This window comes from Meles meles, chromosome 3 (assembly GCF_922984935.1).
Source record: "Meles meles chromosome 3, mMelMel3.1 paternal haplotype, whole genome shotgun sequence".
NCBI lineage: Eukaryota > Metazoa > Chordata > Mammalia > Carnivora > Mustelidae > Meles > Meles meles.
This window is the reverse complement of record NC_060068.1, coordinates 45,271,506-45,559,863: the sequence shown is the minus strand read 5'-3', so window position 1 is coordinate 45,559,863 and position 288,358 is coordinate 45,271,506. Positions and strand designations below refer to the sequence as shown.

Sequence of the window (288,358 nt, the reverse complement as noted above, 5' to 3'; positions counted from 1 at the left end):
CCTAACTACATGCTATCTAGAAGAAATCCATTTTGAATATAAAGGTATATAAACACCGAAAGTAGAGATGGAACAAAATGTACTATGCTAACACTAATAAAAGAAAGCAGGAGTAGCTATGTTAATTTCAGGCAGCAGATTTCAAAGCAAGGCAAGTTATATGGAATAAAGATGGCATTACATAATGATAAAAGGCTCAATTCTCCAAGAGGACCGATCAATCCTTAATGTGTATGTGCCTAACAATAAAGTGTCAAAATACATGAGGCAAAAACTGATAGAACTGCAAGGAAAAATAAATGAGTTCACTGTGATAGTTGGAGACTTCAATACCACTCTATCAGAAATGGACAGATGCAGTGGGCAGAAAATCAGTAAGGACATAGTAGAACTTAACAGCATAATCGATCAACTGGATGTAGCTGTCATCTATATACTGCTCCACCCAAAAAGCAGCAGAATATACCTTCTCAAGCTCAGAAGGAACAGTCACCAAAATAAACCATACTCTGGGCTATAAAACTCACCTGAACAACTTTAAAGGAGAAGAAACAATACTATGTCGGTTTCAAAGCACAACAGAATTAAACTAGAAATTAACAGAGAGATAGCTGAAAATCCCCAAATGTTTGGAAATGAAACAATACCTTTCTAAATAAAAAAATGGGTCAAAGGGGCACCTGCATGGCTTAGTCAGTTACACATCCACCTTTGGCTCAGGTCATGATCTCAGGTTCCTGGGATCCAGCCCCACACTGGGCTCCCTGTTCAGTGGAGAGTCTGCTTCTCCCTCTCACTCCTACTCATGCTCTCTGTCTTGTTCTATCTCAAATAAATAAATACAATCTAAAAAAACAAAAACAAAAACCCACCAGTCAAAGAAGAAATTTCAAGAGAAAAATTTAAAACTAAAATATGGTGATAATAATAAAACTTATCAAAATTTGTGGGATTCAGTGAAAGCATTGCATAGTGGGAAGGCTAAGGCACTGAATTATTAGAAAATATTAGGAAAGAAGAAAGATTTAAAAGTCAATAATCTAAGCTTCCATCTGAGGAAACTAGAAAAGAAGAATTAAATCCAAAGTAAAGGAAAAAATAATAAAAACTAAAGAAGTCTAGGACATTGAAAACAAACAGAAAATCAATGGGGCAGGGGTGGGGGGAACCAATCAATGAAACCAAAAGCTAGTTCTTGCCAAAAATCAATAAATTTGATCACCTTACAGCATGGTTAAGTAAGGAAAAAAGAGCACACGAATTACTAAAATCAAAATTAAAGGATTGGGAGGGAGACAAACCATAAATGACTCTTAATCTCACAAAACAAATTGGGGGTTGCTGGGGGGAGGTGGGATTGGGAGAGGGGGTGCGGGCTATGGACATTGGGGAGGGGAGGCGAACCATAAGAGACTATGGACTCTGAAAAACAACCTGAGGGTTTTGAAGGGTCAGGGGTGGGAGGTTGGGGGAACAGGTGGTGGGTGATGGGGAGGGCACGTTTTGCATGGAGCACTGGGTGTTGTGCAAAAAGAATGAATACTGTTACGCTGAAAAAAAAATAAATAAATAAAAAGGGAAAAAAAAAAATAAAAAAAAAAAAATTAAAGACAGATATCACTACAGATCTCACTGACCTTAAAAAGATAACTAAAGAAATCTATGTCCACAAATTTGGTCACCTAGATGAAATGGAGTCCTTGACAGGTAGAATCTGCCAAAACTAACACAAGAAGAAACAGACCATATAAATAGGCCTGTATCTATTAATGAAATTGAATCAGTAATAGCCTTCTAAAAGAGAAAGCACTGGGTTCAGATGGGTTCATGGGTGAAATCAACAAAATATTTAAGAAATTATACCAATACTCTACAATCTGTTTCAGAGACTGAAGCAGAGAGAATACTTCCTAAATCATTCTATAAGCCCAGCATTATCCCAATACCAAACCAGAGGAAGACACTAAAAGAAAACTACATACCAGGGCACCTGGGTGCCTCAGTCATTTAAGCATCTGTCTTTGGCTCAGATCTTGATCTCAGGGTCCTGGGATTGAGCCCCATGTCAAGCTCCCTGCTCAGCAGGGAGTCTGCTTCTCCCTCTCCCTCTGCCTCTCTCTCCACTCATGCTCTGTCTCTCTCTCTCTCAAATAAATAAAATCTAAAAAAACAAAACAAAACAAACAAAAAAAACCCACCAAACTACATATCCATACATCTAATGGACATCAAAATCCTTTAAAAAATATTAGCAAATCAAATCCAACAATGTATTAAAAAATTATACACCCTGACCAAGTGAGATATATATATGCAAGCCTGACTCAAAACTAAAAAATCACTGTAATTTTTTAAAGATTTTATTAACATTTCATTAATATTTCAACACTGTATAAAATCCTAGCTGATGCAATCAGGTAAGAACAGGAAATAAAAGGCACACAGATAAGAAATAAAACTGTCATTTGCAGAAGACAATGATCATACATGTGGAAAATACCAAAGAAGGGGAAAAAAAACCCTGTAGGAAGTAAGTGATTATACCAAGATTTCAGGATAAAATATTAATACACAGAACTCATTCACTTTCCTATATACTAACAATGAACAAGTGGAGTTTAAAATTTTAAAAAAATCAATATTATTTATATTAGCACCCCCCAAGATGAAATATTGAAGTATAAATATAATAAAATATGTATAAGGTCTGTATAAGGAAACCAAAAAACTCTGATGAGAAAAATCAAGTAAAAACTAAATAAATGGTGGGGCGCCTGGGTGGCTCAGTGGGTAAAACCTCTGCCTTCAGCTCAGGTCATGATCCCAGGGTCCTGGGATCTAGCCCCACATCGGGCTCTCTGCTTAGCGGGGAGCCTGCTTCCCCTTCTCTCTCTCTCTGCCTGCTTGTGATCTCTCTCTCTGTCAAATAAATAAATAAAATCTTAAAAAAAAAAAAAACTAAATAAATGGAGAAATATTCCATTTTTGGGATATCATGAATTCCATAGGTAGGAAGACTCAAACAGTCAAGCTGTCTGTTCTTCCTAAGCTCATCTATAAGTTCAATGCAATCTCAGTCAAAATACCAGCAAGTCATTTTATCGATATCAACAAATCATTTTGGAAGCTTACACAGAAAGGCAAAACATCAACAATATCCAACATTTATTATAAAATCACAGTAATTAATGCAATGTGGTACTGGCAAAAGAATAGACAAATAAATCAATGGAACAGAATAGAGAGCCCAGAAACAGACCTGCATAAATATAGTGAACTCTTCTCTGACAAAAGAGCAAAGGCAGCACAATGGAGTAAAAGATAGTATTCTCAACACATGATGCTCAACTGGAGACCCACATGAAAAAATGTTTAAAAAATTATCAGTTTAGACCAAGACCTTAGACATTTGGGAAAATGAGCTCAAAATGGATTACAGACCTTAAATTAAATGGAAAACTATTAAAACTTCTTGAAGATAACATAGGAGAATATCTAGATAACCTTGGGTTTAGCAATGACTTTTTATGTACAACACCAAAGGCATGTTTCATCCAAGAATATTAAGCTTGATTTCATTAAAATTCAAACTTCTCTGCAGAAGACAATTTCAAGAGAATGAGAAAAGAAGCCACATACTAGAGAAAAATATTTGTAAAGAAACCATCTGGTAAAGGACTCTTATACAAAATATACCAAGAATTTTTGGAACAGTAAGAAAATAAAATCTAATTTTAAAAATCAACCAAAACCTTAGCAGATACCATTTCAAAGAAGATCTACAGATGGCAAATAAGTATAGAAAAAATGCTCCACATTCTAAGTGATAAGGAAAATGGACGTAAAGTGCGATACCACAACTTACCTATCACAACACCAAAATCCACTCTGCTGACACCACCAAATGCTAGCAAGGATATGGAGCAAGCATACTCGCATTCATTACTGGTGGGACTGCAAAATGGTACAACCATTCTGGAATACATTTAGGTGGTTTCTTTTACAAGTAAACCTACTCATACCATATGATCTAGCAACTGGGCTCCTTGGTATTGACTAAAATGAGATGAAAACTTATGACCACATGAAAGCCTTCCCATAAATGTTTATACCAGTTTCATTTATAATTCTCAAAACTGGGACACAACCAAAACACTCTTCAGTAGGTAACTGGATAAACTATAGTTCATCAAGACAATGGACTATTCATCTCTATAAAGAAATGAATTGCCAAGCCATGAAAACACATGAAGGCAACTTTAATGCATATTACTAAGGAAAAGAAGCCAATCTGAGAAGGCTATATACTATCTAATTTCAACTGCGTGACATTCTAAACAAACAACAAAAACAAAACAAAACAAAAACCACACCAGACTATGGAGATAGTAAAAATGTTTAGTGATTCCTAGGGGCTGGGAGTTGACGAAAGGATGAGTAGGTGGGGGCACCGAGGATCTTTAGGAAAGTGTAACCAGCCTGTTTAACACTTTCAATAACGGATACATTTCATTATACGTTTGTTCAAACCCCAAAAATATAGAACACCAGAAATGAACCCTAATGAACTTCAGGTGATATCTGTCAACAGAGGTTCATCAACTGCAACAAATACACTTCTTTGCTCTAAGTTACTCATAGTGAAGGAGGCTATAAAAGTGTGGGGTACAGATCTGTGGACACTCCCTATATTTCCTCTCAACTTCTCTGTAATCTTAAAACAACTCTGAAAAAACAGTTTACATTCAGGGGGAACATAGTCTATAGAAACAGACTCCAAGATGACAAGAGTAACTTAGAATGAGTGGAAAGAGTTTTAATACCTATTATTGTCAAAGAGTTAAAGTAAAAGGCACAATGAACTCATAGATGGGAAATATCAGTGGAGAAATGGAAATGACAAAGAATTAAATGGATTTTAAAAATTCACTAAACAGGGTAATAGAGGATAAGAAACTATACATTAAGAGTCAATAAACTTGAAGACAGATCACTAAAAATTCAATATGAAGAAGAGGCAAAAGGATTGAAGACAATGAAAAAAGACTCTGTGGCCTGTGGGACAATAACAAGTAGTCTGTTCCATGTGTAACTGGAGTCCCAGAAAGATAGAAGTGAAATAGAAAAAAATCTTGTGAGAAAAATATAACTTGAGAATGTACCCAGTTCAATAAAAAAGTAAAATTTCAGACTGAAGAAACCCATCAAGCCTCCAACAATAGAAACAAAAAAACTTAAGCCGTAAGCACATATTTTCTTTATATTTTGAGCTAAAATATTAAAATCTGGGAAGGTAAAGGACATTACTTCCAATAGAATTATTTCACAAATGAATTCCATTTGTCACCAAAATGGTGGAGGTGAAAAAAACAGTGTAGTAACATTTGGAAATGGCTGAAAAAAAAGTTTGTGAACTTAAAAATGTATATGTAGCAAAAATAACCTCCAAAAATAAAGGTAAATCCAGATCATTTTTAAACAAAAACAGAAGTTTTGTTATCAGTAGACCTAAACCACAAGAAAAGCAAAGAAACCTCTTCAGGCTGAAGGGAAATGATGTCAGGCTGAAATTCAGATCCACAGAAAGAACAAGAATACTGGAAATTTAAGAATATAGGAAAATATAAAAGATTGGCTCTTTTTTCAATTTTTGAATGTATTAAAGGCAAAGGTTTAAAAAAATAATAATATTGTATTGTCAGAGATCATAATATATGTAGAATTAAAATATATGTCATTAACAGCTCAATGGATAGATATAAACACAATTATACTATTGTATGGTTATTTGAGTAAAACAGTATAGTATTAATTCTAGGTAAATCATAATAATTATACATATGCTAATCCTGAAAGCAAGCAATAAAAGCCTACAAAGAAGTACAGCTAAAAAGTTAGAGGAAATAAATTGTAGTCAATTAACCAATAAGGAATATTTGTTTTTAGGAATAAATAAAATAAAAACACAGATGTAACAAGAATCAAATAGATTTAACATCATACAGATCAAGAATTATCTCAAATGTATGGGGCACCTGGGTGGCTCAGTGGGTTAAGCCGCTGCCTTCGGCTCAGGTCATGATCTCAGGGTCCTGGGATGGAGTCCCGCATCAGGCTCTCTGCTCCGCAGGGAGCCTGCTTCCCTCTCTCTCTCTGCCTGCCTCTCTGCCTACTTGTGATCTCTCTCTGTCAAATAAATAAATAAAATCTTTAAAAAAAAAAAAGAATTACCTCAAATGTAACTGACTTACATGTCCCAATTACAAGTAGAGAGTGTCAAAATGGATAAAAAGGAAACAAGATCCAGCTATTATCCTTCCTATAGTGGACATTCTTTAAAGACAGAGTTGTTAAAGAGAATGATGCGAAAGATATTCCATGTAAACAGGAAACATAATATAACTAGTGTGGATTATATTGATAAAGTAGACTTAAGATAAAGAGAGATATTTGATAATGATAATATTTCACTGACAATCAACATATTGAGAAAACATATTAAATCTAAATGTGTCTGCACCCACTAGCAGATAGCCCAACTACAGGAAGCAAAAAAAAAAAAAAAAGGCAAAAATATAGACGTAGAAAAATCCACAATTATAGTTGGATATTTAAAACCATTCTATTGAGTAACCAATTAGAAAAAAAATGAGAAAAGGCACAGTATATATAAAAGATTTAAACAGAACTATCAACCAACAACCTTAAGTGACAGTTATGTCACGCTATTTACAACATTCTTTTCAAGTACACAGGGTAGACTCATTAAGTTAAACCATGTGCTGGGCATAGAAAATTCAATAATCATCATTTGAAGTCTGGCAGAATATGACCTCCAATAACAATGAAAGTGAACTAGAAAATAATATCAATGAGATTCTAGCACAGTCCCACATATGTGGAAATCAAGGTACATCGTTGTAAATAACCTATAGGTCAAAGAAGAAATCACAACAGAAATTACAATAGATTTTAAAATGATTAATAATGAAAACATTATGTATCCATTTAGGTGTAAGGTTAGGTTGTCTTACTTGAGATTTTTCTTTTTTTTAAAGATTTACTTTTTTTTTTTTTTTAACACAGAGAGAGACACAGCAACAGAAGGAATACAAGCAGGGAGAGTGGGAGAGGCAGAAGCAGGCTTCCCACTTAGCTGGGAGCCTGTTTTGGGGCTCGATCCCAGGACCCTGGGATCATGACCTGAGCCGAAGGCAGACGCTTAACGACTGAGCCACCCAGGCACCCAAGATTTTTCTTTGTTCTTGAGGCAAATTTGGTCGTATTAAGGATTTTTACACGTATGCTCATGAGGTGTTTTGGTCTGTACTTTGCTTGAAAAGATGTTTGCCTGATTTGGGTAGCTAGCCAATGCTGGCATTATGAACAATGGACTATTAACTCAGCCATCAAAAAAGAATGAAATTTTGCCATTTGACACGATGTGGATGGAGCTAGAGTGTACACTGCTAAGCAAAATAAGTCAGAAAAAGACAAATACTGTATGATTTTACTCAAGCGATAAACGCAACAGAGGGTGGGGTGAGGGGAAGAAAAAAATAGAGAGGGAAACAGACCATAAGCAACTTTTTTTTTTTAAAGATTTTATTTATTTATTTGACAGATAGAGATTACAAGTAGGCAGAGAGGCAGGCAGAGAGAGAGTAGGAAGCAGGCTCCCCGCTGAGCAGAGAGCCCAATGCGGGGCTCTATCCCAGGACTTGGGCCGAAGGCAGAGGCTTTAACCCACTGAGCCACCCAGGCGCCCCGACCATAAGCAACTTTTAAAGGTAGAGAACAAACCTAGGGTTGATGGAGGAGAGGAGGGTAGAGGGATGGGCTAGACAGGTGATGGACATTGAGAAGGACAATTGTTATGATGCACCTTGGGTGTTGTTCCCATTTAAGTGATGAACCACTGAATTCTACTCCTGAAACCAGTATTGCACTGGAAGTTTACCAATTAAAATTTAAAATAAGAATTGAAAAAAGAAAAAAAAATTCAACATCCACTTGTGAAAAAAATTTTCAGTCAACAGGAACTGAAGACCCAGGGAAGCGCATATGCTAAAACCTACATCAAAACCACATATCTAGATGGAATACTAAAGACCTTCCTCCATAATGTATCAATGAAGAAAATGATACAAAAAAAATTACTCAGCTATTTTTTAAACTTCAAGGATCTGTGTTGGAAGAACTGATTATAGATTTAATATTGTTGTAAATAACAGTAAAACCACAGAAAATACAGAAATAAAACGTGGGTGAATGAATTAGGTGTGGAAAAAGCCCTTACAAAGGATTAAATTGAAAGCAGAACCTCCACAAAATAATCCATTCCGATTACATTAAAAGGTCAAGGTCTTGAATGGCATAGACAGACGCACGCACTCACACACAAGCAGATAAAAGTACGACTGAAGAAAGCTGAAGGACACTTCAACATGAGAAAATGCATTTGCACTGCTTACTTCTGTCCATCCATAAGTAATTCTCTAAATTGAACAGAGAACAGTAATATTGTTTCCCATAAAATGAGCAAGAACATGCTTTTTAAACAATGACCAACAAACATTTTTAAAGATACCAACCTCAGTAACGATGAAATAAATGAAAAAAACTATCTGTGGGTTTTGTGGCTTTTTTTTGGGGGGGGGGGGGGAGAGGGAAGGAGGTGATATTATTGTAGTAAAGATTTGAAAGGCCTGACTAAGCCCAGGGACCAGCCAGATGTGTGAAAATGGACAGTCTCAGAACTGTTGATGGGAATATAAAAAGGTAAAACTGCTCCAGGAAATAGTTTCGCAGCATAGATGCAATAACAACAACAAAAACAAAGCTATCAGTTAGGATAATTTACTAAGCATCAGTCACAGGGCACTGCAACAGGAAGTCCCCTGCTGTTTTGTCCCCACCACAAACTTATTTTCATCCCAATTTTTAAAATGACAAAACTGAGATCAAGCAATAAGGAACTTTCTGGAATTAACATAGACTGAGGAATTCATGTACAGACAGACAAATTCCAGTGTCTGTGATCTTCATTAATTATATACCTCAACGTTTAAATCTGTGTAGTCTTTAACCCAGTTTTTTTGTTTTTGCTTTTGTTTTACCACTTTTTAATTTAAAAATCAATTCTTTAACATATACCTTATTATTCGCTTCAGAGGTAGAGTTCAAGGATTCGTCAGCTGCATATAACTGTTGCATATAATCATAGTGCCCCTCACCCTCTTACCCCTCCTCTCAGCCCCCATCCCCTTCAGCAACCCTCAAGTTTCCTATGATTAACAGTCTCTTGTGGTTTGCTCCCTCTCTGGTTTTGTCTTGTCTTATTTTTCCCCTCCCTCCCCCATGTTCCTCTGTTTTTTTAACCCAGTTTAAAAAGAAAAAAAAAAATTAACCAGAACTGAGAAAGGGAAGAGATATGCACCAGGATATTGGTTAAAGGAAGTGAAACATGAAAACGATTTACATATCCATCACTATGGGGTTGGTTAAGTAGTTATGGTTGGTACATACATTCCAGTATTATAAAGCTTTTTCAAATGATGGTAAAGATATTTATTGAAAGATATTTATTCAGAAGACATTTATTCAAAACATTACTTCTTATAAAAATCAGTTACTAAGCCAATTCATTATGATCACATTTACATGAAATTCCAGACCTATAGTGTAGATGTCTTACCCATATATATAGATCTGGTGAGCTGTTTGGAAACATATCCACCAAAATGTTACCATGTGATTAGCTTTCCTTGAAATCTTCGGTTTAAAATTTTTTACAACACACTTTTTTACTTAAAGCCCGCCACAGCATGAATTTTGGAATAAGATTTCATTCCTACCAAGGCCTTTGTTGGCAAGTTTTTAAATCTCTCATCTTCAGATTCTTTACGTATGAAATAGAGATAGCAACACCTCACACAAAGGCCTGTTGAGAAAAAAATTAAATAACAGCCATAAAATGCTCACTCAAGGAGTTCAATAAATGGCGAATCAATTTGCCCAGAAAAGCTTTTCACACATCCTTGTCAAGCTTCACAACCAAACGTCAATGGCTGACTCTACAGAATCTTCCAGCGTCAGGGACTCTCCACACAAAGGTCAAATCAAGAAAACACTGGCCCAGGGGCGCCTGGGTGGCTCAGTGGGTTAGGCCGCTGCCTTCGGCTCGGGTCATGATCTCAGGGTTCTGGGATCGAGTCCCGCATCGGGCTCTCTGCTCAGCAGGGAGCCTGCTTCCCTCTCTCTCTCTCTGCCTGCCTCTCTGTCTACTTGTGATCTCTCTCTCTGTCAAATAAATAAAGAAAGAAAGAAAGAAAGAAAGAAAACACTGGCCCAGCTGTGTCTCCCGGGGATCACAGACACAGCACTCCTGCCCTGAAACAGCGCCCCCTGTCGGGGGAACCACGTAACAACCCTCTTCTGACAAGCCCTGGGCTCATCTGTTCCCATACGTTTTCTAGGACAACCCAGCTCTCTGTGTTCCTGTCTGCTGTAAGTCAACGAACATACCCACATCACAAGGGCGCCACATAATGAAATTTCCAGAGTATGGAAATGGAGCCGTTTTAACAAGCCCGAGCAGATCCCATTCCTTAGTAAGCAGACGCCGGGTTACAAGAAAACATCACCGTGATAGACAAATTCAGACAGCGCCTAAATGGATGAGGAAGAGTTGCAGAGCTACCCAGGTCTCTCTCCTTAGTCAAAAACTCTCATTAAAATAAATGAGCCGGCTCATTTCAGAAGAATTAAAAAAAAAAAAAAAAAAAAGGTTTGGGGCATCGAATTGGAAGAGAAGTTCATTCCCGCTCATCAAAAGGAGCAGAAATCCTTATCCTGTAACACCCACAGCTGCGCACCACACTCAGCCCACCTCTCCTTATTAATGTTCTTATTAAATGTATTCTGTCCATCTGTGTTCAAGCTCATTTTTCCCCCTTCTGAAACACCATTTCCCTTTTCATGTAGGAAACAATTACATTTGTTTATCTCTGGCTAATGCCACGTTGAGTTCAAAGCGGGGGAGAAAGATGTGGGTTACCGCTTTGCTGGCAACTAGTAAGTCTCAAATCCGCCCCATACCCTGAACTCCAGGGCCGACGGCTGCTGTTCCCGACTCCCAATCCCCAGCTTCCGGTACTGTTCACATTCCTTGGTGCACTGCCGACCCCCACGAGCCCCACGTACGATCTGCTTGCAGTGTAAGAACATGTGGAGAAACTATGTGTTTTTGTCACAGCCTATTAAACGGTATTCAAAACACAATGTCCCAGAAACTAAATTGATTGGAGGTTTTATAACCCTTTTCAGGGTAATGGAAACAATTCAGGACCATGAAAGAAAGCACAGCAAGTGCAGCTGTGGGAATCTTAGACCGCTCAGCTCCACAGTCCTGTCCTGGCTTGGGTGGTTACAGTTCAGCGGGATTCCATTCTTCTAGATCTTTGACAAATCATTCCAGATGCATGGGCTACAAAATGTTCCCCATTTCAGGCTGAGGAGGTGTATCTTCTGACTGATTCTGAATCGGGTGGGAGGCTGGGCAATGTCAGGAGGTAGGAAGACGGTTTCCAGCCACTCTGTTATTATTGCGTGTATTTTTGTGGTTGTTCTTTTTTGCATGGCCAGGCTCGAAAACCAGGTCGCACAGAGTTAAGGGACCTGCTGCGGTCACATTCCCCTAGGTGTCATACCACTGGGACTCTTCTAGTGTGCATATAAAGAATGACTTGGGCTGCAAACTCATGACTCCATCACACTTTGGAATCACGAGGCTGTTGTCATGTTTTAAAAATGACAAGGAGCATGTCCTTCTCTTCGGCTGACCAGTAACCCCCAACTTCAGAGCTGCCTGGCCAGGCCGTGCCTTAGATCCTGTCACCTATCATAAGCGATCACTCACTCACTCATTACCTGCACTGCACGTTGCTCCATCAGAAAAACATCTGTGAACATTATTTGACAAATTGATCACTAAATGAGCCATTAGCTAAAGGGGATTTCAGATTGCCTCTAGGAAGCCAGAGTGGCCCGCGGAAGAAAAATGCTTACAGAGGCAAAGCAGTGATTAGAAAGGGAGAAAGGACTCTTGTCCCAGCGCTCCTGGGAGGGTGCTGGGGGGGGGGGGGGGGGAGAGGCGGCAATAAACCATATCCTGCGAGAAAATGCACCTTCTCTAAAGGAAACTGTTTATTAGCAGCAGTAGTAAAACTGCTTAATTCCCTCAGCGCCTCAAGGGAGAAACCTAAGCCTTTGTGAACTAAGAGAGAGGGGGGAGCGGAGCCGGTGGCGTGCTCGTCCAGAAGGGAGAGCTGGGAAAGCAGCGTTAGTCATTCTACCGTCCCCGAGTGCCAAGAGCCGACAGGTGTGCAGTTTACCATTGTTGCGACAGGCAGCCGGATACCACAGGAGAGAATTCATCCTCTGCTCCAGTGTGTGGGAGCAAACAGCTGTCTCCCTGGCTCAGGATACAGGCTGAGGAGCGAGGGGAGGAGGAGGGAGACGGGGACACAGATTTCTTCCCCATTAGCCTCCCTGGCAAGGCTTTGATTCACCAACCGAAAACACATGGTCTTCCTGCGAGACGCCTTACATATGGGCAGGTTCCTCCCAGGGGCTCCAAATAGAGCCCACAAACCATAGAGGGAGACTTCAAGGTCAACAGATGTACAGAGAGGCCAAGGTCTGATAGTGTCACACCAGTAAGAAGGAGGCACACGAAACAGTCCTTAAGGAAATGCCTTTTATAAATCCCGCGGGTCTCATACTGTGGACAGATGTTTGTGATTTGGGGGGTGGGGGAAGAATCTGGAATCAAGAAAGGTTATTTTGATCCAAAATGAAGTGTTTTCCTGTCTTGCTTGGAATGGAAACTGTGTGAGTGCCAAATTCCCCAGAGAGAGGAAGGAAAAGCCCCCAGGACCTCAGGAGCCCCCAGACGCAGTAGCTCTAAGACTGTAGTAACCAAGACGCCTTAGGGGCTGAGGTCGGAAAGACTCACCGAGAGCGTCACTAGGCATCGTGTTCTCCTCTAACAAAGGACGAGAACCAGACATCTGTGCTCCATCGATGGCTCTCCCAATTGAAAATTTGGTGAATACCAATAAAATCGACACTGCTTCCATTTACAAGGAAGAAAATGGATCCCGTCCAACCGTCCATGGAACTTGAGAAACACTGGCTTTCTCCCAAAAGCCCAGGTATTTTTCTAATAAAATAAGAAGTCAACTTCAAACGGCTCTAAACTCATGACATAATGGTACAATCACACACGGAACCCCTTAGGCTCACCCCGGACCCCACTAACCCAATCCTGCAATGCTAACATAAGCCGGAGGGATTGAATGACCCAGCAAAGCAAGCCGGTTTCAAGGGAAGAACGGAGAGTCCTCCATCGAACAGCCTCTTTTCGGGGCAACGGAGTTTAATCCGCTTACTTCCTTTACCAAACCGAAACATCCCAATTCACATGCCTGGTAAATACACGCTTAAGATTTCACGTACTTTTTCTCCAGGTTCCGTGACAGGACTGAGGATGGTCCTTCACGCAGAGCTCGGCTGACTCCTTACAACCTTGCCTGCCCAGTCGGTAAGCAGGGGGGGAGGAGGGGGAGTCCGGAAGAAAGAGGAAGGGCAGTGAGCAACTCCTTTCTCTGAAAATACTTTTTGGGCCCAAGATGGAGCCGCTCCTGCCAGGGACGCCACATGGGCCAAGCGAGGAAACAGATTTTTCAGTTTCTGTAAATTCTCTGCTCCACCAGAAGCGTATCACGTGTAGTCAGTCGATCTCCAAACGCCAAGCCAACCTGGGCCTAATCACCAAAACAAGGCCCACGACTGCCTCCAGCCAGCTGGGTATTTTCTTTTTCTTTTTTTTAATGTATTTATTTATTTAACAGAGAGAGAGAGACAGAAAGAGCACAAATAGAGAGGCAGGTAGAGAGAGAGGAAGGGAAAGCAGGCTCCCGCTGAGCAGAGAGCTTGATGTGGGGCTCGATCCCAGGACCCTGAGATCATGACCCGAGCCGAAGGCAGAGGTTTAACCCACCGAGCCACCCAGGTGCCCCGCAGCTGGGTATTTTCTATTTGTCTCCTTGTTTTTCATTCTTTATCCTCTAAGAGCTTCCTGCCTTCTCCTCCATTTTGTAGTCCTCCCAAGGAGACCGTCCTGTTCATAAACTGTTATATAAACTTGTATCAGCTAAATTGTTGTTCCTGATCATTTTTTGTTGTTGCAGTTTTGGGGGGTTTTGAGGGGTGGGGTTGCACACTGTGAACTGTTACCTTATTTTTTTTTAAGATTTTATTTATTTGACAGACAGAGATCACAAGCAGGCAGAGAGGCAGGCAGAGAGAGAGAGGGAAGCAGGCTCCCCGCTTAGCAGAGAGCCCAATACGGGACTCGATCCCAGGACCCTGAGATCATGACCTGAGCCGAAGGCAGTGGCTTAACCCACTGAGCCACCCAGACGCCCGAACTGTTACCTTATTTTATATCTCCCTTGGATCCTGGGGTGAGTCTTTGGAAAAATCTTTCCATACAAAAATGTCTTCTGGATGGAACTCGGAGGAGGCTGGCTAAGGGAGTATAAGTTATGAAAAAGAAAAAATTACATAAATGATAAATAAGCCATTGAACTGTATGGAATAACCATTCAAATGGAAGCATTTCCAGGCTTTACAACATTGCCAGGCACTACTGCTTTTGGCCAACATAGAATATCAGGGAGCAGTTTTACCTTCTGTTAAAATTAAATGCAAAATGGAGACCAGACTTGAGAATTCCCAGCGCAGAAAAGACCACTTAAACCATGTTATTAAGCAAAACTAAATCTATCTTATTTCATGAACATAAGCAAACCTTAAGTTATTTTTTGTAAATGCCTCTGACAATCATAAAAGAAACTTAAATCATCATCCTAAAGATGGTAGGAAATAATCCCTTTTATCCAATCCCCTGCATTCTGGAAACCTTCACTGTAGTGACCAATCATTGTAAAGGGTAAAGATCCTCTCCATTTTTACTTTTTAAGCTGACGTATGACTTCATGCCCCTGAACTTCATGTCATTCCTTGAATTTGAAGGTTCCCAGTTAAAAAGTTGATCTTCTATGCACAACTAACTCTTCCAAATATTTTTTATTGATTTGGTGGGTTTAATTTTGCTATTTCTGAATTTGGGGCAGTTTCCTGCATCAAAAGTGAGACCCAAAGGAGACTCCCCAATAATTCCAAGGCCAGGGACACTTGGGTGGCTCAGTCGGTTAAGCATGTGCCCTAGTTCAAGGTCATGATCTTCAGGTCCAGGATGGAGCCCCAAGTCAGGTTCCCTGATCAGCGAGGAGTCTGCCTTTCCCTCTCCCTCTGTCCCTCCAACCCGCACTCATACTTCCTCTCTCTCTGTCAAATAAATAAATAAAATCTTAAATAAGAGTAATAATCATTCTGAGGCCAGTGAGCAAGCAGGTGCTGGTTCAGAGCCCACTGAGTCCCCTGCTTTCTTAGCATTCTAGCATTTGAGGATTTCTCTTGGATCTGAGCTCTGCTTCCTCTGTTTCGAATTCTCCATTTTTATCATACATTCATGTATTTTGTTTGTTGAGGCTTTCTGGGAAGTCGCCCAACTTTGTTCAAAAGAGGGGAAAAGACATGATTCCCTGTGTTCTGTAACAGCTATTAAGAAACAGGGCCCTTATACTTAAGATGTCTTAGGGAACATAAAGGCCAAGATGGGTTGCACCCAGTCTGCAATTCTTTCTCCACTTTCCTCAAAAAGTGCTTCCTGGAAGGGTGCCTGGGTGGCTCAGTGGGTTATGCCTCTGCCTTCAGCACAGGTCATGATCCCCGGATCCTGGGATGGAGCCCCGCATCGGGCTCTCGGCTCAGCGGGGAGCCTGCTTCCTCCTCTCTCTCCGCCTGCCTCTCTGCCTACTTGAGATCTCTGTCTGTCAAATAAATAAATAAAATCTTAAAAAAAAAAAACAACCCCGCTTCCTGTATGCGTGCCCACTGTGGACCAGGATCTTCTGCCTTTTTGGAAAATGGGTGAATGTTTGGGTAATTTAAAAATTATAGAGGCCACCCTGGGGAACCTTAAACTTATGGCAAGATAATCTACCTACAGGGGAATCCTTGAAAAGAGAATCTCAAACCTCTGGGAGATGATTGGAATACATACTTTGATCAGGCTGAAGAAGTTACCTAAAGATAAAATGACTCTAAAAATAGCTTCTCTAAAAGAATCTTAAGGGGTGCCTGGGTGACTCAGTGGGTTAAAGCCTCTGCCTTCAGCTCGGGTCATGATCTCAGGTCCTGGGATCGAGCCCCGCATCGGGCTCTCTGCTCCGCAGGGAGCCTGCTTCCCCCTCTCTCTCTGCCTGCCTCTCTGCCTACTTGTGATCTCTGTCTGTCAAATAAATAAATGAAATCTTTAAAAAAAAATTAAAAAATATAATAAAAGAATCTTAAGCAATTCAGGTGACCTTAACCTAGTCCATCTGCCAAAAACAAAATATGGATGCAGCTATTCTTCTGAAATTCGTCTTATTGTACCTGAAACATGGCTAAAATTTTTCAGTGAAAGCTCTAAGGTCTGTTTGTGTCTATGTGTTTATGGACATCTATGTATGTAAATATATTATGTATATGTGGTATTTTTAAAGAGTTCTATTTAATTGTTCTAAAGAAAAATAAGAGCTTATATCGACTGAGTATTCCTAAAACTCTCAGAAATATGGAAAGTAACCTGAGTGTTTTGCAAGTTCACATGATCTGAGATAATCTTTGATAAATAAAAGCTAGTTTAGGTTTGTTAGTTTAAGAAAAGCAGGTGAGTCTTCAGAATTGTCAACATTAAGTGTAATATAAAGTAATATAAATAATATATTTATATATTGAGAAGCAAATAATATTTTTGTGATCTACAATATTGTAAAATAACAACTGTCATTATAATTAATAACATTATACTAGGACATACCTGATTATTAGGGACTTCATATAATTTCTGGAACACTTACATTAACAATATACACCCATGTAAGTATAATTGAAAAAGGTTAAACATTACTTTTCATTTGACAGTGTTTCCCATAAAATTTAATGTATCAAATAAACCCAAATCAACTAACATTTCTTTTTTTTTTTAAGATTTTATTTATTTGACAGAGGGAGATCACAACTAGGCAGAGAGGCAGGCAGAGAGAGAGAGAGGAGGAAAACAGGCTCCCCACTGAGCAGAGAGCCCGATGCGGGGCTCGATCCCAGGACCCTGGGATCATGACCTGAGCCGAAGGTGGAGGCTTAACCCACTGAGCCACCGAGGTGCCCCTAACATTTCTCTTCTATAAGGTGAAAGAAAAACTCTTTTGAGGTCACACACACACACACACACACACACACACACACACACATATATATTTATATATATAAATAAAATATATATTAAAAAATAAAATATACATAATAAATATATATTTTATATATATAAAATAATAATATAAAGTAATATAAAGCTCGTTTTCTACCTGGGTTTATTAGTCAAATAAGCTCGTGCTATTTCTTTGTTACAAAATTGGTCAACAAGAAAAATAACTTGATGGTTAGCTGCTTGATGTCTAATTCAAGTACAACTTTTAAAAGAGTAATTCAAATAGACATAAAAAAGATAAGTTTATGCCAATTTAAACTGAATAATTGATATTTATTGAATATCTAGATCATTTCCAAGAAAGATAATATACAGAGACAATTGCTAAACATAGGTTTATTTACTTTTGACTCTTTAATTTTTTAGAGAGACAAAAGATCTTTGGGTCTATCAAAAAATGTGTGTTAGGTCACATAAAAAATGTACTATGAAAAACATATATCTCTAAGAATTAGACATTTTATAATTAGATATTTAGAAATTTGTTAACCTTCTACAGGATGTACATATGGGGTAGTTCAGAACTGCCTGCTCCTAATTTTCACAATAAATGTTATTGATAGATAAAATTAATAATCAATATATAAAACTACCAGAAACTGCTCTTATTAGAACAAAGGAAACCACTATGAATACAAACTATGGAAAGAAAATGGGATATATTTTTATATGAAGAATATGCAAGGAAGAGGATATGTTTTTGTGAAGGAAAAAGAGAGTAATGTTGTCTAAAATAAAATCACTAGTTGTTCCAGATTAAGAAATGAAAAGACTAAGACAAGATCTAAATAGATACAAAATTGCTGAAAGTTTGTGGAAACAAAATTTTAAGTTACGAGGTCAAAGCTAGATTTAATTGATTTATTTAAAAGGATTTTTTTAATGAGGCCAATAATGTGCCAATAAAAGATAGAGTTTCATTTCTTCTCTGTTAGAGCCACAAAATTTCTTAGATTATTGGTCCACTCTTTTAAAAAGATGATAAAAGATTTTTCTTTATATTTAATGTAAGCTGTCTAGGAAACAAGGACACTTTGTCTTATGAAAATATTTCCTGTGTTCCACCATTGTCTTTATTAGGTTTTAGATCACTGAGAAACACTAAGCCTTTTCTATTTTAAAAGAACTAAGGTGTTTTACAACTATGTAACCTTCTGTATTTGCCAATAAAATTGTTTAACTGCCACTTTGGTTGAATGGATGACCAAGTAGTGTTTCACAATGACCTGCGATCCTATGGGGTCCAGTATTTTAAATCTTTGGACATTTTTAACAAACTTTCCCAAATCAAATTCTGAAGGAAGTATTTTTGACCTTGAACAAACTGAAATTTTCCAGAGGGTTCCTGGAAGATCTCAAAAGAGTTTGTCTTTCACCTTATAAAAGAGAAATGTTAGTTGATTTGGGTTTATTTGATACATTAAATTTTATGGGAAAAAATGTCAAATGAAAAGTCATGCTTAACCTTCTTCGATTATACTTACATGGGTGTATATTGTTAATTAAATGTTCCAGAAATTATATGAAGTCCCCAGTAATCAGGCATATCCTAGTATAATGTTATTAATTATAACGACAGTTATTATTTTACAATATCGTAGATCTCAAAAACATTATTTGCTTCTCAATTGTATCATTTTCTTGGTGAATCCACACCACCCCTTTAACCCTTAATTCTTTAAGTCTTTAAGTCTTTTGTCACTCACAGTTACTGGCTTACTCTTGATTTTTGTCTAAAAGGATTTATAATCAACCACAGGCAGACATGCTTCACCTTCAAAGAGATTCATGGAAAAGACCCTGAGAAGCACTCTAGAATGCAGGGTTCTGATAACCTTAAGAGAGAACACTGTACTGGGGGAGAATTTCTAAAACTCTGATGGACAATTGGATTGACTCATAAGACTGCTAAGCCATGATCAAGCAAAACAAAAATTAATCCCATGACATTGAGTAAACTAATGAAGATGATTATAATTGTTGTGATTTCATTTAAATCACTGCTGATTCTTTAAAGTTTTGTTTTCCAGATTGAATGGAAGCCTTTTCCTCCTCTCTTTTAAGCTATCTATAACTTAGGGAAATTTGATAAAGTATGTTTTTGTAAACAAAAGTTGAAATAGTCACCTTTTCCTATCAACTTTGAATTTCTCCAGAATTCAGAGACCCTTACTAAATATTCTTATTTTTCATGACAATATATGTATTTACATAAGTTTAGTAAGAATCTGTTCTCTTGGTAACCAGACACAATTAGATAAGTCTTTGGATGATTTCGTAGCCTAAAGAGACTTTAAAGGTTTAACCTGAGATTTCTTATTACCACACAATTTTAAAACACTAAGGTTGACTTTGTGGAACCAATAAAGCGCCTTGTTTATAACCACAGCTTTGCCTAAAATGTCATACTTGAGGATATGCACTGAATCATGACTCTTACTATATTTATGTAAAAAATCAAGCCAACTTTAATCAAAGTAGACTTATTTTACAAACTAGTTTCATTAGAAATGATTAAAAATAGGATGACTGAAAACAAAACTGTGTATCAATGGAAAACTATAGTATATCCATTATCAAATTCTAGCTTTGTTAAGAGTCTTATAAAGTTTTGTTATCTTCTCAAAACCTTTGAAGAAATCACCACAACGGCTGATATATGGACCACCATCATGCCTGTTGCTGGATGGGTCAATCAAGAAAGTTCAACAGAACACCAGACGACATCATCAAAGACAGTCAAATTACAAACCAGGACAATCCCATCACATGAAAACTGCCATCCTCATTCCATCATCTAAAGATACTTTGAACTCAAATCTAGAAATTTTCTCAGATGGATGCTCTCTGATGAAAAAGTGAGTTTAGAATTTACTTTAACTATTAACTTCTGTTTTTCTTTCATTTTCATAGAAATTTCTCATTAAATTATCTAGTTGCTCACATCATACAGAGGTCTTCTTTAGGTGAAAGTTTACCTGCAACACTGTTTGAACATCCTTATGTTCATCCTGTCCTAAGTAATCATGAGGATAAGTGAATGCTAACACATCAAGGTTTCCCTATGTAAGTAAAAACAAAACAAAACAAACAAGAAAACACAACAACAACAACAAATCAGATTGACTTAAAAGAGCAAAAGTTCATCTTGACTTAAACCCATTTGAGTTATTTAGTTGGTTAAATCTTAGCTCCTGGAAATATCTGCTCTGGGGAATTTTTTTTCAATCTTGACCATTATTCTCCTTATATTCATCATGTTAGTCTCTCTGGGGTGCTGTGTACTTCCAAAAGTTTTCAGTGCCTTTTGGTAGCCACTCACACATCAAATGTTACCCATCAGGATTAAACAACCTGGAAAAACTCAGTGGTCTCACCACCTTTGTCCATGATGATGGTACATTTGTTGCTAACAGCAACTACATGACCCTCTGTGCTAAGGACTCAACTAGAACAAAGAACATGAGCTTCTTCGGCATCAACAGTGGGAACAGATTGTAACACTGTACTAACTGGTCATACTCTTTGCCTATTGAGATAATGACCAAAAGGGGAGAGTTGTTAAAATTAAATACAAAATGGAGGCTGGGCTTCATAATTCCCTCAGCAGAAAAAATCATGTGAGCTACGTAAACAAAACTAAGTCTCTCTTACTTAGTGAACACAAAACTTCACTTACGTTATTTCTTGTAAATGTCTCTGATGATCATAAAAAGAAAAGGTCATCTTCATAAAAATAATACAAGATAATCACTTTTAACCAATCCTTTGTTGTCTGGAAACCCCCACTGCAATAACCCGTCACTATAAAGGGTAAACAATTCCTCATTTGTACTTTTAAGCCATCCTCTAAGTTCATGCCCTGGAACTTCATAGTTCTCAGTCTATGAATGTGAAGGCTCCCATTGTGGAAACTATTCTTAAATGCACAATAGACTCTTATTACTAAATAATATTTATTGACTTATTTATTTATTGGACACTATTAAATTATTTATCTATGAAACATTATTGCTTGACTGTTGCTATTTCTGGATTTTTGATACCACCTACCTGCAACAAGTAAAACCACTAGGCAAAATATGAAGCATCAGACTCCAGGACTCAAATAATAAATCCCAGAATGCCCATGCAGAGAAAGTAAAGATGAAAATAATTGTGTTAAAAGGAATTCAAGATTTACTGTTATGAGAGAAAGAAATGTGATCCATGGCCTGAGACGGTGTCTGGCACATACAGCTTAACAAGTAGGTGTTCACCGAATCAGTTAAATCTAAAAGCTAACAAAAAGTGACAAAATTAAGCTTTCTTCGTAACCATCAAAGTAGTGCAATTAGATATAGATCAGAGTCATCGCGGTGTTGAGAAACAATGGCGGTGTGAGTCACAAGGTAAACAGGTGGTTCAGAGGTGAGAGCCTAGGTGAGTCATTTCCAGAGAAGGGGAAGGAAAGTCCCAGCTGATGATGATGACCACAGAGGTCAAGAAGGCCATGCGAGATCTGGAGAATCCAGAGTCAAAGAAGGTTCAGTTTTAAAGCCAACAGATTAAAATCCGCCAAGAAAGACGGGGCAGAATTAACTCTAAACACTTAAGTAAATTTCCTATTAAGAAACGAGGGGGGAAACATGGCAGGAATGAGTTCAAATATTTCAGAAATGAAAACACTTTAATAAATGAACAACTCCTTCGAAAAGCTAGTAAGTCTCAGAGGAGGTTGAAGAACAGAAAGGAATCCAAGGAATGGAAAATGATACTCCTCCCTGCACACCCTCCCCCTCAAGAAGGAAAGTTTCAAGGCCAAGAAACACGCTCCCATCCATGGAGACGAAATCAGAAACAACAGTGTTTTGTTTTTCACTTGTCAGATGGACAATTATGTTAAATAAAGCATTGACACTATCAAGCACTGGTGAGGAAGGGGAGAGGGGAGTCCTTTCCTGTGTTGCTGGGGGGTGAGGTTTAATTGGTACAGCCATACCAGAGAGCCACGGGCAGAATCCAGTGAGAGGACAAACACCTGGGTTCCACAGTTCAGGGATTCCATTTACTAATACACCTGAGAGCAGTTCTTCCATCTGTTCTCAAGATATGGAATGATGCAGCCGAGACACCTACCAATACAGAACCATGTACGTGGCTTGTACAAAGATGTACTTTGCGGTGTAGCTTGTAATCGTGGAAAATGGGAAACGACATAAATGTCCATCGATAATGAAATATAAAAATAAAGGGCACCTGGGTGGCTCAGTGGGTTAAGCCTCTGCCTTCGGCTCAGGTCGTGATCTCAGGTCGTGATCGAGCCCTGCATTGGGCTCTCTGCTCAGCGGGGCGCCCATTCCCCCGATCCCCCACCTGCCTCTCTGCCTACTTGTGATTTGTCACAAGTCTGTCTCTGTCAAACAAATAAATAAAATCTTTAAAAATAAATAAATAAAATGTGGTGCAAAAAGGCTCCTGGATAGTTCAGGCGGTTGGGTGTGTGACTCTTCATTTCAGCCGGGGTCACAGTCTCAGGGTCCTGGGATTGAACCCTCTGTGGGTTCCACACTTAGCAAGGAGTCTGCTTGAGGATTCTGTCTCTCCCTCTCCCTCTGCTCCTATCCCCCATTCAGCCATGCATGTGCTCGTACTCACGTCCTCTCTCTTTCTCTCTCTCTCTCAAATAAATAAATCTTTTCTAAAAATGTGGTGTAAAATTCAGTAGAGCAGTTAAAATAACAGGATCTACATACACCAACAAAATTGGATTTTTTTAAAAAACAGTATGATTTACAAATAAAACGCATCGCATCCTACATGAAGTATGACATCATGTATATAAATTTAAAATTACAGAAATCCTACTGTTTTCAGTTTAAGAATGATAGGCATGTATGTAAAAGCATAAGCAGAGATGAGAAAAGCACAAAACTCATGATCGTGGGTGCTCTGGGGAAGTCTGGGAAAGGCAACAAGTGTTGGTTAAGGGACCTTTAGCTCTATCTGTGATATTTCATTTCTTAAGAAAAAGAAGGGGGGGGATTAAAATGTCAACAGTTACTAATTCTTGGTTGTGTGACTATGTGTTTATTATATCTGTATTCCCTTCCATTTAAAAAGATTTTTTTTAAAGATTTTATTTATTTATTTGACAGAGAGATCACAAGTAGGCAGAGAGGCAGGCAGAGAGAGAGGGAGAAGCAGGTTCCCTGCCAAGCAGAGAGCCCGATGCGGGGCTTGATCCCAGGACCCTGAGCCAAAGGCAGAGGCTTAACCCACTGAGCTACCCAGGTGCCCCTAAAAAGATTTTCAAAAGTGAAAGCCATATAAGGCAACTTATAATGAAAAGAAAGAGAAAAAACACCCAGAATCATTTTGGGTTAAGAATTCATGAGGCTGTTTAATTGGTTTTTGAGAACAGTTCAACTCTGGAGCTATAGTATGATCCTAACCTAGACAGAAAGTATGGAATTTTTTTTACAAGTATGAACATAGCAGAAAAAAATACATAGTATCTGGTTTAAATGAGGTATATTTAGAAGCATATGACTATATTCCCTCCGGATAGAGTGGAAAACCTGCTATAAATCCCAGTTCATCCCCTAGTTCTCAGGGTTCCCTCCACTTTCATGTTCTCAAGGAACTTTGTTTCTCCTCATCTTCCCATCCTCCATAATTAATCTCAACACCCTCCATGGGATGATTTCTGTCAACATATAACTATTCTTGTGTGTTCAGAAAATCCTCCCTGACTCCAACTCCCTCTGGCAACTGGCCCCATTTCTCTCTTCCTCTCATGGCCGTTTTATGCTTTTCTGGGCTCACCGTCTCTGCCTTCTCACCTCCTGTTCACTCATCACGACTCCAGTGACCCATCCCTAACCTGCCACTAGAATGTTCTCATTGCTAACCTCAGCACACACTTCTGTGTCTCCATCATTCCAACCTTCTGGCTCCATTCTCCCTGAAAAGGTCTCATTCAGTCTGGTATCTTAAACCCTGCCCCCCCCCAATATGCTGATAATACCCAAAGTTTATTTTCAGTCCAAGCTTTTCTCTTCCATATTTGTTTATATGGAACTGTAAACTTTAAGTTTCTACTTGATATCTAGCAGGTGTCTTAATTTTAACAGGTCAACAGGTTTGTTTTTTTTTTTAAAGATTTTGTTTATTTACTTGACAGAGATCACAAGTAGACAGAGAGGCAGGCAGAGAGAGAGAGGAGGAAGCAGGCTCCCCGCTGAGCAGAGAGCCCGATGCAGGGCTCGATCCCAGGACCCTGGGATCATGACCCGAGCTAAAGGCAGAGGCTCAACACACTGAGCCACCCAGGCGCCCCAAGAAAAGAAATTCTTGATTCCCGGGCCCCAGACTCTATTCATGCTTCCCCTGCCCCACCACCCAATTATCTCCAGTTGCTCAATCCCCAAAAGTGCTTAAGTAGGCTTCATCCTTCCCTTTTGATATACCCCATGCTCATCATCTCTGTAATTTTGCTCCTATGTTTCCAGAATTTGGCTAGAGTCCCTTTGCTTCCTTCTATCCCCTCTAGGCTCATCCCCATCCAAGCCACCCTTATTCCTGCTCAGACCAGGCCAAAGGCTCTCTGGCTTGTGTTCTGACTTTCATTCTTGCCCTCTACAGTCTACCCACCAGCCACATCTTTTCAAAATACAAATCATGTTATTCCCAAACCTTAAATCTTTCAATGTTTCCCATTAACCCGAGCATAAAATCTGATCTCCTTAAAATGGCGTCCAGCACCCTGCACTATCTAGCGTCTGATTTTCTTCCCAACTTCAGGGTGGCCCACCTCTTAACCTCACTTGCGATGCTTGAACTGCAGTGTCTTTTCTGTTCATCAATGGCAACAATCTCTCTCACCTCCGTGGCATCAGCCATAGGTTCTGCATGGTTGGTCCTCTCGTAGGTCTTCCCATAACTGGCCTTTGCTGTTATCTTTCCTGTCTTAGAATGAATATCACCTCCGTGGAGACCTGTGTACCCAATGTGTGCCCTCTCACTTCCCTGAGATTCCTAAAGGCTGTGACTTGTTTTTTGTAATCGGATCGGATGATACTGCATTCAAGTGAACAGGATAAAGAGAAGCCGGAGAAACACAAATTGTTGGGAGCAGTAGTTCTCAACCCTGACTTGCACACTGGGTGCAAGATCCCCTCCAGACTAACCGAACCACGATCTCTGCAAGTAGAGCAGGGGAGTCAGTCTTTGTATTGTAAGGTTACAGGCAAGATAAACATGACTTCAGGCGAGGTAGGAGCAAGGCAAGATTTATTAAAGGCGCCCTCAGGCGAGGTTCTGCGACTCTGGAGATGACAGTCGGGAAAGTCGCACCGGGAGGGGGTTGAGTGGGTCTTTTATCTGGGTTAAGACAGGGCACAGGTTTACAGCCATATAAGGTAAGGTATTCGGGGATTGGATGGTCAGGGGAGTCCAGATGTTCCTGTTTCTTGCATAGGTATTGGGTTACCTATGGAGACGTGTTCTGGGCATACATCCTTTTGGTGGGAGAGTCAAGGGTTAAGGAAGGGGGGTGGGGTGCTGGAAGATGGCGGCCCGGTGGTCATTTCTATTGTTTCTCCTGCATTCCCGGAGCCACCGACCCAACATGTATGACCTGTTCCACTGCCTAGGCAGATCGAACGTGCAACCAGGGCTGAGGGTCACTGGCTTGTGAAGATCACAGGTTTCCTAATTCTCTCCCCTTTGATCACTTGTATGGTGTTCAGCCTCTGCACATTCTAAGTCACCTTAGAAACAATTTTAAAGACCAGTTCCCAAGTCCTATCCTACAGGTATACTAGAAGCCCTGAGATGCCTCCCAGGCATTGGTATTCCAAACCCACCAGCAGATGATGGCAACAGGCTGTTGTGGTTGAGAACCACTGGCTTAAAAGGTAGCATCATTGGTAAAGAAAATATCTTTTGTTTAGCAGTGTTTGGAGATGTTCCATCATAAGTTTATCCTCTTGGAGCCTGCGGAACACAGAGGTGAGAGGCACCCCACTCAACATCCATGCTCATTCTGTAATGAAACCCCTTCTCCCCTCCAACACCCAGATCTAACAATGGCGACCTTCCAGTACTGGCTTTGGAAAAAACAAAACTGTAACCTTACGTATACCCTCTCTACCCTCTCCAGCTGAAGCTATCGGCAAAAGGTTCCTTGTACCTTAAGAAATTAAAAATAGAGCTTCCCTCTGACCCTGCAATTGCACTACTGGGTATTTACCCCAAAGATACAGATGTAGTGAAAAGAAGAGCCATCTGTACCCCAATGTTTATAGCAGCAATGGCCACGGTCGCCAAACTGTGGAAAGAACCAAGATGCCCTTCAACGGATGAATGGATAAGGAAGATGTGGTCCATATACACGATGGAGTATTATGCCTCCATCAGAAAGGATGAATACCCAACTTTTGTAGCAACATGGATGGGACTGGAAGAGATTATGCTGAGCGAAATAAGTCAAGCAGAGGGAGTCAAGTATCATATGGTTTCACTTACTTGTGGAGCATAAGGAATAACACAGAGAACATGGGGTGATGGAGAGGAGAAGGGAGTTGAGGGAAATTGGAAGGGGAGGTGAACCATGAGAGACTATGGACTCTGAAAAACAATCTGAGGGTTTTGAAGGGGCAGGGGTGGGAGGTTGGGCCAGCCTGGTGGTGGGTTTTGTGGAGGGCACGTATTGCATGGAGCACTGGGTGTGGTGCAAAAACAATGAATCCTAGTATGCTGAAAAGTAACTTAAAAAATTAAAAATTTAAAAAAAAACTAATGATGTACTATATGCTGGCTAACTGAATATAAAAATAAAAAGTAGCACTTTAAAAAAAAAAAGGTTCCTTGTACACAGATGCTTGCTTCTGCTGCCTCAGCCAAACTGTACATCAAAGGGAACCGGGCAGGAAGCCCAGGCCCAGGAGGCCCAGGCCCCGTGCACATATAAGAGAGAAGCCTATCCCGGGGCTTGATGGGCTCCTGGGAGATGACTTCCGAGCCTGGGAATAGCCTGCTTGAACACAGTGTTTTGCATGTCTGAGGCCTCGGGGACCATATAGTTTTTGCCTTATGTGGGGCAAATGCTGGTTTTGTGTGTCAGAGCCGGCCAGCCATGCTGTATCAGTTTGACCTCTAGGGGGCAGGAGATAGACAGGGTGGCTGAGGTCACCCAGGTGCCATACCCTGCTCTATGACTGACCTCTAATAAAACACGTGGACACCAAGGCTCAGGGAAGGTTGCCTGGAGGGCAGTCCTTGACACAGGTTGTCACGTGTCATGACTGGGAGAGCGAAGCTGCTCCCCACACCCATCTGCGTAGAGGGCACCCCTGGAAGCTAGTGCCTGGTTTCCCTGAACTTCACCTGTGTGCTTTTCTTCCTTTGCTGATTTTGAGCTGCTCCCTTTCTCCATAATATGCCGTAAATGGGAGTACAAGAGCCTTTCTGAGTTCTCAGAGTCCTTCTCCTGAATCAGGAAGCTTGAGAGTGGTCCTGAGAGCCTCCGACAGGGGGATATAAAGATATCCCTCCCTTCAGCCAGGCGGTCCTCCGAGAGTTTGCTAATTGGTTATTTATTACTTAGAAACTACTTGACTCAGAGATACAATGATACAGAGTGGTTGATTTCTTCATAGCTAACAAAACCACCCTCATTTAAATCATGGTGAAGTAGAAATTACTTAGAACAGGCTTCTTCATTGCCCCATTTGACTATCACCACTGCTGACTCTGCCTTGTGTTCTGACACTCCTGACTCTGCATTCCATTAAAAAAAAAAAAAGTATTTTGCCCTCACCAAGGATGAACAAAGCAATGTTGGCCAGTTGGTCTGGGACCCTAAGCTTCTTTTTTTAATCTTATTTATAACATGAGTTCTTGGAGAAAATACATTCTGAGAAAGGAAAACAACAGGTCAAGGAACTCATACCTCCAAACCCCTACTCCCACCACTGGTTAAATATTACTAGTCACCCAGAACCCATCAAAAAGCCACTGTCGGGGCACCTGGGTGGCTCAGTGGGTTAAGCCTCTGCCTTCAGCTCAGGTCATGATCTCAGGGTCCTGGGATTAAGCCTTACTGCATGGGGCTCTCTGCTCAGCGGGGAGCCTGCTTCCCCCTCTCTCTCTGCCTGCTGCTCTGCCTACTTGTGCTCTCTCTCCCTCTGTCAAATAAATAAATAAAATCTTAAAGAAAAAAAAGCCACTGTCTTCCTTTGGGTAGAGGTCTGTGATGCCAGCCACGAATGCTGTGGACCGCCAGGTCTTGGCGTGCCCACTGGGAAAGATCGTTAGTGAGCAAGAAACAGAACTGCTTCACCAAAGCTGTTTTCTTCATGCCTCCAATGCATACGGCTTTCTCCGCAGGTCCAGGTGGGTCTAGATGAGTCATTTGTACAGGCAGTCATTTTTTGCGCAGGTCACATATGTGAAACTCAGATTTCCAATGAACTGCGTCTCAAACTCAACCTAATTTCAGAATAGGTCATTCATATCAATGCCCTCTGAGGGCTTTTCTTGACAGTCAATCCACAACCCTAAAGAAAACTGAAGTTCAGGTCTGTGCACGAGGCACGTATGAAGTTCTCAAAGACCATCATCAAATGCCAGTTTCTCAAGTTTCCCTTTCATTCCCCTTCACCAGCACCACTCAGGACTCCTATGAGTTTATAGACTAGTCAAAGATATTTTTCCCACTCATGACTCCAATGGAAGCAGAGAATGGAGTGATGCACTTCGAATATGGAAGGAGGGACCTTGAGTCAAGGAACAGAGGCAGCCGCTAGAAGCTGCAAAAGATGGGGAGTCCCATTGTCCCCTCACAGCCTCCAGAAGGAACCAGCCTTGTAGCACCTTTGACTTTATCCAGTGAGACTGACTTCAGACTTCTGACTTCCACAACCTCGTGAAAATAAATCCACGGGGCTGTAAGCCACATTCATTACGGCCACAACAGAAAACTAATATGCCATATTTATGGACCCAAAGCTGCTTCTCCATGGGGGGAACTCTGAAAAGATGTAGATTATATCCGTTCCAAGGCTCTTTTACACATAGCCTGGCTTTCAGAGGACTTCTCTTAATTTAGAGATAAAAGATCACAGGAAGGAAAAAATAGCATTTGGTAAATTTTTAAAATTATAACTTATCCTAAAGATATTTGCCATGGCTAGAGACAGTCTTTGTGGGGCAATTGGCCTTTAAATAGAGAAAATAATGATCCAAGTTTCAGATTCCTGCATTAGGGTTTATTACATGTAATGTCTGGGTTATATTAAACTCCTGGAAATCAGGGTTTATAATGGAATGGCTGACAGACCCTTAACTTTAATAGCCTTTCCAAGTACTGCAATAGTGAGCATTACTTTTTAATGTCATAAAATGATGGTTAAAACACTACAGAATTTTCTCAAGACAGATAAGCAGGTGTTCAAGAGAGCAGAACTATTTAAACTTCATTGATTTATGGTCCATCTTCTATTGAAGGCCAAAAGTTTTATTGAATTCCCACAATAGATACCCTGAACTTAATTTCCGAAAATAGTGGGACTATTTCAGCATTCCCCATATGTATTAATCTCTTCATTTGAACGCTTGTGCTTCTGTGTTTTTAAAGTTACTAGGCATAAGGAAACAGAAGCCACAGCCCAACACAGAATAAGTTGTTCTATGTTTTCTTTTTACTGGTTGACTTTTCCAAGCACATTGTGTATAATAAAACCCAAAGCATAGCTACTAAATCATATAATCTAGGAACACTAGCCCCCAACTAACCATTTAATCTTCACAGTATTTCTGTCACCCTTTGAATTGTGAATACGACCTTATTTAGCGTGAATGAATATCAAGGCATCTGTCATAACCCCTTCCCTCTCCCACTACCCATTCAACCCACCCTGATCCAGTATCTCCAATCTTTACGCTCCCTGACGGAAAGCAAAGTGGCCATTAGGAAAGCCCCCATAAACTATCAAACATTTTATATGATGTGTTAGCATTTTCTGCTGGTTTACATAAAAATCAATACTCTTATAGCTGTAGGACCCAACCCTAGTGATTTAGTGAAAGTTATGTTTTCGGTGGAATGAAACAGAAATACCATTAGCTCTCACAACCAAATTATATCAGAGAAAGCTAGAAGCAAAATAATTACGATTATGTAGACATGTGGATACCAAAGCACCTGATATCCCAACTTATCTTTAGTACGACTGCAATAGCAATAAATTCCTTTTCTGGAAAAACAGCCAAAGGCAAGGCAGGCGGTGTTTGAAGAGAAACATGGCTCACCGTGCCTTCACTCCTTGGCTTTCGCCTGACGTTTCCAGGCTCAGAGAACAACATGAGTCAAACGAAGAAAATAAAGGTGTTAGAACCACAGAACCAAGAATAAAGTGGCCACAAAGTCAAGGGTATTGTAATCACGTAATCATATTGTAATTATGATACTTGTAATCAGACAGTCTCTACACTTGTGGTGACCAGAGAAGAGTGTAGAAACCTGTCAGATCACTAAATTGTACACGTGAAACCAACGTAACATTGTATGTCAGCTCTACTCAAAAACCCAAAACCAAAACAAAACCAAAAAAGACGAAAAACAAAAAAAGAAAAGAAAGTAAAAGAAAAGAATAAAATGGCAATACGTAATCAACAAATGGAAAATTTAGCCAGGAGCAGTTCAGGAAACCTTAGAACACAGTTTAATCAACATATCTATGTAATGTCCACCTGTGTGAACAGATTTGTAACAATTCAAGAAAACTGCCAAAGACGTGTCCCTTTAAAAATAAATATCAACATACAGTTGTTTAAAAATAATGCACTCAATGCCAGAGTGCACTTTGATACTCTTTTGACAAAATCATTGGTAATATTTATTCAAAATCAATCTGTTACATTGAAATTTCTCATAGTTCACCAATTCCAAGAACCAAGCAGCTGGATGGAAAGGGAAGTCTGTTTTTGAATAAATAGGAAAAGTTACATAAAACTGTATAACCACCTTCTTGGTCAGATCGTAAAACATAAAGCTGATTGATTTAGACACACTGTTATTCATTATTGCTTATAAGATTCTGTGTCCGATTTCTCTAAAAATATCATGCACCACGAGCAAGATCAAACTGAACTGTCGTCCCACAGAAAGAGCCAGTCATTTGACCAAATTCAGATAACTTTATGTTCCCGTCTGCCTCGTCCAGTGAAAGGTATTCTTCCAGCACAGTGAGAAGCCCACGGGTACCAGAGGCTGGAATTCTACCCCTTGCTTCCTCACCTTCTGTTACGGGAAAACCCTGCAGGAGACCAGTATCATTCTGCCACCTAACAATATTCACTGTGCCCCAAATTTTCAACCATAACACCCCTCTCTTCTACAGGTAATTTCAATAGTCAACTGCGCTAAAACAATCCTCCACTTTCAAAATTGTGCTTGGATACTTAACTAGCAAAAGTTTTCCAGCTTAATAAACCTTCGCTCTGCTTTTTATCTCAAGTGAAATTTCAGACTTTGACCATGTAAGTCTCACTGTTGGAACTTCAATGTGGAATTACTGGGCATGGGAGAAGGGCTAGCTTGCCTTTTCACTTTGAAAATATATAGGAGAAAATAATGAATAACCACATTTGTTATTTATCTAATTTGAAATAGGTAATTATGTAATAATTCTATAATCAAATGCTGACTTTATACACATACACTTTTGGAGTTTATAAGTACATTGTTGTCCCAGAGGACCCACATTAATAGAAGTAAATTTTAATAGCAAGTATGCAACAGGGAAGACTTTCTTCTTTGGTATCCTTATCCAGGGTGTTCAAGATAAATAGAAAGATAGATAGACAGACAGATAGATCGATATAACAAAAAAAGAATGAAAGAATGGAAGGAAGGAAGGGAGGGAGGGAAGAAGGGACAGAGGGAAGGAGGGAGGGGGCAGGAGAGAGGGGGATGGGGGAGGGAGTGGAAATAGATACATAAATATTATAAACACTTGGCTGAAAAGACTATAGTACCCCTCTAAGAGAAACAACTGTTGCTATTCTTTAGGAAACTACCTTAACAACTGGTAACATCTGAAGTATGGGCTCACTCTATATGGGCAAACTTTAGGGGAGAAAAGGTCTTAAGTTACTCTGTGTAATGAAGTAAGACAGAACTTGGAGTTACCCACCTGTGCATTGAGAAAGGAGCTGGGACCGTGGAAGAGGGAACTGGAACAAGGGTCAAGATGTACCCAGAGGGGCATCACTGTGCAAGAATTGTAGGTAAATTTCCAAGAATAATATTTTGATTGAAAAACACTTTCTATCTATGTGATAGGGCTTCTTTCATCTCCCCTAAGCCTTTAGCAAAAGCCTGTTCTAAGCAGGGACACTGGCAAAGTGAGCCGGGCCCCAAGGAAGAGCTGTGGAGATGGACCCAGGAGACAGTGGTGAAGGCAACAAGTACAGTGAGTTAGAGCGACTGAAGAATGGATGCGCGATCATCCCGGACCTCCCTGCAGGGGGCTGGGTGTCCAGAGGGGAGAGGCTACATCCTGCCATCCAGAGCTACAGTCTTTTTAGTCAGCAGAAAAGGAAGTTATGAATGGGGACAAAAGGGTCCTAAGAAGAACCTAAACTATGTCTTCCCCTGGAGTTGAGAAACATCTCAGAGTGTTTGGAAAAAACCAGGAATGTAGGCATGAAAGAAACCAATCATTCTGAGGAACTAGTGTGCCTTTGACTTCTTGTCAGCCTAAACATGCTCACATATCCACCCCCTTAAACACACACACACACCCACACACTCACACACACACACTCACACCCCACTCTATTAAGACTTTAAAAACCATACTGTTCTGCTCTGCATCAGAGTCCAATGTTTAATTTTTTTAAGGTTTATTTATTTATTTGACATAGAGAGAGAGTGGGGGGAAGAATGGGCATGGGAGAGAAGTCAAGTCAAACAGACTCCGCACTCAGCACCGAGCCCAATGTTGGGCCCTATCTCATGACCCTGAGATCATGATCTGAACTGAAATCAAGAGTCAGATGCTTAACCGACTGAGCCATCCAGGCATCCCCAGAGTCCCATATTTTAGAAGAGGTGTCTACAAAAGCTATCTCCACTTCCCCACCTCACACCTGCTTTTTAATCCATAGCAACCTGCTTCCATTATCATTGCTTCCCTAAAATTAATTTCAATAGGTTTATAAAATGATCGCTTTTGAAATTCCACACAGCAAATACCATTTAGTCGTTGTCTGTTTTCACATAAAGACAGAGACTCAAACAATTAATTTTAAAAATAAAAAAGTTACTGATTAGTGGTTTCATTTTAACAAGTAAAGACAATTTTGTATTTCTATAGTAGATTTTATATATATATATTATATATATATAGTTATATATATTTCTGTTCACAAAAACTAACAGGCACCTTTTCATTCTTCTCTTACTTTCCATCTCAGTTATACTGAGGATTGTACTGTACTCAGGATCCCTCTATCTTATTTTGAAACTCTCTCTTCAATTTGTTCTAATCATCTTAGCTTCTTCTTTTCAACTTCATTAACTCCTCCTGTGTAGAGGAAAAGAAGTCTCAGGACTTCATGAAAGACCAGCCAGATGGGTTAACAGAGGTAAGCCCCGGAGGGTGTTATAAACCAGATTAAGATAGTCAGGTTTTCCCTCAGATCAGCGGACAGCCATTGCAGTAGGCGATGATAAGCATGCAGTAAAATAACGAGATTTCTTATTTGGAAGGTCACTATAGAGAAAGTACTGAGTGTACAGAGATTAGAGGTAGGACACCAAGGAAAGAAATGTTGCCATAATGCAAACGTGGTCAGGACATACACACATGAAATGAAGATTAAAAAGTGGACAGACTCAAGAGATATTCTGGATAGGGTGTCTGGGTGGCTCAGTCGGTTAAGCGTCTGCCTTTGGCTCAGATCATGATCTCCAGGTCCTCGGATGGAGCCCCACATCGGGCTCTCCACTCAGCGGGGCGCCTGCTTCTCTTCCTCTGCCTTCTGCTCTGCCTATTTGAGCTCACTCTCTATCAAATAAAGAAATAAAATCTTAAAAAGAGAAAGAGAGATACTCTGGCAGCAGAATAGAGAGAAATGGGTGACTGACTGAATAAAGAAAAAAAGAGTAGACAACACACTCATGATTCTGACTTCTGGCTGAGGGTAGCCAAGTAGATATACAGGCTACCCACCAAGATAACATATATGGGCAGCGGTGGAGAAGACCCAGAGAGGTGGGTTTTGATTAATTAAGTCTGGGCATGTTACATGTAAGGTCCCTCCACCCAAGTGGAAATGTCTGGTAAGCAAGGGGATACATGCATCAGAACCTCAGGAGAGTTATTTGGACTAGAATATACTTTTGGAAATCATGAAAGTCTAGAAAATAAGTAGAGACATGCATATGATGATTGAGTCTCTCCTTTCCTGTATTTACCTCCTTCATGTGAAACTAAAGAACATAACCATGGTTGAGTAGGACTCAAGACTCTCTAAGTCTTGGGGAGGAGTGAATAAAAGGGATCCAACTGGAGCTCGAGAAGCCAAATCTTGATCACGTTGCAGATACTGCGTACATGCATCTATAAACATCGAGAGGGGCCAGAATGAACCAACAGAACAAGTGACCTCCAAAGGACCAAAGATAATTCATAGTGAAAAAGAGAAATGTTCTAGAAATTCTCAGTGATATCATCAAGTCTTTGAGAGTATATCATATCCCTTAAAAACAAACAAATTAAAAGCAGAAGCTGCTATGACAGGAACCATCAGAGAACAAGAAAACATTCCTCAAAATGAGAAGTATTAGTATCAAAATTAAAAATTTAATAGAAATTCTGGGAGAAAAAATTTGAGTAAATTTCCCCAGAATGTAGAATAAAAAGGAGGAAATGGGATATACAAGAAAAACCAGTTAGGAGACATACATGATCAGTTCAGGAGGTCGAACATCCAATTAATTTACTCAAAAATGCATTCAGACGCTCAAAGTGGCTTCTTTATTTCTTTACAGATAAATAATGTGATTCATCCTCATACAACCCTATCTCATCAGTTGCAGAAAACTGTGTTTTAGTCCAAATCAGTAAATTCAATCAAATGCAATAATTTTAAAGCTCCTTGGGTGAAACGCCACCCTTCTAATTTCCTCTCCTTCCCTCTGTTCCCCCATGATGGCAGCTGGGGAAGGAAAAGTGTGATACATCTGAGGCTTCAAGGCAGCATGAGACCGGACAAGATAGGTTCTTTACAGCCGCAAGCATCCCCTGACTTTTGTTCATCTCTACTACGGAGTACCAGGATTGGGGGATCCTGGGGCTGCTCATCGTAATGGTTGTTCTTATCATGTCTCTGGGTATTCTAGAATCTGCTCTCATCCATTCCTTGTGTCTTTTAGCTAAGTGGGGGCCAGGCCTACTGATGCTCCCTGGCTAGTGTTGCCTCACTCCAGGTCTTAAAGACATGGAATTCCCTTAGCCTCTTCTTTGTGCCTGACTTGGATGCTGGTCCTCATAGCTTCTGGACAGCATGGCTTCTCCTGCTGGGGCTCCTACCCCTTGTCACAACATGCCAGGTCTGCAACTCAACCAACTTCCATATTTCCTTTGGGAACTCAGGATTGCTCAGAATATAAACCCGTCTATATTCTCCCAACCTTGTTGGGACCCTGAACTTACTTTAGTGTTGTGAACCCCCACATTGGTTCCGAAGTTCATGGAACACCTTGTCTACTGCCCCAATAAGGAACAAGCATTCACCTCAACTATTTAACATGATCTCCCCACTGCAGTGACTTGCCCAGATCAAGTCACATCGCCTGCTGTCTCCTGTACTCAGCAGTTAACCTATAGGAACCAGAAGAACAGGTTTGGGGCATTCCCTCTTTCTAGCTGGACCCTCCTTTACCCCGTTTTAGGCATATAACTCTCTACGGTCTTATCCACCAAGCCTGCCTTCTGATGTGTGAGAAGAATAAATAAAGGAATTTAGAAAGTTTCTATCTCTCTGAGATCAGTAGATTTCAAGCCTGTCGGGGCACCTGGGTGGCGAGCCCCACATCAGTCTCTCTGCTTGGCGGAGAGCCTGCTTCCCCTCTCTCTCTCTCTGCCTGCCTCTCTGCCTACTTGTGATCTCTCTCTGTGTGTCAAATAAATAAATTAATTAAAAAAAAAAAGATTTCAAGCCTATCACTTTGCTTAGATATCAACTATCCTTTGCTAAGGTTCAGAAGCTGAATACAGATTCATTTTTGTCTCTGCATTTCTACTGTAAAAATTCTAATCCTACTCCCCTAGGCAGTTTGATACCTCAAGTTAACCAGAGAAAGGGCCATAGACACAGAACTGTAAAATGGGAGAGAATATTAATATAGTTCAAAAGAGGGCGCCTGGATGGCTCAGTGGGTTCAGCCTCTGCCTTTGGCTCAGGTCATGATCTTAGGGTCCTGAGATCGAGCCCCACATCAGGCTCTCTGCCTAGCAAGGAGCCTGCTTCCTTCTCTTTCTCTCTGCCTGCCTCTCTGCCTACTTGTGATCTCTCTCTGTGTCAAATAAATAAATAAAATCTTTATAAAAATATATATATAGCTCAAAAGATAAACCACTTTCATATTCATATACTCTCTTGAGAACCTAAAATATTTTTTTAAGATTTTATTTATTTATTTGACAGAGAGAGAGATCACAAGTAGGCAGAGAGGCAGGCAGAGAGAGGAGGAAGCAGGCTTCCTGCGGAGCAGAGACCCCGATGTGGGGCTCGATCCCAGGACCCTGAGATCATGACCTGAGCCGAAGGCAGCGGCTTAATCCACTGAGCCACCCAGGCGCCCCATGAACCTAAAATATTTTCTTGAGCCTTGATGGCTACCTCTGGAATTCTGGCGGGGGGGTGCGGAGCAAGAAACAATAGGAGAATTTACAGTTGGGAATTTTTCTTGTGCTTCATAATATGCATTACTTTAATACTTTATTTTTTAAAGATTTATTTATTTATTTTACAGAGAGAGAGCTCACACTCATGAGCAGGGGAAGGGGCAGAGGGAGAGGGAAGGAAACAGACTCCCCGCTGAGCACGGAGTCTAACACAGGACTGGCTATCACAACCCTGAGATCACGACCTGATCTGAAATCAAGAGTCTGACACTCAACTGTCAGAGCCACCCAAGTGCCCCTTTTAATACTTAAATTAAGCGTTTTGGACCAGGGGGAAGTGGGAAAATACGTGTGCCCATACATCAAGCAAAGACCTCTTCCATACCAGAAAGATGGCCCCGATGGTGGGCGGTGGCCCACAGCTCCGGTGCTCAGCTAGAATAGTGATTCCCGCGAGCTGCCACTCACAGGGGAGATCATGTGAACATGATGAATAAGCCCAAGCAAAGACCCAAGGTGCCTCTTCTTGAGCACATAGGGCGTCAAATCCTGGCCTCGTAAGTAGCTAAGGGACATGTCTCAGATACGTGATCCTGACATTCAAACTACTGAGGGCTAGCGCATCTATAGTTTGAGTGGCAATCTGCCCTTCCTTCTAGATTAATCTCCAAGTCCTCTACTTATTATCCCTCTGCCCTTATTACCACTCGGGCCTTTATCATTTCTCACCATCAGTGGGCTGTCTGCCATTCCATGCCTTGTCCCCAGCTCCGCATCTGTCACCTTCCAATGGCACTGAATGAACACATGAGCGAAAGGCTACTGACTTGCATTCATCAACATCTATTTGGGACTCTCCAGCCTCGTGAACCTCCAAGTTATTCAATCAAGAAAAGTAACTTTCATCATAAAGCATTTCTTCAGTACTTGAGACTTTTTCTACTATAAAGGGAAATTTCTACTTAATTGGTAATACACATTTTTAAATCATGTTAGGATATTTTCAAGACTTATGCATGTTATTAAATTATTTACTTAAGTACTAGATATTTCTGTACTCTTTTCTTGCTCATTACCTCTCCCAAATAATTCATTTGACCAATTAATATAAAATTTAAGTAAAGGGGAAAAAAATATATCCGACCAATTTTTTAAGTGTTGAGATAAATCAAACAGCACTCTGGAAGATTTAAAGTATGCTAACTCATAGGCTGTTATCTTGCTTTGAAATAAAAGGATTTCTAAATCCCGGCTAGATAGTAACGTTTCCTAGCAAACGAATGGAATTACCTTGTGAGAAGAGTAGAAATAACTCAGCAGGCTTCTGAATAAAAACAGACTTTGAAAGTGGCTTAGAAATTATTATTCTACTGAATTCTGCTCATCCCTGCAGGAACACATCACACAAGCATTCTCTCTCCATTTCTCTCCCTTCCTCTTTCTCTCCCTCTCTCTCTCTCTCAATCTCTCTTTCTCACCCTCTATTTATAACTTTTTCAGGTTTATAATTTGACATTTGGAATTTCCCTGTGACCTTCAGAAAGAATTCTCCAGCGGACTGGATTGGGGGAATTGAGATTATTAGTACTATTCACAGAATGAAACACATGGAGGTGCTCTCAGAGTTCCATTAGGTCACAGAATTAGTCACTAGACTTGCTGGCAAATTCTCAAATTGCAAGTCCTGATTCCAGGACAGAAATATAGACTTACTGAATCACCATTCATAGGTAAAAGAGTCAAAGGCTTTAACCTTTCCATACTCTATTTAGTTTTGAAACAATACGTGGCCAGGTGATTTTTTTTTTAATCTGTCGGTATGATGTTTCTTATTTTTATAGGACACTCTGACCATCCTTTCTGCCAGCAGGGAGATTAACGATGGCATGTGATGTTTAACAGCTATCCCCAAAAATCAGCATAGCTGGCAATAACTGGGGAGTAATTTAGATGCCTTGAAATCTCTGACATACTAAAGCCATTAGTTCATCCAACTCTGACATCATTCAGTAACACTATTCTTTTTTTTTAAGATTTTTTTTTATTTGTTTATTTGACAGACAGAGATCACAAGTAGGCAGAGAGGCAGGCAGAGAGAGAGGAGGAAGCAGGCTCCCTGCTGAGCATAGAGCCTGATGTGGGGCTCGATCCCAGGACCCTGAGCCAAAGGCAGAGGCTTTAACCCACTGAGCCACCCAGGTGCCGCAACACTACTCTTTTTATCAGTGAAATGGCTTGGTTCCTTCCAACCTCTGGCCTCCCACATACGCCATCAAGTATTCTTCAAAACGTGTAGAGATTTTCTGAAAGATAATTACAAGAGTCGCAAGCACACCGTGATGTTCGGCCCTGCACACCAATCTCCCCAGGATTGAATTAATTACGGTGTTCTTTTCACCTTCCCCGAATGGTCTCTATGGGCTGCCTCTTCTTCAGAGAGGAAAACCCAGTTCAGAACAATGACATGTGCTGATCAATACTGGGTTAAAAACAAAAATAAACAAACAACCGCTGAGACTTCAGATATAAGAACTAAGGAAACTGGACCCTACCATGGAATCATCTAAATGTAGGAATGGGAATTCTGATTAAAAATCGCCTCATTTTGAAATTTGAGCTGAATCAAGTACATAGCTGTAACTTCCTGAGCATTTGTCTGGAAAACTAATTAGAAAATCTGGAGATAGTACTTGGTATTCCTAACGTGTCCCGGAAGCCTTTGTGTGAGTTCTTTCGATTCCAACCTCCCATTTGGAAGCGATCCAGAATCTAACAATCAGACGAGCTTGACTCACCAAGATTCACTTTATCAATGTATATCACTCAGCGAGGACAAGATGACAATAACTCAGGGAACGGGGTGAGAGGCAGAAAGTAAGAAAAGGTATTCTATTACAATGACTGTAAAACAGATCCCTTGTCAAGAGTACCTTCGGCTCTTTGTAAAACAAATGTGTTGTTCCTCTGCTTTTGTACACAGAAATGTCTTTAAACATGCAAGGGGAACCACACGGAGTAAGTGGAAATCAATCATGTCAACATTAGGCTCTGCTTAATTCTAAACCACAGGCTGGAACTCGTCTAACCTAAACTTGACGGAATGTTCATGTAACAGCTGGCAAAGGGAACGTTGGAAAAAAAAAAAAAGGTGGCGGGGGGGGTACTCTGAGAGTAATGAAAACAAAAATATAACCCATGACATTGATCTATGTTTGGACAGACGTTGTTGGTCAGCATAACCTATGAGCTCAGAAATGAAGTTCCAGCCATGTACCTTTCAGAAAAAGACTTCCTGTATAAATAACGTTGTTACAGAAAATGACTAGCAGCATCATACCCTCCGCATCTTGGCCAATAAGAAATTGAACATTAATGGAAACTGACTCTTCCTTCCATGTCCCCATGAGCGAATAGATGAAACATCCAAGGCATCTGGAATTACTTTCTCTCTTACGGGCTGCCATGCACTTTGTCATCCCAGAGCCAACCACGTGGCTGGTGCTCTTAGAAGCCCCAGGAACTCTGCAGCCAAACTCAAATTCCATTGGGAGCACAAGCAGCATGGGCTGGCCATCAGGACAGGTGGAAAGAGAAGAGACTTGAACAAAACTATGTATCTTGCTGCAGTAATAGGCACAGAAGAGAAGAAGGCACCCGGCGCTTGTTTCTTAAATTGTGTCCAGGCAGCATGTCGGTATTGATTGAAGAATCCAGCGGCATTGACAAGAGTCATGTCTCATTCACAGATGAAGGGGCAGACATCCACTCTCGTCTTTGTCACCTGGCTGGGTCAGTCTCTCATTTTTAAGACAAATAATAATAAAACTCGTGAGCTTCTTAGGGTACCTCTAAAGAAAATGTCACTTCCACCACAACCCCCAAAAAAGAAAAGAAAAGAAAGTAAAACAAAACAAAACAAAGAAAAAAAAACGAATAGTCCTCCTACCCTTCATGTAAAAAGGCAATCTGACGTGAAAATGTTTTCTCCTAAGTGATGGAATGTGCAGTCATGCACCAGCAACCCAGCCCTGACGATCAGCTCGCCTGTTCTGGAAGAAACCGCTCTGGGGTTGGGCAGCACGCACGGGTGCGAAGAGAGACACGTCAGTACTTGAGGGGAGGCTGTGCACTCGATTTCAGAAGATGGAGGTTTATCTTCCCGCGTCGGGCTTTGGTGTTATTCATATGCTAACAGTATCAGCATTTCCTCGCAGCACTCCATACACAGGGAATAAAAGACATCATTTGCTGACATGGGGCTCAACACTCGCCGTCCGGCATACTGATCAACAATCTGTATTCAGCTTCTGCGGCTAAGCCTGCCACGTAACCTTTAAATGGTTCTCTTAGCACTCTCAAATTCCGGTCAAAATAATTTCCCATTTTATCGGATGAAATGATGAAACAAAGAATCCTAACTGCATTTTTCGCTCCACTCCTCAAATGTTGCTTCGGGGCCCCGAGGGCTCCTTTCATCTCATCTGAGGGCTGGCGTCTGATGTGATTGTTACCATAGCTGGCCACCAGATGAAGCGAATTCTCGAAACTGCCAAAGTTCCCACTCTCTTTCCAATTTAAACATCAATTTAACACAGAAACTGAAGGGTATTATGAAAGCTTTAATAGGAACCATTTCAGACGTGGCGGGGGGGAAGCACTGCAAGGGTTTTGCAAACAGACAAACAAATATGCAATTTTTTTTTAACATAAAAATAAGTCAGGAAAATGAATGGAACAGGAGAGTGTACAGGGTCTGAGCTCTACATAACAGTGATGGAGAAGGACCCTTTTGTCTCAAAGAAACGCGCTTTTCAGAACAGGGGAGGATTTGACTCAAGGCAATCATCTGGGGGAACTGTTAGGTCATTAACTAAACACAGTGATCAGGGGCAAAGTGAAGACTTCTCATGTAAAACATTTCAAAATGCGCCTCATCAGTGCGGACAATCTGGAAAGTTTTTCATCGTCTCCTCTGAATTATTAGGATTCTATTCAATAGATGACTCACTTTTCTCGTGAAAATGGTTTTCTCCATTTGGATCCCTAGCTGTTAACAGAACGTGCAAGAATATGTACTACATAACTCTTTGGAAATGAGACCACTTCGTAGTTAATTCATAACAATGGAAACTGACGCTGTCTCACACGAAATAGAGCACTTCCTGTATTCCCCATACACTAAAGCATGCACATTTAAGCCAAAATGATATGAATTATCAATCTTTTGAAGACTTCACAATACAAATGGCATTAACATGCAAGCTGTATTGAGAGATTTATTCACAACTCTACACGTTTGCCCTTATCAAAATATGAGATTGGAAGACTTGAAACAAGATTTGAAAAGTCATAATCAACTAAGATTTGGTAAAGTGCAAGTTGAATATGTAGGATTTTGCCAGCCAAAAACATTCCTGAGAGTTAACAACATTATTATAGATTTTCCTCTAGAAAATAGTATTCTTTAGAGTCAATTTGTTTTAAATAGATAGATTGATAGATAGATAGATGATAGATAAGTTAGCCCTTTTACCATACAGAACTGCTCTAATCATCATTTCCATCTTAAAAGTATAATTTGGGAAGGCATAAGACTATTAGAAACACATGCAGTGATTGTACAAAACATTAATGACACTCTAGATAAAAGTAAACAAGATATCACCATATAAGGATTGCATGGCTGTTCCCATATGGACTACACAGGGAATATTATTGACAAATTCAGAACACCATATGCAATGCTCAATGGCACTTCTAAACACAAAATACGAATACAGCACTTAATACATTTACAGCATGTCGCATACCAAATGATCAAGCAATTTACCGAAGATGAGCATCTAAGAAACAAATAACACCACAAATACCATATGCACCTGTTAATGACTTATTGTTTACATTGGTGATATTCATGAAGTTGATCGTATGCTAAAGACAAGTTTTCAGAGAATTTTCTGGCCCGGCTCTCTTGGTGGTAAATTAAAGGAAAATTATAGAACCATCTTGCCAAAACGGACCTTTGAGATCATGTGGTCTTATTTTAAGATGGAAAAACTAAAGCCCCAAAGTGTCAAGCTGCTCACCCAAGATTACAAAGTACATTCGTGGCAGAAACCCAGGTCTCCTGGTTCTGGGCCAGCCCCCAAAATTAAAGCTACCCTAACTTGCTCATGTTTACTCAAAACACACATATATATTTTTAAGTCTTCATAAGCTCATCGGTTATTCAGCACGTCTGTGGGAACACCCAACTCTGGGCCTGACAGTGTAACAACAGTGCTGCCTTCCCGGTGTGATTTCACTGACAATGACCCACACTTCCCTCGGATTCACTGGGGAACCGAAGGAGAGGTCCATGGCTGTCCATGGAGATGGACATGGCTCCATCAACGTCAGAGCCTAAGAGTGTTTAATCCTGAAACGAACTCCATGGAAATTGCCTTTAAAAGGATGGGGTTTTTGTTTTAATATTTTATTTATTTATTTGACAGAGAGAGAGAGAGCACAAGCAGAGGGAGAAGCAGGCAGAGGGAGAAGCAGGCTCCTGGCTGAGCAGGGAGCCCCATGCAAGGCTCGATTCCCGGACCCCGGGACCACGACCCGAGCCGAAGGCAGACACTTAATGACTGAGCCACCCAGGCACTCCAAAAAGGATGTTTTGATCTTCTCCAGAGCACTTTGAGAAACATAGTGCATAGGCCAAAGCCCCCTCCCATCCTGCCGCCACCACCCCCACCAGCAGCCAGAACTAGAAGGGAAAGAGAAAAAGCCTGAAAACTAAAGCAGAATGTATGGCTGTCAAGCGTGCATTGCACCACTATGTAACTCTCCATCCCTCCTCTCTTCTAGTCCATCTGCCCCCAGCATAAACAAGACAAGCTTCCCCCCGGACCCACCAACCCTGAAAAGTGTTAAGCCAAATCACTCAAGTGAAATTCCAGACATCTACTCAGGTATAAAATATCAACTTTAAGGAAACCTGGCCAATCACCCAAAATGCATTTTTTCCCCAACAGGGGAACTTTCTTAACACTGAAATGTCAAGTATCCAGACAGATTCTTAGTAAATCAAATCAGGACAATAACTATTTCCTCTTGAACATCATTTTCATTTCAAGGCAAACACAGCTCCAACCTAGAACATTCCCTCAAAACCAGGATTATAATAGGAATTTAGGGTGTTCAGACCGAACCAATGAAAAATCATGCCTGAGTTTCCAGTGTGGGATTTGGGGACGGAGAGAGTTAATTTTTAAATATTACCAAAACAGACAGTTTTTACATTTATTACAGAAGTACTGGGTGTTCTATGGATTGTGGAAATTGGGGATCCCTTACAAGGCTTACAAGGACTTGTTATTAAGTTATAAAATCATTTCCCAACCATTTAATAATTCAATATCCAATACTGTTCATAAGATTCTAAGTGCTGTAAATAGCCAGATATATAAAAGGACTCTGCTCCCAGGTTAATCACTCTAATTCCTTCCCTGGCTCAGTAAAACCCACTCTTCCATCAAGCCAATTATAGTGGAAATTATCCTGTTACTTTAACTTTGAATAAGATCGTTCTAATAGATTAAATATAGTGCATAGAAACATCTATAGGAACCAAGCTATGTACTATCTATGTTGTTATACATTGACAATTTTCAAAAAAAAAGAAAACACAGTAAACCTGAGAGTGTAGCAATTATATGGACAAAGCATGTACCAACCTTACCTGCTAACAGAATGCAATTGCTACACAAACCAAATTTAATATTCATCATCAGTAATGGGACACTGACCTGCTTACAGAACAATGGCCCTGCCATCTAGGCCCTGAGATTGCCCTGACCAGTGATAGCTGTTATGTTCCTTTTTGACGTGGTATACAGTTACTACTCTGGGTTCCTTAGAGTCAAAGTCCACAGGGCAACAATGAGATCATAGGTATGGATACAGCCATTTTGAAGACAGCAGGTCAAGTAGGGATAGATGACATCAACAATGTCAGAATTACTATGTAGATTCAGACAACTGGAAATGGAAGGGAACCATGTTCTCACAGATATCTTCCTAGGGCATTCTCCAGATCAGTTCTGATATATCTTCCAGTTAATTATACCGAAGATTTCCTCAAAGAAATATGGACCAATAAGCATTACCTTGGCATGGAGAAATGGAGGTTTAGAAAATGTCTCTGAAATAGGGTCCAGGAAGAGGCATGTTATAAACATTGATTCCCACCACCGTCTTGTTTTTCATGTATCTGTACTTGGGTTTCACTGATATAACATTGCATCAATATGATTTGTTCTGAATATTGGAATAACAATTAACTTTTGTTCTCAAGGGATACACAGAAGAGACTTTCTTACATTCACCAAATTCCTTAGCAAAAGAGGAACAAATTAGCATTCTGTATATAACTATCTACCTCCTTGCTAGTTGGAGTGTGTATCCAGGGATCAGCACTGCGGACATCACCTGAGAACATGGTAGAAATGCAGAATCTCAGATACCACTAGATCTCTTAAAGCAGAATCCAGTTTTTAACAAGATCCCTGGGTGATTTACATGAACACTGAATTGTGAAAAGCACTGATGTGGTTGTGTTTATGATGTTAGGACCAAAGAGAAGTATTGAACCCAACATATTTTCTTTATTTCTTTCTTGTAGCCCATGGAAAATGTCAACTTACATTTGATATACATCGTGTAAAGTCCCAGGACTGAACAAATAAAAGCCAAAGATCTCCCTGATACCACTCAAGAAACCTGTTTCCTCAAACCATCAAATATTTTGAAATAGAAAATGCACAGCTGAGGATCAACAGATCCAAACAGCGGCTCTCTCTTGCCAGTATCTATGGGTTCTTGGGTAAATCCGTTTCCCTTTCTGTGTCCACTCTGCCCTTGATACTGTGCAGGGTCCTTGGGATTCAACACTGGACAGGACAGACATGGTCTCTTTGCTTCGATTTTTCATAAGTAAGCACAAGAGGATTTGAGGCAAAAATGAGCACAGATGTAAAATGTCATGAACAGTTCAAAGAAGAGTAAGCAATTGTTTTGTGTGGTGCAGGATATATGGTACATATTCTGGCCTGAGAAGACCTGTGCATGCTTTGTTCAGGGATTCGGTCTCGGGAAAAGGGAGAGCCATCACTATAGTCTGGGAATAGGCATGAGATGAGAACAACCTGAAACTTAGAGCTATTTCCCTGGCACTGACTGGAAGGATCCACTCAAGAGAGAAGAGGCTGAACCCAGGATATCTGGTTAGGAGGATACAGAAGTAAACCAGTGAAGAGAAGGTAAGGACCTGAAGGGAGACAAGCAGCCCATATGGAATAGTAGGACTTCAAACCTAAGGCAAGTGTATGTGCCGGGGTGGGAGTAGCAATGAGGGGGTGGGGTGCTGAGGGTGAAGAGTAGGAGAAGAAAGAGTTATAGATAAGACCAAAGATTCCAGGAGAAATCTCTAGCAGCAATCGAAAAGAATGAAGAGGTTGTTATCCGGGAGAGAGACCACAGTAGGAGGAATGGGGTCTGGAGCAAGAAAGGAAAGGATAGAGACCATCAGTCAGTCACGGAGTCCACAGACTTTGAGAGGCCCGAGGCTATTTCAGGGGTGACGTCCATAGACATAACGGAATGAGCCTTTGCTCCTCAGACAAGATGACAGGTGGAGGGCAAACCAAACCAAACCGCAGACTAGAAACCAGACATTCTAAAGAACAAAGATACAGAAGGGAAGACTTCTGATGATAGTGTGTGTGTGCAGACGTCTCAGAAAGAGACAGGCAAGGTAGCACGGATTCTTCCACCTCTAAGGAAAGGACGCATCGTGAAAACCGGAGTGAGAGGAAACAAAATCAGAGTGACAGAGACAAGGGGAGCAGCAGCGAGTAACCACTCCAGCAAAAGCACAAAAATGTGTTCCACAGACATAAAGAGGGATGGATAGAAAGCTTTTCTTCTCTCTGTATTCTGTTGGATAATGACTTGTGTTTTTGTAATCTCTAGACTGGAGAGGTAATAATCTCAATGTGGCTCACCTTTACATTCATGCGAGGTCGCCAAGTGTGGGATGTCTTCCTCTCTGTACAAACTAAGAAACACGCTCCGAATGCCCAAACCCCCATTTCCCAATAAGGCGCCCTGTCCATTAGCTATCGCCATATTGATGCACGCGTGCTCCTCTGAATACTAGCACACAGGGACTTCACTGAATACTAATGACTAAAGGGGAAGTAGGAGAGAGGACTGCAAAGGGAGATAACCTGCTTCAATTCCTGGCCTGGACATGGACTCGTCTCCCTTACTGTGGAGCTAGAACAGGGGGGACAATATGAGAATCCCTTGCCTAATTAGTGCAGAGATGCAAAGGTAAACCCATTTAGGATAACCTGATGTTCTTTCCAGCTGCAATCTGCTTCTTGATTCACAATCTCAGGGCCCACCACTAAAAGGACTGCAGAAAATCGGATCTGATGAAGCATCACATCCAGCATTTTATTTAAAATTACCACCGTAGTCAGTCACCGAGCACTATCTTCCTGTGCAAATCCACTACGTACATACACTTGCTTCAGGTTGAAGAAGCATAAGACCCTCCATCCTCAGAGACAGAGTTTCAGGACTCTCCCTGGGACATCAAATTCTGATTCGGAGTCTTGGGGGCAATAAATACCTTATTGGGACTTAGAGAAATATGCCACAGTTTTATCTTTTGCTTACCAGCTTTAGAAGCCTGCTTGGACTCCTACAGAAGAAACGGCCATTTTGTCAGCCACCACAAAAACCCATCACCAAGGGGCACCTGGGTGGCTCAGTGGGTTAAGCCTCTGCCTTCTGCTCAGGTCATGATCTCAGGGTCCTGGGATCGAGCCCTGTATCGGGCTCTCTGCTCAGCAGGGAGCCTGCTTCCCTTGCTTTCTCTCTGCCTACTTGTGATCTCTGTCTGTCAAATAAATAAATAAATAAATAAATAAATAAATCTTTAAAAAAAATTCACAAGTACTGAGTATACTTCCAATGGGTGAGCTAAAGAAGGGACAGGGCAGTTTCTCTCCACTTCCCCAGCCCCCACTCACACACACACACACACACACACACACACACACACACACAGTAAAGAGGAATGGGAACCACTGGAAATTCTAATGGCGCCATGGGAGCCAGAGTAGGTTGCTTCTGTCTTTCATTCATGGGAAGGAAGAGACAGTAAGGAGGAAGGAGCAGAGAAGAAAAGCAGGGAGGAAAGGCTGCAGGACCAGGAAGGCCCCTGGCCTTTGTGGGGGACAAAGAAGTGGAACACCCCAATAGCAGCACACTGACCCCCCCTCACTAGTCCAGAAGCAAGTGGTCATAATGGATTAGTGGAGAAAAAAGCAAGTAGCTTGAAGTCGTTGAGATCCACAGTGACTATGAAACCAGGTGCTGAGTCAGCAACGAAGCTGGCGGAAATCAACTCCATAGACACTATTTTTCAATCTGACGTTAAGCTAAGCAGAGGGAGCAGAGGAGCCTTCCTCCTTGCTCCTTGGTCTTGCCGCCCTGTGGCCGGCTGCAGAGGGAGGGTAGGGCGGGAACCCATGTGGGAAGGAGGGGCCGAACGCAGACCTAGATGTGGAGTCCTGCCTGTCCACTTCCTAAATAATTGCGGGACCCTGGATAACTCACTTTGCGCCCAGCCTTGTCTTTGTTGCACAGCTGAGGCCTTAGAGGCACAGAGAGCTTAAGTAACAGTCCAGGAATTGGACCCTCCAACAATTTAGCACTAGAGTCCGCGTTCTAAAAATTATGCTATATTATCACGATGGTCCTTGGAGCAAATCTGTTCAACTTCTGCATTTTGCAAAAGAGGAAACTGAGGCTTTCATGGGTGCTATTATTTCTTTTCTATCACAAAGTTGGTCGGGACCATCAGCCCTTTGCTGGAACCAGAGAGCCCGGTTCAATCGGAAACACTCCTCAACCCCAAACGAATAATCCAGGGCCCGCCCTAAAGGCTGACATGCTTGTCACATTTTATCCAGTCACTTTCCTCTGCAGAAAATGCAATGAGTCATGTTATTTATTCATATCAGATTCATAGTGGGGACGGCATCTTAGTCACAAAACGTGATGAATTTGCAACTGATGGTATTTGGTTTGATGCTTAATCTAAAAGAACAGGAAGAGAGGAAAGGAACCAACTTTTATTAAGCCATCACTGAGCTTGGCACTCTGTGCACCAAGCCTCACAGATACAGAAAGATCCTGCGGCTAGCAGGGTCTAGTAAGAGTAACAAATTCTTCCTTCAGAGGCTACAAATAAGGCATAAGCAACTGTCTTGTTTAGTTATATTTAGTTAGCCTGGGCGTGGGGGAGGGGGCGGGAGCTGAGACAACCATTTCTACTAAAGTGGAAATCTGGTTATCACAGCCTTTAGAATTCACTCAAAATGCGCTGCTATTTGTTGGTTTAGCAGGTGAAGAAGAGGATGCCTCCTTGGTACAGGGCACGTTTCTTCGCACTGAGCATGCTCAGTTACAGGGCGCGGTTCTTCGCACTGAGCATGCTCAGTTACAGGGCGCGGTTCTTCGCACTGAGCATGCTCAGTTACAGGGCGCGGTTCTTCGCACTGAGCATGCTCAGTTACAGGGCGCGGTTCTTCGCACTGAGCATGCTCATTCAAGCCCCAGGAGCTTCACCTCAAACTGGCACCCACCACCGTCCTCACAGGAAGCTCTCAATTTCCAGCAGAGAATTTGTCTCAGGTCACAATGTAGGCAAAGGGACAAAAAGAAGAAGCAGTTCCATCCAGAGAGGTGTCTGTCCTCAAACGTTCTTGGGAGAAACAGTTCCAAATCAAGGATTATGTCCTTCTTCAAGCCTCTCCTTCCCCCACTTCCCTATAAATCAGGTCCGTACCAGTAGCGCTGAATTTTCTAAGCTGAGAAGGAGGATTCTCTAAGACACAGGCACCAAAATTCAGCCTCAGAACCTCAGGGGATAGATACTTCCTAAAATAGAGACTCCAGGCTCTCTGCACAAACCTCACGTGGAGCCTTCACAAGCCGGACCCCCGTGACCCCACTGACCCAGGCCTGAGACAAGTTACGACTATGCACGCAATCTGTTTCCTGCTGTTGCTCTATCCTATCCATTCACCTCGAGTGGACTTCCCCGCCCCTGAGCCATTCCCTAAATCTTCTGCATTCCTGCTCAGGTGTAACAGCAGGGGTATGGCTGACCAAGACAATCGGAATATGACGCACCAGTACCCTACGTGTCCACCAGTCCATCCAGGAGCAACCTGGAGGGGCCTCGGCAGGGACCACCCCTCCTTCCCCCCCCCCGCCTGCTGGCACCCCATCTTATGCACCCCGTGTCTTCCACCAAAACAGGAGTGTTTCCAAGTGCTGACTCTGCCGAAGCTCAAGACCGCACGGGGACAAGTGTTACGGAGAGTGATTGATTGAAATTCAGAGCACTTTACAGAATGATTTGTTTGACATTCCCAGTAGGAAACTCTTGTTTGTTGAACTTATTATTCATTCATGTATTCATGAAAAAAATACAATAAATGCATAATCTCCGCATAGTGCCTCAATGATCACATTGAAATGAACCCAGAGCTTTGCAGTGCTAAGCAAGGTCTTTAGTTTGCAACAGAACGGTTTTACATCGCAATATCATTAACTGTGTCTGGAGTTTACATTATGCTTATAAATCAGCAAGGGAAATTTAACCTGCATTGTAATTTAAGGTTATACAGAGAATCAGACATTAAAAATGCATATGCATAATAATAACTCCTTGTGTGACTTTTTTTTTTTTTTTTGGTTTTCCTCTTACTGAGTGATTTAACAATTACCGTGTTGAGATGTAACTGAGTCTTTTCAGCTAGTGTTTGTGTTTTGACTTTTTGACAACGAGAATACAAGCCAGGGGAAATGCAGAAATTATTTCCAACATCCGTGGGTAACTTGGGAAAATGGCTCTTTAAATAAGTTATTAGAGGAGGGGAAAACATACTACGGTATTGGGAAAACATGGGCTGTCAAATGCTGCATTTTAAAACAACAGCTCTTTCGAAGGCCTAAAGCAGTGAGGTCAAAGTGTTACAGCGACACATTCTCGGTCTGGTCCTTAATGTCTGCTTTTGCAGCTGCTACGGTGACAGTCACTGGTCCTCCTAGGGAGAGTGAGTGCAGGAATAAAGGAGTGGACCATCACATCCTGGTGACCTCCTTTCAAAAAGGAATGTTCCTCTTGGTCATCAGAAGGCTAAAAAGAACTGAAGAGCTATATCATGCACACTCTTACCCTCAGCTTTCTTTCATAAAGATAGCCTTTTTTCTCAAATACCCTTCGTAAAAGCTGCTAGAGACCGTATTCTTTTTTTAAGTTTTTAATTTCCTGGACATTTCTCCTGTTCACATGGTAAGAGACACCTGCAAACGTCATCGCCCACTCAACTTTCAGGATAGAAACAGCCAAGAAGAGAAAACCATCACCCGGAAGTGCTCTCTGAAGCCTGGGGTAGCCAGACCCTTGAGGTCCCTGGTGACCCTGACTATGGTCTTGCATTTGACTCATGTCTCAGGAATATCTGTAGAATTGTGCACTTCCTATCTCATATCAATAACACCTCCTGAGCCAATCCCAGCTAGTCCTGCACAGTCTCCATCAGGCAACTCTACCCAAATTCTACCCAAATTCTTCATCCATATCAATGATGCCACTACTTAGTCCCCAAACTCTTGCCCCTTTGCAGTGGGCTTCTTCTTAAAAGCTCCCTTTTCAGGGCACCTGGGTGGCTCAGTGGGTTAAAGCCTCTGCCTTCGGTTCATGAAGGGTCCTGGGATCGAGCCCCGCATCAGGCTCTCTGCTCAACGGGGAGCCTGCTTCCCCCCCCCCCACCCGCCTGCCACCTCTCTGCCTACTTGTGATCTCTGTCTGTCCATAAATAAATAAAATCTTTAAAAAAAAGAAAAATTCCCTTTTCCCCACCCCTAACCCCACACACACATATTCAGAGTCAGTACACACCACATACTCATCACTAACACATTTTGGGTCTGTCTTTCCATTTCCCAAGTGACTCATTTCCCAAATGATTCATTCCCAACCCATGTTCACCCCTGACCTTCTGCAGCAACACTCCAAGAAGACATCTCTGCCTTCAAAAGCTGCACAGGTTCATATACCTAAAGCTTGTACATATAACCAAAGTCTTGTTCTGCTATATACCTCTGAAGCTTATAAACATTGCATTGTTGTCATTATCTAATATTTCCATTTAGAAATTTCTTCCCTAACTTTTCTTTCTTTATAGTATTTTATTTTTTATTATTTATTTTCTTTTTAAACTTATATTTTATTTTATTTTAAAGAGAGAGAGAGATAGCACGCACACTTGAGTGTGGGAAGGGGCAGAGGGAGAGGGAGAGAGAATCCTCAAGCAGACTCCAGCTCATGACCTTGAGATCATCACTTGAGCCAAAATCAAGAGTTGGAAGCTCAACTGACTATACCAGCCAGACACCTCTCTTCCCTAACTTTTAAGATACTTCTCAGAATTCTTCACCCCACTTCCTTCTTGGCCCCAGCTCTCCCTCCCTTGCCCACATGCCTGTGTGGGTGTTGATTTTCTGCACATAATTCTGTCTTCCACCTTCAGCCCAGCCGGTTTCCTGAACTTCACTAAAAACACTCATCCACTTCAAAAATATAACACTATAAGATCTGAGAAGACAAACATAACCAGCAAAACTGTGGAAAAAGCAGAGAAGAAAAAAAGTTAAACAGATTTTAAAACATTAAAAATAAGAAAGGATCCTATGTAGAGAAGTATGGAAGATTTTCAAAATAATGAGGGAATTATATATTTAAATACATAGGAATATATTTTAAAATAGATGAAATGTGAAAAAATTGCAAAAAAGGTTAAAAAGAAGATATAGAAAATCCAAATGTATAAGTAATAATATAAGGTATTTCAAAGGTAAATGAAAATATCAAACCTCTTCACCTCCTAAAACTTCTGATACAGATATTTTCATGGGCAAGCTAATAAGCAATGTATAAATCCTATGTTTTGTTTTGTTTTTTAAAGATTTTATTCATTTATTTGACAGAGAGAGAGAGAGAGAGAGAGATCACCACTAGGCAGAGAGGCAGGCAGAGAGAGAGAGAGGGAAGCAGGCTCCTCACCAAGCAGAGAGCCCAATGCGGGACACAATCCTGGGACCCTGAGATCATGACCTGAGCAGAAGGCAGAGGCTTAACCCATTGAGCCACCCAGGCGCCCAAATCCTATGTTTTTAAAAGTATTCCGGAGCACATTAAAATTAGGGCATTTTAAGTGCCCTAAATAAATTTACAAATTACCAGAAGTGATAAAACAGTCAAAGAAAAATAGGATTTAAAAATACTATAGGCCAATCTCACTTACAAATGCAAACATAAAAACCTTCATTAAAATGCTAGCACGATTCTCTAAAAAATGTTTTAAATGAGTAACAGATCATAAAAAGTTAAGACTTTAAATATCAATGTAATTATTAGCAATGGAATTCAGTACATTAATAAAATTAAAAATCAGGAAGTATACTTCCACTTCTGCAGGAAAGGAATAATTGGTAATAGAACTGCTATCTCACAATAAACTGAAAACATTCCAAGCAACTGTCTTCAGACACTGGGTAATAGGCAGCACATGAATGTGATCCCTGAGGAGAGAAAAAATTCAGATCCCTCTGTCTTTCTGCCTGAAGACACTTTGTGGAGCACAGAACATAGAGGGGAAATCTAAGCAAATCACACTTAATGAGTTAAGGTAAACATCTACCAAGCCAGGCAGCAAAGAAGTGGGGGAAATTCAAACCTAAACAATCTCGAAGCCCATGCAGAGCTGAGAAATGTTCAAGTTCTGGTAAGTCTTAGCATGGAGACCTCACTGAGAATCTCCAAACATGTTGAGGAAAGATCCCCAAGGAGTTATACCTGAAGGGCAGGACTGAAGTAGTTGAATAAAGACTACTGTAGGTCACTGAGACAGAGCTTAAAGTAAGCCTGAAAAAGATCAAAGTGAACACAAAATCCCGTACCTTTGAAAGGAAAACTAGAAAACCAAGAACTTCAACAAAATGTCTAACATCTAATAAAAAATCACTATACAGGTGAAGAAGTCAAAAAGCCATCCACTTGAAAAAGTTGTTTTTATCTCACGTCATTCATAAAAATAAATTCCAAATAGATCATATCTATGATAAATACATAAATATGAAGATAATATAAAGAATTCATATATCTGAGGTAGAATATACTGAATCACAAATATTATATGAACATATAATATTCATAAAATACTGATATTATAAGTATTATAGGGAATATATCATATAAATAAGACAATGAATTCATATAAAATAACACATACAACACATTTAGTGACATGAATATATGAAAATATAAAATGTTTTTAATAGTCTTGTCATAGAAAAAGCTTCTCTAAGCAAGACATAAAATCTAGAAATGTAAAGGAAAAACGGACAAGTTTGCTTATTTTTTTTAAAAAAAGCTTATAATAGGAAAGATGGATAAATGAATTTAAAAGACAAGAAAGGAGGCGCCTGGGTGGCTCAGTCATTGGGCATCCCAGATTCCTGGGATTGAGCCCAGTGTCCAGCTCACTGCTCAGCAGGGAGCCTGCTTCTCCCTCTCCCACTCCCCCTGCTTGTGTTCCCTCTCTCGCTGTCTCTCTCTCTCTGTCAAATAAATAAATAAAATCTTTTAAAAAATAAAAAATAATAAAAGACAAGAAAGATGTTAAGGAAAATGTTTGAAACATCTGTAACAGGCAAAGATCTTCTGCAAACTATTGAGAAATAGGATAACCCAATAAAAGTGCTCAAAAGTATAAACAGGCAATTGACAGGAAATAAAAAATTCAAATGGCCAATGAACATGAGAAAAACTTAACCACATAGCTTATTAGAGGAAATCAAATTAAAATAAGTTATGTTTTGTTTTCATCCATCAGTTTTGACAGCAACTGAAAGAATTAGTAATATCCACAGTTGACAAGACTGTGAGAAAATGGGCAATTTCATAGAACCTGAGTGAGTATACAAATTCGTACTGTTTGAAGATCAATTTGGTCAATATCTACCGATATTCTGAAATGCATATGCACTTTGACCCAACAACTGTACTTCTAAGACTCTATAATATAGAAATGCTCTAACATGCACACAATAATAAGGCAATATTTAACTGAGGAATCTATAGTATGAAAACTTTATGTTCAAATCCTACTTCCAGCTCTGGTCAGTGATGGGACCCTGGGAGAGATACAGCATCTCTCAATCTCACTTTTCTTATCTATAAAATGGGAATAGTAATAGGATCTAGTTTACAAGCTCACTGCAAAGAAAGAATCGAATAATTCACATGAAGGGCTTAACCTTTTCTGAACCTTCTACTCCTTCTCTGCTGCCTTTCCCAGAACTTAACACAGTGCCCATCATAATGGAGCTTCATAAATATTTGGTGAGTGAATTTCTTATTATTTCTCCTGTAGGCCTCATTTCCTGTGAGAAATCATCTCCATGGTGGGAGCTGTCATCTCTCCAATGTGTCCCTCAACACCCTCTCTTCGAGACCAAAAGACTCATTATCCCAACTCTGGGTGATGCAGCCAGCAGTCTGCCCTCCACTGTGGATTCGCCCTAGCTGGAACTTCCTCAGCTGAAGAAAGCCACCTGGTCCAAAGGCACACCCTCACGCCAGGGCAATCCACATCAAGTGACTTAATGATAGGAGGACTGAAAAGCCTAGACCTCCCATCCTAATTTAGCAAAGCCAACATCCCATCTTTGAAACTCCCCAAGGGGTCACCTGAGGTTTCCAATGAGAAAAAATTACAGCTCAACCTCTCTACTGAATCCTGCTTCCCAGGTGTTGACCCCATGCACATGCCTAATCAAGCTTCTCCGACTAACCCAATCTTGGGACAGTGTGTGATGCCTAAATCTAAGTTAGCAAAAGAGCCTCTCTTATAATACTCTTCTTTCCCCTTCATAAGCTGTGAATCGTAAGAAGTTTGTGATCATTCCAGAGCTTCTTGACTGGGCTGTAAGCTAAGGAGAGGTTCTGCTTTTATTTCAAATGTTCATATTTTATGCACAGTTACGAACATTACCTCACTTCTCATCCTGGTCCCCATTCTGATGGGAGCCATCTCTTTTTATTATTCTTGTTTCGTGCTCATTTTTACCACACCTAAGGCAATGTCTGACACATGGTAAATGGTCAATAAAATAATAAGGGACTATAACTGAATGAAGTGAGGGCAAAGGTCTTCACTGCATTGCTGTTTGTGACTAGGAAAAAAATATCAATCAAGAAATGAAAGTTTCAATACTCTGCTATGTAAATTTCTCAGAGAAAACTGACAAGATCCGCCCACACTCACATACGCTCACATGAGAAGAGCTCTGATACATACTGACAAGTGAAAAAGCAAATTACAGAATAATACCTATAGCGGACCATGATAGATTCATACCTAGAAAAATAGCTATCTGAAAAAATGTATGGTGTGTTCCAGAGTAAGCTCGCAGAAGTTACCTTCAGTTGCGTGGAAAAGTGTCTGAAGAAGGATGGGAAGGGAAAGTGATATCCAGTAGTATATAGGTAGCTCTGAATTGTCTGAACTTTCAAAGAGCGTGCACAGTAATTTTTAAAGTTTTATAAAAAAAAATTCAGAAAGGTTTACTGCCTTTAGGGACTCTTCGTGGGTGGAAGATTACTGCATACCTTTAACTGTGAGTCTCCTGGCCTGGAGCAAGAGGCCTCCACTCGTTTGTAAGATGCACTGGAGACTCAAGTAAGTACATCTGGGTATATTCTGTCTCCCCATCAGACTGAAAACTCTACTGAGTCTGAGGCTGGCAGTTCTTTCCAATAATGTCTTTCCAATAATGCAGTTCAATACTATTCTACCCAGCACTGTACTGATTACCTTACAAATGTGAGGCCACGTGGGTCTGATTCATTGTATTTGTATATGGTGTACTAAGGTGTTCCTGTGGGATTTCTCTTTCTGTGCACACAAGAAATTACAAGGAGTACTTCGTTGAACCAAAGTTATAAAAACAAATAAAAGCCATACTTAAATAATTCTGCAGGATAGCTTCCCACAAAAGCTTCTTCTTTTTTTTTTTTTTAAAGATTTTCTTTATTTATTTGACAGACAGAAATCACAGGTAGGAAGAGGGGCAGGGAGAGAAAGCAGGCTCCCTGCTGAGCAGAGAGCCCAATGCGGGGCTCGATCCCAGGACCCTGAGATCATGACCTGAGCCGAAGGCAAAGGCTTTAACCCACTGAGACACACAGGCGCCCCCCCCACAAAAGCTTCTATGCACCAACACCACTTATACTAGAACGAATACAATCATAGGATACCAACCTAATGCCAAGCTTTAAGAGACAGGACTTATGATACAACATTCAATCAACTATGGCATCAAATATTTATCTACATTATCTACAAAATTTTCCAAAAAATATTGAGTCATATTAAAGCGACGACAATAACCGATGACAGATTTTTCATGACCTCTCTCACCCTTTCTTCTAATTTCTGACTCTGGAGGTAGTTCAGCAAGTTCCTTGAGATCCCGGAATTCTCAGGGGGCATGGATGGGTTTACGCCATATAGGCAGGTCTGTGGAGATTCTGTGAAGACAAAATTACCAGATGGCTTCCAAAGAACCAAGGCCATGGAGCTTTGCCTTTATGTTTCCCTTTGTAAATTTCCCCCAGCTCCTACCTATATTGAATTACACCGGGACCTATTTCTTCCAAGTTGACATATGTTTGTACACAGCCTGAAGGGAATGGAGCAGGACTGGAGATGAGTTTAAATCTCTGAATGCAGAGAGATTCAAGGTAAGTCAGTCTGACTATAATGTTACCTGTTGGCACTGCAATAAATTTGGAGATCAATTACCTTTAATATGTCACTGTTCCAAGCTTGCATTCAGAATTAGACAATCCTCTCATCTATAGATTGATTGCAAAACTATTGGGATTCTAAAATTTGTAAGGGAGGATGGGGCAGTTGGGGGGGCGGGGAGAGTGTGCTAGAAAAAGGAAGTGGGGGAATTTTACAAATCTGGCCTCCGAAAGTTATAAATCTTAAAAACTCATTTTAAATTCCAGCTAACACTAATCATCTTTATTTAATGCTCCTATTAAAAATGAATATGATACAACTGCAAACATGCTAAGCTTAACACAGATACTTAGGACAGCAGAAAACAGTCACAATTTTCTGGTTTACAATGAAATAAAGATGCTTCGAAAAAATTTTTAAGGAAAGAGTGTCACTTGGCACCAACCCTTTATTCATTATCCATCTGTCATCACCGTACTTACTGTTTTTCAAGCAACCAAAATTCCTTTGTACATTTTACATTTCTTTTCCTGAAAGGTCAGTGACAGTGCAGATGGTTAAGTCCATACAATCATAAAAGCACAAAGAGAACGGAGAGCCTCTAATATACCATTTACCAGCCAAGGCCCAATGCTGCTTGGAATCCCTTAGACCCAGTATCACTCAGAGTTGGTTCATTTGAATGGCATCATCATGATGATTCATGGCATCATCAGGCTGGAAAGACAGAGGAGTCAGACTAAAAAGAAATGCGAGATCAGATTACAAACTGGAGAAACCCATACTTCTCAAACAAAAAGGTTGAAAGGCCATGTTTTGGATATACTCTGTTTTATAGAAGAATATGCAAAAAAAAAAAAAAAGGCTAGGGTTCTACTTTACAGCTCAGGGTTGTTTTAAGTGTCTCTTTCCTTGAATGACTCAAAGTAACAACAGAGGGATTGAAGCTCTCCACCCATCCTTAAGACAGTAAAGTCAATAAATAGGTTTGCAAATAATACATCCCAGAGAACATTTCTAAAACCTCCTTCCCACCCTCTCTACAAAACCCTCAACTTATATCCGAAGGAATAAGGAGCCACGTTTCTCATGTTACCGGAAGCAAATCCTAGATGCAAGATAACACGCCCCTTGAATAGCCATTCTACCTCCCCATATACGGAATTCGTTCTAGAAACATGATGTAGCAAAGACTGAGTAAGGACTTTGGCACCAGAAAAACATGGGGTTTTTGCTTTTACAGTTTCCTCGTCTTCAACCTATCATTTGCCTTCGTGAAGCCTCAGTTTCATCATCTGCGAAATGGAGCAGTAACACTTCCCTTACCACACTTGTGGCTCCCATGAAATGTCCACACAGTAAAGCACATTCGCGCTACCTGAGGTTGCTCAGCAAGGCTACTTCTTCCTCTTGTTTTCTTTTTCTCTGATTCCGTCTTTCCACATGATGGTGTATTTCTTCATACCAAGGGCACCAGCACTGTGTGTCAGGCTGGGAAAGTTTCACAAATATTAGGCAGCATCACAGAGCACTAAACTGATGAACTCTGAATCACCAAAGAGACGAACAAAATAATCCACTAAGATGAGGGCTCAAGCCTTTGAAACCAATTAACATTTGTCAGTCCTAACTAGGGGTGCCTAGGTGACTCAGTCGGTTAAGCATCTGCCTTTGAGTCAGGTCATGATCTCAGGGCCCTGGGATCAAACTCAGCATCCACATTGGGCTCCCTGCTCAGCGGGAAGCCTGTTTCTCCCTCTGCCTGCCGCTCCTTCTGCTTGTGCGCTCTCTCTCTCTCTCTCTGTGTCAAATAAATAAAATCTTTAAAAAAAAAATCTTTAACTGTTCTAACTAGGTAACTAAATGGATAAATTGATAGGGAATGTTGAAAGAAAAGAAATTGCTATTAAGCAAATAAAATTTTGATGAAATGAGCTTAGCAGCTGCGATTTTTGCTTTATGATATACATAAAAATATACATGTCAGTGAATTGCTGCTAGGCTCCTCAATGTTCCATTCTGGGGATCCTTTCTCAAGGGGTCCTTCTTTATAAAACTCTGATTTTAGCTTGCTGCTTAGGACAAACTGTCAAAATGACAGTAAAATACTGCAACCCTCCATTTATTGGGAAGGTAACAAACACCACCAATGAATTCATAAATAATACAAACCAGAAAACATTTCTGTAAATCTCTTCCTCTCCCTGTTCCCACTGAACCGTCACCTGCCTTCCCCGAGGCATTTGAAAGAATGACCGGGGTATTAAAAAATAAAAGTGGAGCAAGGTAAGCAAAGGAGAGACAGCTGACTGCCCTAAAAACACAGGTGTCAGCATTCACCAAAATATGTATTCCAACGAGCACACACCAAAGGAAACTTGTGCAGAGTTCTTGGCTTTCTAAATACGGAAAGAAAGGAGAGGGAGCATGCATTCGCCAGTCACGCGCATCTCGTTAAAAGCCATTTGGCGTGGGAAAGACAAGGCACTTCCAAAAAGCAAATCCGACCTTTTCAGGCCCAGCACCCAAAGTCTCTCTGACACAAGCGGCCACAGCATGCCTGTTGAAATGATGTGCTTCCCGCCTAGGAAATGATATGGATGGCCGTGCCCGGCTGGGTTTAACGGTGGTCTAATGGCAGGTTCTGAAGGCTGCTTTATTTGGTAATTGTTTGGGAATAGGTCTCTATACTAGCTACATAATTTCTCACAGGGATGCTATATCATCTGAGGGCTTCAAGTTCTATTCACCTGGAAAAAGTAATCTACAATGGGGGGGGGGGGGCATACAACAGCATGACCATGAGTCTCTACAAGGCAAAAATGCCAGCAGTAAAAAACCACACACTGATTTAAGCGCTCCTGTCAACATTTGCTTCCCGGGGGCCCTGAGGACCAATACACTCTTGCAGGGAAGCAAATTTGGGTCTTATAGACAGACAAAGCTCCTAGAACTGATTATTCAGTCAAGTCCCCAGGAAGTCTTAACACATTTCATATTTTTCAATTTGGAAGAATGGTACTACTTATCTAGAAACCTCCTTTCTCCCAGAAATATAATCCATCAACAAAAATAGCAGCAACCATCAGCAAAAAGGGGAGTGGGGGAGGAGAATTAAATGTCTGCCTATTTACTGTTTTCTGTTCGGTGGTGTCCTACACATTGCTATATGACTAATACCCAGCCGTCCATCTAAAACAAGATCATTACTTGGTGGGATCATTCTTGCCAGGTGCAATGAATGACTCAGTAAAATGTTGCTCAGTTGGGATATCAGATTTTACCAATTCTGAGGAACAGCTTCACAACAGGAATCATCCCTGGACAGTCTGTGTCTAGAAAATGGATCTAAGGCAAAGGCACTAAAAGAGCTGGATATAAAAATTCAAGTGGCTCAGATGGGCTTTAGCTCTGATATCCAAGTTCTGAGACACAGATTAACTTAAAGTGTGGACCATGACTTTTGATATTATCACCTGGAATTCACCAGTTGTTTTAATGTTATAAATTGTCCTGATGCTCTTAGCCAATGACTCAGACCATGCTACCAGAAGAAGGAGCCTTAAATACATTGTCACTCTTTAAATCCGACATATATTCCTACTCTACCAAGTTCTACAAACACTTAAAAAATTTGAAGCAGAATCATATGATCTCCCTGGTATGAGGAAGTGGAGATGAAACATGGGGGGTTTGGGGGGTAGGAAAAGAATAAATGAAACAAGATGGATCGGGAGGGAGACAAACCATAAGTGACTCTTAATCTCACAAAACAAACTGAGATAAAATCTTAAAAAAAAAAAACAAACTGAGGTTTGTTGGGGGGAGGAGAGTAGGGAGAGGGTGACTGGGTTATGGACATTGGGGAGGGTATGTGCTATGGTGAGTGCTGTGAAGTGTGTAAGCCTGATTCACAGACCTGTACCCCGGGGATAAAAATACATTATATGTTATTTAAAAAATTAAAAATTAAAAAAAAATTGAAGCAAAAAAATAATGAAAAATTATGCATATAAATTGAAGTGAAACGGAACTGATTGATCAGAGAACTCTGGTCTGGGTCACAAGAGAGTTGGTAGAGCCCAAATGAAAGATTCAGTGGACTAAAACCAGTTTCTACTTCATTTCACTTCACATACTCAGTTCCCTTTAGGACCCACCATTGTCCTAGCCCCATGGATACATATTTGAAAAATTCCTTACTCTCAAATACCTTTCAGTTTACTAACAGAGAGGAGATGAAACACAAACCTTTGCAAAACTCATTCGAAGGGTATTAAGAGAGGACCATCTGAGTAGTGAAGGATGGAGACAGGAGGGAAACCTGACTCATTGCAGAGGACACAGGAAGGGTATGAAGATTTAACCAAGCCTCAAGTACAGAGGAACTCACGCTTTTCATGTCATAAGGTAAGTAAAGACTCTGCCTCAGAAAAGTGATAAGGGGATCAAATGATGTCATTTGTAGCAATGGATGAACAAATATCTCATTGTTGACTTAAAACCTGTGACCACAGTAACGTGACCAGATTGCCTGGGAACAGGATAGGATCTCAGGGTTGTGCATGCCCCATCCACCCTTTTCTACCAGGTGCCATGAAACAGGTACATCATCAGGTTTGGCCAAATCACAGTGAGGTGCCTTCTTTTCTGCCACAAGGTACGTGTTGGGATGTGCACCTATGTGCACCCAGGGGACTCAGAGAGATCCCACTGCCCGACCCAAAATGTCATTGAAATGAAGATGCTACAGAGATCATATTCTGACTCCTCCTTTAGTTCCTTGTGCTGCTAATTTCTCAGACATCATGGCAGTGATCTCATTGAGTAGAAATGTTTGATTAAAGCAACTCTTTCCAACTGAAGTCTTCACTTAAGGAACTTACGACAAAACTTTTTGATTTTCCTCAATAAACTGCATTGTATGAACCCATCACTATTTTTTTCTTCTCCCTACAATTTTATACCCCCCAAGGAAGCCCTCATCAAGTCATGAGCAATACAGAATAAACTCAAGAAAACCTCAATTTTAGATCTGCATGAAGTCCCTCAAGAAAATATTTATGGCAATTTCCCATAAGATTGCGACTGTTGTATGGAGCACGCTTATCAAGCTTATCCTTCCCTCCCTGTCTGCCAGTCATCCCCTTTCAGGACAACCATTGTGATAATATGCTCAATTATGATCCCTAAAAAAAGGAAATAGAGATGGAGATAAAAGTCACCAGTGGTGGGTATTAAGGAGGGCGTGTATTGCATGGAGCACTGGGTGTGGTGCATAAACAATGCTTTTTGGAACACTGGAAAGTAATAAAATAAAATAAAATGGAAAAAATTAAAAACAAAAAAAAAAGTCACTGGATATTCTCCAGCAATCAAACTGCACCATTTACCCTCACCCATTCACAGTCATTTCCATTATTATCACTAAGATCTCTTTCTAAAGGCCCATGGTAATGGGCCCTGTGACATACATTACTGAAATTTCAGAAACCATTTTCTCATTTTCACAAGAAAAGATGGGGTTGGTGTGAGTTTTGTTCTCATATAAAGTATTATAAGGTATCTGTGAACTTATAGAGACAAGAGCTGTCTCTCAGAAAGAAAAGAACAATGAACACTTAAAACTCCTGATTAAAATCCCCTTGCTTAGAAATCATGCTTACTCATTCCCATTCACACTTTGATTCATTCATTAATAAAATTAAATAACTATTATGTAGTAGGCAGTGTCCCAGATGCTTGGGGTAGACCAGTGAACAAAACAGATGAAGATCCCTGCCAGTAAAGAGCTCACATTCCAGAAAGCAACTCTGGGTTTAGGACAGAAGTGGAATTACAGGGCGCCTGGGTGGCTCAGTGGGTTAAGCCGCTGCCTTCGGCTCAGGTCATGATCTCAGGGTCCTGGGATCGAGTCCCGCATCGGGCTCTCTGCTCAGCGGGGAGCCTGCTTCCCTCTCTCTCTCTCTGCCTGCCTCTCTGCCTAGTTGTGATTTCTGTCAAATACATAAATAAATAAATCTTAAAAAAAAAAGATTTAAAAAAAAAAGAAGTGGAATTACAAAGAAAAGAAATGATAAACCCATCAATTACTAGTGTGGGAACCATTGTTCATCCACCTGAAATAAAATAAAATTAGATCCCTACCTCACACTAGACATAAAAACAGTAACAATAACAAACTTTCAGACTAAAGTGTGAAATGTACTTTTTTTTTTTAAGATTTTTATTTACTTGACAGACAGAGATCACAAGTAGGCAGAGAGGCAGGCAGAGAGAGAGGAGGAAGCAGGCTCCCTGTATAGCAGAGAGCCTGATGTGGGGCTCGGTCCCAGGACCCTGAGATCATGACCTGAGCGGAAGGCAGAGGCTGTAACCCACTGAGCCACCCAGGTGCCCCTGAAATGTACTCTTTATAGGAACTTAAAGTAGGGAAAAAATGTCTTAAACAGGAGACAAAGCAAAATCCATATTGTTCTAGTTGATTGTATAGTAATATAAAGGTTCTGCAAAAAAAAAAAAAAAACCAACAGCAACAAAAATCAAGCCACAGGTTGGAAGAATGAACATACATAATCAGGAAAGTATCTGTATTCAAAATACACGGAGCGGTCCTACAAATCAATGGGAAATGAAGATTAAAAGCCCATTTTTTAAACGGGGAAAACAACATGTGCAGTGTATTCATAAAAGAGAAAATCAGAGGAGCCGTAAACTTACAAAAAAGTGATCAACCCCTAAAGTTACAGGGAAAATGCAAATAAAGCAACAAGGAGATATAATTTTATACACATTAAATTGGCAAAAAAATTTTTTTTTAAGATTTTATTTATTTATTTGAGAGAGACAGCAAGAGAGAGTGTGAGATAGAGAGAGCATGAGCAGGAGAGGGGGAGAGCAAGAAGCAGACTCCCCACTGAGCAGGGAGCCCGATATAAGGCTTGATGAGGGGCTCAATCCCGGGACCTCAACATCATGACCTGAGCTGAAGGCAGGCGCTTAACTGACTGAGCCACCCAGGTGCCCAAATGGACAAAGATTTTAATGTCAGACAATACCAAGCATGGATGAAGATATAGAGCTATAGGACTTCTCAGTCACTGCTGTGGAGAGAGGAGACTCGTAAGGATACATTTTGGAGCAACTTAGTAACATCTAGGAAACAGCTTACTCCGGTGCTTGAAGAGACCTGCGGGAGAATGTTCTTCCCTTCCCACTACAGTGTAGTCCGAGCAAAACTTGAGAAACAAATTAAATGCCCCATGAGCAGGAAACTACAGAGATTATACCATATTCAGCAATGAAAACCTGCAGCTATTAAAATGAATAAACTGGGGCCATATTTAATTAACATGGAGAGGTCTCAGAAACACAATAGTCAAAGACCATGAATTGCAGAAGGAAAGACAGAATATGAAAACATATCCTTTCAAAATCTACGAAAAAGAGCTAAACATTTACAGAGGTTCAGGTTTATATAAAAGTATTTGTAAAAGGGGCATCTGGGTGGTTCAGTTGGTTAAGCCTCTGACTCTTGATTTCGGCTCAGGTCACGATCTCAGGTCCTGAGAACAAGCCCTGCATGGGCTCTGTGCTGGGTGTGGAGCCTGCTTAAGATTCTCTCTCTCTTCCCCTCCCTCTGCCCCTCCCCCCTCAAAAAGTGTTTCTGAAAACCATTAACATGAAAGTCATTAAATTCATAGCAGTGGTTATTTCCAGAATGGAAGCCAAGGGATAAAGTTAGGGAGAAGCATACTGCTATCCTCAACTCTAATTGTGATGTTTTGTTTCTTTAAAAATATCTCAAGTAAAGATCACAAAAATCTTCAGATTTAATAAATCTGATTGGTAGATACGTACATGCTCCCAATGGTAGCCTGTACTTGTCTATACTTGTCTACAAATGTGATATATTTCCTAACAACATTATTGGTTTTTAAAGAAGAGGAAAAATAAAATAAAATTAGATGAAATTTGTTCCTTCTGTCCCTGAAATGAGGTGCACACACACACACACACAAAAGGAAATGAGACCATGGCCTCACACTGTCCATTCAGAAATAAAACAAATTAAAATAACTAGGCTATGCTTTTTCTACTGTCTGCTTTGCCCTGTGCTCACTCTCTGAGTATCACATTCACCTGCTTGTCCCTGCAGTGACTGGCTGCTGGTGGCTGACTGGGCACAAAAGGCCTTTGCTAGGGATCTGTCAGCCCAAGGACTGTCTGGACCTATGGAGGAGCCTACCTTCAGGAAGAATGTGGAAGAAGACAGGAAATAGTCTGCTAATACTCAACCTTGCAATTAATAGGAAATATGAATTTCATTGAGCATTCTGTCTTTCAGTGTTTTTTTAATTCCTACTTTGTTGCAATTATAAAAAGAAAGAAAGAGAAGCACCTGGATGGCTCCATTTGTTAAGTGTCTGACTTTGGCTCAGGTCATGATCTCACGGTCCTAGGATCGAGCCGCACTTCAGGTTCCCGCTCCTCAGGGAACTGGCTTCTCCTTCTCCCTCTTGCTCTGTCCCTCTCCCCACTCGTACTCTCTCTGTCTCTCTCAAATAAATAAATACATAAAATCTTTTTTAAAAAAATTATAACTTGATCTTGGCTTGAGAGAATAAACATGACAATGATTTTTGGCAAGCCATGGAACAGAAACACAAAGTAATAAGACTAAATCATTGCTTCCCCATTTTCTTCTTTACAGACATGTTTTTCACCACTACTTAAAATATTTTTTTCTACAATGGTTTTATATATTCACTTTAATTTCTATAGCTAATAAGTTCGTGTGTCATCTTGTCTTAAGCACTTCACACCATTTCCTTTGAAAAATGATCCCACTCTCAGAAAGGTGAGGAATCTAGCACAATATTTTCCACACTGTGCTGATCTTGGCCAAAATTACTTAGGATTTAAGCATAAATTACAGTTTTATTACATTTTTATATTATACATAGCATCTTTCAAGGATAATTTTTAATGCTCAAGCATTATCTAGACAGTTCTATATGTTTAACTTGTATCAATGAATAATAGAGTCCTTTTTTACTCAGACTTCCTCAATTTTTACTTCTTGTTTTCTACTTTTGATCATTAGGAGCTGTGCTTTCCAAACTCTACTGTATGAAGGAATCACCTAGGGATCTTGTTAAAATGCAGATTCTAATCTTGGTAGTTCTTGGGAGGGGTGTGATACTCTGCATTACTAACAAGCTCCCAGGTGAAGCTGACGCATCACTTTTGATCAGCAAAGACATCAAAGTAAATTTCTCAGTGATACATAAGTAGTGTGTTTTTGCATCTTTATATTTGGGGATGTCTTTCTATTGTTCATACATGTCAATAACATAATCACTAACAATAGTATACATGAAGCACAGATGTTTTCCACACATCTCTTTGGTAGATGATCTATTATCTTTCAGGGTTCTGCATTGCAGGGAATATCAAGGCTCACCTTACTTGAGCCCTTGGAAATACAGCACTTTTTTTTCTGCCTAGAAGCTTGCAAGAGGTTTTCTTCTATCACGAGAATTCAAAATTCTGCCATAATAAACCTAGACGTGCTGTTACTTTCGTTTCATTTGGTGAAGATCACAGTGAGTATTTTTTTTAAAGATTTTATTTATTTATTTGACAGAGAGAGATCACAAGTAGGCAGAGAGGCAGGCAGAGAGAGTGAGAGGGAAGCAGGCTCCCTGCCGAGCAGAGAGCCCAATGCGGGACTCGATCCCAGGACCCTGAGATCATGACCTGAGCCGAAGGCAGCGGCTTAAATCACTGAGCCACCCAGGCGCCCCCACAGTGAGTATTTTTAATTTTAAATATTTTCAAGCTTATGAAAAAATTTTTCTTCATCCCGACGAAGACATGTGCCCTATACTTTTTTTTTGTTTTGTTTTGTTTTGTTTTTAAAAATCAGTTTTTTTTTTGTTTTTTTTTCTTTTATTTATTTTTTTTCCCATTTTATTTATTTTTTCAGCGTAACAGTATTCATTCTTTTTGCACAACACCCAGTGCTCCATGCAAAACGTGCCCTCCCCATTACCCACCACCTGTTCCCCTAACCTCCCACCCCTGACCCTTCAAAACCCTCAGGTTGTTTTTCAGAGTCCATAGTCTCTTATGGTTCGCCTCCCCTTCCAAATTTTTTTTTTTAATAAACATATAATGTATTTTTATCCCCAGGGGTACAGGTCTGTGAATCGCCAGGTTTACACACTTCACAGCACTCACGATAGCACTTACCCTCCCCAATGTCCATAGCCCCCTCCCCCTCTCCCAATCCCACCTCCCCCCAGCAACCCCCAGTTTGTTTTGTGAGATTAAGAGTCATTTATGGTTTGTCTCCCTCCCAATCCCATCTTGTTTCATTTATTAAATGCCCTATACTTTTTATGTTTAATTATCTATTTATCAGTTCTTACTTTCCTTAAATTGGATCATATCCTTTATTCTTCATATCTATAGATTCATCAATTGTAGTTGGAGATTTTAATACCTTACTTTCATAATTGATAGAACTAGACAGAAAGAAAGGTTATAAAAACCTGAATAGTATCAACCAACTTGATATAACTGACTTTCATACAACTAACACTATACATTCTTACAATAAAATGTTACAACATTGAAAATGAAAATAACAGATGTTTGGCTATACTTGCAAGCATCAATGAATCTTAGAAACAAGGTTGAGGAGGGGGAAAGTGTTTCATAAAAAGGGGGGCTTCACTATGAAACTATTTTCATAAAAATAAGCAAAACTAAATAATATATTAAGGACTATATATTTATTTATATATACACATATATGTACATATTATATGCATATATACTATATATAGTAATTTACTATAAATTTATAGTAAAATATACTTTATATATAGTATAGCATATACTAAATTTACTAACATATAGTCTATATTTACTATATATAAAATAGTAAATAGTAAGAAAAAGCCAAAAAAAAGAGGAATACAACACAGTTCAGTATACTATCTACTTCTGGAATACATAGTATATTTCAAGTTCTTAAACGTTCTACTCCTTAAAATAGGTAATAGATTTGTTATTTTTATTCCATTACTATCATAACCACATTCAAACATTAAAAATGTCAATCACAGAATCAACTCCTACTAAGATAAGTGAAAGTAAAACTCAGAAAGTGGTGGATGGAATGATGGCATAAAAGTCTGTATAAATCGGAGCACCTGAGTGGCTCAGTGGGTTAAGCTTCTGCCTTCAGCTCAGGTCGTGATCTCAGGGTCCTGGGATCGAGCCCTGCATCAGGTTCTCTGCTCAGCAGGGATCCTGCTTCCCCTCTCTCTCTCTCTCTCTGCCTGTCTCTCTGCCTACTTATGATCTCTGTCTGTCAAGTAAATGAATAAAATCTTTTTTTTAAGATTTTATTTATTTATTTGTCAGATAGAGTGAGCACAGGCAGACAGAGTGGCAGGCAGAGGCAGAGGGAGAAGCAGGCTCCCTGCTGAGCAAGGAGCCAGATGTGGAACTCGATCCCAGGATACTGGGATCATGACCTGAGCCAAAGGCAGCTGCTTTACCAACTGAGCCACCCAGGCGTCCCTAAATGAATAAAATCTTAAAAAAAAAAAAAAAGAATCTGTATAAATCTGCTTCTGCATAAAAGCAGAGAAAAGCCTAGCACAAGCTGTCAAAATTAACTTTTCAGAATATGAGAATTTAATCAAAGGCTTGCAACTATCTCAGGAATGTTCATGAAACATTCAAAAAGTATTGCAAAGTCACAGTAAGAATTTCAGGAATTTTAAATTGACTTACTCCCATCCTCTTTCCATTTGCAAAGAAACGGAAAAGTATGGCCAACACACAGGGAACATAATAGTCATCAGAAACTGAGCTGAAGGGACCCCAAAATTAGATGTACTCAACAAAACTTTCAAATTAGCCAATATAAATAATTTCAAAGAAATAAAGAAAACCATATATAAAGAATTAAGAGACCAAGAGAATGAGAAGACAAACCATAGACTGGGAGGAAATATTTGCAAAAAGCACAGCTAAAAAAAAGACTATTATCCAAAAACAAACAAAGACTGTTATCCAAAATATATATGAGAAACATTAAAAGTCAACAATAAGAAAAGTGACAACCCAACTAATAAATCAGCAAAAGCTCTAAACAGCTATCTTACAAAAGAAGGTATACAGATGGCAAATAAACAAAAGAAAAGATGCTCAACGTCATATGTCATTAGGGAATTGCAAATCAAAACAATGGTGAGATACCATTACACACTTAATAGCAGGGTACAGATCCAAAATACTAATAATACCAGATGCTGGCAAGAATGTAGAGCAACAGGAACTCTTTCATCTGCTGGTGGGAAAGTGAAATGGTATAACCACTCTGGAAAAAACAGCTTGGGAGTTTCTCACAGAATTAAGCATACTCTTGCAATATTATCCCACAGTCACGCTACTTGTTTTAACCCAGATGAGTTGAAAACTTAAGTCCACACAAAAACCTGTTTGTTTGTTTGTTTTTAAGATTTTATTTATTTATTTGACAGACAGAGATCACAAGCAGGCAGAGAGATAGGCAGAGAGAGAGAGAGAGAGGAGGACGCAGGCTCCCCATTGAGCAGAGAGTCCAATGCAGGGTTCGATCCCAGAACCCTGGGATCATGACCTGAGCTGAAAGCAGAGGCTTTAACCCACTGAGCCACCCAGGCGCCCCTAAAAACCTGGTTCTTTTTTTTAAATATGTGTTTATATCAGCTTTAGTCACAATTCCTAAAACTTGGGAGCAACTAAGATGTCCTTCAGTAAGTGAAGAAATAAATGCACTGTGGTACATCCAAAAAATGGAGTATTATTCAGCACTAAAAAGAAACGAGCTATAAAGGCACTAAAAAACATGGATGAACCTTAAATACCCATTACTAAGTGAAAGAAGACACTCTGAGAAGACTGCATACTATATGATTCCAACAATGTGACATTCTGGAGAAGATAACACTGTGCAAACAACAGAAGGATCACTGGTTACCAGGATTATGGAGGAGAAAGGGATGAAGAGGTGGAACAGAGGGAATTTTAGGGCAGGGAAACTGTATGTGATACCACAATGGTGGATACATGTCAAAATATAAATTTGCCAAAACCCTTAGAACATCTAACACCAAGAGTGAAACCTACTGTAAAGTGTGGCTTTGGGTGATAATGATGTGTCAATGTTGGTTTACGGAGTTTACACTCTGGTGCAGGATGTTGATAGTGGAGAAGCATGTTTGCTAGGAAAGGGAGGGAGTCTATGACTCAACTTTGCTATGAAACTAAGACTGTTCTAAAAACTAAGACACTGTATAATACAAACAAAAAAGAACTAAAGGAAAGAATGACAACAATGTCTCACAGAAAAGGAAATAGCAACAAAGGATCAGGCATTATAAAAAAGAATCAAATAGAAATTCTGGAGTTGAAAAGTACAATAACTGATATGAAAAAATTCACTAGGGAGAGTCAAGAGCTGATTTTAGGTGGCAGAAGACAGAATCATCAAGTTTATCCAGTCTGAGGAACAGAAAATAAAAGCATGAAGAAAAATGGACAGAGCTGCAAAGAGGGGAAACGACAAAGCAACTAACATACGTCTAATGCGAGTCTCAGACGGAGAAGAAAGAGAAAACGGGGCAGAAAAAATATATGAAGAAATGATTAAAACATCTCAAATTTGATGGAAAAGATTCATCTACAACCCAAGAAGCTCAATGAATTCCAAGGAGAAAAAACTCGAGAATATCCATAGCTAGACACATCATAATTAAATTGTTGAAAGACAAAAACAAAGAGAAAATCTTGAAAGCAGCAAAAGAGAGACAATTCAGGACATACAAGGGATTCTCAATAAAATTTAACAGCAAATTTCTCATCCAAAACCAGACAGGCCTCAAAACAGCCCAATGAGATAATCAACCCGATGAAAGAAACAGATGCTCCACCAAGAATTCTATATAGAGAAACACAACCCTTCAAAAGTGAAGGGGAAATTAAGACATTCTCAAGTAAATTAAAACAGAGAACTTTATTAACAGACTTGACTTGTAAGAACACTGAAGGGATTCCTGCCTTAAAGGAAAGAACAGGAGAGTAACTTGAATCCATATGAAGAAATAAAGAGCACTGGTGAAGGTAATTACAGCAGTGAACATCGGAAGTATAAATACATTTTCGTAACATCTTTCTTCTCCTATGCAACTTACAAGACAACTTCATAAAAATGGCAACTGGCTTACAATTTGTGAAAGTGTAATTTAATGAGAGTGACACAAAGAAGGGGGGCCAGGATGAAATTTTGTGAAAGTTAAGTTTTGTGTTCTACTGAAGTTAAGCAGGTACTCATGGAAACTAAATTGTTTTGAGTTGGATGTTAATTTTAGTGATTAACAATTTAGCAATCACTAAGAAAATAACTTTAAAATATCAGACATTTTTAAAATATATATATTTTTGGTAGAACAGATTTTTTAAAGATATGATCTAAATATATAAAACATACCTTAAACTCAGAGACAAAAAAATTGAAAGTAAAAGAGTAGAAAACAATACCACACAAGCAGGAATCAAAAGAGAACGAGAATGGCTACAGTAACATCATACACAATATACCTCAAGACAATAATTGTTGGTAATGATCTTAATTTCACTAGTAAGGGCATCAAAACATAGAGAAGTTATCTAAGTGGTCCAAGATTACAAAACATACAAGTGAGAGGTACGGAATGAAATTGAGGAAGTCTAGCTTCCAGAGACATGATGAACTTAGAGGAAAAGATGCAATTCTTGGCTTCTGAATTTCAAAATGAATGTTTAAAATTCATACTGTATATACCAGGACTTGGCAAACATTTGACCCTAGCCTGTTTTTATAAGACCCGTGAGCTAAGAATAGTTCCTAACTTTTTAAACAGTAAAAAAAAAAAAAAAATTTTTTTTTTAAATGTGAAGAACATTTCAGGACACATGAACATTGTGTTAAACTATTGTCAGTTTTCTGCATTTTGTCAATTTCTCATCAAAGCTGAATATTTTCACGTCATACCATACAGCAGTTCCATGGTTTAGTAGAGATGAAGTTTCATTTCCATTTTTTTCATTTAAATTCAAGTTAGTTAACATATAGTGTGTTATTAATTTCAGGGTAGAATTTAGTGATTCATCAGTCACATATAACACCCAGTGCTCATTTTATCACATACCCTCCTTAAAGTCCATCACCCAGGTACCCCATCCCCCCACCTCTCTCCCCTCCAGCAACCCTTAGTTTGTTTCCTGGAGTTAAGAGTCTCTTATGGTTTGTCTCCCTCTCAGTTTTTAATCCCATTTTATTTGTCCTTCCCTTCCCCTTTCATTCATCTGGTTTGTTTCTTAAATTCCACATATGAGTGAAATCACATTGTATTTGTCTTTCTCTGACTTATTTCACTCAGCACAATACCCTCTAGTTACATCCACATCATTGCAAATGGGAAGATTTCATTCTTTCTGATGACTGAGTATTATTTCATTTTATACACACACACACACACACACACACACACACACACACACACACACCCCACCACCTCTTCTTTGTCCATTCATTGGTTAATAGACATCTGAATTCTTTCCATAGTTTGGCTATTGAGGACATTCCTGCTATAAATATTGGTATGCATGTGCCCCTTCAGATCACTATTTTTATATCCTTTGAATAAATACCTAGTAGTGCAATTGCTGGGTCATAGAGTAGTTTCCATTTTTAACCTTATGAGGAACCTCCCTACTCTCTTCAAGGATGTCTGAACCACTTTGCATTCCCACCAACAGTGTAAGAGGGTTCCCCTTTCTCCACATCCTCACCAACATCTGTTGTTGCCTGAGTTGTTAAATTCAGCCATTCTGACCCCTGTGAGGTGGTATCTCTTTGTGGTTTTGATTTGTACTTCTCTGATGATGAGTGATACTGAGCACTCTTTGAGGTGTCTGTTAGCCATTTGTATGTCTTCTTTGCAGAAATGCCATTTCTATTTTTTGAGCTCAAGGCCAAGACTGAAATTCTTCTGAATGACAGGAACTACCTCCAACCATGATTATCCAACACTGAATGGCTTTTGAAATTAGTTTTGCTGAAGAATCTATCATGTTTTCACAGGTAAAAGCTTTCCCTCAGATTTTTAGCTCTGGCTGTGACAACGTAGATGCTCCTGGACTAATCCTCCTACAGAATATAGTTATGTAAGCAGGACGACACAATTTAAAATTGTTTGAAGGCATTATAGACAGTCAGTGCAGGCTCCACTTAAGGGGCTTTGCTTTCCTTAAGAAAAGGAAAACATAGGAAATGAACTCTACACTCACTTTGGCTTTTTTTTTCCCCCTACGACCACTCAGTTTACAGAGGTAAGGAAGGAACGGTGCTCAGGCTAAAACAGGGTCTTGCTGGGCTGACAAGGCAGAGGCCCAAATCAGAGCAGCCACAGAGGCTAAAATATAAGGGCAAAGTTTCAGAGACCAGGGGACTACGGAGAAGAGAACTTCAAAATATGTCAACCAATCTCCCTTTTGTAGTCAGCCTGAGGTTTTATGTGTACAGAATTACAGCACACACACACGCACACAGCAGAAGACAGTAGCTCTGAGTCCAGAAAGCTAAGCACAGAGGAGAGCAGCCTCTCGGTGCTGGGAGACAGGTGTTAGAGTTCCAGGCCCAAGCCAAAGGAGAAGGCCTAGAATTTCTGTGTACTTAGAGAGCTACACCCTTACTAGGAGTAAGGGGGGGAAAACCTGAGCCCTGACAAAGACGATTTATAGAAACAAAATGATTTGCTACATCCATCTCCCTGCCAAAAAATTTAAGCCGCTTTGATTCACTTTTTAGCTCATGGTCTATTTTGGTTGGGTCTATTATCAGTTATGTGCAGGTCAAAGTTTCACAACCAGCTCTCCAAGGGCAAATAATCCTGAGTGCTAGCATTTGCCCATTTCTATTGTGTACATATTCCCACCATGACCCATTTCAAGCTACCAGTATGCCATCACTGAACACAGATTTGGGGAGAGATGTGCATGAGTGACTCTCACCAGCTGATGTGAGAGGACCCATGCAGCTCCTGAAACCATGCAGCCTAATCCCTGGAATTCACTTCGAACTCAACAAAAAAGTAGGAATGACTTCATAAACCCAAGTACATCTCATAATTCAGCATTTGTTTTAACAGTTGGAAATGTTGAATTTATGTGACTGTCTCTTCAGAGATTTTCTTTTCTATAAGGTAAGACCTGCAATATAACATTACTCTTGAACATAATCTCTTCTTTGGACTGCACGATGAGCCTCTCTCATTCAAAAACAAACAAAAGAAGTGTGTTGGACACCAGTGAAAACTGTTTTCCGTGGGTTTTATCTTAAACTCATGCTGATGGAACATAGATTCAAGAAACACTATGGAGGGGCACCTGGGTGGCTCAGTGGTTTAAGCTGCTGCCTTCGGCTCAGGTCATGATCTCAGGGTCCTGGGATCGAGTCCCACATTGGGCTCTCTGCTCAGCAGGGAGCCTGCTTCCCTCTTACTCTCTCTGCCTGCCTTTCTGCCTACTTGTGATCTCTCTCTGTCAAATAAATAAATAAAATCTTAAAAAAAAAAAAAAGAAAAAGAAACACTATGGATCGTGTTCTCAAAGGCACTCTGCGGTGCAATGAAGGATTTCCTACCTCTTCAATTGTTCTTATCAAAACAATATTCAACAGTCTAAAAGAAAAGTCATCATAAGGAAATTTGTATTTTTCAAGACTGCAGGGAGTGGGGTTTGGGGATGCGGGGAACCCAAAGTAAAGAGCGTACATAAGGTTGAAAGATTAGAAAATGAAAATACAGGATTCCAAGTCTCCATCTCTTGTCGGTTTAGTAGCATATGAACTCAGTTTGAAGCCACAATGACCCATGACCAACAGGGGACACATTTCCTTCTGGCTTCATGAATTGGGGATCGAATTACCTTACTTGTGGCTCTCTTCCCCCACCAGGGAAGAGTCAGTCAAGTTCTTTTGGGCTGTTCTCATATGTCTAAATCACCCATTTCCTAGCACTTAGGAAAAGTATTCTTTTTCCTCCTAAAACCCTGGTCTTATAATGAATTTAAACCATAACATAATGTCTCTTTGAGGGAGGAAAAAAAATCTTACATGCTTCTCTAGAGGTGATGGCTTCACTTCCCTTTGTATCTTGATGTATAAAAACATGTATTCTAATATTACATTCTCTATCCTGCTGAAATGCAGGATTATGTTTGCCTTGGCATATACAATCCTGCTTGGGCTACCTCCTGATTAGCTTTCTTAAACGTAGTTTATCAGACATAGTAATATGCGAAAGTGTCCTGGTTTCCTATTGCAGCTGTAAGAAATCACCATAAATTTAGTAGCTTAAAACAACACAAGTTTATTATCTCACAGTTCTGGACATCAGAAGTCTGAATTGGTGTCTCTGGGTTAAGACTGTGGCATCAGGATGGCTGAATTCCTTCTGGAGGCTCTAGGAGGAGAATCGTTCTTTAGCTTTTTCAACTTCTACAGGCCATGTGTTCCGTTCAGCTCACCCATCTTCAAAGCCAACAATGACCACCAGGTCTCTCACACCTCATATCACTCTGACAGAGACTGTCCTATCTCCATCCTTCACTTTTAAGGATCCTTGTAATTACACTGGATCAACCAGGACAAACCAAGATAATCTGCCCAACTCAAAGTCAGCTGATGAGAACCTTCATTCTTTCTTTGCCATATAACAAAACACATTCATAAATTCCAAGGATGAGGATGTAGACAGTATGGGAGGGCCATTAGTATGCCTACCACCAACAGGAGGGAATAAAAGCTAGAGAAAGTCCAAAGAAAATGGAGAACATTTTTATGAGTCCATTTGTGCTCAAAAGAAGTCATGACATATTGCCATCACAAAACTAAAATACATAATTTTTAATGGTCAGTCACTCTCTCCTATGTTTGTGTGGTTAAGACCTACTCTATTCACAAAAGGAACATCCTTAAGAGTGTCCCTTCAGCATTTCTACAACAGGGAGGTGCTTTGTCTGTTGGCTAGACTTCAAAAGTTGCCCCATGCAACTCCAAAGTTAAAGCATGAAAGCCACTCATCTCACAGACAATGAAACAGTGGTCCAAAGAGGTGAGAAAACTCACCTGCATTTTCATGCTAAGCAAGCCAGAGATGGCCTCAGAAACCCAGGCTCCTGATTCTCCATTCAGGGCTCTTGTCCTATCCAAGGCCACATGCCAGTGGACCGAGGGTCTTTAATAACTTTCCTACTGTCAGCTTGAGGGAGAAGTTGAGCATAAAACTCATCACTCTTGAAAATGAAAATGATGCCATTCCCTCCAGCGTGATAAAAACTCATCCCACTCTCATCTCAATGCTAGATAATTTATAGGTGCAAGGAGATTGAGTAGATCATAAATTATTTCCCAACATTCCTCTGGCAAACAGTGTTGATCAGCTGACTCCATAACAGTTATCCCACATCCCCTCACAGAAAAGAGGTTGGAAAATACAAATGCTGTTTGTTTGTTTTTCTTTTTTTTTTTTACACCATTCCATGAGAAATAGGAATTCTGCCAAAGGGATCAATGGTGCCCTGTGAAAGCTTTGCCTTCATGATAAATGGACAGTCAGGCCTAGGTTGTGTTGCCCTTTGTATTCCTACATGGAGGACAAGAGCTTTTGTGTTTGTTTGCTGCTCTGTTCCAAGCATTAGAAGGTACCTAGAACACACATAAATATTTTCGAAATAAATAAATATTGTTGAACAATGCCAGCAGTTACACCAGCGATGTGAAATACAGAGAGAAAATCAGATGCATCTCAGGGAAACCATCCTTGACATCACTATGCCACTGAATTAATACCAACAGATTCCTGTCTCCCTGCTATTATATGACAAGATTTAATTCCACTTGATATTCACTGGATGCCAGGTTTTCGGTTACTTGCAGCCAAAAGCATTACTTACCTAGAGAGTCATTTTTTGCACCACAAGTCTGCAAATCAGACATATGAAAACAATTGTCTAGGGCACCTGGGTGGCTCAGTTGGTTAAGCATCTGACTTCTGCCCAGGTCATGATCCCAGGGTTCATCCCATCAGGCTCCCTGCTCAATAGGGAGTCTGTTTCTCCCTCTTCCCCTTCCCCCTGCTTGTGTCCTCTCTCTCTTATTCCAGCTTTCTCTCAAATAAATAAAACTTAAAAAAAAGAAAAGAAAAGAAACAGCTGCCTCTAGCATAGGGAAAAGTTATAAGGTCACAGTAAAGTTCAGACTCTAGATGGGATGAAAATGTTCAATATCTGATAGATGTTCAAGTGTGCAATTTTCAAAACTCAGTAAATATATATTTAGGATTCATATAGAATTGTTTCTAAATTTTAATGAAGGGAATAAAAGCTATAAACAAATGTCAAACTCTGGCTAATGACATGCACACTAAAGTTTTATACATCAGGCAGTGTGCTGATATCTGCAATTTGCCTTGTAGGGCATCAGAAGATGAAATACAGGGGCGTCTGAGTGGCTCAGTGGGTTAAAGCCTCTGCCTTTGGCTCAGGTCATGATCTCAGGGTTCTGGGATCGAGCCTTGCATCAGGCTCCCTTCTTGCCGGGGAGCCTGTTTCCCTTCCTCTCTCTCTCTGCCTGCCTCTCTGCCTACTTGTGATCGCTGCCTGTCAAATAAATAAATAAAATCTTTAAAATAAAAAAAAGAATATAAAATATAGATTGACAGAGGATTCATGTATGGTAAAGCAAGTACAGTAGAATGTTAGAGGCAATGAGTAGGTACTTGGCAGTTCACTGTCCAATTTTTTTCAACTTCGAAAACATTTTAACTTTGAAAATATTCTTAACACCCTTATCTTATTAATACATGTGCCATAGCTGGAAGAAATGATGGTTTTGAAATTTCTACTTATATGAGACAGAGTAGCTCTCTGACTGGGGGGAGGGGAACATAGCTAGAGGACATCTCCTCTAAGTGTATTGCAATCATAGTGTTAATCAACGCAATAATGAAATTCTTGATGGCAATTTCTTTTTGACCTTGACAAAATTAAGACAAAATTTTCCTAAAACAATGACCAGATAATAGCAGTTAGTAATTTGGGGGTGGGGGGAATCAAGTCATGATGAGGAATTTATTCAGTTGCCTATTGAAACGAAATAGAAAGCCAATAAGGAAGCATGTACCCTGATTGAAATTTAATATACTCCATTTCTGGAATTATGGTATGTAGGATATATCTTTTAAAAGCATGTGGTAGTACTGGATTAAATGTAGCTAGCATCACCTTACAGGCATAGGTGAGATATGAAAGTCTCCAAAAGTCAAACTAAGAAACACCTGCAGAGCCCTCGCCATCTGACAGAGTCAAATACATTTGGCCAATGATCAAGTGTGAGAACAGAGACACCAAAAGGAGTAACTATAAAGACAAATGATTTCATTAAATAAGTACTATAACAAATATCTGGAAAATAGTAACAGCTTTATGGGCAAGTGCACAGATGATTGTCTAGATAAGTAATCATCAAAATATCTGAAATTACACTTTGATTAGGAAAAAACAATTACTGGCCATGACCTCTATAACTGTCAGCATTCTCCAAGGCAATAGAAGCAATAGGATAGATAAAGATACAAAGATATAGACATAGATATGCATATATATACATACATACAAATACATATATACTCATATACATATAGAAAAATCTTTATTATGAGAGATTGGGTCAAACAGCTGTGGAGGCTCAAGATTCCTTTGACCCAATGGAAAAAAAAAAAAGATTCCTTTGACCCACCTTCTGCAAGCTGGAAGCCCAGGAAAGCTGGTGGTATAGTTCCAGGCCAAAGCCCAAGGCCTGAAAATGGGGAGGCCACTAGAGCAGGTCCCTGTGTTTGTGCCCAACTACCAGGAGCCCAGATATCTTAGAGCAGAAGGAGCTGGATGTGCCAACCCAAGCAGAGCACCACTTCCCCCTCCCTCCACCACCTCATTCCACCAAGACCCCAGAGAAAGGACAGTGCCCACCCACTTTGGTGAGAGCTATTGTCTTGATTCACTCTACCAATTCAAATGTTAATCTCTTCCGGAAACACCCTCACAAACACACCCAGATGTAATATTTTATCAGTTATGTGGGAATCCCGCAGCCCAGTCCAGCTGACAAATACGGAGTTACCGGCATAGCTCCTATATGTTTATTTATATATCATATACCTGTACTAAGGGCTAACAAACTATCTGTATAAAACAATACCCAGGGGCACCTGGGTGGCTCAGTGGGTTAAAGCCTCTGCCTTCGGCTCAGGTCATGATCCCAGGGTCCTGGGATCGAGCCCCACATTGGGCTCTCTGCTCCGTGGGGAGCCTGCTTCCTCCTCTCTCTCTGCCTGCCTCTCTGCCTAGTTGTGATTTCTCTCTGTCAAAGAAATAAAAAAAAAAAAACAATACCCAGAAATGTAAATTTAAGACATGAGATCGGATGTGTGTCTATACGTGCATGGATATGTACTCTTTTTTTTTTTTTTTAAGATTTATTTATTTGAGAAAGAGAGAGAGAAAGCAGGAGCAGAGAAGAGGGGCAGAGGGAAAGGGAAAAGCAGACTCCCCACAGAGCAGGGAGCCCGATGTGGGGCTCGATCCTAGGATCCCGGGATCTTGACCTGAGCCGAAGGCAGTTGCTTAACTGACTGAGCCACCTGGTGGCCCCCCGTGTATGTATTCTAACATGGATTCTCTTGAACACCTTCTGAGATACTCACGTCCCCTCCCTCACTTTGAAAGCAATTGGTCTACATGAGTCGCTACCATATGAAGTAAGAATGAGATGGTTAGAAGCCCCATGTCCTTCCTCCACTTTCTAGGTGATGCCCAAATTTCTACTCATTTCCTTAGTTTTAGGCCTTAGCATAAACGGCTTCTAGTTCCCTTTCAGAGAGCACTTTTAATTAGAGAAAGTGGAGAACACAAGAAGACAGCAGCTAACTCAGTGGGGAACAGATCAATATGAAACGCCAAGGGGAGGGCTAGAAGTTATAGAGCTTCAGAGAGTAAATATCCCTCTCTTAGGGATATGAAGCCATTTACTCAGAAAGAATTCATAGCATATACTTAGTAAGACTGGAATATTGTTCAGTTCTTACAAATTCTGTTTTTAAATAAAATGTTTAACAATCTGCCCACTTTCTTATTCCAAACATAAAGTGAAAAAGCTGTAATGTCTTCCACCCCAATGATCTAGAAGATGAGTTTTGTGCAGCTAGCTGGACCAGCCCCCTCTCCCACATTTGTCATGCACATTCTCTCCACACTGCTCACCTGGTCAAAGACAGACGAGTCCCAGAGGAAGAAGGCAGGTCTTTGGTCAAGACCTTCTAAGTATCATGTTTCTTTCACACCAGCTAAATTGAGGACATGGGTTGTTGTTGTTTAATTCTGGAATTTTCCATACTTCTAATCCTCCATAATCATTAAAAGCAATCCTTTAAAAAGCAATCTTTGGGTTATTTCAAATCTACATGCTTTCAATTATTTTTTGTGCTCATTTCTTTATTAGGTAAACAAGTATGTGTCAATTATTTTTGCTATTTTATACCCATTTTATACTTTAGAAGATGTAGTTTCAGTTTTGAATAAATGTTTTGAATAAAACCAAAGTAGAAGCTAATAATTTCTATAAGCTTTTACAGAAAATGAAATCCTAGTAACCAAATGAGGAGAAGAAATGTGGGGCGGGGGGCAGTTTGATTTCTTTTTTCTTTTTTTTTTCTTATTATTTGTTTGTGAATATATAGAAATCTCCATTCTTATTTTCAGATGTGGTCCTAAAGCAAATGGTACAGGGCTGGGCTGGAGCAGGTTGAGTGACATACTGGAAGCTTCCATTCCACTGAAGGTACACATCTATAGATCAAATATAGCCAGTTTGAGCTGGTTTCCAGTCTCTTCCTTTAGCTGCTCAGGAAGCCAAGTTTTGTAGATAATGGAGAGTATAACCCTTTGTGTATTCAAAAGGTTTTAATTTTCATCTATTTAAGTTGTTGGGTTGCCAAACTTTCCAAAATGGATTCCATGTTCTTAATCAAAAATATCAAAGGTAACTAGACATCTTCTTGATAAAATCAGCACAATCATGATGGCTATCAATGTCTGTATTCACCCCAGATACCTGTTATTCTTGAGCCCACATTTACCTTCTACCTGTTCCTGCCCCTTGTCTCCTCAAAGCTGCAACACTGTAGGCTTCTCTTGTTATGAAAGTCCTTGTGGATAATGTCTCTGATTGGAGGAATTCTTCTACCAGGCAGAAATCCACACCTTACCCATGAGACCATCACTTAGAAAACAAAAGCCATCTTATTATCAGTTGTAGTGTATTGGCCTTACAGGAGAACGTGAAAGGTGTTCCCATAGGAAAAGTGCAAGGGGCTGTTACTTAATTCGGTTACTTATCAACTTCTTGGTTCTACCTGGTTTTCAGGCATAACACCAATATGTGAATGCTGGGTAAGTCAACTCACTTCAGGACTAACCCTCAGAGTATTCATGTAATAACCCAGAGTGTATCAGTATTTGAGTGTAAAAGTCAAGGCTCGGAGCAAAAAGCTGCTTATCAAGGTGACATCAAGTCCATTAAGATACTGAAGACTGAACTCGTGTGTATGCTAAGTGAATCTGTTTCTACTTGGAGATTAATAGACACTGTGGATTCTGATTACAAACTAATCAGTTTGTAAATCTAACCCACAATCTTTAATACCTCATTTAGCTCCGTGCCTTGGAATTTCACTAAGAGTTCCTTAGACATGACTGTAATGCCAGAAAGCCAGGATGAGCATAGGTCAACCCCCTAAATGGAGATGGAAGCAAAAGAAACAAAGAGTGGTGCACAAAACTAGCGGGGAATAATCACGTATCCTTGAAACCAGCGCTTTACCTCAAAAGGTTAAAGCAATTTTTACCGTCTGCTGAATTACCGAGATCATAATTCCAACTCTTCACTTATTTCTACTTTGCCAGATTTGGTTCCAGACAGAATGGTATTGATGCAAACACGCCAAAGCGAAGTGACTTGAAATTCAAGCATTGAGAAAAGCATCACAAGTAACCAGCAAAAAGGAGGAAAAAAAAAAATCCCTCACAAAAAAATAACAAACAAAACCTTTGCTATCCATTCCCTGGATTTCCAGAACACGTAAGCAGTACGCAATTATAAAGCCAGAGAATCCTTCTATACAGTAACACTCTGTCCTCTAGGGAATTTCCACACACCAAAAATAACCCACCTGAAATTAAAAAGACAGAACTGGGTTGCACAATTCTAGAAGGGGCAGGAAAGCATCAGGTGTCATCTGTGTCATTAAGACGTATAGGTTCTCAAGACTGACCAATCAGAACTTTGACAGATGCATTTTGTTACCGTCCTCTCTTTAGTAGAGTTCTATGTTCAAAATAAAACACCAAACAAAAGTATTTCCTATTTATCAATTTTGGAACGTTTGTAGTATATAAAGTACCTCTTTGTTGCACAAAAGCATACTCTCTGAAGGGTGGGCTTCAGCCAGGAAATGCAAAGACTGCCCACTGAAAAATATGTCGTATATGTGTAAAACGCTAAGCCCATAATGTTTAAGAGCGGAGGACTTGTGACTCATTCTACATCATCTTCGGTTCTTCTCTCCCGGAGCAGCACTGTTAACCAGACTCTCCTTCCCGTGCTGCGATGGAGAATAAACGAAGTGTAACATAATCATACAGGAGCGGGGACAAGGGGGGTCGAGGAGGTCCAACCAAGCACAATGGCTGCGTTTCAGGAGGCTGCATAATCCAATACCAGAACACGCGCCTCCACACACCAAGACGCAAAGGGCAGCCAAGCCATTTCGTTCAGTGAAATAGGGTCTTTTGTCCTCCAAGCAAGACTATGGTGCAGAGTAAACACATTATAGGGTCAGAGTTTCAAGGAAGAAAAAGGATGCTTTTCCCTAGGGCTGGAAAACAAGGTGATTTAGATATATGTGAAAAGCCCAAAGAACCTGGCTGACTCTTTCCTGACAGAAGGACAGCCACAAATCAGGTAATAAAATTCCAATTTCATGAAGTCAGTGCTAGAGAATGGAAAGATTTGCCTATTTTCACTGTGGGTCACTGGCGGGCGGGGGGTTGGTGGTGGTTTCAAGGGCCAGCACCAGGGAATTCACACAACCCAACAGGAACAGTTTCGAGGGCCATCGCCAGGGAGTTCACACAACCCAACAGGAACAACAATGAAGACTTAGAGTGGCAGTATTGCAAATCCTTCCTGGAAGCTCTATTTGCTTCAGGGATCTTTCTTCCTCTTCTGGGCAATTTTAATAAGTAAACAGACTCTTTCTCTAAAGTTTCTTACATGGTAGCAAAACATAATAGCTTGGGGCGCCTGGGTGGCTCAGTGGGGTGAGCCGCTGCCTTCGGCTCAGGTCATGATCCCAGGGTCCTGGGATGGAGTCCCACATCGGGCTCTCTGCTCGGCGGGGAGCCTGCTTCCCTCTCTCTCTCTCTCTGCCTGCCTCTCTGCCTCTCTCTACTTGTGATCTCTCTCTCGCTGTCAAATAAATAAATAAAATATTTTTTAAAAAAACATAATAGCTTATAATAATAATATAATATATTATTATATTATATATAATATATATAATAATATAATATATTATATATATAATAATAATATAATAATAAGAATAAACACATGAATTAAATCTCCTCCTTCCTAACGGAAGTGCTTCCAATATAGAGTCCGTGTTCCATAAATACTCATGGACTCCAACGGCACTAGAACAACATCTGTTTGAGGCCAATAAATGGAAAAGGTATTCATCAGGATCCAGCCCCTACCCACTGTTTGACTGTGGAGGACATTCACTCCTGCTCTAGTCCAAAGAAGGTTGTATTCATGAGTATTTATACACGTACCACTTATTAGGGGGAAAAAAATAAAAAAGGAGAACAGATGGCAGGCGCTCTCAAAAACCTCACCCTTCCCTCCACCTACAATTTCCAACACAAATTCCCTCTCACAGCTCTAACCCGCTGACTTTTTGAACTTCCCCCCGTGTGGCATTAAGCATGGATTTTCTCCCACAGCCCCAGCCCAGCCCTCTTGAAGCGTACCATGCTGTCCCCTAGAGAAGGGAGACCTAAGGACACCCCAGGCCCTGTGGAGCTTGGGTGTCATCCACTGATGATCTCTACCAAGTAGATGCATTTCTTACGACGCGGGAGGGAGACAGGAGACAGGGTCTGAGCTCCAACACGCACAGCCACGGGAGGTTTTGATTTTTCTATAGCAGAAGCAATAAAGAACCCAAGGTCTGGTCCTGAGCATTGGGAATGTGAAGAAGAAGGACCAGAGCATCTGTTTTCATGGTTTGGATCATGTGTGAGGTAACAAAGCCCAGAAACACCTTCGGGCTGTGTCCTCATCAGCTACAATGATGGGCAGTTCCTGGTACTCCTCTGATGGATTCCTGGAAGCTCAAACAGGAGTTGTTTCTGGCCCTCTGGCTATTTCCTAAGCACCTAATTAAGCATTTTCTGCCTAACTAGCCATAAAAACAGTTCTCTTCATGTCTTTTTCCTTTTCCTTTTTCTTTGATTTGCAATAGTCACGCAAGCCAAGGAGGGCACACACACAAAATATATTTTTCTAAGAAACTCAAAGCATTATACGTCAAGATCTAAGCCTGGGCAACTGTAGCATAGAATTTTTACAATGACTCATACAATAGGAAAAAGGGAGGTGTGAAGTAAAGAAGTTCCTGCCACAAAGGACCCAGTAAGCCTCTCCAGGGACCAGGAGAGGAGCAGTGGGCAGAAGTCAAGACAGAAGGTATCCAGACTCCAGGTTCCTCAATCACTATCCAGAAGGTAAAACAACTACAAACAAATCTGTGGAAAGAAGAACTACTCAGATAGTTGAGGCCTGAACTGATAAATATCAGGGCTGATGCCTCTCCTCTCCTAATCTGGGAAGACAGCAAGCTTCTTAGAAAAGTCCCACCTTCAACATGAAAGAGTTAGAACAGCAACTGCTGAGGGCAAGTGGGCATAAGGACAGCCATGTAGGTTCTACTCTGGGGCTGCAGAAAAAGTTATCAAGAGTTCTTGACCCTGCCCCCCAGGAGGGAAGGAGAGTAATATGGGGGCTGGGAGTTGCAGGTGAGCAGGAAGCTGTCTGAGGTCAACAGAGGGATAGCTGTCAGTGTGAGAGTTTTTGCAGTTTGAGGCAAAGTCCAACTGCCACCAAGCCACCCCAAGACCTGCTGAGCCAACGACACCTCAGCAGATGCCAGGTTGGGAAGCTCAGGGAACAGGCTCACTGAGGAACCTCACTGCAGGAGCCGCAGTGACAGACACGTATGCCCCAAGTCCAAGCAGGACAAGAAAACTCAAGCAGAGGCCAACACGCCATATATTACTTTTCTCAAGCCAGAATAATACATAACCTCTTCTGTGAAAACAGATCACCCGTGAGTGGCAAAGAAGGACAGAAAGGAGGCACAAAGACAACATGGCAAACTGAGACTATACATAGGGCGGGGAAGGTAGAAACTGGACGCTGATCCAGATAATATTTGAATTTAGCTGAGAAGTCATAGATTGGACTGAAAGTACCTGAGTGGGAAAGAGTAAGTTTTCAGGTCAAGGCTGGGGGACTCCAGGACAAAGTGTGCTGAGTTATACAGAAAGCAGAATTTTCTTGTGGAAAAACCCATCAGTCATTATGCATAAATCTTGACCCCACTCTAAAAGCTAGAAATGATTGAGCGGCTGCCATGCGTCAGTCATTGCCCTCAATTAAAGGCAATAAACATTATTTCATTTAATCTTGGTGCAGCCTAACTACCTTCACTTTACAGGTAAAGAAACTGACTCTCATAAATACCAAATAGCTTACCCAAGGGCGAACAAAACAGGATATATGACAAAGGTTTGGTAAAGCCATATCTACAGCCAATTCTACAACCAAATCTATAGTATTTCACAAATGACCCCAATGAGCAATCAAATACTCCAAATGTTTTCTTCCTCTTCCATCTGGCCATCAGATACTGTGTAGATGGATCCTAAGGACTGCTCTCTGCACTGTGGGTTGGAAAGGAAGAAGGAAATTCATCTCACCAAAGCTATTTTCTTCCCATAACTGGAGTGTGATTTCCTGGCCCTTTTCTTAACTCTATTTCCAACTTAGTAGAAACAGACACTAAATAGAAAAAGAAAAAAGACCAAAAATGCAGGTATTTGGATCTGGACAGATGGCAGGAGCTATTAGACTTCTCTCATGGCTCCTTCTAGACCAATTCATTATGTGGCTAATTCACATAAAAGGGACTGGCTATCAGATATTCTTCAACTCTTAGTTCTGAAGCAAGATTTATGAAATCAATGCACATTACTTTTAAAATCCTATGCAACATAATTTTGGCGTGCCATAAAACTTAATACCAAAGAACTTGCCTGTGGCATTTCCTTTTCCTGCCACCCCTTGGGACTAAACCCAGATGCAGTGTTTTCCAGTGTTCTCTAATGGAACCCACTCACTCATTCCTGTTCCATCATAATTCTGGAAACCATTGCTTATAGCACCCGAATCCGACCACACGGGCTTACAGAAGATATCCCACATTAGACACATCTTATCCTGTGCTGTCATCCAGATTCTGTTCTCTCGTTCTTTGCTCACCAAGCCATCCCTGAAGCTTGGGAGGCAGGCCTTGGGCGCTAGGAGCCAGCTCTGGATTGGAGAGCTGGACCTGGCTCAGGCCTGTCTAGGAGCCCAGCCTCCAACCCTCTCCAGCCAAGCAGAGCCTGAACACTCTGCTGAAAGCTTCCAGGGCACAGCCAGTGCCATTGGGTATGGATGATTGTCTCCATAACCTGAGTTGCTACCGCCATACCGCTGGGTTGGGAACCCTTCCCAGAGGACCAAAAGCACATTCCACCCCAGCTTCTGTGCTCTTTTTTCTGCATTTACTTTGGCGCGTTTTGTTGCCTTTGTATATCCTTAATATAGAGCCTGAAATAGAATAAGCACTCACACAGTTTATTTGAATGAGTGAATGACTTAATGAAATGATCAATGAATGGTGGAATTAATCCGAAAAGTAAGCACAACCTTGTAAAAGTGGATTTAATTTAAAAATAGCTTTTCTCGGGGCGCCTGGGTGGCTCAGTGGATTAAGCCGCTGCCTTCGGCTCAGGTCATGATCTCAGGGTCCTGGGATCGAGCCCCGCATCGGGCTCTCTGCTCCGCAGGGAGCCTGCTTCCTCCTCTCTCTCTGCCTGCCTCTCTGCCTACTTGTGACCTCTCTCTCTGTCAAATAAATAAAAAATAAAATCTTAAAAAAAAAATAGCTTTTCTCCAACCTGACATCACTGTCCAGATGCCAAGGAATGATGCTCAGTGCTTCTCAAGCTTCAGTCTATCTAAGAATCACCCAGAAATCTTGTTCTATAAGGCAATGTTTGATTCAGTAGGTCTGTGAATGTGCATGAGTCTCTGTGTGTCTGAAGGTCTCCCAGGCAATTCTATTGGCTCAGACTACATTTGGAGTGGCGATATCCTAATCAGCATCAACTAATTGGTCCTACCATCATTAAAATCTTACTGACCTTCTCCAGCAAGGCAATCTTACCTACGATTAATAGTATAACATATGTGTCTTCACACAGTAAGCAATCAATAAAAAAAAAATTAAATCAGAATTTCATCAGGAAGACAGTAAACTTGTTTCATAGAAGGGACAAGGAAATGGACCTAGTAATTCAAGAGGAGAGTTTACATGAAAAATCTTCTCATTCCTATGCCTAAAATGAATTTCAGAACTTTGTATCAAGTGAACACAGTGTGGTCATCTTTGAGCCAGCTTAAATTTCCAGCCAAACCTTTGTTGTTTTCTTTTGAAGATTTTATTTATTTGTCAGAGAGAGAGAGAGAGAGAGAGAAAGAATGAACAAAGAAGCAGAGGGAGTGGCAGGCAGAGGGAGAAGCAGACTCCTTGCTAGCAAGGAGCCCAGTGCGGGATTCAATCCCAGGACCCTGGGATCATGACCTGAGCAGAAGGCAGATGCTTAAGCGACTGAGCCACTCAGGTATCCCCAAACCTTCAGTTTTAAAATATCCTCAGACCAAGGTATAATTCCTTCAAACTTCTTTGTGAACTTCATTTTCAAGAAAATGGAAAAACTAGTGAAAACCTGATCATTAGCTAGCCCACAAGAGTTACAAAATATTAACTTTGGCCATTGACAAGGAGTAAGAAAGTACTGAGCAAGACGAAATTCAACTGAGTAAAATCATTCATGAAGTTGATTATGGTTCTCCAGAAATCAACACCTTAAGACAGAATGCAAAAGAAAACATATTACCATCAATAATTTAAAGCATGATTTTAAGGGCCCCTGGATGGCTCAGTCAGTTGAGCGTCCAACTCTTGGTTTCAGCTCAGGTCATGATCTCATGGATCCTGGGATGGAGCCCCACTTGGGGCTCACTCTCAGCAAGGAGTCTGCTTGAAGATTCTCTCCCACTGACCCTCCCTCCCCCTCACTCAAATAAATAAATAAATCTTCTTTAAAAAAAAAATAACAACAATGATTTTGGAAGAAGGTACACATTTGTTTAACAGTGACATCAGAATTCTGGTATATAGTGGCATCTAGAAATTAGGACAGGACAATCTCTACTTTAGGACAGACAATCTCTACTTTAGGACAGACAATCTCTACTTTATTTCCTGGCAACAATATATAAAATCATGGCCAGGTACATAATTTGGAGCTGGTGTGCAAGCAAACATCTTAATGGAACTTAGCTAATGAGAAATGCAGAGAACTGAGCTGGTAATATCCCCAAGCTCCTGACACAGTCATCACCAACTGGCCATGCAAGGCTTCCATCTTGTTTCATGTTCTTTTTCTTCCTTAACTTCAGTCTCCTTCAATCCACTCCTCCATCTGTAGGAAATTATTCTAACGTGTTTAACATTTTTCCTGGACCACTTACATATATTTGAAACACGGTACTGTTTTTTTTTTTGTGCTTGTCTTAAATTTGCCTAAGTAAATCATCTTATAGGTCCTGTTACCTCGCTTTTTCCTCTCAATATCATGTTTGAAAGATTTCTCTCTCTAGAAAGATTTCCTAATGCTATTTCTAATTTGTTGCCTCTATAAGTACCCACAATACTTAACCCATCTATTTCCCTAGAGGTAGATACATAGATTATCAACCACACCCTGCCCTACAAATAATACTTAACTGAACATCCTTTTATATGCCTCCTTAGGGACCAGAACACAAACTCCACAGGAATGGAATGAACATGACATGAAATCCATGCAGACTAAATTAAACGAAATATCTCCAGATCATTCTCCGGGTTAGCTTTTTGAGTCTACAGTCTCTGCTTTACCCATTGTTCTGGATTTCTCTTTTTTGTAACATTTTTTAAAAAATATTAGAGATATTATTCCTTGTCAGTTTTTGACTTCTCAGGTAATGTCTCCTAGCTAATTCCCTGCTGTTCATTGAATAGAAATTCAAAAATTTTTACATAGCCGGATTTATCATTTTTTTAATCTTATGTCTTGTACTTTTGGGGTCTTATTTAACAATTCTTCCATAACTCAGAATTACAGAGATATATTTTCTGATGTACTTTTTAAAATATTTTACTTATTTATTTTTGAGAGAGAGAGATCACAAGTACGCAGAGCAGCGGCAGAGGGAGAGGCAGAAACAGACTCCCTGCTCAGCAGGGACGCGGGGCTCAATCCCAGAACCCTGGGATCATGTCCTAAGCTGAAGGCAGATGCTTAACTGACTAAGCCACCCAGGAGCCCCTCTAATGTACTTTTTATTCAGTTTATGGTTTTAACTTTCATTCTCAAGCCTGGAATTAATCTAAACTATATTTTTGGAACTAATTTTATCTTTCTCTAATACTAGTTTGTTTTCCCACTTTCATGTAATAAAAAAAAAAAGAATCATCCTTTTCTATTAGGTCCACTTCTACACATATCAGATTCCTGTGTAAACCTTATTTTTGAGCACTTAAAATAAGACTTGATTTTGGGGCGCCTTGGTGGCTCAATGGGTTAAAGCCTCTGTCTTCGGCTCAGGTCATGATTCCAGGGTCCTGGGATGGAGCCCCAAGTCGGGCTCTCTGCTCAGCAGGGAGCCTGCTTCCTCCTCTCTCTCTCTCTCTCTCTCTCTCTGCCTACTTGTGATCTCTGTCTGTCAAAAACAAAACAAAACAAAAACAAAAACCTAAAAAAAAAGAAAAAAAACACAAAAAACAAAATTTGTTTTGGGGCACTTAATTCTACTCCACAGATCTACTGCTATGTTTCTGAACCATACTGTTTCATTTCTACAGTTTTGTAGTAATAACCCCTTTCAGGACTTACTTACATTTTTCTGAAGTAACCTCAACTATATTTTGATTTTTTTGTAGTAGCTAGATTCAATTTACTAACATTTGGGTAAGAATTTTTGCATCTAAACTCACATGTGAGAGACAGAAAATTACTCTTCCTTGAGCTACTTGTCACTGCCATGATTCCCCTACTTACTCCTGGCTAACAGAACATAGACTCTCACAGAGATAGATCCCTTGATTTCAAGAGAAAATAAGTCTCTCTGACCCCAGAAGATGAATTTGATTGATTTAATCCAGTCAAAGGAATTCCCCTCTCTCTACCCATGATTTCTCTGGGTATCAGTGTGTGATCCATTTTTGGCCAAGAGATATAATAGGATGTGTATTTGGGACCCTCCCTTCTTCCTGCATAAATAGCCTCATTTGGGGAAGGCCTCCCCCTACCTGTTTCTTTCCTTGCGAAGTGTAAGACTGTGAGGCTGTAAGTGCAGTATGAGCTAACAACCATGAAGATAAAATGACAGTAACAAAGTTGGTAAGGAAAGTGAGAAAGAAACTAGGTTTCTAATGGCATCAGTAAGTAAGTAAATCAATTCCATCAACCTTAAGCACTATCATTTTTGTTATGGGGGAAAAGTAAACCATTGTTTTTTTAAGGATGGTGAAGTTTTTTCACTTGAAGCTGAATCCTAAATTATACACTTTGTTTTATTGTAGGTTTTCCCAGAAGCAGACCCTAAGGTAAGGATTCAAGATGTAAAAATCCCATATAAAATATTAACAAAGTAAAAGGTATATGAAAAGGACAATATATCAAGATAAAATCTGGTTTATTCTAGTAATACAGGCTGCTGAATGAACCTTTAAAAAATCAATGTAATTCAGTACATCAGAAGATTAAATTATAAGAACCACATGATCATCTCAGTAGATGCAGGAAAATGATTTTATTAAACATCTATTCATGATTTTTAAAAAGGCTACTATACTAGAAATAGAGGGGAAGAGCTTATTGTGTAAAAAGCTGTCTATGAATTCTACTACAAAACTTACATAGAATGATAAAATACTGAAAGTTTTACCTCTGAGAATGAAGACAAGATATGGGTGTCTGCTGTCTAATCCCCACTTTCCTAGCTACTACAAAAAGGCAAGGCAAGAAAAATTTAAGAAAAAGACTGAAATACAAAAAGCTAAAACAGTTCTTTTTTTTCCTATATGATATAGTAAGTATATAAAAAATCCAAAAGACTCTATAAACCACTAGAATTAATACAAGAATTCAGAGGAATCACAATATTCAAAACCTGTTTGATGTCTAGATACTAACTAACAAGCAGAAGTTAAATCCTTAAAATTGAAAGAGCATTTATAATAAGATGTGAGAAACACCTAGATTGGTGTAAATCTATGCAAAAACACTACAAAATACTACTGACAGAAATGAAAGAAGACCTAAGAAAAGAGTGAGATGTAGTCTGCTCATGTATTGTGAATTAATGCTGTAAAGATATCCATTTGCATGCCTGACCTATAGATTCATTGAAATTCCAAACAAAATCCCAGGAGGTGTGTGTATGCGTGTGTGTGTGTATACACGTGCATGTGTGTGCACACACATGCATGTGTGGAAACTGGCTGGCTTAAATGTGATATGGAAATTAAAAAGATCAGTAATAGCCAGGACTTCTTGAAAAAAACAAATTGGAAAACTACTATTTAATTAACACAGTGATGTATGAGTATAAACATAGATAAAGATACCAATGTAAGAATACAGTCCAGAGAAAGGTGGCAGAATATGAGGCTTCCAACCCTCTTTACTCCCATGGAGACATTGACTCAACAACAACACATGGACCAATTCTCATTTGTGAGAAGCCTAGACACCAATATAGAAATTCCTGTACCCCCACAAAAGCACAAAAACAGCCACAATGAAACCAGCGGGTAAATTCATGTCACTACTAACCTTAGTTCTTCCCCCTTTTGAAAATGGCACCATCAAGGAAAAACTCCCAGCTCTCAGCTTCTTCCTGGGGAGGAAATGAGAAGACTGAAATATGACTTGTAAACGGGCTGTCTGAAGGACTATTTCCTCAATTTGAGCACTGAGAGGAGAGAGTACCAGATTGGGGACTGAGGAGAACAAAGGTTTGGAGCACTCACTTGCCATATTCCCTTCCACAGCTCAGTGTGGAATGCAGTAGAAAACCCAATTTCCAACTTCTCCTGGGAAGGGAAAGAGTTGAAACCTATGTCTAACATAGGTTCTCTGTCTTTTCTGGAGGGACCTGTGTCTGTTTCCTGTGTCAGAGCATTGATAGGACATCATGTACTCTAGATGTGGGCAATTCTGAATGATGGAAGAGCTGACCAGCTTGACAATGATTCTGAGGACAGTTTCTACAGCAGATGGGATGGATGATACAACAGGATGATTCCTCTCCTTTGACGAAAAAGAAGAGGGGGAAATGTGTCCAAAATTCTGACTCAATGCTCAACCAAAAAAACTCAAAAAAAAAAAAAACAACCCAACCAAGAATATGATATCCAGCAAAGCTATACTAAAAATGAAGAAAAAATAACACTGAAGGAATTCATCATCACGAAACTTGCCTTCTAAGAAATACAATTTCAACTTCATTTATTCATCTGAGAAAAATTTGTACCTATGTACACCAAAAGTCTTGGAAAAAATAACTTTTATGGCAGCATGATTAATAATAGTTAAAATTTGGGGGGAAAATCAAATGTCTATAAAGAGGAGAATGAATAAACGACAGTTTACATAACAGTATAACATACAGCAATAAAAATGAACAGATCATCTCTACATGCAGCGTCACAGATGAATCTCATAAGTGAAACACTGAGTTTAACAGCCAGACACAGAAGAATAATTTCTGTATGATTCTGGTTTTATAAAATTTTTAAAGTCAAAACTAATCTATGGTCCTTAAACTCAGTGGTTACATTTATAAGGGTGACAGGAAGAAATTATAGGCACAAAGGGAGTTTCTGGAGTTGGATTATACCCTAATCTTAATCTGAGTGGTAGTTACCTGTGTGGATCATAATTCATTAAGACAAAAGCTTATGATTTCTGCATTTTCCTATGAGTATGTTAAGGAAAAGTAGACACTAAAAAGTGTCCCCATACCACTGACTCTTATCCAATTGGTGATCATATCTACCATCTGACCCAGATCTACCATCTGACCCACTTTTTCCTTTTTATTTGCCCCACTCTGTGCTTTGTTGTTTCCTGTTTTTTTTAATTAAGCTTTTTATTTTGATATATTGTTGACATTTGCACAACCTGGGATTTAGGAATGCTGGCCCACTGCAGCCAAAAATCTGTGTATAAATTTGGGGGCACCTGGGTGACTCAGTCAGTTAAGTGTGCAACTCTTGATCCCAGCTCAGGTCTTGATCTCAGGGTTGTGAGTTCAAGTCCTACAGGGGGCTCCGTGCTAGGTGTTAAGCCTAGATCCCACATTGACTTTTATAAATAAACCTGCTTCCCTCCAGTCTCAATCCCAGTCTCAACTTGTGGTCCCATCAATACTGTTACTCATTTCTATAGTTTTGTCATTTCGATTATGTTATATAAATGGAATCCTACATTATGCAACCTTTTGGGATTAGCTTTTTTTCACTCAGCATCATTCTCTGGAGATTCACCCAAGTCATTGCATATCAATGTTTCTTTCCATTTTCAATAGCTCTTTCCATTTCACTGTAGAGCAGTATCCACAGTATGGATATTCCACTTACCTGTTATTTAAAGTCCCGAGCTGTTCTGAATAAAGCTGCCGTACATATTTGTGCACATGTGAACATAACTCTTCGTTTCTGTGGTTTACATGGACATGAGCGAAATTACCATGCCATACCATAGTTATGTGCTTAGTTTCTTAAAGAAACTACCCAACTATTTTCCAGAAGACCCTGTTAGATTCCCTTAAGCAATATTCAAGTGACCCAGTTTCTCCACTTTCTCACTAGGATTTGATGTTGCCACTACTTTTTATTTGAGCCGTTCTGCTAGGTGCGCAGTGATAATATCATAGTGGTTTTCATTTGAATTCCCCTGTTGTCTGCTGATGTGGAGCCCCTTTTCATGTGCTTAATTTGCCATCTGTGTATCTTCAGTGAAATGTCTAGGCCTTTTGCCCATGTGATAATCGGACTGTTTGCTTTTTTTACTGTTGAGTTTTGAGAGTCCTTTATATCCCCTAGGTACTAGTCTTCTGTCTGATGTGCAGTTTGCTAGCCCTTTGTCAATATGTGGGTTTTCTCTCATTCCATAGCTTGCCTTTTCATCTTTCTAACAGAGCCCTTCCCAGAGCATATTGTAAAATTTTCATAAAGACCCATTTATCAATTTCTCCTTTTAGAGGTTGTGTTTTAGTGTCCAATCTAAAAACACTTGCCTGGCCCTCGATCCTGAAATCTTTCTCTTATATCTTCTTCTAAAGTGTTTTAGTTTTATGTTTTACATGTAAATCTGTGATTCATTTTAACTTTTTTTTATAAAGTGTGAGGCTTAGGTTCAAGGTTGGTTGGTTGGGTTTTGTTTAACCTACAGCTGTCCAATTGTTCCAGCACTATTTGTTGAAAATTCTATCTAAGTCGATTAAATTGCTCTCGCATGTTTGCAGAAACTCCATCAGGCATGTTTGTGTGCTCATGTTTGTGTGTATGTCTGGGTTCTCGATTCCCATGATCTACATACCTACCCCACCACTGATAGCACATAATAACGATTATTGTCACTACATAATCACTCTTGAGATTGGGTAGATGGATTTCTGCCACTCTGTTCTTTTTCAAAATCCTTCTAGCTACAGTCGTTCTTTTTCTTTCCCATATAAGCTTTACATAATCTTGCCCACATCTAAATACATATATACATATACATGTATATCTCATATACATATACACACACATATCTATCTCACTGGTATTTACATAGAGTTTGTATTAAAGCTGTTTATCAATTTGGGAAGAACTGATATCATCATTTTGTTGAGTCTTCCAATATAGGACCACAGATAACATAGATTTTTCTCCATTTAGATAGATCTTCAATTTCTTTCCCCAGTATTGTATACTTGTCAGCATACAAGTCCTGTACAAGTTTTGTTAGATCTCCACTGAAGCATTTGATGTTTTTTTTGAGCATGTGTACATGATATTTTAATTTTAGTGTCCATGTGTTCATTGCTAGTATATAAACATATAATTGATTTTATATGTTTATCTTGCATCCCGCAACCTTGCTGAACTTAAGTTTTTAGACCTTCTATTTTACTTACTTATTCTCATTCTTCTCATTTTTGACCACTGAAGTCCTTAAGTATATAAAATAACTTACTTCTATAATATAAATATCTTTAAGAAATTAAATCTGAACTTCTTAAAGGCCTAATTCCACTGGCCACGGATTCTTATGCATGGGTGATTACTTCCACATATGTGTTATATTTTGGAGGTTGTGATCTCCACTTCAGTGACACATTACTAGCAGGAACTCAATGGAACCTGACTGATGCAGTTTGTGTAATTTTATCTTTTCTTCTAAAGCACTCCAGGGGTGGTATTATCTTGGGACTGATTTTTATGTTAATTAAAAATGTACACATGCATTATAGCACATTCATAATTAAAAATTATTGGAGAAGAATCTTTTCTTCTATGAAAAAAAATGTTTCCTTCTATGCGGGTGAGTTAACAAAAGACTAGAAAATGCCAGAATTTTTCTAGTCCATTTCGCACTCAAGGTATAGCTCTTTAAGGGTTTAAACTTTAAACACCACCAAATTCAAACTTCCTACCTCATTTGGCATGTTTGGTTTGACCATTAAGACCAAGTCCCGCAGCGCCTGGGTGACTCAGTGGGCTAAGCCTCTGCCTTCAGCTCAGGTCATGATCTCAGAGTCCTGGGATCGAGCCCTGCATCGAGCTCTCTACTCAGCAAAGAGCCTGCTTCCCCCTCTCTCTCTGCCTGCTTTTCTGCCTACTTGTGATCACTCTGTCAAATAAATAAAATCTTAAAAAAAAAAAAAAAAAGACCAAGTCCTTTGGCTAATGAAACTTGTCCCATGACTAAGGCAATTACAACATCAATGCGTATTTGTTTCTTCCGTTTTGCATCCCCACCCAACTTCATTTGTATTTCTAATGATTTCCTTTACTTTCTTAGAGCTCAGTTACCCATTTAGGGTGATTGGTTATACTTTGCCCAGTGTTTCCGGATTTTTTTGTAATATGAACACTTTAATTCTATTAAGACAGATGTAATGCCAGCTATTATTGTTTTGAATACACTACTAAATTCTCTTAATTGATACTTTGCTTAGAATTTACCATCCAGGCTCATAAGTGAAATAGGCTTATAATTTTATTTGGCTTTGTAACCAAGATTACAGTAGCTTCTAAGTGAGTTGGGTGGCTTTCATGTCTATTTTCTAGAACAAACTGTATAACACAGAGATTCTATTACTCAATTTCTTGGTAAAATTCTCTTACTAAGTATTCTGGGTATGAGACTTTAATGGTAGGAGGTCTTTGATCTCCACTGATGGGTTCATTTCTTTGTTTTTTGTTTTAAATGATTATTGGCCAGTTCATATGCTCCTTCCTCATATCAATTTTGGCATTTTCAGAAATGACTCATTCCCCTATGTTTCTTCATAATATTGCTATTATTTCAAATCTGTGCTATCTGTGATTATTTGAAAGTTTTCTCTGTATTTTGTCTTCTCTCTTCTTGTCTAGTTTAGACCACTCTTTTTTTTTTAAAGATTTTTTTTTTATTATTTATTTATTTGACAGACAGAGATTTCAAGTAGGCAGAGAGGCAGGCAGAGAGAGAGGAGGAAGCAGGCTTCCCGCGGAGCAAAGAGCCCGATGCGGGGCTTGATCCCAGGACCCTGGGATCATGACCTGAGCCGAAGGCAGAGGCTTTAACCCACTGAGCCACCCAGGTGCCCCTAGTTTAGACCACTCTTGATGGAGGTTTGTCTCTTATAAATCGTTTCCAACCAGCTTTTGATTTTGTTCTGTACTAAAGACCTTTAGACTCAATAATAAAGTTAATGACTTCCAGATTTTTGTTGTAATTTTTGTTGTAAAAATGTTTTGTACAACTATAAATCCAATATATCATAAAGCAAAATCAAGAACTTACTTAAATCTAGATAGTGCTTGAGATCAATAGGGGTCTCTTTGCTATTAAGGCCAGTATTTTTACTAGTCTAGCCCTTTCACACCCACTAATCACCTCAGTCATGCCATATGTATTACCTATTGTTATGATAAAGAAACCACTAGAACACTGAGTTGCTCACGCAACAGCATTACCCCAGCAGTTCCCACATCATGATGAATAGCATTTTCCATAATATAAATCATGTTTTCTATTCATTTCTATTCATTTCTATTTTCATGGATAAAAATGCGAGGGAGAGACCTCCCTGTACATACTTTGTAAAAAAAAGACAGAAAGCAAAGTGAACTCTTTCTGAATGTCTTCAGAAGGGAATGAAACTAAGAACCACAGGATTTTAAAATTAAAAGTGACCCGAGATGTCAGATGGTTCATCACCCTCCTTCTGCACTTGAAGTGTTGGCAGGGAAAACTGGCATGCCCCTGCATGACCCTGGAGAGCCAGTGGAGATCACTGATTACAGACTGATAAGGAACTGAGTTGGTTTTTTCCTGACTAGAACATGCTAGAAAAAGAACAAAATTCTCGGCACCTGGGTGATTCAGTCGGTTAAGTAACCGACTCTTGATTTTGGCTCAGGTCATGATTTCAGGTCATGAGATTGAGTCCCATCCCTTTGGGCTCCAAGCTCAGCAGGGAGTCTGCTTGAGACTCTCTCTTCCTCTCCCTTTGCCCCACCCCCCTGCGCACACATGCTCTCTCTCAAATAAATAAACCTTAAAAAAAAAAAAAAAAGAAAAAGAAAAAGGAGGGCGCCTGGGTGGCTCAGTGGGTTAAAGCCTCTGCCTTCAGCTCAGGCCCTGATCCGAGGGTCCTGGGATCGAGCCCCGCATCAGGCTCCCTGCTTGCCAGGGAACCTGCTTCCCTTCCTCTCTCTCTCTCTGCCTGCCTCTCTGTCTACTTGTGATCTCTGTCTGTCAAATAAATAAATAAAACCTTAAAAAAAGAAAAGGAACAAACTTCTAGACACTAAGGACTTGGTAGTGATCAAGGGAGTTTGGAGAATGGAGTGTAGCGGGGGTGGGGGATTACAGAGGAAACAGAACTTAGGGAAGAATCCTACAAAGCAAATTACTGGGACACATGAATTTGAGAACACTATTGAAATTACCGTATGATAGGAAATGAGAACCGACCTTTCCCTTCATGTCGCTTTTATAAATCAAAGCCAAAGGTCCCATTTGTATTTTATTACCCAAGCTGGTATTATCGTTCTCATTGTTCAAACAACGATATCTCTTCCTGCAAGTTATCTTTGCAATTATGGAGGGTGGGATGCCAGAGAGAAGGCAAACAGAAAATAGGCATCACATTTCTTCTACTAGAAAATGCTAATGGCTGCCAGTATTTCTGGTCTGTCACATTTGCAATCTAGGAGGGAACGGGAAAATATGTAATGCCATTTAATTTAAACTCAGGGCCCAATCATCAATGACCTTTACACTCTGAAACCAGGGAGACTGCCCACATGGCAAATGCAATCATGAGATTTGATTTCCTATATGTTGTAGGCACTACAACTGTTTTAATTGACACTGATATATATTTATAATAACTTCTGTATAAATTAAAAATCAATGTCAATTTCAACTCTCTGGGGTTTTTTGTTTCTTTCTTTCTTCTTCTTTTCTTTTCTTTTTTAATGAACAAAAATTTCACTGGACATCTGCAAATGGCAAAACAACAAATAAAACAAGAGATCTGACACTGGGCTCCGCTGCATGAAACCCAGGAAGGAGCTTCAGCTTCAAGTCTGACCCAACCCACCGGGTAACCTTGCAGGACCTGAGCACGCTTCAGGCAGGTTTCCCAAATGGCATGACAGGTGAGGGCCCCTGACGGAGTCCCCTGCACTGGCTTTCCACCCCTACCCTCAGACTCGGCATTGTCTCGGCTTCATTCTTGTTTTACGAGACGGTTCTGCTCTGCTTCAGCTGAAGCCCAGCTGAGCAGGTAGGCGCAGCCCTCACCCCAGTCTGCGTACCCGTGTTCAGAGCCGGCGCCGGGTTCCAGGTGGGTCACCCCACAAGCACGCGCTCCGGGTCCAGCAGCCAGGCTTTGAACCGTGCAGAGCGGAACACTCAGCATGCGTGGAATGTGCACGTGAACACGCAAACGCGCGTACACTCACACACGCGCGCGCACGTAAAAACACACGCCTGCACGTGCACACACGCGCACGTGCACACATACACATACCCCCACGTCCCTGGTGAGAGGGTTGCTGCGGTGCCTGCTTCAACTTCCCGCGGGCATTTACCGGCAGGTGCTTACAACACCTTGCCTCACCGGGGAGGAAGACAGCACTGCGGGGGGGGGGGGGGGGGGGTTCCAGGGCACCCACAAGCAAGAAGAAAAGCAGGCTCTGCTGCAAAAACCACCGCCCCCTCTCAAGTGCATGCACTTAAACTCTTCCTTCCTTTCTACGCTGCCAGCTAGAATTTACAGCACTTTCCCTACAGCAAATGCTCGGATCGGGAAAGCTGTCAGGGCTATTATTTCCTTTTTCTTTTCCACATTGATTTCATCTGAGACTGAACACATCAGCAATTATGCCTGTCAAATCCAGACTGAAACTTCCTATACAATTTTTAAACTATCCCCTGTTGACACCAGGCCATCTGGAGTTCGGTCTTCTTTAGGAATCCCCATATGTACACAATCAGACGGGGGGGGGGGGGGGGAGTGACTGCAGGGGTCTCGTTTCAGGGCTCCTCCTCCAAGGGTGCAAACCAGGTAGTGTTCCTCATAAGGATAAATACGAAAATGAGGAGGACGTGCTTATGAGAAAAAGAAAAGGAAGACCAGTAAACGGTGTGGCAGTAAAAGTATTCCGCTGGCTTGGGAACGCTTGCTCAAAACGAATGTGTGATCCAACATTTGGGGTGTGTGTGTGTGTGTGTGTGTGTGTGTGTGTGTGTGTACACACATATATATAACTAGAAGACTACAAAACTCAAAAGCATGGTAAAAGTTAGGATTTTAGGGGCACCCGGCAGGGAGGGGGGCGCAGTCAGTTTAAGCATTGGATTCTTGTTTTCGGCTCAGGTCATGATCTTGGGGTGGTGGGATTGAGTCCCCAGCTGGGCTCTGTGATCAGCTGGGAGTCGGCTTGAGATTCTCTCTCTCCTTCTTCCACTGCCCCTCCCCCCACTCACTCTCTCTCCCTAAAATAAATAAATAAGGGGGAGCTGGGTGGCTCAGTCCTTAGGCGTCTGCCTTTGGGTCAGGTCATGATCCCAGGGTCTTGGGATGGAGCCCCTCCCTGCTCAGTGGGAGGCCTGCTTCTCCCTCTCCCTCTGCCCCTGCTTGTGCTCCCTCTCTCATCGCCTCTCCGTTGCTGCCAAATAAATAAATTAAAACCCTTTTTTAAAAATAATAAATTAAATATTAATAAATAAATCTTTAAAAGGAGAGAGAGATGTTTCTATGTACTTTTTAATGCACCTGTTTTCCAAGGTCTCTATAGTAACCTGTATTGCTTTTCTTATAAAATTACAGAAAAGTTTTAAAGTAGCATGAAATGGGCTGCAGAGAGAGTGTGTAAGGAACAGAGGTCTCCTTACAGAACCCAAGTGTACATAAACAGAAGGAAAAGCACAACGGTATGTAAATAAACATACAGGGAGCTCAGGAAGATAGAGCTGAGCTTGTGAAACTAGCAGAGCTGGAATCACCACCCCAGCATCTTTTCATCCACACCCACAACGATATTTACATAAACTCACCATCTGAGAAGTCTCATGTTACGGTCTTGCCATTTAAGCAGCCCTGACACCCCAACAGAGACTTCTTTACAACCCTATATTGAGCACCTTAACCTCACTCTGGCAGATAAATTCAAACGGCAATAAATTAGAACGCGGGAGTCTCTTTTGGTAACAGCTCAGAACAGAAGAACTCACCAAACTTTTCCAAATGCCCCGATTTTTTTGCAGAGAGAGAAGGGACCAAGGGAAAAGCCGAGATGGTTTAAAACAATCACAAACAAAAATACCATTCCCTCCTTGCAAGCCAATAGCACTAAATTGTAACTGCCTTGTAAATCTCTCCCAATTTATGCTCCATGTAAATCTCCAACAGGAGTTCTCTTACTGAACCCTCCCCTAGAAAGTGCTTGGCAGGATGTTTATAGAATCCTTACTGGAACATTTTTCTCTGCAAGAAAAAAAAAAGTCGTGGCTGTGGTTCCGTTCTTTAGGGGGTACAAAAATGTATTTCAGAAGGCAGTAAGCCTTTTCATTAAAAAAAAGGGGGGGGACTCAAGTTCCAACCATAATTATATTCTCACAAAGAAATTGAGAAATGGGATTTTCTTTTTTTGGTAGATCAATGGCTTTATCCAAGCAACAGCTCATGAATAAATCTCTTTTTAAAGATCTAAAATGTGACACAAGCTCATTATTAGAAAATATTCAAATAACTAAGTATATAGCTTTAAGGGGGGAAATTGTGGTACAGTGTTCTGAACAGGAGCTGCATTCTCAATGATGTATCTTTTTTAATTATTGGGAAAGTACATTTTTGGTTAAAGTGTATCTTCTCTGAGATCCCTTTTCCTACATATTTCAACTGTAACAAAATAATGCAACACTAATCTCTAAGACTTTTCGGTAATAGATGTTTTTCCTCAGTAAATCAATGCAAAGGCTAATCGGGGTGGAAGGTGACTATCTCTTGTGGTTATAAATACATTTGCATTGCTATCAATCTTTTCCACTACCAACCTTAAACGAGGCTGAACAACCTAGGGAAAAAAAGAAAAAAAAAGTTCAACGTTAGCACGTAGTAAATGCTGCCATCAAGTGGCCAAATAGAGAGTTGCCTCAACAACAACAAAAAAGTCCACAAAATTGCTAACACAATGTTTCAAACCTGGAATTAATCTTACTCAGTACGACGACCATTTATCATAAACAGGGGCCTTAAAACTGACTTCTGGGTAAAAGGTGCCCAATAGCCTGTTTCAAACAGACCGAAGGCTAAAAATGTGCCCCAGAGGGGCGCCTGGGTGGCTCAGTGGGTTAAGCCTCTGCCTTCGGCTCAGGGTCCTGGGATCAAGCCCCTCATCGGACTCTCTGCTTTGAGTGGAGCCTGCTTCCCTCTCTCTCTCTGCCTGCCTCTCTGTCTACTTGTGATCTCTCTCTGTCAAATAAATAAATAAAATCTTTTTTTAAAAAAAATATGGCCCAGGAAACCAAAAACCAAAAAACTACAATACGCTACAAGTGAATATTCTTTAGGGTTTTAGTATTAGTAGCTTATTACTAAATCATACGCCCTCACCGCAAAACCAGTCTAAGGCAACGCTGTATGTTGGTGGCATTGAACTTGAACTGTTAAATATTAAAAGGCACTGAACTCTATCTTCTGATGTTAAGAAATTGTTTTAATAATGCTAGCACCTGGGGCACCTGGGTGGCTCAGTGGATTAAGCCACTGCCTTCGGCTCAGGTCATGATCTCAGGGTCCTGGGATCGAGCCCCACGTCTGGCTCTCTGCTCTGCAGGGAGCCTGCTTCCTCCTCTCTCTCTGCCTGCCTCTCTGCCTAGTTGTGATTTCTCTCTGTTAAATAAATAAAATATTAAAAAAATAATAATAATGCTAGCACCTAACATGGACAAACGGTTTTAAGAACTTTCATTGTTCATTGCCTATAATTAACGTTGAAGAAGATAGAATGTCTGAATGATGAGAAACACCTTGCATGGAACTCAGCCTGATATATTCCCACAGTGGGTGGTGGGAGGTATAGCTTTTTAACGTGTAAAAGATGGGTTCCCATATCTCTATGATTAATTGTAAATTAACTTATTTTCATTTTGCGTGGCAGGGAAGAAAAGTATGAAATAGAGGTGAGAATTACAAAAACGTGCAAATTTTTGAATCAACAGATATCAACGATGTTCATGAGAAAATCATTCTTTTCTTTCACACCATTGAAAAGCACTGAGCCCAAGTAGGCATGTTTATTCTCAAAAAATTCTAAGCGATGCAGGCAATTAGATAGTTCACAAACACATTTTAAATATACATTTCATAGGCAACAGAATTTTGGAAGAGCTCATTCTGAGGTTCTCAAAATTCTATAAAACCTATGACATAGGGGCGCCTGGGTGGCTCAGTGGGTTAAAGCCTCTGCCTTCGGCTCAGGTCATGATCCCAGGGTCCTGGGATCAAGCCCCACATCGGGCTCTCTGCTCTGCGGGGAGCCTGCTTCCTCCTCTCTCTCTCTCTTTCTTTGCCTACCTCTCTGCCTACTTGTGATCTCTGTCTGTCAAATAAATAAATAAAATCTTTTTAAAAAAAACAAAACCTATGACATAAAGTAGGGTTCTCAAATTTTGGTCAAAAGACCACCTGCAAAGGAATCACATCAAATGTTTACTAAAAAAAATAGGATTCTTAGGGGCATCTGGGTGGTTGAGATGGTTAAGCTTCTGCCTTTAGCTTAGGTCATGATCCCTGGGTCCTGGGATCAGAACCTCACGTCGGGCTCCCTGCTCAACAGGGAATCTGCTTCTCCCTCTGCCCCTCCTCCTGCTCACGCTCACTCACTCTCACTCTCTCAAATAAATAAATAAAATATTTTTTAAAAGTGAGATTCTTAGACCTTATCTTGGACCTACGGAGTCAGAATTCCAAGGGAGGAAGCAATGGAATCGGAATTTTTAACAAATCCCTTAAGTTACTTTTATGACATTATAGTTTAAGAACCTCATCATTTTAGTAAATGAGAGATGAAAATGAACTCATTTTCCTAAGATCACAAAGTTAGGATTAGAATCAGAAACAGAAACTAGTCCTCTGCCCTTTGGCCCAAAATTCATTATCCTGTACTATATAAACTGGGAAATAATTTACCATATCAGATCTCAAAATCTTTGCACGATGATAGGGAGCTACTGACTGCATACAGAAGAGACACTTCATAAGTACGTCTTATGCTCTTTAAGTTTTTTTTAAAAGGAGCTACATTATTAACAAGAAGTTATAACAGCATGAGTTTTCCCTTCTCATTATGCATCACCATTAAAACTAATAATAGCTGACATTTCTGTGAAGACAACAGTACAAAATGGTCTCCACTCCTTTGTTGATTATGAAGCAAACAAAAACAAAGTCAAGAAACAGAAATCAAAAGATGAACCTACACGGGTCGGTCTATTTGCCCAAAGAGAGGAACAATAATTCCTTCCAACACTGGAGATCAGACATAGTGTGACTTTGCCAGCCCTTGAAACTGGACTGGTCTTCTGCCTTGCTTTGACCAGAAGAATACAGCACAAAGGGTGCTTTGAGACTTCCTCAGCTCAGCCATGAGAAGTCTTGAAGCTCCTCACCCTCTCAGAACGCAGAGGGCATCCTACGATGAAGAGAGCGAGGGTGAAAACCATGTGGAGAGGCCCAGGCAAGCCAACTCTCTGAGCCCTCACAATGGCATCTCCAGCCTACCACAGCCACATCAATGAGCCCAGGTGAGACCAGCAGAACTGCCCAGGCAACCAACAGAATGAGAAGCCGTAATAAGTTGTGGTTGATTGAAGCCACCCAGTTTGGGGGTGGTTGTTACATAACAACGGGTAATTACTACACCAAGGAACAACCATAACCTTAAACCACAGCATATGAAGCAACAATCACAATATTGAACCACAGCTGCTGCCAAGTACAATGAAAGCGGTCCAAACACAGAGGAGGGCCCCGGGAAGAGACCCAAGTCCCTGTAGGCTCCAAGCAGAGTGAGGCATTTGTCACACTAGGTGGCGGGAATATACCAAGACAGGATCACTCTTCACCTGAATGGCCAACTGGGTTTATGAAGAAGCTATGGGACCCTCAGTAAACCTTACTTTATTTGACAGGGTAGCAGAATACCCAGGGTATTCTGGGTATTCAGAATACCAGCTGGGTACCCAGCTGAGTAAGAAAGCATATGCAGGGGTGCCTGGGTGGCTCAGTGGGTTAAAGCCTCTGCCTTCGGCTCAGGTCATGATCCCAGGGTCCTGGGATCAAGCCCCAAATTGGGCTCTCTGCTCAGCAGGGAGCCAGCTTCCTCCTCTCTCTCTCTGCCTATTTATGATCTCTGTCTGTCAAATAAATAAATAAAATCTTTAGGAAAAAAAAAGAAAAGAAAAGAAAGCATACACATGTGCCATCTCTTCAAGAGCTACTCCAAGTGAAACAGGGTGTTGGAGAAACTTTCATTAGCAAGGAGTCTTGCAGAGAAGCAAGGAAAATCACTATGAGAAAAAGGAAAGAAGGAAGAAAAAAAATTTTGTGGATTCACTGCATGCCGAGAGACTTCTGGCTAACTCCAAGACAGTTGATTTGAATACATAGGGTAGAACATTAGTGGGAATGTGCTCAAAAGCCATGGTCTATATAAAATTCAAATGTCTTGCCGCGCTCTACCTGGACCTCCACTGTACTAGCCGTCATCAAAGAGCTGGCTCAGGAGTGTGTTACAGATGAAGAGTAGAAAAAGAAAAAGAAAAAAAAAACAGCTGGAGCTTATACAAAAGTAGTACCAAAAGCCTGAGAAAAAGAATATGGCAAGCAGAAGGCAGATAAGAAGGTTCAAGACTCTTATACACATCAGGCCAAAAATGATAAACACTGTACTCTTTAAATAAGTTATTTCTAAAACCACAACCTTTCTGAAGCAAGAATTCAGACAAGATATAGTAGAACTGAAGGGGGACAAATATCTCAAAATAAATGTAATGAAATTGATGTGTCAGAGTAAAAAAAAAAAAAGAAGAGAAAAATGTGACTATTACATAAATGAAGATTACAATAAAGGTATTAAAAGGAGAAAAACAAGCTATTTCTAAAAGTACAGAAATACAAAAGAGCATGGGTATTTTTTTTTAAGTATTTGAAAGGAAATTACTGTTCTGGAGCCAAAGGAGATCCAACATGTATATAATTGACATTGCTAAATAAGAAACATGACAATAAATATTCAAAGATATAATAAAAGAAAAATTCCTGAAACAGAGGAAGAAACAAACATGTAGATAAGAATGAGGACACTGCATACCAGAAAAACAGTTGCTAAAGAATGATCAGCACATAACCTGAGAAACTTACTGGAATATAATGTTATAATATTCTATAGGGGACAAGAAAGAATTGATTTTCCTAAAAGAAAGAATAAAATTTGGCTGGCCCCCAAGTTTAAAAAAAAGGTCACTGCAGAAGGCAACAGAGGGATATCTACTAAGTCTTCAGGAAAGGAAAAAAGAAACCAAGAGTGTTCAATCTAAAAAGTTTTCATTTCAAGTATAAAGTCATTGACCGCTAATAAGAAACATACAAGAAATCAGGAACACATCTCCTTTGAGCTCTTTAAAAAAAAAAAAAACCTGCAGTATGATATCCCATAAATTTAGAGATAAATGGAGAAATTGTTGTACAGATTGTAAGAATTATCTGTAGAACAGAATAAAAATGTAATAGACCACAGCAATTTAGAAAAAATACAACAATCTTACCTCAGGTGACATAAGGGAAGGAAAAGTAGGAGAAGGTGGAAGAAAGAGAAAACATACTCATCTCTCTCTTTGAAGAGGAGTCAAACAGATATTGAATCTTAAAGCAACAGCTCATTAAATCACGATTTAAATATATAAACAACTGGAAAAAATATGAACACCTCAGACCAAGTAGCAAATAAAAATGATCAAAAAATAAAAGCAGATCAGGACACCCGGGCACCTCAGTCAGTTGAGTGTCTGACTCTTGATCTCAGTTCGGGGTCTTGATCTCAGGGTAATGAGCTGGAGTTCTGCACTGGGCTCCTCACTGGGCATGGAGCCTACTTAAAAAACAACAACAGCAACAAAAAAACCTAAAAAGTGATCATAAAAAAATGATAGGTTCAAAATTAAAACTGATGGTCAAGACACTAAATAGGAAAAAGCAAAAAGTACCCTCTTTATTTCTATGTTTAATTTCCTTATTGGATCAAAAAGGAAAAACCATCCTCTAGGAATCAGAGTGATTCCACAAAGACCAAAGAAAAAGAAAGGAAAGTGCTGGTCAAGGAGGAGCCAGAAATCGAGCCAATGTCCCTGGATTTCCTCTTTCTTCCTCCATAGTGAGGGCAATAAAGCCCATTCCCCTCCTGCAGAAGGTACATCATCCAGACTAGGAAACCAAAATTAAACAATTATAATAAATCATAGCCCCATTTCAATACACCTCATTGCCTCATTCAACATTTATTCAACAGAATTAATAGTGTCAAAGAACACAAAAGACACTTTTCACTATAATCATATTAATAAGTCAATTTAAAGTAAGAATTTAGAGGAGTCTATTCAGAACTTTTTTTTTTTTTTTTTTTTTTTAAATATTTTATTTATTTATTTGACAGAGAGAGAGGTCACAAGTAGGCAGAGAGACAGGCAGAGAGAGAGGGAGAAACAGGCTCCCCACTGAGCAGAGAGCCCAATGCGGGGCTCGATCCCAGGACCCTGAGATCATGACCTGAGCCGAAGGCAGAGGCTTAAACCACTGAGCCACCCAGGCGCCCCTACTCAGAACTTTTTTAAAGATTATTTCTTTCAATAGTTGCCTTTCAGGGTTGCTTTTACAAAAATACTACCCTCTTTTATGTAATTTTTTTTTTAACTATCTTTCATTTCACTGGCACAAGGGTCAAGAGAGAGGAGAGGACAAAGGAGTTCCTCTGAGAGGGGATGGTACCGGGTTAAGTTTGACATCCTTCCTCTCACCTTTCCATGATTTCCACAACTTGTTTCAATGATTGTTCACAAAGAGTTGGAGTGGTGGACAACCTTGGAAAGCTGTGGTACAGATTCCCAGGAAAGGATGTCCTGATTTTATTCCAAGCAGCTGTGAGACTTGGTAGGCTTGTGGAAACTGTTAGGTGTTCCTGAGACTAGAAAACCACAGGACCCCAAGTGACAGCTTCCTCGTTCTCCATTAACTTGGGGGTGATGGCTCTTCCTGCTGAGGAAGCCATGGCTGCAAGTGACAATCTAGGTCACCACTTGGAGCCGGAACAGGAAACCACTAGGATATGAGTGAGGGAAGTTTTCCCAGGGAGATGGCAAGTTCAAAAGAAACCACAAACATCACAAAGCTGGACATAACTAGTGAAGCAAGGAAACCTTGACAGAAAATTCTAATATGTACTGTGTGTACACAAAGAGGGGAATAAATGGTCTCAGTTGGTTCAAGTAACTAAGGTAATAAATATGACAGTTTTGTATACCTAACCATAAGCTCTTAAAATTCCTTCTCTAACATTTGAAAGTGGATTCACTTCAACATTTCCACTAAAATGGGTCCAGCAGGTTTTGAGTGCTGCTGGAGCCCATAAAACAGAGATGAATCACCAGGAAAAGCTTATCTCTTGTGATCCCCTAAAAAAATTATGACACAGAATTCACACTACTTTTGGGAGCTAATGGATCATACCTAACTTTGAAAATGCATCACTTGGGTGTCATCCTGTGTGAGATTAGCTGGGAACATTACGTCTCTTGCTGTCTCTAGGACAAGGGACCCAAGCGGCATACTTAAAGAGGGAGGTGGCCACAGAAAGAGTAAAGGCAAAGACATCAAAGAATGACAAACTCAACATTGAACTAACACTTGACTTTCCCTCACCAGCTAGACAGGCATGGAGCCAACCATTCACTTTTAAGTCATGAACGCCTTTATCAGAATCACCTGCTTGAGAAATTGCCTACGCCTCCATTTCACACAGTTCATCACACTAAAAAGAGAAGGCTATCTGGATTTCATGTTCTCAGGTTTTCGGGTTTTCCTTTTCTCAAAGGAGAGCTAAGGACCTTTAATTTGAAAATACTAAGACAAGTGGCAAATGATGATCATAATGAAAACGTGGCCTTCTCACACACGCTACCAGCATGTAATTCACAGTGAGCACGTTCAAGGACTTGAAAAGGAAATGGGGTTATTTTAAGGGGTGGGGTTGAGGATGGGCAAGGGGATGACTGGAAATCTCGAAGTCAGGAATAATGGTCTTCTCGAATAGAAGAGACCTCCAACACAGTAGAACAGAATGTGGAAACAATGAACTACAGGAGCTATGGCCTTAGGGGACCGCCAAAAAAAATTTAGTGGCTTAGTTTTTCCTAGGCTACATAGATATTCTGAAGAGCACACTAACTCCCTTTTAAACGTTCCAACTGGCCCCAAACCATGAGCAGCTTCTGATCAACTATGAAAACCAACTATGAAGACCAACTATGAAGACCAGAGCCCTTACCCCAGATTCCTGGCCTGATTAAACTTCCAAACACTTGTTCAACCCTGGAGTTGGGAAGAGCCTTTCAATCAAGACTGATAGTGGATATCTTGCCAACCTTTGCAAGCAGGGGCTCAGATTTAACTTGATTTAGTAAGCAATATCATATTTTGTTATATTCTACTTAACATAATTTTAATAAAATTTACTACATTTTAATACCTTACATGTGAGTATTACAGAACAAATACATCTCTGCCTCATGTGGCTTTCAGTGATACAGTCGACAGAACCTTTCCCTCAGCAAAAATGTATTATGCTCAAATAACATCACCACATTTAATTTAACTATTACCTAATGGCTTTAGCATACCGTCTTTCTATTTGGGCACTGTCCACAACATAGGCTACTAAATGAATTTAAGTGTTAAGAAATATTGTGATCTAATAGCCGTGAGATGGAATCTATATGAGAGTGGGACAGAATTCTAAATTCCAGGTGAATCACTGTGCCCGCTTCGGACTTGCTGAAACTGACAATCAATATGGTGGATGTGGATAGCTCAATGGCGCCAGTAGGCACCTCCCTTTACAAGCCAGCCCTAGCTATGTATAATGGCTCACACACATGTTGGGAGCAGTTAAACTATGTCAGGGGCAAAAGACGGTAACACTGCAAGCAAGGACAGTGTCTTCTGACCTTAGAGCATCCCTCTAAGCCATCCCCAACCGGATCCCCAGAACCTGTAAATGTTCTCTTATAGGACACAAGGGACCTTGTGGATAATCAGGTAAGGATCTTGATATGGGATTACCTGGGTTACCCAGATGGACCCTATGTAATCCTAAGTGTCCTTATGAAAGGGAGTTAAGAAATCTGAAGGTGGAGAAGTTAATGTGACTTTGGAAGCAAAGAGGGGAGAGGTGTAGCCACCGGCCAAGGGATAAAGGGGCAGCCTCTGGAACCTGGAAAAAGTAAGGAATGGCATCTCTCCTTGAGCTTCCAGAAGAAACCAGCCCTGCCAACAACCTTATTTTACCCCCATGGACTTGATTTCAGAATCCTGTCCTCCAGAAAACTATGGCAATAAATTTGTGTCATTTCAGCCACTAAGTTTCATAATCAGTTACAACTGGCATTAAGAAACCAGTACCTATCTCTTCTTTCCCATATTCATTCAGAGTACTGAATCCTGAATTTATGGTGCCTAATAATTTACATTGTGCTTTTACATGGCTGGCCTAAGAGTTAAACTCCTCTAATGCTGAGATTAAATTATCTTTTGGGATTCAAGCATTTCAGTACTAGAGAGAGAGACCAGAAACCCATCCCCGGTGATCGTAATGAAAATATGGAGTTCCACCTGGGCCAGGCTTTCTCACACATACGTCTGATGTGATCCTTGCTAGACCTTTGAAAGGCAGGAGCTACTTTCTCAAGATTTTACAGAAGAGTAAACGGGCCAGAAATGGAGTAACCTCTACATCCCCCTCAAACCACACCCCTGCCGAGGAGCTTTCCCTGAATGCCTCTCCTCCCTCCGAGCGTTGGGTAGCACCAGCTCAGCTTCCCTGAGCCCCCACTGCAGCATTCTGATGGGACTGAGTCCTCAGAGCACTCTGATTTTTAGTTAGTGTACCTTTTGGTTCCCTGTGCCCACCCTCTCTCTCGACACAGCCTTGAAGACAATAACGAGGCTTCATTTATCTCTGTATCTCTAGATGAGCGGCTGGTATTTGGGTGGGATTTAATAAATGGGTGACAAAGGTAAGGATTAAGTAAGGAAGTACAAAATTCCCCAAAGGAGGAGGACGGCCTGTGATCGCTCATCCACCTTTCCAGATAGGACATTAGGGATCTTCTGGTTCTCCTCCAAGAATTCAGGGCTCCAACCAGCCTTCTCATTTAGGAACAGATCCAGACAATATACTTCAAACTCAAAAATCAGGCAGGAGGGCGCCTGGGTGGCTCAGTGGGTTAGACCTCTGCCTTCAGCTCAGGTCATTATCCCAGGGTCCTGGGATCGAGCCCCGCATCAGGCTCTCTGCTCAGCAGGGAGCCTGCTTCCCTTCCTCTCTCTCTGCCTGCCTCTCTGCCTACTTGTGATCTCTCTCTGTCAAATAAATAAATAAAATCTTTAAAAAGAAAAAAATCATGCAGGAGATTAAAAACAAGTAAATAAATGGGATTGGGGGCACCTGGGTAGCTCAGTCAGTTAAGCATCTGACTCTTGATTTCAGCTCTGGTCCTGACCTCAGGATCCTGAGCCCTGCCTTGGGCTCTGCACCTAGCAGGGAGTCAGCTTGAGGTTCTCTTCCTCTCCCTCTGCCCTCCCCCCTCTCTAAAAGAAGCCCATGAGTCTTTTTTTTAAAAAGGTAAATAAATATCTGTGATTCTTATCTCCAGTTGTTTCTAGCTAATAACCGTGGCTAACTTTGACATTACGTAAATTGGCCCTCCTAGGCAGCCCCCTAAGATCCCCAGCACTTATCGAAGGGAGACTATATACCATCTCTAGATAAAGTGCTTACACTATTTTTTTTGACAACCTACCTGGTTGATAATATTTCTAGTCATTAATTTTCAGGCTCGGGAAGAGGCAATTCAGCCATTTTTCACAGCCCCGGAGAAGTCATACACATTTCTGCTGAATCGAGCACAAGAAAACGCTGCAAGACCCACTCAACTGAAACCCATCACCTCCGCCACCATACGTTGCTAACTATTAAAACAAAATGGGAATCGGTTTTTCAACCGATGGTTTGGCTAAAAGTCTCTCTTAGGCAGGTTTGACCTTTACATTATGAATTTCATTTTGCTGCGAGCTCTTACATTTATATTACTGCTTAACATGCACTCTTCATAGAAACCTGCCCTAACAATTCCTAACTGTATTTATTCATGCTGAGCATTCTGCTTAACTACTCGCCTCAAACGCAGTACAGCCAGCAGAAAAATAATATTTCCTGTTATTTCAGAACGGTGAAGGTCAGACCAGTTTCATGCACAGGGAAATGAAATGTTTTGTGTCTTTAGGCTGTGTGGTCTAATTTCAATGCTCTCCTTGCCGTCGATGGGAGTGCCTTCCCCGGGTCCTCCTTTCACTGTGCTCTCTGTTGTCCCCCTCTGCCCTCTCCCCAGTGCCTTTTTAACTAAGCAAGGTGACTTCTAACGCCCCACCGTCCACAGGAGGGAGGCAACATGCACAGCACCGAAAATTTAGGTTAAGCACGGCCTTTGTTACCAGAAAGCAAGAATTACGTTCATGAAATGGTTCTGCAAAGTTCTCTAATCAGCGAATGAATCCATTCAATAAAATAAGTTATTTCCTCCTCTATACTATCTGGAGGAATGGGATGATCTCACAGATTGCCCCCTGTCGGTTTCCAATTAAACTTGCATTCAATGGTGACATAAGCCCAACCCCAATTTAAGGGGCCACCTTCCAAAGAGCCTTACAGCATAGTGGCTCAACGCTTGGGCTCAGAAAGACCCAGACTGGAGACTTAGCTCTAGTCAGTTATTTGCTGTATGAGCAAAAGACAGGCTACCTCCTTGGTGCTGCATTCCGCAAAATGAATGCCCACTGTTTTATTATGATGACCCCTTTGCTTATGGAATCGTGGCAAAATAAACCTCAGCACAATTGCAGAATTTGCGAATATGTTCTCCATTGAAAAGGCACTCTGCTCTGAAATCAGGTCAGGACCCTTGGAATATGAGAAGGGAAGTTCTATAGGACCAGGCAGTGTGTTGAAGTCTGTGCCCACACACAGGGTTGGCAACCTACAATGCAAAAAGAACACAGCAAGCTTAGATGGGTCAGGGACAAGGATCAAAATTAAGTGGTTCCAACCTTGCCTGTGAGGCAAAGCAACAAGTAAGGTCCCGGGGATCTTCAAAGACAGGCCTGTAAGTGGCCTGACGATTGTCCACTGGCTTTCAACCCCCACTATCACAATTCACTGTTAGGTTAGAGATCAGAGGACAGGAAGGACCTGGGGCTGTCACTACCTCCTCAAGAATTTGATCTACATCCAGCTTATAACTCTCTCATACATCATCCTATTATGTATGGACATGAGAATGTTCTCCAATGTGTTTTCCACAGTGGGCTGAAGTGTGGCTCCCAAAATATCTATCTCCCCAAAACCTGAGGCTGTGACCTTATTTGATAAAAAGAGTTCTTTCCGTTGTAGTTAATGATCTCAAGATGAGATCATGCTGATTGAACAGGTGGGCCCTAAATCCAGAAACAATGTCGTTGTTACAGACAGAAAAGAAGACGGAGACACAATGTGGAAGGCCATGAGACAGGAAGCGCACGCACAGGGTCCCAGAGGAGCTGTGAGGTTGGAAGCCTGACTCCAGTCCTAGAAGGGAATCCAACTATTCCTTTATTCAGCAGGTCTTTTATGGCGGGCCACCTTTGATGGGTATGGTCCGATCATTTCATATAAGGTGGAGAGTAGGAAGCTGTTTCTGTGATTTGTCCACCACCTGAATACCTTGGACAGCACTCCTAACTCCAGGTCTTACCAAACAATAGATCTGAGAAAGTTAACATCTCACCTTGTTGAGGATTGTGTCAGGAAACATAGAAGTACAGAGCTGTTAGGAGAACACCCGGGTCTTTCACTGGGAGAGTCCAGGCCCGGAGCAAATAGGCAATACTTCTTCCCCTTCATGCAGCTGCCTCTCATGCTTCCCTGGCACTTTTCTGTGGCCGATGATATATGGTAAAAATAAATTCAGACCCCAGTGTTTCTGACTTCAAGTGTCGTCATGTCATTAACTCAGTATCTCCCTTCTAGGAGGTAACAAGGACAGTGAGTATCAGTCCTCAGTGAGAGAGAAGGCTGAGATCAGTTACAGGAGTTTGCTACCTCCAGCATTACAGAGAGGTCATCAGATGAGGAGTGGAATCAACAACTCCCTCCTTGCAAAGGCAAGATCTGGGGGGCATGATGAGCACTGGAGAGTCCCTACAGCCTCTTGATAGCCAGCTGTAACAAGAGAGATGGAACTAAGTAAGGAAAAAGTGACACACTCAAAGAAAAATCTACCTGCCAGAGTGAGAAAAGACAAGAGAGATGGAGGACAAGAACCAGTTCCTGGTGAGATGAGATGTACATGGGAAGTCAGGACGTGAGAAATCCTGGGGCACAGGAAGTTTCAGTGCAACCCATCAAGAAGTTCTGCAAGATCACGGAATCCAACCCACAAGCAGTGCTGGTCTTTCATCTGCAAAGCCCGCAGAGACAATTAATTAATCTGGCTCACTCTTATAGCCCTTCCACTCTACTCTATCGTCAAAGAAATAGATGGCCCACTAGAAAAAAATGGAATCCCAAGCCTCTTCTATTCATCACGGACTATATTTTCAAGCTGTCTACTCTGTTCTTTGCAGCATCTAACATTGTCTTGATTTCTCCTAGGGTTTTACTGTTCTCTCCCATTTCTTTTTGAGCTCTACCAGTTCACCATTCATCTTTTCCTGCTGTTTTATCATTTTGCCTTAGCACTTTTTCATCTCCTCGCAACATTCCTATTTCAAAAGCTCGTATCTTCTTTGTTTTGCCAAGTGACTCAGTTTTCCCTCCCCTTTTTTTCAAACGCCTTAATTCCAAGGTAATTCCTAGAAATAAGCCAACATGAAATATGTAAAGAGATGATCCAAGAGAAAAAAATCCTAAAATATATTAAAAAACTCTTCAGGAAGAAAATGTAAAAGACAACCAAATACCTTACCACATAGCATATATATGTGGTATATGAAACACCATGCCACAAACACCATACCACAAAGCATATCTATGCGATGGTACTATGTATATACACACATATATGTCACCATATATATCATATATATGATATATATATCTCATATATATACACACATCACTATATATATATATATATAATATATGTCACAAAACAAGCAAGCACATTAAAAAAAAACAGATGAAGGTCATAGGGAGCTTTTATATAAAATCATTGAAATAAAATAAACAGAAAAAATAAAATTGTGATTTAAACATATGAAACAAGACAAGCATCAAAAAAGAGCCCTAACATGACTGAAAACAAAGTCATGAATAGGGAGAACCACACTGAGAACACCGAGCAAAATAAATGAAAAAGACGAAACAAAGCACAAATAGGAGACCAAAGATGAAAGAATACGACAAACAGACAAAAGAGTTCCGAGACGGGAATCATCAATGCTGCTGAAAAAGGAAACGAAACAAATAAAACAGAAGTTTGCTCAAAGAGAAAAAAAGGAAAAAAAAATTTTCCTAAAATAAAAGTTTGAAAAGGTGTATTTTAGGGGCACTTGCATGGCTCAGTCAGTTGAGCCTCTAAGTCTTGTTCTGAGTTTAGGTCATGATCACAGGGTCGTGAGATTAGGCCCATGTCAGGCTCCAAGCCCAGCACAAAAACTGCTTGAGATTCATCCTCTTCTTCACCCTTCTGCCTCTCTCTCACCCTCACTTAAAAAATAATAATAATAATAAAGAAAAAAATAAAGATGTATTTTGCTCCTCCAAACCTGACATAAAAAAATGAACCCCAAGATTTCAAAGATGAACTTAAAAGATTCTATGAGCACCAAGCAAACAAACCCATCAGGTCTCCTGTGGGGGATGGAAGGAACTGAGTCCACTTTCCACGGAGCTTCCTCCATCAATAGACGACAGTGAGGCAGGGCTAGATGGCCTAGGGGCCAAAGGCTGATGCAGAAATTTTTTTCTCCATCAAGCTATTTTTCACAAATAAAGGCAAATAACATAAATTCTCAAATGTGAAGGGACTCGAGAATAACTTGAAAAATAACAGCCAAGGAACTAGCGGAGTAAATTGATTGCATTCAAATTTTAAAACTGTGGAAACTTTGGTCAAAGAAAAGAACACAGATGTTATACATCATGAACATTTGGAAAAACTCTAATGAATACTGAGAGGAAGAAGGACGGAAAGAATTCGGTATAAGGAATATAAGCACACAGATTTTTTTTATAATTTTGCAAGATTATCACCAGATATTGTTTCAAGCTGACAAATGGAATAATGGAGATCATCTTATTTTAGAATATAAAGGGAAACACCTTAAAGATGATAGAAAAAATAATGCGACCAGGTAAATTAAAATACTATGCATACCCCATTATTATATAAGACTCTTAACTTATTTTAAATCTCCATCAAATCAACCCAAAAATTAAGTGTGAAAAAAAATTAAGTGTGAGTCCAGAAAAAGAAAAGTCATAAAAAATTTTTCTACACCAAAAAAGTGAATTTTAAGGTCAAAAATTATACACACAAAGGCCAACTGTATGGTGATGAGAAGTAAGTAGACTTCTTGCAGTAATCATTTTGTAGTGTATACAGATACTGAATTACTATGTCGAACATCTGAAACTAGCCTAACACTATATACCTCAATAAATTTTACCTTGCTAAAAAATATTCACCCATTAAAAAGAAAAAAGTAAACATGCAAGTAGGTAACCTAATTTGACATTAAGACATAGTACAATGGTATGGTAATTAAAAAGCTAAAAAAATTATGTGATTAGACAAAATAGAGTCCAGATATAGATATATGAAATTTAGTATATGATAAAAAAATATACATTTTGGAAGAGCAGAGAAAGACTTCCCCTATAAGAGAGTGTTGGAGAAAATTAGCACCCATCTGAAAAGGGATCAGGCTAGATGCCTATATCACTCCTATCAAAATAAATTCAAGTAGATCAAAAGTTTTTTAAAGTTGTAAATAACACAGTTTTTTTTAAGATTTATTTATTTGAGAGAGAAAGAGAGGGAGAGTGAACATGCATAGGTAGGGAAGGGGCCAAGGGAGAAAATCTTCACTCAGACTCCCCACTGAACGTGGAACCTGACCCAGGGCTTGATCCCATGATCCAGGAAATCAGGACCTGAGCCGAAATGAGGAGTTGGATAATTAACCAACTGAGCCACCTAGAATATATATTCTTTGACCCAGCAATTCCAATTCTAGAAATCTGTCCAACTTACATAGATGCTAATAAGTAGTCCTTATGCTAAAATGAAATAATTTCTAGGATCTTATTTTTAAATAAAAAAGCAAGGAACAAAATAGGTTTAGTATGCATCTACTTATACAGAGAAATATGAGATATGTGATATGTGTTTATGTAAATGTGTATACACACACATACATATATATATAATACATAAATGTGTATAAAGTTTACACATGCATAAAACATTTCTATTTAGGATAGGCAAGAAACTTAACACTGGTTGCCTCTGGAGAGGAAATCTGTCTGGCCTCAGAAGGAGACTTCCCTTTCCCTGCACAGACATCTGTACGATATGGGTTTCCATCACTGGCATATATTGCTGTTTGATTTAATAAAGGACACGTAGACGCTCCAAGGAGCACAGATAAGCTGGGTGCTGAGCTGTACTTCTTGGAATCCTAGGACCACAGTAACAATGGGCTCGTTAACGTAAGTCATTAAATGCTTGGTTAATTATAAAAGATGCATGGAGGTCAGAGTAATATTATACTGCTTTAATACATCATTTTCCAAAGAGTTAATTTCAGAGTCAATGGCCTAATATCTTTAATACCAGGTTGTGAAAACAGAAGGATTATATTCATTACATGTACTCTGAAAAACAAAATACAGTTTAGGAAATTACGGAATCATGTAACTCACTTCAGTGTCGGATGTGATCTCCTTTACTTGAGATAGATGCTGTGACTTCAAGACACAATTAGGATGAACTGTGAAAAATATTTGGTATATCTGAGGCCCCCAAATACAAGTATCACAGCCAAAATATCTCTTGTGTGACCCAATTAACACAACTATTTAATTTTCCTAATCGATTTACAGGTGCTTAATGAGAACAGATCCTAGTCACATGGACTTGTGTCACCATCCTTGGTGATACCTCCTTAGACGTCAGGACTCCCAAAATAAACTCGAAGCCGTAATTTGACATGAACTTAATTGGACCCAGAAAGAAATTAAGGCCTATAGTATAGCCCACATGAAAACGACATGCCCATTCACTTATGCCTTTCTGTCCTGAACACATTTTGCAGAAGAAGGCTGAGTTTTTAAGGCATACGATGACGGAACATTCAACTTGGTGAAGGCAAGTAAAGAGGAGTGTGGGGCCTTATCACCACTTGGGTGTAGAAATCCAAAAAGAAATCTCTTGAGAACTTTCCACAACTTAACAACCCGTCATCTCCTAAGGGGACTACCCTTACAGAGAGAAAAGCCACTAGCTTCATAAATACGTGTAGTGTAGGGATTTCAGGGGTGAGATGCAATAAAAAGCAACAGAAATGATCACATGATGAAATGTTACCAGGCATCAACTAGGCATAAACTATGGATAGGCATGAAGTAGGCATGAGCTAGGAATGAAATACTGGTATGTGGTACCACAGGGATTAATCTTGAAGACACGATGCTGAGGGCAAGAACTATTTTCAAAAGGTTGTGTGATTTCAGTTGGATGAACTTCCTGGAGTAGGCAAGTCAACAGAGACCCAAGTAGGGGAGAGGTTGCTGGAGGCTGGGATCAGGGACATGGAAAGTGACGGCTTACTGGGTGTGGGGTTTCTCTTTACAGTGATGAAAATGTCCTGGAATCCATTAGAGGTGTTCGTAGCACAACACTGTCAATGTACTTAACCCCACAAAACTGTACAATTTAAAATGCTCAAAATGACAGATTTTTGTGACGTGAATTTGCTCTCTGATACATAGGTAGGTAGGTAGAAAGAGATAGATAAGATAGTTAGGATTATACATCTATGTTCACATAGAAGAAACCTACAAAAATTGGCTTATTTTCAGGATTTTTTGGTAAAATCCCACAATGACATCCTTCCAATGACAAAATGTCTAGTAGGAAGAACACTTTCAGATTAGCAATTAAAAGCACTACTCATCTGCATTCGTATTCTTTTTGACCCCTAAATGTATTATCTTTATTTAGTATTACACATGTGTTATTCACTCTAAGTATATTAATGAAGCACAAAAGATGGAAAGAGACAAGTAAAATCTAATTCTGTTCCCAGAGGAAGAAATTTCTTTTTTTTTTTTTTTTTTTTTTTTTTTTTTTTTTTTTTTTTTTTTAAAGATTTTATTTATTTATTTGACAGACAGAAATTACAAGTAGGCAGAGAGGCAGCCAGAGAGAGAGAGGAGGAAGCAGGCTCCCTGCTGTGCAGAGAGCCCGATGCGGGGCTCGATCCCAGGACCATGGGATCATGACCTGAGCTGAAGGCAGAGGCTTTAACCCACTGAGCCACCCAGGCGCCCCCCAGAGGAAGAAATTTCTTATGTGAATTGCAAAATACACGAAACTCACTTGTCTCGGTGACTCAGAGTGTCGCTCGCTAAAACATACAATTTGTTTTTTTCTGAGATAAAATGAAATTTTAAATGTATATTTTTAATCGATAGAAAGCATATAGCAGAGTAATCAAGTTAATTTCCTGTTCTATTTCATTATTTTCCATTATTTTCTTCCTCTACTAGCAAAATCAGAAGCAATAGAATTTTGTGCACTTCCCTTGTTTTCATTTTGGATAACATCAGATTTAGGAAAACTTTAGCCTTCGTGTATAATATTCACAATGTAAATACATGAAGATCACAATTTATGGTCTACACATACCTGAAAGCAAAATATTACGTTGTATTGGCAGAGAATGTTTCAGTCTCAAGCTAACTAGATTTCTATATCCATGCCAAAAGCAATGGAAGATGATTAATATGAAACACTTATAAAATGTCACCAAGATACATAATACAACTTATATTACCAAGGACTCCTCTAAAAAGGACCAACTTGCTTGCAAAACACTTCTTATACAAAAAGCTCTTTTTAAAAGAGGATTATCATTATAACAGCATGGGAAAGAGTTCTTTCACTTAAACTACAAGTTTGTAATTCAATAATGTTTATGTCAGTAACTTTACACATTGCCTAAAGGAAAACTGAAGGTCAGGGTAGCAGATCTTGTAACAAAATGAAGTTTGAAATCATTACGTTTGGTCTTTGACTTTTTTGAGAACCCCCAGTCTCCTGATGGCTCCATTTTTCTTCCAGATAAAAAGCAACCCACAGGGAGCCTCCTCTCTGCCTCACCCACATCTCAAGCCAACAAGGACAGTAGAGCCATTCCTTTGAATAACTTTCTCACCCCCCTCTACCCCACAGACAAGTCATCTCCACAAAGCTTAATTTGATCAGCCCCTTCTCCCTCACTTCCCCTTTCTTTGGATTCCTAGCTCATCTCCCCAGAGATTTCCTTTCCTCCATGTCATTCTTCCTCACCAATGGCTTCTGCCTCATCCCAAGATTGATAGATTCCTCCCCCAGTAAAAAAAAAAAAAAAAAAATACCCATTTAAGCTCCCCCAATCCTAAAGCCACAAGCTAAACACTCTTCTCCCTTGAGAAGTCATTTCTTCATCACCTAGCCACACCTTCCAAAACAAGAGTCTGTATCCAAAGTCTGTTTCCTTGTCTCTCCACTCCCTTCAAGGGTTTTAATCCTTCATTTGCAAAACACTTTTTAAAAAGTCTAAAACATAAAATTCATTCATAACCTCACTTTTTAAGAAGAGCTATTTAGGGGCACCTGGGTGGCTCAGTGGGTTAAAGCCTCTGCCTTCAGCTCAGGTCATGATCCCAGGGTCCTGGGATCGAGCCCCGCATCGGGCTCTCTGCTCAGCAGGAGCCTGCTTCCCTTCCTCTCTCTGCCTGCCTCTCTGCCTAATTGTGATCTCTGTCTGTCAAATAAATAAATAAAATCTTTAAAAAAAAAAGTGCTATTTTTTTTTAAAGATTGTTTTAAATGTATTTGCCAGAGAGAGAAAGCACAAGTGGGGGGGGGGGGCGAGGAGCAGCAGAGGCAGAGGGAGAAGCAGGCTCCCCACTGAGCAGAGAGCCCGACGCGGGACTCGATCCCAGAACCTCGGGATCATGACCTGAGTCGAAGCAGAGGCTTAACCTGACTAAGCCCCCCAGGGTGTCCCCCCAAAAAATCTATTCAAATTAGTAAACAAAATCTCCCCCTCTCCATCCATGCCGATCTCTGTGAGGGGGCTCTAAGAAAGCCCTGCCAAGGCTTCTAGACCTCTAGACAAAGGGCCATCTTTCTTACTCTGGGATGAAGTTAAGCCATCTCCTGAAGCAGCTGTAACATACAGTGTATGCTTTGTTCCCCAGGGCTAACGTATCTAGCTTACAACAAGGGGAGGCAACAACAACATGCAATCATTGTCAGTCATCTCAGCTTTCTCTCTTGCATAAGAACTGATGCACGCTTGCCTGCTTTGAACATTTCCATTAGGGAAGATGGGAAATTGACTTCTCGGTGTTCTCAACGTGAAAGGGAAAGTTGGACATGCATGTCGTCATTGCTGATGATCTCTGCTACAGAAAAAGGACAGCAGGGACCAGATGGCATGCAGAAGCTTTATCACCAACAAAGGTTAGTCAGAATGTTTAACACCTTCGGAGAGAAATCTTCCTACCTACTGTTGACTATGTAGAATACAGAGTTTTCCATTTCCTTAAGCACTGCGTAAGGAATAAATATGTTTCCCAATCTAGGGAAGCATTTATTAAGCATTTTATTTTAAACAGACCCTTCATTCCAACAAAATTCCTAGAACCCCAAGGGCTCAGTCAGTTTAAGAGGAGGAAGGAGATGGCACAAAAAGGAGTGGCAAAGGAGTGTCCTAAGCAGACTATTCGCAGGGGTGTGGCAGGGCTGAGGGAGATCAGAAAGGAGCTGAACACAATACCTGGGGTGTAGTCCCTGCGGGCAGGTTGTGGGTGGCCAGCTGCCTGTGGGAACATGGCCACAGGACTGTGGCACCTGCCGTCCAGCTGTCAGCCACAAGCATGGGGCTGTCACTGATATGCTTGCCATCAGAGGGCTGGAGTGAGGCTGCCATCCACCTCCTTGTTTTCAGAAGCATGGCCACTAGTGATGTCATCGATTTGGCAGAGCTGGTGAATTAATCTGAAGGTATCTTGAATTAACTGTATATGTGATGTATGTATCACATATACATATATGATAGCTATATAATATACATAAATTATGTATATATAAAATATATATGTTGATGTATCATAAAGATTTATAATCCTGACAAAGTTACTATGGGACACAGGACAAAATACAAAGTACAAGAAGTAAGTGCTTTTCCTACTCATACAATGTTTTAAAATGGGATTTTCGTTTCCAAAGCACAATTTAAGATGGCTTAGAGTGTTAACTTCATGAGTTCTGAGGAAGGGCCTCTTTGACTTGTTAATGTCATTTTTAAACTGAAAGAGGATTAAGGTGAAAAGAGCAGGTAAAAGCCAGGGAAGGTTAGAGAGGGCCACCAGGTTAGAGATGGCCAAGTAACTCACTCAAGCAGAGAACTTAGCAGTAATCCTGAAAATCGTACACAGACATCCTCACGCGAAAGCACAGATGGAAACCACAAACAGGAAGAGTCCAGTAAAAACAGAGCACGGTAAATACAACTTAGGAGTCACTGCCAGTGGGCGTAAGATTTCTGACTGGAACATTCATGTAAGAAGGGAGGCACAGGGCAGTCTACTGAGACGATATGCACCTGCAGGGAAGTTAAAGACACCCAAGATAAAATCCTGGGGCAAAGAAGAGAGGAAAAACTGGGTCATAGTACAGAATGCCAGAACAGAGAAAGAAAATCAGATTGGGCACTGAGTGTGGAAAAAAAAAGAAAGAAAAACGCTAAATACATCAACTTTAGTTAAAAGAACACAAAATATGGAAACATAAAACTTAATAGTTGATAGAGAACTCCGAAAGTCCAAAGAATATCTTTTCTTCTCCCTAAAAGCAGAGCATCTGACAATTTTTATATGCCAGAAACCTAATCTTTAGGAAATGGAGATAGCAAAAATCTACTCTAGACCACAAAAATGACTGGCAATAAGGAATTGAGTGATAAAGTGGAAGTGTCAGGCGCCCAGAGAGAATGTGAGCGACTCATGTTAAGATCTCTGATACCTCATGAAAGGAGCTCAAGACTGAGATTCTAGCTCTGCTATTAAAAATGATCCTGATGAAGAAAAAAGGAATAAGCTTGCCCAAAAAAAAAAAAAAAAAAAAAAAAAAGCATCTCTTCCGACAAGCTCAGCTTTTAAAAGCATACATACAAGAGGCGAAACAGTGTGCATTGCCAATGAAAATGAAAAAAGGTAGAATCTCAGTTGAGATTTTTGGAATTAGTTGAAGATGTCTTTTTTTTTTTTTTGAAGATTTTATTTATTTGACAGATAGAGATCACAAGTAGGCAGAGAGGCAGGCAGAGAGAGAGTGGAGGAAACAGGCTTCCCGCTGAGCAGAGAGCCTGATGTGGGGCTCGATCCCAGGACCCTGGGATCATGACCTGAGCTGAAGGCAGAGGCTTTAACCCACTCAGCCACCCAGGCGCCCATTGAAGATGTCTTTTAAAAAAATACTGAAGTCAACAAAAAAGGGTTTTATAAACCACGTGTCAAGCCAGTTGAAGACAAGGGGGGAGGATGACAAAAAGAATATAAGGCTTAGCCTATTACAGTTTTGTTCTACTATTTTTTTTTTTTAAATCAAGAATAACCTGCACCCAGGAAAGTTAAGAGGGAAGATACAGCAAGAAGGAAATGAAGCCCATCATAGGTACAGATATTTAAAAAGGAAAACTGAGTATCCAGACCTGGACAGATTTCATATGGAAAGACTGTGTGCGGGTAAATGGAACAAGACAGAAGAGAGATGAGACATGAAATTTTTATTTAAAAAAAAAAATTTAAGGGGCGCCTGGGTGGCTCAGTGGGTTAAGGCCTCTGCCTTCGGCTCAGGTCATGATCCCAGGGTCCTGGGATCAGGAGAGCTCAGCGGAGAGCCTGCTTCCCTTCCTCTCTTTCTGCTTGTCTCTCTGCCTACTCGTGATCTCTGTCTGTCAAATAAATAAATAAATAATCTTTAAAAAGAAGAAAAATTAAAAGATGGATTATGTAGCTTACAGATTGGTAAATAATGTGATTCTAAGTAAGATGAGACTGAATTCATTAAAAGGCAATTTGTAATATTAGTAATAGAAATAGTGATTGTTAGCAATCAACAAGGATTCATTAGAAAGGATCCTATCAGACTAAATCCAGTCCCCCACCCCCCTTTTATTTTGGATGGGATAATGGAAACGGCCAAAGAAATTACCTAGCTTGTTCCTCTGGATTTCCACAAAGCATCTGTAAGAAACCAATGGCAGTAATGTGGATTTTCATACATTAGAACGCTTAGAGATTGTGATTATCAGTTCAATGAATTAATACTAAACTTCAGCTAGGATTACAGGGACTCGACACAGAGTCCGGTACTGGCTCTCCGCAGATTGACATTTTCATCAATAAAGGTATAGAGGGACGCCTGGGTGGCTCAGTGGGTTGGACGACTGCCTTCGGCTCAGGTCATGATCCCGGAGTCCCGGGATCGAGTCCCACGTCGGGCTCCCAGCTCCATGGGGAGTCTGCTTCTCCCTCTGACCCTCTCCTCTCTCATGCTCTCTCTCACTCTCTCTCAAATAATTAAATAAAATCTTAAAAAAAAAAAGTATAGAATTGATAGCTATGAATTTATCAATGCCATTAAGGGAGGCAAGATAGCTAATGGTGCAACGTGACAGGATTAGGGTACAGACACTTCTCAACAGATTGCAACGATGGCTTCTACCCAAGACAAAGTTTGATAAGTACCAGGCCTTATTCTTGTCTCAGAGCAGAAGCACACTCTGCGTGAGAAATCAAGGTGTCGCTTGGTTGTAAACTCTACTTCATTATAAGGGTAAGGGTAAAAGGTACCTTGAATTAAGAGAAATTATGAACATTATTGCTAATCCTCAGAGCCAGGCTGCAGAGAAGGCGTTATCCACAATTTGAGGGGAGGACACGGATGTTAAGAAGTCAAATCACTTTGCCGTTGTTCTTGCAAGAGAAGTGAAGTGAGATTCACATTAAATCTGTCTGATCTCAAAATCCATGCTCTTTCGTGCTTCAACATCTAACTTCGTATGGCAGACAGATACCTCACTGGCTTTATTTCCAACTCCCGCCTGCACTGTGGTGTATTTTCTTTACGGCTATCCTCATTCTTGATGTCATTGAAAAATGGCCCTTTCTTTCATAAAGGGAGGATAGGTTATCTTTTGGTAGGTAGTGACATTCACTCAGGTACCAAAATAATTTACTTCAAATACCCAATTCCATCCAATGTGGACTAGAAGAGAGGTTGGCCAACTATGGTCAGCAAATCAAATCCAGCCCGCCTCCTGCTTTTATCTGGTCCACAAGCTAATGGTATTCACATTAATAAAAGACTAGGGAAAAAAAAGTATTTCATGACACATAAAAATCGTATGCAATTCAAATTTCAGTGTCCATGAATAAAGTTTTATTGTAACACAGCCAAGCTCGTTCGTTTACATAGTGTCTATGGCTGCTCCCGGGCTACAAAGGCAGAGGTGAATGATTGTGACAGAGACCATCTGTGGCATTCTCATCACTACACACTGCCGTTCAACACGCTCCAAATCTCAATGATGCACTTAGAATTCAACAGTATTTCAAGTGCTACACAAATTGTCACACAGACATTTTTATTGTTTATTACTAGTGCATATTAATCATGTAAAAAAAAAAGGAAAGGAAAGTGAACTTTAAGTGTAGCACTTTTAAGGCACAGTGGACTGTGATTATTTGTCATACAATTACATGGCAAAGCATCCTGTTTATTACGCAATGACACTTCAGCTGTGCGAAAAGAATACAATTTATTGTGACATTACCAGACTAAGCGCTCGTCACAGTATCCCCAGCTCACAGGAAAGCAACAGTCAGAAGAGAAAACTTACAACAGAGGATCTCATCACGACGGGAGAATTCTTTCACACACTCGAAAAAATGAGAACAAGGGGGCAACAAACCAGTTACTTCCCACCCACGGGGCTCACTGTTAGCCAAGCAGAGCTATTTACGGATGGTGAGTTCAGGTTAATCGTATTGGATTCCAGCAGCCAGAAAGTACGCTCAGAGAAAATAAATTCGTCGAAGTCTAGCTTTTTAGAAAGGACAGGTGCTTGAAGCCTCAAAGACACCAACAGTCAACTAAAAAGCAAGGCAAATGATTTCAAGCAGCTCTCCTTAGCTTGTGATGAGCCAACAGACCTTAGCAATACTGCCCAGTTTTTGTTTGCTTAGAGAAGTCAGTGCTGAGCTTGAAGTGACTCAAGAATTAGTCTTTAGGAAGACCCTCTCTAGAACAACTATTTTAAAGAATGTTTTTGAGGAACTTGGGAAAACACCAACTCAGTGCAGAATCAAATGGACTTTGCTAAGATGTGTTGCAAAAGATGGCAAAAATGTGGGGAGCGGAGACAGGTGTACTAGACAAATTCACAAAGCTTGTCAACATGTAAGATGCTTAAAGTCAGTGTTTATACTTTGTATCACTTGTCAGCAGGGGTTTTGTGGAATGTACCTGAATCTGTCAGGTTACTGAACCAGTAGTCAGTGGTGTATTTCATTCACCCTTGTGGCCTTAGCCATCATCGCTTCCATGAAGTCATACCAGAAACAGAAACTGAGGATCCTGATTGGCTCAACTGTACAGCAGTTTGATGACAGTGGTAAAGTGTTACGGCAATTTTTTCCAGCTCAGGACCAAGACTGCGAACTTGCTGAATGAGAACCACCTCTGCCTATTATAGATGAACCCTGAATTCTGCCTGTGCTGCAGATCTGATCATGCTTCTTAATAAATTCAACTTAAAACTACAAGGCAGGGGTGCCTGGGTGGCTCAGTGGGTTAAAGCCTCTGCCTTTCGCTCAGGTCATGATCCCAGGGTCCTGGGATCGAGCCCCGCGTCAGGCTCTCTGCTTGGCAGGGAGCCTGCTTCCTCCTCTCTCTCTCTCTGCCTGCCTCTCTCCCTGCTTATGATCTCTATCTGTCAAATAAATAAAATCTTAAAAAAAAAAAAACAAACTACAAGGCAGAAAAGCACTTCGATGGGAAACTTAACACTGCGGCAAAGTCAATATGGTAACAACTTGTGTTTAAATCACGAGTGATTTCAAGCTGCTTTATATAATTTCCCACATGGTCAGGTTCAAAGGGAACAGGATTTCCATTCCCACACCAATACGTAGTGTATCCATTTTCCAAACCGAACCATAGTTCTGGCTGGACTTTTGGATCTCAAAATCCATGTAACTGTACGACTGAGGAACACTTACTTGGCCTTCAATCGGAAGTGATTGTACCTGCAAAGGAATGATCTACCAAAGGACAAATATCAAGAGAGGAATCTAATGCAATTCTCTAAGTACCTTCCAAGTGATAAATACACTCAATGAAAATCATACATGTGAGAACTGGTAACAGTGTCTATCTGCGGGAAGAAATTTTCAAAGAGGAAATACGGAAAGTCACACTACCAATCAGTATTTAACAGACGAACACTTGCCACTGATTTCAAACCCCAGATAAGTGAAATAGTATCCCCTCAAAATAATTCAATTCTTACCATTACTAGACTTAGATTTTCTTTTTAAATTGTACTCAGGCATTAACATATAATTTGGATTCCATCAATAAAAAATTAGTGGAAATCTGTTTTCTTTCTAGTGACACAAGTGTTTAAGAGTCTCAATTTTGCCTCTTGGCCCACAAAAAGTTTGCCAACCCTCGCTGAAGACAAGTACAGGTGTGTTTTTACATTTAAATACGATTGGAATCCAGTGAACCTTCCTCTGAACAACTGGTCTTTCTAGCAAAAGCATTTTCATAGTCCAGTAATACTACCGGATGATACCTATTTCTTTCCTTGGTTATGACCATGTGTTCTCATTAAGTCAATTTCCTAAGAAAATAACACGTGAGTCTGTATAAGACTTAGGCAGAGAAGAAACTAGTTATCCAGAACATCAGCAAAGTTCTGTGACTCCACTTACTTGTACCCTTGCAGGGAAAAAGCAGCTTTTCACTCTACTAATTCAGCTCTATCACCAACACCTTTCACGCTCGACAAAAACAAAAGCACGCCAAAGATGCTGGGGACCACCGTCCTTACCTGAGTCTAGAACACTTTTCAAATGTTTTTACATACTATGCGTCATTTCTAAGAACAGATTCAGATCAGTAGAAGCCCAGTAACAAGAACGTGTCCGAATTTAAAATGGTTAGGTTTGCCTTTCGCTTCTCTCGTTTTTCTCATCAGGACAGTGGCTGCCTATGGGTTTTGCCTCAGTGATGCCGGTTCGCTCTGACTTCTGTTACTAAGGCCCTTGCTTCCTCTTGGCTAAAACCCCCTGCACCTCACCTCTCAGGCCAGTGTGTCCTCTAAAGGTGGGCAAACAGCCTTCCCTTGGCCGCAGTAATTGGCTTGTAATTGTAATTGGCACGGGCTTGTGAACCGAGGAAGCAAGCAGTGCCGGTCTTGGGGTTTTGTTAGGACCGCCGAGAGGAACTGCTGTCCTGGCTGAGGTCACGAAGACGGCAGGCGTCTGAAGCTGCTGGGTGGCCACTTCTCTCTCACGCAGGAGAAGTGTCCCTGACGATGAAAACAGCCCGGGAGGGAGCAACACAGAGACACAGGGCGATCCCGACTCTACACCAGCATCAAGCATGTGGGAAGCTGGCGATTCCACCGGACTTCTCCGCAGGCTGTGACGACAGACATCGCCACCGCGGGAGCCACTCACGATGCCAAGGGCGCTGGCTGGTGCAGCTACTGCGTCCTTCCAACCGAATCCCCCTCTTAAAACCAGCTTTTTCTACATCGGGCCTTTTGACCGTTCCGTTTCCTCTCCAGATCTGCGGTCTCTGAATGCTAGTGCCGAGCGTGAGCTGCTTTGCCTTACCTTACCTGGGGCGTCTCTCCGCGAGCACAGCACTTTTAACACCATTTGGGAAATCTCCTCTGATTGTTCCTGGCACAGGATCAGCTGTGAGAGGCTGTCCCAGATAGATGCCCTCCGTCTGCAATGATAAAGGCGTTCACTGAAAAGTGGATTAATCGTGTTTCATCTCTGTGCACACCCCAGGAGGACTTCATTTTTTATGAGGAATAAAATGATCCTGCTTCTTTTCCTGGCTTTCTTAATGGCGTTAGTTTTAATTAAGTTAGTTAGTTTTAATTAAGTGCTCTATTAAATGGTTCAGGGGCGTATAAAAGGCTTTTTCTTGAACTCTGATTAAAGAAAGCTCAGCTACTTCCTGGTATGTACTCTTTATGATGGGGCTCCCAGAGAGCAACATCCCAACAGAAACGCAAAACACAAAAGCATATTCCTTTAGCTCGGCTCTTCACGTACACAAAATTCAATGAACCAGATTTGTGAAGTTCCTGTCTCGGGTTAATACGAGTAGCATCACTTCACCCGTGATCAGAGGAAGGGGGGAAAAGCGAGTTTAAAAAAACTACTTTATTTTTTATTTCTTTTTCAGTTACATACTTTTAAACAGGGATGTGTTTCATTATTCAGACATTCAGGCAATGTTGACTTCATTAGTGTTGACAGAAAAGAAGCATAAAAATGCAAAACATTGTTGGCTTAACCTGAACATACCTGCGTTACCTATTACTGACCAGTTTGTGTTGCCAAAAGACTTATTCCTTGGCATTAAAATGGAGCACTTAAAAATATTGCTAAAAAGCAAATGTCTACACACTGGTCTTTGCAGCAAATAAGGGTATTTATACTTTTAAAATATTTTAAGTCCATAATTGGATTAATATACACACCTTCTTATGTATAAGGAGTTCAGATCATATAAACACTGTACAGTCCAAAAACCCTACTGAGAATAAAACTAAATAGGCTTATGATAAGAAATACAGATATCGCATGTATTTACAAATATCATAGACACACAAATTTGGTCAAATACTGTAAAGAAAAAAAGTGGTTTCACATTATAATGGCCAAAACATCCATCTACGTTGCTCAAGGCAAACAAAAAATGAAAACTCAGTATGTAACTCCTGTCGTTTAAGACATCATGACAGTATACAAACAGAATGGAAACTGTTGACCAAATTATTCAGCAAATGTCTTCTAGGCTGAGCGTGGGCCTTTAAAATCAAGAACTTGAAAAGACCATTGAGACGATTCAGAGCAACGGTGATAAACAATGTCCTGATCTGCAGTATTCATATGGGTGCCTAATTCATCAAAAAGCAACACGCTGAACTTTTGGCTAATAAGAAAAATAAGTTACAAAGTACAATTAAATCCCTGCAAATGCAATAATGAAGTCAAAAACGTAATTTATTTCCTTTAATTACACATTTCAAATGTTACCTTGAGACAACAAAAATAAATAAGCACGCCGGAAGGCACGCACTTAAAGACAAAGGAAGGGCTGCGTGGAAAGAGCAAGTAACAACCTTATCAATGACAGGTGAATGCGAGATTTGAAAGAACTCGTTCTCTTTCTAGCCAGTCTTTTTGTCTTAACTCTTCTTGAAGAGTCTGGCTTGTAGAATGATACCAAAGAATACCTGTGTCTTTATGGCTTAAAACAAACTAGACTTAAAGAGTGGCATGGGTTTCCTTTTTCTTCACAGAACTGTTACTTTGTTCATATCCAGGCACTTCAAAAGACTATGGAGGCAAAGCACCTGACCCATCCTTTCCAAAATAGTTTCCGATCATCAAAATTACACTAAAAAGTAGGAAAATTCCAGAGAACCAGCAAAGTTGAATACAAGAGACTAATGTGCACAGAGGGCAAGAGAGTGACCCAGTTTTTACTGCTGGGGGTCTTTTCTTTTTCTTACTATTTTTTTTTTAACCAAAGAGCAAATAATTAATAGACAGACACCACTGCATGGCACATCCAAAATTTTCTGTTTAGGGGAGAATGTAATCACTCAGCAGTAGGTTTCAGTGGGATCTCCTTGGACTTCAACCTTACACATTGCAATGAGATTCACATTTATTTCTTCTCCTTAGTGTATTTTAAAAAAACAAAAAACAAAAAAACTCCAACATATTTCATTTCTCGAAGTATTCATTTCTTGCTGTCTAACATACATTATTATCTGGAAGCATAAAGTTACATTATACAAATATTTTGCTTTTTTTTTTTTTTTCTTTTTTAAAAAAGCGCTTCTGCCACTTGAGCAACACTGTACTTGGCGTCGTGGGGCCACAAAAGCAGAGCTCCTACCTAGCGTGCTACTTGTGATTCGTTCGACCGCTACCGTCTGCCGAACCCATAGAGCTTTTCCCTCAGTACCTCTGGGCAGTGACTGTACCATGATTTCACAGCGAGAATGTTAGTATGACTCATGAATAGCAGTACCATCAGTAATACTGAAATCAATGCAGATGTCACACGAGAAATGAACTTCTCACAAAATAACTTCTTTTACATATTTGGGCAACTGCGTCTTCTCTGTTGCATTATTCCACTGGGGAGAAAACTCCTGCTTGATTATGCTCTTACAGAAGTTATAAAAAAACCAGATTAGGCATGTGGCTGTTTGACACTGAAGACACTGTACTGCTTTCTACAACAGGAGGAGAAGCTTCTGGAAAATGTCCTCAGAACGGTATCCGTCAGTACCACCTCCTTGGTCCGTTCCATTCATTGATGGGCAAAGCACTCATGTTTGGACAAAACTTTAAAGCTTCCATAAAAGTTAAATTAGAAAAAAATATGAATGTAAGACAACCACAAAATGAAGTATGAAAGTATGACATTTTGTTTCTAAGAGTGAGTCCTCGAAAATGTATGTGGTCACTACAGAGATGATTTTAATCACAAGACAGCAGATGAACACGTAAGTAACTCCCCATGATCTGTCTGTGTCCAGAGTCATTTGTGACGCTGTATGGTTTTCCTTTTCCTTCGTTTGAAAAAACAGCAGCACCTGCAGACGGAGGGAAACACTTCTTGTATTATAAAGGTACTAGAGGATCACAGAGTCAAGGCTGAGTTTAGCGTATTAATTTCAATGGTCGTAAAAAGCAATGCAAGATACATGGTGAACATGCCAAGGAAGCAAATATATTAGTGAACCTAGGGCAGAGTTATTACTACTGCGTAACCAACGTGCCTTTTAGGAAGACAGGCAGAGAGTCTAGGCAACATTACAAGAAGCCACTAAATTGGAAAGGCCTTGCATCAAGACTCACTGAGGAACTAGAGAGTTCTGAATGTTCACTGACCCACCGTCTTTTACTCTGAATACTTATTAACCTCTGGCAGGGGCATGCTTGTATAAAATTCATCTTACGCATTCTCTCCCTTTATTCTTGATATTTGTATATGATTATTAAAGTCACTGTCAGAAAAGCAATAATGATCCTAATACTCAGGGTCTGGTTTTCGCCAAGAATGAGATTCCAAGAAGAAAAAGAGAAAGCCCAAACAGACTCTTCAACCAACATTCTCCACCACATTTACAAACTGGAAGAGAGAAAAGGCATTAACTAGCATGTCAAGACAGACACTTTTTAATTCTTTAAGGGTTAAGGTCAAACTGATCTAAGTTAATTAAAGTAAAAGCTGCACTTAACATTAAAAATAGCATCATCAAGGTGATTCAATTTTGCAGTCTATGAGGGAAAAACATACGGAGCTTCATTCTTAAGTAAAAAAAAAAAATCTAGAGATGATGCCTTAGAGACCTGGTTTTTTCCATTTTAAGTTCTCCTAGTCATGAGAAGACAAAACACATGCAGCATGGGGGGAGCGACGGTGAGGCTGGCACCAACTCACAGGTAGAGGAGAATCACTGAGCAGAAACTCACACAAAAATACATACACACGCATACATCTATTCTAAAAGCCTGGCATTCCTTCAAATACAGGTCTGGCTCTTCTCCCCTTCCACACTTAAAGGAAAGTCCCATCTCTCAGAATGTGATGAAGACAGGCAACACACAGAGGCTCTCTCCTCTTTTCCATCAAAGTCTAGTGTGTGTGCGTATGTAAATATGTAAATCCTGTCTGTAATTAAAGAAATATCTATATACATGGTGATTCAATCAACAAAATGCAGCCAATTCAAAGCTTGTACAGAATGTGACCTTCTAACAATGTTCCTCTAATTCTTACCAGCCGGCCTGCAAAGAAGGATATTAAATGAGTAATTTCAAGCCAAGCATAATGGAGACCACCCTAGCTTCAAGTGTCCTCTCCAGCAAAAGATTGTGGAAGATGAAATAATTGTTAGATACCTTTTATGTCTTTCTGTGAAAGAAATGTAAACAGAAACCCAGCCTGTATATCTAAATTACACAATCTCTCCACCCACATTATCGTTAGTCAAAAGTAATTTCAGACCATTTATTGTGATTTATGCTATGACTATGAAATCACTGTGGGGCATTCGAAACCAAACTAAGTGACTGGATTTTTCCACCCCATTCAAACAGCACAGAATGATTAGACCATGGAGTGTGAATAATTCAAACCTTTATATGTCAGCTGCCACAGACTCAACTAGAAATCTGTGCAATTATCAATCGTTATGATTTTTACTCTTACTATGGTGACCACCAGAGCAACCAACCAAGGGCGTTGAAAAGAGCTACTTCTGTGAAAGAAGCCTCTGGGTACAATAGATTTTTTTCTGGATTTATAAAAACAAGTCAACTTTACTTGTAACTGTCAGTTACCTAAATACTTTCTCAAAACTGTTATATAAATTTTCTAAAACAGTGAAACAAAACATTATTTAACTCAGATTTTAAGAGATGAAGACCATTGTTCAAAAAAAAGAAAATCTTTCAATAAAAGGATAGTCATAAAATGTTCACATTGTAAAAAAAATTTTTTAATTGGTATTTAGAAGAAACAGGGCAAATATTTAGAATTTAAGAATATGATCACATTTCAATGGAAATTTGTTATTTAATACAAAAGTCTATTAATAATGTTCCCAGTTTCCAACTACTGTATTTGTGTCTTCAAATTCGAAACTACAATCTTTTAAGTTTTTCTGCTGAAAAGATGTTTTAATAAGTGTTTATTAAAAAGTGTTTTAGGGGCAGGGTGCCTGGGTTAAAGCCTCAGTGGGTTAAAGGCTCTGCCTTCGTTCGGCTCAGGTCATGATCCCAAGGTTCTGGGATCGAGCTCCAAATCAGGCTCTCTGCTCAGCAGGGAGCCTGCTTCCTCCTCTCTCTGCCTACTTGTGATCTCAGTCTGTCAAATAAATAAATAATTTTAGAAAAAATCTTTTTTAAAAAAAAAGTGTTTTAGGGGCGCCTGGGTAGCTCAGTGGGTTAAAGCCTCTGCCTTCAGCTCAGGTCATGATCCCAGAGTCCTAGGATCGAGTCCCGTGTCAGACTCTCTGCTCATCGGGGAGCCTGCTTCCTCCCCTCTCTCTCTCTCTGCCTGCCTCTCTGCCTACTTGTGATCTCTGTCTGTCAAATAAATAAAATAAAATCTTTTTTTTTTAAAGTGTTTTAATAAGACTTTTGGAATAGGGAATTTAATGTAATACATGTTTTGATCAACAAGTTCCAGATTTTCCACACTTATATTAGCAATTCACCTTGTCTGACTTATTTTTCTAGTATCATCAATCTGCTTTCCAACTCAAGGTGAGTCTGTCCTATTTCTTAGGTCATCTTTCCTTCAATTCTGTATTATTTAACACAGAAAAGCATTTACTGAGACTAAGCATTTACCTGAGACTAAATAAAACTTTCAAATGAACCATGAGTATAGAAGCCTTTTAATTAAAAGGCCACCTAAAAAAAGACATCTATTTGTTAGAAACAAACCCCACCAAATAAAGAGTACATACACCCTTGAAACACATTTGACAGAGAAGCTGGCATGCTATTAAACAGATAACCACCAGAGGGCAGCATTGCTCTAGGCAATACAAATGCATCCACATAAAGAAGAGATGGTCTCAAAATAGACTATAGTTATCAAAAGAAGAAAATTGATATTTAACCTGTGGCTGGTTTCTTAAAACTCATTACCAAAGCAGATGATTTACAGCCTGTGATTCAGAAATCATACCAACTGCGCTCCATCTAAAGCAAGGCTGCTCCCACATGGCCATTTTGTCACATGACCCTTTAACACTCCTCTCAGTCCAAGGACTAATATGAATTTATCTTATTTATTTACTGATTATCTCCTCCACATAAAAAGTAAGCTTCGTAAGGACTCTTGCACAGATCCATGCCACAAACGGGCACACAGTTGGGACTCATTCAGTATTTACTGAATAAATGGATGATTTGCCTCCTAAGTGCAACTCCTACAGTAAGAACCTGGTCAAAAGGTTCTTACTACATTACTTACTACAAGCTGGAGTTCTTACCTCGGGCCCACAAGCCCTAGGGAAATCTCACAAAATGCAGATCTGAGTGCCTGTGGAAGCTTCCCTAGAGAAAATCAGTTTGCATCAGATTCTTACAGGAGTCTAAACCCCAGAAGCCCTGCTCTGCCAAAGTGCACCTGTCAGGTCTCCCCTCCCGTTCTCCGTTTCCCGCAAGTCCCAGTCCCAGGAGTTGTGAGCTGAGCACTGCACATCCTGAGGGCCCACCACGGCATCAGCTTACAAGAATGTGGGCCATGTGTACAAGGAAACAAGGTAATTCTAACATGTGGCTCAAGTCAAACAGGAACAGAAGTTATTGGTAACAGTAACTGCAAATGATAGCAAATGGTGCAGCAATGAGCACAGAAGGAAGCTCCCAGAGGGGAGGCGAGCAGGTTACTTTGATCACTACATTTAACTAGCTGGTCTTAGAAAATGACCCACACCTTTGAAATTTTTAGACACATTTTTCTCCAAGCTGCTCAGTGGTGACATTTACTTATTTGTTAGTCCACGCCTCATTTGGGGTCTCTTCAGATGTGGACTACTGACAACCCTGGGGAAACTGATCAAGCTGGCCAGACATTTAATCATGTTCTTCTCAATGCTTTTCCTTCTCTTGGCTCTTTCTTGCTTATGCCTATGTGTTTCCAATAAGCCAGTATGCTCTCACAAGTCAGGTTCATGCTTCTGACATGATTCTGCAGCTAGCCTATAAGCTTTGAAGCCACAGCTCCACTCTTTTTTTTTTTAAGATTTTATTTATTTATTTGAAAGAGAGAGTGAGAGAAAGAGTGTATAAGCAGAGGGGAGGGGCAGAGAGAGAGGGAGAAGCAGGCTTGCTCACTGATCAGGGAGCCCTATGAAGAACTCAATCCCAGGACCTTGAGATCATGACCTGAGCCAAAGGCAAACACTTAACTGACTGAGACACCCAGGTGCCCACCACAGCTCTGCTCCTAAATTCTTTCCAAATAAATAGTAAATCCTGCTTCTGATGAACTTGAGGGCTATTGCTGTAAATACTGTTCAGGTGCTAAACAGGAGATCAAAGTCTTCAACTATGTGAAAAACATACAGAAGGGCCGAGGCTTTGCTAAGAGATTCTGCACCATTTCCCCTTCATCCATTGCCTCTTTTCCTGACTCTAGGATTTGACTGTCTTCCTGGATGCATGTGTTAGACCTCCTTCTCACATACCTGAAAGTGACACACATGTCTCTATCTGGCGGAAGTTCCTATGTGTCCTTTCTCTAATGACTCAATGGCTCCACCTTCAGTTGAGAGACTGCTCGACGGGTGCCGGGCCCTACTCACCTGGGACTCCAGAGCCTTGCTTCTCCTGATCTACGTTACTGAGCATAAAGAAAACAGCTTTTAAGACATCTGTCTTTAATTCTTTGACAAAGGATTTGCCCCCTTCAAATCTATACATGTAAATGTAACTTTTTATCTCTTGACATCTTGGTGTAAAAACCCCGTAACTTAACAGTCAGGCAAGAAGGGTTCAGATAGAGGCCCAAGACCATCCCTGTAACTACTCCAACTGGAAACCTGCACATCCAGCCTCATCTTCAATTTCTTCCTCTCCATCCACATGCCATTAGTCTCTCAAGTCTGAAATGACGTTTAAAGTTGTACCATCCTCTCATGCTGGCTTACTTCAGAACGTCTTACCTCCCTCACTGCTAAGAGCCTCTTAACAGACACCCAGGCTAAGTGTCTTCTTCTCTCCAATGTGCCATCCCAACTCACCCCAGCAGAGAGATGGCCTTGCCCTCTGCCTTTTAAATCTCACCACTGTTCATCGCAGTCTAGGGCATTAGGTCCACACGGCTCTTATAATTTGGTTCTGATCTATTTCCCTCTCCTCTTAGTCTCATCTTGCATCAAGATGCCTTTCTAGGCAGTCAGTACTATAGATGGGAGAGCAGGAGGGAGGATGAATTGATTTCATGTCATCTAATGAACCCCAGGAAATGACACAGGCCACAAAAGTGCTGCCAAACTAATTGTCAAGGTTCAATCTGATTATACCATTTCTTGGCTTAAAAACCACAGCTTGCTTTTTTATGTTGGAAAAGGATCATGTCTTTATTGTTGCTGTTGTTCACCTGCCTACTAAAGCCCTTTGCAATCGGGCAGTTAGACTATCTCAGCTCCCAGGGGGATGCATTCGTGTGTGTGTGTGTGTGTGTGTGTGTGTGTGTGTGTGCATGTGCACACACACAATACACAAGTGGATCACTTCTCAGACCTGCCTCACTCTGTCCGCTCCCATGTTGTTTAGCTACTTCTCTCGGACTCCTGCACCCAACTCTTCAGCCAAGCCTGCTCACCTTGGAGAACCAGGGCAAATGCACCGTGAGCCGTGAAGATGTTTCTGATCTTCCACTTTCCAGTCTCTTAAATCCAGTCACACTGTGTCCTATGAGCTAATCCTTTAATAGCTGGTTTTAGACCAATGACTCTCAATCCTGGTTGCTCCTCAGGATCAGCTTACAAGCTTTTTAAAATTACTGTCAACCAGGGGTGCCCTAAGTGGCCCAGTCAGTTAAGCATCTGCCTTTGGCGGGGGTCAGGATCCCCGGGTCCTGGGATCGAGCCCCACGGCAGGCTTCCAGTAAGGAGTCTGCTTCTCCCTCTGCTCACCCCACCCCCACTCATGCTCTATCTTTTTAGAAGTAAATAAAATTAAAAAAAAAAAAAAAAAAACCACTGTCCACCAGACCCCAACCACAGAACAATTAAATCGGAAACTGACAGAGCTCAGTCTAAGTGTTAGCGTATTTTTGAAACTCCCCAAATGCTTGTGACTTGAAGCCAGGACTGTGGATCACTACGTGAAAGTTACTTGTGTACTTTCTATCTTTTCTAAGGGAGTGCAGGGGCCTTGACTTTTGTAATCAGTAACTGTTCAGTAAATGGTGGCAAGGGGACACAAAGAGAAATAAAGGTGAAAAAAGATCATTACAAACTACCTTAAAACTCAGTAACTAAACCAAAGGAAGCTTTGTTTTCCTAAATTCCTGGAAGGAATAATGAGGGTAATACCCCCTGTGTCACCTGTCTTGAAAAAAAATTCTTAGCCACAGTGAGGAGAGCAAAATTTCATTACTAATGAATGAGTCATTTTATATGCAGGACAAGAGAACATTTTCCATCACTTGGAAATTATATATCGAGCCCTATAGGATACTATTCCAGGAAGCCTGGGCCTCTAAAATGTCCAATGTGAAATACATTATTATTAATGGGGGGTGGTGAAAGGGGCCTCCACCAATTACAGGTAAGAAGAAAGAGAGGGAGCTGGAAACCCATTTTGAAAGGGAATTCTTGGCAGGTTCCTAGAAAACTATAAAAAGGTGGGAGAGAGAAGAGAAGCAAGCGTAAGATGCAATTTAGGAGAAAACCACACTCACGGCCCCTCACCACAGACTAAGAAGGTATGAGGAAAGCACTAACAAACTTGCAGGAATGTGGGAGTCACCCTGATAAAAGGGAAAGCAAATGCGCCAGTGAAGAGGCAGGGAAGGTCGGAGGATTTCTGAAACCCATCTGCAATCGGGCTTTACCGAAATTATGGGTTGCTATCCATGTTAAAAACAAACAAACAAAAAGCTCTATTAAAATATAATTCAAGTTATCAGAAAATTAATGCTTTTAAAGTATACCATTCAGGAGTTTTTAATACATTTACATCCCTCACCACTATCAAACTTGAAACCACTTCCATTGCCCCCCAAAAGCAACAGAGAACCTAACTTACTAACAGCTTCTCCCACCCTCCTCTCCCCTGCCCTAGGCAATAACTGGATTTTTCTCCCTGTGGTGGCCTATCCTGGATATTTCACATCAATGGAATCACAGAACACGTGGCCTTTTGTGCGGGGCTCCTTTCACTTAGCATGTTTTCCACCTCATTATTTTACACTGTTGAGTAACTCCACTGTACAGATGCACCAAATGATTCAGTTGTAATCATTTAGTAGTAAGTCACTGAGGCCTACTGTTTTGGGCACCGGGTATCTGAAAATGAAAAAGGCCTTGCATACAAGAAATTCAAAAAGTTTCACGAAGTGGGACAGAGTTAAGGAGGATAACATACCAACGGCAGACTTAAGGAACCCAGAGAATAGAGCGTTCGGAACAGAAAACGGGGCAGGACAAGAGAAGCAGGGGTTGGACTACAAGAGGCACGAAGGGCCGTGGGCCGTGCCAAGGAAGCTGGACTCGAGGCTCCAGGCTATGGAGGACCTCTCCTTCAGGAACAGCTTTCCCACCACACTTGCTTTTTTCTCATCTTCCAACACCTATGATGAGAAACCCAATCACACAAACATCTATACGGCCACACCATCCCAACTAAATAAATCAGTATGCCATTCTGCAAAGCCACCTCCACAAAGCATTCCCTGATCAGCCTGTCCTTCAGTCATCTTGCTTCTTAGAAGCTCTCACAGGTTTTTTCCCACCTTTCCATGGTAGTTACCATATGCAGATTACACACGAGTGCTTAGATACCGCCACCTTCCCTATGGTGTACCATCTACTGAAGGGTTGGGGCAGATTCAGACTATTGCTGAAATCCAGGTGGCATAAGTGGGGTCCAAAAAAATGGGAAAAGGGAATTGAGCTGGCCCAAAGCAGGTGTCCAGGACAAAATGGACACAGAAGAGCCAGTCTCAGCAAACAGTGGGGGTATGGAAGTAAAAACAGGGGACACCTGCTGGAAAGACAAGGCTGAGGAGAACAAAGACTGAAGAGGTCGTTGGCAGCGGGGAGACAAACAGGGTGGGACGAGCTCCCAAGCACCTGCCATGTGAAGTTCTTTATCACAGTTAATTTCCTCAATGACCTGCAGAGCGGATATTATGAGCCTCAGTTTACAGAGAAAGAAACAAGGTTGAAGAAGGTAACTCTAAGTGGCGGAAGCAGGGTTCTTCAACCCACGCTGGGTACACAGGACGTGCGTGCCCTGCTCGGCCACACCACTCTGGGAACTCCACTTACGACTGTACAAGCAAACATCAACGGTGGTATTTGCTCTCACTGTAAAAATGCCCAAGTACAGAGCTGATTGATTACATCCTCAAATCCACTAGGTCACGCTGTCAATAAATTCCACAAAGTGATTAAAAATGGATATTTGACCACTGCTCTTTAAAGAGAAATCTCCCCAACAAAAGTCTCCGCATCTTACGGGCCAGCAAATGAGCATTTTGGAATTTATGTAAAGTTTCTTTTGGATAGGAGTAGAATGTCCCAAAGTGTGCTAAGCTAAGCAAAGCAACTTTTCTCTATTCACTCCCAGGCTCACTCAAGATTTGTCCTGAAGCTGAGAGCAACATATGAAACATGGCATTTCAACTAGAGGCAGATACCAGAGAAGAGTTTAAATCCAACACCGACTCGACTTAAGAGGAATATTTTTGACATAGTATCTGCAATGAGCAGGACCTTTTCAGGTGAGGACTTCCGTAATGCTCTCTATCGTTAATCCTGAGTTTATCAGCATACCCAACGTGCACTCAATGGCGATGCAAGTAATCAATGAAATGCTCTCTGTGATACTATCAAGGTGGGTGGAGGTGAACGATCTGCTGTGTGTATTTAATCATCTTTCCAACAGGGAAAAAGAGAGCTTAAAACTCAAAAATCTTTCTATTTCAAATAGCAAACAAAGCCTCTGGGTTACAGAACAAACGCATGAGCACAAGCAGAGTGGGCGTTACCAGCTACTCACTTAAAAGGTGCCCCCAAATCTATGTCAGTTGAACAAAAAGAAAAAATGTGCAGCAGGCAAAAGAGCTCCTCAAACAATTATTTCTTGCTTTTCAGACCTAATGCAAATGACACCAAATATTTTTGAACAACGTCGACCAACTGTAATTTCTAGGTTGAAAGTTTGTTTTTTTTTTAAGCGCAAAACGATACTAAATCTTTGAAATTACAGTCAAGGGAGCTATTTCTGCCTGCCTACACTTGAAAACTCACCACATGTTCAACACTTTCTGGCAGCTATACACAAAAACAAAAACAAAAACAAAAAACAAAAAAGGAGAGAGAGAGAGAGGGAAAGGGAGGGAGAGAAAGAGAGAAAGAGAAATCATCAGATATAGCCCACAATGAAAAATCATATTGTTTTTATGCTTACTTTTTTCCCCAAGAAGCATCGTCATTTACATTCATAGAAAAACTACTTTAAAACTAATATGAATGCATGCAGCATACTATAAAATTAATATTTACTCATTTTTTCAGATAAACAATGCATACTTTTTATTTTTTTAATTTCATTTTTTTAGTGTCCCAAAATTCATTATCCTTACCAAAAAAACTGAGCATATACCTACCAAAATAATTTTCATGCATCAATACTCCTATAAACAAAAAGCCAAAACTGCACTGTTAATTCTAAGAAATTGAGCCCAGTTTTTAAATAATTATTTTTGTATTACAAAATATTTACTGAAACAGCACTATTTTATACAAAGTGATCGACTGAAAATATCACTTGTTTTGCATGCACCTGTTCCCTGAAAAAATTTCCTGGGATAATTGTACATGACTATAAATCTCAAACATGCACAGCCGAAGCACAAAAAGCTACTTAAAAAGTCAAGCAAGTACATACTTGGTTTCATCCATCACTTCTACTTCCGTAGGGGCCGTAATGGGCGCATTGGAACGTCCTGCAGTAGGGTCATCTGTGTTCAACTCTCCATTTGTAGAGCTTACAACCTGCCAGAAAGAAGAAAATACATATATATACAAAGTAACAGGTTATATACAATGATAAATATTAAGGTAAAATTAAGGTTAATTTAGAAAGTTAATATGCAGAACATAAAATAATTAGTATGTGGTTGAGCTGTTCGTAACTGAATATAGTAACAGGTCTAATATTTTATTAAAATTCAAGGTCATCCAATATTTGCTTTTCAACCTCCTTTTCATCTTGAAATTTCTATCTTGTCTCTTTCCCTCTGCTGTGTGAGACTAACTCCTACACTTTGGTGTCAAATCAGCTCCCCAAGGTGTGCCCATCACCACTGGCACCTTACTACGTCATGAATCATCTCCCATGCAAACTTCAATCCTGCTCCTTCCGACGGATTTCAGTGTGTAACCAACCTTGTATCTCCCTCGCATACTGCTCACTCTACCCATTTGTTCACGCCCAGATCCTGGAATCACAGTGATTCCTCTCTTGGACTGAAGCCCTGAAACCCCACGTCTCGTCTATCAGCATGGCTGGTTAAATTCCACGCCCAAAACTCATCCCCAATCTAATCAGTTCTCCCACTTCTATTATTACCAGGACTTCAGTTCAAGCCACCATGATCTCTTGTATGAATAAGAGCAACGAACTGTGAACTGGTCTTCTGCTTTCACCTGCCCCCCCGCCCTCCATGAATGTATTGTCCACACAACAACCAGAGCGCTCATTTTAAGACTGAAATTAGACCATGTATAATTAACCTGCTTAAATCTCTTCAAGTATCAACTTCCCATTTCACTTAAAATAAAGATCCATATTCTTGCCTCAATTTACAAAGCCCCACAGTATCCGGATTCTGCCCACCCCTCCGATCCCATACTACCTTCTCTGATGATCACTAGCCTCTACCCAGTACGTCAAACTTATTCCCACCTTAAGGTTTTGGCATTACCTATTCCCGATGCCTGAACTAACTCTCTTTCCGCTCACTGGCTATATTCTTCTCTTTCAGATTTTCAGAGAACATCTCGAAAGCAGCCTTTTTCCATCATACAATCTGAGACTTCAATACAGGACATCCTATGGCACGTTATACTCTACAGTTAACTCTTTGTATGGCATTTATCCAGACAGATGTTTTCTGGACTGTGTTTCTTGACACCTACTCTCGCCTACTCTTGCCTCACAACAGCAAGGACTTTGTACTATTCCCCCGCTGTCTCTCCCTACTAACCCTGGCAGAGAACAGGCAATCAATAAATATTTGTTGAAATAAATGAACACATGTATGAATGAAATCCTAAAACAAAATAAAAATCATAGCAAAATTCCCATATTCTCCCAAATCCTCTTTGTCCAAAAAAGTCACCTCACTGTCCTATTTCTTGCTTCCCCCTCAACTTCTCAAAACAACAGTCTTAACTTATCACCTGCATTTTTATAAAATTTTCCACTCATTTATTCCTTAATTCCTTGCAATCTATACTCTGTCGCTGCATCAGAATTCTAAGTAAGCATACTCTTGCAGGTTACCAACATTTCCTAGAAAAATATATTTGGTGGCCTTTGCTTTCTCCTCATTTTCCCATACATTTCTGTATCACTTAGCACCAGCTGATACTCTGGAGGAGACAGGTCTAGAAACAAAGCCTACCTCTAACACTCACCCACCGTGTGACCGGGGAAAGATACCGCATCGCGCTAAACCTCGGCGTTCTCAACTAGGAAACGGCAAACGGTAGTATCCATTGAACAAGACTGAGAGGAAGAAACAGAATCAGTGTGTAAAGGGCAATGACTGGGCTATTCTAAGAGCTCCAGGAATTGTCGCCCTTGTTCCTCAGCCAGTTTTGCCCGCATTCAGGGCTTCAGCTACAACCTCTACATACAGTGCTTGCTGAGCCCCACCGCTCACCCACATGCCCACCTAGGCCACATGTGGTACCTCGAACTCAATACTTCCAAAACCGAATTCCTCATACTCCTCTCAAATGTGTCACACCTCCTATCTACGGTTCCAATTTCTAGGAGACCCTACCATGTTCCCAGACCTCCAGGCTAAAAATGTAACCATCAGCTCTGCTGCTTTCCCTGAGCTCATCATAAGGGAAAAAAACATGCTAATATGTCAAAAGCTTGGAGAGCAGACTGACAGCTGACTACTAGACTTAATAGGTCCATCTACAGAACCCCATTTTACTGAAACCTAACTAATTCTTACATTCTTACTGAGAGGCCACAATGTGCCAGGCACTGTCCCCGGAACTTAGAAAACTACAAGAAAAACACCCTGGCCCTTGTGGGCCTGATATTCCGGTGCACAGAAACAGGCCTCTCACCCCACAACTCCAAGAAAAGTCACTAGAAGTGAACCAACAAATCTAGACAAATGTAGGATTATGGAGGCTGAGTTATCTGTACCCCACGAACAAGTACTTAAAAATAAACACTGCAATTGTGCCCACAGCTGAAAACACACAGAACGGCCTTGATCCTCGTCAGAGACAACCAGGCCAACAAGAGGAGTACCCCTGGGTCTCAGTCGGCTGCTCTGCTTCCTCCTTCCTGCCACCGTACTGAGTTCCATGTCAATTTTTTCCTCTTTATTTCTCCCTCTTTCTGAAAACATTTAACAATCATTATTGGTTCTAATTATCAAACTTAATTTGGTTCTTTACTCTTAATTTTTAAAATGTCAGTGCTCCTCCGCTGTTTCGGAAAGGAGCTGCAAAGCAGGATTCTTATCTTATACTTTTGTATTCGCCGCTATCTGTAATTAGCACAATGCTTTGCATGCAGAAGATAAACAGCTCATACAACAATTTCCATTGCTCTTCCCTCAACATGATATTCAACATGATATTCACAGGTTTCTTTTCCTCCTTCAAGTTCCGTGGCCCAAGAGAGCCGGAAGGACCCCATCGCAACTACAGGCAGCTCCTCAAACATGCCTCCCCTTATGTTCAGCGGCATAATTGAAAATTCAAAACCCAGGTATTCTAAACTTCCAGCAAGAGCAACCGTATGAACATGGTAATTATACAATCTGACTTATTTCAGCTCACACAAAGTCATACCTGACTTTAATAAGCTTTATTTTAGTGAAATGTTTCAAATCTCATTTTGCCTCATTGATCAGAGCCAGACTAGAAGGAAATAATATCTTCATTTATGTATTTTTTATGTAATTTTATTTTTATTTTTATAAAATTTTTTATTTTTTTATGTAATTTCTCTTTGGTTTCCCAGATTCCCTAACTCTCTTGAGTAAAGGCTAATATCCCAGGCTAAGAACAGAATCAATGTGGTAAAAGAGTTCTCCTATAAAAGTGGCCTACTTAATACTGGTGACATGAGAGTGTATCAGGGCATTAAAAATGTTTTCACTTAAGAAAACTAGTATCTTTGGGCGCCTGGGTGGCTCAGTGGGTTAAGCCGCTGCCTTCGGCTCAGGTCATGATCTCAGGGTCCTGGGATCGAGTCCCGCATTGGGCTCTCTGCTCAGTGGCAAGCCTGCTTCCCTCTCTCTCTCTCTGCCTGCCTCTCTGTCTACTTGTGATCTCTCTCTGTCAAATAAATAAATAAAATCTTTAAAAAAAAAAAAACTAGTATCTTTTAGGAAAGGGATTTTACAAAGAAAAAACAAAGACAAAATATTATAAAGAGCACATGTCATTACATTCCTAGAAACCTAAATCAAACAAACAAATATATACAAATTATTTTTATAAACCAAATTCTAAAGAATGATTCCATTTAGGTAACACCTCTAGAATTATAACTTGAAGTAGAACACAGGAGTCTCCAAAATACTGGTATGCATCAGCTGATTTTTCTAATGACAGTATCCAAAATGGACAGCTGCTCAATGCCCACAACAGCCAAACTGTAGAGAGCTGAGATGCCCTTCAACAGACAAATGGATAAAGAAGATGTGGTCCATACACACAATGGAATATTACTCAGCCATCAGAAAGGATGAACACCCAACTTTTTCATCAAGATGGATGGGACTGGAGGAGATTATGCTGAGTGAAATAAGTCAAAGTGAGAAAGTCAATTATCATATGGTTTCACTTATTTGTGGAACATAAGGAATAGCATGGAGGACATTAGGAGAAGGAAGGGAAAAATGAAGGGGAAGAGATTGGAATGGGAGATGAACCATGAGAGACTATGGATTCTGGGAAACAAACGGAGGGTTTTAGAAGGCAGGGAGTCGGGGGGAACAGTTTGCCTGGTGATGGGTATTAAAGAAGGGCACAGACTGCATGGAGCACTGGGTGTTATATGCAAAAAGTGAATCATGAACACTACATCAAAAACTAATGATGTACTGTAGAGTGACTAACATAATTAAAAAAAATTACAGCTGCTTTGAGGTTTGACATTTAAATAAAAAATTCAGGTGTTTTACAGGGTTTTTGTTCTTATTTTTCTTAAAAAAATTTTCTCTGATATTCCCACTTTGACAAGAAACTTAATACAGTTTTTATTTTAAGATGTTACAAAAAAAAAAAAACAAATAAAAAGGCATCCAGATGCGGGGTTAATTTTAGTGTATCAGAGTTTAAGAGGAGGGGGCCTTGAACCTGCAGCTAACAATGGGAGAGAAATGATGGTTCACTTGATGGCTGCCAGCCTAATTCCAAAAGAAATCATTCGCAAAGACTTCTGAGTACAAAGGTAACACATGGTATCTTCATAGTCAATGATTTCATAAGGCCAATTAATTTACTTTCCACATACAATGAATTCATACAAATTAGAGTACCACCTTCCTCATTTCTACATGAGCTACTGAAAGCATACTACACCAAGTACACAGTAGAGGCTCACTAATTTAGTTAACCAGATCTCCTTCTATCCAATAAATACACTAGAAATACTAAAATGTTACCTATCTTACTTATGCCCTAAGCTTTTCCTAAAAGCCATCTATAAGAAAGCACACTAATAAATGAGATATAGGTAAGAGTAATTCCCAAAGAGTCTTCTGGACCTGTGCTAGGGTTCCCATGTATTACAAGAAACCAACTTTCTTACATATTCTAAAACCCAGGGGTGCCTGGGTGGCTCAGTCAGTTAAGCAGCTGCCTTTGGCTCAGGACATGATCCCAGGGCCTTGGGATCAAGCCCCACACCGGGCTCCCTGCTCAGTGGGAAACTTGCTTCTCCCTCTGCCTCTGCCTGCCTCTCTGCCTCCTTGTACTCTCTCTTTGTCAAATAAATAAAACCTTTAAAAAATTAAAAAAACAAAAACAAAAACCCAGAGCTACAGTTATAACTGATCTTCCTGATACTCCAACTGACAACTGGAAGGTACAGTGAGATTCTCACTGACTTTCAGCAAAGAGAAACCAAAATGGATTTTTTTATCTAACTTTCACTTATAAAGTACTAAGCAGAGCACTATACTGAGTACTCCAGCCTTTGAGACGTTGCTATAAAGGTTACTATAAAAGGGTATGAAAATAAACCTGTAGGGGCGCCTGGGTGGCTCAGTGGGTTAAAGCCTCTGCCTTCGGCTCGGGTCATGATCCCGGGGTCCTGGGATGGAGCCCCGCATCGGGCTCTCTGCTCCGCAGGGAGCCTGCTTCCTCCTCTCTCTCGGCCTGCCTCTCTGCCTAGTTGTGATTTCTCTCTGTCAAATAAATAAAAAATTTAAAAAAATAAAAATAAAAAATAAACCTGTAATGCTGAACTTCCCCAGTGACCCCTGGACAAGACACTTCCTAAGCTAAGCAGACGGAGTGGAGCCGGACACTACTCATCTGCTAAGGGCACCCAACCCCTCTCCTCAAACAAATGCTCCCTCACAGACCTCAGCACCCTGGAAAACAGGACAAAAGACATGACTGTACTCATCACTCAATCTGCACCCCCCCTCCCCCTTGTTAGTACCTGTGTGCTCTGAAAGATGTGAGAGAGCAGAGTGAAAGTGGTGACTGGCCATGTTTTAGAAAGAGAAGCATTAACGACAATGAGCACAATGGAGGAAGGGCTGAGGCATGGCACCTGCTATTCCCAACTCGTCACTACACGCGCCTCCTGATCATTCCGAAATGCATTCGTCCCATTCTTTTCTGCTGTCCTCACCCGCATGGGTATGTGTCAAGTGAGGCTGATGAAAATCCCTGCGTGCCCAGCACAACAGGTAACGTTCATCCTTCCCTTGCAGGCACAGCGGCACTGTCTGGGAGTCAGCCCTTTTCCCTTTCAGGGACTCAGAAACAACAGTGTTCCTTTAACCACAACCAAAGGCTGTACGACCAGCTGAGATTCCCCAACGATTGGCTCTACACCAGAGCACATGAAGCAGTCTTCAGTAGCGCCCTTGACATTTGTCTTCCTCCCTCTGCTCAAAACTGCCTCTCCGCTTTCCAGGACTGGGCTTCCGGTTGACCTTGAGCTCAAAGGAGCCATGCTCCAGCAAAAGCACAGTCCCCGTGGGATTCGAGATGAGCCGTATCTGCCGTCAGTGGCACATTTTAAAACCTCATTTTGGAGACTCTGGTTTGCCAGGCAGAGACACATCAAAAAGGCAGGTAAGTGACATGACCTTCCCCTTTAGCCTTGACACCAACTAAATTCTACCTTCTAATTATCTTGCAAATTCTCTCATTTCTCTTCATTTCGGCTATCTATCACTTTCCCTCAGCTAGAATTCTGAGAACTGTGTCCCTGCCTTAGACTTGTTTTCCCTTCAGTCTAGTCTCCAATAAAAGTCATCCCTAGAAAACACACTAATAGAGTTACCTTCCTTATCTAATTCTCTTTACGGCTACCCAATATCCTCAAATGAAGTCCAAACGTAGTAACAAGACCTATTTGGTTCTTCATGACTTGCCTCCTGCCTACCTCTCGGTCCTCTTTCTCAATATACACACCAGCGTGACTGGACTGCAGCCAATTGCTCAAGACGTCTCCCTCTCTCCTCCACCACCTTACCTGTGCTGCCTTCTTGTCTGGGACAGTCCTCTCTAGACCCTTTCCATCTGCTAACTCCTTCTACTGAAGCTTTACTATAGAAACAGGTGAAAAGACAGAATACAGAAAGGTTTTGCTTTTTCCAGGAAATCTTAACCCATGAAATCCAGGTTAGGTGCTTCTCTGTATGTTCTCATAGTACACTATACGTTCTCCGCTTACCACTCTGCCTGTTTAATTGACCTTCCCCATTGGCTAACGCTCCATGGGAAAGGCACCCTATCTTTGTCATTCTTCCTTCTATTCAAAGTACAATGCCTAGTACCTCCTGGAAACACTTATATATATATTTGCCAAATAACGACTGGCCCAGAAACTGAAAGTGCTAGGTCTAAGATTCTTAGCCGTATTTATTTTATTTTTTTTTTTTTAAATATTTTATTTATTTATTTGACAGAGAGAGATCACAAGTAGATAGAGAGGCAGGCAGAGAGAGAGAGAGGGAAGCAGGCTCCCCGCTGAGCAGAGAGCCCGACGTGGGACTCGATCCCAGGACCCCGAGATCATGACCCGAGCCGAAGGCAGCAGCTTAACCCACTGAGCCACCCAGGCGCCCCTCTTAGCCGTATTTATTACCAAGGATGCTAAAGGGAGCAGAGAGGAATATGCCTGATTGCCCAGGTGCTTTTCCAAAACACATAAAAGCCAAGAACAAATTCAAATTTAGTCTTCAGATATTTGAATATAATTTTTAATCTCTTCTGTGGGAAAAGTTTATCAAACGTGTAGCTGGATCCTTCAGGTCAGTGAATTAACATGATTACACTAAAGATATAGAATAAAATTGGATAAATTCCAATTTGGCGATGCTTCCTTTGAGCTGTACCACTAGACTTCACTTCCCAGAGATTAATCAAGTTTCTTAATCTGAAAAAGCAATAGATTATTCTAGTATTTAGTCTTTCAAAAGGCCCACCTTCTATGCTATTCTCATGACAAAACCATGAGGTAGAAGTATTATTATATTTCCATTTGCTGGGGCATCTGGGTGGCTCAGTCGGTTAGGTGTCTGCCTTCGGCTCAGGTCATGAACCCAGGGTCTTGGGATCGAGCCCCACAATGGCTTCCCTGCTCAGCGGAAAGCCTGCTTTTCCCTCTGTCCCTTGTGTTCTCACACTCACTGCTCTTTCTCTCTCTCCCTCTCAAATAAATAAATAATCTTTAAAAATCTGAAAAAAAAAGTTTCCATTTTACTGATGAATAATCTATGGCATAGATTTTAAACTCAAATTTTACTCTAGGGCTTGCACTCTTAAACGCAATGAAATCAACTTGGCAAACCAGATGTGTGACCTATAATACATATTGTAATTCTGGAAAAACAAGGAGTTCAAATTTAGACTCCACCATTTAGTTCCTATTAAAAGCACACCTGAAATAATGAATATCCGAGGATCCTTCTGTAAGTCAAAATAGCAAGAGGTTTCATCTTGTAGGTCAACTGGAAGCAGCCCAGAATGCTTTGTGGTGCTGCACTGAGAGCCATTCTGAGCTCCAAGAAAACACTGCAGTGACAGATGAGGGATGAATGCCATGGGCCCCAATGGGCTTAACTGGGGTAACTCCTGATTCTGATTCAATCTGAATCACTCCAGATTCCTAAATCTGCACCATATTTATTTCTTACCAGATAGCTATCAACTTACTACGGTCATGCCTTTTCTAAGAAACTATTTGATGACAGGACCTTAGTATTTGCTGAAAGCTAGTTTTTTAGTTGCCATATAAAGTCTCTGCATCTCCTACAAAGTCAACACTGGAAATTGTCCAACAGGGAGTGCAATGATCAACGCACAAAGAATCTCAAGGCAAATTAGTCTCACACTTTTGTATTAATAAAAAGGTTTTTCTCTTTCTCTCTTCCCTTTATCAGAATGAGAATGACTGAATACACTGTTTCACTTCCTTTGTTCAGAATTAAATGAAGTATTCATTTATTATAATGATCACATTAGCTTAGATTTTAGGCACTTTTCTTTCCTCTTCATATTACTAGTATTAAATTACAATTTTATTAGCCCAACTACACAAGTGTCATATTGTAACTTTTCAAACTTTTTACGTGCATAGTATATTAAGCATAAATGAAGTCAATATTTTAGGACAGAACAAGATTCAGGCATGAGCCTACTTAGGCTGTCGGTACATTTTTCACAGGAGTTAAGCTTGCTTAATGTCCATCATGTCAGGTTAGTTAATGGTGTAAAATATATTCAGGAAGTCAATAGAAATAGTGTAAAATTCTTTGCTTTACTTATGTATTACTACAATTCTAGTAAGTAAAACTGATTACATCCTGAATATTAGGATGAAGCCTGGTGCAGTCTCCATAGGCAGAGAAGCTTTAAAGAGATGGTGAGAAAGGAGTACAGTGGAAATATCTCTCAAGGAACATATGAAAAAACAGAACATACAGCACTAGACTGATGAGCCAATAATCACCCCCTGATAGTCTGGAGATCCCATGAACCACCTCGGGGAATCCCACAGGGTAAGAAGAAACTAAGAAAATAACACATTTGTGGTAATGGTGCAGAAGTGGCCAGAAAGCTTTCTAATAGTGTCATAACTGTTGCAGGTATCCCTGAACACTGAGCCGGACACCTGCTGTCGTAACATACAACACTTAGAAACATGTAAACGCGTACAGACACACACGCCATCCAGTTTGTGTTATGGAACCAAATATAATTTGTTCTACTAACTTTTCCAAGGATATGAATTGGAGTCACAAAAATGTTTACAATTCAGGCACTCTTGCCTCTAAGTCCTCTTCAAATACCTCTGTTACACAGGACTGAGGTCCACAGGCTATAAAGTTCTATAAAAATATTTGGTTACATACTTAAATTACTTCTAAAATTTAATGGTGAGAAAAATATAAGAACTTACAAGATTTAATCAAGAACTGACTTTTAGAATTCAAATCAAGAAAGAATAAAATCCAGAGCAGAGATCCAATAGACTATATATACATATTCACTAAGAAAAATGCAAATTTGGTAAAAACATAATGGAAAATTATTCAAGTGGAAATATGTGGGGAAAAATATCAAAATTTTTAAAGGAAGTTCTAAATTGAAATGGATGGAGATAATATTTATTATCTCAATTACTTTGAACCGGAATTTAAATTACCTTAAGCTAGCATTTTAAAAGAAATAAAAGACTTGGTAACCTTCCCCTTTCTACAATTCTCATAAAAGATGAAAATTGAGGGGGCATGGGAGGGCAAGATAAGGTATTCTAAGGGTACAGAGAAGGGGGGGTGAACACTTCGAAAAAATAAAGGACGGCTTTAAATTTTTAGAAATATCCAGAAAATTGAGAGGAGTATTATTTAATAAATACTTGTTCTTGAAATTATTTTCTCCATCTGATATTTTCTAGAAACAAAATATACCATTGTAATAGTTGGGGTCATGTTCATTTGACCAATTAATCAGAAAGTATATTCTGAGTACTAAAGATAAAAAATTTCCTATCTATTCAACTGACTGAAGTTTAAAGAAGGAAAAAAAATCAATGAAAAGGAAAAGTTATAAAAGTGTTCTACTGCTTACAACATTAAAAAAAAAGTCTGATCTTATTACTGAAAAATCAAGTTTAACACATATCTCAAGTAATACAGTTTGTTTCTCTAACCTGTTGTATGACTTACTTCAATACTGTTGCGTGTACTTGCAAAAATGAACAAAGGCAAAATCGTAGTATCCCTGGTGGTCTTTCCAGACCATGTTAATTTTGCTTTTTGGTTAAATACAAAGGAAGAGAATTATGGAGAGTTCAGCGACAAGTTTTTCAGTAGGATATGAAGTCATGCCATGAGTTCCAAAAAAGGGTTAGTTGTATAAATCTGGGAAATAATCACTCATGCAAAAATCAGAAAATACCTGTACCGAGCCACCATGTCTGTCTGCTGCAAGGTGAGCTCTCAAATGGTGGGGATTTGCCTGCTGGGAGTCCCAAGCTGCCCTGTGGTCTGCCGACTGCCATTTATTTAATGCATGTGGCATGCATGGAAGAAGAAAAACCCAATATGTTAAACATCTCATCCTTATAATATAGAAAATAAAAGTATACAAGGAAATTTAAAATATCCTTGCTATTCTGAGTCAGAGATGCAGTTAACTTTGCATACTGGATGTGGAGAGGTTTTCATCACATGGATACCATTAAGTAATGATCAACCACAGAAATAAAACAGAACCATAGAATTTAGAAGTGAAAGGGCTTTAGATATGATACGGTCCAGCCTCCAATTTTATAAATGAAGTTAAAAAAGAACCAGGGAGGTAAAAATGAAGTGCCCAGGAAAGCATTCCAAATAAATCACCGAAGTACTAAAATGCCATCCACTATATTATCTTACGGTAGATGTCCCCCTTGGTTTTCTGATGAGGAACTACTTCTAGCAAAGGCTTAAAAAAAAAAAAGTCTTTAAACAGCTGTACTTAGATCCTAGAAAACTTTCCTCTCTTGCTTAGTACCGTGTTTCTGACTGAGAGGTTAATATGAGAAAACAGAAGAATTCTTTAAGAAGTGACAAGTGTTATATAGAACACTATGAGGATATGACAAGGAATTTTTTTTTAATAAGTGATAATCCTACTTCATATGAATCCCTTTGCTTCCTTGACCTCTTTTTATCTGGTTCAAATTAAGGAACCCATTCCCACGATAGGCTGAAAATTCTTGATGCTTTCACATGACCTGGCAAACTGGCATGACAATAACCACAAAAAATAATCTACCAGCAGAATTAGCAGTAGCTGCTTAATAGGGGTCAGTTTTTGTGGACAGCACTAATAAAAAGATCAGGAAGGAATACAATATTTAAGATTCTTTGACATGTTCGGTTCTTCATTAGCGGCTTTGCATGTGTTATCCCACTATGAGAGAGACAGTATCATCCTCACTCCAATGATAAAGAGACTGAGACTTTAAACACTTGACTAAGGTCAGAGACACTGCAAAAAGTGCAGCAGGGATTCTAACTCAAGAACCAGCTGCTCTGCCAGTAGTACTAACTAGCTCATTAAAACAATGACATATGTTTAAAGTCTTTGGTGCTCTTTTCTTTCTTTTTCAAACTAAATCATGAAAAACTTGCCAAAAAAACCTTGCCACAAAGTGCCAAGTATATTGGCCCCTCGGGAGCCTGAGACCATCAGTAGCCAGAGCAGGCCTATGAGAGAAGAGATGTTAAGTCCAAACAGGCACAGTAAATAAATGTTCTGGCACTAAGCCTCCCAAATTAAACTGTACAGTGCAAAATTACAGCAGAAGTCTGAAGAGGCATGAGGTCTATCATCAAAGCAATCACAACAGTTCTAGGTCTTTTCGTTAAACCCTCCTTGTTCAAGACCAGAATTTAGCAGCTGTGTAGCTTAAACTAAGGTAAATTTGAAGAGATTAAATCTGAAGAGGATGAAAGAATGAAAATGATGCTAAAATGGAAACGAACACCTAAATACTGCCTAGAACAACAGGTAACATTTAAGGGTCATGGACCTCTTTAAGAAGACAGGAACAGGTCTCCAGCTTCTCTTCAGAAACAAAAGTTACATGTATCTAACACCTTCTCTGAAATGTCAGGAGATTCTGAACTTCAACCACCAGCTGTACAGTAAAAACTGTTTAACTGGGGACACTGCAACATTTCAGTCATTTAACTAAATATTCTTTTGCGATTGTCAATTTTGAGTTTCTCACACACCTGAAATGTTTACTGATTCAATGATGTTTAGGAAAAGTTGAGACATACAACTTTTCTATTATGATGACAGTGCACATATCCAGGTCTCAAATTTAATACATAAGCTACCCTAAAGGGTTTCCTGAAAAAAAAAAAACACAAAACGAAAAACAAAAATCGACTTCCTACATTTAGTGCAACAAGGACTACATAAATAAAACATGGTTCCCGCCTTAACTGAGCTCACCATCTAGCTAGGAAGACAAGTCGAAACACACAGGAAGTTCAACTTGAAGACATCTGAATTATAACTAAACTCAAAATTAAGAGAAGAGTTTCACTTATTACAATACCTAACAGCTCAAGAGGACATCTCCAGAGAACATGAATTACTGATCATCATCCAACTGAGAAATTACTTTATAAGACACAAACTCCAAATCTTCACTTGGAGCCATTTCTTTCTATATGCAGCATCTTACCAGAGTATTCAAACTATCAACTGATAGTAATCTATATCTGAAGAAATTTGTATTTAAATTCTTGATTGTCCCAATTTTTCTAAGGCAAAATTCTAAAACTACTCTGTTTTAATTGGCTGTACTTTAAAGCATAATATTGTTAAATATCCCCTAAATGGATATATTTTATTTTGCTATGATTTTATATTGTGTTGTGTTCTTTCCTTGGATTTTTATCTCGTTTATTAACTCACTTGAATTCCAGTGGGATAAAAGATGTAAGAGTAAGAAAAGATAGCACATTATCTTTCCCCAGAAAGAGTTAAAACTGAAAATTCTAAAGACACTATTTAATTCCCAATTAGCAAAATGTTTTATGTCAAAGATGGATTAAATCAAGCTTCTTTTTACAAAAAAGAGAAAAGTGAGACCACCACTCAAAAATTTCAACAGCTTTCAATTACCTTACCCAAGAAATACAAACTCTTCACTCTCTTATTTATCTGTTGGCTTGCCTGGAACCTAGTCTCTGCTCAAAGCAAACTAAAATGCTACTATTCCTCAAACAAACTACATTTTTAAACTTCTCCTTCCTCTTCTACACTGTTCACTCTCCCCCCCAAATGCCCTTTTTCTTTCATCTGCCTTTAAAAAACTCCATTCATTCTTCAGGTTCCTCTCAAAAGCTACCTTCTGCATACAATCTTTACAGATGCCCATACTCCAATGACCTTCATGGCAGTTTACTAGTATGTTCCATGTGACTGAGGTTACACTGTTTGGTAATACAGTTACTTGTGAGTTTACTGTAATAATCATAACAGTAACACCAGCCATGAGACCTGAGATTTACTGAATGCTTATAGGAATTAACAAGCATTTTTCTGTTTCACAGATGAGAGAACTAAGGCTTTGAAAGATGGAGTAACTTGTCCAAGATCAAGTTATACCCATGTGTGTCTGATTCCAGAGAATGAGTGAGGTCTTAGCCACTCATTACAAAATAATTTCCTATGGGTTATTTTGTTTTCCTTCCTCGTGCATTTCTGCGATATGCAGAACAGTAGCTTTCAAATAGGAGAAACTCAACAAATAATTTACTGAGCTAAATTAGACTGCAGTTAGAAAGATCAATTGCTATTATAATTTACTCCAACAAGATATCCAAACACTTCCACTTTCATAGAGTATCAAATATTGCTCAAAGTTATACTAATTTATACCACTAATTAGAAATTTATCATTAAACATTTCATGTGATTTTAAACTAGTGAAGAGTGAACCTGAGGGGGAAACAGTTCATTTGTTGCAAATCTGTGCATTTCAATCCTTATTATGCATGTGTATATCATCTTCATCTACTGAAGGAAAAAAGATTTATTTCAATCCTTCAATATGTATCTATATGTGTGGATATGTGCTCACATACACACATCCACATGGGCACACCTGTGAGGCTATCATCTGGGCATGGTAAAAAAACAAATTTATTTTTAGGCTGTCAAAAGGTAATACAGAAGCAAATCAAGATATTTCGTATCTGAAAGAGCAGCAAACCTGGTTTTTGGATTGTTGCATCTTATCTCTGTGCTGATGTGCTTCTCTGTTTGACGACAGAGCAGGATCTTGCTGAACCGCACCCACTGGAGTTGGCTACAATACAGAATGAGCATCAATAGTAAGACTATCACAGAAGTCTTACTCACAATTATTGAGTTGCTGAAATAATAAAAGACACCTAAAGTAAAGCCTTACAAAATGGGATCTTTCTGGAAATACGTCACTAAAAATAAGAAGCTAAAACAAGAGAACATTTTACACTGTTTTCATTTCATTTTCATTTTTTCATATTCATTACATTTTTACACTGTTTTTTCATATTCATTACATTTTTACACTGTTTTCAAAAACATTTAAAGGCTTTCTAATGCTGTCTTTACTTTCGGTTACTTTTTCATATCAGAAGAATAAAAATGTATTCATGTATGTCTCTCATTTTCAAAGCCAATGCATAAACAGAACAAATCATTTTAAGAAAATAAGAAAATTATTTTTAAAATAAGCTAATAAAATGGTGTGTTGTCAATATTTTGACCCAGATGAGACTTACATAGTTAATTCACTTTGGATCTAAGAAAAATGTAGATTAAACACTTAAATAAGCCAATGATTCAAAAATACCTGAATCTGAGAGTTTGGTAGTTTCAAATATGGACAAAATTGGCCAATAGCAAGCCACAATTAAAGTTTTGTAAGACATTCTTACTTATCAAAAAAAAAAAAAAACAAAAAACAACTAGTGAGAATATTTTAAAAGTTGTCCCTTCAAAGAAAGAATTTCATGATGTGTCCCTTTAAGTGATGAGCACCAATTCTATAGTTACAGTTAAGACTAATTTTTTTTTAAGTTACAAAAACTTAGAAAAGTTTTGAAAACCCAAAACATGTTCTAATTAAGTACCAGTCTATTTAAGATTTAAGCTAAATAAAACTGCTAATATAATTAAAACCTTTAATTTAGGGGCACCTGTGTGGCTCAGTGGGTTAAAGCCTCTGCCTTCAGCTCAGGTCATGATCTCAGGGTCCTGGGATTGAGCCCCGCATCAGGCTCTCTGCTCAGCGGGGACCCTGCTTATCCCCTCTCTTTCTGCCTGCCTCTCTGCCTACTTGTGATCTCTCTCTCTGTTAAATAAATAAATAAACTCTTCTAAAAAAGTTATTTGTACTCAACTCTTTTTACCAAAGAAGCTGTACTGTGGGGGAAAAGTTACTACAAATAATCTTTCATTATATAGCACAAAGTACTCACCAACTGTTTACCAATCCAGTCATACTCATAATCAAACATATATCCTTTTCGATCAAACAAGTCAGTAAAAAGCTTTCTTAGGTAGTCATAGTCTGGTTTTTCAAAAAAATCTAGCCTTCTTACATAACGAAGATATGTTGCCATTTCTTCTGGAAAGGAATAAAAATTATTCTGATTATACTTTCCTATATACTCATTAATAATAAAATTATTTAAATGTCTAAAAACAGTGTTACAAAAATAAGAAAAAGTTAAAAAAATTCTACTAAAATTTAAAATTTAAGGAATTTCATCATAATGAAATTAAAAAGGAGAAGAGAAGGGAAGAAAAATATAGGGTCAAAGGAGAAATGAGAGGTTTTACTTAACAAATTCTTCTGCTTCACTTCATTAGGAAAAGCTAAAATTTTTATTTTACATTGCTATTTTGAGTAAAAACCTTGGATAGTACTAAAGATTGAATTTGTAACTTAATGCACAATTACTTAAACACAAGCACCACACTTTGCTCATAAACTTAAAAATTTCTTTAAAATACTGATGGGAATTGATTTATATATGAAAGCATCCACACTAGCATGATGGATTTCTTCTACTATCAGGCACATTCAACTAACTGACTAACAGAAGATTCAAATTCCTAACTTGGGCCATGAGCAGAATTCTAACCAAACAAAGCTAAGCGATCTCAGAAATAAAACCGCAGCAGAGTTTAATTTTTTATTTAATTTCTGGTCATACAACAATTATTTGATAATACATAAATTTCTCTGTGCCACTATAATTCCCAAATGTATTAGAGATAAGTATTTTTCTTAAAAAGCCTACTTTCCTAAGGGAAAATGAAGAAAAAGCCATAAAAATCAATAGACAAAATGGTGAGCAATCAGTAAAACAGGGTTTTACCATCAACACAGAAATCACTGTAGTGAGAGATGGAAGGTTACTCTCGGGTGTTTTTCTGATTCAATTCACTGACAGTGGCCAGTGAAAACAGAATCATGCACAGCCCTAAGGGCAATGAGAATGGCACCCAATGACCTTCCTCATAGGGTGACTCTCACTATTCTACATTCTAGCTAATTACCTGGCTAAGTGACCCTGACACCCCCATTTTATCCGGCAGAAATATGTATATGCTTCAGAGTAACACAGAGCCAGTCCGTCTACACCTACACTGCTAGTGTCAACCGAAATCTTTTTTAATCTTCCGGTTCTAGATGTTAGAGCAAACACGAAAAATATGCAATTAAAGTTTGTTGTCCCCAAATAACGAAAGCAAACTTGAAGGGCTCCCTGAGATCACACTGCTTGCTAATACTCCAGCACTGATGCCAGCACTGGACAGGAGGACACGCGAATAATGAAGTGAGGCATGATCTCAGTCTTGGACCTTCCAGATTGGTTCACTTTTTACTTACCGACATTAGCAACACATTATTCATATTCCTTAACTGATTTAGGAATCAAGAAAATTTTTGTTGGCTTAATCTGAGTTGCCAAAACTCTGCATGGAAGTAAAACTATTTTTATAAAGCCCCCCAATGTAACATTAGCTTGCCAGTACTAAGGTTTGTAAGATCTTAATGTACTCTGAAAACTAAATCATGTATCACACCTCCTTTGAGTCTGACAATGAGACTCAAATGACTAACAGTATGCACCAAAACTGTACAGCTGCATTTCTCAGCAAGTATTTTAACTTATTAGAAGTATGTCACTGATATTTTAGCTGATATCACTATCAACACTATCAAAAAATGGGATTTTCTTCTATTAATTCCATCTTAACAGAGCAAATATACAAACTGTCCCTGTGGTCTACGCATCAAAGGCTGACATCTTTTAAAATCATACTTTGAACTCATTTCTTCTAAGCAGGAAAACCAGTCATTACAAACTTGAGCAATGGAAGTTAACTGCTGTGGTTTTCTGTGTACAAGCACATGTTGTTCATTACCTGGAAAATTTTCACATAACACTTCTATTGGTGTGGCTCGTTTTGTATCTCCAATTTTCTGATACCTCTCTTTTAATGTGTCAGCCTAAAACAGAAAGGAAAAAAGTCCTGAGAAGCTGGTGATGTTAAAATTAACTACTTGGAAGACAGACCCCTGACATATTAACAATTTATAAAATTCAAAAGGAAACACAAAAACAATTACCTTTAAACCTTGCCAAGGAAGACTGCCTCTCAGAAAATACATGAACATATGACCTAAAGCTTCTAAGTCATCTCTTCTACTTTGTTCTGAAATATAAGAGAAACATCAATTTCACTTTCCTCTCCCAATTAAGGATACAAGAATGGAGAACTGACTCTTTTGTTACATATACATTAATTCTCAAAGTTCAGTATATAAACATAAACTATCTAGTGCTTACAAGCAACAAATCATGTCCAGTTAAACAATGTTTTTAACATTAAAATTACTGTGCATCTTTAAAATATGCCACTACGTTTTGGGGGGTCTTTCTGCTTGGTTGGTTTTTTTAAGATTCCACTGGACACTCATTGCTCTCTTTAGATATCTATCCACAGAAGTATAAAGCAAGTCAGAAAGGGTTCCATGATCAAATACAGAGTCACTGTGTACCATAGCTCCATCTTGAAGACCCAGGATGTAACATATTAAAGGTTAAAGAAAAACCCCAGAGATAAAAATTACTCACTTCATTTAACTCTGTATCTCCTGAGCTTATATGAGCACAAAACATCCATCCTATATACTCTCCATTAATATTAAATGCAATTAGATTTTATGTAATATACTCTTTAAAACACTTGTATTCAACCCATCCCAACACTAATAACTCCTTTGCCACCGCCAAAAACAAAAAGCTGTTAGAACAAACTGCCATTTTCAAATTGCCACTGCTGTTTTAGTAACAAAATGTTGCACAGCACCTAACTGAGTGACAATCACAGAGGAAGACTCAAAAAGGCACTTATATTTGCTAAGTGAAATTTTTTTCCAATTTTTTGGTCACCGAAGTTAAATGCTTAAGATTCCTTACTATTTTAAAATAATACAAAAACTCTAACAATTAGAGGAAAAAATAGTACTTTAATTATAAATGTGTAAGATGTTTTATCCAAATGAGTCATCATCGTACTACCTAAGCGTGAACAGGACAGGAATGGTTTTAATTTCTACTATTTAATCTCATTCCACAATTGTTTTCTGTAACACTTGCTACTGTGTGTGTGTGTGTGTGTGTGTGTGTGTGTGTGTGTGTGTGTGTAGTTATTTTCTAGTCTTTATCTATCCTCCCACCAGACGGCAGACTACAGGACAGTAGCTGTCACTTGGCTCACTATCCTCAGGACCAAGTATAACGGCTGCCACAGAGCAGGCACTCAACACAGACTACTTAAATAGAAAAATGAACATTTGAAAACACATCATACTAGATATGTGTCCCTTTCCTACAAGGAAACAAAGATATCCAGAAGAAAATGCATCACATTGTTAGTAATTAGGGTTATGAGATTGGAGGATTAGACAGGACATTCCACCTTCTCATTTCATATACTCAAACTGTAGCATTATGGCAAATTTTTCTCTTCTGCTTCAATTTTCTATCAAAACAATGTATGCATATGCTATTAAAAACAGAGAACTTTCAAAATAAATAAAATAGACTCAAGGTCTTTTTAAAGCCATTAAAAAAAAAAGTGGGGGGGGCGCCTGGGTGGCTCAGTGGGTTAAGCCGCTGCCTTTGGCTCAGGTCATGATCTCAGGGTCCTGGGATCGAGTCCCTCATCGGGCTCTCTGCTCAGTGGGGAGCCTGCTTCCCTCTCTCTCTCTGCCTGCCTCTCTGTCTACTTGTGGTCTCTCTCTGTCAAATAAATAAATAAAAAAAAATCAAAAAAAAAAAAAGTGGGGATGTGAATAACATGAGAAAGATGAGTAATATATTTTATACATACAATTTGACCTTATTAGATCCTGGGACCCTTTGGAATAAAGAGTCATGCAAAGAAAAAATATATATATATTTCTGAACTCCCACTGAGAATGAGAATCACCTCTGAAACTTTTAAATGCCTCAAATGAGTGACTGATTCCTTGGGTATGACATGAGCTAGAAGAACACACATTTTAAAAAGCTTAGCAGATGATTCTGAAATACAGCACTAAAGTTGATAAACACTAAAAAAAGAAACTCTTTTCACTGAAGTATACTTTACACATAATAAAATACATCCTTTGTAAGGGTACAGTTTGAAAAATGTTAACAATGTACACCTAAGTACCACCACAATCGACAACTATTTCCAACACTCCAAAAAGTTCCCTTATGTCCATTGCCAGCTATCCTCCCTTCCCCTGGCCTCAAAACAACCACTTATCTTCTTTCTGTCAGGCTACATTAAATCTGATTTTTTTATAGAGTTTCATATGAAAAGCGTCGTATAATATGGACCCTTGGGTCCAAATTCTTTCACTCAACAATCTTTTTATGTTGTTGTGTGCACTGGTAGTTCGTTACTTTTTATTCCTGAGTAGTATACTACAATATACTTATATATTCACCAGTTGCCAGGTCATGAGTAACTTCCAGTTTGGGGCTATTGTAAATAAAGCTTTTACGAACATTTTCGTACGAGTCTTTGTGTGGACATATGTTTCCATTTCTTCTCTGTAAAGTTTTAGGAGGAGGATTACTACCTCATATGGAAACTGTAGATTTTACTTTTTAAGATACTTCTACGCTGTTTTCCAATGGGATTGTGTCATTTTATATCTCCACCAGCAACATCTGAGACTTCAATTATATATTGAACTTGTATCCGGCAACCTTGCTAAAACTCATGTACTGGCTGGTGTATTGCCCATTCCACATTTAGCATGGTCACTCTTTTATACTTCAGCCCTGCTAGTGGCTGTGAGGTGTTAGCTCACTGCGATTTAATTTGAATTTCACCAGTGATTAATATTTTTGAACAGTTTCATCTGTGCTACTACTTATTCAAACATCATTTTGTGATGTTTTACTCATTTTTTAAAACTGTGCTATGTGTCTTGCTATAAAGTTGTAAGGGTTGTTTGTGTATTCTGGATGTAAGTAATTGTCAGATATAAGTTTTACAAACATGTACCTTGCTTTGTTTTCTTAACAGTATCTTTCAAAGAACAGAAGTTCACATTTTGATGAAGCCCAACTTAACAGGGTTTTATTGTTTGCTTATGCTTTTTTATGTCCTATCTGAAAATCTCTGACTAGTCTAAGGTTGCAAAGATTTTCTATTTTTTCAAGAAATTCTACCGCTTGGGTTCTTAAATTTAAATCTGGGATTCATTTGAGATAATTTTTCTTTTTGCTCCATGTGGGAAAAGGGTTTAAACTCATTTTCTTCAATACCAATACCTTGTTTTTATCATATAGTTTCTTTAAATACTATGCTCTCCACCCTTGATTTAACTTTGAACTCTTCTCAAAAACCAACTGAGATCTGTGTAGGGGTCCATTTCAGGACCCTGTAATGTGACCCATTTATCTATGTTAGGGCAATACCACCAAATATAAGATGAAAGGGAAAAGTAAAGATAAATGAGGAAACCAATCATAACAAGAAAGACAATCAATTGAGAAAACCACAAAATCAAAAGCTGGTTACATGAAAAACTCAATAAAACTGTATCACTAGGCTGGAAGACAGAAAACACAAATTACTAGCATCAGGAGTAACCAGGGGGCACCAGGACAGATCCTACAGACATCAAAAAATGGTAAAAGAGTATTATGAACAAACATTATGCCAGTAAATTCAACAACTCGAAGAAATGAACAAATGTCTTAAAAGATAAATTACAAAGATATGAATAGTTCTACGCCAATTAAAGAAATTTAATTTATAATCTAAAATCTTCCCAAAATATAACCAAAGGCCCAGATGGCATCACTGCTGAAGTCTATTAAACAGTTACGGAATAATACTAGCTCTACACAAACTTTTTCAGGAAGCAGACGAGAAGGGCATCTTTCCAAACTCTTTTCATTAATGATGTTACCAGTCAAAGGCATTTTACAAGCAAAGGAAAACACAGGAAATGTCTCTCATCAACACAATCACAAAATCCTTCAAAAGTTAATACACGATGCCTAGTTCATCCCATGAATTTAAGGTTGGTTTAACTTTCAAAAACCAACTATGTAATTCACCATGTCAATAAAATATATAAATCATATGATCACCTCAAAAGATACACAAAAATTACCTAATAAAACATAACATGCATTTATGATTTTTTTTAAAACTCATTAAATAAGCAATAGAAAAAAACTTCATTCTGACAAGGGACTTCTATGAAAAATCTGTAACATAATTCGTACATGGCCATAATTCTTACTCCTACAATCAAGAACAAAACAAGGATGTTCACTCTCACATTATCTATTCAGTGTTTATACTAGAAGCTTTGTTAGTACCCAAAAATAAAATAAATAAATGAATAAATAAATCAATCAATCAAGAAAAATATTAAAAGGTATTCAGATTGGAAACAAAGAAGTGAAACTAGTTTTTTCTGCAGGCCATATGACTATATAGGTGGAAAATCCAAAGTAATCTACAAAAAAAAAAAAACCTATTAGAACTAGTACGTGAGTTTTAGCAAGGTTACAGGATACAAGTTCAATATATAAAAATAAATTGTATTTCTATGAAAGCAATCAACAACCGGAAAACAGATTTAAAAATCAGTACCATATGAAATACATGTGAAATAAGCAGCATATGAAATACTATAGAGATAAATTTAAAAGACTGAATGATTTGCAAATACTGACCCCTCCCAAGTAGCATTTTTTGTTAAGGAGAGGAACACAGTATAAAAGGCAATTTCCCTTTAAATTCAAGGTGTGGGGCCTTAGTTACCAGAGTGCCAACAAGCCCTGATCATAAGGTAATTTTGCCTATACTATAGTCTCAGAAAGCAGTATTAGTCTCAAAACTTACACAGTATTTAAAAATTCAAGTCATAAAATAACCTAATAAAATAAACCACTTCTGTGACTCAGCCTGAAATGTTCCTTACCCTCATGATTTTTTTCTTTGTGTTCTTTCATCAACTGACAGATCTGGAAGTAAATTTCAACCATGTAGTGAGTAACGGAAGTCAAAGACAGTAACTAAAGAAAACCTCCTCAGGTCTTTAACAGATCTGTTTCATGGGGGTAAAAAAAAAATTCCCAAAGGTAATCCTGGCCCTTATTAGGTCCTGTTCACATTTTATAAAGCACTTAACTACAAAGGCCTGTCTGAAAATGGATGTTTCCCTGGAAGCCAAGAATCCTCATTATAGGAACCCTTACTATGTGGTTCTATGAGCAACTAAGAAATGAGAAATGATTTACTTTACAATAGGTATCATTAAAGAATCTTCTAAAGGGAGCGCCTGGGTGGCTCAGTGGGTTAAGCCTCTGCCTTTGGCTCAGGGCATGATCTCAGGGTCCTGGGATCGAGCCCCGTGTCGGGCTCTCTACTCAGCAGGGAGCCTGCTTCCTCCTCTCTCTGCCTGCCTCTCTGCCTACTTGTGACCTCTCTGTGTCAAGAAAATAAATAAAATCTTTAAAAAAAAAATCTTCTAAAGTAAGTTTTCCAATAAGTTTAAAAGTTATGTAAAGAGTCAGTTAAAATTTTGCTATTTAAGAATATATTTATCATATAAAATACACAGAATCAGCACATATTAAGAGCCTAGTATGGGTCAATGTGTGATACTGATGACTGTTTAAAATTCTACCTACACTTAAAGCAGCATTAATCCCAAATAAGAAAACAAAGGCTCAGAAAGGCTAAGAGACAAGCCTAAAACTATGCACCTAAATGAGAAAGGCAGAATTCTAAACCACATCTGAACTTTTTTCATTTCAGAAAACAAAGGCAAAGTAGAACCAATCAATTAATCAAACATTTACTGTACATCTTCTGCAATGCTTTTCTACTTACAAGTCCTACTCTTTAACTGAACATTATTTTCCTCTTTTTAAACTACTTTTATTCCTCACGTGCTTAGAACTATTTCTATTTTGACTTAATTTCAATTTAATTTTCATCAACAGAAAAATATTCCCTTCCTTATTAACTCAAATTTACCTCTGTCAAAGAAAAAATGTATCAAATGCTTAGAAGCAAAAACTTTCTAATATATATATAAGTATTTGCAAAAAAAAATCCTCATTACTGCACTTTCCTACAAAAATGAAAAACAATGAGGCCAAAAGACATGTTAGTTAACACTAAATACAGGCAAGACAAGAGAGCTCAAAAAAAAAATCAAAAAAAAAAACCTCTCACTGAAGAAAATTTAAATCATTTTTTATACATAAACAACAAAAAAATTACTACAAGCAAAGGTTTCACTTTATATTTCCTTCTAAAATGTTGAAAATTATTTTTCCCTAACAGCGCCCCCCACAAAAAAACTCTTCTTCAAAATTCACTGAGCTTGTTTACATGTTCCAAAATTACATAATTAAGATGGTTTTTGTTAAATGAAAACACAAACCTATTTAGCAAAAGAAAAGGCACAATTATGCAAGACAATGTGCAGCAACAGCTACCAATCCAGATACCCAATGTTGCAATAACCAGAACGCATAAAGAAAAAAAAAAAAGTTTTCAGAGCAATGGAACCCAGCACATGCATTCACCTGATTACTAAAGAAGTGCTCTTGAAATCCAGTTCTCTTAATTTAGATAAAATCCAATAAATTTGGCTATCAGGAAAAGCAAACCAAAAAAAGAGAAGAGTGAAGTACTGCCAGCAACAATACTACACATGATAACAAATAGTATGCCATGAGACATTTAAATACCAATAAAAACCTTTTAAAAAATAACTACTCTTAGACTATAAACCTACAGCAATCGACACATAAGAAAAGATGCTACACATCCTATGTCATCAGGAAACACAAATTAAAACAACGAGATAACACTACTACCACATAATGATTTATAAGAAATATATATTTGGGGGCACCTGGGTGACTCAGTGGGTTAAGCTGCTGCCTTCCACTCAGGTCATGATCTCAGGGTCTTGGGATCCAGCCCCGCATCGGGCTCTCTGCTCAGCAGGGAGCCTGCTACCTCCTCTCTCTCTGCCTGCCTCTCTGCCTACCTGTGATCTCTCTGTCAAATAAATAAATAAAATCTTAAAAAAAAAGAAAAGAAATATATATTTGGTCATTCAGATGACCAGAATATATATCTCAAGATATATTAGGTCTTTAGCCACATTTTGTGAAAACACCTCAGAGCCATAAAGGTGAAATGGGTGTTTGGTAACTAATGAAGGTGAATCCTGAACCCACCTTAGATCACGGGCTGGTTGCCAGGGAGACCAACCCTATGATTAGAGGGTTGGGACTTTCAGTCCCAGCCCCAACCTTCAGGGAGGGAAAAGAGGCTGGAGGTTAAACTAGCCGATGTCCAATGCATTAGTCAATCACGACTATGTAATGAAGTCCCCATAAAACCCCAAGAGGACAGATTTCTGGCCCTTTTGGGAGAGCTTCCATACATGGGGATCCACAACACCTATATGTGTCACCAAGCCAGGGCCCAAGCTGCACAAGGACAAAAGCTCCTTTGTTTGGGCTCCTATCCTACCTCTGACTGTTGATTTGTATCCTTTATCATGTCCTGTAATAAACTCGTAAATCTAAGTAAGTGCTTCCCTGAGTCTACAAAACCACTCTAGCAAAGAAACTTGAACTTAAGGAGGAGGTAGCTGGAGCCTCTAATTTGTCCATGATCAGTGAGCAGCACAGGTAACACCCTAGAGTTTGCAAGTGTTATCTGAAGCACGGGGTTGGTGAGTGGTCTTGCAGGATGTAATCCTTAATCTTGGGATCTCATGCTATCTCCAAGTAGACAATGTCAGAATTTAAGCTGAACTTTCAGACATGCTGCTGGGGTCTGAGGGCTTCTTACAACAACATACTTTTAACATATGATCCAGCATTGTCCTTGGTATTTACCCAAAGGAGATGAAAACTTAGGTCCCACAAAAACGTGCACATGGATGTTTATAGCAGCTTTATTTGTAACTGCCAAAACCTGGAGGCAACCAAGATGCTCTGCAGTAGGTGAACGGTGAATAAACTGTGGTACATCCAGACAACGGAATAGTGCTCAGCATTAAAAATAAATGAGTTATCAAGTCATGGAAAACCATGGAGAAACCTTAAATGCATATAACCAAGTAAAAGAAGTCAGTCTAAAAAGGTTACATGTTGTGCTCGCTTCGGCAGCACATATACTAAAAAGGTTACATGTTGCTTATTTTAAATTATATGGTATTTGGAAAAGGCAAAACTATGGAGACAACAAAAAGATGTGGTTGCCAGGAGTTTGGAGGGTGGGAGGTGGGAAGTGAGGGATGAGTAGGTGGGGCATAGAGGATGCCTAGGGAAGTGAAACTCTCCTGTATAATACTATAATGGTTCATACACGTCATTACAAATGTATCCAAACCCATAGAATGTGCAAGACCAAGAGTAAACTACAGACTCCACAGAGGATAATGATGTGACAGGGTAGGCTCATCACTTGTACCTAATGTACTACTCTGGTGAGGGATGCTAACAGGCGGGGGTCGGGGCGGGGGGTGCTGCCTGTGTTGGGGCAGGGAGTATAAGGGAAATCTCTGTACCTTCCGCCTAATTTTGCTGTGAATCAAAAACTGTTCTTAAAAAAAAAATGCTCTAAAAAATTACATTAAAAAACAGCACCACTATTTAAATGCATTTTCTCTTAACTTATTTAAATCAAGGTATACATCCTAACATTCTCTAACTGAACTCGAGGATATCATCATATAATAGTAATCACACAAAATTTACAAAGCTGAGTCATCCAGAAAATGTAAATTATGTTCATCGTATTTTGTTTAAGAAAGCGAGGAATTGTGCAATTCAATTTTAAACCGTTAAAACGTAATTATAAAATGTAAATACATATTTTTCAACTGCTAAGAAGCTGTTTGGGAGCCTTAGAGCCGTCCTCGGGAATTTAGGCAATTAACCTAGAAATTATATGAATCACACACCATCAGATGACATCACAGAAAGAAGACATTTTTGTAAAATCATAAATTCTGTGATCCCTTCAGAGCTTACCACTTAGAGGCTTGAAATGTTATTCTTCTATGCAACACAGATTTTTTTATTAACATTTACAAAGCAACTGGCAGTTTATTCTTCAAATCCTAATCCCTTAGTTCATGAATATTCAATATTAATTTTAAAAAATTCCAATACTACTTAGTAAAGAGAAACGCAGAGTATTTACTTCAAATGACTTCAACAAGGCCAGTTTTGTCATGAAAGGAAAAATGAGTGATCCAAAGGAAGATTATAAAATGAGGTTCAAAGCAGTTGACCAAAACAAACAAAAAAAAGTCTTGAAAAAGTATTAAAAATAAGACACTCAAGCAGACACAATTTTAAAATAACATTTCAACATAATAGTAAAGAAGGCTTCCATTAGAGCAGACCACAGAAATCCATGTGTCACACACAGCTTTATAAGATTCCATCTTGAATAGTGACTCGAGAAGGTACACAAGTGAATGAAGACATCTACCTACTTAACATTAATCGTGCAGTGAAGATAGATAGATAGACCGATCGATCACAGGAATAAAGAGGCTAAAATCCACAGTGTGATTTTACACTATTCCGGCTTTTTCCTTTTTAAATCTGATACAGTGCACCAATCTCCACAAAGGAAAAATACTTATAAACGTGCACAAAGGTCTGTCGCCAAATTCTCTCTTTTGAAATGCTCATGTGTGTAAGAAAGACCTTGAATGCACAAGAGTAAAAAATGAGTAAGAAGGCTTTAATTCCTCTTAAAAGAGTAATCACCAAAGTCCAGGCAAAGCCAAAAGGAAAAAATACATAAGCAAATTAAAATCACTACGAGAAGATCCCATTTTCACTACTTTTTCTTTTCTATCTGTTCCTGACTCCTCACAAAGCTGGTGCTTTAAACTCAAAACATCACTAAAAAGCTCACGTTCACAGCCACCTCACTTATAAAAATGCTTTAACTCTTCAGCACTTAAACTCACGTGACTTAAGCTTACTCTTAATTTCTTAAAAAACAGGAAATCATGTAATCTGGGAAACCAATTTTCTCTGCCCATCTACTTCCCCATACCACATAAAAATTAAGAAGCAGGGCTTCTGTAAATAGGAGAAAGTAAGGAAGGATTAAAGCCTTTGATCTTTGCAATACTTGCCAAAGAAATATTTTGTTTGTTTTCTTGCTGAAAAGGGAGTAAAAAGATTACTGTAATAGTTAAATGCCATTTCCCAAGCTCTGCAGTCTTTTCCTAACAGGGACAAACATATCAGATTCGCTTTGCCATTTCTACAAATAGAATGCTGTTACATGTGCCATTGTTCAGATAAAAAAAACATCGGGCCATAAGGAAGTTGTGACTTCATGTCTCACAATAAAATGGCGGTGAACCTTTGTTAGTTGTTATGCAATAGTCTGTTAACAAGTACCATGAAATGAAAATCTCTCACAGACACTGTTCATATAAATACAGGTGTGCCTGATTTTAACAGAAGACACAATCCGGAAAGTTGTGTATCTACGCAATCTTATTTTAAATCTGTCACAAAAGTTTGCTATTGAAAGGCACTCCCCCCAAAAACACTACCTGAATGCAACTAATTTTAGATATTTGAAACTTACTTGTCTTAAAGTAAGGCAGATTTATATTTTCCAGGGATTTCAGACAGTTGAAGAGAAAAAATACCACAGCTCTTCTATCAGGAGCCTGTCAGGGAACACTTGTGCTATTAGTTCCAACTCAGAGGAAGAAGCAGGGAATGCCACAGAGAGCAGGTAAGTCTTGGAAGAATGGTCAGAGAAGAAGCTATGACCAGGAGTTGAAGCCTGGGTCACATTACTGCTAAGGTCTTGAAGAAAAAGTGAGTATATACACAAGGTACATTTAAGCAGTGATGATGGATAAGTGCCTATTGGTTTATGTTTCTATTTTTCCTTGTGAGTGAGATGTCAGCGATGGAATCTAAAGGCAAAAAATAAAGTCTGACTTTCTCTGATATGAAAACTGACCACGGTTTGAGACTTCAGAATAAACTACTATAAACATAACCCTAGAACTGATTTTTTTTAGAAAGGCAAAGAAATAACCCAATGGGAAAGAATATGGTATCATAAAAAGAACCTCAACCCCTGGGCGCCTGGGTGGCTCAGTGGTTTAAGCCTCTGCCTTCGGCTCAGGTCATGATCCCAGGGTCCTGGGATCGAGTCCCGCATTGGGCTCTCTGCTCGGCGGGGAGCCTGCTTCCTTCTCTCTCTTTCTCTCTCTGCCTACTTGTGATCTCTCTCTGTCAAATAAATAAATAGAATCTTAAAAAAAAAAAAAAACTCTCCCAAAGGGAGGAAAAATTTCTTAAAAAAAAAAAAAGAACCTCAACCCCTAATTCACACCATATGAACATTAACTGTAGACTGTAGACGAAAACATAAAATGTCTTCATCTCCTGGGGACAAAGATTTCTCAGGATTTAAAAAGTAGTGATCATGAAACAAAAAAACTGATAAATAACTGATTTCACAAGTATTTACAACTCTTGCTAACAACTGACATCACTAAGAAAAAGAGTAGGTAAGCCACAGACTAGAAGAATCTATTCACAGGACGTATATCTGGGAAAGAATTTATATCCAGAATATATAAAAGAATTCCTCTAAATAACAATTAAATGACCACAAGTCACAAAAGAAGACACACAAATGGTCAATAAGCACAAGTAACAGAGCTCAGAATCATTAGTCCCGGAAAAACAAACTACCACCACATAGCCACTACAGCAGCTAGAAAGAAAAAGAAGGACAACTCCAGATATTGTCAAGACTGAAACAAACTGAACTCTCATTCATTACTGGTGGAAATAGGAAATGGTATGAATGCTTTGGGGTACTGATGGGCAGTTTTTTATAGTTAAACGATACCTACTGTAGGACCCAACAGCAATTCCAATTTCAAGTATTTACCCAAAGAACTCAAAACATATACCCACCGAAAGATTTTTTTTTTAATTCCTTATAGTAAAATACTGTTAATAGGGGCACCTGGGGGCTCAGTGGATTAAAGCCTCTGCCTTTAGCTCAGGTCATGATCTCAGGGTCCTTGGGATTGAGCCCCACATCAGGCTCTCTGCTCAGCGGGGAGCCTGCTTCCCCCCCACCTCCTTCTCTGCCTGCCTCTCTGCCTACTTGTGATCTCTGTCGGTCAAATAAATAAAATCTTTAAAAAAAAAAAAAACACTGTTAATAATCAAAATGTTCATCAACATTCGAATAAATAAACCATTTGTGTTGTATATTTGTGCAATGGAATACTACTGAGCCTCAAAAAGAAACCTCTAAAAAAAATTACTGATACTTTAAAAACAAATATTAATCTCATAGTGAGCAAAAGAAGCCAGATGATTCCATTTATATGAAGTAACAGAACCAGCAAAACTGATTTATGGTGACAGAAATCACATCAGTGGCTACTTTTGGAGAAAGTGGGGGAGAGAGCACAAATGAAGTCTAAGGGATGATAATAATGTTGTAAATCCTGACAGGGTTGTGGACTACCCACATGTGTACATATGTCAAAAATCACACATGATATACTCAAATGTTGTAAACTTCACTCAATGTAAATTTTATTTTAAAAAATGAACTTTTCAATAAAATAAGAATTACAAATACTGTCAATTCTAGTAAGCTTGTTTTACATACTGTTATTAGTAACCAATTCTGAAACAACATTCTGAGGATCCTAGGCTTCTAACTATGAGTAAAATAGAGTAGTGATAGCCATAGTTCTCACTGTTGGCAAAGGAAGACATATAGAGAGAAAAGACAAGGGAATTACACCTATGGAAACAGAGGTACTCCTTTGTGGTCTTAGAATGAAATTAAAAGTATCATAATCAACTCAGGATTCTTAGTAGAGAAGTATTAATATATGTATGTGTGGACATGTGTTTCACATACACATACGGATTTCGTAGTTCCACTGCAGAAGCGGCCTAGAAGCAATAACACACCAGTAGCAATGAGAACACCCAGTGCCCAGATCCTGCTTTCTACAACATTATCCAATAAAAGAACCCAGGGAAACTGGAAGAAACTTCTGTTTCTGGGTTAGAGCAGAGAAACTACAAGATGAATATGGAACAAGTTGTAGCTCCAGAAAGTAAAGTTTTCAAAGAATCATGAGGATAAGCCAAAGGACAGAGCAGCCAGCTGGACTGGGCAACAGTGGCCAAATCTGGGACATGAGTATCAAAATAAATAATGACAGCAGTGAACTATACTACTTTCGGTAAGAATCCATGAGTCCTTACTTACTTTAGTCAATAAATGGGAAAAAAAGAAAAAGCTTCTGCTTACATTAGCTTATCAATAAATACATAAGGACTGATGAATTAGAAAATCATCAATGGATCGTGGGTAAAATTTGATGAGGAGCAACATATTTGTATTTACATAATCTCACAAATTCACTTACAAAATACTTCTGAATGGCAAAGGGAAAATAGGAAACTTGTTAAGTATAACTTAGCAGACACTACACTAAGCAAGGGATGAAAACTACATGCAACTGACATCACACACCACCTGACATGACGCACTGACAACACCTCACTTGTGATTTTGTGCTACAGATGCACACTCAAATATAATCATGAAGAAATTATGAGACAGACTCAAATTGAAGACATTCTATAAAATATCCTATAGATACTCCACAAAAATATGAAGGTCATGAACTAAAAAGAAAGGTGAAGGAGTGTTCCAGATAAAAAGAGACTAGAGAGATGTGACAAAAATCAATGAAATATATGTTCCTGGAATAAATCCTTGACAATAGGGTGAGGGGGAGGAGAAGAGAAGCTATAAGAAACTCTGTGAGGTTGATATTATTTTATAAGGAACCCTCTTTAAAAAGTTAAATAATTTGTCTCAAGTCATATAGTTTCTATACTGTAAACAAAACCACTAAGGTTATGTACTCTCAGCATTCAATGTATTGGGCAAGATGCCATCTCCTTGGCTGGCTGTATAGAAAGCCAAAGTCTCAATCAAAAGTCTTCACACACACATTAAATGCAGTTAAAATTAAGTATTTTCTCATATTCTTTAATAAAAATAATCATGCATCTGCCTAACCATATCAAAGTTGAACATTTCAAGTTGTCATATTTTAAAAAGAGTGAATGTAAGGATCTGTCATTCATTTACTCTAGAGCAACTTACTTTAAAAGAATTGTATTAAATATAAATCAAAGTAAACTCTAGCCAGATGTGATAAATAAAAATTACAACAGAAGCAACTGTAATCCCCCCAAAATTGAACCATAATAACAAATAAAAACTCACACTCTTAGGATAGTTACTGAATTCAAACTTCTGTACTTATGAAAGGTACACATACCTTTTCCTAAATGTGTGTTTATGCTCATATATCTAGCTGTTCCTGTAAGGCTCTTGTGTTCTCTGTATGGTATGTGTTTCTTTGTCTCTGGATCAATATATTCCTTTGCCAAACCAAAATCTATAATATGAATAACTTGCTGGGTTTTGTTTCCTGGTCGTCCTATTAAGAAGTTCTCAGGCTTTACATCTCTGTATATCAAGTTCTTTGAGTGGACATATTCCATGCGAGAGATCTTGATTCACACACACACCAAAAAAAAAAAAAGAGAGAGAGAGAAAAGGAAGAAAGAAAGTTTTATTTTAGGCTGTCACTAGCATAAAAAAGCATGATAGAGACAAGACAAAATTCTCACAATGAAAACAACATAAAGAGAGCTATCAGAAAATAAAAATAATCTTATGCATCTGCCTAACTGTATCATAGTTAAACGTTTCAAGTTGTCATATTAAAAAAAGAGTGAATGTAAGGATATCTGTTTCAACTCTTTAAAGGTAATATAATATCAGTCTATAGTTTCTCAAAAATATATCCAATTATGACCAAAAGTCTTTGCTTTCACTGTATTGGTCAGTTACAAATCTAAGTATTTGAATTTCATGAATTCCTTTCATACTGGTGAGCTGGATTCAGTCAGCACTTACAGATGATCCCACCTCAGATAATCAAAAGCGTTACTAATACCAAGTCTTGAACTGAGACTTGCAAAAACACATATTCATAAAGTTGCCATTTGTTCTTATCAATTCAATCATCAAACAACTGTTACAGTTACATTAAAGAAACTGAGATCTAAACCATTAAATAAAAATAACACAGTACCCTTTAGGATATCTTTCTTTTTCTTTTTTACAATGTATTTATGTCTTTCCTTAGGCATTAAACATTTTAAAAGATCCTGAAACCAGAAAATCTTGGAAGACCACTTTAATGATAATATAGCACATTTTCACCAATTCTTTCACACATTTTCAAATAATGTTCATTGTACAAAATGTCACAATGTAGGACATTACAAATAAGAAAACAAAATTGCTTCATTTAGCAGTAATAATAGTTGACAACACAATGTAAACATATAGTCACTTAGGGCCATTTTTGTTTGTTAACAAATTCTGGATCCTAATATACAATATTTCTATGACCCATACTTCTTGGTAATGATATACTTTGAGCATTTTCCAGGTTATAAGACCTTTTTTTAATATGTACTTTTTAATAGCTACCTATTATTTTGCATCTATTAATAATTTACTGAACTAATCCTGTAATTTCTCTACATTTGGGTTGTTTCCCTCATTATGACAAACATTCTTGCACAAAAAGCTTAAGGATATGTGAACAGTTCCACCAGCTATATTTGTAGAAGTGGAATTAATGAGTCAATGGAGAAAAACAACTTGCAGATTTTGCAACATACTACTGGCAGAGATTTCAAAACTGCCTTAAATCATCCTCTGAGTGGTTTCCCCTCAGGTTCCCTGAAATTTAAATATTTTATAAGACTCCCTCGCTGTTTCTTCTTTTCCTGGGCCATTAGAATTTATTACTACTAACATTATAAATCCACGTTTCTGCGAGTTCTCTTGTCTATACATTCATCTTCTATATGAAAACAGGGCTAGAAACAACTCTCAAACTTGAGAACATTCTGACTTAAAGCAGTAAGATATTAATTCCTTCACCCAAATAAAATACAGTTGGCTCAGTTATTTTAAGTTCTATGCATCCTAAAAAGGCAGTGAGATGAAAAGTAGAGACTTCATTAGCTCAAATGTTCTGTAAAGGTAATGTCCCAAAGCCTGAAGCTTGCAATACGAATGTGTGACCAAAAGAACCATACAAACTGTTCAAACAGCTTCTGAACCTCCTGCTTGACTTACCAGCTGGATGGCGATCATGAGAACGGTCTTAAGAGAAAACGTCCTGTCACATAAATCAAACAAATCTTCCAAACTAGGTCCCAGCAGTTCGAGCACCATGGCGTTGTATTTACCACAAGGGCCAAAATAGTAAACTTGAGGTATACCATCTGGGAGAAAGAAAAATGATTTTAATCACTTCCTCATCTTAAATGTCAAACTTCTCTTCCTAGGATATTAATAAGCAATTTAAGAAATATTTTTGTATTTTTAAGAAGTGCAGCGGTATTTGCGCTTTTTGCCTACACATAATGAACTTTTTCTGAGCCAACCTTCTCCCTTCCTGTACCTTCTGCATGTTCCACAGGCAGCCTGGTCACACCTGTCCTGTAGCTGCATTACTGAACATCACGGACAGTGCTTCCGTGTTGGTCTCCAACACCGCACCAGAGACAGGAACGGGGTCTTTTAGCCTCATATTTCCATGGCCTAGAGAAACACTTGCCACACAGGAAAGATTCAATTTTTTTTTTTAAGCAAGTAGTCACTGCTCTCTTAAATAAATCTGAGGGGAAGCATAATGCTAGCATCACGCTCCCAGATTCTCATACTCTGGTATACACACACAGTACACTTCCCTCCCTGTGAGTGCAGGTAAAACCCCCGATTTCACTCCAGCGGGTAGGTTCTGTTACGTGACAAAGGTGACGGAATCAAGGCCCCATCAGTGGGCCTGATCTAATCAGGTAAGTCCTTTTAAAAAGAGGGTCTAAAGGTCAAAGATATTCAAAGCAGTAGAGAAGCTCTCTTGTTGGTTTTTAAGATGCAAACTGTCCTGTGTAGAAGGTGCCATGTGCCCTGGAACGGTGGGCAGGCTCTAGGAACTGAATCCCAAAGCCACAGGGAACTGAACTCTGGAAATAACCAGTGAGCTTGGAAAAGGACTCTGAGCCTCAGGTCAGACTCTCGTCCAGGCATACACCTTGATTTAACCCTGGCAAAACCCTCAACAGAGGACCCAGTTCAGCCATCCCCAGAGTCCTGGCCCAAGGAAAATGAGAGGTAAGGGTCTCCTGCTCTATGCCACTAAATACTAAGTAATTTATTATATGATAATGTAAAACCATACAAACTCCAAATATGAAATCTAAATGCACAGAAATCATCTGTATTTGATTTTTTTGAACTAAGAGTTTCATAATAAACGAACAGATCATCAGTGATCAATTTATCTTAAAATACATTTATTTATTCATTTGTACAAAGCAAACTTCTTCCATCTTCAATGTCTCACTTTTACTCACGAGTGATTTTTTTTTCTGTTTACTAGTTTGTTTCTAGTAATTTCAGAAGGGAAAAGACTCTCTCAAGATACAACTTTCCTATTCTTTTTTAAACTGTCCTATTCTTTTATAAATACATTTCAGCTTGCTTCTCCATAACATAAATAGTTCGGATAAGACCAGTTTTTCTCAAATGTGAATGAGTGAGGCAGCAGGCCATCTGGGGACAGGAAGACAAGATAATAAATCACCGTGGGGGAAGGGGGATAAGTTCAAACTGCATACATGACACCCCTTCCCAGAAAGATTCCCTACCAACCCCTCCATGTGTGTGTCAGCACACCCCTGCACATACACCCGTAACACTTCTCATCACAGAGTATCACTATTGTAGTGTAAGCCGCTCTTATCAGAGCCTGTCTTGCATCCATGTGTCAGATCTACCCCTCACATGTGTAAAAGCAGAAAAAAAAAAGTTCAGAAACAGTGAATGAGAAGCTCACTGGAGTTTATTCTTTAATACTGCTTTTATTATGCTATTAAGAGCCTGGAGATGCAAGTAAGACATTAAAACTTCTCAGCTACTAAGTTTTTAAAAATATTTCCATAATGCCTTTTTTCCCCCCACTCTACCCCTGAAAGTTAATTTTCATGCTGTTAATTAAGCAATCTCTAATAACGCACTTCTACTCTTTAGTTTATTGCTTCTGATCTGTAGGACGAAAGCAAACCAGATCAATCAAGCTTGTTAGAACTATATATGGAAGGTAAAAATAAACAGGTTCTGAGGTTCTTCTACGGAAGGACCGTCAAAGGGCAATGACTTCCTTCTGAGTCACCATCTGCATTCCTAATAATTAAAGTTGTTGTGAAATGACCTCTCAATAAGGTAGCAATATACTTTGGTTGATTAAATAACTAATTTAGGGACGCCTGGGTGGCTCAGTCAGTTAAGAATCTGCCTTTGGCTCAGGTCATGATCCCTGGGTCCTGGGATAGAGCCCCAATCGGGCTCCCTGCTCAGCAGAGAGTCTGCTTCTCCCTTTGTCCCTCCCTCTGCTGTGCACATGAGAGTACATTGTCTCTCTGACAAATAAATACAATCTTTTTTAAAAAATTAAAAATGACTGATTTATTCAAATGTTTTCAAAGGTTTCAAAAAACAGAAAATCACTTAAGAAATCTCACCATCTTAAGTAATTCAATGAATGCTTACAGAACATCCACTATATCCTTATGCACATGGTGGGACACTATGGATTAGGGAGGACAAGACACCGTGATCAAGGATAATTAAATCCAGGAATGCAAGTTTAAGTTAACATCCAAATATCCACCAATGCAACTCACCACAGTAACAGAATAAATATGAAAAACCATCACATCTTAATAGGTACTAAAAAAGCATGTGACATTAACTCTCAGCAAATCTGGAATTGAAGGTGACTCCTTCAACCTGGTAAAGGGCCTCTATGAGAAACTCATAACCAACATCATACTTAATGGTGAAAGAATGAATGTTTTCCATTTATGGCTGTGATTAAGACTAGGATGTCCACTTTCACCTCTTTTATTCAACAGTGCAATGAAGCAAAAGAAAAAAAATAAATAAAAGGCTTTCTCAAAAATGAACAAAGACAGTCTGTCACTTTAAGAAAAAGTGAAATAATTTACTTGTTCCTATTTGTTTCCAATAATAAAATTCAAGCTTTCACATGAAAATCAGATTTTGGCTAAATTCATTCTGCCAGATGACCTTTGAAAGCTTCCCAATACTAAAAAGAAGAAAAATAGAATACCTTTTCTGATGAAACTGTGGTAACATTAACTATTATGACTTAATTTTAGGTAATAAATATGGCAATCATTGAAAATCTAATTCAGTAAATCAGTATTTTCCAAGTGACCAATATATGTGTTTATAAAACCATGCAAAGGTAAATGATCTAAAGTACAGTGGATTTTAATGTAAGAGAGAATAGGAAAAGGCTTTTCCATATGGCTTTTAACTCTATACTCCAACTTGAAGAAACTACCACTGGTCAAGTTTTAGTGCAGTATCAAAAGGATATTTATAATTTAAAAGTTAATTAATTAGCCTGGACTAACAAGGCTGTGAGTTAAAATCTTGTTAGAGAAGTAGGAACTGAGACATTCTGGGCGGGGTGGGGGGTGGGACGACTGCCCTAACCTTTCCAAAATAAACAAAAATATGCATACAACTATACTGAAGCTGTGTTGTTGGTAACACTAAAAGAAAGAAGAAAGAGAAAGGAAGAAAGAAAAGAAAATTAAAGAAAAAGAAACCAAATGGGAACCACCTAAACATTCATCAACTCCAGAATAATTAAACCAACTCTGCCACACCCACACTGTGGAACTTAAAAGAGCCTTTAATGACCTATGGAGATAAATTGTAAAGGACAAACTTCTGCTTTTTACTTCTAGAAGTCTGAAGTGATCAATTTTGTCATTTACAACAACCATACATTACTTTTAAAATAAAATGCTTCTAATGAGTCATTAAACACAAATACGAAAGGAGACTGGAAGGAAAAACCAAAGAGCTAACAGATTACTGGAATCTGTTACTGGAAGTGTAGGTGATTTCTATTCCCATTCTTATACTTTTTAAACTTTTCCAAATTGCTATGAACAACCCCAGGCTATTTTTACAATTAGAATAAAATACTCATTTTTAAAAGATTCTTCTAGGACCACAAAGAATATCTTGAACTGGAAAATGATTTAGACTCCATTTATTTAATCCATGTATTAATTCACTGAGCAAGTATTTTTTTTTTAAGATTTTATTTATTTATTTGACAGAGAGAGATCACAAGTAGACAGAGAGGCAGGCAGAGAGAGAGAGAGGGAAGCAGACTCGCTGCTGAGCAGAGAGCCTGATGCGGGACTCGATCCCAGGACCCTGAGATCATGACCTGAGCCGAAGGCAGCAGCTTAACCCACTGAGCCACCCAGGCACCCCTGAGCAAGTATTTCTTAAACATTCTCCCAAATACTGAAGATTATGCAGGGGTACCTCTACTCTTATTAACTCTTAGCTTCATTCCAGAGCTTCTAAAACAAGCTAAGTATACCATTCTGACTCTGTGGCCTTATAATGTGGGTAGCTTCCCCAGCCCTCCCAGCGTACCCCAAACACACAAGGAACAGGCCTATTCAAAGGTTCTGATTTACTCTGCCTTATTATGAGCTCTTCTAAAGCTGCATTTCAAAAATTTCTACTCTGGTTCTACCATCCAAGCTGCCAAGTTCAATTTTTACCCAACTTTCAAATCTCCTCTTATCAAACTATTTCTATTAAGCATGACATTAATTTTTAAATTATTAACACACAATTTCCCATAGATGAGAAAAGGCACGCATAAGTAAATCTGCTCCGCTCTATTTCATACAAGCCAACTCGTTGCCAGGAGAAATACCATGAACCTAACATGCACATTCAATCAAGCTATTTACATAACCTACCTTTGAGCATAATAACACCGTAAGAAAAATCAGCAAAGAGACAAGAACTTTGTTTTCTCAAAAACTCCCTTTAATGGCTTCAAAGTGTCTCAAAATTACATAGCTCTACCTTACTCATGATGGCTAAATCCCATAAACAGCATTACATTTTATCGAGTAAATTTAACACGTAGTCTACAATTTGAACGAAAATACTTCAGCTTTATCATGTAATATCATTTTACCTTAAAATATGACTCAGCACAAATTTCTGAGGGAAAAAAGAAGATAACTCTAAATGACTCTTCAAGATACATACTGTTCTATGAATCAGTGAGTGTACAAACTTCTTAGGTAAGTATTAAAGAACATATTTCAATACCAATTTCATGTCACTGAAGTATAAAATCAAGAGTTTAATTTTTCCTAAAAGATCAAGAACGTAAAGCAAACACTGTAAAGGTCAAACTAGAATTTCATTCCCCAGGACAAGTTTGGGCAGTTTTCTGAGCAAACAAAATTAAGTTGTTAGGAGTCAGGAAACGTTGCGACCAACCAACAAGAGTTGGGGAGTACCCCGAGCAGCAACAAAACAAAATCACCCCAGTCAGTATGAATATGAGAGGCAAGACCACCGTAGAGGATTTATGGAAGGAGAGATGAAGAAAAAGAAGGCGAGAGAGAAGAGAAAGGCAGAAAGAAGGCTTAGAAGGAAGAGTAATGAGGTGTTACATCATTACCCATGCCTCTTGATCACAGTACCTGGCTACTTAATTGCAGGAATGTAAACCAACTAAGAGGCAGGAGCAAACTTTGTACTTGGTCTTACATCCAGTGAAGTTTCAACTATAAACTCACACTGCACCCAATTTGACTTGTTCTAAAATTCTTTGTGAGACTACTATAAAGAGCCATCCATGTGAATTTATGGAAGTTAGTTCTGATCATTCCCAATATCACTAATTTTCAGGGCTGCTTATTAGCACCCCTTATCTTCAAGTCAAGTGTATCTATCCCCAAGAAAAGCTGAAGAGTGGGCAAAAAAACAAAATTCACATATTACTTGAAAATACAATCTCACCCTTAGTCTCCTAAAATTGATTTTAGGAGAGTAAACCTGCTCTGCTCTATTTCATATGAGCCAGGAGAATTACCTTGAACCTAACATGCACATTCAATCAAGCTATTTACATAACCTACCTTTGAGTATTAATAATGCCATGAGAAAGATCAGCACAGGGACAAAAACTGTTTCAGTTTTCTCAAAAACCCCCTTACTTTAATGGCTTCAAAGTGTCTTCATTTTCTATTTCAGCCTTCCATTTAAGTGATAAAACATTCATTAATTTAAGTCACAGAACAGTATCAGCAGGTCTAACAAACACTCTTAAAGACGGCTTAGTACTTTACGCCAGGTGTGGAAGTACTTCAGTTCCTTAGAGTTGGGCAACAATTAAACATTATCATTAAAAGAAATAATATCATGATGTTTCTTTCCATTTTTCAGGTCTGGTATTGTTCTTATGAGAAGGATTAGAACAAAACCATTAACATTCTGATTAGGAAATTTGAACTCTACAGATGTGCTTAAGAAAACTTAAAATCTGACTAGAAATAGTTATACAGAATTATCACGCAGGATATGTTCTTTCCCAAGGAAGTTTTACTTTAAGGTGCTCTTAACCTTTACCATAAATGTTTTCACTCCAGCTCCGCAGTTCTCAACATGTGCTCTGGAGATACACAGTTGGGGGGTAGGGGTGGCCCATGAGATCCTTTCAGGAGGTCAATGACATCAAAATTATTTTTGTAAAAACACTAAGATGTCATTTACCTTTTTCACTCTCCTCTCACAAGCGAAAAGTCAATTTTTTCAGAGGTTACATGACATGTGATATGGCAATGGACTGAACGAAGAAGAATAAAAGGAGAATCTGGTGTTTTTTTACTAAGCCACACATTAAAGAACTGTGCACATTTGTAAAATAAGGACACTTTTCTCAGATATTTTTGATTTGGAAAATAAGTTAAGTTGTAATTGTAAAATATAATTGTAAAATGTGATATTTAAAAATGAATTAATACAGCAACATATTTATATTTCTGTTTTGAGTGCTCATAAGGTAAATATCAATAACTATTAACTCACAACAACAAAAGGTCTCTGAGATCTTCAGAAAGTTTGAAGAGTAAAAAAGGATCCTGATACTCAAAAGTTTGAGAATTGTTGACGCAGCTGTACAGCAAGCTCTAATGTGAACAAGCAGGAGCACTGAGTTCCAGACTTGGACAACAGTGGTTCCATTACATTCAAGCACCCACGCTTAGTAATAATATTCTACCATAACCCCAAATAAAATAAAGCCACCTCACTGTAAAAAGAAAAAACGAAAAACAAAAAACAGTCCTTTCTGTGATAATTCTATGTACACATTGAGATTATCCTAAATTTCAGAGAACATTAAAAAAATAACACCTACAAATAAGTATTGTTCATTATATTGAATATTGAATATTACATGAATAAAGAATATTGCATGAATATCTAATAAAATTATATTCATTATGTAATGTTCTATTATTCATTATTTAGTTATTATTCTCTGGGCCTAATTAAGGAAAAAAATAAATCCTCTGTATCATTTTTACCCCCAACCTTCTAGTTTGCAAATGTTTTTCTCACAATGGGATACTTGATATTTAAATCAAAAATTAAAACAAAATATGAAATCATACTGTTTTTAATGCCCTTAAACTTTCAATCTTTTTACTATTACATAGAGAAATTTAAAAATGATGCTTCACTTTAGAAAATTAAATCCATAACCATTTAGTCCTACTCTATTCAAAGGTATTTTTTAAATTTAAGATTCTTATGTGATTAATTTCTCACTAAAAATACTATAATTACCACATCACATACAACTAATCTAGTATCTGTACCATATAAACCAAACTAAAGCCACTAACAGTTAACCCTTCCTTCTTATATTGATAACGCACAGCATTCTTTAAATGTACACATTTTCCATCAACTATAAGGGCTTGAACACAAAAACTTTGTACAGTTCTATCAAAAGTAGCAATATAGTTATGTATTAAGAGTTCAACATTCCGTAAGTGACAGAAATTCCCATACAGAGAGGCCTCCATAAGGAATGAGGAATATTATGTATACTTAAGAGGACTTCTAAAAGCAATTCAGCTAAGAGAGAAAAGGGAACTCTCGGAAGCTGCTACATCAACTGCTGGTTATCTGAGCTGAGATTAAGTCTACACGAACCACTGGCTCACCGATACAATATTCTTTATTATGTTTGTTAATACCAAAATACAACAGGTGACATCCTAATTAGTATATTCACTTCACATTAATAGTTTTTACAGTATTTTCTCTGCTTTCTCAAATAGACGGAAAGAGTAGATACACAGAAAGATACATGGAAAGAGTAGAATTTCTTAAATTTCTTCAACACAGAAAAACTGATCAGGCTTCCCTGTGAATACACGGAAGTTCAGATATTAACAAATGGATATAGCCAGGTTTAAAAGCTTTGTACTGTTACAACCTTTCTTTTAGTAAATAGTACAATCAAATTTCCATACATTATAAAATCACCAACACACATTCAGCTAGCCAATAGACCGAAACTGCCTTGAAAAGATGTGAAAATGGAGGCGTCTGTAAACCCAGTACAAAACACAGAGGCAACAACTAAATCCTGACGTTTTAACAAGGCACACACCAATAAGGCAGAGGGGTCAGTACAAGGCAGGGAGAGGAGCTCTTTTAACAGCCCCTGAAAGGCAATACTACAGATAGGTATGATTTTAGAAACAGCCACTGCTGCTATCATCTAATTATTGTTTAGAACTACATAGTTCAGAGCACATCAAAAAGCCAAGGCACTGACTTAGAAACAATGATTTAACATATGCATGGTCTCACACAGGGTGTTTAATATCACTCCTATAGTTGCAGATTTCCAACAACAGTAATTTATAACAGAAAAAAGATTATTCTACTTCCTTTGGTAAGCAATAATTTATGACAAAGAAAGGTTGTTTTAATCTCTGTGAGAAAGATTATCAGCTAATAAAGAGATTCAGAGGAATAAATAATTGCCCCCAACAGAGGGACCTTTGAAAACCATTTGATGTGAAGAATTAACATAAAGAAACAATACTCAGAATCACTGATCTTCAGAGAAAATTACCCCATAAATTTCAAAACATAGTCCCTGCACTCTCATCAAGTATCAACAATTCAAGTAAATAAAAAAACATATTATTCTAATAATTAAACCCTATCTTCTCTAGAAAGTTATTATTTTTAGATGGCTGAACTGTACAGTTCAGTTAATTAGATAACTATCTGGCTATCTTCGAGGTTTATCATTTCCATTATTTTATAAAGTACTTATCATTGATTTTTTTCCTTCTACTTCCAGATTCCTAAAATGAGGAATTAAATTTGCCTAATTAGAGAATAATACACAAATGAAGTAAGTTAAAACAAATAAAATTTTTGAAATTATGGCTATGCTTCTGTGTCAGAAATGAAATAAACTAAAATTATAATACTATAACAATCTTTATAATACTGATATATCAAACTTTCAAAACCAATCACAGAAGTTAAAAAAAAAAAAACTACAGGAAATTCTGGGAATTCTATATCACAACTTCACATCTAGTAAGAGAAAACAGTCCTTCTCATTTAAGAATTTATCAGTTCAACCATCTACCAAGGAACTATAATTGTCAAGCATTCTGCTCAGTTTCAAGGATAAAAAGTCAAATATAGCATTTCATTTGCCTCAAAGAGTTCAACTGTTAGTGGAGGGGAAAAACATAAGCAAACAATAATGAAATACAGTATGATACATGAAAAGTAAAGATATATTCAAACCAACGTCAGGTCAAAGAAGAAGCATTTTTGTACAGAGTGGAAAACAATGTCCGGAAATGCATTGCAAAAGAGGTGATATTTAGCTAGGGCCTGAAGAAACGAATTTGTTGAGAAAGAAAGACATTCCCAAAGGAGAATACATACAGATGAAAATACTAAGATCTTTTCAAGGAACAGTAAATTGAGAGCAACCAGAAAGTGGATTCCCAGAAAGACAAAGAAATTTTATGCTAAATGGTAGGACAGAACTCTGTGTTCATCCTAACCGGCCAAAATCAAAAGATATCCAAAAGAGCAAACAGACCTTTGAGAAGAGAGAAAAATCACTGGGAAAGTAAGGAGAAAAGAGGGGAGGGAGCGAAATTCTAAGTATACAGAATTTCTCATTCCACTAGGGACAAAAATGGATAACTAAATTTTAACAATGCAGGCAAGAGGTAAAGAACTGGAAGTTATGGAGCGCCTGGGTGGCTCAGTGGGTTAAAAAGCCTCTGCCTTCGGCTCAGGTCATGATCCCAGGGTCCTGGGATGGAGCCCCACATCGGGCTCTTTGCTCAGCAGGGAGCCTGCTTCCCCCCTCTTCTCTCTCCGCCTGCCTCTCTGCCTATTTGTGATCTCTGTCTGTCAAATAAATAAATAAAATCTTAAAAAAAAAAAAAAAAGATTTGGAAGTTATCCTTATTCAGACACCAATTTCATCTTTTTCTCCCTCCTCCAGTTTCAAAAAATTCAAAATCTTAAGATGAAAGCCACATACGAAAAACAGGAGGAGAAAGCTAAAGGGAGCCGATGCCTTACTTTTGAGCAACTATATCAACCCTACAATGGTCTACCTGAGAACTCCTTGTTTATTTTTCCTCACAAAACATCCCTTCACTTGTGTAACTACTGTTGTCATGATTCTTGTTACTGACAAAGTCATTCGTGCCCAACGCAGAGGTCAGTGTGGTTTTCTCTCTCTGTTCCTCTTCTTAGGTCACACTCTACTCTCCCCGGGGGATCTCAGCCATTCCCTTCATCTTAGAAACCACCTATGGGGCGCCTGAGTGGCTCAGTGGATTGGGCCGCTGCCTTCGGCTCAGGTCATGATCTCAGGGTCCTGGGATCGAGCCCCGCATCGGGCTCTCTGCTCCGCGGGGATCCTGCTTCCTCCTCTCTCTGCCTGCCTCTCTGCCTACTTGTGACCTCTCTCTCTGTCAAATAAATAAATAAATAAATCTTAAAAAAAAAAAAAAAAAAGAAACCACCTATGTGCTGATGACCCCCAAATCTAGATCTTCTTTGACTCAGTAAATGCTTGACTGGATATGACAAAACAAGACTATTCAATGCATCACATCTTCGCTACCACAGAAAGTGATCATGGTATAACACAATATTATAATCCTATGGAAAGCTAAGTAGTAAGAGAGAGGCAATCCCTCTTCTATGCACTAAAGCTGTTTAGTCCCACTGTCTGTAAAGAACAGATTCAACGAACAAATGAGAGAGAAAACAGGGATATTCTCTGGGCAGTTAGAGAAAGAGAACGAGAGACATAAGGACTTACTGGAGGTTCAAAACCCAGACAGGCAGAACTAGAGAAATTATGCATGTTTTCAGAGACAGCTCAATAAATAATTCTAAATCTTTTTAAATCTTTTTTAAAATTTTTTTTTTAATTTATTTACTTGATAGAGCACAAGTAGGCAGAGCAGCAGGCAGAAGGAGAGGGAGAAGCAGGCTCCCCGGTGAGCAAGAAGCCCAAGGCGGGACTTGATCCCAGAACTCTGGGATCACGACCTGAGCCGAAGTCAGATGCTTAATGCCTGAGCCACCCAGGCACCCCAAAATAAATCCATCTCTTAATTTTTGTTTTTACTGTGGTCAGGCATACATGATAGAAAATGTGTTATTTTAACCATCTGTCAGCGTGCAGATCAGTGGCATGAGGCAAATATTCACACTGTTGTGCACCTAGCACCACGACTCAGCTCCAGAACGCTTTCATCACTTCATATTGAAACTCCATACCCATAAAATAATATTTTCCCATTTCCTTATCCCCTCAGGCCCTGGCCACTACCATTCTGCAGCCTGGCTCTGTGAATCTGACTACTCTCAGGCTCAGTACCTCAAATAAGTGGAATCACATAGTATTTGTCCTACTGTGACAGGCTTATTTTAGTTAGCAAAATGACCCCAAGGCTCACCTATAATGTACCACGTGTCCAAACTTCCCTTCCTTTTTAAGACTGAGTAATATTTCAGGGTGCCTGGGTGGCTCAGTCAGTTAAGCATCTGGAGTCCCAGGATCAAGCCCCATATCTGGCTCCCGCTCAGCAGGGAGTTTGCTTCTTCCCCCAACCCTCCCCTTTCTCGTGCTCTCTAAATAAATAAATAAATAAAATCTTAAGAAAAAAGACTAAATATTTCATTGTACGTATAGATCACATTGTTTATCCGTTCATCCACTGATGGACACTTAGATTGTTTCCACATTTTACTGCAAATCATGGTGCTCTGAACATAGCTGTATAGCTATCTGTTAGCAGGCAATCTTTGGTACAGATAATACGTGGGATTGCTGCATCAAATGGTAATTATAGGTTTAATTTTTTTTTTTTTTGAGGAACTGTTTTCCATAATGTCTGCAGCTATACCATTTTACCGTCCCCTCAGCAATGCACAAAGATTTTTATTTTTCCACATTCATACCAACACTTGTTGACTGGTTGCTGCTGTTTTTCATTTGTCTGAAAACAGCCACTGTATGGGTATGAAGAGGTGTATCTCTGTAGTTTTGATTTACATTTCCCTAATGATTACTAATACTGAACATCCTTTCAGGGCTTACTGGCCACCTGCATATATTTGGAGAAATGTCTACTCAAGCCCTTTGGCCACTTTTGAAGTGGACTGCCTGTATTCTTGTGGTTGAGTTTTAGGGGTTTGTCAAATAGTGTAGATATTGATTAATTATACCTATTTTTAAAGGGAACACTAATAAGCAAACTGCTACTTTAATAAAACTTAAAGTACCTAAAGAGAGTTAAAGCTAAATTACTTTGAATGGCTCATTTATGACTAAGAGTACTCTGAAAATATAATCCTTTCAAGTATCAATTCCAAAAATCCAACTTTTTTTTTTTTTTAAGCCAGCTCCATTCTGACTGTGGGACTTGAACTCAGGACCCTGAGATCAAGAGTCACATGCTCTACTGACTGAGCCAGCCAGCATCCCCCAAATCAAACTATTTTAAAATCATAAGTCCCTCCCCAAACAACTAAAGTCTTGTTTTTCTACAAAGATCACATGGGCACTCACAAATATTTTTAAAACTCATGATTGATTAAAAAACCTATGTAGTAACCTAAATTGACACGATTCACATAAAATACTCAAAACTATTCACACTTGTCAGCTTCATGCAATACCATTCATATTTCTATCTATGTAAATGCTATGCCATGGAGCACAGAGGAGCACCTGATATATATGGAGTGTCTTCTACACGGTGGGCCCTGTCACTTGCAGCCCTATGGCATTCAAGGATAAATATGTAGGCTTCATTTCTATCATTACTCTGACATAATCTTTAAAGTTAAAAAAGGCAAAGAATACAATAATAAAATTAAGTGTACCTTTGGTTGTTTAATTCAATGACTCCCTAAACTCTAAACTGACTTATTCATTCTTCTCTAATTAAAGTGTTCAACCCGATTTTTTGAAATGATAGCTTTACTATGTAAGTAATGATCGATCTGTTGTCTTTAAATCTCCCCAGCATCCAACTTCCTTCTGATTAACACCTCAGTTTCCCAATAGGCAACCACCTTACCCCATTCTCAGTCCCGGAGTTTCAGGTAGCTACTGAGATGAGCAAAAGATCTAAGTTTGGGCAATCAAATTCATAGCAATTAAAACAAGGAAAGTCATGGGACATAAAATAATACAGTAAGATTTGGTCCTAGAACTTTTGCAAGAATTTTCGGGAAAGACATGACATTATAGGGATGCCTGGGTGGCTCACTCAGCTAAGCACTGCCTTTGGCTCAGGTCATGATTCTGAGGTCCTGAGATGGAGCCCCACACCAGGCTACCTGCTCAACAGGAAGCCTGCTACCCTCTCTCCCTCTGCCACTTGCCCTGCTTGTGCTCACTCTCTCCCTCTCTCTCTCTCTTTCTCTGTCAAATAAACAAAATATTTGAAAAGAAAAGAGAAGAAATGACATCATAATTGCTAAGTTCGGCTACTGGTAACCACCTCTGCCATCTCATAAAAAGGGCCAACCAGAAAATGAAGCTTACACACACACACAGGCAGAGCACCGAAACAGATTCAAGAATGTCCCTGATGGCAGAATTTGAAATCCTGGATACAATAATGTCTTATAAATAGGTCCCTTCTCTAAATTTCCAGGAGATGAGCCAATAAACTTTTTTTTTCCCCCGCTTAGTTTCTCAGGGCTTTCTATCATTGCTACTTTTTTTTTTTTTTAAGATTTTATTTATTTATTTGAGAGACAATGAGTGAGAGAGGGCATGAGAGAGGAGAAGGTCAGAGGGAGAAGCAGACTCCTCAAGGAGCTGGGAGCCCAATGCAGGACTCGATCCTCGAAGTCCGGGATCATGACCTGAGCCAAAGACAGTCGCTCAACCAACTGAGCCATGCAGGCACCCTCACTTGCTACTTCTAACTAACGTGTACGGTTTCACATATAATTGGTTTTATTCCCTCTATCCTTTAAATCTCAGTTGTCAGTGATAATTTTGGTAACTCCTGGAGGGCTATCTGTATCAGACTTAGATGTGCATTATAAGAAGCCTACAGTGATAAAAAATAGTAATTCAAAATGTCAATTTATTGTCCTCACAGTGACTACTCATTTGGAAAATATACTGTTAGAAAAAAAGAATGTGCAAATTAATAATGCATTAAGTGCTCGATTCTATGAATTAGAATGTAAACATGTGCTTACAAAAAGACACATGAAAAAACTTCATTTTATTAAACCTGGGGAAACAAAATATCCCTACCTGATAAGAAACTACAGATAAAAAATCATTAACAGAAGTAAACAGAAAAGGCATAGCTGTGAGAGGCTTCCACTAAAGGCAATGCAACATACTATAAGAAATTTTCTCATTAGTTTTTTTCCAATGGCCAAAAATATCCGTTCTCACTAATTTTAGAGTTTACATAAAATACACCTGTACTAAAAAAACAAAACAAACAAAAAACACCTGTATTAACTTCCTACAGCCAGTGAAATTACTGCACACTTGTAGCTTAAAACAGCAATTTATTTTGTCACAGATCTGGAGGCTAGAAATCTGAAATCAGTCTCATTAGGTTAAATCAACGTGTTGGCAGGGGCATGTTTCCTCTGAAGGTTCTAAGGGAGAATCCTAAAAGCCTCTTCTAGGTTTTTGTGACTGCCAGCATTCCCTGCTTATGCTCTATCACTCCAATCTCTGCCTTTGTAGCCATTTTGCCTTCTCCTTTCTGTGTATATAAAATATCCCTCTGCCCCTCTTCTACAAGGACATTTGTGGCTGTGTTTAGGGAATACCAGATAATCCAGAATAATCTACCCATCGCAAGCACTAGAACTTCATCACACCTAAAAAGCTAAATTCACAAGTTCCAAGGATTATGATATAGGTATCTTTTATGGGGCCATTTTTCAGCCTACCACTATGTCATAAGTCATTTCAACAACTATAATATCACCAAAAAGGCTAAGGCTATAGAAGTCATATGCATCTTGTATTCTCAAATTAAATTTTTTCACAATGTTCTCTATTTATATTAGCAGTAATTTATAATGCAGTAAGCTCCAAAACCTGTCATAATTAAAATAAAAGGAAGGATGCCTGAGTGGCTCCACTGGTTAAGCATCTGCCTTCAGCTCAGGTCATGATCCCAGGGTCCTGGAATCAAGTCCCCCATCAGGCTCCCTGCTCAGCAGAGAGCCTACTTTTCCCTCTGCCTGCCTGTCTCTCTCTCTCTCTCTCTCTCTCTCTCTCTCTCTCCTTGACATATAAATAAATAAAATCTTTAAAAAAATAAAAATGAAAACATAAAGAATGTAGTGAAAAAATGTCTTATAAGCATAGCCTTAAGAAATGACTCACTTTGGGGCACCTGGGTGGCTCAGTGGGTTAAGCCTCTGCCTTCTGCTCAGGTCATGATCTCAGAGTCCTGGGATCGAGCCCCATATCGGGCTCTCTGCTCAGCAGGGAGCCTGCTTCCCCCTCTCTCTCTGCCTGCCTCTCTGCCTACTTGTGATCTCTCTGTCAAAAAAATAAAATCTTTAAAAAAAAAAAAAAAGAAATGACTCACTTTAACCAAATTTAAAATACTATTCTTTGAAACCAAAGAGTTATGATAACAATTCATTTTATTACAAATGTAAAAAATAATATACGACTTTACCTCCAGATCCTAACTGCTTGTAGAATCTGTATTCCAAATGTAGCTGTGGTGCTCTGGATTTCATGGGCTCCTAATTAAAAAATAAACAAAAATAACAAAAAATATTTAAATTATTAAAACATCACTAGGCCCCAATCCCAAATATTATAAATCTTGGTGTCAACTCTTGTATAATTTAATATTCTAGTAGTCATCTTTCTCTAGATTAGATCCAAATAAAAATCAACTTTACATTTAAGTAAAAACAACTGATACCATAAATGTACATAATGTCAACTGGCTAATAAAAGAAGCAGAAGCAATAAGGAAATCTGTATGTCTGACTCTTTGACCCTGAAGAAAATTATACTCCAAACATTCATGATTAGGGAAAATGGTGGCCCTTACTCTTTTTTTCCCATTCCCAAGAAGTGACCTCTGAACTGTGTATTTCTCATGTAAAGGTTCTAGGTTAAAGGGAAGTCATAGACAAGTGAGAAAGAACAAAGAAGAAAATTTTGACAGAAGCAAGATATTTTTTAAAATTTTTAACTAGGGTATAGATTACAATAAAACACAGAGTTTGTTAAGTATTACACCTATAAGCTTAGGTAACTACATATACTCCCACAACCACCACCTCAAAAAACCTTCAGAACATTTCCATCATCCTTCCCTCAGAGGTGGTTACTTGTTGACTTTTATCACCTTTGGATGAGTTTCACCTGTTGCTGGATTTCATATAAATGATATTACAGAGTCTATGTTCTATATGTGTGTGGCGGACTTTTTTCACTCAACATAATGTTTTTAAGAGTTACACACACAGAGAGAAAAAACATAAACAAAAGCAAAAGAGACTCTAGATATAAGTAATAAACAATAAATGTGTGAAAATATCTGCAGAAAGCAGGATTTTAACAAAGTAACAGGCAATCTCTACAAGATCCAGTAGGAAAGTATAACAACGTAGCAATATTTAAACAAAACCAACAGAACTTCAAAAAAATTTTTTAAGACTTCGATAAGTGAACTTGCAAACTCAGTCTGCCAACAAGTTAACACAACAGAAGAGAGAATTTGGAAACTGGAAGAGATGGGAGGATGTCTACAGAACTAGAAAAAGATGCGGAATGCCTCTAAAGTAATTATACAGAATGAATGCATTATGAAAGAAGAAAAATGTAAAACAGAGGAAAGAAAAAGATCAGACACTTAGACAATACACGGTGAAAGTCTAATAGACATTTGATAAGAGTCCCAGGACGACAGGAGGAAAAGAAGTGAGCAGAACCAACAACTGAAGGAGGAATTGCTATGAATCTTCGAGAACCAATGAAAGACAACAAACCACAGACTCAGGAGGAATATGGATCCCAAACAAAAGAACTAAAAACAAATCTATACCAAGACCTATCATAATGAAAACTATAACCCATGACAAAGACTTCAGATAAGGAATGAGTAAAATCCCAGGGGAACAATTACAGTCATAAACATTATTGTGAGAGAAAACAATGAGCTTGGCTCTCGAGAGGCAGGACAGAATAGTTAAAAGAACGGACACTAAAACTACACTGTTCTGAGTTTCAATCCTAAATTTGCTATGTACTAGCTGAGTGGCTTTGGCAAATTACTTAATCTTTTTGTACTTCTCAGTTTCCTCCTGTACAAAAGAGGGATAAAACTTTATCCTCATCATTAAATACACATTCATATAATTGTTTATATTTTACATATATATATACACATATATATACATTTACATACATGACTTCAAACAGTGCCTTCCATATAGTGAGCTGTAATACCTATAAATTCTTCACTTAACTCTACAGAAGTACGTAACCATAAAATTTAATGAAAGATGCAATCACCAGTGAAATTAAATACGTAACTTACTCATTCACTAAAACTCCCTAGATAAAAACAGAAACTCCCATCTAATTTAGGTGAGTCAGTTCAGCTTGATTCCAGTACTTTACTAGCAGTAAAATTTTATTACACCACCATATAACAAAAGTCTAATAGGCTGACATTTTCATTATTCATGAACACCAGGTTATTAGATTAATGCAAACAACAACAGATGAGGGTACCAGCTGAGGTCAGATTAACAAATTACCCAGAAACAAACTATCAATCTGAACTAGGATAACATTAAGTAAATGTGAAAACCTTTCTAAGAGACAGAACTGAAAGTAGTCACTGAAATCTGCTCTCTGAACACCACTATTATCAAAATGCCCCTATTTGTAACCAAAATATAGAAATCAGATAGCACTGAAGGTAGGCAGACATAACATTTTCAAGTGATTGCTTTTAAGGCAGGTTCTGAACAAAATTACGTTCTATATTAAGAACAGATACAATATATATAAATAAGAAAATATATAAGGAAATATTATGCATTTTTGTATATAAAAATATTTAATAAACTAAGTACCAAACTATGGTCTAGTACTTTATGTGAAATGCCTTCTGTCCTACCAAGCTATTTTTGGAGGAATTCAAGGCAAAGGTGCCTTTGTACCATACTTAAACCTCAAAGTATTAGACACAGATCCAAAAAAGTTGCCAGTTTCACAAGGAAACCACAATTATTATACATAGCACTGATCACTGTGCTTTATAAAAAGGGGCAAATAAGAGCAGAGGGAGACTGTTCAAAAAATAAAAGGAAAATAATAACTAAGGGGATAGTGATACACAATAAAGATAAAACTAAAAAAGAGTTACACAACGTGTATATGTAAGACTGAAAGATGACATACTAAACATTTACCAAGGCGTCAGTGGAGCAAGCAGGGTAAACAAGTCCCAAATCTGAGAATAACAAGACCTAAGAGTTACCAATTAATGCCTGAAACAGACAAGAGCAGGTGAGCCTAGAAGAGTGGGTCCTGCTTTGACACCATGGTTGATGCACCACAGCGTTATCAGTTCACCATCACACACGAGCTCCTGGGAGCTGCTCACCGCCGGCTGCTAGAGCAGTAACACCGAATATGGGTGTTACCACATTCCTGTCCTTGCATGCCACCCCCAATCCCAACACAATGTCTAGATCCTAGGCTGCTGGCCTAGAATATGGAAAAATGAAGAATTCCAAAGAAATGAAAGTCAGCAATGCCCTTTCAGACACTGTCCAATGCCTGCAACCTCAGCCTTCCTCTGTGATTCATAAAACTAATGTCCCTTGTTCTGATTTCATGATCAGAAAAGAATCCTGTCATTTTAACTTGCTTTCTATGCAGATCGGCCTACAGAAAGCAAACATGTTTACAATGATTTGAGGATTCTGGACGTGTTAATAATAGCAAAATACCTCATTTTGAATTGGAAGTTAATTCTTCCAAATATTTATATCTCTGAGAGCTTAACTGATGGTGTGAACTGATGGTTAATGTAAATCCACTTTTAGTTGCCAGTGACAAGCTTAACAGATGACCTAACCAGATTTACTACCATAAAGCCAAAGAGAGACCTTAACACTAAGGTGAACTCATCTAGGCAAAAGCCAGTACCAAAGCACATGTCAGCCAGCTAGTCACTCCTGGTGGAATCAGAACCCTATTGTGCATCTTTACTTCCCAGTGAAAATAAACAGCCTTGTTACAGCCAAACTTCGTCTACAATCACAGAGACACTTAAAATTAAGTAGTACAAGTTTTCTATCTCATCCCCAAAGTTTTTCTATTTCTCTGCTGCCTCTTCTTCTGATAGTCTCTCCTTATATATTAATCTCACATTACCCTAATAACAGTGGTTCTTTTGGCAGAAGCAAGATTGACAATGGCAAGAGGACTGGAAAAACCAAGCCGTGCTTAACCTCAGGGAAATCTGGCTGGCAAGCCAGAGAGAAAAGTTGTGCCTGAATAAAGTTGGGTCTCATAGAAATTCCCAGATCCCAATTCCTCCAGAGAAGAGCTGCTTCACAGCTGTCATAGTTGGCACAGTTAGGACGATAGAAAGGTCCCATGGGACTTTGCTTTCCCTGCTATCCTCCACTCACATCAATAATTTCTGAATCCCCAAAGGTCAAACAAGAGCCAGTATTACCATACAGAAAAGATCGGTAGAAAAAGAGATTTTGGAAGCTACCTGGAAATATATTTTCAAAGAATGTAATCCTGAATACTAAGGGCACTTCTGTCCAAATGCTTGACTCATAAAGAGAAATTTTGTTTTCTAGTTTTTCAATAGTTAAAAATGCCAATGTGCCAGCTTCTTTAAATGAAAAATTGTGCCAAAACTCAAAAATGAAATTCTAAATTGCTATCAAAATAAAGGGACTGCATTGTGGCATAGAAACACAGACATCTCCACATTATCACATACTTGAGGGGCATGCTTATGCCTACAGCTTAATGACAGAAAATTCAGTTATGCATATCATTTCCCAGGAAACATCCAAGTTACAAATGATATGAAAACAGAAAAGTAAGTAAAATATAAATTAGCCATCAAAGACAAAACAGGAAAATTAGAAACATGAACTTACCAGTTTAATTGCCACATATTCATTTGTATATAAATTTTTCCCTTGAAAAAGAAAGAAAAAAATGTCAGATTCTATCAATAATTAATTCTTAGAGATATATTATGTAAAACTCTACTCTGGGTGAAAAAAAAAAAAGCACATAATCTATTTACATAAAGCAAAAGGGGGCACCGGGGTGGCTTAGTTGGGTAAGCATCCAACTCTTGAGGGTCCTGTGATCTTGGGCTCCTCACTCAGCGGGCCATCTCCTTGAGATTCTCCCTATCCCTCACCCTCCTGTGCATGCACAAGCGTGCTCTCTCTCTCTCAAAAAAAAAAAAAAAAAATCTTTAAATAAAGCAAAGGTCTTCACATCCAACTATGTAGCAAAAACCTCAATGGCAAGGAAATCTTACATTTATCGACTCAATGACGTATTTATTAGCATTTCACCTGGATTCAGAGTAGAAGGTGATACTAATAAATACATTAGCCCACTTACAAAAATGGAAAGATTATTATTTTGCTGGAACACTGCACACAACTCAGAAAGTAAATCAACAGTCAAACACATGCTAAAATAAATATCAAAACCAGAACGCCTATATAAAAAGAGGAATACAAAATTCCTTTTCCAGTCACTGGTTCATTTTAAATCCATTATTATGAAATGTGTTCTCATTACAGCTCATATGTAATCCAGTAAATACATTAACACAGAAAAAATCTGGAATATATTAAAAATGAAACAAAGAAAGAAACATATTATTCAATAACTGCCTTTGACAAACTGGTTAATTACTTCAAGGAAAACAAGGGTTTTTAACATCTTAGCTCATAACCACATTAAATTCTGAATATTTTAAAATGTAGATATAGACTATAAAATAAGAAAAAAATATCACCCAATATATAGGAGCCTTTCTGAGCATTTTTAAAAGGTAGAAAAAGTTAAGATTTTATGCAGACTGGAAAGCATAAAACATGTTAACCTCTGTATGTTGAAAAAAATTTACCATATACAAAGAACAGGCAAGTAACAAACCAAAATAAAGATTTAATATCTTTGATACATAAATTAATGTTCCTTCACAAGTATAGTAAAAAGAATAAAAAACAGAAGGTGATTTCTGAATTTCCAGCACTGTTTCAATAAGCGTGTCTTATTTCTATAATAAGAAATGCAGAAAAGTGATAGCTTTTTTTTTTTTTTAATTGTGATAGTAACCGGCCCTGCTCACATGGCTGCTAAATAGAGAACAGGCAATCATCAATGTTCACACATGGGATTTTCTACCATAATACCCCTAACTTCCTTTTCAACAATAACTAATGAGTGGCAGTAAAACTAGGCACAATTTCAGTGTCAGATACAGCAGTGTTTGTTCATACAAATACGATAATACACTTCTGAATTTTGTCCTTATTTTAATAAAAATGAATGACAAAAAAAGAGATTTTTTTTTTAAAAAAAGCATTTGTACCCATGCTAAATAAGCATAAGGCTCCAAAGCCATGAGACCTGGAACAGGGATGGACTCAGTAAGAGTGTGCATTCATTCAAGTTATTGGCTGATCCCATTTAAAAAAAAAAAAAAATCATACCAAAAAAAAGTAACACACTTTCAGTCGCTTGGTTCAACATTTAGAAGTGCCTTCATCTATACCTTCCAGAATATAGTATGTATGAAATTGCAGGCTTCCTCGAATAAGCACAGAGTGGATCATTTAATGATACAGTGAGGAATTCATCTTGAGGAACTGATGTCTCACAAAGGAATAATTCTGTTTTGAGTTCAAAGAGAGAATTTGTATATCCTCAAGACATTATCATCTTTTAACAACTACGCATGTGATGCTTAGTCACAGGTACCCAAGGGAAAATATCCACAGGACAAGAAGTGAGGTTAAATACAAAGAACACAGAACCAAAATATACCAAATTCTTGTTTTTTTTACTGCCATTTATAAGACCAAATGTCTACTTTTAGGTCAGAGCAGAAAGCACTAAATCCTTAAAGCATCATCTTTTTTTTGAACACTAAAGATTTTTTTGAATTCTGAGGATTATATTTTTAAACATGAGCAATGATGAAACAATACTACCAATGCATCTGTTCTACCTAACAGGCAGAGCCTCACAGTTGGCTTTTTTTTTTTTTTTTAAGATTTTATTTATTTATTTGACAGACAGATCACAAGTAGGGAGAGAGGCAGGCAGAGAGAGGGGAGGAAGCAGGCTCACCGCTGAGCAGAGAGCCGGATGCGGGGCTTGATCCCAGGACTCTGGGATCATGACCTGAGCCGAATCAGAGGCTTAACCCACTGAGCCACCCAGGCGCCCCTCACAGTTGGCTTTTAATCAATGTTTGTTTTATGCATGAACAAACAATGACACGCTAAGTATGTCTTTGTGTGTATAATATGAGAGAGAGGGAGGGAGTGGTATGTGTAGAGGGAATACAGTTAAGACAAGGCTCCAAGCAGACTGGTTCTGATTAACTGATGTTTTAATCCCATTTCAAAGGACATTCCCGGTACAGCTCTGTGCTATACTGAACTTGAAAAGATGGATTTACCAATTGGGTGGTACTTGGATACTTGTACATAGAAACCTATGTTCTACAGAAACTATGTATATGTTTACAGCAGGAATTACTAGTTGCCCACCAATATCCAAGCGCTCCATTCTATACCAACAGAATGACTCAATTTTAAAGCAGCTGTCCAGCTAGAGATATTTCCAGCCTCTCTTCCAGCTTGGTGTGGCCATGTGATTAAGTTTCAGATATGAGCGGACATAAGGTTTGTCACTCCTCACTTCCAGAATGAATGTGTGTTCTCCTGGCCCACTTTCTTCTTCTTGCTGGCTGGCTGGCTGGCTGGCTGGCTGGGAGAGAGCAACCGAAGGGGCAATCACCTTACATACAGAGACTAAAGCCATATCCTGAGGATACAGAGGTGCCCTGATGGCCTGAGGGCTCTTCCTCTGCTTTGTGTTACAGAAAACAACAAAAACTTATTTTGCTTATTACTACCACTATATTCTAGGATCTCTTTGTTAGAGCATCACAATCTGTTCCTTATTATGACATTTTTCAGTTAAGTTCTATAATATCCTTCAGTTAGTAGTAGTAGAAAATCAATAAGCATAAAAATGATGAATGCATTCAGATCTGCATTATTTATTTGAAATATTATCATAAGGCCTGCAGAATTTTCGATAAAACAATTCTTAAATAAAAACAATCAAACAAGAAGAATTATCAACTATATAGAAGGAAAGAAACAACAGTAAGAGAAGTTATTGAAACTCCTGTGGTATACTTCATTATGCCAAAAGTTCCAATAACTTATTTCAGAAATAGTATCCCATAAAGCTATATGTAACAACCTTGTTCTGTGTTCTTTTATGGGGTGGCAGGGGTAGCCAAGAAAGGTGACATAGAAGAGGCTCAGGAAAACAAAGTTTATTGTCCTCACAGACAAAAAGTTACAGGAGAAGTATCACGTTTTGGTCAAGTGGTAGGAGACAGAAACAAAGGAAAGGAAGCTTAGGCCAAAGGCTTTATTGGAGTCTCTGCAGAAAACCAAGGCAAGGCAGGATCAACAGTTCAGGATTAGCTAGTTTGGATAATTCTGGTGGCAAATAATTTAGGGTCTTTGAGCTATAAAGGTGGTCTCTCATCTTATACCTAGCCATGGGATGATTCATGAAGACTGCCTCCTAGAACATACAGGCCAGACAAAGGTATAGCTCTGGACCAGTTATTCTGCAGATCAAAGGCATGCTCCCAGCTGAGTCCTTTGCTATCACTAAGAACTGGCTAGCCCCAGCAGGAGTAGTCTCTCCCCAGGCAGGTTTTTTTTTAAGCTGTCAAAACATAATAGAAGAAAAACGAAAAAAATACATACAATAGAACACTGTATTCTACCTAGCTATGTTTGTTCTCATTCAGTGCCTATCAATATTTCCAGGGGTTTCAGCTGACTCTCTAAGCTAGACACAGATCTATAGATAGGAAGAAGGCAAGCCTTACCATCAATATATATAAAAATAAAACCAAAAAATATTAATTCATCATTTTATAATAAATAAATAAAAATATACTATCAGGGATGCCTGGCTGGCTCAGTCGGTTAAGCATCTGCCTTTGGCTCAGGTCACAGGCCCAGGGTCCTGGGATGGAGACCCACATGGGGCCCCTTCCTCAGGGAGGGAGTCTGCTTCTCCCTCTGCCTGCAGCTCATGACTTGTGCTACTTGTGCTCACTCTTTCTGACAAATAAATAAATAAAATCTTCACTATCAATGTACCATCAATTACTTAAATGTAATTTAGATTATTTACAATGTTTACCTATTCTTTTTTAAAATCTCAAAGCATAGAAAAAATAAAATAAAATAAAATCTCAAAGCGTGTGGACAGCTTTATGCCAAACTTTTTTTTTTTCTTATTACCCATAAGAGCAGTTTCAATGGTGCATAATACCTGGGGCATTTGAAATTGGCAGGGGAAAGGTATTTGGGGTTGTATGTGGAGGTACAACTTTTATTTAGTGCCCAAGAAGAAGGACATTCTAAACAACATGAAGTATTTGGAACAGTCCTCTACAAAAAAACAGAACTGTCCAGCCCAAAATGTCAAAAGCATCTTTGTTGAAAGTTACTTACCTATAACACAAATACCTTATATTCTTTCTCACCCAATACTAATCACAAACATTTCAGGGTCAGGAATCAAATTTTCAGGATGTGTCTATTACTGTTGTTTTAAAGCAAGCACTTTTAGAATCCAAATCAGCTTTTAACATTAGCATGTTTACCCAGATATATAAAGAATGTTGCTCTGAACAACTTTTTTTTATACAGAGAAATTATCTGGGGCCCTTAAAAAAGGAGTAAAATGCTGCTTTTAGTATCCTACCAATAAAAAGGAATAAAATTATTAAATTAGCTATATAAGTATAAATGTTATATTATGAACAACATAAAACAAAATTTACAGTGTACAGATCATACATTTAAATAAATATATACAAATATACAACAAATAACCATAGATTAGATACAGATCCACAGCCAGGTGGATGACAAATGGATGGATGGACAGGTGGATGGACGGCCGGACTAACAAATCATTTTACTCCTATTCCTGATTATTCAGCAGTATTTTACTGTTTTTTCACTATATGTAGCATATACAGGTTCAGCATATGGTACACACAGTTTCTCATATTGCCCCAGTGAAAAGGGTCAGCTAGATTCATTGTGTGTGTATACAAACACACATACACACACACACACACACACACAGAGGTATACATACACATAAATGTATTGGTAAACATATATATGTAGTCATTTTGAAATTAATTACATAAAACCACTTTTAAATAAAAATGGCCAATATACTATAGTCCTACAATCATATCCACAGAGAGGTAAGAATACAAATACGTATATATGAAATATACCTGAAGAGCTAATTTATACAAATAAATTTAAATAAAAATACATAGAACATGTCACCAATATAAGTTCAAAACAGAACAAATATCTTGATACCATCTTTTAAGGAAGCAGAACAATCACTGTGTTCCTAAAATATGCAGGTACAATGCTGGTCCTTTACATTATCATCTAAATTTCATCTCCACAATAAACTATGAAGTAGAAGTAATTCTATTTTAAAGTTGAGGAATCTGAGGCCCCAAGTAGTTCCCTGACTTATATTTTCCATGATAGAGGGGACAATTTTTATATTTTTCCAGTATTATCAGTGCCAAATCATGCCTCCTACATGACAGACAAGAAGTACATTTGGAAGGATGAAGGGTGCTAAAAGTTACACAAGAAAATAACCTCGTTTTTCTAATTCTAAAATCAGAAACAGTTTAAGAATTTCAAAATATCTAACTTGGAGCACCTGGGTGGCTCAGTGGGTTAAGCCTCTGCCTTCGTCTCGAGTCATGATCTCAGGGTACTGGGATTGAGCCCTGCATCCAGCTCTCTGCTCGGCAGGGAGCCTTCTTCCCTTCCCACCTTTCTGCCTGCCTCTCTGCCTACTTGTGATCTGTCAAATAAATAAATAAAATTTAAAAAAAAAAAACTAACTCAATATCCTTGAGAAAATGAAGTGTAAATCATTTAGCCTTTCAAATATGTGAGTCCCTACTCAAATGCAAGAGTCTGCCAGACACATCAATCACAGCTCTTTACAAAGTGTATAACTGCCTTTTATTGGCTTGCTTCATGAAAAGACTTAATGCACATTAACAACACAAAATAGAATTAAAATGAAGGACTAACTACAAATTAGGGTGTTTTACAACCTCCTGAAAGGAGAAGTAATTGAGTAGATAAACATATAATTGGATTTATTTCTAATAAGTGGGGTTGTATCTAAGGGAAATCATAAAGCTAAGTTTTACCTTTTTACATCACAAGTTTTCACTCTTGGTGGGCCAGTGATCAAAGAGCCCTCAAGCAACTTCAGCACTGACAGCCATATAACCATGCTGCCCTGTTCTTATTTCTCTTCATTCAGGATAGCCATATTTCTACTGTACTAGCAGTTAAAAGCCTACATTTTTGTCCCGAGTCTGATATTAAAATGCTGTGTGACATCTGGCAGGCAACCTTCCCTCACGGAATTCCAACTGCCTTAAATGTAGAGTTAGGAAGTTTAATTAGACCAATGTTTACCAAACCACCCTGATTACAAAAATAAACTGAATCAGTACTGTGTCCCTTGTTAAGAATATAGATTTCTTGGGGCACCTGGGTGGCTCAGTGGGTTAAACCCTCTGCCTTCAGCTCAGGTCATGATTCCAGGGTCCTTGGATCAAACCCCGCATAGGGCTCTCTGCTCGGCTGGGAGCCTGCTTCCTCCTCTGTCTCTGCCTGCCTCTCTGCCTATGTGTGGTCTCTGTCCGTCAAATAAATAAATAAATAAAATCTTTAAAAAAAAAAAAAAAAAAAGAATATAGATTTCTTGTGGTGCCTGGGTAGCTCAGTGAGTTAAGCGTTGGACACTGATTTCAGCATAGGTCATAATCTCAGGGCCATGTGATCCAGACCCACCTAGGGCTTCAAGCTAGGCCCACCTAGGGCTTCAAGCTAGGCATGGTATCTGCTTAAGATTCTCTCTCTCCCTAGCCCCATCACTCCCACTGGGTTTCTTTAAAAAAAAAAAAAAAGAATCCAGATTTCAGAGCCCCAATGTGGCTTAATGGTTAGCGAGGGGGTGGTGACAGAATTACAATGTAAATTTCACTGATTTTTTTCTTTTTTTTAAAGATTTTATTTATTTATTCGACAGAGAGAGACCACAAGTAGGCAGAGAGGCAGGCAGAGAGAGAGAGAGGAGGAAGCAGGCTCCCTGCCAAGGAGAGAGCCCGACGCGGGGCTCGATCCCAGGACTCTGGGATCATGACCCGAGCCGAAGGCAGAGGCTTTAACCCTCTGAGCCACCCAGGCGCCCCTGATTTTTTTTTTTTAAGGTTTATTTATTTGAGAGAGAAGGGTGGAAGGGCAGTGGGGGAGGGACAGGGAATCTTAAGCAGACTCCACAATGGATGCAGAGCCCAATACAGGGGTTCAATCTCACAACCCTGAAATTATAACCTGAGAAGAAACCAAGAGTTGGATGCTTAACCAACTGGACTACCCAGGCTCCCCAATTTCACTGATTTTTACACAGTTTCAGTATATTACCTTGGCTTTAAGCCATGCATACCTTCCTAAAGGGGTCAGTTACTACATGTTTTCAAATATGAAAAAAAGAGCCTAAATACCATTCTTAATACACTGCAAATGGCTCCTTATGGGTCCTTTTCTCTTTTCCCACCTTGTTGGGGCTTTTTAGTTTACTTTCTTTTTTCTCATATTCCAAATGGGTAATCTCAAGTAGACAGACATTCATATACTATTCATATACTATACTACATATACATATATGAATACACATTCATATACTAGGGAACTCCTTACAAATGAAAATTCAAGTACAAAAGAAATTTCCAACATTTATATTCTTTAAAATTATCACAACAACTAAACAACTAAACAATAACTATATCATTTTCATTAGAAAGTACTTTCAGTTAAAAAAAAAAAAAAAACTTCCAGCATAATGGAATAAACAAAATAGTCTTACCTAATCGTAATTCTCCAAAATTGCCACATCCAATTTTTTTTCCAACTCTAAAGTTAGGTCCAACCATTAAAACTCCAGAGGATGAAGACCCAGTTCCTCGAGTGTTGTGTCCCGACCGACCACTAGGTCGTGCCATTCTATCATCTGATTTGTCCTTGTCTTTCTTTTTATTATCCATATCAAGTTTGCGGTACTCCACTTTGAATTCTTTAATCAAGACAAGCACAATGAAAAAGGGTATTGTGAGAATAGGTACATCACTAGGTTAACTGTACCAGGTGGGTAACTGTTAACATTCAAATTGCAGCAGGTAGTCAGTTAACTGAAGCGTGTTCATCCCATTCGTAAAATTTTTCTCAGTTGTCGTTTCAGCAAACCATGTCTTCAAAATTATCTTTTCAGTGATGTAAGCTGATATTGATAGAGAGCTAGAACATTAAGAAAAGAAAATTAGTTAACCTGAAGAATTTAAAAGCATATTTTGGGGACATTAAAAATGTAAGTTCAAGCAATGGATTATTGCTATTTGTAGATTCCCACTTAAATCAAACCACAGTAGACTTAAGTAACCATTAGCCTCTTCCTATACTTTAATAACAAAGAGATGATAAAAACAAAGGAAATTTATTAAAAATTAAAAATACTTCAAAAATTTGCTATTTCATAAGCCAGTATACATTCACTAACCTAGACCTTACAACTTAAAACCATTTCAGTTTTATCTGTAAGTCAATATAAGATTTTCTACTTAAAAGCAAAAAAGAGAATACATTTTGCAAATCAGTAAAAGATTTTAATAAAACTGTCTTCCACGTGTCCATACACACATACGTACATTTTCAAAATCTTTTCAAATATACTTTCTCATTTGAACTTTATTCAAATATTTATTAGAAATTATACAAGGCACCTGGGTGGCTCTGTTGGTTAAGTGGATGCCTTTGGCTCAGGTCATGATCCCATAGGGTACTTGCTCAGCAAGGAGCCTGCAACCTCTCCCTCTGCCTGCTGCTCCACCTTCTTGTGCTCTCTCTTTCTATCTCTCTGCCAAATAAATAATAAAATCTTAAAAAAAAAAAAAAAAAGAATTCAAATACGGGAGTCTGGGTGGCTCAGTCATTAAGCATCTGCCTTCCAGCCCAGGTCATGATGCCAGGGTCCTGGGATACCCACATTGAGCTCCTTGCTCAGCAGGGAACCTGCTTCTCCTTCTCCCTCTGCCTGCTGCTCCCCCTACCTACGTGTGCTCGCACTTGTGCTCTCTCTCTCTCTGTGTCAAATAAAATAAATAAATAAATAAAACCTTTTAAAAAAGAATTCAAATACTATTTATTAATAAATAAATAATAAATATTTATTATTACTTATAACTATATATGGAAATGGGCTTCAGAAATGGTAATGCAAAGAACATTCTTGCCACCCATCATGGGAAACAATTCTTACGTAACATTTGAACTAGGCCTTAAAAAAAAATAAAAAGTAATTTTACAAGGTTAAGAAATACTGGCACCCATGAGGTGGAGAAGATTGGTTTTTATATTTTCTAACAGATAGATGAAAACACTAGAGCTCAAAAAAAGGCTTTGGAGGAGTCTTCCCCATTCATCTTCTCTGGGAATTTCACCCACCAAACATTCCTCAATTCTGCAAGCTTAAGCAATTCTCCTACTTTTGTTTGAACAATCTGAGTGGATTCCGAGTCTCTGCAATTAAAGAAGTAACTTCAAAACACAGTCACTAATAAGGAAACTTGGATCAATATCAAGGACTTCTTATTCATATTTCTGAAACTTATTATATAATGCAATCGCAACAAGAGTTGAAACAAATAGTATCTTCTGATTAATTCCCAGCAATCCCCCAAAACAAGCTTTTAATCCTAACACCCAATGTGTTTAAGTTGTTTCATAGTATTTCTGCCATACTCATATTTTGCAGATAAAACTGTAAGCATCTCTTTGGTATCTGTAAAAGACATACACTGTTTATTGTTTCCAAATATAATAGAGTAACTGATACTGAACTACCCATCCCACTGTAAATAACTACACAAATGGATAAAATTTATAAAGCACCCATTTTCAGGTATTGAGTAACAGGCACTATGGTCTATGATCTTCGAGAAAAAGCAAACACATAAGGTGAGTCCCACCTTTACCTAAGCTCTCTAGGGAGGGATAATTTTCTGACCACAGTACAGGGAGGTGAGACACAGGTAGAACACAGTGATTACAGATCAGTCAGTGCTGAAACAAGTGAAATTTGTTGGATGTAGTACACAAGGTGAGGCAGTGGTACGGTGCTGGGGTTAGAGAGTGGTAGGCAGAAAGCTGGACTACATGTGTAGCAATATTCTGAAATACCTATTAAACAATGGCTACGATGGGGTTAAGTGAATAATGAACATACTAATGGCTGCACAGTGCTGGGAGAGATTGAAGGTCATATGTAGTCATGGTGGAGGAAACTCATTAATATCCCAGGAATTCAGCTGAGACACCACAAAGACCAGGTCTTAAGAGTAAAGACCATACCCTAGAGTAAAGACTACAATACACGGCTCAACTAAAGCCTAAAACCAAGCCTAGATCTATTAAGAAAAGCATCAGCTAACCTCCCTCCATTCCATAACAAAACTGAACATACTTAAAAAGACAAAAGACCCAGACTCTTAACAATGTTGGACTCCTAATGTCGAGCATACAAGTAAAAATTACCAGACATGCAAATAATTAGAAAGTCCACAGCCAGGAAACCAAACTGTCAAAGGAAACAGACTCCAAAATGACCCTGATAGTGGAATTAGAAAACAGGACTTTAAAACTACTAAACAGTGGTTAAAGTCCTAGTAAATTGAATAAAGAGAATGGGACAGAAAAGATTTTGAATAAATAATGGTTCAAACTGTCCCAAATTCAGTGAAAAACATTAACCTACAAATTGAGGAAATGTGAAACTTCAAAAAGAAATCAAGAGCACTGGAAATCAAAAATGCATGGATATTCATTTCCTTAAAAGATAAATTACTGGGGCGCCTGGGTGGCTCAGTGGGTTAAAGCCTCTGCCTTCGGCTCAGGTCATGATCCCAGGGTCCTGGGATCGAGCCCCGCATCGGACCCTCTGCTCAGCGGGGAGCCTGCTTCTCTTCCTCTCTCTCTGCCTGCCTCTCTGCCTACTTGTGATCTCTGTCAAATAAATAAATAAATAAATAAATAAATAAAAGATAAATTACTGATTAAAGCACAAATAACTTTTTAATGTCATTAATAACAAAAAATGGAAGTAAAACTTAAGACAACAAAAATGGGGGCAAGTGTATGGACTTGCATTATTTTAAGATTGTTATATTTGTGGGGAATGATGTGGTTCAATATTAAGTAGCCAATGTCAAGCAAAGAATGTTTATTTTAATATGCAGGCCAAATACAAAAAATTAACTGAATAGGAATAACTAAACAGCTAAGGCAAAATATAAACACAATAAACAACATCTGATTAAAACAAAAGAGAAAGAAGACATGAGACAAAAAGAAAACAAAGATCAGGACACTACAGTCAAAAACACACAAAGGCCTATGAAAATAGACCACATTCTCAAAAGGGAAAAATTGTCACACTGTATTAAAAAAGCAACATCCAACTATATTCACCTCTAAAAACAATTTCAAATACAAAGACAAAGAGACTGAAAGTAAAAGAAGAGAAAAAGATACACTATGCAAACTGCAAGTGTAAGAAAACTTGAGAAGTTACAATATTGCCAAAGTAAATAGCCAAACAAAGAAATATCTCCAAAGATACAGAGGTCCATTTCATAATGCCAAAAATATCGATTAAGCTGAAAAACATAAAAATCATAAATACATGTGAGCAAAATAAAAAACTAAAAAAAAAACTAAAATTAAAACTAAAATGAAGAACTAAAGGAAAAAGGACGATCAAAGGTGAAAATGTTAACAATGTTTCAATAAATGATAAAATAGAAGACAAAAATATCTAGGGGCGCCAGGGCGGCTCAGGGAGTTGAGGGACTAACTCTGGATTTTGGCTCATGTCAGATCTCAGGGTCACAAGATCAAGCCCCACCACATCAGGCTCCACGCAGAGCAGGGAGTCTGCTTGAGATTTTCTCTCCCTCTCCCTTTTGCCCCTCCCCATGCTCTTATATGCTCTTTCTATAAAATAAATAAATCGATCTTCAAAAAATTTAAAATGAAGCAAAAATATCAGGATTATACTGACATAGTAGATCTAAATAATACCATCAATACCCTGCACTTAACTGACATTTATAAAATATAACATTCAATAACTACTGAATAGTATTTTCTTTAAATGCTCACCAAGAAAGATCATATGCTGTGTCAGAATTTAAATCTCACAGAGCTTAAGTATAACAGAGCACATTCTCTGGTCAAAATAAAATTTAAAAAGCAATTATAAGGGTGCCTGGGTGGCTCAGTGGGTTAAGCCTCTGCCTTGGGCTCAGGTCATGATCTCAGGGTCCTGGGATCGAGCCCCGCATTGGGCTCTCTGCTCAGCAGGGATACTGCTTCCACCTCTCTCTCTGCCTGCCTCTCTGCCTGCTTGTGACCTCTCTGTCAAATAAATAAATAAAATCTTTAAAAAAAAAAAAAAGGAATTATATACACTTTTGTGTATAAAGTAGAATGGGGTGGCTGGGAGATGGACACTGGGGAGTGTATGTGCTATGGTGAGTGCTGCGAATTGTGTAAGACTGATGAATCACAGACCTGTACCCCTGAAACAAATAATACATTACATGTTAATATAAATAAATAAATAAGTTGAAAAATGTGAGAAATTAGAAAAAAACTGTAACAAAATAATAATGAAACATTAAATTTTGTAAGCTATATCTAGATCAACACTTAGAACAAAATCAGAAGCTTTAAATGCCTAGCTTAAAAACATTTTTAAGCAATGATCTAGGTTTTCTTTTTTTTTCTTTAAGATTTTATTTATTTATTTGACAGAGAGAGAGATCACAAGTAGACAGAGGCAGGCAGAGAGAGAGGGGGAAGCAGGCTCCCTCCTGAGCAGAGCGGATGTGGGGGGTTGATCCCAGGACCCTGAGATAATGACCTGAGCTGAAGGCAGAGGCTTAACCCACTGAGCCACCCAGGCACCCTAGGTATTCTTTTTAAAAAGCTAGAAAAGAGCAAATTAGACATCACTTTAAGAAATACTTTAATAGGGTGCCTGGGTGGCTCAGTGGGCTTTGCCGCTGCCTTCAGCTCAGGTCATGATCTCGGGGTCCTGGGATCGAGTCCCACATAGGGCTTTCTGCTTGGCGGGGAGCCTGCTTCCCTCTCTTTCTCTCTGCCTACCTGTGATCTCTCTCTGACAAATGGATAAATAAAGTCTTTAAAAAAAAAAAAAGAAGGAAAAAAATAAAAAAAATACTTTAATAAAACCATTATTAATATCCTATGGACTTATATGAAAATAGTCTTAATAAGTGAAAACAGGAGTGTCAGCAGATAAATGCCAAAATATCATTAAAAAAATGGAAACTCTAGAAGAAAAAGACTCATATCTGAAATGAAAAGCTTCACTGGATACACTTAAAAGTAGATTGGATAAAGCAGAATAAAGTGTCAATGAACCTGAAAGGAAATTCAAAGAAATTATCCAGGGAACAAAATCAATAAAAGTAGAAAATAAACAACAGAGAAAGTAAATAAAGCCAAAATACTCCTTCTCTGAAAATTAACAATGAAACTGGTAACTTCTAGCAAAGATGACCAAAAATGAAAAGAGAAAATATACAAATAACCAATAACAATACTGAAAGAAGGCACATCACTGAAGATCTTACAAATTTTAAAAGGATAAAGGACAATTATGAGCAATTTTATGCCAATAATTTGATAACTCAGATGAAATGGACAAATTCTGGGGGGCACCTGTACGGCTTAGTCGGTTAAGCAACCAACTCTTGATTTTGGCTCAGGTCGTAAACTTCAGGTCATGAGATCCAGCCCCATGTTGGGCTCTAAGACTGTTGTGTAGAGTCTGCTTGTCTTCTCCCTTTCCCCTAAGGCTTGTGGACACTCTCTTTCTCTCTCTAAAATAAATTAATTAAAATCTTTTTTTTTTTAAGGGAAATGGACAAATTTTTTTTTAGAAATCCAACATAGGATTAAGAGATTAAACAGAAAATATCAATAGCTCTGTATATATTAAAAGAACTTTTAATTTTTTCTTAGCAAAACCTCTTGCATATTTGAGTGAACAAAGTCAGGAACAAATGAGTACATATTATACGATTCTAGTTACGCGAAGTTCTAGAATCAGCAAAACAAGCTGTGGTGATAGAAATCACATCAGTGCTGCCTAGGGTGTTGGGATATCTGAGTGAAGAGTAGCATGAGGAAACTTTCTGGGGGAAGGAAATGTTCTACATCTTAAGTGGAAAAGGACCACACAGGTGTATATATTTGTCCAAGCTCATAAAATGATACTTAAAACCTACACATCATAGTGTTCGATACCCTCGAAAATGATACCACACAGGTGTATATATTTGTCCAAACTCATAAAATGATACTTAAAACCTACACATCATAGTGTTCGATACCCAGTATCAACAACACTTCAAAATGTGACTTTTAGAAATAACCCACACCCAAAAAACAGTGCTATATCAGAAAGCTCATGTTTTTTCCATCCTATAACATTATTAGAAAAGTTATCTGAGGGTCGCCTGGGTGGCTAAGTGGTTTAAGCCACTGCCTTCAGCTCAGGTCATGATCTCAGGGTCCTGGGATCGAGCCCCGCATCGGGCTCTCCGCTTGGCAGGGAGCCTGCTTCCCTCTCACTCTCTCTGCCTGCCTCTCTGCCTACTTGTGATCTCTCTCTGTCAAATAAATAAATAAATAAAATCTTTAAAAAAAAAAGAAAAGTTATCTGAAAACCCTACTTTTCTTAAAGTTAGTGAATATATCAGTACTTTACTTTAGAACCTTAAAGAGCCTTTCTGTATTTCTATACTTCTAGAAGTAATTTTCCTTTTGCAATCTTTTATGTTATTTTCAATACACAGCTTTTGGTTTACATTTATCAAATACCCAAAACACAATCTACATGTAATTAAGAATTCAAATAATAAAGATGAAGTAAAAATACCCCTTGGGATACCCACACCCCTTGTCTTCCAACCCACTTGTCTACCCAGAGGTAATAACCATTACTTTCAGTTTGGTGCGTATGCTCCAGACCTTTTTTGTAATGCATGTATGCACATATTTGTGTACAGCAATATTTAGAGTTTTGTTTGTTTTACAGAAGTCCTCATGAAGCCTCTGACAAACCGGAAGTGCCTCATGAAAGAAAGAGCCTATGAATGTGTTTCATATATGAAAGGTCTTTTGCCCTTTTGTCTTCATACCCCTCTACCCAGTATGAATGGTAGAGGAGTAAGGGCCAGCATAATGGGGGGGGGGGGCAGTAAAGAGTCAAATCTCTTCCCCAAACAAAGTTCCAGAGCCAAGAGCCAGCCCTGAAAGTGAGAGGTGGGGAGATAGTGGTTGAAAGCAATGAATTAGCTTAAAACTGAACCTCGAAACCAGAACAGGTATTTTTAATACTTGAAAATAAGTCCACTGCCAAAAGTGAACTTATTCTTCCAAATATGTGACAGGAAATCAAAGAAAACTGGCTAAGATATCATCTATGAGTGGGGAAGGGAGAATAATCAAAGCAGATACATGATAATGTGGTTAATGAGAAAGGATGCTCTTTCCTGTTTTAGCCTTTCCAGTTCACCACATTCAAAAGAAACTCTTCATGAACCTGTAATAAGATTTTTTTAGTCTTTAAAACATTTTTACAAAATATTTTTTATTGAAATATTTTCTTATTAAGGATCTCAAACAGCACTAGTACTTTCCCTATTATAGCAACTATCCAATAGTATTAGTATCGCCTACAAGACTAGCTATTAACTAGAGCCACAAATTCCAGCCTACAGGTTAAATTCAGCCTGTGATTTGTTTTGTACACCACAAACTAAAAATGGTCTTTACACTTTTACATGGTTGGGAAAAAAATTAATAACAACATTTTATAACACATGAGAATCACATGAAATTCAAATTTTACTGTTCATGAATAAGTTTTTGTAAGAATGAATCCAGGGGCGCCTGGTGGCTCAGTGGGTTAAAGCCTCTGCCTTCAGCTCAGGTCATGATCCCAGGGTCCTGGGATCAAGCCACACTTCGAGCCCCATCCGGCTCTCTGCTCAGCAGGGAACCTGCTCCCCCCCTCCCTCTCTGCCTGACTCTCTGCCTACTTGTGATCACTGTCTGTCAAATAAGTAAATAAAATCTTTAAAAAAAAAAAGAATGAATCCATACCAATTCGTTTACATTATCTTGATGGCTACTTCAGGTTACATGAGTGGAGTAGTTGTGAGAGAGCGTATGTGGCACACCTGTTATTTCGAACTGTTGCACAGCGCACCACAAATTGCTATGACCATGCTTTTAAAGCACAGGACAGGGTGGACTAGGTATTTCAAATTAGAGAGCAAAGCACTGTGTTCATTATAACACTATACTAAAGAATACAATATACTTGGACATGACCAAAAGTACTAGCTTTCCAGTGCTGTGTAACAATTTGGCAAAAACTTCAAGGCTTATAGCAATACACACTTAACTAGTTCACAGTTTTCATGGATCAGAAGTCTAGGCACAGCTCAACTGAGTCATTTGCTCAGGGCTTCATGGCTTCATTCAAGGTATCAGCCAGGCTGCATTCTCATCTGGAGGCTAAAGTAGGAAGAATTCTCTTCCAAGCCCTTTCAGATTATGGGAAGAATTCAGATTTTGGCCCTGTAACAGTAAGGGCCCCTGTTTTGCTGGCTCTTAGATAGAGACTACCCTCAGGTCCTACACAACACCTACAGGTCCTAGAAGGTGCCTACAGTTCTGTGCCATGTAGGCTTCTCCGACATAGCCACTTACTTCAAGTACCCCAAAAGAATCTCTAACTCCAATGTTCTAAGAATGAGTTTTATGTAAGGTAATATAACCTTCTCTCCTACCTAAGTTCCAATCTTTGTACCCTGCTCTAATACAACAGTTGTGTCAGGTCTGGGGACCCTCACTACATGATTCCAGACCTCTTTGATGCTACCTACCTATGGAGGATAATAAAAAAAGAAGTCTTGGAATACCAACTAGTAGCAAAGACTTGGGCAAGGATTAATATGGCTATCCTTATTTTAATAATTATAAAATAGGATTAGACTAGGAGATTTCTAAGGATGCCCTCACATTACGCACAGTATTAAAATTGCCTGTTGAATTTCATGACGACGACTCTTACATATAACTTCATGATCTCTGAACCTAGTACACTACTGGGCATGTAGGGCAGTCAATAGACATTATAGATTAATAAATGAGTTATTTCTATCTCTAAACATTTCCAGGTTTTAGGTGTATAATTTCTACTTACAGCCCCCCCAGCTACTTATCACCAGACCCCCTAATATCAGGCTCTTCGTTCACCTGAAAGACCTCAGTGAGGATTATTTGCATACGCCAACCAGTCTGCTACCCGTGCTCCCAAGAATGTTCTGGATGAGATGGCATTCCCTTGCCTGAGTTACTCTGTTAATACTGTCTGCATTTCTGTCTTCTGTAGTGATTCATCCTAGCACCAAAGAAAAATCAGTTCTGAAAACCGAAGATATTCTTCCAGCTCTACCTAACACCAATAGACCATGAGTCACAAATCCAAACGCCCAAACAAGTAAGGCAGGTAATATGTATGAGTGAATCAAGCAGAGACTAAGACCATAAGAAATACTAGGGACTACAGCAAACTAGAAAGCAAATACTCCACTTGAAAGGGGCAGTTATTACTCAGCTGTAAATATTATCAATGCCACTGAGGAATCTAGACATACTAATTTTTCCAGAAAATGCAGAAGCCGTGTGTGTGTGTGTGTGCGCGCGTGTGTGTGAAATCTCTGTAGTTGGTATTTACTGAGCACTTACTACACTAAGTATTTTAAATAGATTAATTCATAAATTCTCAAAACAGTTTTTTTTTACCAACAAGGAAACTAAATTTTAAAGAAATCACAAGGCACGACCAGCATCATGAAGTTAGTAACCCTTACGGTCAGAAATGATTAAAAAAAAAGGAGAATTCCTAAGTTCATATTCTTACCCACTTTACTTTCTCATGTTGTTCTTGCTAACTGTCTGACCTCTCAAAATACAGACTATTCCCTTCTAGCTGGATCTGCAGCCTGGGACTTCCTTCCGCCTTTTGCCAGCCTATATTCTCAGTATTCTATAACACCTCGATGCTGGCCAATCCTAATCTGAACCAAACTGGGCGGGGGGGGGGGGGGGCAGAACCAACCACTCAACAAGCCCCATTCATGTACACAGGGCTCCGAGACATTTCTGAACAAAAGGACCATACACACACACAGAACAGAAGAAAAAAATCATTAACCTACAAAATTGTAACATGGTGTCTAACTATGATATATATATACATTTCTGTTTAAATATCCTATTTTTTAAGAGCTAACAACTGTAACTATGTATATTCTTACCAGTAACAATTTGGAGACATGAAACATTAATAAACTTATGGAAGATGGGAAGAAACACATATACTACAGGTGAAACAGTGAAGGAAGCAAAATCCCAAACTAAGTGCCAGAAAATACAACAGGTAAGAAAAGAAGTGATCTGCCCAACTAGAAGTCCACAAAGGCTTCCTAAAGGAAGGTGAAATAGTGAGCACGAAAGAAGAAGGGATGGGAGGCAGGGGTAAAATGGGGGAACAGGGAAACTGTTACTTACTACAATTAACTATCTCCTACGTAAAACAAAACAAAGTAAGTACAGACCTCTAAAGAAGCCAAAGGAGGGTCCAAAGGAGAACATGGGGAAGGGAAAATTATACTCTGGCATCACAGAATGAAACCTATCCCCATCTGGTATTCTGAAGAACTCCTTGCCTATAGACTGGTGCCCTGAGTACTTATTCTAATGTGGAAACTCATAGTCAATAAGCACCATCGTGTATACATGACACCAAGAGACCAATGAATGAATTCTGAATTACTATATTTGGGAAGAAAGCTAATTATATGAAAGAAAAATACAAACAAAAAAGGTAAAAAATCTGGAAAAAGGAGATCACCCACACAAAAGAAGAGGAAAGACTGCCAAAAATAGTAACAACTAGATCTGGAGAGGCTTTTGAGAAGAAAGTTATTACTTTCTTCCCATAGAGGGAGAAGAAAGTTATTACTTTCTCCCATAGAGGGAGAATGACAAAATAATGCTACATTAAATGGAATAAGCAAAGATCAAGTGGGGAAACGATCTTAATATACAAAACAAAAATAAGAAAACAAATAAAGGAAAACACACAGGATGAAGCAATCAAACACCTCCAACTTCAAATTGATAATTTTTTTTTGATAATTTTTTTTTTAAGATTTTTATTTATTTATTCGACAGACAGAGATCACAAGTAGGCAGAGAGGCAGGCAGAGAGAGGAGGAAGCAGGCTCCCCACCGAGCAGAGAGCACAATGTGGGGCTTGATCCCAGGACCCTGAGATCATGACCTGAGCCGAAGGCAGAGGCTTAACCCACTGAGTCACCCAGACACCCCTCAAATTAATAATTTCAACAAATGCGAAGGACAGAGAAAATTAAGAAAATTTTTCAAAGAAAATCTTCCTGAACTAGAGCAAAAAGGGCCCAAAGAACACTAATCAGGAAGGATACCCTCCGTTTATGGCACTGTTATTTATTTAAAACAGCCAAATTATGGAAGTAGCCCAAGCGTCTATCAATAGATCAAAGGGTAAAGAAGATATGGTATATGTATTCAATGGAATGTTATTCATCCATAAAAAAATAAAATCTTGTCATTTGCAATAACACAGATGAAGCAAGAAAGTTGAAGGCTAGGCAAAATAAGTCAACCAGAGAAAGACAAATACAGTATGTCACTTATATGTGGAATTTAATAAACAAAACAAACTAACAAAGGGAAAAAAAAAGAGCAAGAGGGAGACGAACTAAGGAACAGATTATTAACTATAGCAAACTGATAGTTACCAGACAGGAGGGGGTGTGAGGATGAGTGAAACAGGTGAACTAGGTGATGGGGAAGAAAGAGTAAACTTACCACGACGAGCACTAAGTACAGAATTGCTGAATCACTATATTGTATACCTGAAACTAATATAAAACTGTAGGTTAACTATATTGGAATTACAATAAAAACAATAAAAAAAATTTTTTTAAGATTTTATTTATTTGAGAGAGAGACAGTGAGAGAGAGCATAAGCAAGGAGAAGGTCAGAAGGAGAAGCAGACTCCCCGTGGAGCTGGGAGCCCGATGTAGGACTTGATCCCGGGACTCCGGGATCATGACCTAAGCTGAAGGCAGTCGTCCAACCAACTGAGCCATCCAGGCGTCCCAACAATAAAAAATTTTTAATCCTAGCATAATACTTGGTTCTCCAGCATGTCCTAACAATGCAAGCACAGTTCATTGATTATCAGGTTTTAGAATCAATCCTAACCCAAAAATGCAAGATAAATGTTACAGAAGAGAATGTAAATTGTCCAACCTTGATACAATTGACAAATGCTCAGCTGTTAAATGGAAGTAGAAGTGCTAAAAGAAACAAGAGAAATAAGAGTATCTGTACCTTACAAAGTGTGGAGTAAAGAGATAATGGGGAAAAAAAGAGAGAGAGAGTGAGAATGTAAAATTGCTAGAACAAAACAGAGATGTAAAAATGTTACTTAAAATGTCAAAGGTAAGCAACAGAGGAAGTAAAAATAGTAACTTTCCAAACATTTAAAGACAGAAGGGTAACTGGAAATGTGTAGGCTAAAATTTCATCACTGTTAGTAGAAAATTCTAAGATAATGCATTTGCCAAAAAAAAAAAAAAAGACAATTTTGCTTCTTCCATTCTAATTTGAATACCTTTTATTGATTTTTCTTGTCTGACTGCTGTGGCTAGGACTTCTAGTACTATGTGAAAGACAAGTGGTGAGAGAGAGCATCCTTGTCTTGTTTTTGATCTTAAAGGAAAAGTTTTCAGCCTTTCACCACTGAATATGATGTTATCTATGGGCTTGAAACACATGGCCTTTATTATGTTGAGGTACTTTCTGCTATACATAATTTCTCAAGACTTTTATCATGAACAGATGTTGAATTTTGTTAAAGGCTTTTTCTGAATCTACTATGGTGCTCATACAATTTTTATCCTTTATTTGGTAAATGTGCTGTATTACATTTATTGATTAGCAAATGTTGAAGGATCCTTGCATTCCAGGCTTAAATCCCACTTGATCATGGCATATGATCCTTTAAATGTTCCAGTGGGGTGCCTGGGTGGCTCAGTGAGTTAAAGACTCTGCCTTCGGCTCAGGTCATGATCCCAGGGTCCTGGGATCGAGCCACACTTCGGGCTCTCTGCTCGGCAGGGAGACTGCTTCCCCCTCTCTGCCTACCTCTCTGCCTACTTGAGATCCCTGTCAAATTAAAAAAAAAAAATCTTTAAAAATAAAAAAATAAATGTCCCGGGGTGCCTGGGTGGCTCAGTGGATTAAGCCACTGCCTTCGGCTCAGGTCATGATCTCAGGGTCCTGGGATCGAGCCCCGCATTGGGCTCTCTGCTCAGCAGGGAGCCTGCTTCCCCCTCTCTTTCTGCCTGCCTCTCTGCCTACTTGTGATCACTCTCTGTCAAATAAATAAATAAAATCTTAAAAAAAAAAAAGAACAACTCTTCATTTTGTGATCTTTTCTGTTGTTCTTCTAGTTTCTATTTCACTTAGCTCTGCTCTGATCTCATTATTTCCTTCTTTCTGCTAACTTTGAACTTAGTTTTTTCTTCTTCTAGTTCTTCTTCTTTTACCTTGAACTATAAAGTTTAGGTTTCTTTATATGAGGTCTTTATTCTTTTTTTTTAAGATTTTATTTATTTATTCATGGGCGCCTGGGTGGCTCAGTGGGTTGGGCCGCTGCCTTCGGCTCAGGTCATAATCTCAGGGTCCTGGGATCGAGTCCCGCATTGGGCTCTCTGCTCAGCAGGGAGCCTGCTTCCCTCTCTCTCTCTCTGCCTGCCTCTCTGCCTACTTGTGATCTCTCTCTGTCAAATAAATAAATAAAAATCTTTTAAAAATATATTTTATTTATTTATTCATGAGAGAGGGAGAGAGAGGCAGAGGGAGAAGCAGACTCCACACTGAGCAAGGAGCCCGACACAGCACTCAATCCCAGGATCTTGGGATCATGACCTGAGTGAAGGGCAGATGCTTAACCATCTGAGCCACCCAGGCTCACCTTTCTTTATTCTTAATATAGGCTCTTATCACTATAAATTTCTCTCTAAGAAGTATTTTTGTTATATTCCATTAGTTTTGGTATGCTGTATGTCTGACAATTCTACCAAAAACTGTTAGCTATAAGAAACAAATTTAGTAAAGTTACAGGACATAAAAATCAACATACAAAAATCATTGAACTTCCATATACTAACAATGAATGCTCTAAAGAAGAAGTTATAAAAGCAATCCCATTTACGATAGGAGAATTAAATACTTAGAAATAAATTTAACCGAGGAGTTGAAAGACCTATACACTGAAACATGTAAGACATTAATGAAAAACGGACTGAAGAGGCACAAATACAACAAAGAGCGCCGATGTTCTTAAACTGGTAGAATTAGTATTGTTATAATGATTAAATAACCCAAAGTGATCTATGTATTCAACACAATCCTTATGAAAAATCCAAGGGCTTTGCTTACAGACAAAAAGCAATACTAAAATTCACAGAGAACCACAAAAGACTCCAAATACCAAACCAATCCTAAGGAAGAAAAAGGCTGAAGGCATCACACTTCCTGACTTCAATCTATATTACACAACTCCAATAATCAAAACAACATGGTATTGGCATTAAAAAAAAAAAAAAGGACACATAAATCAATAGAACAAGATAGAGAACTCAGAAATCAATCCATACATATATGGTCAACCTATCTTTGACAAGGGCACCAAAAACATAAAATGGAGAAAGGATGGTCTCTTCAATAAATGGTGTTGGGATTTTGGATAATTGTTGGGACAATTAGACATCCACATGCAAAAGAACGAAACTGGACCCCTATCTCACATCATTCACAAAAATTAACCCATAATGGGCCAAAGACTTAAATACAACACCTGAAACCAGAACCTCTAGGAGAAAACATAGAAAAAAATCTTCCTGACACTGGTCTAGGGAATGAATGTCTTGAATATGATACCAAAAGCATAGATAACAAAAGTAAAATGAACAGGTAGGACTACATCAAACTAAAAGTCTTATGTAGCAAAAGGAAACCTCTAATGAAATAAAATGGCAACCTATGGAATGAGAAAAGGTATTTGCAAATCATATGTCTGATAAGGAGTTAATGTCTAAAATATATACGGAACCCATACAACTCAATAGTAAATAATGTGGTTAAGAAATAGACAATGAGGGGCGCCTGGGTGGCTCAGTGGTTAAAGCCGCTGCCTTCGGCTCAGGTCATGATCTCAGGGTCCTGGGATCGAGTCCCGCATCGGGCTCTCTGCTCAGCAGCAAGCCTGCTTCCCTCTGTCTCTCTGCCTGCCTCTCTGCCTACTTGTGATCTCTCTCTGTCAAATAAGTAAATAAAAAATCTTTAAAAAAAAAAAAAAAGAAATAGACAATGACCCGAATGTTTATAGCAGCAACGTCCACAATAGCCAAACTATGGAAAGAACCTAGATGTCCATCAACATATGAAAGGATAAAGAAGAACTGGTATATATACACAATGGAATACTATGCAGCCATCAAAAGAAATGAAATCTTGCCATTTGCAACGACGTGGGTGGAACTAGAGGGTATCATGCTGAGTGAAATAAGTCAATCAGAGAAAGACAATTATCATATGATCTCCATGACGTGAGGAATCTGAGAGGCAGAGTGGGGGGTTTGGGGGGTAAGGAAGGAAAAAATGAAAAAATGAAACAAGATGGGATCTGGAAGGAGACAAACAGTAAGAGACTCTTAATCTCATAAAACAAACAGGGTTGCTGGGGGGATGCGGGGATAGGGATAGGGTGGCTGGGTTATGTACATAGGGGAGGGTATGTGATACGGTGAGTGCTGTGAAGTGTATAAGTCTGATGATTCACAGACCTGTACCCCTGGGGCAAATAATACATTATATGTTTAGAAAAATAATTAAGAACAAAAAACAAAGAAACTGAATTTGTAGATTAAAAAGCCCAGATGGTTTCTCTGGTGAATTCACCAAACACTTAAGTAAGAAATAATACTTACTCTACACAAATTTTTCTAAAAAATTAAAGAGAATTACTTCCCAACTCAAAAAAAAAAAAGAAAGAAAGAAAAGAAAAAGAAAAAGAAATAGGTAATGATCTGAATAGCCATTTTTCCAAAAAAGATATACTAACAGGTATACAAAAAAGGTGCTTGATGTCACTAGTTACCATGCAAGTGCAAATCAAAACCACAATGAGATTATTACTTTATACCTGTTAGGACAGTTATTATCAGAAAGGTAAGAATTAACAAATGTTGGCAAGGATATGGAGAAAAGCAAACCCTTGTATACTGTTAATGGGAATAAAAATTAGTATAGTCATTATGGAAAATAGTAGGGAGGTTCCTCAAAAAATCAAAAATAGAAGTACCATATGATCCAATAATCCTGCTTCTGGGTATATATCCAAAGGAAACTGAAATAAGTATCTCAGAGAGATATCTGCACTGCTATGCTCATGGAAGGGCTATTTCCTAATACCCAAGATATGGAAACAAATTGTGTCTGTCACACATGAATGGAAAAAGAAAACAGGCTATATTCAATGGAACATTATTCAGCCATAAAAAAGGAAGTAAGTTCTGCCACTGGGACATCATAGATGAACCTCTAGAGCATTATACTAAGTGAAATACACTAGACAGAAAGACAAATACTACAGGGAACTGCTAATCTGTAGAATCTAAAAAAAAAAAAACAAAAATATAAACAAAAACAAAAAAGTCCAACTCATAGAAACAGAGTAGAATGGTGGACGCCAGGCACCAAGAGAAATGGAACGAAGTAGGTCAAAGGGCAAACTTTCAGTTATAAGATCAGTAGGTTCTGAGGACCTAATGTACAGCGGGGTGACTACAGTTAGTAATATTGTATTGTATTTTAATAATACTGTATTGTATATTTAAAATTTGCTTGGAGTAGATAACTATCCTCAGCAACCATCCAAAAAAAAAAAAGGTAATTACGTAATAGATTTGTTAATTAACTTGATTGTGATAATCATTTTACAATGTACACAAAACATCGTATTATACACTTTACATGAAATTTTGTCAATTTTGCCTCAGTAAAGGTAGAAAAAAATAAAATTAAAATCAGAAAAAATTTTTTTAATTTGACATAGGGGGCACCTAGGTAGGTCAGTTGGTTGAGCGTCCAACTCTTGATTTAGCTCAGGTCTTGATCTCTCAGTAGTGAGTTCAAGCCCTGCATGCACTGAGCTCCACGCTGGGCATGAAGCCTACTTACAATAAAATAATTTGAGATAGACTCAAAGAGAATAGTATATGCATATTATTTTTAATTACAGAAATAACTACCTAAAGCATTTAAAACACTAAAATGCATTTAAAGCATTAAAAAAATATTTAAAGCATTTAAATGATAGGCTTTTAATTCTTCCTCAAGGGTTAAAAAAAAGTGGTTTTTTTTTTTTTTTTAAAGATTTTATTTATTTATTTGACACAGAGAGATCACAATAGGCAGAGAGGCAGGCAGAGAGAGTGAGAGGGAAGCAGGCTCCCCGCCAAGCGGAGAGCCCCATGCGGGACTCGATCCCAGGACCCCGAGATCATGACCTGAGCCGAAGGCAGCAGCTTAAACCACTGAGCCACCCAGGCGCCCCAAAAAAAAGTGGTTTTATCTACTAAAAAATTCAAATACTAGAGATATGAGGAAGACACTATTATTTATACATCTTTCTCTTATTTTAATATTCTAGCAAGCAATCATTAATTTAGTAAAAATGTGTCCTAACATAACTTAAAAACACTGTCAAAACCTAGTAAGACTATTTCAAATTATTGAAAAGTAAAGTAGTAAGTGCCTCTACAAATCATATTTTTTGTTTTGGTTTGGTTTGCTTTTACTTTGAATGAAAATAGAGTCCACTAGTACTGGAACTCTGAACCTGAAATCCATGGACCTCCTGAGCATTTTCTTAAGACCGAATCCATAACTTTCAACAGACTGTAAGATTATATGACCCTAAAAAAGTTAAGAACCACTGAATAGTGTATCATTTTCTCACTAAATTATAGATGCATTTTTTAGAAACAACCTATCCTAAAAAACTAACATCTGTACTTTATTTAAAAGCCAGCCTTGTTAGAAAAAAGTATTTAGGGTAGTTTACAATATACACACTACAAACCAACTGAGAAAATTTTCAAGTTAGGAAATCAGGCAAGCAGCTAGGTCATGCTAGAAATATAACTATGTAATACTAAATACAAAATGGATACCACAGAGTTCAGTACCCATACTTAACAAATTTATTTTTCTGATTTCTAATAGTCAAGCAAAAACAGAAATATAAGCAGATACAAGATTCAGAATGTCCATTAAAGTCACCCCAGTTGCTAAAAGTCCACAAATAGTCATAGTACTATTATACCTACAGATACAGTAATACTAGTAAAAAAACATTTCTCTCAGAATTTTTTTTTAATATTTTATTTATTTGACAGAGAAATCACAACTAGGCAGAGAGGCAGGCAGAGAGAGAGGAGGAAGCAGGCTCCCTGCGAAGCAGAGAGCCAGACGTGGGGCTCAATCCCAGGACCCTGGGATCATGACCTGAGCCGAAGGCAGAGGCTTTAACCCACTGAGCCACCCAGGCGCCCCTCTCTCAGAATTTTTAAATTTAAAAACTACAAGGAAGAAAATGGAAAAACACAACATGAAAACTTAAAAATTTGGCATCCAGAGAAATAAAAATTACTGAGAGAACTATCATACAAATATGTCGAGCATACACCTTCTTATAAGGCAAATTAAATAATGATCCATATGGCCTAAGGATATTTTTTTTTTTTTGCCTAAGGATATTTTAACTTTTATTTAAGAGATACTACTACCCTTTTAACTGAAACCCTAAACTACCTATAACCAAAAGAATGGACATGAATTTAGTTAACGTGCATGAAGCTACACGAATGTGCATAACACTAACAAAATATTTACAAATTATGTTTGATTCTATCACTATTCTCAGCATACTGACTTAAATACCTACACTTAAAAGACATAATTTATTAAAGGGATATATTTTTAAATTATCCTCAAAAACTGATAAACAAATACAAATAATCAATTGTTTTGCTTTTATGAACAAATACAATTTTGCTGTAACATCCACTAAGAAAGATTAAAAAAAAAGGACCTGCTAAATACAGAAAACATCACACATAATCTGATTAGATGAACAGAAATGTAGGCCACTGGCATACTCCTAATTTGATGATCAATGATGAATCTTCAAAACATAAAATAGAAAATCAGATTCTCTAATCTTCATGGGCCAATAATTTAATACATTACAGAGCCAACTGGCCTTCTTTAGATTGCAACTACATTAAACAGAGTAAGTAGTCTGAGAACATATCAGTATAGTATGTTCTACCTCATAAAAAAACACCCAGAGCTAGCAAAAGCTTTCAAATATTAATGGGCCATTCTAAATTTTTTTAAGTGCTTATTAATACTCCATCTAGCTTCCAAAATATTGCTGCAATACATATAGGATTGTTCCATGTATCTGTAATATTAAGTATGAAAATTTCCTATGGTCATCTTTTCATGTTCAACATGTCTGTCAGTGTTTTTGCAAATACAAAATTAGAAATAATGGAAATTCTAAAATTGTTTTTCACGTTACTTGTCACAGCATTGATTTCTCAATGCTTTATAACTTAAATGAAAAAGTCCATATTTAGTATATGAAATGACCCACTAAGCAAATGCCTTATTCAGTCTCTAAAAATTACATTACAATACATGTCTCCAGGCTTCTCCGAAATTTAAATGAGTAAGGATATTTGCGATGTGATGGCTAGCCGGCACATCACATGCTTCGATTAGCAGCAAGTGTCCCAGTTACTGGTTTCTGGCATGAGCTCAACTGTGGTTGTCTAAGAAAAGACTAAACACTTATTTTTAAAAGCTAAATCATTAACTGTAATGTCAAAAATGGAGATTAATTTCTGTAATTACATACTACAGAAACTTATTTTGTCTCAGAAAACATTTAGTAACTATCATCAACAACACTACAGTTTTAAAACCTAACTTCAGTGATGCCCCCTATATATTCCTCCCAAGATCCAGGAAACTCTAATCTAAAAATTGCCCCCAGTTCTATTAGAACAGGGTTTTCCAAAATGTGGATCATAACCCTAAATCAGTGGGTTGTTCAATTAATATAAGAAGGCTTGAGCAGCACTTTTTTAAATGAAATAGTATTATAGAGAAAAGAAAATGGAATACACATAGGTCATAAAGATAGTTTTGTTCAGTGAGATTTTGTTTTTGTTCTTTATATCAATGTGTATGTATCCAGGGGTCACAATGGAAAATACATCTTTACAGGTTGTGATAAACAGATTTCTATGAGTTATGGTCAGAGAAAATTTCTAAGTTTGGAAGCTGTAATAAATATGTAACAGCATAGGAGTATCAAACCATGCTAGGTTATAATAATCAGTTATAAATGAGTCAAATTTTAAAGAGAAATTTTATTAAAGTCTAAATTTTCTTAATATACCTAAACATTACTGAATATCTAATTCAGTAAATCTTCTAACTATCTAGGTCTGACTCTTTTCTAGTAACTAGGATACTTTTGTGCCTCCTCTCTTCATTTTCACAGGTGAACTTATACTCTCATTGGTAATACCCCTTATAGCTAAGGAGTCTCAGCAGTTGGAACAGGAAGGAAGTTTAATTTGAAAATGTCCAGCCCCCTAAACATTTATTACATGTGCAGCCAGAGAAGCACACGTTACCCTCATCTCCTGCCCGTTTAAACATGATGGGAATGAAAAATCAAGCAGAGGTCACAGTAAATTTCTATTAATGAAAAATTCACAAGATCAATCTCTACGAGCAGGTCACCTCACTGGAAAATTGCAAACATGTTGTAAATCCCAATCATAAGAACAGTATTAAATTTAAACTCCAAGCCATCAAGGGAAGTCATGTCTTGTTTTGAGGGACTCACTTGCATTCAACAAATACTTATTGAATATCTACCCTGTACCAAGCACAGTCCAAGGGTATGGAGATATAGCAATAAACTTGTCCCAAAACAGGTCTCGCCATGCCCTTTTAACTCTATCTACTTCATGAATCCCACGGCTCAGTAGTTTACTTTTTATATTGATTAAAAAGGATATCCTTCTGTATCCGAGCAAAACTAAAAACAGGTGGTTTCCAGGAGTTATGTTCTATAAAGCTGCAGCAAACTCTGAAACAAGAACAATGGACCAATGCTCCTAGGGAAGATAAAGGGTTCAGTTCCTGCAAGCCTCTGGTCACAACACTGTCAGCAAACGATTAATATACAACCTTGTTCACAAACGTTTCAGCGTAAAGATGCCTTATTTTAATACATCTTGTTGAGTCATTAACATTGAACTCAGCGCCAACAGCACTAAAACTCACACCTAAACTAAGCCCATGTAACACACATTTTCTCAAGAAAACATATCACACAGGCTTTTTGAGTATAGGGAACACTAGGCAGCACTTCTATACTACATTTGGGGGTCATTTTAAACAGCAAAATCACTCCCCAAAAAGCATTAAATAGGCCCCAAAAAGCAAAACAAAAAGGCAGAGCATCACCTTGTTCAGTTTTGGGTGGGAACATGCATGTTGGATAATTCAAACTTTTTGCCACTCTGCACATGTACATGTACATATCATGAGTGCCTGGGAAAGCACCAAGAATGTTGATCTGGGGGTTACAAATAAATTTTAGCAAGTACAGAAATCTGCAAATACAGAGTCTGTTAATAATGAGGATCAACCCTAACTGATGAGGGGAATTTCCTCTTTAAACATATTCCGATCTAATAAGTAAGAAATGACAGAATTCAAGTATCGTCATTATGCAACTCCTATAATGGAAGTGGGTAAGTATCACTGGCTATTAACGTCTCACACACACACACAAAAAGATAACCTTTGAGCTTCCTGATGGAAGAAAAAAAAAATTAAAGTGAACCTGATGAAACCTCTACATTTTACAACCAATTTACGGGAAAGACAAGGCACAATGCTTTTACTTCTCAAACTTAAGATAGCCCATTTATTTTATCTGATGTCCTGAAAGGCAGGAATAGTTTACTGAACTCTATCTCCCCATTATCTATTTTAATACATAATACATAGCAGACGTTTATTATAAGTTTGTTGAATAAATGAGTAAATGAATGAATGTGTGAACAGACAATCTACCTCTTAGAAGTTTAGGAATGTTAATTTATAAGATCATGTCTTTTTCTTTTTTTTTTTTTTTAAAGATTTATTTATTTGACAGATAGAGATTACAAGTAGGCAGAGAGGCAGGCAGAGAGAGAGAGAGACGGAAGCAGGCTCCCAGCTAAGCAGAGAGCCTGATGCGGGGCTCGATCCCAGGACCCTGGGATCATGACCTGAGCTGAAGGCAGAGGCTTTAACCCGCTGAGCCATCCAGGCGCCCCAGATCATGTCTTTTTCAAGGAAAGAAGAAAAGAAAAAGGTATGGACAGGCAAGGCAATTTATGGCTGTAAGTGGGGTAACACCTCAAGAATCAAAGGTCATTTATACTGTAGTTTCTAATCTCCAAAACATAGCATGAACCAGAAGAAAAAAAATGAATGTACTAAAAGAGGTCACAAAATGAATATTTTGCTCATTAAACAAAAAGAGCCCCTAAACTATATTTTACTTTAATCTTAAAATAATTCTAGTAAGTTTATTATTAGAAAATCAAACATAGCAGGAACAACTGAAGTGACTAGTAAAAATGTGACAGAAAACAAAGACAACCTTATACACCTTGATAAATTCAGACAATCTATGCATCACAGGACACTCTGTAACTGATGTGCAGAATGAGAACCCTGACTCAGCAGATCTGAACATGTTAGAAAATACTGAGTAGTGATCACTTAAAAAAAAATACTAAAATAAAAAACTTTAGCATGAATTCATTCTTCTAATTTATCTAACAGGTCATTGACTGATAAAACCAGATAAATGAAAAAGTACTTCAGAAAAGTCAGTTGCGGGGCGCCTGGGTGGCTCAGTGGGTTAAAGCCTCTGCCTTCGGCTCGGGTCATGATCCCGGTGTCCTGGGATCGAGCCCCGCGTGGGGCTCTCTGCTCAGTGGGAAGCCTGCTTCCTCCTCTCTCTCTGCCTGCTTCTCTGCCTACTTGTGATCTCTGTCTGTGAAGTAAATAAATAAAATCTTTAAAAAAAAAAAAAGAAAAAGAAAAGTCAGTAGTGCTTCATACATAGTTCTCCTAATGAAATTCTATTTTTCTTAACTACAGTGCTAATTTCTAAATTTGTAAAAATATATATTTACAAATAATCATCAAGTGTAGGCAAAGGTCACAAAATTAAAAGGTTCACTCAAGAGTATTGACATCTGAGGGACGTCTGGCGGTTAAGTGTCAGCTCAGGTCATGATACCAGGTTTCTGGGATGGAGCCCCACGTGGCGGGAGGGAGTCCTTGCTCAGTGGGGAGCGTGCTTCTCCTTCTACCCCTCCTCCTGCTGTTCTCTCTGTCTCTCTTTCTCTCTCTCTCTCTCTCTCTCTTTGACAAGTAAATAAAACCTTTAACAAAAAAAGAGTATCAACATTTGATAATTTTACTTAGGAAGCTAATATTGTCAATTCTCATCATAGAAAGAACTTAATATTGTAACTGACAATAAATCATAGATAACCAAGTTCATTTCTACAAAATTCTATAATGAAATGTGCAACAAATGATAGAAAAGCTTAAACTATCACTTCTCCAGACTAAGGATTTCTTTCTGCCTGGACCAAACCACAAGAATCTTTCTCCAAATAAGTGCTGTGGCCAGAAGACAGAGACACAGAACTGAAAGACACTTTAAGTCCCAATATGGCACCAGGGTTAAGGCCCAGTTTTTCTTTTCTTTTCTTCCTTTTTTTTTTTTTTTAACAGATTTATTTATTTGAGAAAGAGACAGAAAGTATGGCGGAGGGGCAGAGAGAAAGGGAGAGTCTCAAGCAGACTCCATGCTGAGTGCAGAACCCAACTGATATGGGTATCGATCTCACAACCTGAGGTCAGGACCTAAACCAAAACCAAGAGTCAGAAGCTTAACAGACTATACCACCCAGGTGCCTCAGGCCTGGTTTTTCTTACAGAGATCAGGGCTGGCTCATCTAAGCCAGAAAGAAAAGCTCCAAAACATCATGAAGATTGCATTTCCTCAAAACTGAGGTTCCCCTAACTCACTATCTCTATCTGATAGGTCTACAGCAATGAAAATATCATGTTCAGGCTGAATATTATTGTCATGGTATTTTGGTATGCAATCAAATTAACAAGCTAATTATTATAAAGTAATTCAATACAGCAAACTTAAAGTTCAGGAATTGCTTATTACTAGAACTCTTCAACATTACTGGTGGGACTACAAAATGGTATACAGCTGCTCAGGAAAATCTGGCAGCTTCTCATAAAGTTAAACATACACTTATCCTATGACCAATAATTCCAATCCTAGGAACCTAACAAGTCAAATGAAATTTTCAATTCACCAAAAAAGAAAAAAAAAAAAAACTGCACACAAAAATGTTCAGGGCAGCTTTATTCCTAACTGCCAAAAACTGGAAACATATGCTTCAAATGGTGAATGGATAAACATGCCGAAGTACATCCATATAATGGAACAGTGCTCCGGAGCAAAAAGAAACAACTGACACATGCTTCACTGTGACTGAATCTCAAATACCCTATGCAAAGGGGAAGGAGCTAGATTCAAAAGGCTGCATACCACACAGTTCCATTAATATGCTATTCTGAAAAAGGCAAAAGTACAGAAACTGAGAACAGATCAGGGGTTGCTAGGGGCTAGGAGTGGGAGAATGGGATTACTACAAAGCGGCAGAAGGAGGGAAATATATGGACCTAACGGAATTGTTCTGTGCACTGATAGTAGGGGGGAGTGAACTTTAGTGTGCAAAAACGTAAAAACAGGAAAAAGAAAAAAACTTTATCTAATATAAAAAAAAATCTTGCGACAAAATCGTAATTAAGTGAAATGTTCCAAAAATTGAATACTTCCTTCAAATTTTCTGGCTAACCCATAAATGCCTTTAATTTCAACTCCTACTATTTAAAAAAAGAAACCCTTCCTATAAAGTATTTTTCTACCTTTTTTTTTTTTTTTTTTTTTTTTTTTTTTTTTTTAAAGATTTTATTTATTTATCTGACAGAGAGATCACAAGTAGGCAGAGAGGCAGGCAGAGAGAGAGGAGGAAGCAGGCTCCCCACGGAGCAGAGAGCCCGATGCGGGGCTCGATCCCAGGACCCTGAGATCATGACCTGAGCCGAAGGCAGCGGCTTAATCCACTGAGCCACCCAGGTGCCCCTACCTTTTTTTTTTTTTAAAGATTCTCTTCATTCACTTGACAGAGATCACAAGTAGGCAGAGAGGCAGGCAGAGAGAGAGGGGGGGAAGCAGGCTCCCCTATAAAGTATTTCTCTACTTTTAAGCCTAAGTAACTATGTCAGATGCTTGTGTTTATTAGGATATTTAAAGTAGGGCCAATTTATTTGTGTGAGATATCTCATACAACAATGAAGATGCCCCCTAAATTGGTTTGGAGTGAGCACAGTGCCTCAGGAGGTATTTAATCAAGGTTCTTCCATGTTAATTCTCCCTAATAAAAAAGATGAAATGATTAATCCATTCATTCAACAAACAAGTAATCACGAGAGGCCTATCATGTGCCAAATACAGGAAATGAAATGGCACACAAGACAATCAATCCCTGACATCACACAGCATAAGGAAACAATAATGTAAAGTATGATATGTACAAGAGAATTACAGCACTTTCCGACACACAGCAAATGCAAATAACCTAACTATGTAAGCTCGGAATCTCCCATTAGTAACTACACTGTAAAATACCTACCATCTTGGTGAATTCAAAAACACAACAGAAAAAGCATGCACCACAGGGCTCACCACCCCATCACCCCCTCAGTGTTTAGGGAGGGAAACAAAGCAAAAGACCACGTACACAGAACACTGTCAAGCAGTACAATATTCGTTCCCCTATAATAAGGTCCTCTTCAGGGAAATTCCAAAATATGCAGATTTATTTGTCACCTTTCCCACCAGCAGGACATTTTTCCTGATTCAGAATACCATACATAATCGTGAACTTATCTTGCTTAAAAAAAAAAAGAAAGAAAGAAATATGATTTTAAAGGAAGGGAGTGTGGAGTAATAAACAAAAGGAGAGAAAAGAAAAAAACAGAAAAGATGGTCGGGGTGGGGGGGAAGCCAGTTGAGTATATAGATTTTTGCAGTGAAGTCTTAAAAACAAATTAAGGAAGTTTAAAGAAACTAAAACAGAGGCATTACAACCACACCCCTGCTTCTTTCTGTAATGAAAAAGGAAGCCAAGAGGACTGCCTGCAGGTGCTTTGGTATGAAGTTACCATGTGCAAAGGTAAAATTATATAACCCCAAGGACTAAACAGAGTGTGTGATGAATACTCGGCTATACCAGTTACCCGAAACATTTTCCATCCCGAGAATCCTAATTACACAATGCTCCTGGGCCCACACTGGGGCTCACAGGACCGAGGTTAATAACTTAGTGCCAAAAAAACAGAAAAGCTTTCAACAACTGTTAAACAAACACAGATTAAAATAAAGTGCCTCTTGATATGTATGTATTTACAAGAGAAAAAAAGCACTAGAAATTTATTAGCATCTTACTGAAACTCCATTTCAGAGGAATAAGATGCTGAGTAGTTTCAATGAAGAAACAAGAAGTAGAAGCAAATTAATGCAGTTTCCACAGGTCCCTTTCCAAAGTTCTTACAGCCAAGCATGTTCTGGCATCCTGAATTTTAGGGGATTTTTGACAGGTGATACAGTGTGTATACACCACATAACTTGTAAAAAGGCTGTGATGACACACAGAAGTCTGGAACAGAACATTATAATCAAATTTACTATTTCTGCAGTGAAACCAACAAATCTATGAAATAAAGACACAACAGTTCAACACAAGTTTTACCAAAAAAATCAATTTGTGCCAAACATACAAGAAAATATTTTTGGTTTCCAGAGCATTATGGATGTTAAAATTGTTGATAAGGAAACAGTACCCATTGCTCAGTCACTGTGTGTGCAAAGTGTTACTGGAAGCCTTATAATCACGTGATTTTTCTTGTGGAATTTTGTTAAACACAAAATAATTCTAAAAGTCTTCTCCAGGTTCACAAAGAACATGTCCTCTACACTCCATCCACTTTAAAAATTTCTTTACCATAAATTGTCCTTCTAGGGCGGTTTACAAAAGTCTAACCCTTGAAATTTACGGAGGAACTGCAAAACCCAATTTTGCCACCATGCAAACAATGTTCCCTGAATGGAATTTAACATATTAAACTCATCATAAAATGGTCTGTTGGGATGCCTCGGTGGCTCAGTAGGTTGGGGCCTCTGCCTTCGGCTCGGTCATGATCCCATGGTGCTGGGATCGAGCCCTGCATTGGGCTCTCTGCTCAGCAGACAGCCTGCTTCCCTCTCTCTCTGCCTGTCTCTCTGCCTACTTGTGATCTCTGTCAAATAAATAAATAAAATCTTAAAAAAAAAAAAAGGCCTGTTCTCATTATATCACAAAAGGTTGTAACTGGTATGGGTGTTTGTGACCTAGGAAGCTACACCAAATGTGGCACAAAAGAGGACCCTGACTGTCATAAATGACAAGATACAAAAACCTCAAAACCCTTTTATCATAGTACATCTCCATGTATACAATCACTATCTACGTAAGTCATAGACAACATACTATATTAGACAATGTACTGTAACTGAAGTAAATTATTTCCACTTTGGGGAAAACAGATATTTCTCATTGACAATGGTATAAAAAAGAGTAAAGCAGTACGCATGCAGTTATACTAAACTATTAATGCCTCTTTCAACCTTATGTTCCAGGAAAATACAATACAGTGATATTATAAATATGATAAATATAAGCTATGACTAATAAACTTTTGATTAGCAACAATTCTTGTCTTCTTATACTTTAAAGATACAACTTTTTTTTTTTAATATTTTATTGATTTGACAGAGAGAAATCACAACTAGGCAGAGAGGCAGGCAGAGAGAGAGGAGGAAGCAGGCTCCCTGCGGAGGCAGAGGCTTTAACCCACTGAGCCACCCAGGCGCCTCAAGATACAACTGTTTTTATCACTTAGGTTTCTTAAGATTCTCAGAGGCACTGCCTTCAGCTCAGGTCATGGTCCCGGGGTTCTGGGATCGAGCCCCGCATGGGGCTCTCTGCTCAGTGGGGAGCCTGCTTCCTCCTCTCTGTCTCTGCCTGCCTCTCTGCCTGCTTGTGATCTCTGTCAAATAAATAAATAAAATCTTAAAAAAAAAAAAAAAGATTCTCAGAGGCATCTGAGATGATGCTTTAATTTATTCTTGATAAATATCCCTTTAACAAATATTGAAAACTTCAACAATCCTGTAATTGGGGGCTGTATGTAGCAAAAACTACTAATAACCAAAAAATATAGTGGCATCACTAAGGATTCTGGGTACAAAACTATGAAGAGAAGTCACTTTGTAAACCTGGTCCTCTTGCAAATGTTTCCTATGCATTTCTTGTCTCACTTTGACACCCTTATCCCAATTAAAAAGAGAACTTGAAAGTTAAGAGCTAAGAGATGTGTAAAAGGGGAAAGAGAAATCAGACATTTTCAACCGTCCCACACACTGGGATCACTTATAATAACCCTAAAATATATCAGCCCCCCACCCCCAGATTTGAGTATCAATTATCAGGGGTAGAATCCCTTTACCCATCATGTTTTTTAAGGTCCTCAAAAAATGTTAATGTGAAGTCAGGGCTGAGAACCACCGGGGCACATAGCCCTCCTCACAAATACTTTTCTCGTACTTCTAGTCAGTGGTAGCTGGATTATCTTTAAAATTACCCCTTTTTGTTCTCATTTACTCCATCACAGAAAAAAATCAACTAATCTTGAATTAGAAGATTTAAACAAGTGCTTTTATAATAAAAGACATTTTGATTTATCTCACATTCTCATTCCCAATCCTCAGGATTTTATTTTTCATTCAGTCTTCACAAACAACTTCATCAGTACTTGGCAACTAAAATGCGTATCAACAGCGGAACATACAATAAACATACATATGACACACATTGTTATCAACCTGTAACAGATTATCAGAAAACACCCACACCCAAAGGAATGATTCTAAAGAGTTGACTACATTTGGATATTTCATGAACTATAAACTACTTTCAGAACTCAAATGTACAAAAGAATATGAGCCACAATATGCTCACATTCATATGACAGGAAAAAGAACTCAGTACATCATCTACCATCTTTAAATGAAAATTGGTATTACAAGATTCCACATCTTTAAGATGTATACTTTTTTTGATTCACATGATTTTCGGATCTCTAGAATAAAAGAATATAAAATAATACCTTAAAAATGTGCAACTACAAATACCAGTTTCTGAAAATGTCCCCAACAACTGACATGTACTAGTTTCACCTCCAAAACAATACTAGGTTATGCTTGCACTTCAAATCGGGATTTTATTAAAAGGTCTTGTAGCCACATATTTGCACACCATAAAACCAGAAGAATACCAGGAATTTTCCCTCTTCTCTACCTATGACATTACCTACTATATTTGCCTGCCATTTGAAAGTATTCATTACTAGAATATAAAATAAGTATTTCACAAAAACAAAAAATAGACATGACACAGACTGACTGTGAGGGAAAAAAACATTTTCACTTCCCTTTTTACTAAAGGAAACTCTGACTATGATTTTGACTCTAACACAGCGGCCTCTAATACACTGCCAAGTGTACCACCTTAAGTCAAAAACATACAAGTCTTAAAAAATAGGTAACACAATGAGAACTATTAAATACTCAGACGTCCAGTACTTTCATACAGTACACTTGTATCAAAAGGTATCATATGGCCAATTTCAACTTAAAATTTTAAGGTAAATAGTTTTAAAAAGTAAAATTCTAAAAGTAAAGACAATTACAAAGTAGCCCTGCATTCCAGGCATACTTTACCTAATATACAAACAAAAGCAGAAGTATGTAAAAATCTAAGTTGGTAAAAACATCCTACTCCAGGATTCTCTTCTTTTCTTCCTCCTTAAAAAAAAAACTTTACTATTTTTCCTGACGGTAAATAATAATAATTATAGCGGAAAAGCAAAACAATATAGAGAAGTAGAAAAAGTGTAAAAATAAAAATCACCACGAATCTCGCTATTTACAGATAACTGTCACTGACATAAATACCCTAGCAGAGGATAGACAGATCTACTCTGTATATATACCAGTGCCACAATGACAATGAGAAGAATTACAACAATTAAAATCCTGTGTGTGTGTTATACACATACACATATATATATGCATGTATCTCAATGCATATGTATAATACACACACACACCCACACATGCATTTTTTACATACACTACAGATACAAAAATCTTTAATATAACAACTTTCTTGAATTTAAACATACATAAATTGTTCCAAGCACTCATTCTGCTTCTGCATTTTCATTTAAGCAGGCCAGGTTTGAGGTTACTTGTCTGTCTGTCTGTGTGTTGCTGTGCTTGAGGGAAGATTAAAAAATGTGTCAGTTTGGGGCACCTGGGTGGCTCAGTGGGTTAAAGCCTCTGCCTTCGGCTCAGGTCATGATCCCAGGGTCCTGGGATCGAGCCCCCCCAAGTCGGACTCTCTGCTCAGCAAGGAGCCTGCTTCCCTTCCTCTCTCTGCCTGCCTCTCTGTCTACTTGTGATCTGTCTGTCAAACAAATAAATAAAATCTTTAAAAAAAAAAATGTGTCAGTTTATTTGACTTTAAAAAAAAAAACAAAACAAAGAAACAAAAAAAAATCTCTAGCTAAAATTTTCCAAACCCTATAAATACATCTCTGTACTAATGGCAGTTGGCTGACTGCTTTACAGAACTACCACATGGTCCCAAGCAAAACTGTAAAGCAGACAAAACTTTTCAGGGCTTCCCACCTCTTGGGTCAGAAAGAGCACCATACTAACAATTAGGAAAGGAGAGTCCACACACCAGGAGTGTGCTGTGAGAATTTCCCATGATTTGTTTTATTTCAATTCCAAAATTTGTGATTCTCCCGTTTCCCCATTCCCCCACCAATTTTTTGCTTCTCAAGATAGGTAAAAATTGTCCTTTCCTCCTATCTCACTAGGATTCCATGATTCAAAATAAACCCTTTCTCTGACTGACAAATTCCTATTTCCTCAACTCACTTATTGCCCTCTAAGTGTGAAGAAGAAAGAAATCTGATGAGATCAAAGGCATGCACAATTTTTGGAAAGGAGGGAGGGCAACAACTCAGAAAAACATTTAAGTAAGTTTACAGGTATGAATTTTTAATTTAAAGTTATAATGACTTTATGAGTTTCATGGAAAAAAGATATAATCTTACAACTTGAATAACAGCTTTTATTGATGCAAAGACAGTCAATAAAAAAACATCGTTTTAAGCTCCTAAAATATTCATCCCTGAGCATATTTAAGAGTGCAAAACAGAAGCAGCTTTCTAATCTTTCATCTACTACATCTGTACAACCCTTTAAAGTTCAAAGTGCATTTATATGCATTATTTATTTTCATTCTCAAAACAAGTAGATGTAGTGGTCACTATTGATTGCCTCTCTAACATCCATTTTCCCCATATTCTTCCTTCCCACAATTTTTTAAAATATCCTCCCTCCACAATGTAACTCAGGAAACCGTGACCCCATCCCCAACAGCAGGGGATATATCCTGATTAACAGAAATCAACCATGATAACCCTATTCCCCTTGTCATGACTGGTTAGGAAATACACATGACCTAATTCTGGTCAATAAAACATGAAAGGAAAAGTATGCTGGTAAGCTTGTGCAAAACATTTCCTGGCCAATGCATGTCTAGATGTGATCTTGCTACCAGCCTGAGGATGAATCCAACACAAAGAGGAGAGCAGAGCCCAAAAAAATCAGAGGCAGACCAAAGCTCTGAAAAACTAGCCCTACCTCAATACTTCACAGTTCCCCACCAGAAACTACTGTATTTCAGGCATTAAGATGCAGAGACACCAAGATAAACAGCAAAATCTATCCCTCTCTCCTTCCCCAACCTGGACCTCCTTTCCTATAACCTGAAAGTTTTCCTTTACACTTGAGCTCAGCTAGGCAAGACAGGAGGGCAGCTACTGTAAGCTGCTAGACCAGCATGCTTTGAACCAAGCTCAACAGCTCCTGGTACACATCAAGCGTATGGCATTTCCTCTTCCAAGGGGCAATTTCCTCTACCAATTCACTCCAGCAGTCCCTACTCTGGTTGAGGAGGTGCTGGGATTCTAAGAAAGCTCCTCTCTATATAAAAGCTGAAAGGTAGAATACAAAATCAGATCAAATCACACAGGGAAATATGTGAAAACCACAGGTTTATCACTTGACTAGATAATTAAACAATTCACCCTAAGGTATGAATGAATACAGCAGAAATACCAGAATTTCTTTCTTTTTTATAAGAGGAGACTATTAAATCAATCTCTAAGGGTATAAAATAGATGGTATTTTAGAAGCAGATACTCTCTTTAATATATAGTTAACCAAGAGTTTCTAAGTTAACTAACTTAGAAAGGGGAATTATGGGGTGCCTGGGTGGGTCAGTCAGTTAAACCTCTTGACTCCTGGTTTTGGCTCAGGTTATGATCTCCGGGCTGTGAGACTGAGCCCCGAAATGGGCTCTGTGCTCAGCACCGAGTCTGCTTGAGATTTTCTCTCTCCCTCACCCTCTGCCCTCCCCCTGCTCTCTCACACTCACTCTCTCTCACTCTCCCTCGCTCTCTCAAATAAATTTTTAAAAACTTAAAAAAAAAATAAAAAGACATGAAATGGGGTCATGAAAAAATCCCATATCTTGAACGTTTTCTTGCAACTAAAACATTAAAAATGTACATTCCCGAGACAGTATAACTGATCTACAGAGGAAGCTCTTCTTTCTCTTCTTTCTTGCAAAAACCACACCTGTGATTTCCAGTTTCTGTTTTTTAAATATGGGTGGACATCTTGCAAAACTTAAGCACAATCTTATTGCAGATTCTTTTTAGATTTTTAGGGTTTAATGAGGGTTCCCCTCATGGTTTAAAGTCTTCTCACCCACACCTATTTTAACTATAATTATTTTAGCCACTCACCTGTTTTCAAAGGAGCCAGAGGTTCTTATACAAATAACTTTTTGCCTCTATACTTCACTAAATAATGTTTCATTAAATTCTAACTACAGCATCAAGTACAAGTGCCATCAAGACAATTTGTTGAGGGTAAACACAAATAATTCTTGGTAAATATAAAATAACTAGTGGGATTAAAAACTGAAAAACAAACTAGAGAATAGTCTACTGCCATTTAATACGGCATGGGCATCAAGCAGTAAATGAATGAAGAATATCAATTTTTTGAGTGAGTTAAAACAGAGTCTCCTCAAACAGGCTGTTCCCAAGAGCCTTTGCTTATTCTGCCCACCAATCAGCCTTCTAACAACTCATTGGTATCTTTTAAAATTTTTTTTAAGATTTTATTTATTTGACAGCGAGAGATCACAAGTAGGCAGAGAGAGATGGGGAGAAGCAGGCTTCCTGCTGAGCAGAGAACCTGATGCAGGACTTGATCCCAGAACCCTGAGATCACGACCTGGGCTGAAGGCAGAGGCTTAACCCACTGAGCCACCCAGGCACCCAACTCATCAGTATCTTAAGAAAAAGAGTAACAGGGGCACCTGGGTGGCTCAGTGCGTTAAAGCCTCTGCCTTTGGCTCAGGTCACCATCCCAGAGTTCTGGGATCGAGCCCCACATCATGCTCTCTGCTCAGCGGGGTGCCTGCTTCCACCTCTCTCTCTCTGCCTGCCTCTCTGCCTACTTGTGATCTCTGTCTGTCAAATAAATAAATAAAATCTTTAAAAAAAAGAAGAAGAAGAAAGAAAAAGAGTAACATGAGATTTTACTTATTTCCACTGCAAGCTATAAAAAATGTGGTTGTGATTTAGGCATATATGGATATAATTCAGCTACAGACTTTCATTAAATTAAATTATAACTGTGTGATCTATTATTAGTCAAGAAAATGACCAAAGTGTGTGTCTTCTCTACCAAATATATAAACACTGCAGGACCACTGTTAAGAATTCTTATAACAAAGATGATAGGCAAGGAGTGTTAAGTGAGAATATAACCAATCACTTACTATAGTTTAAGAACAAATCACTACACACCTTCCTAAGGTCCCATAATTGGAAGAAACTCTATGGTTTAGGAAACATTTATAGTTCTAAATCCCAGCTCTGAGAAGGGAGCTAGAAAAAAACATGGCTAATAGCAGCTTAAAACATGTGTATAAAACTTATCTCTTCTTATATATCTCTCTCATTCCTTATTTTCTGAGTAATACAGAGCGTCTTCCCAAGTCACTTTACACTCATAGATAATACACACTTGATTTCTACACATTAAGAATCCCAAATATGGGGGCGCCTGGGTGGCTCAGTGGATTAAGCCGCTGCCTTCGGCTCGGGTCATGATCTCAGGGTCCTGGGATCGAGCCCCGCATCGGGCTCTCTGCTCTGCAGGGAGACTGCTTCCTCCTCTCTCTCTGCCTGCCTCTCTGCCTACTTGTGATCTCTCTCTCTGTCAAATAAATAAATAAAATCTTTAAAAAAAAAAAAAAAAGAATCCCAAATATGGTTCTGTCTTATAGGACATCATCACAAAAGGATACTCTGAGTTAGCTTTAGTCACTAGAAACACACTGTCCATTTCTGTGCAATCTCTACAATTAAAGAACTACAGATACCCCCAAATTGCCATTTCCAAAAAAGTTCCATCTTGAAGAACCAACACCCCAACATATACTAACAATACTAATCAGTACCACTAAGTGCCAACCTCTCGAGAAAACACAAAAAAGTTAAGGATGGAAGATTGGGAAAAAACAGATACTTGGTGGTTTAAGACTCTGAAATCAGGAAAAAAAATGACTTAAATAAGCACTATGCTGTATCTTTAAAAGGTTGCTTAAACTCTAGTTGACTGTTTCCTATTGTCAAAAGCAAAGATTATACACCATATAATAAAAAAAAGTTGTCTTGACAGTATCATCTATGGTCCCTTACAAAGCCGGCAGTTAATAAATTTTAACAAGTATTAGTGTTTTAAATGGAAGGTTCATGATAATTCAGTTATACTTGGGTTCAGAAATTCAGTTTATATATACCGCATATATATGTGTATATATGTATACATAACATATATATGGGTATATATGTATATATACCCATATATATGCATATATATGTATATATATATGTGTATGTATGTATGTATATCATATATATGTGTATATATGTACATATATCATATATCATATATATGTGTATATATGTATATATATATATCCTTTTTGGACATCTAAAAGGAACAGTTAGTAAAACCCATCAAAAACCTTCCCAAAAAGGTGAGGCTACATAGACTTAAACACTGTTACTGTGAGGGTGGTATTTTTCTAAGTATTTCTTTGATAAGGATATAAAGTTTGGGGTTAAATTCTGTACGGGTCATTTAATATTTAAGATAACTAAAAACCTTACACATACTATCTGGAACCATGACCATTTCCCATTTTATCATCCCACTGTCATGGTCAATTCTCCCTGTACGTAGATTCCTTATATTTCACTTTATCCATAGCGAATCTCACCTTCAAATGCATTCAGAGTAATACAACTATACAATGGCCTGTGATTTGTTTTGTTGTTTAATATTGCAGCATTCCCTTAATTTAGTTTGAAATATCCTTTTAGGGAACCCTCTAAAATTTAAACAATCACTTGTTCCCTTCTGAACAACTCTGAATCAATAAAATACACCAGAAAAAAGAGCCTATTGCCAGTACAGAGAGGATTACAGAGGGGACAGAGAAATAAACAGAGAGCTTCCCATTTCTTCCAGAGGCTCATTTTTACAGCCTGGATTCATTTCATATACCACCAATTATTCAAATTCAGACACACCCATATTCAAATTCAAGTACAGAAATATGACAAAGCCAGGTATGGTGTTGTAGATTATATACTTCTCTGCTTTCCTCCATCAGCATAAATGATAACACGTTGATTATTCTGTTACAGTTTGTTTCCTTGAACTTACCATCCTTATTTGCCTACCTACTTCCTAGAAGCATAAATCTGGACATTTGGACCTTTATACCTCAAACTGACTCAGTTTTAAATACAAGGCATTCTGGACTTCCACGGCCCAATCTCCACCTATTTTCATAGCTTCCTCTCCCACGAAGACCTCCTAGCACAGCAGCCTCATGTGCAGCTCAACAAGCCCATAATACCCAACCAACACGCCTGTGCTCCAGCTATTCTCTCTGCCTAGAAAACTACCCCCCCACACACACCCCGTTTTGCCCATTCAAATATTTTAATGCCCAAATGGATTGTTACCAGATCTAAAGTCATTCATAACTCCCCAGTTAAAAATTAGTATCTCTCTCTCTCTCACACACACACACACACACACACACACACACACACAGCCCCCATGCTTCCATGCACCTCTAATAAATCTCACAGGTGTTTGTGTTGCCATCATTTCCCTGCATGTCTGCTTCTCCCCTTTAAGACGGCTACTGGGTCTGATTCATTTTCATATTCTAACCACTCTTCCATCCTCACTAGAGTATAAAGGTCCTTTGCTGATGGTAAAGGTCCAGGTTGAATTGAACTATTCCTTGATTTTAATTCCAGCCTTTTTATTTGAAGGAATAAATGAATACTATGTGTTGAAGATTTTGGTTAAGAGTTATCGCTTTGTAAATCTAACAAAGACAATGTCAATAATTACATAATGCATTAACTTCTGAGTTGATGAGTGGCAGAAGAGGTCAGTGAACACAATAAATCGCCACTGAAGATTATCATTTTCTAAGATTCCCCCCAAAAAAGTCTCATATATATCAATATTAAAATTAACCTTTCTGTCCCCATTCTAGTAAGAACTGCTCATAACTGATGCATATGCAGGAGTGCAAGCTCTCTGGAAGCCGAAGTGTCTGTACATTCCAGAGAATCTATGCCAAAGCCATGCAGTTTATTTGATAATACCTTCCTTTTAATGCCAATAAATGTGATTCTCACCTTACGTGCAATAATAAGGGCTAATATATACAAAGGATACTTTATCTCAGCTCAATACAGGCAGGACAAAGTATGGGAAGAGTTATGAAATACACTAAGCAGAACTCTCCACCCCACCCCGAAAAAGTTATGAAGAATGTCACCAACTGTATTTGATTTTTGGTGGAAAATGGTTTCTTAAACTGGCCTCCTATCTTTGTAACCCTAACTCATTCTTATAATTTGTATTATTTTCCCTCCACTTTTTATTTACAGGGAAAGCAAATATTCCTCAAAAATATATCCGTGGGTTTAAAAATTAAATATTTTTTTCATTTTAAAAAGTATTCCAACTCAGATGTAGTCGAACATCTCTTACTGTGAGCAAATGCCATTCAGTAGTAACTGCACAAGAAATAAATATTGACTTATTTTCTTAACCTATTAAAAATCAGAAGGTTTTTCATTTTCCAATTAAAGTCCACGTTTTAAAACAAAAGGTTAAAAAGGGGTCACTTATTGGCCAGCCTCCGTACTCATTACAACAGAGTTACAACTAATTCGCACAGTGTAGCAACAGTAGCCATCTCCCACACACGCACACACACTCTCTCTTTCTCTCTCTCCCACCCATTAACTTTTCCTCCTTCCTTGGGAAAACTGGAATGATCCTAATACAGGCCTAACTACCCCCACCCCATGAGCACACACACATCTCCATCACCGCCCCACGGAAAAGAAATGTGGTAGCTGTGGACCAAGAGCACCGACGCTTCGGTGTGTCACTTCCCCTGCATGTGGGATAAACAAACAAACCAGCACCTTAACAGTAGCCAGCAGAGAAATTTTGTTACCCTCGACTAATGCCTTGGTTAAGTTTTAAGCTAAGTCAAAAGCTCTAAAAAAATAGGTAAATCCCAACCCCCCACCCCCAACAGACACCCCAGCGGGAAGTTTACCCCTGAAATGAATGTTGGCCCCTGACACCTCCTTCCAGCAGCCAGATGCCTCCCTCCCTCCGGCCCAAACCCCCACTCCGAGCGTAATTGTCTGGACACAATCAGGAGCCCCAGGGCTGCGCTCCCGACCTCAAAAACCCCTCCCCGCAGAAGCCCCCGCCTTCTCCCCGCTCGCCCACCTTCCCCGCGTCCCCACTCTCGCAGCACCGCTCGGCAACTTCTGCACCCGCCCGGCCGGCCGCCCGCGGCCCCCTTCCCAGACGCCCAGCCCTCCGCGCCCTCACCCCCCCGGCCGGGCCCCTCCCATCCTCCCTCCGCGCCGCCCGCCCGCCGGGGTCCTCGCCCACCCCTCCTCCTCCTCCTCCGCCACCTCCTCCTCCGCGGCCCCTGCCTGCCGCGCCGCCCCCGCCGCACCCCAGCCCGTGACCCCAGCCCACCCAGCCCCACCCGGGAAGGAGGGAGCCGCGGCGGCGTTGAGGCTGCCGCGGGGCTGGGGCCGGCCGGCCGCGCGCCACCGCGGAGGGGGCTTTACCTCAGAGACGCGGCCGCGAGCTGCGGGGTCGGTCCCGGGCGCGGGCGGCGCCCCCTGCTCCGTCAGTCAGCGGCGGCGGGGGCAGCCGCGGCGGCACATCACACCCGCCGGCGACCGGAGGAGGAAAGCGAGCCACGCAGGGAGGGAGCGAGCGAGGTGGGGGGGAAGGAACGAGCGAGGGAGGAAACGCCGCTCGGCTCGGACTCGCTCTCTGCACTACTGCCCGTGCCTCCTACCGCCGCCTCTGGCCGGAGAGTCGCCGCCCGGGCCGCTGCTGTCGCCACCGATGCAGCCGGGAATGAATGCACAGCGGCGCCTCGCTTATCCGGAGGTCAAACATCCTTCTGCCTCGGGCACCCGGATCGGCGCCGGACCCGGAAGTGAACACATGGAAAAAAAAATAAAAAAGGAAAGCGTCTCTCTAGCGGCGGCGGCACCCAAGCTCCCGCATCAGCGAAAAGAGCCGAGCAGAGCCGAAGATTACAGCGACCTGCTCGGATTGGTCAGCTCTCCGACCGGAAGAAAGGCGGCACGTTCATTGGCTGGCGAGGCCTATAAAAGCCAAGCCACTCCTCCATCCCCACCTCCGCGCGAGCCGTGCGTGAGGGGGAACGTGGAGTAATAGTGGATACGGGTATGTTCCTCTGGGCGAGGCTAGGGGAGGCGAGGCTTGGCGAGGTGTCTGAGGGAGAACTGGAAGAAAACGCTCCCACGATTAAGGACAGCTACTAAAAATTCCGCGGCTTGGGTGAGCGAAGAGCCTAAGGGCGCCATTGTGCCAAGTGAGGTTCTGGAGGCTTCGCCGAGCACAGCCTCCAGGTGCAGAATTTTAGGGCCCTGGCCTTAGGGAGTGACCTCACCGGGTTGACATTTTCCTCCGCTTTTTTGTGACCTCGGTGCTGGAGCAGGGATGCAGCTGCTTGGAACTCTGAGCCCTTAGCTCCCGTTTGCATCCCATTTACGGTCTGCAGAGAGCTACGTTTGTGAGCTCAGGTTATCAATCCGTGGAGCTGTATAATGTGATAGTTATTATCTCGATGTTTTAAATGAACCTCCTGAAGTTTCGAGAGGCCAGACCTCTCTCAGGTTATCGGGCTGTAAAACACAAAGTGGAACCGGTGTTTTTCACTCCACGCTGCAGTCCCATCTGCCCACACAGAAAAGGCAGAAGATTCCATGCTCCGTCTTTACAGATGGTTAAGTAGGAGGAAGATACGTCACTTGGAAAAACCGCTGTGGAAATCGATCCACCGTAAAGGCATTTGTAGAGGGCTCCTGAAAATGTTTATTAATGGTTAATTATTACCTAATATTATGTCTGAATTTCTTTCAGAAGTCAGACATTAAGGTGTGCACGAAGACAAATCACAGCCCAGTTTAAAAATTCATTTATGAAACATTTTTAGGTTTTGATACACTGTATCCAGAAACTTGAGTCTCTCCATCCCTCTTTTTTTTTTTTTTAATTTGTTTATTTACAGCATAACAGTGTTCATTGTTTTGGCATCACACCCAGTGCTCCATGCAGTACGTGCCCTCTCTATTACCCACCACCTGGTTCCTCAACCTCCCACCCCCCCACCCCCCCCACCGGCCCCCACCCCCGCCCCTTCAAAACCCTCTGGTTGTTTTTCAGAGTCCATAGTCTCTCATGGTTCATCTCCCCTTCCAGTTTCCCTCAACTCCCTCTCCATCCCTCTTTCTCTCTCTCAGGAAAAACAGAAGTCTCCAGTGAAACAAACGCACTTTAAAATCATGGAGGATTTTTTTTTTTTCTTTCTCCGTACTCATGCCAGACTCATGATAAGGTTAATGACTAAAGTTGAGAGGTATAGTTACATGGAAAGATGCTGGTTTTGTTTTGTTTTTTAATTACAATAGGTTTTTTACATTTTTTTAACCTCTCTTTTCACACTCTTTCCTAAACTGACGGCTATTACTTGGTACAGATAATAAAAGTACTGCTTCTGTGTTTGCCACACCACCACCATTTTATTAGAGAGTCAGAAGCAACTAAGATTTTTTGCATGCTCGGACTAGAGAATAATTTGCCTCTCAAATTACGTATCCCACAGTTTTGATCTATCCCAGGGTCCAATACCAGACAGGGAACAAAGTTAATCCTATCTCAATAAATGAAAGAAATGTCTGCCATACAGGGAACTATAAATACTGTCATTGACCACCAACAAACCATTTTATACTCTCTGCCTCAAAAAACTCAGTTTAGATTAAGAACACCTCCTACCGCCCCTTGAAGTCTGATAAATGTTTAAAAAGTATAGGTATATCAATATATGGTCAAATCCCATATTTAGATAGGGATAGGAGTAAAGGTTTACATTTTTAAACACTTAAGACTCTTTTGCTAAACTGAGGCCTAGATATTGCCGTAGATTAAAACTGGCAAATAACCTAGGTGGAAAGCCAATGAGATTTTCATATTATTCTTTTGTATGAAAAATTTGGCAATATGAACATCGCTTATCTTAGTGAAGGAAAAACCACAAACATCTCAACCAAAACTTGTTTTGCAGCGTAATGTCTCAACATAAGCAGACCAATCACACTTCTTCATCTGCTATATTATGCATCAAATACAGTTTTTTTATTTTTTTTGTATGTTTCCTATTATTGCCACTCTTCAGATATTTATAGTCTATTAATATTTTTCCTGTTTCCAAAGCAGTGTCACATTTCTTCCCCCAGAACTTTATTCTGTTGAGTGTAGATCTCTGTTGACACAAAAATCGGTCCCACCATTTAGTCATACAACAACTGTAACAATTTCTATGAAAAACAGGATGAAACAGCCAACTCGAGTTTTGCCTATGTATTTCTATTAAAATGGGGGGAGGGCTTCAAAATGACTTCAGTCTAAGACTACCATAAATTTCTTAGAAAAAACTCTGGATTTCTCAAGTGGGAGTTTGAAGAAAGAAAAAGAAGGTAAAATTTCGGGGGGCCTTTAATTTCACAACTGAGAACAATGTAAATATCCCAGTGTCTCCCTTACATGTTTTGATTCTTTTTCTCTTCCTCTCACTCTTCTTGCATGCTCACTTTGGGTACCTAGCCCCACCTACACACACACCCCATGGAGAGAGTACAGAATTAAGGCCTTCAATTAGAGTTTTAAACAGGAAAAGTATTCCATTTCCTTCTTCAACACACTTGAATTTTTACTGCTTATAAAAAAAGGAAAGATGGCTAGCTTTACTCTCTACAAAATATACCTATGTTCTCTCTCAAGCAAAGCATTTGTAGAACATGAAAAGAAAGCATATTGTTGGGCACCTGGGTAGATCAGTCAGTTAAGCATCCAACTCCTGATTTTGACTCAGGGCATTATCTCAGGGTCCGGAGATCAGGTCTCTGTGCTCAGAAGGAAGTCTGCTTCAGATTCTCTCTCTCCCTCTGCCTCTGTCCCTCCCCCATGCATGCACTCTTTCTCTCACACTCTATATCCAAAATAAAATCTTAAAAATAAAAATAGATTGTCAAAAAAATTGATAATTCCAAGTTCCTAATGTATCCTTAAAGATTATGAGAACACTAACACATAGGTTTGTACTATAGTCACTTACTCCCTATGCCTCGTTCATACTATTAAAATAAGCCAAACTTGTTTTGCACAAATTGATCAAGAAATAATCCCAAATACAAATAGGCACCCAAGATGAACCTAGCCTTCTACTTGGGTGCAGTGTATCAACTATGTGATCAGTCTGACTGAGTTAAATACAGGCAGATATTTCCCAACTAACGATGTAACAACCAACACTTGTACAAATTCCATTTATATTATTCCATCTGGGTCTGACATTCTTGTGAACTAATATAGCAGCTGTTATCATTTTTCCATGTTAGGAATGAGGAATGATGGACTCAGAGAGGTCAATTAACTTGCCCGAGATCATGTGACAATGATAACCTGTTAAATATGAAATACAAAATTATGAGATTAAGATATTCGTGAAACCCTTCCAAAATAAAAACAAGAAACACTCATTCTTTTCTTCCAAATATTCTATTTAAGTGTAATGGGAAATCTAGGACAGTGATTTACTTATTGACAGAGGGTAGGGCCCAAGGCATTGGCAAACCACTTGTTCCTTTTTAATATTATCCTTAAGGTAAACTACCTGGAAGAAAGATATAATTAAGAAAAAGTAAATGCTCAAGTAGAAAAAGGAAGGATACAAAATGGGACAGTGTAACAGTAGCCAGAGCCTGGGAGCAGAACAAAGTATTTTACTAAGACTGGGAAGAAAACCTCTTCCCCAGTCAAGCCAGCAGTCAAGGGGAGGGAAAGAAAGGATGCCAGGAGAAAGGGAGTTGAAGACAAGGGTCAAGTACAAGATCACAAAACTCTTCTAAAAGACATTATCGTATTTTATAATAATAATCTTGAGTAATGTTTAGGCACCTGGGTGGCTCAGTCAGTTAAGCATCTGCCTTCAGCTAAGGACATGATCTCAGGGTCCTGGGATTGAGCCTCCATGGGGCTCCCTGCTGAGCAGGGAGCCTGCTTCTCCCCCCTCTCCCTAACCCTCCCCCTGCTCATGCTCAAGCTCTTTTTGTCTCTCAAATAAAATCTTTTAAAAACAATCCTAAGTAACGTTTAATAACAATCACATTGTTAAGATTCCCTTGTTTTAGCTTAAGCTGACAAAACAAAATACCCCAGATTGGGTGGCTTAAGCAACAGAAATGTATTTGCTCATCGTTTTGGAGGCCAGAAATCTGAGATCAGGGTGCTAATATGGTCAGGTTCTGGTGAGAGCTCTCTTTCTAGCTTTCAGATGGCTGGCTGTCTTCTCATTGTGTGTTCATAGGACTTTCCTCAATGCCTGAGATATCTCTCTCTCTCTAGTTCTTCTTAAAAGGGCACTCATCCCATCATGAGGGCCCCACCTTCATGACCTCCTTTAAACCTAGGTACTTCCAAAAAAAACTTATCTCTAAATACCACCACACTAGGGGTTAGGACATCAACATAAGAATGGGGGGAGGGGACACAATTCAGTCCATACCATTCCTTAAAGGAACAATTTCTACATAGAGTATACCATCTATAAATGAAAAAGAAGTTAAAGTTTAGACAAGATATTTATTACAGAAGACAAGTTGTGGGCAAATAATTTTGAAACTTCATACAAGAAAAGAATGTATTCTTAAGAGAAAGAACTTCAATAAAGAAAACTGCCTAGAGAGGCAAACTATAAACACCATGAAAAGTGTAAGAGTCTTGCCAAAAAAATAGGCTAAATCTCTAGCTAGGCAATTTAACTTTTGTTTTTTTCCATTAGGTGTCCTGAATTTTGGCAGCTTTTAAACAAATGTGGCTATCTGAAGAATGTTTTGTGATAAATGAAAGAGTTAGCTAAAGCTGTGATTTTTTTTCTCCTTCTCTCTCTCTCTCTCTCTCTCTCTCTCTTTTGCATTGGTTTTTTTTTTTTAAGATTTTGTTTATTTATTTGTCAGAGAGAGAGGGGGAGAGAGAGCGAGCACAGGCAGACAGAGTGGCAGATAGAGGCAGAGGGAGAAGCAGGCTCCCTGACGAGCAAGGAGCCCGATGTGGGACTCGATCCCAGGACACTGGGATCATGACCTGAGCCAAAGGCAACCGCTTAACCAACTGAGCCACCCAGGCATCCCTTTGCATTGGTTTTAAGAACAGCTTGAATTCTGGGTAATATGTGAATCTAAGGTTTAGAGATGGTTGTAATGATTGGCCCCTCCTCCACTTTCCATATCTTGGTTTTTGTTTTTGTTTTTTTTTTTTTTGCTCCCCACAGTTATATTTTCCAATAAGTACCTCAGGAGCCCATCCCAGTCCATGAGGCAAATCTGACCAAGACTGAGTGTCTCATCAGCCCATGGGAATTATGCAGTCCCATGCCTGAAGATTCAAAGTGCCACTCTGGGTAAGTATGGAGACGTCCAACTGTGCCACTTCCCTGTCTGTTTCCGCCCATAATGTTTTCCCAGTTTATAGCCCTGAAGTCCTCCTCTGGTGTCTTCTGATTGAAACTATAGGCTTTCCCAGAACCCCATCCAATGCGGAAAATTGTACTCCAGTCCCAGTTCTGACTACGCCCTAGGTCCCTGGCCACGGTTCTGCTAGGATGGAACTTCTCCAAATACCACACACTGATTACTATATCCTTCTTCTGGATAAGAACACATTAGTACCAAAGCTTGCCTAAGTCATGTCTGACCTTCGTGTGCCCTCTGGACAGGGAATAGGAACAGAGAACTACCTTGTTGGGGTCAACATCTGTGTCTAATTATCTTTCTTTAGTCTCAGTCATGCTTGGTCTTAATTTCATCCCTCTCTTCACCAAGCAGTACTGCTAAATTCCTGACATGTCTTCATCCTCCCACCTGTTCCTATTACGCTGCTATTGCCATATCTCACAGAACAAGACCGCTGGGTCAACAGAAGTTAAAACTGATGTGGGAGGGTATCTTACTTGGAGCCTCACTTCCTTGTACTTCTCATCCTCCTTTCTAAGATAATCACAGAATCATACTACTTTTCAGTTTCCTCCTAGCTTCCTTCATTGTGCAATTTAAACCTCCTGAACCTCAGTTGGCTCATCTGTTAAATGAGTCACTATATCAGTGTGAGTCCTACATCACACTGATATCAGGAAGATTAAATGGTCTATCTGTTCTGTACTTACTGCAGTCTCTGACACAGAGGAAGCATGTGTGTTGTTAGCTATCAGGAACCTGTGTTTTCCAATCCAACATGAACTGTAATACAAAACAGAAAATACCAGGTCCCAGGCTGTTCCATAGCTTTATTTTATTTTAAGATCTTATTTATTTACTCAGAAGGGCAGGGGCAGTGGGAGAGGAAGAGAATCTCAAGCAGGCTCCTCTCCCTGCTGAGGGGGAGCCCAACTCAGGGTTTGACTCCACAACCCTGAGATCATGACCTGAGCTGAAATCCAGAGTCAGAGGCTTAACTAATTGAGCCACCCAGGTGTCCTTGCTCCCTAGCCTTAAACGTCTAAGACATCATCCGTGGGATTGTATCTGGCAGAAAAACATTATTGAAATTTGCCTCAGGCCCTATTTCTCTTGATTCTATCATGTATATTTGGATATTTAGGATATAGTGGCTGTCCAGCACCTGTTTATCCCCCGGATTTACTTTTGATGAATTTTCTCCCTGTCCTTATAGTCCCTGACCAGGGGCTCTGCCTTCTTATAAGTGTAGTATTAGGTGGGAGAGGAGTAATGGGGAACACATTGCCTAAACAATGTCAAATGGACACTCTCTCGCTGGGTTTGCATCTTGAGCAGAGGGCCATGGAATCTACAAACCTTGGGAATGGCACTCCATTCCAAGAGCAGCACCTTCACGACACAGCTCCTGCCATACAATAGTGGCTATGATCCTATATCCTAGCCTTTGGAGCATTTGGGTTTTGTTTTATTGTTTTAAGATTTTATCCTTTGGAGCATTTTGGATTCTCCCCCAACTAGGACCTCCAGCTTCCTGTCAACTCTGCAAGACTTCCCACCCCCAACTGCCTCTCGCACAACTCTGTTTTGCTTGCATTACACAGAGTGCATTTCTATTGTTTGCAACTGAAGAACCTTGATCACTAACTAGGCTTTCATCCTGGCTTTTGGTTCAGCTCAGTGCTGTCTCCTGCTTGTCTCCTTTCTTGTGTGGCCTGGTTCTGTGTCCACAGGAACATTTGAGTTCCAAGCCATGGCTCAGTCCTGCTTTGCTTCTTTGGCTTCTCCCTAATGTATATAATCTCTGTCTTGCTGTTGTTGAGAGGTTCCCTGGCTTTAGGCTCATATTCTCCTGATGGACAAAGCCAGACACCCGCTTCTAAAATTTTGTATTTCCATGCAGCTGCCTTCTTTAATCACCAGGAGCCCTACCTCAGCTTCCAAAGAAACCCTGCCAGTTGCAGACCTCACTCTTTGGGCTGTGACTTCATGCTTTATGTTCTGCCAGATATCACCAAGAAGAAACTTCAATCAAATGTCAGTACTCGCTGCTTTCTAGAACTGTGACTCTCATTCATATTAGTGTATGTCAGTGTATATCCATAATCATAAAACCCAGTCTCTTCCTATACCTCTTTTCCTTCCATATATTACCTGTGTTCTCTTGATCTTGTTGCCTCAAATCGGCAAAGACAAATCAGCTTGATCTCTTTACCATGGAACACATTCTGTCTTCCGATGTTACTAGAGCTATTTCGGTACTTAGGGATGGAAGCAGCCCTTCTTTTGCAAGCCGCCTTATCAACTTAGTTCTGACCGTGGAATATTAAAGAGAACCTATATGTGCAGTATTTGGGCTACATTCCAGGGCTGCAGTCCTCAGTTTCCTCCTGCATGCCTTTAAACCGGACAAGAATATCTTATAGGAAATCTGTCAGTGGTGTTGAGTAGGCTACTGAATCATGATCAAGGTTGCAGAAAAGAAAACAGAAACTGGCTTTAGAATTCATATCCAGATAATAGACAACCCAATTGTATGTGATTGTTACGGTAACTGTTCATAATAATAGTTATTATTATTGTTAGTACTAAACTCAATAGACTAAAACATTGTCTACAGCAATAGAAATAATTATCTGGCAGTTACTGAGATGGTGATTGGTCAATGGAGGGAAAGAAGTATGGTTTTTATCCTGCACATGTTAAATGTTTTTTTTTTAAAAGATTGTCATTCCAAGTGACTTTACAATATAGTAATTTGAGTATGTATCCCTCATGGGATATACCCTAAGGAAAAAAATTACCAAAAAAAAAAAAAAAGTATGGGTTTTGTTTTGTGTTATTTTGATTTTTCAGTAATCATGTTGCTGGTAGCAGTGTTGATGTTGTTTTTCTGAGACCATGGGATAAAACAAAATGAGTAATTATGGCGTATTTTAATCCTGCCATCCCTGATGTTGATACAGATGGGGGAAAAAGACCAACTGAACCGTCTTGTATCCTGAATTTTTTTAAAAGATTTTATTTATTTATTTGACAGAGAGAGAGAGATCACAAGTAGGTAGAGAGGCAGGCAGAGGGGGGGTGGGGAAGCAGGCTCCCTGCTGAGCAGAGAGCCCGATGTGGGGCTCAATGCAGGGCTCGATGCGGGGCTCGATCCCAGGACCCTAAGATCATGACCTGAGCCAAAGGCAGAGGCTTTAACCCGCTGAGCCACCCAGGTGCCCCTTGTATCCTGAATTTGAGGTGGAGATTCAAATACATTTGCCCAAGGTCCCACACACAAAAAAACATCGTGAACTCACAGGTATTTTCTGTAGATAGTTTCTTAGCTCAGTGCACTGAATAGGCTCAGAAACAAGCCCAACACTGTTGTGATGAACAGCTCCGGTCCCCATGCTTTACAAATAGCGAAAACTTCGGAAGAAAGACAACCAGAAAACGGCATGCTGTTCGTTTCCAACCGATGCTGTAACAAATCTCCAGAAATTTAGAAGTTTCAAACAACACACATTTTAATGTTACAGGTCTAGAAGTCACAACCCCACAATGGTTCTCATGGAGCTAAAATTTCCGTGTTGGCAGGGCTGTGTTCCTTCTGAAGTCTTTCAAGGAGAATTCCTTTCCTTGTATTTCCCAGATTCTAGAGGGAAACTCTTGGTATGCATTCCTTGGTAAGGCCCCTTTTCATTTTTTGAGGCCAGCGTCACATCACACCGAATTCTGCTTCTCCTCTCTCCCTCCTCTGCCTCTCGCTCTCCTGTCTTCCTCTTTCACTGAGAAGAACTCCTGCGATTGCGTTCAGTCCACCAAGGATAATCCAGGATAAACTCCCTGTCTCAACATTCTTAACTTAATCTTAATGCAAAGCCCGATTTGCCATGTGAGATCATATAGTCACAGGTTCTGGGGATTAAGGTATGAACGTGTTTGGGGGCCATTATTCTGCCTGCCACAGGGACCAAGTGAAATAGAAGGGTTTGAGCATTTTATATATTTTTACATTTTTTTTTACTTGAAGATAGGTGATGCACAATGTTACATTAGTTCATTGTGTTGTAATTCAGCTCCTCTGTACATTATGCTATCCTCATCACAAGTATGGCTACCATCTGGAAGCATATAGTACTGTTACAATATTACTGACTATGTTCCCCATGCTGTTCCTGTCATTCCTGTGACTTATTCATTCCATAACTGGAAGCTTATGGATGCTTATATACCTCCCATCCCCTCTCACCCATTTGCCCAACCCTCTCCCCACTTGCCTCTGACAACCATCAGTCTGTTCTCTCTACATTTATTAGGACTGATCCTGCTTTTTTGTCTGTTTATTCATTTGTTTGGTTGAGTTTGAGTATTTGTTTTTAAAAGGTAGATCCTATCCCCAGTTGCTGGAGATAAACACCCAGTACTTAGAAACATCACTCTTAGAATAATTTTGTCCCTATCGCCTGTAAGCCTTATGTAATAGTAACTGAGATGCAGTGAAATTAACAACTACTGAGTGCCTAAAGAATGTCAGGTACTTGCTAGAAAATAGCTCTTTTAATTATCATAGATAGGTGTCATTTTGTTCTTTTCATAGATGAGAAAAGTAAGACTCAGAACAAGTTTAAGAAAAGTGTTCAGGTCAGGGCACCTGGGTGGCTCAGTGCGTTAAAGCCTCTGCCTTCAGCTCAGGTCATGATCCCAGGGTCCTGGGATCGAGCCCCGCATCGGGCTTTCTGCTCAGCACGGAGCCTGCTTCCTCCTCTCTCTCTCTGCCTACCTCTCTGCCTACTTATAATCTCTGTCTGTTAAATAAAATCTAAAAAAAAAAAAAAAGAAAAGTGTTCAGGTCACTCAGCTAGTAAATGGCAGAGCTAGGATTTGAATACAGATACGTCTGACTCCAGAATCCTTGAATTTATGCTGCCGTTCCTGCTGTAAAACGGGAGGTAAGTAAGGAGACCTGGTGCATACCATCAGACTGAGGAATTAGTTACTATAACGACTCCTCCAGATTGAAACTGGCAAAGGAATGAAGAAGGAGGGAAGAAAGAAGGCAGGGAAGGAGGAAGACAGGAAAGGAAAGAGGGATCCTGAATTAGTAATTTATACCAAGCTGATTTGGAACAATTCTAAGGACATATAGGGGAGAGGAATGGAGAAGGACAGGCCGAGGGAAAGGTAAGAACTTTTGCTACGCACAGCTTGGAGAATTGTAGCACGTATGTAGCACTCACAGGAAACAGCATCAGTCAGAGACTTACTATGGTTTGTCGTCATAGTGCTTCATCAACTCTTCTTCCAAATGTCGAGTCCCAAAGAGTGAGAGGCTCCTTAAACCAAAGAATCAATATTTACTTGAGTACAGTTGGTTCATGGTATAGCACATTGGTCTTTTTGCCACGTATGTACACGATAGTTATGAATAATTAATTTTAGCAAACCTTCTCCAACTTACAACTGCTTCAAATTCTATATACCAGGTACTCATTTCAATGAGTTTATCCTCAAGGACTCAGTAGGAAGTGACGTTATTTGAAAGTTAGTGTTTGTTCCAATGTGCCCTGGTTAGAGTTGGCTTTGATAAGATGATGTCAGCGTATTAAAGGGCCTGCCATTAATTAGCAAGAGACGTATTTGTTTGGGAGTATAACTTTAAACTGTCTTGTTACATAATACTTACTGAAAATGAATCTGAAAAATACTTTTGGAGGATTTTCTAAATTATATTCGGTCCTAATTTTCTAGAGATGCTCTCGAATGTATCATTGTATTTAGGTAGATCTATCTGGCCCATGGCCCCCCAAAACACACCTTCGTAGTCTTGATTTCCTAAACCGCTCCTTTCTGTTCCAGTGTTGCTTACATCAAGGGACATTATAAGGAATGGCCCTATGAAATTCATTACAGTAATTACTATAAGAATATTTTTAGGGACAACATTTGCTGTATCCCATCACGTCTTCTACATGAGGACCCAAGGAACACATTTCTCAGTTACAAACCCAGGAGGAGTCAAGCTTCCTTTAAACAGCTAGTTGGCTTTCATCTTAAAGATGTCATGAATCAGGGGCACCTGGGTGGCTCAGTGGCTTAAAGCCTCTGTCTTCGGCTCAGGTCATGATCCCAGGGTCCTGGGATAAAGCCCCATATCGGGCTCTCTGCTTGGCGGGGAGCCTGCTTCCCTTCCTCTCTCTCTGCCTGTCTCTCTGCCTACTTGTGATCTCTTTCTGTCAAATAAATAAATAAAATTTTTTTAAAAGTCATGAATCATTTTATTCTCATATTTACTTCTGGTGCTGATTTCTAGGAAGCCTAGAACCAGCTTGGTAACCTATTTCTAAATAGTCCATGTACCTTATGACAGGCATGTTGGTCAACCAACTCTGGAATAATCTTGTTTTATATATTCTTACTCCTCCCTGCCCCTTTTATTTTGTAATACTGTAAGTATTTGCATAAACTGCGGAGTGATAATGAAGCAGAGTATTGAATATATGTGAACAAATTTTCTACTTGTCTATTTGGCACATTCCATGAAAATACTAGTCTTATTCTTTTCCAGATTTGGAGAGTGTACTTGGGCTAGTCTGACCTAGATAGGACACTCCTAAATTTCATACCAGGAGTCCCAAACAGTACCTCAAGGAGAAAGGCACGCATTTCCTGAAGGACCCAAAACCGAGGTGCAGGGAAAGCTGCATGGCTGTCATTTAAGACAAATGTGCTATTAAATTAAAGTATTATTCACAGATAAAACAGTATTTCCAAATCTAATGCCCAACAAGGAAGCAAGAGCAGGCAGTCATTTGCATAAGAAGATTCTTTATATATTGTCTCAAAATCTGTAATAGCTGGAACTTACTTATTTGGCAATGGCTAATGATTCTCCCAAGAACTATCAACTGAACCATCACTAGTGACTGAAAAAAAAAAAATGTAAGTACAAAATAACTCTCAACTCATTACACATTGAGTAAGTACAATACGGATTCTAAAAACAGCAAAGATACCACTGACTATCTATTGAATGCCGGCCATTCACCAAGTACTTACTTAATTTTCAGAACCCCAGTAAGTACGGACTTCTGTTAAGTGCACTTGAAAAGTGAAGTATATAAAGGCAAACTACGGGAGAATTCTAAAAAGGGCCTGACGTAATTCAGTTTCCATCCGAAGAAGATCTCTCCCGTGGCTCTGATGGGACGAGACTGTATGGTCAGCCATTTTGAAGGCGTTTCTAACAATGCACACACAACGTGCTGGCCAGGACCAGAGAGATAATAAAAGAGGGACAGAGAGGGATTGGATTCAGAATATAAAATGTGTGTGTGTGTTATGGCACACCATTTTTCTTTCTCAAGTCATAGAAACTTTCATTAGGCTAAATGAAGGTTATCATGTCAAATGTTCAGAATTTGAAATGCCCCGTCATCCCAGTCCATGCCAAAGGTTCTTTTCCTGATGATTTGATGCTACCCATGTGGGCTGTCTTCCAGAGAAGGGTTGTGTTTTTGTTGTGGGGAGAGTGAGGGGAAAACTGCCTCCCTCCTCACTCTGTTCCTTTTCCGTAGATGCCACGTCAGTTCTCCAATGAACAGACAGTCATAACCACTGTGTTGAGGGACACAGAGGAGCGAGTGTTAGGGAGATCCCAACTCACAAATAGCCTAAAATCCAAAACTTCTCAGTTAGTTCTTGACTTTTCCCTTCTCCATGCCTCCCACCCCTCCCCCACCCAAATACCGAGTTTTCTTACTTAATGGAAACCATGCAGGAGGGACTCTTAACACCCTGGAAAGTCTGAGGCGAAAATACGAGAATCAGCTTTAATCTTTGTCACGTCTTGGACAAAGGCACTCAAATGAATTTCTCATTGGACTCAAATGAATTTCTCGTGGGTTACCAAATGTCTGCTGCTGAAAAATAAGACGTGTCTCTGAATGATCTAGCAGGAAGCTGTGGACACTCTAGTTCCACCAAAGTTTTAATCCTTACCCTCTTCTTGCTTCAAACGTATTTTCTCCCTCTATGATCTCTTCTTTGTGGTCTCACTAATATGAGTTTCCCATATAACTCGCTACTGTCTGCAAGGAGATTATACGTTTTGTGGATGCTCTAATGGGGCATGAGACAGCCACCATGTCATTGGGCAAGCCCCAACAAGATCCAGGAGGGGTTGGGCAGTCCCAGAGGGTGTCACTCTGAGTTTGTAGCTGTCCACATTCTAAATGTATGTGTGTCATATAATATGCCTTTATAATATATACATATATGTTATATAGCATATGTATAATATATAGGTGTGTCTATGTATATAACATATAATAGAAAGATATCTGGTGTTTTGTTGTGGAGTATGGTTGTCTTTGTATTACCATCCACCACCGCCAACCCAACACATATATACTTTTGGTGACATTGACTCCATATTGCCTCATGTGAGCAAACAAATTGAACCACATTAACCTCCAAAAACCTCCTGGGCCCATGTCATTTTCAGAGTGAAGTTTTGTTGCTCTCTGGTGAAGTTAATGGTTTTTTTCTACCTTTAATTCCTTCCTTTTTTACAAACTAGACTCCCAGATCACTTTAAAGCAGATCTTGGACTGGATTATGAGGACCGACTTCATAAAATCAGTGGAAGTAAAGCACAGCAAGTGAAGGGTACCTCTGTCTTTGGAGGCAAAGTCAGATCCAAGTGTTATGAAATGAATTCTCCTTTAATCCCGCTTCTAGAACCTGAGCTAATCCCAAGGTCACTCTTTGTTTCAAATCACCTTCATTTGGGGCCTCTCTACATTAGAACAAATTCTCTATGATCATTTCTCCGTGACTTCTTTAGTTACCTTCCCTGTTCCTCACACCAACATACTTCAATACACACACAAGCCACCCTATTAACTAGAATGATGTGAGTCGTTAAGGGGACCCTTGACCAAAGTTGGGTCTCTAAATATCTTCAAGATTAGGAGTAGGAGCAGCTTCCTGAAATTACCCCTCCCTACCTTAACTGCCAGATCTTATAATACTTTAATATTTTTTTAATGCCTTCAGTAAATCACCTGTGTTTGAAGTCAGCTTTGCCTTTGGCACAATTCCTAGTCTTTTGATATTATAGTTTCTCCTGAGCTATTTACCACTTAAGTATCTGGTACTATTTTGTTGTTCCCTGCTTGCTTGGGAATACTCTACCCATACTAGAGCAGTAGCTCATGCCCTGCACCCTTCTCCAGCCCAGATTTCCCAATCCAAACCAAATTAACCTGTATGCCCAACTTAGTGTACTTTGCCTTCAGAAACATGACATAGTAGACATCTTCTAAATCGCAATGGAAGACCTAAGTTTACCCATTCCAGCATTGGTGTGTATAACCTTGGAGAAGACACTAAATCCATTTGAGCTTCAGTTACCACACCTGTAAAATGAGACTAATCCTAAAACCTGCTTTCCAGGACTGTTGTAAAGATCAGATGGCACCCACCATGTTGAGAGCTCTGTGAACTATACGAGACTGTACACAAGCAATCCTCACTATCAAACAGATTTCCGGGTCCATCTCTCTATCTCACGGTGGCCTAATGATGATCATAGCAGACTAGTTAAGAAGTTATTTTGAAAGACGTAGGATTGGGGGCACCTGGGTGGCTCAGTGGGTTAAAGCCTCTGCCTTTGGCTCAGGTTATAATCCCGGGGTCCTGGGATAGTGCCCCGCATTGGGTGCTCTGCTCAGCAGGGGTCCTGCTTCCCTTCCTCTCTCTCTGCCTGCCCCTCTGCTTACTTGTGATCTCTGTCTGTCAAATAAATAAACAAAATCTTTAAAAAAATAAAAAATAAAATAAAAGAGGTGGGACCTTCCTGGGTTCCTCCTCTCAAAATCGCAAGTGCAGGAGACCACTTACTCAACCGATGTGAGTTGAATCTAGTGGTATGGTGATCAATGTTCAACTACTGGCTCTCTGAGGAGGACAAGGGAGCTATGATTTGCAGAATTTTCTAATTTCCGTGGTGTAAATATTCCCACCATGGCCAATGTCAAGCTATCGATGTGGTATCAAACATCTTACCAAATTCCTTGCTATCTGGCAATTGGCTGTCCAGCACACCACCATTTCAGTCTGCCTTATTACCGTACTAAGAATACCTCTTGATATCAATAGAGGTCCTACAAAAAAAAACTCTGGGTATTGATGTTTGCCAAGAATAGCTTCTTTCCTTTATTCTTTATCACTTAGAAATCGCAAAATACTCTTCTATAATAATAACCTCCTGATGGCAAAACTCTTGCAGATGAAGACCTCCTTTATTTTCCTCGTTAGCAGAATTGTTCTTTATTGCTCAAGATACCATTTCATTCTAATTTAATTAACTCTCAAGGGTTTAAAGACCATGGAGTACGTTTTGAAAAATTAACAGATAATACAATGACTTGAAGGTTGAAGTTTATAATCACACTCATCATACCTATAAAGTTAGTATGAACTATAAAATATTTCATGGTAGTATGTATTTTTAAAAATATTAACTATGATCTCTGTATTTTAGATAGTGGATATTGAAGTATCCCCTTGCATTTGCTTTGTCTTTCACGGGCTGATGGTTCTCTGAGGGTTGATGTTATAACAAGATGATCACCATGGAGAGATTGCATTGGCAACATGCCCACTGCTTCAATTGCACACATGCTTCTGAGAATTGATGTGGTTTCCACTGACTCTTGGAGGTGGGAGTGCCAGGGGAATTCTGGCTGACTCAGACCGTTTCCAAATTGAAGGGCTGTTAGGCATGTAATTTCTGGTCCGCTTACAGGTTTGGATTAACTTCACCAGATTCTCATACATTAATTTATTATTGTTGTTGTCTTGGGATCCCTACTGCCATCTTAGACCTGCCCTTGATTGGACTTACACCCTTGAAGAATTTTCTGTAGATGAGGGATGAACTGAGGAAGATCATAAGCTCAGAACAAAGTTCAAATGGAAATCATATTACCACATTGCCATGAAAACCATATTGGTACACTGAGCCTTTTGGCATACCATCGGACATAGGTTTATCTGTTTTGGTCTGAGCCATTTTATATATTTATCTTATACAGAAAAAAAGAATGTGAACACAAATCGATATTTTCATTTATTTCCTTTTGTCTCTCTTCCTATCTATACCAAGGAGGACAACAGAAGATAAGATATCTTATAAATCATCATACCAAAAAAATTCATGTTCGATGGTTGCTTGTAGGAGGCCTTTTGAAACTGTGCTGAAAGGACAAGTGATATTTTACGTATCTTGGAATGATTTATATTTTACCTTCCTCACAATGACCTCAATTATTGTAAAAAGTGTACGGTTGGCAGTGTAGAAAGCTTAACATCCCAGTGTATTGTATCCAGGAATTGGTTCAGCACAAACATGGAAAATCACTATAGTATATGGCTAAAGTCTTCTTAAAATTTATGCTTTTATTAAAACTTTTATTTTCTTGGGGCAACTGGGTGGCTCAGTTGCTTAAGCGTCCAACTCCTGATTTTGGCTTAGGTCATGATCTCAGGGTCCTGGGACTGAGCCCCACATCAGGCACCCTACTCATCAGGGAGTCTCCTTGAGATTCTCTCTCTCCTTCTACCCCTCCCCCTGTTCATTCATGCTATGTCTCTCTCAAATAAACAAATAAATCTTTAAGAAAATTATATTTTCTTAAGAACACAGAAGCTGAGTATGAGGAAAGATTATTCCTTGTAAATTAAAAAGATTTGTAGGAATTTGAATTTGTATGGGAATTTTTTTTCCTCAAAAACACCTCAAAATACTGCCAGTCACTGACATTAGAATTGATACCAGCCAGTTTCCAGATACTGCATTATCTCTGTCAGAGGCACCAAAGAACATATTTTAAAAGACATGAATTCCCCTAAAGCTTAGGTATAGTGATGAATACTCTAATTACCTAGAAGAATCCCTTATGGATGGATCATTTTTTTAAAAGATTTTATTTATTTGAGAGAGAGAGAAACAGCAGGGGAGGGGCAGAAGGTAAGGGAGAAACAGACTCCCCTGCTGAACAGGGAGCCCAATCCTGTGGCTCCATCCCAGGACCCTTGGATCATGACCTGAGCTGAAGGCAGATGCATAACTCACTGAGCCCTGTAGGCATTCCTGGATGGATCATTTGTATAAAATTATCTTGGATTATTTTATTCTGTCCACATTTTTCAGCATCTGAAACTAGAGCAGTAATGTACACCTCACTGCTTCCTTTTAATTGCCCTAAATTTATAAACTCTAAGCTTTGGTGTATAAAGCTGACTTTCTGTCTTTTTCTGTCTTTCTGAAATTTCTATTGAGACAATTAAAGATTCCCATGCATTTATAAGATAAAATACAGAGAGACCCCTTGTGCCGAGTTTACCCCAATGATAACATTTTGCTAAATTATAGGATAATATCACAACCAGAATATTGACATTAATAAAACCCACCAATTGTATTCAGATTTCCTCCACTTCACTTGTACTCTGTTGGATGTGTGTGTGAACTTCTAGACAATATTATCACTGTGCAATTTTATATATCCACCACAGTTGTGATAACTACACTACAAGGATCTCTACTTTTTTTTTTTTTTAAGATTGTATTTGTTTATTTGAGAGAGAGACAGTGAGAGAGAACATGTGAGGGAAGAAGGTCAGAGGGAGAAGCAGACTCCCTGTGGAGCTGGGAGCCCAATTCGGAACTTGATCCCGGGACTCTGGGATCATGGCCCGAGCCAAAGGCAGTCTCGCCCAACCAACTGAGCCACCCAGGTGCCCTCTACTTTCTTTTATTTTTCTTTTTATTTTTAAAGATTTTATTTATTTATTTGAGAGAGAGAGAGACAGAGTGAGAGAGCATTAGAGGGGAGGTCAGAGGGAGAAGCAGACTCCCCATGGAGCTGGGAGCCTGATGTGGGACTCAGTCCTAGGACTCCAGGATCATGACCTGAGCTGAAGGCAGTCACTCAACCAACTGAGCCACCCAGGTGCCCTCTTTTTATTTTTTGAAAGATTTATTTATTTATTTGAGAGAGAAAACAGGGGAAGGGGCAAAAGGGGAGGGAGAGAGAATCCCTAAGCATACTCCCTGCTGAGTGTAGAGCCCAAAAAGGGTGGGAGGGAGCACTAAATTCCAGGGCCCGACATCATGACCTGAGCCGAAATCAAGTGTCAGAATGATTTGAGGAGAATTGATATCTTTACTCAAGTGAGACTTCCATTCTATGAATATGGTATGTCTCTTATGTCTTCTTTGATTTTCTTTGTGGTCATTTTAGAATTTTTAGCATTTTAGAATTTTCAGTATACAGATTCTGTACATGTCTTCTTATGTGCATATCTAAGAATTTCCTTTTCTTTGGAGCAATTATAAATGATAATTGCATTAATAATTGTTTTTTCTGCATATCCATTGTTAATATGTAGAAATGTGTTTGATTTGGGGGTATTGATCTTGTTCTCTTGGATCTTGCTGAATTCCGTTGATAGTTTGTGGAATTTTGTTTTGTAGATTTCTTAGGATTTTCTGTGTAGACAATCATGTTATCTGCCAACAGAGATCATTTTATTTCTTCCTTTCCAAAAGGTATGCCTTTTTTTTTCTTTTTCTTGCCTTATCACAGTGATTAGAACTTCCAGCACTATGTTGATTAAGATGGTGAGAGTGGGTGTCCTTACCTTGACATTAAGTCTTCCACCATTGACAACATTGTCCTTACTTTGACATCAGTCTTCCACCATTAAGCTGTGATATTAGTTGCAGGTTTTGTATAGATGCTCTTTATCAGGGTCTGTTAATTACCTGCTATTCCTAACTTGCTGGACGTTTTGATCATGAACAGGTATGAGATTTTGTAGCCAAATCCTTTTTTTGCGTCAACTGTTATGATGTTACGATTTCTCTTCTTTAGCCTATTAATACGGTAAATTATGTAGATTAATTCTTGGAATATTTAACCAGCCCTCTGGAATAAATCCCTTTTGATCATGGTATATAATTTTTTAACACACTGTTGAAATTAGTTTGCTAATATTTGGATTAATGGTTTTTGCATCATAGAAATTATTAGTCTGTACATTTGCTGTTTCCTTGGTTTTTGTTTTTGACATTGTCTGGTTTTGGTATCAGGATAACACAAGCCTCATAAAATAAGTTGGGAAGCATCATCTCCTTTTCTTTTATCTGGAAGAAATTGTGTAAAACTGGTATGAATTCATCCTTAAAAGAGGTAATACTTTTACTCACTTCCCACCCTGCATCCGCCTGCTGCGCTGGGTATTTCTGAAATGAGGGAGGAGAGTTTCAGGACTGTGGAGGACAGAGAGGTCTCCCAGATCAGTCTACTGGGTCTCTCTTGCTAGCTCTGCCTATCGACCTCAGTATCTCTCAATGGAAAAATATTGAAAAGACCCAGCAGAGAAAAACGGTACCCCCTCTGGTCTCTTATTTCTGTCAGTGTTCCCAATCTGTTCCCCTCTACTGGTGATTTCAGGTTCATTTGATGTTGGTAGAGGGACTCCAGTGTAATCTGGGGGAAGGAATGAGCCCACCCGAGGGTATTTCAATTGCTAGGCTGAAAGTCAAGGAACTCTGGGTCTGGGTGGCCTTCCTCTGTTAGGTGGAAGTACATGAGATGCCTTGAGATTATGTTGTTCCTACAGTCCTGGGATCCCAAGCCACCTTTCTTCTAAACACATTTTATGTTTCTCCTTTGGTTGTCTTTTGCATCATTTCCAAGGTTCATAGTGATACTTAGCAGGAACGAATGGGGGAGAAGAGGTCTACACCACCTCCTCTTGTTTGGGAATGACCTTCGTTTTAATCACAGATGCACAAGGACTGACTCAGTTCCAAAAGGTCTTGAATTACTTGAATTCTGCATAAGCGGGCAAGGATTTACTATGCAAATGAGGAAGTCGAGGAGACAGAACCATTCATCATTGGAATCGACCTCAAGCTGATACAGCACAAATAAACAAAGAGGAAAAAACAAACCAACAACATGAAAGAGGGAACAAAGGATTTTTCTTTGTAATAGCTGCTGGCCAGCTTGTCTTGGTATTTACCTCTCTGCTTCATGTTTTTAATGTAAAGCAAAGTTGTTTATGTCTGATATTGTAGGATGTAGGCTGTGAAAAATTTGTGAAACTTACAGGACAGCTGTAGTGTTCAATCAAAAGGGAGATTCAAAAGGTTAGGCTCAAATGCTTAGGCAAGCTCAGGACATTTTATCATCCATCAGCTCTAAATTAAATAAGACATGAGGGTAGTGATTAGCAGTAACATGTATTTATTCCTTCTGTTATTACCTTATCTTCCTTCTTTTCTTTTTCAATTATCATTTGTTGAAAAACCATCTTGCTTCCATGGATATCATTTCCTACCTGGGAGAGAGCTATTTTAATTCCACACACTCATTATTGATTAACTTTTGCCTGTGAAAGTGAAACCAGATACTATTTATTGAAACTCCTTATTGAAATTTCACTTAAATAGGCCAACATTTGGGATCCTAAAAGAGAGTCACACATCCTTTTGCTCAAGTGGCTTGCACTGAAATAACAGAGAAAATTATTTTAGGTATAGCTTATGTCCTGTGCTTATTGTTTTTGAAGCCAGCCTAATTTACCACTTCGGTGATATTTTCTAAATTTTTTATTGATGGATTCTAACTTACTTTTTAAAAAAGATTTACTTATTTATTTATTTGAGAGAGAGTGCACATATGGGGAGTGGGGCAGAGGGAAAGGGAGAGAGAATTTCAGGAAGACTCCCTACTAAGTGTGGAGCCCAATGGAGGGCTCGATCTCATGACATGAGATGTAACCAAGAGCCAGCCGACTGAGCCACCCAGGCACCCTGCATTCTAACTTACTTTCTAACTTAACTAACTTACTTTTAAGGTGATCCACCAACTTACTTTTAAGGCGATCCACCCACGTCAGGGTTGGTGCCCCCATGTGCAAAGAATGACATAGCAGAAGAAAATTACTATGATCAACTTTGCAAAGTTAAACGATGCACATAGTTGTTATAATACCAAATTCAGTGTCATGCTAGTGTAAGTACTTTAGATAGAATCATAACAATATTCTAGGTAGTATTTCCCAAACTATCAAGGAATGAATCTAACTCACTACAAAAACCAACTGAATTTTAAGTAATATTTACTGATGAGTATTACTACTCTTAAGAAAATGCTCATAATAGCAACTGTATTTGGGCTCTAAAAATAGTACTCTCCTACTCCAAAAACACTAGCAGCAGCACAGTTTCAACTGGAAATCTTGAAAAGAATGCTTCTGTGTTACGAAATATCCACAGATTCTTTAGAACTGCGTTAAATTTATTTAAATAGAACATGTTTGAAGTTGTGCTGTACTTACTTCAGAGTTCTTCTGAATCACAGAAGAGAAGAATGTTTGTATTTTTAAATATACCAAGAGAAGCCCTAACAGTTACAGGAATTTGTGAAGAATTAAAAAGCATAGTTTAAACCTAACATGGATTCTATGCTATTTGTAAGGTGTTGTTGGTTTTTTAAATATTTATTTATAGAGAGGTGGGGAGAGGGGCAGAGAGAGGGGAAGAGAATCTCAGGCATACTTCTCAATGAGTGTGGATCCTGATACAGGGCTTGACCTCATGACCCTGAGATTATGACCTGAACCGAAACCAAGAGTCTGATGTTAAACCAACTGAGCCATCAGTGTGCCCTGATTTGTAAGTTTCTAAAGAAATTATTAGACTGCTTTATTTATTATAGTCCTCATTAATATGTTCAGGTAATTAGCATTATAGTCAAATTTCTATATTCATGAATAACTTTTTCAATTCCAAGTAATCTTCCTATTGCAGAAGAAAGAACCCAGTATCTATTTGCTTACACTTTTTTAGTGATAGCCAAGGACTTATTAAAAGACTGGTATAGGGGCGCCTGGGTGACTCAGTGGGTTAAAGCCTCTGCCTTCGGTTCAGGTCATGATCTCAGGGTCCTGGGATCGAGCCCCATATCGGGCTCTCTGCTCGACCGGGAGCCTGCTTCCCCCTCTCTCTCTCTCTGCCTGCCTTTCTGCGGACTTGTGATTTCTGTCTGTAAATAAATAAATAAATAAAATCTTTTAAAAAAAATAAAAAATAAAAGACTAGTATATACTAGTTTGTGTATGTGAACTCCTTGAGAGCAGGGATTCAGTCTTACTTATTTGCATAAGTAAGTATGCTATGGTACTCTGTCTTATATATAATAGTGTAATAGGTATTCACCATGTATTTACTAATTTAATTTTTGTAAAGGAACTATCATTTCTCAAAGTAATATTTATATACACAGCCTTGTGCTAGACCATAATCTCACAAAACCCACAAGAAATTCATATATTGGTTAGCAATCTTTTGGTGGCAAGTAACAGAACATAAACCAAGCCCAGGTTAGGTAACAAAAGGAATTTTCCAGCTTGTATAACTAAGGAGTCCAGAAGTAGATGAGATTTTAGTATAGTTTCAAGACTCTTCTGGTTGAATTTCTCTATAGTTTTCTTACCTCTGTCTTGTGTGTCAAATTCAGTTTCAGCTGACTTCCTTCTGGTAGTATATGGCTGAGTCATTCCAAGACTCATGTCAACACATGGCACCATATATTGGGGTAGAGAATGTCTCTTAGAGCAGAAGGGTTAGCAGATATCCCAGAAGCCCCACCCCCACCCCACCAATGTCTCTCCATAGAGCTTTAGCCTGCATTGGATGAAATGATTGGCTTGCACCCATTAAACTCAACTCTTAGAGTTAAGATTGGGTTTCATCCTTGCCAAACTTTCACTAGCTGGGAAATAACAGGATTGTCCTAAGGCAGCAGACCACAGAACGGAATGCTGGATAGGTAATCGACATATGTCCACTAGACGTATTGTTAGCCCCAGTTAGTCTCAGAGAGTTTAAGCCTTGCATGATGTGGAGAGTGGTTTAGAATTGGATTCTGATTCTAAAGCTCGTGTTCTTGTCACTTCGAATTTCGTCAAGTGTTTGGGGGAAACTACCAGATAACATAAAATGTCATCTTGGTCCTAATTTTGGAAAACTGAAACTAAAACAGTTCTTTTAAAAAAAAAAATTATTTATTTATTTGAGAGAGAGAGTGCGGTGGGAAGGCAGAGGGAGAGAGAAAATCTCAAGCACACTCACCACTGAGCATGGAGTATGACTCAAGGTTGATATCATGACCCTGAGAGCATTACCTGAACCAAAATCAAGAGTCAGTCACTTAGCTGACTGACCACGCAGGTGCCCCTAAAACTAAAATCGTTCTAAAATCCCAAGAAAAAATCTGATTTAAATAGAATGCTTTCTCCACCCCACCCCCTAACTCCCACCATCCTACTTCTACCTTCTCCAATACATGGGAATCCTTCCTGTCTTTTCGAAACTCACCAGGTGCTCTCATAGTTTTAAGGCAGTGGGCCAGGCTCCAAAATGATCTCCCTCTCTTAACTTTCATTGAATGTCTTTGTCTTTAGGTGTTAGCTGAAACAATCCAACATTGATAATAACAATACATTACCACTTCTGGGGATACTTGTAACATCTATCATGATACTTGGTGGGTACTCCCTTCACACTCCTTGCCCGCAAGAATCTCTCCAGGAACAATTTCAAGGGGAAGAGATAACAAAATGTAGGTGAGAATTTTGTTGCAGACAAACCTTCCCAGAATCCCTGGGCTTAAACTCTGAAAGTGATTGTTTCTCTTATCTCTATGAATGAGTTTCCTGGGATGCCAAATTGTCTTTTGCCCAAGAGCACAGACTTTTCCCCAAGGATCTTGTCTTCTTCCAAGAGTACTCCCACTGGGGTCTCTTCTTGTCCCACTCCCATACATTTCCAAGCATTTTTGTATATTTAAAAATTGTTACTTGGTTGATGTTTTTTGTGTGATTGTGGTTTTATTTTCAGATGGTTCTTTTCTCTACTGCACTTACCTTAATAATAATTATCCTCCCTTAAAAGAGACTTCCATGGGCACCTGGGTGGCTCAGTGGGTTAAGCCTCTGCCTTCGGCTCCGCTCATGATTCCAGGGTCCTGGGATCAATGGCCATGTCCAGCTCTCTGCTCAGAGGGGAGACTGCTTCCCCCCACCCCCCCCACCCCCGCTGCCTCTCTGCCTACTTGTGATCTCTCTCTGTCAAATAAATAAATTTTTAAAATCTTAAAAAAAAAAGACTTCCAGATTTAAATTGCCTTTGAATATGATTTTATCCTCCCCACCCCTCCAAAACCAATAGGTTTCACTTTCTTAAGGCCTTTAAACACAACAAGAACCCATGAGAGAAGACTGAGTGAATGCACAGTATGCCTAAAAAGCCCAGAGATTCACCTTTTTAAGAGTAATACATTTTGGAATTTACCTATTAAAACGTCATCTAGCTGTCTCTTCCTCACGTAAAGCCAACCACAGTTGAATTCTAAATTCAGGAACTGGAATGGAGTTGAGTGGTACAATTTTGTTTAGGTCCCAATGGCTTTGGGGAAAAAGGGAAGTTACAGTATCTCAAATCCGCAAAGTGTGTCTGGTTGGATCTAGTTTGGGCTGGTGAGAGCTGGACCAGGAATTCTTTAGGACTCTTTTAAGCAAGCCAGAATTAGATATATGTGTTTTAGGTTACCAACCCTGGCTTTAAGGCATAAGGGATGACGAGAAGTCTATGTTTAATTGTTTTACTCTCATAAGTGCTACGAACGTTTTCCCCTAGGCTGCAATCGCAAGTATGTTTGCCTCTTGGCTGCCTGCATATAGGGCATCCCTTCCCACCCACTACCCATGCATAGAAATACTGCTCTTTCAAAATTCTGAGCTGTTCAGCCACTGCAGAATCAACCCACACACAGTAACTGTTAAAGTACTTATTATGTCCTCCTTAGAATCTGATATGTTAAATTTTTTTTTCCTAATTGAATGCAACATTTTACATATTTACAGACCTTTTGCCTAAATTGGGTGTTTAAAGGCCCTTCATAATCTTTGCAAGACAATGTCACAATTGTTAGAATTTTGAGTAATTCTGATTGCTGGCAGAATGGGGTTTCTTTTAAGAAAAAAAAAAAAAAAGAAAACAAATGGTCTTATATAAGCCAGGGAATTTCAGCTATGGGTGGCAATTCACGTGGACTTAACAATTCACACTGAAATTAACTACCTTCTGGGTGTGGTTCTGGCTGCCAGTATTGTAGAGCATTCCCCACCTTCATACTGTGACAGCACCCTGGGGGTAGGGAACGAAGGGTGTAGGTGGAAGCCGTAGGGGAAATTCAGTGTTCCCATTAAGAGCTCCTGCTCTCAGTTACTGGCTGAATATAAAGTATTCTCCCTGCCTACTCAAGAACAGACGAGGCCAGCCTGAAAGAGAGAATCAGAACTGGGTTGTAGCTAATGTTGGAATAACGTTTGGGATACAGGCTAAGGGTTTTAAAATTTATACAAAAACACAATTTGACACCATTGTTTGTTTCTATGACTCACGTGTGAAATTTGATTATTGATTCTTTTTAGTATCAAAGCAGCAGTCTTAGAGCTAGTTTTTTTGCACATGTAATACTTAATTGCTATTTTTAGATCAAAGTGATGTTGAGAAAGCCTGGGTGGGCTGAATCCTGACTCTCCATCTGTCATGAAACAAACATGGATTGAGCACCTCCTAAGAAGTCAGTCACAGTGCTGCTTACAGGGAAATGACAACATAAAGGAAGCAAGAAAGATTTCTACATTTGAGGAGCTCGATCTAGTGTAAAGGAAGACATTTAAGCAAATAGTAAACATCTAGCTTAATAAATTCTATAATTGAGACATGTGCGCCAGCAAAGACTGACCCACAACAAAGATGATTTAGTAGGCTGGAGCGAACACTGGTATGAGATGGGAGGGAGGTTTTTTTTTGCGGGGGGGGGGGGAGTGGGGGGAGGGAGGTTTAACCAGGATCAGTGTTTCAGTGGTCAGGTTGAGGATGGATCATCTCCTGTTCTGATATCTTGAGTTCTGTATGCAACCTTATAACGTAGTGGTGGGGTAATGAATCCTCAAGTAATGCTCTGTGTATCTTTCCCATATCAAGACCCCTAGGTCCCCACTGGGCTCTGCTTTAAGGCCAATCTTGTGTTTGTTGGAAAAGGATTTAAGGATTTCCAGTCCAACTACCTGTGAACATCCCACTTCAGGGCAAAGTGGGCTTAGACAGGTTGGTTAAAGCTATGGGAAGCAAGTATAAGAGGAAGGGCAGAGTGAAAGACACTCACTGAGAGCACTCAGACAAAAGAACACTTCCAGGGGTGCCTGGGTGGCTCAGTAGGTTAAAGCCTCTGCCTTCGGCTCAGGTCATGATCTCAGGGTCCTGGGATCGAGCCCTGCATTGGACTCTCTGCTAAGCAGGGAGCCTGCTTCCTCCCTCTCTCTCTGCCTGCCTCTGCCTACTTGTGATATCTCTCTCTATCAAATAAATAAAATATTTAAAAAAAAAGAACACTTCCATCTTAGAGTGCTAACTCTGCTATCTTCTCATTTAAACTTAGGAGGTTTGAGTTAAAGCTCAGAGAGGTGTGGTAATCTAAGACCACACTAGCAATATTAGAGCTGAGGTTCTGACACAGTTTCTGTGCACTTAAACGTGGGGTGCGCCCATTCTGACCAGCCAGGCAGAGAATTACTTTAAGAGAGAATGACATTTTTGTTGATTGTTTCCTTTGCCGTGCAGAAGTTTCTTATTTTGATGTCATTCTAATAGTTTATTTTTGCTTTTATTTCCCTTGTCTAAGGAGACATCTAGAAAGAAGTTGCTATGACCAATGTCAAAGGGGTTACTCCCTGTGTTCTTTTCCAGGATTTGTATGGTTTCCAGTCTCACAGTTAGGTCTTTAATCTGTTTGAGTGTATTTTTGTGTATGGTGTAAGAAATAGTCCAGTTTCATTCTTTGGCATGTTGCTTTTCAACATTTGTTGAAAAGACGTTATTTTCCCCATTGGATAGTCTTTCTTGCTTTGATGAATCAAAGTGATGTGGACAAAGAAGATGCAGTGTATGTACATATGATGGAATATTACTCAGCTATAAGGAAGAGTGAAATCTTGCCATTTGCAATGACAGGGACGGAGCTACAGAGTATTATGGTACAGATACCTTGTGATTTCATTCGTATGTGGAATTTAAGGAACACAGTCAATGAGCAAAGGGGGAAAAGAGAGAGAAGCAAACAAAGACACTCTTAACTCTAGAGAACAAGCTGATGGTTACTAGAGGGGTGGTAGGTGGGGTGATGGAGGAAATCCGTCATGGGGATTAAGGAACACATTTGTTGTGATGAGCCCCTGGTGTTGTATAGAAGTGTAGAATCACTATATTGCACGCCTGAACCAAATATTACATTATATGTTTACAAACTGAAATTTAAATAAAAACGTCAAAAAATAAAAATAACAAAACACCACTATCTAGTGAGGAAAAAAGAGAGAATAACATTGCATCCTGTTTCTTAAACCGAGTGGCTGGTCCTTTGGAGGTCATTGTTTGATATGTCTTTAAACTTTACATAAATTATCCTTAGGATTTTATATCTATTCAATATTGACTACAATGAATTTAAAAGGCAGAATTAAATGGGAACATGGGATGAGCCAGACTGTATAAAAAGGTGTTTCTGTATTTTTAAAAAAGAGAGAGAATTTGGCAGACAGTCAGTGGACATCAGCAGGATCCCACCAGGAATATAACAAGCATTCTGATGGAAGAAGCACCAAGCGTGGCGCTGGAAAATCTAGAAGCAATCAGACAGAGAGCTCCTGGGAGTTTTCTGGTAGAGAACAGAGCAGCACATCCGGGTTTTATTCCTACTCAGATCCAAGAAGTAAGATGAGGTCATAGTCCCTAGAATTGGAATCTCAGGAACAAGATGGCGGAACCTCAGGAGTGAGGCAGAGCCTATGCTGAAAGCAAACCACAAGGCATAGCCTAATCAAATTAAGAACTCAACCCACAGTCCTCTCAGAGCTGAACTGGAGTTTTAAAAATCCCTTGTGTGGGGTGAACCTATAGTGGAAATGTTGCGGAAGAGTTGAGGACAGAGTCACGAGTATAGGGCTATGAGGCTATGGGGACAGACAAGGACTATGACAAGTCCTAGAATGCAAGGGGGAGAAGAATATGGCCTCTGGGGGATCTGTTGGTTTTTTTCCTGCCCTTCTGGTAATAGTTTCCTGTTTTCTTTGGAGATCCCTCCCATCTCCCATGAATAAAGTCATAGCAGTATGTGCCTCAAAGAACCTTGCCTGCCCTAGGTCCAGCAAGGCAAGCTGTCCTCTCAATGTCTCTCTCTCTCTCTCAGCATTTAAATCTCAAAGGAAAGACAGAAGGGATGACAAATAATTGATACTGTTTCAATCCTGAGTCTGGACTGAAGTGGACACCCAGATCATCATCAGTGTTCTGATGCCAGTCCTTACTGAGATCTGTGTCTTAAGCATTTCCTGGATTTTGGAAATATCCATATCCCTCTAGTGAATTGCTTCTCATTTATACTAGCTAAGGTCATTTCTGTTGCCTGCAACTGAAGTAGCATAAATGATTCAGCATTGAAGATGACAGCAAGTTTCCCGTTCTTTTCCAAATCATCTTTCCCAAAGGTAGAGTCTGGATCAATGTCCCTGCAGTTTAAAGAATTCCCCCAAAGCCACCCTCAATCTGCAGGCTGATATTTCTCTAGGAGCCTAGCAAGACTGGCAGATTCCTCCATCCCCCTCCTACCTCCCCACTTTCTGACAGCTAAAGAATACATTCTCCTAAGTCCAAAAATGCCTAGGGCTTGACCTAGTTCTCTATGGTCTCTTTAAAATTTAACACATTTCTAAGTTCATAGGTTTGCTAAATATTATTTTCTCATGCTCAAACCTTGAAAGGAATGCCAGAACTAAAATAAATGCATTATCTTACAATACATTTTTTTTAGTATGGAAATGGAGTGAAAATTATTCTGATTATTTTTTTTTAAGATTTTATTTTATTTATTTGACAGAGAGAGAGATCACAAGTAGGCAGGGAGGCAGGCAGAGAGAGAGGAGGAAGCAGGCTCCCTGCCGAGCAGAGAGCCTGATGCGGGGCTTGATCTCAGAACCCTGAGATCACGACCTGAGCCGAAGGCAGTGGCTTAATCCACTGAGCCACCCAGGCGCCCGAAAATTATTCTGAACAGGTGAATATTTTTACTTTAAATTAGACCAGGTTAAACATGGCCATTTTATTACAAATGTGACCATGAAAATGTTTTTCTTATGGAAAAAAACTAAAGAGGAAAATAATTCTTTTTCTGTACACAATGAAAGATTTAAAAAAAAGCACAAAGTTTAAGAATTTGCAGACTTGTACAGACAAGATAATTTTCTTCCACGTCTTTGATTCAATCACAACATTTTCATTATAAAAACTCGGAAAGCCATAAATGGGGAAGTTAGAACAATGAGCCTAAAACTACAAAGAGGAAACTGAAGTTATTCATAATCACTCTCACAGGCAATCAATATGGTATTGACTTTCTATTCTTGCTAGTCTTGCAGTAATGTCCTTGGCTTGAAACTCAACCTAAGCTAGGAAATATTAGCAAATAAAGCAACTCCGACCTAAGGAAATGTGAAGAGAAAAGGAGACAGCAAAAGCCTGGATCTACTTCAAAGATGAAAATAACTGTCTGCTGTCAGTTAATTCTGCTGGTCAGAAAATCATGCCAAGGTGACCCAGGCTAAGAGCAGGACCCATGTGAACGTCCAGGTTTGGCTCTGACCCACAGCTAAAGACGACAGGAGTGTCGTAATGGCAGCACGTTTCGTCCCGAGGAGAAGTGACCGAGAGTGCCCAGGTCTGGATGAATTCTCATCACCAGTGCTACAAAATCTACTCGAAGTGCATGCCCCACGGTCCGTGAATCAATAGCATTATCTGAGGACAGGAGGAAAAGCAGAATCTCATTCAAATTTAAAAGGAATTGATCAAATTTGAAAATTTTTAAACTATCATGCATTAAAGCACAAACCATTTAAGAAGCCCTGGGGAAATGCATTCCAGAAGTGAAGCACAGTAATTTCTTACAAAATGGAACATGTTGGGGCTTACGTTGAGCAATTCACAGATAAAGATCAAAGTCCACATTTTCAACTGGGAAACCTGGATTCGAAATAAAGGAACATCAAATTGCAGAGTTTTGCTTGGTAAGTGTAAGTTCAGTAGTTTTTGAGCAAGTCAACAAAAAAGACTTCCCAAGGACAAATCTGTTTCTATTCTTGATCTTATAATATTGTTTTTCATCATCCTTAATCAAATCCTAGAGACCACACACACACACACACACACACACACACACACAGCCAATATGGCCGAAGAGGAACTGTGTCTGCCTCTGAATCACCAAAGCAGTTGCAAGACATCTGCTCTTAAATACTTCTTTTCTTTAGTTTCTTTTGTAAAACATAGTTTCTGGGAAACATTTACTGTGTATCAAGGCTTACATCCAAGAGAGGCCACAATTATTTGACTTCAAAGGAACTAAGATGGGCCATTTGAAAAAACGGTCAAAGAACTTTTCAAAATAGAAACATGAAAAGATCATTCAGTTTTCTAGAGGGCAACATTCGAATACTGAGTCACGGTTCATGTTCCCAAGGCGAAGTTTTTTGTAACCACATAGGAAATGTATATCTTGTTGCAAATGGTAGAGTCCCATCCTAGGAAAGGCTTGAGATCCAACTTGGCCTGGAAAGGGTGTAATCCAAGTCAAAAAGGAAAAAGCCAACAGCACCACACCCAAACTGAAATCTGCAGTGTCCATATGGGTGGTTCCCTCTGTTTCAGCATGCTCACTCTCTTGTCAAGCACCTCTTTTCAGAACCTTCCAGACTGGTGACAGAGTGATTTCCTGAACTACGCCTACATTGACTTCCTTCTGCCAAAGCATGGATAAGCCTGACAGCTCTTTTTCCTCCAGTCCACCTCTCCTGTATGCATGAGAAAACAAAAGCAGAAAAAACACCCTGAGCTTTGAAGGCACATTATTTTAATGAATTGCAATAACCCTCCTTTTCTAACATCAAATGATTAACTCTTCAGATATTTTTCCATGCTGGAGTTTTATAAACTCATAGAATTACTGGGGCTGGAAGTTACTTGATAATTCACCAAATTCAGTTCTTCACTTATTGATGAGGAAATCCTGTCCTCGAGCCAGAGAGTAAGTTGTGACTCCCTTCTCCTCCAAAGCATGAAAATGATTCCTTTTTGCCACATTTGTGATTCCACTAGCATTGTTCTTTATTATCTTACTGTACACATTGGAATCATTCTTTTTGTCTCGGTAGTGAAAGCAAAACAGAAAAACAAAAGCTTTAGCCCTAAACCATACAATTGTGTCTACAAATTACCCAGATATATTGCCTTGGCCAAAACACATTTAAATGACTAAGTAGTATGCCCTCATTAATGCAGAAAGTCAATGCTCTGTGTAAATTTTTTAAAATTAGGCTGTGTTCCTTTAAAACACGTGATAGTAATTAGATGTCAAAAATATAACTAAATGAGAGTGGTTCTGCCACTTTTGTGGTCGATCTGATGTTGGTATCAGAGGCCACATAACCCAAGTTATATGACCTTACATCACATCTTCTGGGCAGTCCAGAACATACCATCCTTTAAGTTGAACAGTTACTTAATGGGAATCCAGGCAGTCCAACACTCTCTGTTAGATATCATTTGATACTAATACCCTAACTAATAAGAAATTGTAAGATGAGTGAATATAGGGAAATTTCTAGCAATAGATCCTGATGGAAAGGCAGAGAATCTGGGACTGGTTATTTGGTACGCTTGGACGTAAAATCAAAGTAAGCAAGTATTAAAGCATGCCTCTCTGGCAACCTTTTCATTCAGATTGAATCAAATTGTCATCTGGATTTAAATCTCCGCTGAAGATAATAAGACTTTGGGCAACCACACGGCTAATACCATAGGACAGTCTAAAGAGCATGAGTTGAGGGATCCTATGTCCAGTGTCTCCTGGATATTGTATGCTTGTTACACCAACATAATTTTCTTCAGTATGCCCATTTCACTCTCCAAAGTGTCCCAGTGTGGACCATGAATCTCAGGCTTAACCTAGGATTAGGAGATTAAGAAAAATTGGATGAAATGGTTGTTTCAGTTGGTTCCAGAATGCTTGAGGTTAGTGAATGACAACAAACTCCTATAGCAGGGCTTACCAAAACTAACTAACTAAATAAATAAAATAAACACACAAAACCTTTTATCTCTTTAAGTTGCTGGCCAAAATAAAATACAGAATCTGATCCAGTGAGCTGTTGAGTAATATCAACTGAATCCTCAGCTCTTCTCGGTCTCTTGTGTGAAAATTGGAGACATGATTGAAAAAGATTGGATCTATGAGAATAGGAATAAAGAAATTTGGAAGGAATGGAATGTCTCAGAGGGTTGTCTCTCTCCTCTTTGGAGAAGTGCCTGTAAGAGCCCTACCTGAGGAAGTTATCAAGCTAGGGAAATCTGAATCTGTGTGCCAGCCTCCAACAACCCTGATAATCTCCAGGCCTATAATTAGAGTTCCTGGAGAAGAGCCCATGGAGGTTCTATTTGATTTCTATAACCACAGCAACACCCCTCTGGGCTTGAAGAGGCCTGTTTTCAGCTCCCACAGCAGTCTCAGCTTTTCCCCTAATTCTCAGACTTGAGTCTATACACAGGCATTCATTCCTAGCACATTGGGATGAGGTCTGATGCACTTAGGAAAGCACCTTGTAATATGCTAGTGTGTTCCGGGATTTCCTTTCCTGCTTTCCACAAGGAAAGTGTTCATGTACCAGATGGACAGCGCAGCGGGGAAAGCAAATACCGACACCTCTTAGGGATTGTTGCACATTGGCTCTAAGCTTAACACTGATTTCCGGGAATGGGGAGAGACCATCCTCATGGGTGGGGTTCACTGGTTAGTATGGAGGCTCAAAGAGATCAGGTAGTGGGGGCACCTGGGTGGCTCAGTTGGTTGAGCGTCCAACTCTTGGATTTAGGCGCATGTCATGATCTCAGGGTCCTGAGATGTATCTTCCACATCGGGCTCCATGCTGGGTGTGGAGTCTGCTTAAGACTCTCTCTCCTGGAGCACTTGGGTTGCTCAGTTGATCAAGCGTCTGCCTTCAGCTCAGATCATGATCCCAAGGTCCTAGGATCCAGCCCTGTGTCAGGCTCCCTGCTCATTGGGAGGCCTGCTTCTCCCATTCCCACTCCCCCTGCTTGTGTTTCCTCTCTTGCTATCTCTCTCTCTGTCAAATAAATAAATAAAATCTTTTTTTTTTTAATGTACTGGTTTTAACGATAGATTATATGGTTACCTTAGCTATTACGGTAGAAAAAAAACAAGGAAAACTCTTCTAACTCCCTCTCCCCAACAGAAAGTGAATCAAAATCCATATCATATCCTCAGGAGGAGGCTGGGAAAGGTGGGAGGAAATACAAAGTTAAATGCTACCCTCCAAGACTTAGAAGATGCACGGGTAGCTGGTTTGACCTATGCAGACATCACCAGAGTCTCCCAAATGTTTCCTGAACATCCTTCTCCAGCTGATTATCATTGGCCGAATCCGTTTTCCAAATTCTAATGGCCAATCCAGATATAATTTCTTTACTGGAGCAAATAAGGACAGTTTTTGTTTTACATCTGTTGAGCTCAAAAATGCTATTTCAATAAATAACATCAGAAGGTTCTTTTCCTTTGGCAGGAGCACTAGTTTACTTATCTGGTCTCAGAAGTACAGAGGCTCTTTTTTTTTTTTTTTTTTAAGATTTCATTTATTTGAGAGAGAAAATGAGAGAGAGAGGTCACGAGCAGAGAGGGGAGAGGTAGAGAGGAAAAGCAGACTTCCCGCCAAGCAGGGAGCCCCATATGGGTGGGGCTCGGTCCCAGGGTCCTGAGATCATGACAAGAGCCTAAGCCAGACGCTTAACCAACTAAGCTACCCAGGCGCTCCAGGCACACCGTAGCTCTTGAACTGTGTGCCACAGTTGGCCATTGGGTCCTTGATAGTCCCATCTTTTCACTGGGCATCACGCTGATCTAATATATTATTGTTTCCTGTCAAAATACCCAGTAATAGAATGTAGCAATGACTTGAGAGGGGCCTCTCACCCATCTGATGTCCATGGGGATCTCCCTGTCAATATGAAGGGCAAGTTAACATACCTTGTGTCTGACAGTGATAGAGAAAAGGCATAATGCTCCATCAGCCTCACTGACTTTGTAAGTAACGTATACTACAGGTGTGCTTCTTTGATTCATTCATAGGATGGCCCAAATGACTGCAAATTTTGAGTAAGACCCGGGATCTGAGAAGGCTAGGAAAGGTAAGCTTCACGGCAGGCTGCTCTACTATTTGACCTTAATGACCTAGTGAAGGACTCAAAAGTCCCAGAGCAGGTTGGGACGCTGTCTACACCCAGTGAAAATTCCAGTAAACTGGGGGTGCCTGGGTGGTTCAGTCGGTAAGGGTCAGCCTTCTGTTCAGGTCATGATCTCAGGGTCCTGAGGCAGAGCCCCACATCAGGTTCCCTGCTTGATGGGAAGTCTGCTTCTCCCTCTTCCTCTGCCCCTCCCCACCCCTCAGCTCATGCTCTCTTTCTCTCTCTCAAATAAATAAATAGTTTGGAAGGAAGGAAGGAAAAAGAGAAAGAAAGAAAGAGAGAGAGAAGGGGGGAGCAAAGGAGGGAGGGAGAGAGGAAGGAAGGATGTTTGAGCATAAGCACACCCTCTTTGGTGAGTAATAGTTCTTCTTTTGAGAAACAGCATTTGGCTTGTGATCAGTTCCTGGAGGGGTTGAGCACCTGTCCTGATAAACTCCATTTATGAACCTCCCATTGTAAATGAGATGTTTGTGATAAAACCGGACATTCCTCAAGATACTCTATGCCTGCAATGAGGTCATAAACCAAGCAGCGTCCCTGAGACAAAATAGAACCCATGCATGGGCTCAGCTACTCGGACTTCCCCTCCCCAAGGCTGGCCTGCCCGCTATTACTGCTGAATGTCCAAATTGACATTTGCAGGAAACAGACGGAAGCCTCCATTGTGGGACCCAACTCTCACGAGACCAGAAAGGTGCTGGGCATCCCATTGATACATTTCTCCACGTTATAGATACTTATTTTGGATTTGGATTTGCTTTTCCTGACTGTCATACACCTGCAGTGTAGCACAGTCCATAGATGTACTGAACGCCTGACTCACTCGCAACTTCTCTTTCAAAACATTGCTTTCAATATTATAATTTTTAGGGGCCCCTGGGTGGCTCAGTGGGTTAAATCCTCTGCCTTCGGCTCAGGTCATGATCCCAGTGTCCTGAGAACGAGCCTCGCATCGGGCTCTCTGTTCAGTGGGGAGCCTGCCTCCTCCTCTCTCTCTGCCTGCCTCTCTGCCTGCTTATGATCTCTGTCTGTCAAATAAATATATATATTATAATTTTTAGTGAGACAAGGCATTATACTGATTCCCGTGGGGTCGCTGGTCACACACGTGACATCACTTGAAAGCAGTTTGCCCTACAGACTAGCAGAAATCCTATTGAGTATTCAGTTATGTAGCTCAGGGAGCAACATCGTGCCAGCCCGGGGCGGTAATGTGTAGATGCGGTAGGTCCTCTGAACCAGAGAGAAACAGTGATATCATATATGGGCCTGAGAACGAATGGGTGAAACCGCTCACTGTTAAATCCAATGGCACCTCTCACTAATAAATCTAATGTTCCACTTTTCCTTCCTGCATGAGGTTCTGCTGATTTTGAATTCTTTTTTTTTTTTTTTTTAATTTATTTGACACAGAGAGAGAGATCACAAGTAGGCAGAGAGGCAGGCAGAAAGAGAAGGGAAAACAGGCTCCCTGCCGAATAGAGAGCCTGATTCGGGGCTTGATCTCAAGACCCTGAGATCATGACCTGAACCCACTGAGCCACCCAGACGCCCCCTGATTTTGAGTTCTTAGTACCCCAAGATTTCTTCTGCCAGGTAAACAATTACGGTTCTGCTAAACTGAAAACAACTATGTCCTCTTAGCCACTTGGGACCCTTCATCCCATTGGGAGACAAATTCAAAAGGAGGTTATAGTCATGTCTGCCACACAGAAGTGATGTTCTTTTCAATATGGAATCATATACATGCTATGTCAAATATTTTTGGGCTTAAGGTAGTCAAGTGTCTTGTTCTAACAAGATCAGTGTATTGTAACAATTTTCTGACAGATGTCCCTAAAGCGTCTTGAAGAAAGATCTTTTTTTCCTAATTTACACATAGATTAGGCAGTCCTGCTTACCGTGATGGTTAGGGGAATCGAGTCTATCAAAAGTTCATGTAGTTGCCACCAGATAAGAGGGCAAAGACATGTCAAGAGACAACAACACAGGAGATAGTGGGGATGCCGTTCTGGTCACTTTGATCTTTTGTGGTGTTGGAGTTTTTCTGATAATCCCCCAAAGCACTGCGAATCTTGATGCTCTTTACAAGTCTGAAGAAATTGATATTGATAAGGATGGAGCATGAGGACTACTGGCTTCCTCATTTAAGATAAATTCCTTGGAGCACCTGGGTAGTACAGTCAGTTAAGCATCCCACTCTTGGTTTTGGCTCTGGTGGTGGCCTCAGAGTCATGAGATCGAGCCCTAGGTTGGGCTCTGTGCTCAGCAGGGAGTCAGCTTGAGAGTCTCTCTCTCTCTCTCCCCCTCTGCCCTTCCCCCCTCAAAAAAAAACATTTAGGGGTGTCTGAGTGGCTCAGTGGGTTATGCCTCTGCCTTCGGCTCGGGTCATGATCCCAGGGTACTGTGATGGAGTCCCACATCAAACCCTGCATCGGGCTCTCTGCTCAGCGGGGAGCCTGCTTCCCTTCCTCTCTCTCTGCCTGCCTTTCTGCCTACTTGTGATCTGATCTCTGTCTGTCGAATAAATAAATAAAATATTTTTAAAAAATATTTTAAAATATATAAAAGATAAATTCCTCAGGGGTGCCTGGGTGGCTCAGTGGGTTAAGCCTCTGCCTTCGGCTCAGGTCATGATCTCAGGATCTTGGGATCGAGCCCCACATCCTGCTCTCTGCTCCATGGGGAGCCTGCTTCCTCCTCTCTCTCTGCCTGCCTCTCTGCCTACTTGTGATCTCTCTCCCCCTCTGTCAAATAAATATTTAAAATCAGGGGGCATCTGGGTGGCTCAGCGGGTTCAGGTCATGATCTCAGGGTCTTGAGATCAAGCCCCGAATCAAGCTCTCTACTCGGCAAGGAGCCTGTTTTCCCCTCTCTTTCTGCCTGCCTCTCTGCCTACTTGTGATCTCTTTCTCCCTCTGTCAAATAAATAAATAAAACCTTAAAAAAAAAAGATAAATTCCTCAGATAAATCACCTTGAATGAGTCTCAGATGACCTGCATTTCTCAAGAGAAATTTCTGAAGAGAATCTTGGTCTCTTGCCTGAATGGAAACCTCCAGGAAGAGGAAGATGGCTTCCTTGACTACCGTGACTTCTGTACTAGAAGGGATTACACAGTGGGGGATTCTATACAAATAAGAAGGAGACTGAAGTGCTGGTCGCCCTTCTTTAATCCCACAAAAAGGCAGTAAAAAAATCAACTATTTAACATCCCTATAATTAGTATCTGGCATGTGTGTAAAAAAATTCTAACAACCTACAAGTAAAATAAACAGAAAGATTGTTTTAAACAAATCTATGGTGCTGGGAAAGCAATTTATATTTAAAACAAATTTGTTTCAAGACAACACAATTCCTGCAGTGCAAAAGAATTTTGACAATTCCTTATGATTTACTGAAACGAGATTTAACTTTTGAGGGGTCAGAATATCATGTCACGCGAACAAACGCAGTGATGAGTTCACTGTCATATTTCCTTATGATACTGGAGGTGACCAATTATGTGAATTGTTCTTGAACATAGTTTCTGGAAATCTCCTGTTTATTTGTCTAGGTCCCACTGGGGGACTCAGGGTACATGGCAAGGGCTTGCCTGCAGAAACCTGAGAGGATAAGGAGGCTGAGCAGGGCAAGGTAAGGTGTTCCCCTTAAGCAGCTGGAAGCAACATAATCAAGGGGGTGAATTTAAGTCATGATGAAGGAGGGATGCCAGCAACAAGGAAAAAGTTATGAATGAGGTCAGCTGTTGGGAAAGCAGAAGGTTTGGGGAGAAAGCTTTCTGCCTAGAGCTCATACAGTATGTCAAAGCTGCTGTGTGACATGGGAACAGCCCAGAAAATGTTGAGGCCATGCAAGACCAGGCACTGGTCAGAAATCTTCTGGGCCAGAGCAGGGAGGCTGAATTTCAGGCCACAGCTTAGCATGGTAAAGCCTCTTGATCTCAGCCTGGGCATCAGGAATTAACAAAGCAAGTAGACTGGAGAGTCAAATACACTTTCACCTGCTCTGGTGCCCATAGCATAGTCACTGGAAGGCAGAGCTCTGCCACTGGGTGATGCCTCCCATATCCCTTTCTGGGTCACTGGGCTACCTGTGACCATGAAGAAGAAAGATGATCCCCCCATGTCTCCTCAAGTAACACGAGAGCTCTCAGCACTCCTTCCACCTTTATTTAGAGAAAGAACTGGGCTGCTTACACGTAAGGGAGTTTCCTCCACACCAAGCAATTTATCTTCCTCTTACATGTTTGGCAGATCAGAAATTGTTCCATGACATATGACACTGTTGGCTTTACATGGTCAAAACAGCTTCAAAATTCTCAAGAGAAAGGACAGTGGTTCTGATGGGCAATGCTGTTTATAGTGTATATAAATAAATACAGTGTATATATAAAGAAATATAAATAAATAAGTAAATATAGTGTATTTATAGTGTATAGTATAGTATATGCAAAATTCCAACAATTCAGAAGAGAAGGGTAAGGATCCCAAACTCAGACCAGGTAAACAAAATATGTAGCAACTTGAAAAAATTAGTGCTATTGTTTGGAAGTTTCTAAACAAAAGCATTTATTTATTACTATTATTTTTTTATTTTTATTTTATTTTATTTTTTTAAGATTTTATTTATTTATTTGACAGAGAGAGAGAGAGATCACAAGTAGTCAGAGAGGCAGGCAGAGAGAGAGGGGAAAGCAGGCTCCCCGCTGAACAGAAAGCTCGATGCGAGGCTCAATCCCGAGATCATAACCTGAGCCAAAGGCAGCGGCTTAACCCATTGAGCCACCCAGGAGCCCCTATTTATTATTATTTTTTAAAAGATTATTTGATTTTAGAGAAGACAGAGTGAGTGAAGGGGAGAGGCAGAGGAAGGGAAAGAGAGAAAATCTCAAGCAGATTCTGCTGACAATGGTGGCCTATATGGGCCTCAGTCTCACAACCTGAGACCATGAACTGAGCCTAAATTAAGAGTTGGTTGCTAACCCACTGATCCATCAACATGCTCCTAAACAAAAATGTTTAGGGGGGCTGGGTGGCTCAGTGGGTTGAGCCTCTGCCTTCGGCTCAGGTCATGATCTCAAGGTCTTGGGATCAAGTCCCACATCGGGCTCTCTGCTCCGTGGGGAGCCTGCTTCCCCACTCCCTCTGCCTGCCTCTCTGTCTACTTGTGATCTCTGTCTTCAAATAAATAAACAAAATCTTTAAAAAAAAAAAAAAACGTTTAAACAAAATTCAAGAATAGGAGCACCTGGCTGGCTCAGTTGGTAGAGCATGTCACCCTTGATCTCAAGGTAGTGGGTTCAAGCCCCACATTGGGTATAGAGTTTACTTAAAAACAAAATTTTTAGGGGTGCCTGGGTGGTTCAGTGGGTTAAGCCTCTGCCTTTGGCTCAGGTCATGATCTCAGGGTCCTGGGATCGAGCCCCGCATCCTGCTCTCTCCGCTCCATGGGGAGCCTGCTTCCTCCTCTGTCTCTGCCTGCCTCTCTGCCTACTTGTGATCTCTGTCAAATAAATAAATAAAATCTTAAAAAAAATTTTTTTTTAATGGGGAATAGCTTTATACACATGGTATCATACCTTAAAGCCAATGTTATTTTCTGTAAAGTGACTTCTGAATTCTAAAACAGCTTACATTTTTCTAGTTCGCCATAGATTCATAAAGACCTTCTTTAAAAAAAAAAAAAAAAGATTTTATTTATTTATTTATTTATTTGAGAGAAAGAGAGAGAGAATAAGCAGGAGGGACAGAGGGAAAGGGAGAGAGACTCTCAAGCTGACTTTGCCCTGAGCTCAGAGCCTGACAACAGGGCTCCATCTCATAACCCTGAGATCATGACCTGAGCCAAAACCAAGAGTCAGAGCCTTAATGGGCTTAGCCACCCAAGCGCTCTAATTCTTAAAGACCTTTTAAGTCTGAACCATTTAATGTTTGATAAACTCAAAAGCTTTATGTTCAATACTATATTTCCATGGTGTAGTTCTATATTTTGTTATCATGTTCTCATTCAATAGTTACCTGCACTTAAAGGTAACAAGTAGTCCAAATTAAAAACAAAGGAGCCCTTTACTGAAATTTCATTCCATGAAAATGGAAAGACATTACCAACTTCTAAACATAATGTATGGCAAAGGACAAAAACTCTTTTTTCAACATACTAATTGATACCTTATATAGTCAGTCCATCCATATGTACTGTCAATGAACA

The 288,358-nt window shown here is 39.3% G+C and overlaps 1 protein-coding gene across 4 annotated transcripts; it reads right to left on the bottom strand.

Moving 5' to 3' along the window:
- Window positions 1–131,839: 131,839 nt before the first annotated feature.
- On the bottom strand, window positions 131,840–247,037 carry CSNK1G3 (casein kinase 1 gamma 3). 4 transcript variants are annotated; one of them, XM_046000035.1, is made up of 13 exons: window positions 246,662–247,037; window positions 207,482–207,909; window positions 199,342–199,382; window positions 194,859–194,928; window positions 178,792–178,940; window positions 176,909–177,143; window positions 162,575–162,660; window positions 162,370–162,454; window positions 160,410–160,558; window positions 159,158–159,253; window positions 144,365–144,471; window positions 143,725–143,748; window positions 131,840–134,310 (listed from the first exon to the last, which is right to left on the bottom strand). In XM_046000035.1, the coding sequence occupies exons 2-13, from the start codon at window positions 207,657–207,659 to the stop codon at window positions 134,256–134,258; spliced, it is 1,275 nt and encodes a 424-aa protein (XP_045855991.1). In that variant the 5' UTR covers window positions 207,660–207,909; window positions 246,662–247,037; the 3' UTR covers window positions 131,840–134,255. The 4 variants fall into 4 exon arrangements, with proteins under 4 accessions (XP_045855991.1, XP_045855993.1, XP_045855992.1 ...); XM_046000037.1 differs by having other exon boundaries at window positions 160,410–160,555; XM_046000036.1 differs by having other exon boundaries at window positions 246,898–247,029.
- Window positions 247,038–288,358: the final 41,321 nt, after the last annotated feature.

What these genes read in the sequence shown, in the direction of transcription:
- CSNK1G3 (XM_046000035.1), bottom strand. Translation starts at nt 207,659, where the DNA reads ATGGATAATAAAAAGAAAGACAAGGACAAATCAGATGATAGAATGGCA. An exon ending in GAAGTGATGGATGAAACCAA is followed by an intron (nt 143,749 to 144,364) that starts GTATGTACTTGC and finishes TTTTGTGTATAG; the next exon opens with CTGCCAGAAAGTGTTGAACA. An exon ending in CAGAAAGTGTTGAACATGTG is followed by an intron (nt 134,311 to 143,724) that starts GTGAGTTTTCAA and finishes CTCCGTCTGCAG; the next exon opens with GTGCTGCTGTTTTTTCAAAC.